Genomic DNA, 288358 nt, shown 5'->3' with positions numbered 1-288358 from the left:
ACTCGTGTGAAGTTGCTTCGTTATCTTTTTCAATCTATTTTATTCACTTCCCAGCTCAAATGAGCCATGAAATATTGTCTACTGAATACAGTAGACGCCGCTTAATGTGATTGCATTGGGACTCGGGGTTTTTTGGTAGCAATAACCGATTGATAACTATATCCGAAGGGAATCCCAGTTTGAAAAGTTTAATTGCCACTTGGTGATTGATTATAATCAACGAATAATTAACGAAATATTTAGCGTATCAAAAATTAATTAGCATTTTACGATTTGACATTTTGTTTTTATCATGTTAATTTGTCAACTTTTTTTCAACACTTTCTTAATAATAATAATAATAATAATAACGTGTGATCCTCACGTATTTCCAAGAGATGAGTAGAGCAGTGGTTCTCAACCTGGGGCCACGTGGCCCTCTTGCTGTCCTCAGATATTCTAAAAAGACCACGGGTGAAAATCAGATGAAAGCAGAGCTACGACGAGTGGTTAACGGAGGCCCACGGTGAGCTGTGAAGAAAAAAATCTTTCAAGTGAAATATAGTTAAGAAAAAATGTGACTAACACTTTCAGAATCCAGCAGAGCTGTCCATAAAAAACCACAGTATCTTAACCCATGGGCCAACGTAGGCATGGGAAGGGGTCTATATCCAAGGAGGCATAGACGATGAAGTCTGGTACCATGACTTCAAATACAAGTATCTAAAAATGTAAACTGTCACTTCCAGCTAAGCATGGGCCCCCCAGAATAAGACTTTGCCCGGGAACCCATAACGTTATGGCAACCATGCCCAACTCCTCCACAAGAAGAAAGCTCACTGAGAAAAAGAGAGAGGAAAAACTATAGCTTATACCATAATTTCCCAAACTGTGTATTCCATCGCCCCCTTCATAAGCAATTTTTTTCTCTCATCGCCCCCAACTCAAGTGAACCCATAGGATCCTACGCTATGTTCATAGCTTCTATCACCCACGGACATCCCATCGCCCACCAGGGGGCGATATTGACCACTTTGGGAAACACCGGGCTATAGGGTTACCGTCCAGCCCCTCTTCCGGGGCAATGGCTAACATTGAGATTGGTCGATAGAGTCTGAGCGGTGTACGGTATGGAATGAACCTATAGAGTGATGCGTCGGGAAGTTCGATTAATTGTATAGGTTCGTCGGATCGTCTCGTACACACACAGACCTATTTTTACCATACAATACGGCTACTGGAAGTGATGGCCTTTCTTCTCCCTCTTCTGGATCCGTGACTGGCCCAGGGTTACAGAGATCGGATTATAAAATTTATTATCCGATTTTTGTTATTATAAATTTAGTTTTGCTTAAATTTGATTCGATAAGTGAAAAATGTGTCACTCCTAGATGAGGTTTCGGGGCCCTGGATAAGACAGGAGAGAGTCACGAGATTAAAAATTTAATCGTAAGGGGAAAAAAGACCCCCTGGGCTGGAAAAAAAGACAAGAAAGACTATAGTAGGATTTCCCGAACCGGGAAACGATCCCAGACCTGCACAACCGAATGCTAGCACACAAACCAACCGACTGTCAGCCGGCTTTCTTTAGTACTTTGGATACTCACTGTACTGCCGCCCAATTTCACACTCAAAATGTGACACCCCATCGATTTCGATACTCTCCATCAGAATGTTGCGTTGTGGTTTGCTACCTTGAGTCGGGATTCTGAGATACTGTCTTAGGAGGACCTGGGTCGCAACCTCAACACCCCTGTCACAATTTAGCAGCGTTCAATTTTCACTGCAATACTGAAATGAATTACGCTTATTATTATTATTTCTACAAGTGGGACTTTTGATGTGCCGCTAGCTGCCGCAGCTTAGTTCCTACTGTGTGTGCGTGTGTTGTTGTTGTTTTTTCGCAATAGACTGCCCTCCGGGTTTCGTTCTTGGTGTGGTTAGCGTCGGCTGTGGTGTTCGCGTGGTCATAGTTAAATATGTGACGAGTTTAAAAATATATTGAAGGATATTTTGAGCGAAATATAAAAAAAATACCGTTGTAGTGTTGTTTGTGTGGTTTCGAAATACTATAAAAAAATATCGTTATTTAAGGGTTTATCGGAGTAAAGTATATCGTTGTTGAAGTTTAACATTAGACTATAGGCTATTTCAAGCAAGATTTGAAAAAAATATATATATATTATTTCAGAAGAATTTACCGTTATATTGAGTATCGTTGTAGCGAGGTTTCACTGTATTTCAGTTTCTTTTTTTTAGTAAAAGTCAGTTTTCACGAACTCTAATTTGATCAGCCGTAAATAAGAGTAAAAACAAACTTGACAACGCAATCACCAAAACCAACTAACTGAATATTCAATGGCATGCTCTCATTTCTTTCCAATCCAAAAAAGCATCGATGCATAAAACATAACGGGACAAAAAAGGAAAAACCGGGAATATCTATTCCCAACCACCATCATTCAGCCACAACCAATGAGAAACGGAAAAAAATATATATATATAAATAAATTTGCAAAACCAAACAACACATTCTAAATGAAAAGGAAAAAAAAAAACATATTTGCATTATTTGAGTGCGGCGGGAGAAGCCAATAACGCGTACATGCACCGAGCAGTATGTGATCAATGTCACAAATAGGAAAAGAAATTTTCCAGATTTAGTTTCGGAAGAAAAACGCCAAGTCGAAAAAGAACGTAAATGAATGTGCGGAAGAATGGCAAAGAGGAAAAGAAAGAGATAACATTCTATACATTCCACCTTCACTTATCAGGTAACTGATATGGTCGTTTTACGATAGTGTCGTGATAAGAAGTCTTCCTCTAGGGGGGAAACGTATAATACATACATTACGTAGATAGAAACAAACGATGTCCTAAAGAACAAGAACAAAGTCCTAAAATAAGACCAAAAGAATTCCAAAAGTAAAATATTTGAGAGCAGAATAACAAGGAGCAGGTATCAGAGAGAGGGCGAGTCAGTGAGTGCTGGTCTCTCTCTTCCTTTTTTTTTAAGAATTGGTTTCGGCCAAAAAGAGGAGGAAATTGATAGATCAGCGAAAAACATGGTTTCAAAGAACGAACCGTAAAATCTATGTGATCTTAAATTCACTCTCGAGGAGGAGATAAAACAACATTGATAAAGGTCCGATTCTTTTACGAAGTTGTTCGTCTCAATGTTTTTCAATGATTGACGTCGGCCTACCACTGGATAAAGGTGCTCCAACAATATGAGGTGGCCATTGATTTAAATCAAGGGGGGAAAAATAGCAAAAAAAAAAAGGGGGGGGGAATCAAAATTGAATAAAGCTACTCACAAGTGAAAATTAATTTTTGAAACATATCTTTTTTTTTCAATTTTAATTTTTGATACGCACCCTAAAAATTCTGAATCATTTCTTCTTCTCAATATTTTGTGAGATATTCATACATTTTTTGCATATTATATACAAAAATCTTCATTGAATTTACTGTTTTATTTCCTCCTTGTTTTTATCAATGTGAAAAATACGAAAGCAAATATATATATACAAGGTGTCTATAATAATTGAAGTTCTGGAAAAGAAGTATGTGTATATAGGTATGTAGAAAAATGTACATTATGTTGCAAAATTAATTATTGTTGTCGAATAATATATATATAAGGTTATACACACATCATTTATATAAATGTTTGCCATTTTTCAATATATATATATATTTATTTATTTATTTATTTATATATAAGGTACGCACAAAATTTCTACATGCGTACCTTTAGTAACGCGGGGATGTCAATCTTATATCATATTTCGTGACAGGTAGGCATAGACAGGTAGGTTATCTGTAACATGGGTATTACAAAGAAGTTGGAGTTAAATCGATATAAATAAAAAAAATAAATGCTTTGAAAGCTTCACTTTCAAATGTTTTAAGCCGTTTGCCGCAATTTTCAACAGCTTTTGTTTTATATACACACATGGGCAACCTACTACGTAGTGAGTTGTGCCGGAAGTGTAAGTATGTGTACCTAACAGTCTAAGTGCGTATTTAGTGTTGTGTATGATTTTTTAGTGCTGCCATCTATATCGCAGAAGTGAAGTGAGTGTAGTGTAATGACTGAATATTTGTACTGTTTGTGGGACTGTTGCTCTCTGTGGCGAGACTTTTTAACGGGGAGATCGGCTCGCATTTGCGCCTTGAAGTTGGGAACCACAGAAAACCAACTTCAGCCGACCACCACTGTGGCGACGGTGGGGCTCGAACCCGGGTCCCCGCGATGCGAGTCCGTCACTATGACCACTCGATCACCACAGCGGCATTATATGTACACTGAAGTGCCAGAAGTCCTTGGATACCTCTTAATATTGCTGCACTTCGCAGGTTCCAATGATATTAAGTGGTATCCCATGACCTTTGGCGCTTCAGCACTGAAATGATGGGAAACGGCCTGAAAAATGTCAAAGAGAAGAGTTAAAAAATTTTATTTTCATTTTTACTTACTACACCATTTCTACGTATGCAAAGCTTTAGAAACTGGAATTGATATCAAGCCTATATACATATCTTGCTTTGTTATTTATAACATGAATGTTACAAAAAACAAAATTAAATTGGATAGACTTCAAAAAACAACCTTCTTTAAATATAATTTATTGGTTTTATTTCTGTTGGGCTGTTGCCACTTAACTTTTTAACTGAATTTGTGGATATTTTATTTTGTTCATATCTCCACTAACATTACATTCTGGGTGGTCTAGAAATCCGGACGTATTTTGAAAATACACTGAAGTGCCAAAAGTCAAATTGTCTGTCTTTGACAGTTATTTTTAATATTTTTTTCTAAACAAATCCAGACTTCTGAGTCATCCCGTATAACCAGTGACTATTCTATAAAATGGTGAGAAGAAACTCCTAACAAATAAATTAATAGAATACTTATTTCTATACACAGCTCATGACTTCAATTAGAACTGATAAAATATTCTATTCTGATGTGAATAATCATTTGGTAATTTAGATGGCGAAGGTACCTATGTTTGGAGCCACTGTACAGAACAACAGTAGTTCTCAATAGCATCTCTTGAGTTTGTCATTCCTGAAACTCGTAAAATGTCTTCAAACAAAATGCTTATGGAGTTGTATTGTAATAAAAATGTAAATATTTTAACACTTAAGCCACAACAGCCACATTTCCAACGAAGGGGGCTACAAAAAAATATATTACTGAAAAAAAAAGAAGAAATATGGATAACCATTATACCTAAATATCCCAACCAAAAATTAATGAATAAATGAATACAAATAAACTAAGAATAGAGAAAGAAGAATGTACATCCTATAAAAGCATGATTGTCATCATTTCAGTATAGATGATCCTATCGAATGCAAAAATTTTTTATCATGGCACTTATATATAAAAAATCCGAACAGAAGTATGGAAAGAGAAATAAAAATCGAAGAGTAATTCATTCATACCACATATACTCTAATAATCTTCACTATATTTAGAGTTCCTGCACAAAATAAAATATATATATAAAATTAGTCCTTAAATACATACGGATATTTAAAACCCAACTGTAAGAGGAAACGGACTCTTATGAAACTGCTCATTGATTCATTCAAAGACTCTCTTTATTTTTGTAACATTCCAAGTTTCAAGTTGAAGAATAGGAAAAAGTAAAAAAAAAAAAGAAGCTTTTTCAAGTTCACACATTGTGAATGACAAGTGCATGACTTTGTGCAAGTTCCTCTCACAAGTGTTGAATCTTTTTTTTTTTCTTCGGTATGTATGTAATTTGAGTATTGACTTTTCCAAGCTGGAAAAAAAGGGGGAATTCTTCCTACAACAACGATTTTTCTTACAAGCAACACTTTTTCTTTTTACTTCTTTCTTAGCATTTAATCTTCTTTAAAGAAGAGCAGAGCCCGAAGCTCTTTTATCCACCGATCAATCCCTTCGAATCTTCACTTTTATGCATTTTTTTCTTTCCTTCTTTTATTCACTTTCATCTCACGTTTTGAAACTTGCCAGACTTTTTCTTTTTTTTCTGTACAATTATCGTCTCTCCTTCTCATTTTCTTTTTCTTCAATAAAAGTTTCCTCATGGAAAATAAGTATCTGATATCCTAACATTGCTAAATTAGGTATGGAGAACAGAAACTTCGTTATTTGCCTTTTTTTTTGCCTTGGGAATTTGTTAGTACAAAAAAAATTGATCGCTGTTAATTAGTTTGTTACACAGCCCATGCCTGGGATGATCAAGCTTTCTTTACAACCCTTGCTTCAACGCGTTTCAACCATTTGAACCCGTTTGTTAATGTGTGTATCTGTTTTTGTTGTTGTTGTTTTTTTCAAATCAAATACACTGATATTCGATGGTTAATCAGCTTGTGAAATGTCGTTCGTGTGAGATTTTCAGTCATTTAGTAATCAAATTTGACAAACGAGGGATTTCAATATACAGGGTGTCCACTCTTACCGTTGTCCAATGGTTATTTCCTGAAGCTTTGGTTTTAGAGACAACTTTCAATTAGAAAAAAATATATATATTTCAAACGATGTGTGTCACCTACCATCTTAAATGCCGTTGAAATGAAAAATATATATATATTAACAGAAAAGTTACGAAATTTGAATTTTTATACGGTGTCTGTCTTCCAACTTCCAGTTAAAAAGTTGTTAGTCAGTCTCTCCTGAGGCCAACAAAAATTTCGTTGGAAGATATTCGTTGGAATATCTGGGATATTTGAATTAACAAACGAATAAAAAAAGGGGGATGAACAGCGTAAATGAGGAAAAGGAGCGTTGTCCGTTGGTGTATGCTGTTCTTTGCCCCATTTTTTTCTCAGATTTTGATCTCTGAGAAAATACGTCTGTTCAAGTCATTTCTAACCGCGGTGTTTGACTTGGGCTGAGGTTTTAGTTATTTTCTCCGACTGAGCAAACAGGAGTTAGGATTCGGTTACTATCCATAGTAAAATCCCTGGGCAGCGTGATAATGATTAAATTTTTTTCTTTGACACCGCACCCGTAGTGTGTTGAAATGCATTCTGGTCTGGTGGTAGCGGTATGTTATAGTACATTCATTGCGGACATTCGATTTATTCGATACTCCTCTTTGATCAGTTATTGATTTCAGCACAGCTATAACTGTTAAATTATCTGTTCTAATTTGAGTTGCCCGTAAAAACTGTAAATTAAGAGACACAGATTCCAATTTAAACTTCAACATCCAATTAAGCCAAGATTTCACCTGAAATTTCAAGCGATAATAAAGCCCAGAATACTTCCAGACATCAAAGAGACAAGTGGTTAGTTTTTTCGCTAGATTATCTGTTGTGAGAAAACCGCAGCATAATGTGATAGAGGTAAACAAAAGATTTTCAGAATAAAATAAAATTCTGAAATACACTAGAACAGCGATTCCCGATTAGAGGTGCTTGGACCCCCCCCCCCCCCCAAAGGGGTCCATAGACCAATTGTAGAATTAAAAAAAAACAGTGGAAATAAGTTGGAAGAAAAAAATTATTTATAAAGTATATATATATATATATAAAGAAATTTTTAAATTGAATTGAATTAATGTGCATAAGCACCGCTGCAACTTTGATAGATTGCAGTAGTAATATTGTTATGAATTTCGACAAAAATTGTGCTTGTGGTGACATATCTCTCCATAGGAACATGAAACGTTGTTTTAGTTAACTGTTGTGTTTCGTACACCCTCCAGGAACGAAAGTAGTTTCGAATATTTAAAGTACTTTCGTATATTGTACTTTCTAACGTTTCCATCCTCTTTATAGCAATTTCTCGCTTACTTCAATTTATTTTTTCCAATCCTAATTTACAGGACGAACTCGATATTATTGCCTCATTTTATCGGATAATCGTTTTATACAGTAAGGCCTGCAGCCAACGTCAGCTGCATAGACAGATATTCTGATCCCGTAACCGGAATTAACCCGCGGGACTTTGAAATTTTCCCGATTTCTCAGAGTCAGACAAAACGTCTGAATCTTATCGGAAAAGAGTCTAAATTAAGTCTGGAAACTTAACGATCATACTAAAAGACCCATTCATTTCGATTTCATTCATAATTTTAAGAGTTCTTTGTTCTCGAATGTTAATTTGCAGTGAAATGACATTTTTAACGATGACGCTGAAGTAGATTTTTTTTGAATTTGGTACTAAATATTATATGACATGAATGTCGCTCTCCACTTGTTAATACAAGATATACGGAAGACTGGATGTTGTGAAGATATTTATTATTTGAGATGTTAATTTTTTAAGGAAGGAAAAAACTCATCTCCGCCTCTACCGGGAGTCGGACCCGGGTCCCTCGATTGCCGGACGAGTGCTCTGACCACTAAGCTACAGAGGAGATAGAGATTTTCCTTCGCTAAGAGCGTATATAAATAAGTATGATGTTGGAAAACATCGTTGCATATATCGTCTGCAACTTTTTCTTCACAACCAGTAGGAATAGAAATAAATAATTAAAAAAAAATTATTTGTAAAAATAATTTTTTTCTCTATTCGGTCTTTTTCAGTCACAAGCCATTGGCAAATGTGATCTGATGATATCAACGACAAAAATCATGCTACATAGTATTATATGTCACTTTGGAGTATAGCAGTGTTTCCCAAAGTGAACACTATCACCCCTGTGTACGACGGGATGGTATGGAAGGGTGATAGACACTATAGTTTTAATATAGGATCCTATGGGTTCGCTTGAGTTAACGGGGGCGATAGATAGGATGTAAATTAAAAAAAAACAAATAGTCAAAAGTTACAATTTCCCCAATTATCAAGAAATGTTATTTCCTATTCAAATGAATTCACGGTCTAAATATGTCATCAACCCTCTCGGGTGTCATGCATATTTCAAAATATACACGAAGGTCTTTTTTGTTTGGCCCATAATACCAATTTATTTTCTAAACTTTTGGTACTTTAGGAAGTACATTTTTTGGTGTCATTTCAGTACAAAATACGGCTATGTAAATATACAATACTCTCTATTGTATGCCTAGGTAGAATTAAATCAATATGAGTGTAATTTTTGAGAGCAGTTGAAATTTTACTTTTGTTCAGAGATTCATAAAATCACACAGAATTGAGAGAATTGGAAGTTTTAAGGTAACGACTATTCAACTTTGGTGAGCAAGGTTTTATCTGTTTTTAAATAACTGTAAAATAAACGCGAAACTACATGTTTTACAACTTGCTTTTGCAACTAATTAAAACACCAACTGTATTGTTTCGCTTAAAAATATGCTGACATCACCCATATGCATCCATATTTGCAAACAATTTTTTTCAATACGTTTTTATGGGGTGAACCTTAAAAACATATACGTACAGAGAGCGTGAAAATAGGTGAAAAAATGCTGCTGCTGCTGAAAATTACTGAACTTTTCTAGATGTTTCGCCTCGGCAGCGTTTGCTAATTTAAGAAAATGTGTGCTTAATGAAGAAATAGCAATCTTACGCAAAAATAAATCTATTACAGACAAATAAATCTTAATTTTTTTTTTCTTAATGAAATCATTTATCAAGCCTTAAATTACGTGTAACATCATTCACATCTTGGATTATTGTCTGTGTTTTTTGTAATGACATCATAACTTTTCTCAGTGCCAGGAAAGCGTTGAAATTGCCTTGTTTGTCAGTGACGTTTTCTATGGTGTTTGCTTTCAACAGCTGGAACTGACTTATCCTCAGCAAAGAGAACATTTCTTGCTCCTTAGTAACCTGCAGTCAACGCTAATACCCGTCCCGAGACCTATTTCCATAATCCTCGGAGGACACTGTGTTTCATCCTGATTAGACCGACTCTAAGATGAAGTTGGTCTTCGGACGCATATAATCCACGGAGAAAGACAGAAATGATAGTGTTTCCGAAGGGAAAATGACCACTACACATTAACCTGGTGATAACCACGACCACATTTAATGGGGGGGGGGGGGGGGGTTTCCGTAATACAACGTGTTGTCGAATTGGCGCTTTGGCGTTCGATTGGTCGTTTGTCTCTCTTTTATTCCGGTTTAGAAAGAATTATGTACATCGGGATTCACACATCTAAAAAACTCAATAAATAAATAAAATGAAATTGGCAACCACATGTTTGATGGAACATGAAGGAAAAAAAAACATGTGAGTATAAATATTTTTTGCTCGAATTTCAAAGTTTTATAATATGAAATAAAATACAGAGTGGACATAATCTGGATTTACTTTCAAAAATTAATAACATATCCATCAATTGACATGAAAGGTGCGGAATGGACTAAAATGTTTGTCATCGCCCTAGATTAGAGGGTGCACGCACAACCTTCGTCCCTCGAGTGTCCAAAGGTGACAATTCAGAGAACTGTATTTGAATGTGATCTACGGAAGCTATCAATCCAATGGCCACCAATACCATCGAAATTGGTGTACGCAAAAGAGACTCTGTGTGCCCTTGGAAGATTTGTACATAGCATTAAGAACTGAGGCTTCTGTTGTATTTTTATTATATTCTTAAGTATTTTCATGATTACGCCTTTATCTTTCTTCTACTTCTCTTACTTTTTTCATTTTCTCCTTTTATTACCTTCTTCCATTTATATATATATATATATATATATTTATACACATATTTTTTTCACATTTCTATTATTTTAAAGATTTCGATTTCGAGAAGCTATCCATACTTAGAATAAGACAACCATGAGTATTCTTTATGGGCATTGTATAATATTTTATCATGTGTATATATTGTTTATAATTTTTGTTAATTGCATTTTCAATTGGGTTGCTGTATTTTTGAAATATATGACATCCATATTTTTATGGGCAACTTTTTATCAGCCACCTCGCTGGGCATTTTGTCACTTGTGGTGTTGTATTTGTATTTATTTGTATTTTATTTCAGCTTTTTTTGTTTGTTTTTATTATTTTTTATATCATTATTATTTTTATATTATTTTTCTATTTTTTGTTATTATTATTTTTTTAATCTTTTCGTTTTCTGTTTACTTTTATTCTTTTTTTATTTATTTATTTTTTATTTATTTTTTTATTTATTTTTTTATTTATTTTTTATCATTATTTTTATTGTTTTATTTTCTTTGAAAACCCTTTTTCTCTTTCGTACAAAGTATTATAATTTTTTTTTTGTTTTCCACGGTAAATATGCTGATTGTACCATTATACACTGAAGAGCCAAAAAAACTGGTCCACCTGCCTAATATCGTGTAGGGCCCCCGCGAGCCCGCAGAAGTGCCGCAACACGACGTGGCATGGACTCGACTAATGTCTGAAGTAGTGCTGGAGGTAATCGACACCATGAAACCTGCAGGGCTGTCCATAAATTCCTAGGAGTAAGAGACGGTGGAGATCTTTTCTGAACAGCACGTTGCAAGGCATCCCAGATATGTTCAATAATGTTCATGTCTGGGGATTTTGGTGGCCAGCGGAAGTGTCTAAAGTCAGAAGAGTGTTCCTGGAGCCACTTTGTAGCAATTGTGGATGTGTGGGGTGTCGCATTGGCCTGCTGAAAAATGGACATGAATGGGTGCAGGTGATCAGACAGGATGCTTACGTACCTGTCACCTGTCAGAGTCGTATCTAGACGTATCAGGGGTCCCATATCACGCCAACTGCACACGCCCCATACCATCACAGAGCCTCCACCAGCTTGAACAGTCCCCTGTTGACATGTAGGTTCCATGGATTCATGAGGTTGTCTCCATACCCGTACACGTCCATCAGCTCGAAGCAATTGGAACTCAGACTCGCCAGACCAGGCAACGTGTTTCCATTCCTCAACAGTCCAATGTCGGTGTTGTCGGGCCCAGACGAGGCGTAAAGCTTTGTGTCGTGCAGTCATCAAGGGTACACGAGTGGGCCTTCGGCTCCGAAAGCCCATATCGATGATGTTTCGTTGAATGGTTCGCACGCTGACACTTGTTGATGGCCCAGCATTGAAATCTGCAGCAATTTGCGGAAGGGTTGCACGTCTGTCACGTTTAATGATTCTCGTCAGTCCCGTTCTTGCATGATCTTTTTCCGGCCGCAGCGATGTCGTAGATTTAATTTTTTACCGGATTCCCGATATTCACGGTGCACTCGGGAAATGGTCGTACGTGAAAATTCAAATTTCATCGCTACCTCGGAGATGCTATGTCCCATAACGGATCTAACAACTATGTCAGACACTTGTTGTGTTATATAGGCGTTGCCGACCGCAGCGCCGTACTCTGATTGGTTCCATATCTTTTTATTTGCATACGCATGCCTGTACTAGTTTTTTTTGGCTATTCAGTTTATATGGCCCTATGTTATACTTGTCTTTGTGACACAAAATTTAAAAAAAAGTGAGTACAGTATTTTTTTTCGCAAATTATAGACAAAAAACTGTCCAAGGCAAGTAAAGTAAACAAGTAAATTTTTTTGCCAATTATAGACGATAAATTGTCACAGGCAAGTGAAGTTTCCGAATGTAGCCAAAAATTGTCATAGGCAAGTAAAGTTATCAAATATAATCAAACTAATTATTAAAATTTGTAAAATTGCCAACATCGCTTACAAGGTCAGGGGTCATTTTTCCGTGGTCACACTAGAGTCACTGGATGCATTAAAGTTTCTGGCTCACAAGGGGCAGAAATGCTGAAAAAGTAATGTAGACCAGTAAGAATTGTTTTTTCATAAATTTAAATTTAAATTTCACTCGCAGGTGGCGCGTGAAACGAAAAACTCAACATATTACATAAAATGCGACACAATCAGCGCAAATCAATGTTTATGACCATTACAAAAAAACTAATACATTTTAATATGACCTTTTTTTAACTCGGGCTGAATCTAAATGGGTGAAAGGGTGCTCATGTTGAAATATGTCGTTTTACAGCGCCACATATGAGCGAAATTTCCACACTTAAGTGATCCGTGGCACATTAGAGAACCCAGTACAGAACCCAGAACAGAGACATGTGGCATAGTTTTAGAGCACTTAAGCGGCCCCGAGTGTAGTTCTACATCAACAGGTCTTTGAGGTCTCCTCACATTAGAAAATGCATTTTTTCCAAACAGTTTTTTTTTTACATTTCTCCTACAATCTATAATATTTTTCCTATTCAATTGCAAAGTGTAACAGCGTTTCCTGCTTTTAAACGACTTGAACAACACGTTGCTAATACATAATGTCCCACAATCGACTAACGGTTTTCAAAATGGGGATAAGCATGGAAACGGCGGCAGATATTAGTCATTCTTGCGGAATATAAATGTGCGAAGCCGGTAATTTCAGCTACGTCATTCGTATTGCAATGTGTTGTATGGTTATTAAAATAAAACAAAAATTATTTTTTGTGGACACCCTGTCCTCAAAAATCAAATTAGGAAGTCGTCCTGTCTCTCCTGAATCTGATATTTGCTAATAGACAACGCTTCTTTTCCAACTTTTTTCCGAAAAATAACTCAGTTAATATTGCACTTAGAAACGCGGAAATTGTTTTGTTGGCATCAGGGAAAACGGGCAACAACTTTCTAATTGGAAGTAATATAAGAAAAAAGAAAATACATCAATTAATTATGAGAATTGAAGTGGCAGACAGCTATTTATTTGTAATTAAACATAAGCTAATCGCTTTGATGAAATACAATACAATTCATATATATATGTCTTTTTTTCACGCATTTCAATGCAGTGATATCAATTGTACTAATGACTTTTCTAATTTTAGCTACATTATATGTTGTCAGTACGGGTATCCACGTTACCCGTTGTCAACTCATATTTAACTCACAGTTTAAACATATTTACGTCAGTTTATAATATGTTTTTGTTTATTGTTTTCTTTTGTACATTTTCTTGCGTAAGGGGTGATAAATCCATTCAAAAAATTGATTTTTTTTCTTAAATTAATCAGCAAAAAAAATAAACTTCAGGCCATTGTGAAGATTTTAATACAAACATCTCATTTTCAAGTCAATTGTTCAACTTATGTTTTTAATTTTTAAAACATATCCAGGTTTTCTCGTCCACCCTTTATATCTAGTAGAAAAGTTATCATTCGAATACCACTCGAGTAAGCGCTAATTCCGTCAGTCTCTGTATCTTCTTGTTCATTTGTCATATTTCTCTTGACGCCATTCATAAAGCGTTACGGAAACATCCAAATACCGAATGACGACCGCGATTACAATATCCAAATAACGATATCTCATGTTAATAAAACCCTGGGAAACAGCTGTTATCTAAGGAATGGCAGCATGACATGAATGAATACTCGTTCATTCATTATTCATACATATTCACATTCATTCATTCTGTAACATCATATATCAGAGCTCTGTCATTATTGTCTTTCGTTTCGTTGGTTTAGTTGCAGTTTTACCAGAATTTATGCTGTTATTTACATCCTCAGAATGTTCAGGACGGACTGGGTGTTTTAAAAAAGGGCTAAAGGCCGAAACATACTACACTGACGTGATTATCACGTCACGTCAGAAACGTTGTGAATTCTGATGTGGAAATTACGTGACGTGGAATTACCACGTCAGTATAGTGTGTTTCGGCCTTAAAGGTGGCTACATGCTACTCGGACATGAAGTAGACCCGTGAGTGCTTTGTGATTCACCACGACACTGATGGGGTCTACGTAAGAGTAGTGTGTAGCCACCTTTGCTTTTATGAACGACTTACTTCTAAGGAAAAGACTCTACTTCTCTGTTGTGTGAAGCATAGACTTGAAATTCTGGGGAAGGGTTATGATGATGGTGTCAGATATATGCATATACATTACATCAAGCGACTCCGCCTTTGACACTCCCCTGCCCCCCCCCCCCAATCTCCGCCAATGGTTAGAACTATCCTCTATTTCAGATCCACAATTTTTAGCTAAATTTTTGGGAAGATTGAAAATTCCATCTTTGTAAAGTTTAGCTGGTTTGTAGACAAAAGTTGAACTTACGATAATTTCCAGCGTATAATAATGTGCAGACACAAATTTCGCTACTTCGACAAAAAAAATTATAAAAATCCTACACGCAGTGATATAATCCCTAAGAATAATTCCGTAATAATGAAACGTTGAAAATGGAAACAATTATTTATCATATTTGAGTAAAACAGAATGTGTCAGTTTTTTCATTAAATGTATAAATAATTAAAGAAGAAAATTTCAACAAATTAGTTTACAGGATGGACGATTTACGTCCTGGACACATTTAAAAAAGTAAAAACATATCGAATAATTGACATAAAAAGGTATGGTTTGCACAATAATATTTATCACGGCTTAGAAAAAATTTAGTTATTTTTTTTATAAATTTGAAATAAAGAATTCAAATTTCACTCACAGGTGGCACTCACTCTAAAAAGAAAAACTTGACATAGCCAATAAAATCCAACACAAAAGTGCATAATTAATGTCTTTGACGATTTGAATTACATATAACTACCATACTTCAACACGAGCAACAGACAGACATGACCGCTGACCGCCCAGGTTTCACCCGTTTAGATGCAGCCCGAGTTGGAAAAGGTGCTCATATTGAAATGTGGTAGAATATTGAAAATTGCTATAAATATTAATTGAGGAGCTTATTTTCAAAAAAGGCAACGTTTTCAATTTTTGCTATAGTTATCGTAAAAGTAAAAAACGCATTTGTTTTCAGAAGGCGTTTGCTTTACAAAATTATTAACTAGCTCAACAGGTAACATCTAGGAATGGTAGAATAATATTTAAATAATATGTTTTTGATTAACATTCAAGAGAGTTATTTACATCTGAATTTTAGAAATGTTCCGTTTCTAACGAAAATTAGTGAAACATTAACTTTTGATCGAAATTGGAGCTGGTCAAGTTGGAATGATTGAAAATTTCTACGTCACCTGTTGATTGCAGAAGGTTTTCCTAGCATAGGAAGGTACCCTTACTTAGTTTTCGTAAATAACGTAAGAAGCGCCATCATTCTGTCCTGGAACGTTCCATAACGGACAATCCCGGTAGTGGGCACCTCCACCAACAGACACTTTTTTGAATTGCATCGACGGGACTCAATGTATTTTATTATCCATTAACGGACACTCCTCACTAGCGGACAAAATTTTAGGTGTCATTGGCGTCCGTGATCGAGAGGCTCTACCAAAAAATACAGAAGTGAATGAACGAGGTGGATATTTTCCCTTTTGGAACAAACGATCAACTTTACATTGTAACTCTTATCAAAAATATTTCTATTGCATCTGACAGAGCTCGTCCCAAAGATTCAAAAACCTCCAAAAATTTATTTCGAAAAAAATGGCAATGTTTCCTTTTGAAAATAAGATCCTCAGTTACACACTGTTTGCGGAATGCGAGAAATTTTGCCGAGCTCTGCCCTCCGGGCGATTTCAACGGCTTGCAGAAGGCCTGGCAGGATGAAGAACACAGAGAGAAAAAAAATCTGTTTTCTTATACACTGTTTTAGTTTGATTTTATGTGATATGTCGAATTTTTCATTTTGCAGCGCCACCAAATCTTCAATTATTACACTTAACACATAGTTAGAAAAATCGATGGCAGATGGCAGCGCTACACATAACAATCATTACACAGAAACAAAGTTTACGTTAAGTTCACATCACGGACGCGCACATTTGAACATGTACCAATTCGTTAGAAGTTTCGCAGAAGAAAGTGGACGAGGTGCATATGTGGTTTAGTAGCAGCGCCACCTGTGAGGAAAATTTTGAAACTTGTTTTTTAATTCACGCATAGCCTTTTTTAAAGCACTGAAGTATTTTAGTGTAATCTGCACATTTTTTTATGTATATTTGTTGATTTGTTATTCATTTCAAAATTTTACATCTTTTTACTAAATAGGCTATTTTCCCACTGTCATTGTTTCTAAGACAATGGCAATGTAAAACATTTTCTGTCTCTTTTTGAAAGTAGACGTTACATCTAAGACAAAGGCTTTAGACATCAGCTATCGGATATAAATAAAGTTTCACACCATATATATACAAATCTGTTCACGTCTGAATAAAATAATGGGTCAGATCCAATTATCGATAGATAGATAGAACCGCTCACAGCCCCGGACTGATTGATGCACAACACCTTACTTCCGTTCCCTCAAAAGAGGCAGAGTTGTGTCGGAAAAGTTAGCAAAGATTTGTAGTAGTGGTTCCCCTTGCCCCGTGCTCGCAAGTTTTGAATTACTCGCGTCGTTCTCCCCATGAAGACAGCCATCAACTCAATGCAACATATAAGCCATTTGACAAAAATGGGTGACTGAACCCAATGTCTAGGGAGAAAAATTGCACGTGCGCCCAGTGGCACATAAGGACCGGAGACCACAGCCTGGGATTCGAAAGAAGTGTGGAAAAGACTTGTGGGCAAGAAAGAAGGAAAAGAAGCTGCCATGTTGAAGTGGGAGAGATTTGAGAATGGTCTAAATACACAATGCATACAAATTACATATACACAGCGCCTCGACTGTGACGGGAAGCGAAGAAACAAAACCTCCGTCCACAGCGCTGAGCAGTTCTGCTGGCCCTTACCCTTACAGAACATGCAATATATAAACACACAGAATACACACAGAGCCCGCATTTCGACGGAAACAATCAAGCAGAGCCTCCGTTGACAGTGCTTGGCATTCACATTTGAATTACATGCATACATTATTTTCTTCACAAAAATTTCCCTTTTTTATACTATTGGGAATGCACAGCCGCTGTGGTGGTCGAGTGGTTATAGTGCCGGACTCGTGATGCGAGGATCCGGGTTCGAACCCCACAGTGGTGGTCGGCTGAAGTTGGTTTTCTGTGGTTCCCAACTTCAAGGCGCAAATGCGAGCCGATCTCCCCGTTAAAAAGTCTCGCCACAGAGAGCAACAGTCCTACAACGGTAAATCATTCAACCATAACACTTCACTCATAGTTAGTAAAACTGGGGGCAGATGACAGCACTACACATAACAAGCATTACACAATAACAAACTATACGTCAGGTTGCACTACACGTACACACACATTCCCGCATTTACCGATTCGTTGGGGGGTTCCGCGGGGGGGGGGGGTGCATGTGTGGTGTAGCAGTAGTAGGTAGGGGCTCGGGGATCCATAATGTTCTTAAGTCAGCCACCTCGTTGGGCAATTTGCCTGTTGTGGCGTTGTATTTGTATTTGTTGTATTTGTACATAAACATTACTATGGAGGTAGTATTGGTACAAATATCACCATGAGCTCATATCCAGTTATCGATAATTGAATGTTACTATATATTTTAATAAATTATGATTTTTTTTTTTAATTACTCTGCACAAGACTTAAGAGTATCGTACTACTCTTTATCTGTATATTTTTGCACGAATAAACAAAAACTATAAATCATTTTGTATTTGAATACAAATAAATCCCATGGCCCTTTAAAAGTCTCAAAATATCATAACAACCACGAAACTTATTAAAAAAGAACCACTATTAAAAAGTATTGGAAATGTGTTTCGCGGGGATTCTTATTTTTCTTCATACATAACAGCAAATTCCCAAGAAGACAATAACAATCGAGTCACATCGTTATCTTTGTCTTATCGGCATATTGCATCGTTACTTTTTTATCTGTGCCGAAGAGAATTTCTCGGGGCTATATATTACCAATATATTGCATATATTGTTATAAGGCGGAAATTGAAAATTCAAGTCTGGTTGTATCGTAGCTGATATAATGAGCATAATACCGTCACAAAAGAAAAGGCATTTCGTGTTTCAGGATTGGGCGAAACAGCGGCAACCTACTCGGTACGTGCATCGAAATCATAGGATCCGGGTTCTAAACATCCTGCCGAATATTTGCATCGGAGCGGAAATTGCCTTTTCTGAGAAAGACTTTTCAAGAAAACTGCAAAGAGAGAGAGACAGTACTTTCAGCCTCCGCTAAGGAACTGAGTGAGGTATTTTCCCCTATTCTTCACAAGACGTTATAATGAACCCGTTGAATTCATGAATATTGCCGAACATTTTAAGATTTTTAAGGAGTAAACAAAAATCATATTTCCCGTTTTTTAAGATATTTTTTGCTGTTTTCAACTTTTTTTTTGTTTGGACACTTTGAATGTAGTTTTTTCTTACGTTAAGTGTGGAAGTTTAATATTACATTTGACAAAAGTTTTGTGTTAAAGTCTGTGTTTTTTTAGGGGGGATTATTTAGACTGAAACTAAACACGAGATGAAAGTAAGGGCCAAAACTTTTCCCGTCTTCAGACCAGAAATCGTTATTAATACCTCTCTCGGAGTCAGAAACTCGCGTACATAAAGTGGCCATATGACCCGTATTTCACGGGGCATCCCCGTAATTTTGGCTATCCCGACTTCTTGATGAAAATGTCCAGTTTTTTCAACGAACTCTTTGAATTTTTTATTCTTACTGAAATCAAAGATGATTTACGTAAATTCAAATTATAACAAAATATAACTTAAAATCAAGGAAACAGGTATTTTCTGGATATTATGCTGAGGTGAACTCGGAAAGAAAAGTCATTTTGTCTCCACCGGGACTCGAACCCAGGCTCTTTTGCATATCGTGTAAGCATGCTGCCATCTACACCACTCTTTCGCCCCGAGTTCCCCTCAGCATAATACATTATCCAGAAAATAATATCTGTTCCCTTGCAGTACCGTCTTAACGCATGGGCCCACAGATAGAAGGCTTTTTCTCAACCCAAGATATCAAGGGAACAAGGCCGTCTTAAGAGCATCGTGGATCCCCGGGCCCAGTGGTTTCTCTGAGGCCCTACCTGGTAGATTCTGGACGGGGCTCGACAGAAGAGGGGAAGCCTCACACCAATGAGATCAGGTTGAAATCTTCCAGAATCTATCAGGTAGGGCCTCAGAGAAACCACTTGGCCCGGGGGCCCACGATGCTCTTAAGACAGCCTTGTTCCCTTGATATCTTGGGTTGAGAAAAAGCCGTTTATCTGTTTCTGAACCGTCCTATCTGGGACCCATGTCCTGAAGTTAAGATAGGCTACTGCTCAAGGGAGTAGCCAGAAATTTCGTTCGGGGGGACGTTTTCATTTCGTGGGGGACCGAAATGATAGAACATTAGATTTGGCCATCTTTTTCCCTTTTTTCGGTCATTCTCTCACCTTTCGATTCCCCCCCCCTCCCCTACCTACGCCCTTGCTACTATTGTTTTTACTTCAACGCCTCACACTACAGTGCGTGAAATAAGGAAAGTAGGGCCGTGTCTTTAGTGATGTAGATAGTAAGCATGCTTACTCGGTATGCAAGAGGGCCTGGGTTTTAGTCCCGGTGGAGACAAAATGACTTTTCTTTCCGAGTTAGCATTATATACAGATAATATTCGTTTTCTCTTGATAACTTGGGCTGAGATAAAGCCATCTATCTCTATAATTCATACATCAAATTTTATTTAATTAATTTATTAGATTTTATTTACAATATTTATCTCGTACATATATCAAACCACCCCTCCCCCTTAATTACAACTTAATCCTCCGTTTTTTGCAGTAGCACTTAATTTCCCGCTATTAGTGACTTTTCAGTGATAGTGGGGGAACGTTTTTAACCTTTGACCACACATTTTCAGCGATTACTGGCATTGTCTCGTATTTTGCGGCTCGGATCCCGGCTCAGCGTATTTTTTTTTGAATGAATGAATATGGCAAGAAAATATGGAGGTGGTCTTAACCCTCTACAATTTGACCAATTAAAATGAAGTTTTTTATTAGCTAAAATATTTGATTTTGAGTGGTAAATACATAGTCTGTCTTAATCTAAATGCTATCATCTTATTTTTAACAGAAGCAATCTTGCCTAGCAACTCTCAAAAAATGGCATTCACGAGGAATCCACTCTTTCTAGAAAAAAAAGCCTTGTTCTCTGTACTGAAATTCACACTGAAAGTTTTACTTACTGAACTACTAAAAAGATTGAGAAAAGAAATCGGGGTGTAATGTGTTCGTCAGTCATCCTTGTGATACCTATCTTCCACTAGTTTTACCATTGTGTCAGGAAAGAATACGATGAGTGGGCTGAGTCGGGAGTGTGTACGTATCGGTCTACGAAGAACCTATACTCACTTTTGTCAGTATAAAGTCATTTCAATTTTTCATGCTATGATTATATTTTAGTTCAATTATCGTGATAAAATTTGAATTTCAATGCCGTGACATATTAATAGATTCTTCGCTTTTTAATTCAATTCAAGGAAAATAACTTGTTTCTGTATTATATGACTTATATGAGGAATACACTTGATCACTTTGAAAATGGAACAAAAGGAAATTGATATTTTAATATAATTAATTCAATTTAATCAGTCATGTAATTGGATTTGACAAAAGGAATTTGTGTAGGACCGAGATAGAGAACTGATCACAGAATTGTAAGCTCCAAATCAGAAAAATAAGAATCATCATCAGAAGATAATTTTACAATGCTTCGTGAATGATATTATAATTCTTATTATTATGGATAACCACGCACATTTGTGTTTGCATACCAAGGGCTCAAACAACTCACAGAACTTCACCGCGAGCTTTGAATATGTATTAATGTATTTTCTCCACAGTAACAACAGAATTCATCTTTCTAATTAAATATATACAGAAATTATCAGTTCGTACGAGTATGTTCAATGTCACTCACTCACTCTCTCTCTCTCTTTCTTTCTTTCTCTCTCTATCTTATAATCTCTCTATTATTAATACAAAAGTCGAATTCATTTAAAGTCTGCAGTTAATGTTGTCATTCCGTAAGCGTAGTTGATTAAAATCACGGAAACAGTTGATAAGGAGATGTGTTGTGAAAAAAAATTAGCATATCGCTCTTATACAGGGTATTATGTAAGTCAGAAGCGAAACGCACTTCCTGGACGTATGGATATCAGATTTAATGCTCAATGTATTCGACAAACGCGATGAATTTTGATCCTGCCATTAGAATGAAATAAAAAAACAATAACAAAAACACGAAATACATGAAAGATATTAGAACATGCTCAAATATTGCTGCTTTCAACGATTTACATCACAACTCTAATATCAGACATGGTGTTCGCCAAAATTGTGGAAATACAGTAATACTGCTATCGTAGGAATGACCAAAAATCGTCATTAGCACATATTTTATGTAGCAAAATCTTGCTACCGAGTAAGTTTTATTGTTAAATACATTAATGGATATTTTAATTACACCGCATATGTCGTTCATTCGTACCGGTTTCTTAGACTAACCGAAATATTTAATTTTAATTTGAAACAATAGTCCCGCAAAAGCCTAGCCTCAAATGAAACTGGCTGTTAATTATTGAAATTGCTGAGAGGTATTTCATAGATGTAGGAATTAATAATTACAAGGAATTAATAATTTATTAACGTTTCGTTCTCAGAGACTTCAAAAGCATTCTGTTCAATTCCTATGCAAGAGTGATTGTAGCAGGTGCAATCTATACGTATGCTATAACAGTGATTATATATAACCTATGGTACACAAGAGATACGTGTGATACACTTCGCCTACTGAGGATACGTGACGGGTCTTTCAGGGGTATGCGAGAAATAATCATGTATGACCGAAAATTTGAGCAAGGTGATTAATAGTGGAAAAAACTGAAGATGAAATATACGAGACGTTTCTAATAATAGGCATGCTTCCGAATAATTTTAAAAAATACGCAAACATCATTCACATATATATCCAACGAGTTTTGTTAATGGACCGACAAACACAGAAGGTTGTTAGTAGACATCAAGAAGAACAAAAGTTGCAATGGAACATGGTGTCGCAAAACGCAAATCGCGAAAAACGCATGCAGGCTCTGAGTCGAGAAGAGACGAAAGGTGGATGTCAGTTTGAAGCTGAATGCGTTCGTGGGGTTCGCTTACCATATCTGACGCAAGCAGCGTCGCGAAACGCATGCGCTGGGGTAGTATCACGCACCGCGGACTACGTAAATTAGCGCTATTGCGGTAGTAAGCACGTGTAGCAGTCCGTTGTCTGTTCCAATGAGTATCATGATGGCTGACTATATGAACGAGTAATACGCTGATATGCATCTGATTTACGGTCGAGCAGTTGGTAATGGGACACACCGGAGGATCTCATAGCGCGGATTGTCGTCGCTGCGGCAGACATAAAAAGCATACCTGGTATCTCCGAGCGCTTCCGGGAATCGTTTTTACGTCGTTGTAGACTGTGCAATAACGTCAGCGGCCACCACTTCCAACAACCATTGTAATGATTATTCAAATCATTTTGTAGTTAGTATTGTACTTTTTGTCATTCCAGCGTGACGTCGAAACCTGAATGCGTTTTTCGCGATTTTTACCATGGTGGTTTCGCGACACCATGTTCCATTGCGAGTTTTGTTCCTCTTCATGTCTGAATCACAGATAAATGTCATAAATTTCGGGTATTTATAAAGTTTACCGACGACACTTGATTATTACATGCATAATAGCTGCTTAAAGTGATAATATTTTTTTAGAATTTATCTAAAAAATTCAAGTTATTATTATTATTTATTCTCTCTATTCCGTCCGTAAAATAGGGGTGACCGCTAGGCAGGGGTTTGAAATGCACACTTTTATCGCACAAAGAAAAAAAATAATATTTAGCTGTAAAAAAGGAGTGACCGCGTCTGAGGGGTGTTCGTTAAGAGGGGTTTCTCTGTATAATTTATAAGTAATGAAAACAACTTATAAATTATACAAAAAAGGTCTTGATTTCCAAAAATATAAGTAATTCTCTTTGAAAATAAGGGAAAAGAACGGAACATTAGATCAAAAATTTGGGACGATCAATCAATATTACGGGAATGTCTCTATAAATACAGGTCATATGATCAGCCATTTATATACAACGTTTTTGCTACGCGAGCTTCAGAAACAACGCATATCTTAACCGAGAACTGAGAAGGTTGACTGCTCTGTAAGAATAAGTGAGAACCACCAATTATTGACGTTATAACAGAGGTGTCGTTACAACCGAGGTCGCTATAGCCAAGTTCAACTGTACTTCAAAAAAAAAAATCTCAATTACATTGATAACGACTGAAATCTTTGATATCATGAAAAAAGAATCTAATGCAGTGGTGATTCCTACTGGAAATCGGAGTTGAGTTTCATCGCTTCTCCCCAGGTGCGAAGGATTTCAGAGAGAGAATCCGCAAATTATGGCACTCCTCAGAATTCATTCACCGATTTTGCCACCCTCGCAACAGCTAATGAATCCTGATGCATGCACACACCACACACATTCGTGCTTTTCGACCGACGACTGACGCCAATGGCAGCCATGCAAGTGAGTATTCCGTGTCATTACACACAACACAACCCTACTGGGAGAGAAAGACAGAGAGAGACGATGCTATATAATAGGATTACGCGATGTGAGAATACCTTCAAATTACAAGGTTTCGACGTCGGATTAACATCGCGTTAAACGTGATAATTCGTTGGCTTTCGAGTCATTTTCGTTGAAGCACTTCGCGGACGGCGCTCCGAATTTTCGCTGATTTTGACAGAAACTCTCGTATGTTTCGGAGGGGGAAATGGATGACAATATCGCAAACCTGGATGAGTCGATATATCGATTAATATCTAGTTTCTAATATATTATCGTACAAAAATACGATGGGGGGGGGGGAAATGTTCGATTTAGTTGGTGAGGAATTTTAAAATAACCTGGTGGTTATGATAATATTTTTCACATAATCTTATGTTGCCAGGGGTTGTGTAGTTATTAAAACTTTTTATACAGTTCCCCCATGTGCCCTCCATTGTTCTAAGTGCAATATTCGCTAAAATATTCGAATTCGAAAAAACGGAACGAAAAAAAGTTGGGAAAAACAGCGTTAAATGCGGATAAACAGTTTACACGTATCTAACGTTGTTTTCTCCCAACTTTTTCCTCCGTTTTTTGCATTCGAATTATTGCACTTAATATCGTGGAATTTTTATAGTTGGCATCAGGAGAGACAGGACAGTAACTTTGGAATTGGGTTCTTGAGGGTGTCCTTAGAAAAGTTTACATTTTTATATTAGAAACTATATAACCCCCTTGTAAGACGAATGGCATATCTGAATGCTACACGTTATTTGGATACTTTTCTTAATTGGAAGTACGCCTCTATGATCAACGGTTTGCCAGTAAAATGCTATACGCATGTACCTATACACCCTATATAATGATTATACAGGATACAGGGAAAGTGATTACGAAATTTCCCTTGGCTACATTTTACTGGCAAACCATTGATACTAGAGGCGTACTTCCAATTAGCAAAAAAGTATCAAAATAACGTGTAGTACTCAGATATGCGATTAATGTTGCAAGGGGTTTTGTTATTAAAGTAACAAAATTAACTTTCGTACCGTCCCCGTGTGTCCAAAATCTGAATTAGAAAGTTGTAGCACCGTATTTTTTCATGCAAACTAAAAACAATCCACATTTCAAACTGCAGTAAACACTGAGATATCAAATTTCGAAAAACGGAGGACAGTTGGGAAAAAACAGTTTAAAAATTAAAAAACCGTTTCACAGCATTTAATGCTGTTTCCCCCTTCCCCAAACATTCCTCCGTTTTTCGAATTCGAATATCTCAGCAATAACCAATTGTAAAAGAACAGTATAATGTGTTTGCTCATTACTTTATGATGTTCTCTCCTTCATTACCAGTAATTTTTGAATCCAAATATCTCAGAGAATGTTGCATTTAGGACAAAAACGTGAATTTTTTTTTTCCAGTAGAGGCATGGGAACAACTTTTTAATTGAAGTTTAGAGCACAGGGTGTCCGTATAAAAAGATTAAAAGGTAAAACACCTTGCAATGTGAAGTATCTCAGCTCTACACGATAATTTAGATATTTTTTTAACTGGAAGTATGGCGCAAAGATCAACGGTTCGCCAGTAAAATGCGTAAAATGGAATTATGGAATACCCCTGCATGGTAGCTGTCCGAAATTGTTTACGCAATGAATATCTTTGCAACTTTTGATTCAAAATATCTTACCTCTTAATATCGTGTGAGACCTCCTTTTACCCGGCTTGCAGCATTATTAATTAAGTGGTATCCCGTGACTTCTGGTACTTCATTGTATATATTGTACTTACACCCATAATAAGACAAGAGTGCAAAAATACGATGAACGGCATAATGTAATGAATCCAATGTAGATAACTCAGTGGAAAAAAAAATAACTGAGCAAAATTAACTAAAAATAAAAAATAAATAAATTATGAGGAGAACAAACAGTGAAATTTTCTAGTTTTTTCCCCATTGTTCTTATTTTTTAATTTAATACTTTTAATTTTTCCCAATTTCTCTGAGTTGAAAATTACGATTCCTCAATACATTTTTTTCTTTTCTTGATTTTTCTGATCAATAACGGCATCAGAAATACCACGAAAATAAATCAAAACCTTTTTTTATCCCTGAGAAAAATTCAAATGTAAAAGGATTTAATGGAAATTTAATTCGAATAGAATTTCAGTAAGTTTGAAACATATATAAATCAGTAAACTTAAATAAAATGGATTTGTTTCTTTTCCTTTGCCCTGTCGTCAGAAACATTACGAAGAATTGATAAAAGCTCTTTTAATTACAAAGGCTTTTATTTTAATTTTTTATTGTTCATAATTTATTTTTCAATGCCATGTAAACATAACACGATAAAAGTACAAAAATACAATGAACGACGTAATATTAAACAATACAATGTAGACAACACAATAAAGAAAAATAATATAACTCGTGTACACAAACATAAGATATATAAAACTAAAAAATATATTGAGAAAAAAAAACTAATATTGAAATTTTCTATTATTATTTATTAGCTCTTTGAATTTACGTTATTATATATTACAAGATTCATCGAAAGACTGGTTATTTGTGGAGATGAAGATTACAAGGAAGAAAATTCATCACTGCCCCCACGGGGACTCGAACCCCGGTCTCTCGCTTGCCGGACGAGTGCTCCACCATCTATGCTATGGAAGCAGATAGAATATTTCAACCTTGGAGCGTATATATATGTTGAAAGGCACCGTACATGGACGGATATTCTATCTGCTTCCATAGCTTCGATGGTAGAGCACTCGTCCGGCAAGCGAGAGACCGGGGTTCGAGTCCCCGTGGGGGCAGTGATGAAGTTCTTTCTTGTAATCTCCACAAATAACTATCATCTTTCGATGAATCTTGTATTGACAAGTGGAGAGGGCGTTTCTATATGTATATTAGTATTGCTCATTTTTATTTTACTTATTTATTGATATCTGTTAGTAAAGTGTCTGATGGTAAAATGATCACATTGGTAACAAGGCCAATTTTCTGTTTGTTTTTTTTAATTTGAAAAGGAATTTGAAATTGGATGTAATTGTTCTGTGTAGCTATTTGTTTGACACATGATATAATAATTTTTTTTGCTTTGCGTGATACATTGTTTCGCGCCAGTTCGAGCCGAAAGTTTCATTCGGAAAAACACGTTCATCTTTTCTTACGATATGTTAATATTTCTTCTCAGGTTGAATTATTCCACAATTTTAGTTCATTAACTCTGACATTTGTTGTTTTTAGTGTTTTTTTCGAACTGCTTTCATTTTAATTTCAATGAGTATGAAATTCTATCTGTCATGTAGGTTTCTTTAGAATATTTGACAGGTTGGTTTTGTGGCCAGATATGTTATATTCACTGCGCATACTCAAGTATCAAACTTTTTTTGTCAGAAATTTCATGTGAACAGCTCCTCTTCCCAAATTTCTATCCACTACGAAGAAAGAAAATGGTTTTATCTGTTCAAACTGTGTCTTTTAATTGACTTGAAACTTTTTCGATTTTTTCGTAATTTATTTTCTGGACGAATTGATTTCTTTTCTGTATCTAATTTTCAATTGAAACTTTGCTTAGTTGAATAACTTTCCTTAAATAAATCAGTTCTCGCGAAAATGCCTGTTTATTTATTGAGATATATTCATTGAGGACATCGTTGGACATATAACCTTCCCATATTGGTAATATGACCAACAAGTAGATTCTTTCAACAAAAACAAAAAAAAAAATCATATTTTTCATTGAAATATACGGTCGATCATTATTTTTTTCTTTTAATATCTATTAAAAGTATTTTTTTAACATAAGCTTTTTTTTTCAGAATTTATAATACAGGCCTCGGCAAAAATCACCGAAACTTAGATGACCATATTACACTCACTTACCTTATTACTCATTTATTTGATATATTGATTTTTTTATATACTAGATCAAGGTAGAATAGAATTCTCAAATTTCATCCTTTTATTCTACCTTTTCCTCATCATTAAGCTCCAGAAAAGAAAATTACTTCAAATCCTTAAAACAGAACCAGAATAAGTTTTATAACTTGATGCACATACACAGAATATTTCATTCGACGCATCATTTAATTTAGACAATTTTACAAGTCTATGAGTCTAAAAAACAAAATAATAAGTAATCTTAAAATTTATTATAATAGTAGGAAAAATAAATAAATGAGCGTGCACATAGAATTAAATTGTATTATGTGTATAGAAGACAAAAGAAAGAGATTCGCGAGTTTAGCAGCTTGAGATTTTAATAAAAGTTCCCCAAAAGAGAAAAAAAGTGAAATATTAGGATGAAAGAGGATATAAATCTTCCCTAAACAATAAGAAATTTAAGTAAGTTGATTTCTATGCTCTTGTACAGAAAAGAAAGAATAAAATACGAGGCTTATGGGAAGAAATGCTCTTAATCCTTTTAGTCGCTCGTTTTTGTGGTTTAATACAAAAAAAAATGTTTATATGCTTTTTTTTATCCTGAAAACACTGTTTATTACCGAGAAAAAATTAAAAATATTAGTTACTAGATGGATCATAACCGTGAAGCCTAAAGCTTAAGTGAATAGGATTATCATAATAATGATTATATACAATGTAGACAGTTTTTTTTTTGGAATTTGTTTACAAGGAATACAAGGCCCACAATAAAATTCTAGGTAGGCGTGTATATGATACGGTAAATGTGATAAATCCCGTTGTTATGCATAATCACAGAGCAGTTTGGCAAGTTTGATAAATTTCTCTCAATTTATCATTATCACCGACGATTATGCATAATACCCAAGCGTCGTTGGTAAAATTAAAAAATGCCCCTAAATTAATCTCACTTACCGGCGATTATGAATATTACACAGTCGTCGTTGGTAAATTTAATAAATTTCCTTCAATTAATCACTTTCACCGGTGATTAAGCATGATATCCAAGCGTCCCGTCGCTGGTAAACACGATAAATCGTACCACCGCTTATAACGTTTTTCAGAAAATCGTCACAAAAAACCTTGTAAGCGGTAAAACGCTTCAAACGGGAAATCTTAATGGGAATTACTTGAGACCACGAAAATAAGTCGCATAAAGTGGGGAAACGTTCTTAATGGGAACGTTATCAGCGAGATCGACTGTATATAATATGCAATACATGATAATCAATTTATGTATTGTATCCCTTCATCGCGGTCCGATTATATTAATCACACACACGACTCATTTTTCAAATGTTTTTCACATTCATCAAAAACAAATAATAATTACCAATTACACTAGGGTATTTTACTTCGAACACTGATCTCTTAGGCGCAACAAAAGTGGACCATGTATATTGTTCGTATATGTGTCGTGTTGTATTTAATTTGTGTTTTTACGTATTGCATATTTGTATGCATGTATGTTAATAAATTTCAGTATTTACGCATAATCACAGGTAGAGGCAATAAATTTCAGGTATTTATCAAATATACAAATGCGAGAGAGAGAGAGAGACGCTTGTGTGTGGGTGCTACGCAAATTCACTGGTAAAAGTGATAAATTTATCAAAATTACCAAGGTGATTGGTCAGTTTGCATAATAACCGGTTATTATGTATAGTAACCGATTTATCACATTTTCCGTACCACATATACAACATCTAATATTTTATTAATTTGTATTAATCAGATATATGATATTTACTAATGAATGAATAAACGCGTTGTTTCGAATAGGATTAGTCTTCTTCATCAAGTGGGGAAAAAATAAATAACTACAGTATATATTGGCATGGAAGGGATTTTTGGAAATCGGTATAGATTGGGGAAAGTACATATAATATATTTACAGCGGTTTAATGAAACTGTATAAGAATCCTGAATGTTGTTTATATATATTTTGTTCGTTCAAGATATGTTAAAATATCTTTATCGTTGATGTTTCAAATCAGTATTGTTACGAAAATTATGTTAATAGTCATAATTAATTATGTTTTATTATTTATGTCATTTTCCACCTGTAAATAATCAGTAACGCATTTTTTGTAAACATCCTAGAAATACCGGAGAGCTGGAACGTTTGGTGACAGCTCAGACTCGGCGACGTTATGGTGCCAAACTATGTAAAGATGTCACTTGAATCGTCAAGATCATACTAGAAGGTCTTTTTCGCCCATATAAATAGCACCGCTGAACCGGAACTAAGACTTCTAAAATTTTATCTCGAAGACAACACATTATTTGTCGAACGTATTCTATCTTTAGGTCACGTTCCGTCAAGATCTCTGCTTGTAAGTAGCAGTTCCATCAATAAATCTGTGACGTCGTGCATTTTGTTTCATCCTCTGCTCATTTCAAGGACTTGTGAGAGAAATTATCCGGAGCAGTATTATAGTTTCCGGTTATGTCATCTGGTGGATTATTGACGTAACCAGTATTGCATGCATGTCATACCACTAGAAAACCGGGCTATACGTCATACCTATAAAAGCCGCTGGCAGTTATTTTGACTGCTGCTTCTTTTGGGTGCAATATATTTACCCATACTAAATTTTTACATTAAAAATTAACAATCATTATCACACATTTTATTATAACAAAAATAATTAATTTTGTTGAAATTTATACTTTCTTATGCATACAGGGTGTTTATGAAATGCATTTTCAAATTTAAATATGAACATTTAGAGGGCAATTGTCGAAAGATTTGCCATGAAAAAAAGGAAGGATAAATATACTGGCACATACATTCTATTCTACATTGCTTCATTTTTATGATCCGAATTTTTTATACAGTGTTTATATCGCGGTTTTGTTATTTACGCTATTTGGTTGTTCACGCATGATGTGGATAATATGTATTATTATTATGCCACCGTAAATCTGCACTATCGTGAAAAACAATGGCGCTATTAAAATTTCATCAAATTAATATATAAGGAGTACACAATTTAAAATATATATATATCTTTGTCTGTTTTTTTTTTCCTTTTTTCATCACTTTTTTCATCTGATTCACTTACTGTATCATTACTCCCATTTTTCGGATAGATATAGCATAAAATCATGATCTTCATTGCCACAGTTTGCATCGTAAACAGCCTCAGATTTATTGCCTGAAATATAATTTAGTATTGATAAAGCATCATTATTGCTCTAATATAACCGTCATCTAAGAGCCATCTATACACTGTAAATAGACCTCCGTTTCCTAGAAAGCTGATGGTAAACTTTTTAGATTGCCCAGTAACATATGATACAACAAATAACATTATTTTATTCATTTTTTCTTATCGGTCTATTACTCCCAGAATATATGTTGTGTTAAGTGCGTCATCACAGCGAATGATACGGTATAAACCTAAAAGCAAAATTATACACCAATGGCCGCTCCAAGGAGAAAGCATATACAAATTACATATAGCAGTCAAAATGCCTGATCTTGTCCATTCTAGGTATACACGTCGAAATCTCCCGAACAAAATATTCAATGTCTTCAAATGTTTGTACACAAAGACAAGTACAAAAATAATGAAAGTCACTAAAAATTTGCGAATGTACGTTGAATAGTGTCGAGAGCATCGCGTGTTGAAAATCAAAAACAGTCAAAATGACTGCTACCGCCGTTTTAACGATAGAATTCTTAAACATATTATGAAAGGACATTAAGACGTAAAATACTAGTGACAATTATGGTATACCTAATAATAATAGGCATTTATAGACCAGATAATAACAAATCTTTTGAAAAAAACCCCTTTTATTGTAGCTTTTAAAAATTAAAATTACATAAATTTGAAAATTTTTCCTGTTATTTTTCTCTGTCATTCACAAGTTGAAATAATGTGAAGTTTATTGGAGACATGGTTCTTAATCCTTCTTGTACCTGTTCTTTTGTGGTTCAATACGAAAAATTGCTTCATTTTTACGAAAAAACACTGTTCATATAGCAAAACAAGAAACCATTAAAAGTATTATGTAGTAGATGGATTCAGGATGAAGGGTGGTTTAAGTGAACAAGATTAACATCATAATGATTATAGACATACACAAAATAAGGTTAGTTTTTTTGTTTTTGGAATTTGTTCACTAGAAAATAATGGTCATTCTGAGTTAGCGTGCGAATATACAATATCTATGAATTCATTCATTTGTATTAATCAGATAATCAGATATGATATTTACGAATGGATGAAAAATGCGATGTTTTGAACAGGATTATTCTATTAACTTCGTCAAATGGGAAGTAAATAATTACAGTATTTCTCGAATGGGTTGATTTGGGAAGTAGAATAAGTTTGAAAACATTTGCATATAATAATATATTTATGGCGATTGAATGAAACTGTATAAGAATCTTCAATTTTATTCATAGTTTTGTTTCGTGTGCTATACTACTACATTTAAAAAGGTCCGAGGTTAATTACGGAAGAATGAAATACAGATAGAACTTATTTATTTGGTGTTTCCTGTGATTTATAATTTGTAAGTATTGTGTGTTTTAGACCATTCTCGGCTCTCTTCCACTTCAAGATGCCAACTTATTTTTCTTACTTACTCCGAATGTCTTCACTACACTTATTTTGAAATCTCAGGCGGCGGTCTCTGGTCCTTGTGTGCCACTAGGCGCACGTGCAATTTTTCTCCCTGGTCATTAAGTTCAGCTATCCATTTTTAGTCAAATGGTTTGCACGTAAAATCAACTTGATGGCTATATTCATGTGGGGAACGACGCGAGTGATTTGACACTTGCGAGCACGGGGCAAGGGGGGGGGGGGCTACTGCTGTAAATATCTGCTAACTTTTACCGATACAACCCTGCCTCATTTGAGATAACACGGAAGTAAGTTGCTTTGCATAAGTCTGGGGTTGTGAGCGGTTCTATCTGTTTGTTTGTCTGAATGCATGGCTGTGTAATCTGACACCATGAGGAACCGGTGACTCCTTAGACGGCTGCATGATTTGAAGAAACCCAAATGACCAGATCTTTGGAAAGCCAAGTCGAGGGCGCTCCATCACGATAATGCGAGGCTCACCGGTCCTTTCTTGTGTCAGATTACCCATCACATTTCAATACTTCAACAACCTACTTATTCTGCTTTATAGACGGCTACTGCAAGTCACAGTGGGTGAAAATGTAATTCACCAAAAATATGAAAATACTGTATTTGGAAAATATGTGAGATGAATTTATATGAAAATAATTAATTACATTCTACTCATAATCATCATAATATATTTATTCCATGAAAATAATCTAAATCCTTGATATCAAAAACATAGGTAGCCTACGCTTCATTGAAAACAAGGGGAAAAAACGGGACATCTTTTTATAAAAAAATTGGAACGGCCAATATTGTGGGAATTGTCCCGTAAAATACAGTTCGCAAATTATTTCTCCCGTTTGTACTGGTCCGCGAAATTGTTCACCTACTCTCACAGGTCTAGAAAAAAAATGGTCGAGCAACACTGATCCAGCATGTATGCCATACGAGTTCTTGAATATATCATGAAATGATAATGCTGACGCAAAATACCAGTGAAAATTTTCAGGTAATAATGGATTTTTTAAAACATTTCTGTGTCATTGTTACTTTTCTAAACGATATTTAGGTCTAAATGCGCATTAAAAATGAATGTACTCTAGGTTGGTATTTTTGGTTTAAGAGATCCGTATTCTCGATGAAAACTACTTTAAAATTTACTACTATAAAAATTCTGTGGAAGTATGCAAATCAGAGTTCTCTAAAATGCAAGGTGCACGATTAACAGTTCTATTCTGTATTTCCCTGTTACTGACGCGTAATATTTTCATTGGGATGTTGGTGTTCGGGATGAAACACTATTGGTGTGAAGTCGTAATACCCCAACCATGAATCACCTTCTAAAGCTTTGCGGACACAGAAGAAAAGGGAAAAGTTTCAGTTCCAGAATTATGTGATTTGCTTTGGTGCAGCGCCCCCATCGACAAAAGTTTGAACTAAATTTTTTCTGCACTTAAAAAGAGAATCTCCCTTCCCTTTCACGACAATAACTTTTCACACACTGAACTCCAGTGTACCAATTCATCAATTTCCATGAATTTTTAAATTATTTACGAATTAATGGGACACCCTGTGATCCACGTGCATTTTGAATTTTCATCTCGTCTTTCACAAGACATACGGAAATTATACAAGGATGACGTCACTCTCCCCTACCATACGAAGGTTTTTTTAACACATGGCTGTTACGAAGATATATTTTGGAAAGAGAGAAAATTCAACTGTCCCTGCGGGGAATCGAACCCACGTCCTTTCACTTTCCGGGTGAACGGCCTAGACTACAGAGGCACCGAATCTCTCAATCTTTCCTTGGAGCTCGTGTACACTGAAAGGGACCGTACATGCAAAGTGAAAGGACATGGGTTCGATTTCCCGCAGGGGCAGTTGAATTTTTTCTCTCTTTCCAAAATATATCTTCGAAACAGCCAGTTGTGTGTTAAAAAACCTTCGTATGGTAGCGGAGAGTGACGTCATCCTTGTATAAGTCGCCATCTGGTGGCAGCGTCAGCAGTTGTGAGCTTGGCCTGAGTGTGGTCCGGTACGGTCCCTTTCAGGGTACACGAGCTCCAAGGAAAGATTGAGAGATTCGGTGCCTCTGTAGTCTAGTGGTCTAGGGCGTGGGTTCGATTCCCCGCAGGGGCCGTTGAATTTCCTCTCTTTCCAAAATATATCTTTGCAACAGCCAGTTGTTAAAAAACCTTCATACGGAAATTATGTAATGTGTTATGTTCTCAACCATGGGTGTAGTCGGCAATAAAGAGACACTCGTGTCCCTTCTTTCATATGTTATATATATATTTAAATAATAGTTTCCCAACCTTTTTTATCCCATCGTCCCCTTCTTCAGAAATCCCCCCCCCCCCAACGCGCAATCCAACCCATAGAATGCTATGCTATACCCGTAGCTTCTACCGCCCCCTGGAATATTATATCGTCCCCCAGGGGGCGTTAACGTCCACGTCGGGAATCAGTTTTAGATGTAAATGAAGATTCTATTTTTGGTGAACTTTCAGAGGAACTAAACTATACATTCCAATACTTTTCTGCTGAAAATTAATAGGAAAAAGTGTTTAAATATTCAATACCAAACCCAAGGAGTCTTCAGCAAATTCATCTCTTTATCTACAAAGTTTTCAAAAACTTTCTTTCACAGTTTTGGTACCGTCAAGGTAATGAACATTCTTCTCAAATAGCGATGTGCTTCAAACAACGCTTGGCTTCTCAATATATCTTTTCCATAGAGAACTTCTCACATTGACATCATGACAAATCTTTAAAGAGCAACACCCTTGGACGAAAACAAAATATTGTCCTTTATGACGGAGCAATAATTTTTGACATTCTGCAGATGAATATTTTATTCAGAAATTGCTGAGAATTATATTTTTCAATGGTATGATATAATATATTAATATAAAAAAGGTGGATTCATAGTGGATGGGGTTTGTCCGAATCACACACATATATAATTTATACGTACAGACAAACAACATTACGCTGTCTAGGCGAGCAGGAAATTGAGTATTTATTCAAAAGGTCACAGAGAAAGAGAGTAGAAGAAGAAAAATAGCATATATAAACCCTGAATGGTGATTTCTCATTTGTGCAACCAGTTCACGAAAAGATACACAGATCGAGATATCTCATGCAAACCTACACACATACACAGGAACGTGTAAGACGTGAACGGCAAAACCAACGAATCGCAACACATCATCATAGTCCCGTTTCCCCCCCCCCCCACTTCGTTTCGATCGCTTTTGCAAAGAAACGGGAATTCCAGGGTACGTTTCCGGGCCATTTTGTTTTCACACAACCGACCGTGAAATTTTGCATCGTCATGAACTAAAAGTGCAGACGGAATTTCAAAACGAGTGTCATGAAAGTTATTACACGAAAAATTCGCAAAATTCAAATAATTCAAAAAAAAAAAGTTGTATGAATCATTATTAAATTATTCAGTCATCACCATACAGGGTTGTTAAGAATGGTATTTTACTGTCGAAACGTTGATCATAGAGCCGTACATTTCAGTTGGAAAGATATCCAAATAACGTGTAGACTTCAGGTACATCATTCATATTGCAAGACAGGTTGTATAGTTATTAAAATACAAAACTAACTTTTTGTACAGACACCCCGTCCTCAAAAACCCGATTAAAAAGTTGTTGCTCTGTCTCTCCTGAGGGGAAAAAGAAAATTTCACGTTTCTAAGTGCAATATTCGCTACGATATTTGAATTCAGAAATTGGGAGGAAAACAGCATATATGGGGGGGGGGGGGGGAGCGTTGTCCATTACGTTGTTTTTTTATGGACATTTTTTTCTCAGCCACCCCGTTGGGCATTTTGCCTGTTGTGGTGTTGTATTTGTATTAGTTCTGCTGTTCTTTCCCCATTTTTCTCCGATTTTTAAATTCAAATTTCTAAGTGAATATTGCACGTGCAAATATGAATTTTTTTTTTTGGTCTCGGGAGAGACAGGGCAACAGCACTTGGATTCTTGACAACAGGGTGCTCATATGAAAAGTAATAATTTTTATTTTTTTGGCTATATAAAAAAACCCCTTGCAATATGAATGACGTGTCTGAGCTCTACACGTTATTTGAGTAATTTTTCTAATTGGATGTATGTCTCTAGGATCAACGGCTCACCAGTAAAATGTGGTCTAGGGAGCTTTTCTTTCATTGTCTAAGCAACTGCTGAATAATATTTGATTTCCAGTCGTGAGATGTTCATAAAGTTTCGATAATTACCAGAAGAATGGCTCTAATGCTCGCATGTCTCTGTAGGTGTCGCTGTGACACTTCTGTGTTGCTGTAATATAATAGCACTTTATATTATGTCGATGTGACGTCACCACAAGCGTTGTATAAAAATGCATTTGACGACTCCCCTCTTGGCATGAATTCAACTGTTTACTTTTAACCTTATCGATCTCGGTTATCCGTTTTCAATTATATAATTTTTTTAACATATTAACCTATTTGTTCTGAAGTTGTAAAGTTGGTTTTTTTAATAAGTTAATCAAGGAAACAGTTATTTTCCAGATATTATGCTGAGGTGAGCTCGGAAAGAAAAGTCATCACGTCTCCGCTGGGACTCGAACCCAGGCCCTCTTGCATGGGTTCGAGTCCCGGCGGAGACGTGATGACTTTTCTTTCCGAGCTCACCTCAGCATAATATCCGGAAAATAACTGTTTCCTTGATATCTCTGGCTGAGAAAAAAGCCATCTATATCTCTCTAATAAGTTAATCGTTCAATTTACAAAAGTCTTGTGTAGTAGCATGTCATGGAGTCAGACTAGTAAATTAATAATTGATATCACCATGCGGTTCTAAATAGCAATTAATTTCTTGAGGCTACATCCATGATGGTACATCTCCAATTTCTTGACAAGGCAAGCAAGGAATGATTGTGAGACGTTAGACGTTAGACGATTGTTAGACGTTCAATAAAGAACGATTGTTAAACTCGGAGAACGTTTTAGAAAAGATAGGTTGCAGCCTTAAGTCGAAGAAAGATACTTTGCATTTTCAAGAAAAATGTGTGTAGGAGACATTGCTCTGTGTATTTTTCAACAATGACAAAAAAGTAAGTTGACAAACAATAAATGACATTTTATACTGTTCAAATCTATGTAAATCATATAAACATAGCGTGTTCCCCTGAAACGCCGGAACATCCCTTTTTTTTTAATATTGACAAATTGACAATAGTTTTTTTTTTTGTTTTTGTCATGTAATATCATTCATGGTACCTCATTTGTGCTTAAAAGGGTGTCACGACTCCCACAGTCAATTTTTCAAAAATGGCTTCAAAAAATATTTCATTCAATTGCAAATCAAATGCAAACAATTTTGTGTCAATCGGTGAATTTGTTCTTTCAAAATAAAAAAAAAGAAGTAATGTATTATATTGTAAATACATATATATAGATATATACATATATATATATATACATATATATATAGTCCATCTCGACACATCCATATTTTCGGGAAAGGCTCCATCAAGAAATATCCACACCTATGTGGACCTATGGGACGGCACACCATCCCGTTGAAACAGAACATTTGTTTGCAGCTCTTCAGGTTGTGGCACCGCACGGTTGATTATTAGCATATCGAGGTAGGTGCCACCATCGATTATTTTTTTCACGCAAGATGAAAGCCGAATCATTCAGTTATATTTACAAGAGTCAACATCAAGCGTTTACCTTGGGCCTATCCCAACAATGGGCCACGTTCCAGCTGAAGGGTCACGTGAATATTCTGGCCCAATATCCTGATATAGTGGAGGTCACACAAAAGTATCTGACATTACTGAACCGGAAAGATGCATAATGAATTCTATCAGCAAGATTACTGTCGGCAAGTTACAACTGGGCAGGAAATTGAGTACCGACTGGATATCCTTTGCGCTACCAGCGGTACGCATGTTGAGTTATACTAGTGATACAGGAAAAAAAATTATGAGTTTATGCATCATACGCAACACAAACCGGGCGTAAATATCTTGTATACTTCATGAGTTGTTAAATTTCAAAGTTGTAAAGATAAATTTGGAACACCGTGTAAATTTATAGTCAAAGATTAAAAATAAATAACAAATCAAATAAATAAATTACATATAAAGTACTATAATATTTATCGATGTTTGCTTGAGTAATGATTCAATCTATCGATCGGCATAGTCTATTCTCCCATAAAATACAAGTAGATATTTCTCAAGCATTAATGTAATTTCACAAATACAGATATTTCATGATGAAAAGTGAAATTTTATCCAATTTTCAAAGAAAGATTTGAATGGAAAATAAATAAGCTTATAGAAGATATTTTCCATATTTTTTGCTTTTCCGGCTGATTATGTATTTTAGTTCTAGTCGATATTTTATTAGCATATGATAAAGTATTTATTTTACTGAAGTTACTTTACTAGTAAAGAGTCATGTGAAGAGAAATGCTAGATAAGTCATCTTGAAAAATATGCAATATTCAACACGTGCACGATAAGCATTTTTTTTTTCGTACCAAAAGAATAAATAAATATGTATAAGCTTATGAATGAACTTTGCATACGATTATAGATGTGATTCGAGGGTATTATCATGTGTATGTATTTTTCCAGATTTAAAATGGATCTTGTTCAATTATTGTAGTTATTATTCTCTGCACGTTTTCACCCGTATTTCAATTTTAAGTCCATTAAAGGTATTTTTCATATTGATTCGTTCGTTTTCATATTGACGTGACAATAAAAGGAAATTGGCAAGACTAATGTTGGGCGCTTTTTACATGTATGACGAGTACATGCAGTAAAACCCCGTTATAATGGACTAATAAGAGGGTGAGGGCTGACCGTTATAATGAAAGTCCGGTTTGTAACAAGTAATTCTGATAGGGATATAATGCTGCAGGATGTATATCAATGAATGTACAGTAGTTATAGCGGTAAAAAGTGTCCATCTTATATATAAATGTGAAAGTATGTATGTATGTCTGTTCTTTATACAAATCTACAGTTTTGGACCGATCGTCGCCAGATTTTGCATATATACCGAACAGGACCAGGATTGAACCGTAGGACACTTTAAAAGTTCGTCAGAGCTAGGCAAATGCCCGAAATGGGCGAAAAACTGTCGGGCAACAATGGTTTTGAGGCCTCAACAATCACTTTCGGAATGTTTAATTTGGTTATCGGGGTTCCCAACAATGCATTTCAGATGTGTATATGCCTTAATAATGGTTTGTCACATCTTTAATGCTGCCATTATAACAGTTTATTCCTTTATAATGGTTTTTTTTTCACTTTTCTAATCCTCCCAGTAATTAAAGAAAACCCCGGGAAGCGACAGATATTTTTGCTTGCCTATATACAGGATGTCCTATAACTGGTAATGCGGCTTTCATCTCATAAACCACCCATCGTAGAAGTATAGTTTCAATTTAAAAAATGCTTAAAAGGCGTTTGAATAATATTCGCTGCACAAGCTGACGTCACTAACAACAGAAAACAACAACTACGACGACAAAACTGAGAATAAAACTGTTCAACGCCAGCTGATGAACTCAATGCTTGCCTCAAGTCATCAAAACTGTGACACGAAGTTAAAAAAAATATTAATATCTACTAACATGCGAGTTTCAACTGCAAAATGACTCAGCACTGCTATCATTTTCACATCAGTTGATCAAACTTGGCAATGGAAGAATTCCCGTAGACCGAAGCACTGGACTGATTACGTTCCCAAATGGATTTTGCCAGTTGTTAAACTCAGTTCAAGTACTTGCAGACAAAGTCTTCCCAATTTCGTCAGAGCAGGGCAAATGCCCCAAATGGGCAAAAAAACTGTCGCGCAAAAATGGTTTCCTGGGCCTCAACAATCACTTTCGGAACGTTTACTTTGGTTACCGTGGTTCCCTAGCAATGCGTTTCAGACTTTCATATGCCTTTGCAATGGTTTGCCACTTCTTTAACGTTACCAGTATATGAATAATAATAATAATAATAATTCATTACATTCATTACAAACCATTATAAAGTTTATAATGTTTTGCCGCATTTTCAATACTCCCAGTAATGAGGCTTTTTTGAATAGACATCATAATCATCATCAGCAGCGGAAATTTGGTGGGGTTTTCTGTCATATCAATAATTTTAAAAATTGTATTCAACTCTCGATTTTTGAAATATTGAGATCACTTAGAGATATGGGAAGCCCAGAAAATTATATATGAAGTAATCAGCCGGACCTACTTTTGAGTTGGATATCCAGGCAATAACATTGGTTTCAACTTTCTATTTATATCTTCTCAAGCATGAAAATTGATGTCTACGTATTGTCTTTTGATATTCAACTGCATAAATTCATATAGTTTAGGATGTTCTAAAACTAATTATAGGCCCGTAAAAAGTACATCGAAAAAATTCCACAGCTTTAATTGAGCATTTCTGAAAGCTGAAATAGGCAGAGATGGATAACTTGAAGTTCAAGGGGGGAAGGGGGGATCGAAATACTTAGCTCCCGTTAAAAAAAGGGGAAAAATATATTCATTTATACGTTTTTTTAAATCTAGATTTGTTTCTTTCATGAGTAGCGCAGGAAGTCACCATATTGGTTAACTTGGACACGGTTTGTATGTCCCTCAAGAAAGAGAGGGAGATATCACGTGACCCAAAAAGCCTCATTGAAGGAAACCCGGGCAGCACCGGGTATTATAGCTAGTATAAAATAAAAACAGCATTCAACATGGATTGAACTGAAAAAGACGCGTGTGCGCGCACACTGCATTTATCTTAATTTTCCTGGATGGCGAATGGCATGAATCATGCAGCGCATCCATGTTTACGCGAAACGAAACACAATGACCGATGTTTGCTCGCTTGCTTGGAAATGCTTCTTAAACCAGTTAATACTTTTTAAATACTCTTTTAGATATTTAAAACGAGTTTTAAACATGAAAAATTAGAAAGTTTCAATCTGACAATTTTTTTTAGCTGTATGTTATAAGCTCGCAAAAGAAAATAGTGTTTTTCAAGCTGAAATGTATGCGATTCTGAATGCCGTTTCAAGGGCACACGCCTTATCGAAACCAGTGCTGATCCTCTCAGACAGCACTTCGGGCCTGTTATCAATCAAAAACCCACGTTCTGTGCATCATAATGTACGGGAGATTCGCCGAATTTTATGCGCCAACACGAGAATCCGATTGGCCTGGGTTAAAGCCCACGCAGGCATCTTTGGCAATGAAATAGTCGACAAACTTGCCAAGGAGGCCACAAAACTTCCGTCTCAAGACGACCAACTTTGGCCAAGGAGTTTGGTCCATCGGGTGCTTAAAGAGGACGTGTTGCAGGGGTGGCAGACCAATTGGAATGCATGTGCAGCAAAGGACGCATACAAGATACAACGACGACTTCAATGGCGTTTGAACGTATGGCCTAGAGAGAAAACAATCGCTATCACCGAGCATGGCCCTTTTCCGGTGTATCTTCTGCGTTTTAAACGTTCTAGTAACAGCGTATGCATCTGCGGTTCAAATGATTCCCTATGGCACTATATAACCACGTGTCCCCAGACGAGAGACTTCCACTTTGGCCAACTGCCAGAGTCCAGAATGCTTGCTTGGAAAATGAGAATTCTAGATAGCCCTCTGAACTTTCAACGTTTGCAGAGGTTGATTCGATTCCTGGACCGCAACCTACATCTACTCCACAATAAGACACGAGCTGCGGGATCAAGGGGACGCAATTCGCGCTCGGAGGACCCGTCTTACGAGCCAACAAGAGAGGTAACACGGTTACCTATTAAAAAGTATAATTTACGGCCAAGAAGACATGCCTCGGTTGTTTCACCGACATCTAATAATCGATACAATTTACGCCCAAGAAGACAAGTGTCAACTGTTTCATCCTTTTCCGGCGGGTGTGAATGAAATGGAGATGCCGGACATATAGACGTCAATTTATATCTTATTACAGCTTGATTGCCGAGATTGTTATATTCTAGATTGGATAAACTCACTTCCAGATTCCATCACATACAAGACAAAAATTATTTTTTGATTATTTATATAAGGACTATTACGATTACGGACTGATTATCTGTGAATGATGCTATATGATCACAATTTGTACGATTATTTATTCCAGATTATTTATTGTATATATGTCTATCATTGTTATTTTCACATAAATTAATAAAGTTCCGGATACACCCATCCCCCGGGAAAGCTTCGATATCTCTCTGAGATGGGAAGCGGGGTGTGTCCGGTCCTTCAATGTCCAATGTATGTTATAAGCAAAATCCGTTATAATGAGGTTCTACGGTATTTTAAATAATAAGCCGTGATCCTTTCAATCTTCGAATTTGCTACATAAACTCCGGTTGAATCTGCTCCATTCGAGGGAGATTTATGTTGGTTTTATCTCCGTGCTATCCATTTTAATTAGAAAATTTATTTAGCTTTTAGCAGCCAAGAAGTTATTTAGTCATTATTACGATCTTATAAAAAGTGATTCACCATTTACATCAATTTCATTGAAGTTATTCAGTTTTTATATGGTCATTGTGTGTGTGTGTGTGTGTGTGTGTGTGTGTGTGTGTGTGTGTGTGTGTGTGCGTGCGTGCGTGCGTGAGTGCGTGTGTGTGAAAGTTATTTAACTAAAAAAATATACGGTCTTTGAAACTTTGAAAAAGTTATTCAGTTTTCGTATACGATCCTAAAAAAGTTTATCCAGCTTTCATACGGTAGTGCATGAGATCGGAATCTCGAAGAAGTTATCCAGCTGTTTTACGGTCTTAGAGAAAATTATTCTAGCTTTAATACGTCCCAAGGAGAATGATTTTTCATGCTGTCTCACGAGAAATTATTCCCTATTTATATGAATCATGAAGAAGTTATTAAGCTTTTATAAGACCTTAGAAAGTGTTATCCACAGCTTTTACACGATCCAAGAAAACGTTACTCAAGCTTTTGCAAAATCAAAAAAAATGCCGTTATTCAGCTTTTGTAAGATCAAAGAAAAAAAAACACACACACGTTACTCAGCTTTTGTAAGGTCAAAAACCAACAATAAAAACGTTACTCAGCTTTTGTAAGGTCAAAAACCAACAATAAAAACGTTACTCAGCTTTTGTAATCTCAAAAACCAACAATGAAAACATTACTCAGCTTTTGTAAGGTCAAAAACCAACAATAAAAACGTTACCTCAGCTTTTGTAAGGTTAAAAACCAACAATAAAAACGTTACTCAGCTTTTATAAAAAAAGTATTGGTCATTTATATGAATTTCGAAGAACAGTCGTTCAGCTTTAATACGCTCTTAAAAAAAGATGTTATTTTGTTTTTATACGGCCCACAAGAAAAGTTCAGCTTGCAAGTTTTTATATGGTTATAGAGAAATTGTTTAGCATCGAGATGAATCTCGGAGAAGTTATTAGAAGTTATAGCAGAAATTGTTTACCATTTACACGAATTTTAGAGAAATTAATAACCATTTTTATATGGATTTTAGTGAAATTGTTTATCGTTTATATGAGTCTCAAGAGAAATTGTTCACCATTGAGATGAATCTCAGAGAACTTATTCAGTTTTTATACGGCCCTATAAAAAGGCTACCCATCTTTCACATAAACTTGGAAGAAATTAATTCGTTTTTTATGCCTTCAGAGAAAATTATTCAGTTCTTATATGACCATAGAAGAAGATTCTACATACCTCACGGAAGTTATTTATCAATCATGGACGTCGAAGAAGAAATTCAGCTTTTATTGAGCCATCGAATAAATTAGTTTATATACTGTGCCCTAGAAGAAGTAATTGAAGTTTTATATATGCCCATTTATATTCTTAAACAAAAAAAATTATTTATTTTAACACGGACTTCGAATAAGTTTAGATATACAGTTTTTACTTCCCTATCGGGGAAGTTATTAAACTTTAGAGAAAATTTACAGCTTTCAAAACCGGTTATCTTCTTGCTATTCTATAACACATCTATAGTGCACGAGGTTACCAGAAGTATGGTTGGACAACCTGAAAATCTCTTCAGCTTTTAATGGACCTAAGAGAAGTTCATTTCCCCGACAATTCTGGGGCTGACAGGGCTCCAGCCTTGGGGTCTGGAACGATTCTTATTTTTTGCGTCCATGCTATAGATTACTATAAAGTGGGACCGTGAAAAGTCTGATTGTATCCTGCCAAAGGTCCTGGCTTAAGGGCCCTGCTCCAGGATATGGAAGCCATGGAGAGGATATTCAGTTTTCATGTATCCAGCAAAAAGAAATCGCGTCCGAAATCTGGCCCTCGATCTGAAATATCCATGCATCCTTGTACTAAAAATAAGGGGTGCGCAACTTTTTCAATCTGCGGGACAGATATGTGGCAATTGTACAGCGCGCGGGCCAGAAACTTGTATGTTTTGCATGATCTCCCTCCGATATATATATATGTAATAATAAATGTAATAAGTCCAGTTATAAAGCAAAGCTACAGGTTTAAACCCAATTACAGCTTGCAGTAAAAATAAAAATTTGCACAGAATAGAAAAAACGACATGATAAAGTACACAAAAGACAAATAAAAGGCTATAAATATATAGGCTATATAACGTAAAATACACATATAACTAACAATATTTTTCGGTGACGTGAAAATAGCTGCACAGCACATAATACAGAAGAAGGAAAAATTGACACCGATGACATACAGTTGAAGAAAAATCAACCGAAAATGAGCGGAATATTACACTGTACGCATACTCGTATCTACAATATAATTCGGAAAATCTACATACAACGCACGAGTATATCTAATAATAACCGAGTGAATATATTCGTAACAATCCAGGCATTTATCGCGTTGCACCCCGTAACGCATACATCTCAATTACAATACAAATATATTTGGTAACGTGTAATGGGCGAAATTCGGACTTCATAGATACAAGACCGCTGTATGTAACCCTATCTATTCAGCAAAGAACGAATCAAAAGCATCTGATGATATGAAAGGGCGTGGGTCAATATAACGTCCCCGAGTCACGTAACACACGGGAATAATGTGGTTCACAATTAGCTATATGAATCGCACGGATAGTAACAAATACTTTACCTCGGCATGTCAACGTATAATTGTCCGAAATGAGACTACAAAAGGAAACAAAATTATCATAGAGATAGACATGAAAAACACGAGTTCCTGATGATTTACGTGTATCAGCATCATCTTTTTGCCTGTAGAGATTCATGGCCCTCATATTCCGGGATGGAGTCGGGTAAATATCCACAATGTCTGTGGAAATATGAATCAAAATAGTATATATTTTATGTACCACTATTCAGGGAAGCTATATCACTTATTATACACTGCTGGCCACCGTAAATGCAACACCCTGAAGGAAGCATGCAAATAATATGAAATTTACAACATGCATTAGCGGAGGTGAGATATGCAAATGATTAGAATTTCACCGCAGACGCACATCACGCGCGCCTGTGGCGCCACTTCAAAGCGTTATTTAAGGCTTGGAGATTTCGACGATTTGAAGTACGGCAATTGTGTTTTTCTTGTGGTTTTTTCAAAAAAACGATCAATTATGCCTCGTAGAAAACAGCGATTATCTTTTGATCAAGTATCCGAGTTCGACAGAGGAAGGATAGTGGCCTACCGAGATTGTGGATTATCTTTCAGGGAAATCGGTAGTCGTGTTGGACGAAACCAAACAACTGTAATGCGGATATGTGATCGTTGGATGCAGGAGGGTACGACGGACCGACGTGTTCGATCGCATCCACCTCAGTGCACCACTTCACGTGATGACAGGCGTATTGTGCGTATGGCAGTGACGGATCGCTCAGCCACATCACGAACCATAGCACAGCACATTCAGTCTGTACCGCATCATCCAGTGTCTGCGCGTACCATTCGACGCCGTTTACAGCAGAGTGGTCTGTCCGCAAGACGTCCATTGCTTCGTCTACCCTTGACGCAGAACCACAGACGTCTCTGCCGCCAATGGTGCGATGAAAGAAGGATGTGGACGGCACAATGGAATGAAATTGTCTTTACTGACGAGTCACGCTTCTGTCTGCAACACCACGATGGTCGGATTCGAGTCTGGAGACACCGTGGAGAGAGGATGCTGAACAGCTGCGTTATGCACCGCCACACTGGTCCTGCACCGGGTATTATGGTATGGGGCGGTATTGGATATCACTCTCGCACTCCTCTAGTACGCATTGCCGGTACTTTAAAAAGCCAGCGCTATATCTCCGAGGTGTTGGAGCCAGTTGTCCTTCCTTACCTTCAGGGCTTGCCCACAGCCATATTTCAACAGGATAATGCGCGACCACACGTGGCACGCATTGTCCAAAGGTTCTTCGTCAATTGCCAGATTGAATTGCTTCCCTGGCCAGCTCGCTCTCCGGATCTTTCGCCGATAGAAAACATGTGGTCCATGGTTGCTCAACGATTGACCCAGATTACATCCCCAGCTGCCACACCAGATCAACTTTGGCAAGCTGCTTGGAAGCTGCTTGGTCTGCTGTACCCCAAGAATACATCCAAAGTCTCTTTGAATCAATCCCGAGGCGTGTGGCAGCGGTGATCTCCAACAATGGCGGCTACTCTGGCTACTGATTTTGGCAGGAACCACACTTCACAGAAGTCTATAAATTTAATCATTTGATGCTTGGTCAACATGTTATCTACAAAATAAATATTGTTGCGATATCTCTTGTCTTTCTTGGTGTTGCAATTTCGGTGGCCAGCAGTGTATATTATTATTAAATTTTGTTATTATTATTATTGCTATATTAGAGGTTCAGTAGAGCCTGTCGATAACGGACACCAATGGGACCAAAAATTTTGTCCGCTAATGGGCAGGGCCGTCTTAAGAGCATCATGGGCCCCTGGGCCAAGTGGTATTTCTGAGGCCCTATCCGGTAAATTATAGAAAATTTCAACCGGATCTAATTTTTGTGAGCCCCCCTTCTCTTGAAGCCCCAGGGCCGTGTCCGGGTGGGGCCATGCGTTAAGACGGCACTGCTAATGGAGAGGTACGATATATAGCTAGTCGAACCCGTTTCTATGACTTTCACATTTATACGACACACAGTGGGATATTTGACCCGAAGTTATGTAATTTACGTCGAAATATATGTTTCCATATGTTCGTATTTTATATAATTTATCCCACAAAATTATTTTTTTTAGTGTTTGAACGATAAACTAGTCGGTATTTCAGCACGAAGTAGCGCATTTCGTGCTGAAAGACCGACTAGTTTATCGTTCAAACACTAAAAAAAATAGTTTTGCGGGATAAATTATATAAAATACGAACATATGGAAACATATTTTGACGTAAATTACATAACTTCCACAATGATGATGGAAATTCTACAATAAAGATGAAAAAATCCAGATGATGTAAGAGAAATTCGCGTTGGACTCTCGAACGTTGTGAAGATCAGTGATTTATGCTCATTGGCTTATTGATTTTAATTTGATATAATTCGTTGTGATTATTTATTTGTTAATATTAAAACGTCGATACAGTTTTCTTCGCTTACATTTTCCACCATTTATTTTGATCCTAGCGTTATTCTCGAAATAGTTAGTGTTTCTTTTATCTTTCAAGTTTACTTGCGCGAATACCATATTACTGAGGAGATGTAGTACACTGTTTGTAAAATTGTGTTAGAGGGACGAGTTGTAATTTTTTTATATGTAGCTCTCGGAGGATTTTCAGATAATGCATCTTCAAAAAACATAGAAAAGCTTCTAATGGACGTCAATTGATGTGGTTTTTTTTTTTTTATTTAAACTACTTTGTTGAGTATTGATATGTTCAGTTGCTTATCTCTATCTTATCCGTAACCAAATCTTTCAATGATTTTGAAGCTTTATTTTTGCAATCTGCTCACGACGTCATTTCCGTATACAGCAAAAGTTATTTTTATGCTTTTTGAATTTTCTGTACGGTTTCCGAGCTGTTCTGTTTTTCTTATTTTTTTTGGCACTTTCGCTTGAAATATTAAATGACTTTTTTGGAATCCTTATAGAGCTGTTAAGGATTCCTTGAAGTCACCAAATATTATAATTTTCTTGCGCATTTGAGCTTTTTTTTAAATTACAACATCGTTACTCTATGTCTACTTTTAATCGGCATTATTTTTATTCCGTTAAAATTTACTCAATGTTCTTTACTTGGTGTTTTCTAAACAATTAAGCGGAAATGTCCTTAATAATGCATTATTAACATATTTGTCTTTATGATATTTCACGGTGATATAAAGTCGATGTCCAATCGAAATTTTGATCTCCCTCCGATTAGGCTGGTGTATGATAATGCAGATAATGCGTCATAACCGGATTTATTGCATTTAAAGTAATATATATATTTCCAGTTTATATCTGAAGTGAAAATATTTATAAAATTCGAACAAAAAATTTTAAAAATTAGTCGCATCTAATTTATTTTTTATTTTAAAAGAGCACACAAATGAGCAGCAAGTTTTTGTGTTTAGGGAATTTCAAAGTTACCATCTTTCAGTTGACAAAAGATATTTTGCCGGAAACAGGTCAGAATCATAGCAAAATGTTTCGTGTTTCAAAAACAGTCATGCCAAAATTTCAGAAAATCCGTCACCATATTCAAAATTCAATGGATCAATTGAAAAAAATCTTAGATCAATGTAACCAACATTGACGCATTCGCGAATATCTGCTCATGGTTTCTCAATCACGACAAACTGGATGATTCATCTCGAAAATTCCGAAAAAAAGTTTTCTAAACAATGATTTCAGACCAACAGAAATAACCAAAACATGCTTCTGTGTGGCCAAACCCCCGACAGATGAGGGAAATCAAGATGGCCAAAAAAAAACAACATCTATTCAGCTATACAAAGAATATTTTTTCTCATGCTAGGGAAAATTTTGAAAAAATCGAGTTTTGGCCAAATTCTTAGTGCAAATACCCCACTGCGTGACGTTCGGCTTCTGTCGCAATTGGTTCAATACATTTCAACACAGCAACATATATATTTTAATATTAAAATGTATATGTTACTGTGTGTGTGTGTGTGCGTGTGAAAGTGACACACAGGTGATTATGCATATAATCACCAATCGTCTTGATAAAAAAGTTTGATTCAATTTAACTACATCTCTCACTTTTACAGGTGATTGTGCATAATTCCCAAATAAAGATGAGAAATCGGATAAATATGGACAAGTTCATAGCCCATTTTCTCTTCATTAAGCAAATTAATTATTTTTATTTGTAAATGATACTTGCTCTACACATATTTTGCTATAAAAATTAAATTAAATTAAGTGAGAGGAAGCTGGAAACATTTCTATATATAACAGCATTATCAGTCTTGTAACGTTGACTTTCTTCATCCGTATCAACAAACAAAACCAGCCTAGCCATTTGAATTCGTCTATCATTACATCTATTCGACATAATCTTAGTTGAATATGATCAATTCTCAATTTATGAACAAAAATTCATGAATTAGAGTTTAGGGAAAATTTTTTTACAGTTTTCCTGATTTTATAGTCCACTATTCAGTGTCCCCTAATGGGGAGTGAAATACATTATAGCTCTTTTCCATGGGACCGTGAATCAGGAATGTGTCCGTTATGGGAGGTTTCGCTGTATATCATTTCAAAGCCATGTGTAAGAGTAAAGAAAATAAGATATGCGTCTTGGTGTATCTTATATATACTCAAAGAACGTTATTCGAGTCCTTAATAGCCTTTCTGCCAGAAAGTATTGAAAGTGTGCTACGTCCTTGTGTTACGCCCTTGTGCCAACAAGTGGCGTGGTGGTACGGTTCTCGTCTACCACAGTGAAAGTTTCCGTCGCAGACCCAGGTTCAAACCCGAGGGAAGACACCGATAAGATATTTTCCATAACGAGCTTGAAAAGACCACTGATAGACAGCGCCTTCATTTCCAACCCATCTCATTAATGGCAGTAAATAGCAATATGGCCAGAGACGGTGTTAGGTGAAGAAGTAGTAGTACGGCCTTGTGTAACCAAATGTTTCATCCGCTTTTTTAGCTCAAAACTCGATTAGAAAATTATTGACCTGTCTCTCCTGAGGCCTAACAAAACGCAATATTCACTGAGACATTCAAAAATCGATAGTAATGAAGGAAAGAACGAATACATTATATTATTCTTCTCCAATTTTTCAATTCAAATATCTCAGCGAATATGGCAAGAAAACGTGGAACTTTTTTTCGGCCTCGGAAGAGACAGGGAAACAATTTTCTAATTGGGTTTTCGAGGACTATGTTTCCGTATGAGAAGGTATTTTTTGTTGTTTTATTAACTATACAACCCCTTGCAATATTAGTGACGTATTTGAAGTGTACACGTTATTTAGGTACTTTTTCAAATTGAATGTATGCTTCTTCTGAGATCAACGGTCCTTAAAAACTTTATGGCCAAGGGACTTAAGGCCCTGCATAATTGCTCTGTGGGACAGTGCTCTTAATACGTAAAAATAAGAACTATCAAATATCTACATATATATATTATGGTGAATGCGATTAATGCGGTTATTATACATAATAACCGATTATTGAGCATACTTATCAAGGATTTTGGTAAATTTGATAAATTTACCTAACTTTATCACTTTTACCGGCGGTTATGCAGAGTACGCAAGTGCCGTTGGTAAAGTTGATGTATTTCTCTAAATTAATCACTTTTAAAGGCGATTATGCGTAATACCCAAACGTCTAGTCGTTGGTAAAACATGATAAATCGTACTATATGGTATACTATACATTATAATTCATACACATATTGTTTCAGTATCAGAGAATGATCGTAAAATTTGTTATCGTTACATCGAGGTATGATAGTAAAATTTGTTATCGTTACATCGAGGTATGATAGTAAAATTTGTCATCGTTATATCGAGGTATGATAGTAAAATATGTTTCCATTATATCGGGGTAGTATCGAAAAACTTGTTATCATTATATCGGGGTATTATACATTCATCGGACATACTAGACTCATTTGCAAATTTTTTCATGTTTATCAAATTCACCAGTTACAATACGGCTGGAGTTCCCAAACTGTGCTCCTTCAATGATTTCTTGGTGCTCCGCGAAGGAATGGGAAATTAAATAACTTTTCTAAGAGTTATTAAATAATTATTAGTATTATAAAATTCACTAACGACTTTTAGGTATTATGCATAATCAAAGATAAACGTGATAATTCGTTTTCAGTATTTATCAAAATTTGGGTATTATTCATCGTCACCGGTAAAAAAATATAAATTTATAAAACTTATCAAGACGGTTAGTAAGCATGCATTTTATCACATTTACCGTACCATATACATAACCTTTTGGAAATCAATATTTTTGTTTTAAAAAATTTTTGAAGCCTTAAGATTTCAATTTCAAATCAAAGACTTATCTCTAGAAATTTAAAATTAACTGAAAATCATAATTAAAATTTGGGAGAACATATGAATTTCGGAACCGAACGGATCACCGTCGTCGTGCCATATAGAATGAGAATGAGCCCGACTCTGTTTTTTGACAGCGAGAGTTTTTAGGAGAGCGTTCGCGGGCGCGCGCTCTCACTTCCCACACGCGCACATGATGCCATATAGCGCCATCTCTCTCTCCATACAAAATCTCTCTTTTCTCCTCTCGCCTACCTCACTTTTTCTAGAGTGATGGTATGCTGCTGTTGGGCTCCTTTCTTGCTGGAGATTCCAGCACGGATGTTGTTGGACGAAGAAGCTCTACAGTAGTAGTTAGTGAAAGTTAGAGGGCGAAAAAAAAAATAGATAGTGTGGCCTGTGTCTTCTCTCTCCGGCAGCTGAATTATCATCATCAATCTGCCCGTGTTGCACGATCTGCAACATCCCATGTGTGTGTGGTTCTGTGTCAGTTTGTGGATGCCTATAACCAATTATTTCGATTCAGATTCTTTTTTATGTCTCTGAGAAATTGAAATAGAATATTCAAAGGAATATAAGGTTTAATAATTATAAAGAATCCGCTATAAGATGTGAAATGCCTCTTGCTGGAGGACACCGGTTGAATGCGGATGGAAATTTCCTTCGATGGATCTCGTGTCGGTGAAGAGTACTATGAATACTGCAAGTATATGGAGCAAAATTATGTGTATATGATGTCAGGGACACTGATTTTCGAAATGACAGAAAGACTGAATTCGATTTTTTTAAGAAGAGACTGAAGAAGTATGGATTATAAGGACTTAAAATCAGCTGGAAAGTTTGGAAATTTCTATTCTCGTTGACATTAGGCCGCGATTCAATCTCTCCTGACAAAAATGTTTGGTAAAATATAATTATTTATTCGTTTAGAGGGTGTCGTGTTTGTTATATTTCGGCCGAAAAAAAATGAATTTTATTGAATCGCGATCCTGAGGAGCAAAAAAAAGAGTGGGAACTGCTCGAAAGAATCGGTGTTTATTTCTGGGAGATTGTGCGAATGGATTTTTCTCTTTAAAATTGATCATAGAGAAATGTGCAGTGTCATGTTAGCGAAGTTCCAAAACCGTTCGGGATTCTCTCCAAACAGCTTGGATTTACGTGAACCTTATCGGCGTGTGCTCAGAAGATACTCAGTGATAAAGTGTTTACCGATTTGGACGCATTTATGGATTGCTTTTGGATTTTTATTCCAAAGATCACTCGCTGCGAGCAACTTGCGTGAGTATATAAACCCAAATTCGTACTTGATGTAGTACTCACATATAAAATGATGAATTTTAATTTATTTTTCATTAAAATCAATCAGTTTTACCCTCTATGGTTCCCTAGCATTACAAAGATATTGAAACAAAATGTTTGTTTCAGAAAAACGGGTAAAAATTGGTGCTATTATTATATTTTTCATTGAAACAGTTCATTAACACCGCAATTAAATTGATTAGAGTGGATTTTTTAATTAGCCAAATGATTAATGGGGGATAAAATATCCAGTTTGACTTGATTCTAATGTTATCTATAAACATATAAAATCTTTCCTACCAAAGACGAATACTTTTTGACTCGAATCAATTTCCAATATCTCGAATTTGATGCAATTTTATAAAAATTCTGACCACGTATCAATTTCAGCCAACTCTGAAAAAATGACACCAATAAGCCATGAACGCTTTCTAGACAAAAAGTATTATGTTTATTATTATATAGCCGTATTTTTTACTGAAAATGCTTCAAAAGATGTATTTTATAAAATACTAAAAACATTTAGCAAAGAAATTGGTATAATGTTGGGGGAGGGGTGGGGAGTTCAACATGCATTCGTCATGTATATTTGAACTACGGGACCAGAGGGTTGAAAACAAAAATTTTAAACTTCGGTTAAATTGCGTTTTAATTTACATAAGATCAGCCCATACGAGAATTTTCCGTTTCGCTTTTTACTGTAAACTCCCGTACATTTACAATGGTATTAATTCAGTTATGTATATGTCACGCTAAATGTGATAAATCTATTATTATACATAATAACCGGTTATTATGCATACTTCGCCTTGGAAAGTTTGATAAATTTAATTATCACTTTTACCGGTGAATACACATAATCCCAAGTGTTGTTGGTAAATATGATAATTACTAAAAATTATCACTTTTACCGGAGATTATGCATAATACCCAAGCGTCGTTGGTAAATTTTATTAATACTGAAAACCGTATCAGATTTAAGGGCGCTTATACAATAATCGATTACCAAGTACCGTTTGTAAATTTGATAAATACTTTAAATTTACAGTCTTTATCTGTGAATAGGCATAATACCCTAGTGCAATTGGTGAATTTCGTAGTGTGATGAATGCATAATATGTCCGATCCCGATATAATTACAACAAACTTTACTATCGTACCCCGATGTAATAATACAATATATGTGTGAATCATCATGTATAGACAACATCATATAGTACGATTTATCATACCAACGACGCTACGCTTGGGTACTATGCATAATCGCTGGTAAAAGTGATTAATATAGGAAAAAAATATCAAATTTTTTTTACTTACTGCATTTGGGTACTATGCATAATAGTCGGTAAGAGTGATAAATTTAGGGATGTTTATCAAACTTACCAAAATGCTCGGCGATTATGCATAATAGCCACTTTAATCACATTTATCGTAACCTACAGTACGGATTTCAAAAATGTTCAGGACTCTTATAGATTAACTAACATGAATTTTCCCGGAATCTGTTGCTCGTAGCGAACGCGATATCGCGTGATTTACGTCCATGCAAATTTTGTTGATTCATATTAGCTAAGTCGAACAAATTAGGTTCCATCGATGAAAGCCTGGATTTTCATAATAATTCATCTACGAATGGATCAGTTATCCCACCAGCCGACAAATCGTAAGAAGCTTGGGTAATTTGTTAACACAGTAGTTTCGAGCTGCTTTATGAAAACTGTAAGTTACTGCGAGAATTACGTTTTCTTGATTTAAAATTTGGTCTTTGATTAAGTTGCGCTAGAATTAGAAAAATAATTTCTGTGTAGTGTTGGAACTGAGAGTGTTCAGTTACGTGCTTTTAATGGCAAATAATCGGCAATTAAAATATTCGAATATTTTAATTGCCGATTATTTATATATATATATATATATATCGAATTCGAATTTGGATAGAAATTTTCATTTTAAAACCAAATATTTCATCACGATTGTTTTTTTTTTAATTGACTAAATAAAGTTACTCATATTTTCCGAACCTACATTCCATATACAGTGGAAACTCCCGTTAACGGACACTTTTCTGATCCGTAGTCCTGTGGAAAAGGGCTTTAATGTATGCTACTCCCCGTTAGCGGACAGTAAAATCTAAAACTAAAAGTAAGCTCTAATTTTTTTTTCTTATCTCTAATTTGCGAATTTTGTTCATAAATCAAGAATTTATCATATTCAACAGATATTATGCATAATCCCAAGCTCGTATTGGTGGATATGATAATCCGTCCATTAATTACTTGATACTGGACATAACTATGGTCCAGGATGCTGATTCCGAATGGTAATGTTGGTTTTGGTGGTTGATACGTGTGAAAAAAAAGCCAGCATAACTGATAATGTTGTTATAAACGTTTAGTTCTTCTTCAAACTTAATTTAATTTTAATTTAATTTGTATTGCAGAATTTGTGTAGTGCGCGTATCATGTACGGGTAAAAATAAATAATTGGTTTAACGAAGAGAAGAAAGGTTATACATTTTGTTGTATCTATCAGTATTTCCAACTTTAATTGAGTATTATGCATAATCGTTGGAAAAGTAATAAATGTAGTGATATTTAATCAAACCTTTTTTTTGATGATTATGCTTAACCACCGCTGAATCACTTTTACACACAGTAACATGTAAGAACCAACTGCGACCACAACAAAACTTCGCGTCGTATAAACCAGGTTCCACTGCGTATCATACCTCACCCATTGCGGAAGCTCCCCGTTAGTAGACAAAAGTTTTGGTCCTATTGATGTCCAATGGTTGGTCCCGTTATCAGAAGGCTCTACTGTAATAACTTTATATTTCAAACTGTCCAGAAACCCAGTCTATGGTAATATATCGGAGTTGTGGAAGGTGTCGAAAAAAAATTTAAAAAATTTAAAAATTTAAAAAAAATCTAAAATATATTTATAAAACAGTTAATAAATTCATTTATATATTTTAAAAAACAATATCTACTTACATAATATGGACGGTCATGAAAAACACAATCAAATTGTTTCATTTAAAGAAATATTTCATATTTACTTCCATTAATTAATTATTCTATTAATTAGTTATTCTATAATATTGTTCAGGTGTTTACTAGAGGAGTGAAATTATTTTACTTTTTTACATATTTTGAGCTGGAAAATTCATTTTCCCCTTATTTAGACAGTGGTTGAAGATAAACACGAATAAAGTTCAGTGCTGTTATTCACGTACACGACTATAAACTTTACCGATTTTTTCTTGGTATTCCGACAGGACACTAATAAATAATTCACTTAACCGGTGTCAATTTCGGGAGGTTTAAGACTTCATCTAGTGACGGAAGAAAATGAAGTACTAAGTTAGATAATTTATTATGTATCAACCAATTGTTTGAAAAACAGTATTCGCCTAATTTTTCTCTGGTGTTTAATAGTTGGAACTAAAATTATCTATACCTAATAATTTACATGATAATTACTTATTATTATCATTAAACTCATATTTTTATTATTATTTAACATCATTTTCTCCTTTTTCCACTTTTCATAATGTTTGGATTCATGTCAGAAGAATAAATAAACATTTTTTTTTTTTTTAAACGAAGTAAATATCACGTGAAGATGGATGCTTCATGAATACCACGCCCGCCATTAATTGAAACTGAAATATATTTTATAGCCGTATTTTTTACTGAAAATGCCCCAAAAAGATGTATTTTATGAAATACTAAAAACATTTAGAAAAGAAATTGGTTTAATGTTGGGGGAAGGGGGTTTAAACATGCATTCGTCATGTATATTTGAACTACGGGACCACAGGGTTGAAAACAAAAATTTTAAATTTCGGTTAAATTGTATTTTGATTTACATAAGATCAGGCAATGCGAACATATTCCGTTTCGCTATTAACTGTAAACTCCCGTACAATTACAATGGTATTAAGTCAGTTATGTATATGTCACGCTAAATGTGATATAAATCTATTATTATACATAATAACCGGTTATTATGCATACTTACCAATCGCCTTGGAAAGTTTGATAAATTGAATTATCATTTTTACCGGTGAATACACATAATCACAAGTGTTGTCGGTAAATATGATAAATACTAAACAATTATCAATTTTACCGGAGATTATGCATAATACCCAAGCGTCATTGGTAAATTTGATTAATACTGGAAACCGTATCAGATTTAAGGGTGCTATACAATAATCGATTACCAAGTACCGTTTGTAAATTTGATAAATACTTGAAATTCACAGTCTTTATCTGTGAATAGGCATAATACCCTAGTGTAATTGGTGAATTTGATGAATATGAAGAAAAATTCCAAATGATTCAGCACCCATGCTGAATCTTTCGTTTTTTTAAAAAATATTATTGCAGATCGCGGACCACTCCACTAATTTGAAAATGTGTTGAGGATTGCTTCGTTAACTGATTTGGAACAGCACCGCGGGTTACTCAAGTGATTTGTAAATGTGCACCCGCAGTACGCTCAAATGATCTCCAAATATGCCACCGATCACTCAAGTGATCTCGGAATGTGCCGTGGGTGACTTGAGTGATTTTTAAATGTTCCACGGGTCATTTAAAACATCTGAAAATGTGTCGCAAGCCACTTAACACATTTATGCCAACGAGCACGTTTTCCAAAAAAATTTGAAACATACGCTTCCTTGTGAAGCTGTACTCAAATGAGTATAGCCGGTACAAATGAGTTGAATGCTAAGAAACCACACCACATGGATCACTCAAGCGGTATCTTAATGTACCGCGCATCACTTAAGTGAGCTGGGAATGTACCGTGTGTCGCTGAAGTGATATGTACATGCATCACAGGTCACTGGAAATGAGTTGCGGACCGCTTAAATGCTCCGAAATCGTGCTTAAGCTGGGTTTTCCTAGGAGTAGAATTTCTGCGTAGTGTGTCAGCGTAAAAACGCTGATTGGTTAGAAACTGTAAATTTAGGTAATTTTGACCAATCAGAGTTTTCACGCTGCACGCGCGCTGTAGATACCTGCTTCTAGGAAAACCTGGCTTTAGGGGGCACTAACGTTATCGCTAGTGACTCAAGCGCTTTGGAACTGTGCCGCGTTTCCGTCAAGTGATCTGTAAATATGTCGCGGAGCTCTTGAGTGGCGTTGAAATGTGCAACGGGTCACTTAAAGTGCCTAGAAATGTGTCGCTTAATTAATTTTTTTAGAAAATTACGTTTAAGGTTGCGAATTAACACATTAAATAAATTTGTACGCCATATTTTTCCACGCCATGCCGTGGGTTGAGAATGTTTAGAAGATATGCATTTCGAGATTCTCTCTTCTTATATGCTTAAAGACTTATTTCTCTCAAATAATGAAATTCATTAAAGTGCTATACTCGGTTTTAATTTTCAAATTGGATTTCGGACCCAATAATGCCTTCGGATAAGAAAACGGAAGGAGTTTTGCCAAACCACGAGTTTGCACTCTCACCATGGAACTGATGATGCTTAATCATTTAAGCTAAGAACTGAATGAGTGAAGAGCCAACTTGCCAGGCACATACATGGAGAAACCTAATTAAAGCCCGAGAAATAGCCTCAGGCTAATATCATTTCTCTTATATTCGTAATTCGCAAGTATTTGCTCCATTTGTGTGTTCTGATTTTTTTTCCAATCCAAGATATTTTGAAGTGGGAAATGAAATTTCTTTTCCCAAAGTTTTCTTCAAAATTGAAATTTTGTTATATTCAATCGCCAAATATCATTTTCATCAACGTTGGACTATTGTTTAAAATATACAGGGTGTCCTGTAAGTCCGATTTCAGACATCAACCGTTTGTCGTAGAGAGGTATGGGTTCTTGCATATTTTTCCTTATCTGGTATTTATTTTCATCTCTCTGCTTTTAAATTAACTGCACGAAAATAAAAATTCATGTACATAAAATATGGACTAAGACCAAGATACAAAATTCATTGGCGAAGCGAAAATACTGAAGTGATTTCTATAAAACCTCATTTATTTTTATTGAAATCACGCACTCTCTCTCTTTGTCTGTATATACCGTACTATCATCTCTATCTTTATTTTACAATTGAATAAAATTTCATTTCTTTTTCTGAAATAATTATCAGAATAATAAATAATTATCAGTTCTTATTCGAAATTAATTTAAGCCATTTAAGCCACTTTTCGAGCGGGAATTACAAGAAAATTCGAATAGACCAATCGGATATCACTATTTCGCAATGTCCAATCAGGACGCTGCATTAGTATCTCACGCAGGCTCACAGCTCATTCTGACCACGACGTTTGAACTGAACAGACGTACTTCTTCCGCTGAGCAACCGAGCGTGAAGATTTGGTATTCAACCCAAGTGGGAAACTCGGTCAGCGTGTGACTAGTGGTTAAATTTTCCTCTGAAGATGGCACCCATTGGTGTTGAAATGCATTAGGACTTCTACTTTTATTTTTCGTGTATTTGCCTTATTCGTTGGTGTCTTCTCAATATCCTTGGGCAAAGTTGATCAACTCTTCTTTGAAAATATAGTGTTCCACAAAAAATCTAAATTATTATACTGTTGGAATACCAATTACAAAGTTGTTTTCCTGTTTTTCGTGAGGCCAACAAAAGAAATTTCGTGTTCTTGAGTGCAATATTCGCTGACATATTTTAATTTTAAAAACGGGAAATAACAGCATATGCAAGTAGACAATGTTTATTTTCCTCATTTATGCTGTTCTTCCCCAACTTTCCTCCTTTTTCTGAATTCAAATTTCTCGACGAATATCGCATGGAATTTTGTTTTTCGGTTTTCCCAAGGAGTCGCTGTGGTGGTCGATTGGTCATGGGGACAAACTGACATCTCGAAGATCCGGGTTCGAACCTCACCGTCGCCACAGTGGTGGTCGGCTGAAGTTGGTTTCCTGTGGTTCTCAACTTCGAGGTGCAAATGCGAGCCGATCTCCCCATTAAAAAGTCTCGCCACAAAGAGCAACAAGCCTACAACGATAAATTATTCAATCATTATACTTCACTCATAGTTAGAAAAGCTGGGGGCAGATGGCAGCACTACACATATAACAAGCATTACCTAGAAACAAACTTCACATCAGGTTTCACTACACGTACACGCACGTTCCAACATGTACCATTTCGTAGAGGTTCCGCAAAGGAATATGGACGAGGTGCATGTGTGGTTTAGTAGTAGTAGTTTTCCCGAGGATATACAGGGCAACAACTTTTCAATTGAAAGTTATAGGACAGGGAGACCGTATAAAAATTTGATTTTTTTTTTATTTTATAACACACTATATTTCCACTCTCGAAACTGGTGCAGAGTGATCTCTGAACACATTCTGAACATTTTTTTTAAATTAAAAACTATACCTCTAACAACGGTGAATGAGATAGAGACCGAATTAGGACTTACAGGACAACCTGCATATTAATATACAGGTCCAATATACTCGTTTAAATTAAGTGATGCTGAACCAAATGAACATGGAATATTTTCGATCGAAGGAGTTGCGTTTAAAAATTTATTTCTTTGCCTTTTAATATTTACAAAGGTAACCTGTAAGCTTTGAAATTGCATATTTGCAAACAACGGTGGGATTTTCTCGTTGGAAATAACTAGAAATAAGCATTTCCATTTTTTTTTTTTTTCGATTTCCCATGAGAAATCGACAGCTGACGTTTTCTCTAGGCTCAATTTTTCCTAAAAGTTGGGGAAAAATCACTTCTTTTCATCCTTTTTTATCCTCTTATTTTTCTCCAACAAATATCTCTGGGTAGAGTGGATTGATTTATGTTAGATTCTACCCGGTGTAAGTTTATGGCAAATGATAAATCATGTGACATAAATTTTTAGTGATCGCCGATATAGATCAAATGTACTCAATCTCAGTACATCAAAGAAAAATCCGAACAGTTCTATGTACTGTCTATCTCAATCCATCATGAAAATTTAGATATAAATCCTACAATCAAGTATTTAAAAAGTTATTCATGTATAAATTTAAAACCACGTTGCACATAAATATTACGAATATATAAATTTCATTCGCATGCAGAAATTATCACTTGATGAAATGATCATACATCAGAGCCTTCCAATACATGGTCACGCGTGGCCCTCAAAGCTTTTAACAGGAGCCGACCGATAAGAAGGATTTACAAGTTAACATAGAAATGCTGAATAAAGGAAAGTATTCTAGAATTGGTGAAAGAAGTAATTGCAAAATCAATTTTAGAGCGCATTTAAAAAACTACCTTTAAAGTTCAATTGAAAGTTGCTTTCAGGGAAAATGTCAGAACAGAGAAACAGTCTCAAAATTAACGAGAAATAATTTTAGAATTGACGAGAAATAAATTTGAAAAAGTTGCTGAAAGTTTATTACCTATATTTTCTATTCTTATTGAAGAATATTCCAGTTTTGGAATTAGTGAGAAGTGTGATTTCATAAGTAATGTCACGTATATACAATATTGAATGTCATGTATATATATTGTTTCTGGTTTTTGCAACTGCATTTTAATAAGGTTGCTGTATTATATATATATATATATGACATCCATATTTGTTATGGGAAACTTTTTCTCAGCCGCATCGTTGGGCATTTTGCCTGTTGTGGCTTTGTATTTGTATTGTGATTTGAAAGGTGTAATTCAGAATTAATGAGAGAATGTGTGACTAAAATTATTGAAAAAAATATTTTCACAGAAATTATGAAAATTGATATTTAATGGGAAAAAAACAATAATCTCAGAATAGACAATTTTTTTTAATATTATTTATCCTCCCTGTTTCTTTAAGAGTGCTGGGATCTGTTAAGCCCACCCAGTTAGAAACCACTGTGTTAACCTAGATATATGACTTCTTGGCCCCCCCGGGATCATGGGAACTTTTTTTTTGCCCTCAACGTTTAAGAAGTTGAAGACTCCGGACACACATAATAAAACAAATCCCTATAAATCAGTATTTTCCTTAAATTTTTAAATTTACATCAAAAATTTCATTATAAGGAATCAAGTATTCAATTACGATTATTATTTTAATTGAAGCAAATAAAAAATTATTCACATTTTTGTGAACTCATATTGCATGAAACAAAATAAATTCAGAAATATAAAAAAATCTAAATAAAATATTAATAAAATTAGTGAATTACATTTTCATGGTATAATTGAAACAACACAACCGCATTAACCAATAATTAGTTGCCGTTTAATAATTATTAGAAACAAAAGGGAAGTTTAACGATATCCAAATCGAAAATTCGAAAGAAAATTTCAATTTATGTATAAATAATGAAAGGATATTTCCATAATATAGTTGTTATCAATCACAATTTTTTTTTAAATTTTAATATTCATAAAATTAATTCAAACCGTAAATTTCATTCGTATCCACTATTTATTATGTGATGAAATGCATATTTAATAAAAAAAATCATCAAATTAGTACAGTTCATAAATTTTCAAATTTCCTGGCAATATTTCTATGTAATATTTAACAATAAAAATCCTACATAAGGAATAAAAGGAATTTTAACGATACGCAAATTGAAAAGTCAAAAGAAAGTTGTAATTATTGTATAAATAATGAGAGGATATCCATTTACATAATATTGATATCAATAACATAAATATTTTTGATTCTTTTTTTTTTCTAAATATTTAATGTGCATTAAGTAATTTAAATCTTAAATTTCATTGGTGTCCATGGAGGCAATATTTATTATTTGATGAAATACATAGGAAATAGAAGAATCACTAAATTAGTACTTCTCAGAAATGTTTAAGTATTCTGATAATATTTCGAAAAAACAACGAATATTCAACAACGATTATTATTCGCGAATATTTTTCTAAACCCGTATTCCATGATGGTTAAATTCTCAAGTAAACAAAAACTATCTAATAAGTACATAAATAAATAAATTATAAAACTTGTATGCATAATTGAAATAAAACAATTGCATTAATAAACGATTATCATCATTTTTAATAATCATTAGAAACAAAAGGGAATTTTAACTATAAGCTAATCGAAAAGTCAAAGGAAAAATTTCACATTATTGTATATATAATAAGAAGATACAAAATTTTTAAATAATATTTACATCAATAACAGAGACATTATTCATTTATTTTTTTAATATTTAATGTACATTAATTAATTAATTTAGCATTTATTATTTGATGGAATGCATACGTAATAAAAGAATTACTAAATCAGTACTGAGAAATTCTGTTACTTTCTGATAATATTTTTAAAAAGAAATCAAATATTTGATTACGATTATTATCGATGAATATTACTCATATTTTTCTGAACTAGCGTTTCATAATCATAAAATTCAAAAATAAATAAAAGAAATCTAAAAAATACATAAGTAAATGAATTAACACATCTCTAGGGCACAACTGAAATAAAACACTCGCAATAATAAACGATTATCAACCTGTTAACACTCATCAGAAACATAAGAAAATTTTAGCGACACTCTAATTGAAAAGTCAAAAGGAAATACAAATACAAATACAAATACAACGCCACGAAATCATAATTTATTGCATAAAAAATGAGAATGTATTAAATCCAACGCAAAAATTTTCGTTTATTCAAATAATATAAAAAAATTCGTGTTCAGTAGTTTTCAGAATAGTAGTATTTATATTATTGATGAAACGCATAAGAAATAAAAGATTCCCTAAATTAGAACTTTTCAGAAATTTTTGAAGATTCTGATAATATTTCTAAAAAAATCAAATATTACGATTATTATTCACGAATATTATTCAAATTTTTCTAAACTTGTATTCCCTTACCAGTTAAATTCCCAATGATGAACAAAACAAAAAAAAATACATAAATAAATTAACACATTTGTATGATAAAATTTAAATAAAACAATCGCATTAATAAACGATTATCATCATTTTAATTATCATCCGAAACAAAAGGGAATTTTAACGATACGCTAATCGAAAAGTCAAAAAGAAAATGTTAATTTATTGTATATATAATAAGACGATGTATATATATATATATATGCATTTAAATAGTATTAATAATTTTTTTAATAGCAGAGATATATATTATTCATTCCTTTTATTAATATTTTTAATTATTTTGTTTTGTTTCGGGATTATTTTGTTATTCTTAGGGGAAAAAGCAGAGAATTTGCACTTGGCGCACATTAAAAGAGCAGTTTCTTTGGCTAACATTCAAAAATTTATTTTTTTTCATCTTAAGAAAGTCTCAAGACGTACAAATACACACACATACATATACGAGTTTACGCACATCATCCGGGAGTTTATTTTTAAAAAACACTCTTGTGTTGTTTTTTTTTGTATATATGTAGGTGAGTGAGCTTAACTTGTCTTATTTCTTCGGGTTTTTCTTATTATTGTTACTATTATTATTATTATTATTATTTCGTATTCATGCGTCATGGCCCTCGGGTCATGTTCTTTTGTTTCACGTTTCTCCTTTCTTATAAGCAATGTTTCGGTGTCTTAGAACATTAAATTAAATATTGATTGCGCAAAAACTATTGAGAGAAAGTGTCTTAAGAAGGAAAAACATCGTATATGCATGGAAATTTATAACGAAGGGTTTTATATTTCCTCCGTCTCAATTTTCTACAGAACAAAAACTGTTTTTCTGTTTTCTTTTAAATAATTCGCCTTTGAGTTATTTTCTTGTTTAATACAAAAAAAAAAATGGCGGGGGAAAAAATATAATTCTGATAAAGTACTGAATTGTGACTAAATACATTGTCTTGCTTGTTGTTTTTTTTTCCTGTTATAAAAGAGAATTGATCTCTTTCAAAAAAAATTATTTTTCTTTTAACTTTTGTGTTTCTGTTTATGAGTTCTTTTTTGTCCATTAGCGAAATAGAAATATCTAAAATATATGTTTCACTTTTGTTTAAATTATTTTCGTAGGGATTGTGATGATCCCTCGCATTCGGCGTTCCAGATAAACTTTCTATTCGATGAAATTCTTCACTGTGGATAAATGTATATGTTCCATCGTGCGTTATTTAGCTTAATGTGCGGACTGTGCGGGCAGTGTTCTTCAATGCTGATTTGCGGACTATTTCTGGTCCGTTGATATTTCCAGCCACGTCCCATGAAACATTTTCACCAATTCATGTAGCTACTGCATAATTTTAGATTTAATTAAATATTATACGTCTCCATATTTGTTTTTAATTCTGACTTAGCCGTCAAAAAGTATGCGAATTTTTTTCCGGTCCTGAAATTATTTCTCCTATTTATCAGTTTTTTAGCTTTTCCTCAAATAATTTCTATTTATTTTTTGCAATTAAATTAGGAAAATGAATTTGCGGTTTTTTCACAAAATGTTTTTTCTTATTTTTTCTATTTCCTCGGTCCGCAAATTATTTCGTCCGTCGCATGACAGAACCACGAATGTGCATTTTTTTATCAGCTGGCTGGATACTTTATTTTGCTATCTATGTTGTGTCTGAAACCGAATGTTCATCCATATTGAAACACATGGTAAAAACATTTTAGGAAAATGACTTTAATAGATTAACATTTAAACGTTATTTCTCACGTTCTTTTTTATTCAAGGACATTGCCAATTCGTGCTACTGGCATGGAAAGGGGGGGGGGAAGAACCATTTCTTCCATTTAATTATTTTTTTAATCATTTAATTAATTTTTGCGGTCCGCATTTATTTCTCCTATTTCCGTCGGTGCTCAAAATTGTTCAACTACTGCTATACAGTGGTTGAAGTTTATATTTTTGAATCTTTCCGTCAATTGATTCGGAATTAATTTTGGGTTTTCTAGGACCGTGTGATATCCATATTTTTTTGTGGGCATCTTTCATATATCGTTTTATTTTCCATGTAATAAATGGAAAAGCTTACCTTTAAAAAATGTCGTGAATTATACCAAAAGTTACATTATGTAAAAATAAATATGATAATTATATTGAGATCAATCGAGTTATATGAACCTAACGAGTTATATGAAGACAACTATGATTTAGGCACTTTACATGTTGTGGCTTTAGAATTCGTAATTGTATTTTACCGAAATCCACATTCTCATACTTCAATTCGTTAGTTTAATATTAATTTTTTTTTATAGTGATCCAACCTACAGGGCCGCAAATTCCACCCTTTACTCCGTTTTTCAAAATTACAAGAGGGCGCCAAAATGTGTGCTTGCCATGGCGGATCAAGCAACTAGTTGCGGCCCTGCCAATCTGTATGTTAGAATGAAAGTCTATACATTAATAACTCATTCAATAACGAAAAACTGTTATTGAAGCTTCCTATTGTAATATCTCAACCAAGTTGTGAGAAATTACTACACAGCAGAAATGGTTTCAATTTTATTTTCACTTAATTATTTTTCTAATTCAATTGCGGAAATTTTTCACAAGCCTAACTTTCAGAAAAATTAATGATAGAAAGTTTACAAACCAACACCATTTCAATATTTGTTTTTCTCCAACCGATTTTCATTTATGAAAGGAAAATGTCTTTCTTCACATTTCCACACATGTATTGCTTCCGAGGCGGAGCGATATTTCATAATCCGAGTCCATTTTACGAGGCTCTGGTCCATAAATTGGCGAAAGAATTCATAACCTTTTAGTCCATCGATTCCACGAAATACATAAAAACGGGACCGGAAAAAGGTGAAAGGACATTCCGTTTGGACGAGACGACCAATGGAATGCCGTTACCAGTAATCAAAGACGCATGATGGGAGGCGGAATCATGGAACGAGTTGAGAAAACAAAAATGAAGAGCGAGATGGAGAGGGTGTGAATACTTTTACAAAGACCATAACGTAGCGGACAGAAGCTGTCGCAGTAGCAGTGTATAGCTGCGGCAGTTTAGGGCGATGGTTAAATGGATTCGCTCCGAGTGGAACTCCGAGTAACGTTCACAAGCGGATTTTAGTACCACCAGCCAACCATTAAAGATTCTTTGTGTTTCCATGTACAGTATGTATGTATGTGTGTGTCATTTTCTCTGTGGTTTCAACCCGACTTCTCCGCTTTCTTTTAAGCTCCTTGGGTGCGTGAGAGTCGACTTTTGCGTCATTTCGCGTGTGCTTTTTCGGTGTTCTGATAATGAAGGTATTAAGGAATTTCCGTATTTTGTCGAACAATGCCGTGCACTTTCCGGCGACGTGTACTGTTAATGATGGCGTGTGTGACCCTTCTCTCTTCTTTTCCTCCCCATGCCCTCCGCTCTTTTACATTGTATACATAACTACGGAATTTGTGATGAAAAAGGCGTCTAGAATAATTTTATTGATGGTATTGGTGTCGTTATAAATAACTTCCATGTTTCATACAGTCGATTTAAATGATTGAATATATGGAACACGCGGATACAGAATTCCATTGAAACACAAGTAGTATCATTGATCTATCACAGTCAAATCATATCATCAATTTTTCCGAAAAATCTGGAATAGTTACTATATAAGTTGTTTTAGTTGTTTTTTTTTTTTTTACTAAGCCAATCAATTCATCAGGGCTATTCGAAAAATGAAAGTTTTAATTTTTTTTACGTAGGCAGTCATTATTCGACTTCACTCTTCAAACCGTGATTCGTAGGAAGGACATCAATCACAAATAGCAGAACAATTTTCTCGGATCGCTTTGTAAGTCATGAAATGGCTGACGAACGGCACAAAAATTATTTACACACTATAATTCCCAAACGATTCACTTTATTTTTCAAGGATGGATGGAAGACAAACACATAACTCGCAACCTAATCATAAATGCGTTAGGGGACAGTTATATGCATACAGAATTTCTCATCGTACACCGAATTGTCAGTAATTTCTAAATGGAATGATTATGAGGTACTTGTGCGGTTCATTTATAATGTAATTAGTAGTTGCTAATTGGGTATATGAGCATAATGCCGTAAAATAAGTATGTTTTACGGGCATTCTGATACGAAATGAACTTTTTCAATGATCCCACCATGTCTTGCATGATTTTTTAATGTTTTTAATTGCATGTCCTTACAACATGTGTACTGCACTCTTCAATATCAAAAGGTCGAGGTCAAAAACAATTTGATTTTGATAATTTTCTTTGGGAAGAAGAGGCGTAGCGGAGCTGTTGGATTCTACGATTTTTTTATGTCGTTATACTGGATAAAAAATAACACGGAATAATTGAAAGAACATTAGGGACTTATCGGTCATAAAATGGGACAGTGTCAGTAATGCACGGTCGTTATAATAAGCGTCGGCCGTATAAACGTGTCTAACCAAGTACGAAATGAAATAAAATAACTTTTTTAATATATATATAAATTAATATTTTGTATGCAAATTAAAAGCAATGCCATATGGATAAGTATGCAGTAAAACTGACAATTTGCCTAATCAAATGCCTCTTGTGTGAGTTTTTGAAATCATAAGATTCGTGAAATTATGAAATCGCAATCGTATTAAAAACCTCAACTCTTAACTATCTGTTTATAAAGCCACAATGGTGCCGTGTATAGCTCCATCCACGCACCCTCGCACAAAACAAAGATTGATTAGCCGAGTCAAAATTATCAAATTCCACTGATTGCCCGGAGTATCGTCACGCGTCTGCACGGTGATGAATTCGCAAAAGACCTAATTAGCGAGCTTTTAAGAAGCAGATAATGAAGCGTCACATCGGCGATGCTAAAACGCGTAATGAAGTGGAATTTTCGATGTCTGAAACCATTTAATTCATGGCAGATTCTTCTCCCCTTTCTGCTTTATTCTCTATTCCTATCCTCCCCCATTACATTGGTTTGGAGTTACCACACGCTAAGTTAATTGATTGTCATAAAGGCCGATCGATCTTCGCGGAATGGCACAAACGAGGCATTGTGTGCGCGCGTGTATGTATGTGTGTCGAACATTGAGGATTTGCTAAATTTTGTCTTATATTAGCATAGAGTTTTCTCGATGGAGTGATTGCGTCGAAACGTCGATATCGTTTCGCATTTCTTCTTGGTTCTGTGAAAACTCAATCAGTGGCTCCAAAACAACTCCTGCAGTCAGTGACGTTCCAGATACGAATAATAAAAAAGATATGATGAATTACGGTTGTCGTTCGATTCGGAAACAAAATTACATTATACAGGGTGTCCTGTAAGTGCTCTAATGCGGACTTTATATCATGAACCGTCCATCGTAGAGATATATAGTTTTGATTTAAGAAAATAAGTGTTCAAAAATCATTCAAAAATTTCTCGGCGCTGAAAGTGAAAATACACTGTGTAACAAAATAGAAAATCCAAATTTATTTACGGATTCCCTGTTCTCTAACTTTCAATAAGAAAGTTATTGCCCTGTCTCTCCTCAGGCCCAAAGCAAAGATCCAAGTTTCTAAGAGCAATATTCGCTAAGATATTGAGATTCAAAAATCAGAAAAGTTGGGAAAGGAGTGTTGTCCAGCAAAGAGGAGTCTCTGCTGTTCTTTCATAACTTTTCTCCGATTTTGAATTAAAATATCTCATCGTATATTACACTAACATGCATGAACTTTTTTCTGTTGGCTGTCAGGGGATATAGGGCAAAAACTTTCTAAATGGAAATTAGAGGGGACCACATAGAAATCTAGATTTTTTAATTTTATCGCACACTGTATTTTCGCTCTCAAAACTGGTACAAAGTGATTTATGAACACATTTTGAGCATTTTTTTAAACTGTAATCATACCTCTATGACGGACAGTTGATGATATGAAGACCTCATTAGCACTTACAAGATACACTGTATTTTGACGTTAGCTTTTTCGAGTTCCTAGCCAACGAGCAACCATTGAAATCTCATTTTATTCACTTGTAATTGTGAGTGACATCATCCTCGAATACCCAAATGGTAACATCATCCGCGATTTTAATAAGCGGCGTCGTTTGTGTATATACATCCAATTTGTTCGTATCCAGGTAAAAGTATTTACACATAGAGATCAAATACCATCTTCATGTAATGAATAGTGCATGAAGTTTCTGTTACTTTTGGTATTTGCAAAGAGAGACGCTTATTACTTCCGATATCGCATAATAATTAATATTTGCTTGTTATGCTATATTTATACATTTAGTGACGGTATGGCTTGAGACACCGTAATTGATCTACGTTATTGAATCTGCGTTTCAAAGAAAAATAAATATTCGACCCTAATGGGGAATCCTACTCATGTTAAACGTGAATGGATTCTAAAATTCGTTCCTTAATGCTGTTTGTTGTATTTATAGTATTTGGTTCAACAGAAACAAGCTATTACGTGAACATTTTTACAAAGAAGGTGTCTATAACTAAGCTCATTATTTTGTGTGAGCCGTGACTATTCATTAAAGCTACGAAGCTTACGAAACGTAAAATGAATGGAGTCAATGAAAAGTTACAAAATCCACCACTAGACGATGCCTATTGATAAGGGGATGGGATTGCGTGCGTGATAGTTTTCGCAATTACATACACAGTCTGCTTATTCTTTATATCAATGCGATCAGTTAAGCATCTATCATTAATTAAATGTCTTCAGTTGAATAATATTTAATGATATTTCTTTAACATGGCTATGCATTAAATTTACAAGGAAGTTTTATTTTTTATATAAGGTTTGAAAGTGCTTGTTGAACAGCATTAATATTTGTCATGGATCGCATGCGTCCCGTCTCCGTGGACTGGACACTCCTGTTTTAACCCATTATCTACCACATTGTGAAATATGAAATGAGAGGGAAATTGTAATAAATAAGAATAAAATATATAAATATAATGATAACAGTAACACAAAAATTATCATTCTAATATTTGACCAGAGAAAAACAAAAGAAGAAAGTGTCTCACACAAATTATTTTCGGCACAAAAAATGATCAAACATGTCATTAGATAATGTATAAAAATTATAGCATTTTTTGAAGCAGGGAAATTAATTGCATACAGTATGTGATGATTGTAATCAGATGCTGACTCACACAGTCATATCGTCACACGCATGCCAAAACCACGAATCTAAAAATGTTCCTTCTTTTTTTCTATCAGCTGGTTGAATACCTCTCTTATTTTGCTAAATTTTGTCTGAGACGCAAATGTCTATCCCTATTCAAACACGTGTTACGGAACATTTTTGGAAATTGAATTCCATAGAGTAAACATTCAGATATCCTTTCCTACGTTATTTGTTCTTCAAAGGACATTGCGCATTCGTGCTTATGGCATGAGGAAGACGATATGCGATTCAACGTGCAATACTCCTGCGCCGCCCGGTAAGGGGCCATTCAAGTATTACGTAAGCAGATTTTTAGTCATTTTTGACCCCCCTCCCCCCGCTTGTCAGCAAAATTTCGTCAGCAGCTTAGAATATTTCATATCTTCAAAAAGGGTGGTTGATGACGCAATAAACCTTCAAACCCCCCTTTCCCCCTTGTCATCAAAAGTCAGCAAATCCGAAACCCCCCCCCCCCTCGATGCTGACGTAATACTTGAATGACCCCTAATGTCTTACCTAATCCATAAAAAAGATTGCGCCCATGTAATTTTTGACTCAGTGACATTATAAAAAACATTTTCTGTCAGCTTTGTCAGGTCTCAAATATAGGATAGCATATGGCATACCGGCCACCTAGAATCAGGTTCTATAGCTTTATATTATGAGAAGATATATCACTGTGAGAGCAATTTAATCAATTTGATAGTCCAAGGCGGAAAAAGAAGCTGCAAAATGACCATCAAGCTGATCTTCCACATTCTGCAATTTAATTAATTATTAATTATTTAATATTATTAATATTTAATATTATTTTTTTATTTTCAATAATTTTAATGTTAAAAATTTTCTAGTTCGTGAATGGATTAATATCTCAATGTTAATCTGCAGTCATTACAAAAGATAAGCATCAAACAAGCAAATGGATCTCGGAATCATGTCCGATCTAAACTGGATCTAATGCAGTTTAAATCCAGGCAATTCGTCTCCTACTCAGAGTTAATTTCGCACTTCAAACTCACTGAAAGATTAGATAACTTGAACAAATCTCCTTTCAAAAGCGTATTGATTAGACACAAGCCAAAGCCCACGAAAGATCTGCGCCACTGACACAGCATTTTGCAATAAACACTTCTGCTGACTGTTCAATACAATGTTTTGAGATTTGAGATGAAATCCAACAGCTGTGACCATAGCCTAGAGTAGTGATGGGCCAACTACGGCCCGCCAAACGTGTTCCGGTAGAAAATTATCAATACGCACAGGACAATACATATGGACCATATTTCCTTCATAAAAATACGGGAAACAGAAAATCGGGATCCATACGGGATATTACAAATTATCGCCAAAAAATTATCAAATGCTAGTTGAGTTTCTAATTATAACCAATTAAAAATTCTATGGTGTTTGGTCAGAACATGATATCTCCAAAAAAGGGCTTTTGATCTGAAAGTAAGTCTTGCTAATTATAACTGATTAGAAGTGGGATAAATGCGCAAATACGTGCATGCAGCTAAACAACATGCTGATGTATGATATTTTCATTTGTATTTTTGTGTATGCTTTATTTTTGACTTTTAAATGACAATTAAAATGATTATATCTCAAAAATGTGATTTTGGAGTAATCATGGTCTGACCAAACACTACAGAATTGTCAAAGGGAAGTAATGTTGTCAATTACAGTCATAAAAAATGTCAAATTCAAGTAAAGGGGCCAACTATCGCTAAAATTGTTGAAAAATCGCCAATGCCAGAAAGAAGGAAGCGTCCACAAGACGCATTGGGTGAAAATGTGTAATTCACCAAACAAAACGTATATGTTTGAGAAATATGTGAGACGAATATGTTCAGAGATGACAACTATGACCAAGTCCTGATACATTCTTTATTCTCGATCTCAAAAGTGAATACTCTAGGCTATCTTTATTTCAAGTGAGCCTCATTGAAAATCAGAGAGAAAACGGGACATATTATAAAAGAAAATGTTGGAACGTCCAAAATTATGGAAATGCCCCGTAAAATACAGGTTATACAGTCATACTAAACATAAAACTTTCTTTCTCGTGAGTGGCAGAAGTACCGCATATCTGGCCCACGTTCTGAAAAATTAGCGCGCCACCGACATACAGCATGTTTGGCAACTATAAGTGAACAACATTGCATTTCCGTGGCAAATTTCTGAATTCCACAGTAATAGTAGTCAATTTTCCAACCATTTTGTTCGCTTAATTTTGTTTTTCTTTCCCATATCTTCATTCAGACATTCCCAGAACTCCGTTGCTTTCTGATGGATAATCGAATCGCTGCTGTAGACACGTCAAAATAAGAAAAATATATATAGTTATATACCCTGTACACATCGATTTGTTTCACATCATAAAGCCGATGTCATTAGAACTCAACATCAGGCATTCATTCGGAGACGTAAAAGAAAATATTATTGCCATACTTCAGCAAACCTCCATCAAAAGTACATCGAAGAGTGTATTCGGTGATCAAATTGAAAAAAACCCACACAATCATCACCATTGAATATATTTATCAGTTTCTTTCGATTTTTCTCTCTAGAAACTCAAGACAATTTTGTTTTTTCTTCCGCATACTGTACATAATATTGAATAGTAGAGTCACCGGGTCGATTTTAATTTTACTTGATGATGGATTTCTTCTTAAAAAGAAAGAAAAACAGAAAGTAAAAGTCCTCTCGGTCCTCCCTTTTAAGCAAATAACGTTGTCTTTCTCTTATGCATTATCATTGTAGCTCTTCAACTCTCGGTGCTCAAAAACTCTCTTCCCCTCGTTGAAGAACAAACCAATATCTTTTGTTTGCTCTTCGATCACAAGTGACACGAGAATAAAAAGTATTCCTAGAATTTTTTTTTTTCCTCCTCATGGTCGCCATTTACACAAAATCCCCTCTCTCTTTACCTTACTCAGTATCCCATCCATGCCTTTAACTTACATTGATGTAACACACAGACTCACAAGTGCGTTATCATTTCCACTCCTAAATGACGGGAAATATCAGCAATAAAAGCAAAATAAAAATGCTGAAAATCCTTTTTTGTTTTTCGTTTCCCGTAAATCCTCTATTTCCATTTGTTTGAGCTACATCAACGAAATCGGTAACGTTAGTGCTCCCCGTTTGTATTTGTATTTCCTTCGATGGGGATAAACCTTTTTCCCTTTCGAAACAAAAAAAACAAAACAAAAACGGCCGAACTCCTTAAGTCTTCAATTTCCCTCCGAGGGAAATAAAAACAATCGTTCAGGGACCTCATTCTTGGACAATTCTGAACACAGTCTCGATATTGTGATAATACGTCAAGAAGGGTGGGGGGAAAAAAATAGTCTCACGGAATCTCCCACCAAAAGATTTTCCTCACGAGCGGACGGACGCGGACGATGTCCATCAATTTGCCGCGATTAAAATCACTGACAGCGAATATCGTGGCACATGCGAGACGTGGAAATCGTTTAGTTTGTGTTATTTATGCTCCAATGTGTCTCATTTCTCTCCGCCATTACATCCGACCAAAGATAATGGATCACGGGAACCGTGATTTCTTCTCCCGGCACTTTTTCTCCTTTTATTATTTGAATGAAACTTTTTCTTTTGTTTTAAGCTCTCAAATCCTACGTTGCGATTCATTTTGTCGAGGAGTTATTCCTCTTATACCAGCCGTGGCTTTTATCACTTGTTCTTGATCATTTTTTTTCGAGCAGAAATAAACGTTCAATTCATATAATAACTAAACTGCAAGCTGGTAAAGTTCCTATAGATTTTACCAAAAAATCCATGTCATCAAAATTTTAACTGGGAAAATACATATTTGGTCGACATTTACGCAATCCCCTCTCTCTGTGCCTTACCGTCTCGTCCGTGTCTTAAACTTGACATTGATGCAACACACAGACTCAATTACGTTATCATTTCCACTCCCAAATGACGGGGAAATATCAGCAATAAAAGCAAGATAAAAATACTGAAAATCTTTTTTGTTTCTCGCTCTTTTTCCGTAAATCCTCTATTTCCATTTGTTTGAGTTACATCAACGAAATCGGTAACGTTAGTGCTCCCCTCCACCCCGTCTATTTGTATTTCCGTCAATGGATAAATCTTTTTTTCCCGTCCATAAGAAACGACAAAACTCCTCTTAAGTCTTCCATTTCCCTCCGAGGGAAATAAAAACAATCGTTTAGGGGTGTCCCATTCTTGGATAATTCCGAACAATCTCGAGATTGTGATAATACGTCAAGAAGGGTGAAAAGGGAAAACAAAATGTGTCTCGCAAATCTCGTACCGAAAATTTCCCTCACAAGCGGATAGACGAACGGACGGACGATGTCCATCAATTGCCGCGATTAAAATCGCTGACAGCGACTATCGCGACACATGGAAATCGTTTAGTTTGTGTTATTTATGCTTCAATGTGTCTCATTTCTCCGGGCCATTACATCCGAGCAAAGATGATGAATCACGGAAACCGTGATCTCTTCTCCCGGCAATTTTTCTTCTTTTGTCATTTGAATGAAACTTGTTTTTGAGTTCTTAAATCCACGTTGCGATATACGCATTTATTTATTCATACAATATTGTTGGCCCTGTAGACCTATGCCAGAGAATGCGTCTGAATGTGCCATAGATATTATTTGATATTGCACAAAAAACTAGTGATAGTGAGGGAAGTCGACAATAGAGCGCTGGGAGTTTGTTGTATTCATTAATCGTATGAGTAAAGACGCTGTATTTAAAGCAGTCACAGTAGAAGCAAAAATAGGTTTTATTTTAAGGGAATGGTCTAGTCTTCTGGAGATGTGCGATTGTGGATGGACTCATTATTGAATACTTTCCTATGGCTAGAATACCAGAAGTACCAAAGTTGAGATGACCATAAAACCGATTCATTTTGTCAAAGAGTTATTTCTCCTATAACTGTCGTGACTGTGCTATCACATTTTGTTTTTTCTCCAGTTGAAAGCTACTTCATTTCATGTAATAATTTACTTGGAAGCTAATGAGTTTCACTGACATCAAAAATCTGAACCCGGAAACTATGCATTTGGAGACGCCATGTATTTGTGACAGGTGGGATCGCAACGGGTCCCGCGTTTTTTGTTTTGGGGGGCGCTCTGATGGTAATGATAATTTTTTCATAATTTTCATCAATTCTGGAATTCTGAGTTTTCATATAGAAATAAATAATTCTGGAATTTTGCATAAGAACTAAGGATTGCTGTTATTAATCCTTATAGTTCTAATCTACAACTAAGTAGATAAAAACTAATGTATTATTAAGAGAGAAGAGATAAGAACTAATCAGAATTAGGTAAGAAGTAAGATTTCAGGCAAATTATTTTGTTTTTATAAGCATTGCTATTTTTTCAAAAATCAGTGAATATTCTACAGAGCAATCATACCTTAAAAAAGACAAGACACTGACATTTCCTAATGCTCAGATGCTTCGCTTTCTTGCAACGAAAACATTGTTTGTAGTTTCTTCTTCACTTGAGCCGTCTTGAATCAGTATCAAAAGGCTTTCAAGTACGAATCCTTTGTTGTTGTTGTTTTTTCCTTAACAGTATCTAAATGTGCGTCTATAACGTCACACTCGCCAAATTCAAACACGTGTTTGGCGGCATAGTAGTTGAGCGCGTGTTATGTGCGTGTGAACATATATATATATATATTTGGAACGTCACACTATATATTTTTTTTCCGACGCGACTATAGTACGTTTCCAAAAAACAAACGACTTTATATAGATAAGTGAAAAGACCCCTTTTCTGTTTACAAGTGAGTGACAAGTACGTACCTTTGCTGGCGCCCGTAAGTCGTTATTAGAATGGATCTCGCTTGAGAGCAAATGGAAAAAAATAATAATAAGAAGGAAAGGAAAATTGAGAATTTGCCAAAATTTTTTAACACATTCCTATTGACACGATTTCTGGACGTTCACGCCAGACGTTTCTTGGCTCGAGTTTTTTTCGCTGACGAATGCGCCACGGGATAAAAAAACTCGAGCTGCCATTTGTTACCAGTTGCTATGGATTGAATATATTTGAAATCCATTCCGTGAATTTCGTACCGGAAATGCTAAAACATTTTATTTCATATTTTTCAGGGAAAATGAAATGTGCGTTACGAAAAAATACTCCTTTTGAACTCAATCTCTTAAGATGAGTTTCTATTTTTTCTCAACTGAGGAATAGATTTAACACGGGAAATAAGGGTGATATTTCTGAGGTGGGTCGAACAACGTATCGTATCATAATCATCTTAATGTATCTTGACGAAACTCAGGAGTAAATCAGTATCCGTGACGAACATGGTATTATATAGTATGTGCCGGGATACTTATGGTATAAACAAATTTCATGTTTTGAAAATACGTTGAGATTTGCAAGGATCAGAAACAGTATAGACATTTCGTTACTTATATTCAAAAGCAAAATACATAATAAGAATTCCAATGATACGGTAACATGAAGACTCGATAATCATTCAAAAGACCATAGACTAAAGATATATGTTATTTTACTTATTATATAATTAATATACAATACTTATTACTATCAATTATATATAATACTTATTACTATCAATTATATATAATACTTATTACTATCAATTATATATAATACTTATTACTATTAATTATATATAATACTTATTACTATTGATATATTCTTACTTATGTACTATTATTACTCTGTGTAAAATACATTCACGCCAGAATCACATAACTAGGCTTGATACCGAATTTCATTGACGAGAAACTAAAGCACTGGTGACATGTGCGGTACAGCGACCAGCTCTCAGCAGAAGAACGTCAATGCGAAGTAAGTCCGTTGTCCAGCATCGTGCTGGAGTCTCGTCCTGAGGATCCAGGTTCGAACCCCGTTGACGGTGCAGTGGTGGTAGGCATAAGTTGATTTTCTGCGGTGTTGTAGGCGCGAATGCGCGAGCCGGTCTTCATTTAAAAAAAGTTTCACATTTGAAAAGTCAGTTAGCTGACAGAAGACTTACAAACGATACTGACAAAACATAAAAAAAAAATTCAAGCATTTTCATCTTTACTTATGAATACAGAAGACAGATGGCAGCATGAACACGAAACAAACGCAACTCGACGACATGAATACGTTGGGACTACACATACACTCAGACCGCACATTCAGGCATGTACCGATTCGTTAGAAACTCCGTAGAGAATGTGTACGAGGTTCATGTACGGCTAAATAGTAGTAGTAGTGTGAAGTAATACCACCAACAAGAAAGACCTTCATGTAAGTTGCTTCCTTCCCTCCTGCCCCCACTCACTCGCCACCTTCAATTATTTTAAGTGAGGCACGACAAATGTAATAATTTATCTTGAGCGGATGCACCGTCATTAATTGAACATTATTTATTGAAGTTTGATGTGCCACGCCTAGTGTTGCAACACAACACTAAATGGCTCAGCAGCAGCGCCACGAGTGCACGCGTACACTCTCTACCATAGTTTACGGGACATTTCAGGAATTTATGAATTTTTGGGCCGTTCGAACGTTTTGATAAATCATCCCGTTTTTCCAACAGAGGTTACTGGAATGAGTAAATACTTAGAGACCATCATACTTCGCCCTTCCACCTATTCCAATTGCACAATTTTTTCATTAAAAAGGAGGGAGGTGATCGTGCTCTTCTCGTTATCCGCCTACGGATAAAGTTTTCGCGGCCGTTGTCGATTGTAAATGAGATTCTCGGGACAAATGACCGTCGCAGTACGGGTTCATTTTTTCCCAAGTTTTTAAATTAAATACATATCAAGCTACAGAAAACAAGCCAATCACATAGAAGGTAAGACATAGAAATTTAAATAAAATTAAAAAAACCGGATAAAATGCAATACACAGATATGAAGTACAAAAAACAAATAAAAACAAAAACAAGTCAATACAAACTAAGTAAAATGAAAATCTGTATCACCGAATCACCGGATCAATTGAAAATAAAAATGAATAAATAAAAACACACGACGATTTGAGAAGAAGGTCTTCGAATTCATGAGTAGGTGTTGCAAATATGTCGAATTCGCCTGGTAAACTATTATATAAAATACAAAATTTGTTTATAGCACAAGGAAGACCAATCGAGATCCTAAAGTAAGCTATATGAAATAGTTTATTCGACCTGGTGTTGTACCGTGTGACCAAGAATCCTATTTCAGATAACAGAAAAAAACAATCGATATTTCCATTAATTAGTCACCATAAAAATTTCAAAAGAATGAAATTTCTTCTCTTTGGGTAAAGAGGTAATTTAAAAAAGTTTGTCGGAGGATCATTGGATTTTGTACAATTTCATTATAGAGTTGCAAAAAACAATCACTATATACAAAGTGGCGAACTCTTTAGTTATTATCTTAAGCCAACTAAGTTTGCGACATGAATCGATAGTACAAATGTCGTTAGTATGATAACGAAGGGTAAATTCCTAGGTGAAAGTTAAGACGAGCCATAAGATACAGAAATCAATCTGTTTTCTTAGTAAGAAGCGAATAAATTACAAAGCACGTTAATGAATGGCATCATTAGATATGATCCGGAGAAGATTAACTGAAAACGAATCATTGACAAATAAACGAACGGATTTAAATGCTTTTCGCTAAAACAATCAATTGGACAGCTTTTATATAAAAGGAACCAAACAACATTTTTAACATGTTTGAGATATACCGACATCTGAACCATTGAAAGAGGTGGGATTTTTCATCTAAATACAGTAGAACCAAGAGACATATAGGCTGTGATGCCGTCTGTGTGCACTTGAACTAACTACCAAACTGAAGAGATAACTGAATCGAAGATAACTTTAAATAGCTTTTCTCAGCTTTGATTTAATGGCGCTTGGTTTCTTTTGTATAAAAGCCGTATAATTGCAATGTATATTGTTTAATTGAGTTTAAACATCTCTTGATAATGCACCCCCACTACAGAATACGCAGAGGAAAATAAACTTACCGACGACCACTCTTTTTCCCAAGAACCTCTCTGAAAATGTAGTGTTATAATATCAATATGCCCTGGACAGATTATACAATCTGTTACGTCAGCGGTTCTCAACCGGTGCTCCGCAGAGCCCTTGCGGCTCCTTCTGCACTCTCCAGGGGCTCCGCGGACGCTCGAGAAAAATAATAATAAAAACCGTAAAATTTCAAAAAAATAATTATAAATATTTTTAAATAGTAAAAATAAATCAGTAACTTGTATGAATAATTAAAAAAATTGGCCTACGGGGCTCCGGTATAGCCTTTTTTTTACTTAAAAGGGCTCCGCGAGTCAAAAAAAGGTTGAGAACCGTTGTGTTACGTGAATGACAATATGTACTTGTACTTCGTGTTTGCATTTTACGTGAATTTTGTTTTTGTGCTCATTGTTTATGTTATGTTGCATGTGAGTGTTTGAATAAATTTCGAATTTTAAATTATTTTCAAAATTTTTTCATTTTAACACGTTTTATACAATTTCTTTCGCTTTTGTTCCGTTCATTATTCCGCGATATATGGATTTTTCGCACGTTAACATATTTTGTATCATTGTGCATGGAACTAGAAATTAACGTACATCTTATATAATCTTATTTAATATTGTTTGACTTAATTTTTAAATGCATTGATGAACCATCATTGACTTTCAAAGGCAGCCAAAGGTACGGGGAAACGATGATCTTTGTAAGAAGAAAGCAATAAAAAAAAATGTCCTTTTCCATCTTTGGCAAAAGCAAACATCTTTCCATAATTGAAAAGTAAACCATTTTTAAGAATTCGGTATTTTTCTTAATTAAGTTAGGCCCTTTTTCACTAATTATTTCCTTCTACCGTAATTTCACAAGAAATATATTTATTTTTTTGCCTTCCATTTGTGTTCTTACTCGTGTGTGTGTGTATGCTCTGATGATGTCGGAGAAATTCTTCTCTTTTCCAAGGAATTTTCGCTGCCCGTGGAGAATTGCTAACTAATTTGATTCGAGCGAAACTTATTTCGCGAAATTCAAACATAGCTGTTGTATCTGATAGAATTCACCCGAGCAATCTGTTTACAAATTAATCAGACTAATTATCGGGGCACTGGATGCATGAGAAATCTCCGTAACTCGACCCCGGTCTAAAACTACAGCCCACAAAAAAGTAATGGGGTGATTAGATCAAACTATCACACGATCACATTTCAAAGAAGTTTCTAGTGCAACGAATTTATTCGTAATTTAAGTAATACTATTTGAAGTTTAAGTACTTTATAAATACAATAAAACCCCTATTAACGATCACGCCTCTCAGATGCGGTCACTCCTGTTTTACGGACAAATACAAATACATCGGCAAAAAAATTAACCCTTGTTTAACGGTCACCCTCAGGTACGTTCACGGACACCGTTCTCATCATTCATTTCATTGGATTTAAACCCCTGTATGGACACCAATAGTTGCCATTTTGGTTCGAATTATTCGGTAAAAGTTTAAGTATTTGAAAATCGCTAATTTTCAATGAAATTTTGGCTTAAAGTTTGTTAATGTTCAGCAACTCTGATGTCCGTTTAGAATCTGAAACCATGTGTTGCTGATTACGGTCCTATATTTTGAATTATTCCCCGCTGTTTAATACGGTCAGTTCTAGTACAGTAAAACTTCGTTAATGAGTCACTCTTGGGAGAGCAAAAATATGACTTAGTAAGCGGAGTGACTCGTTAAACGGAGTAAGCCCTAGCTGTGCCAATTCCTGCCTGAGAACAATTGGGACTTCCAAAAAGTGACTCGGTAAGCGGAGTGACGTGTTAACCGGGTGACGCGCTAACGAGATTTGACTGTATAATCGTCGGTCTGTATCACGGAGAGAAAAATTGGTTTCAAAAACAGTGAAAAACGTAAAATTGGAGTTCGTGCTCATCCAAATGAGTTCAATGCATTGATCGAACACATTTTCCTGTAAACGCAATGACGGAAAGTCATTAGGTTTAGTCTTTCAGATTAAAAGACATTTTGAAGGAGTTGAAATACTCAGCAAAACCCACCAAACTGCGATTGATCAGTTTCTCTAAAAACTGTTAATTCAATATGTAAAATTTGTATTACGTTTCTTTTGTAATTTTGATTTCATATCTATGCAGTGATTATGTATTTCATGACTTTAAACTCATTTCATATTGTCAGAATATCATTCATATCCAAATAAAGAATGCATTTCAGTTACTGTTAATACATTGCAATTGTTAATAATTGCATTACATAATGCAATTAATATAAAAATCCCCCTCTGATACGGTCACCCGTCCTTTACGGACATTTTTTTTCTGACTCCCCAGCGTCCACAAAAGAAGGGTTACACTTTAAATTTAAAAGATAGTAACAATATGACCCATATTTTACGGGATATTGCCGTGATTTCCGCGTTTACGGGTTGTTCAAAATTGGTGATATACATACAGTAGAAATCGTAGACTCTCGATACCTATTTGAATTCGTTATATTCATCTCAATCTTTGATGTAGCTGATTTACATAACTTTATAGATACAGATATATGTATTACACGTATAGTACACGGCCATGTGTAATAGGTACGCCTGATTTACACGCGACCGACGTCAAAACTTCTCCGTTTTCCTTCCTGTCCAATTTAACAATCGGAAAAAAAAATATTTAAATTAAATGTTTTCCGAAATTTTTCTCATTTGAAATCGATTGTGTAAATGTTACGTAAATGCGATAAATTCGGTTATTGTACGTAGTAACCGGTTATTATGCATGCCTACCAAACATTATGGTAAGTTTGATGAATTTCTCTAAATTTGTCACTTTTACCGGCGATTATGCATAATACCCAGGTGTCACGTCGTTGTTAAACGTGATAAATCGTACTACATGGCATACTACACGTGGTAAATCGTACTACATGGCATACTACACGTGATAAATCGTACTACATGGCATACTACACACGATAATTCATGCATTGCATCATTATATCAGAGGTACAATTACGAAATTTGTTATTATTATATCGGGGGAACGATTATAAAATTTTTTTATTATTATATCGGGGGAACGATTATAAAACTTGTTATCATTATATCAGGGTCCGACTATATTCATCACACATACGAGTCTCAAATTTTTTTTAAATACTTATTATAAATTTACCAATTACACTATGGTATTATGTATAATCACCGATAAAGGCCATGGACTTCAAGTATTTATTAAACTTGCCGACGACAATTGGTCATTATGCATAACCTCCGGTAAAAGTGATAACTTTTTCAGTATTCATGAAATTTACCAACGGAGCTTGGATATCATGCATATTCACCGGTAAAAAAGTAATAAATTTATCACACTTATCTAGACAATTAATAAGCATGCGTAATAACAGGTCAGTATGTATAATCAGCGATTTATCACATTTACCGTGACATACATAATGTTCGAAGGAATGAGCCATTTTAAAATAAGTCTATCTTGTAACCTTACTACTTTTTTTTTCCAACCGCGAAACTGCTTTTCAATATGTCTTGATTCAGCCATTAGAAACTTTTTCGGCTTAAAAAGACTGCTGACTACGTCCTCGACAACTAGGTGTCGCATAGGTTTGTTTGGTTGATCTTACTGAATTTCAACCCTGACTCTGTGCAAAGCTCCAAGTTCACAGATATGTCAGATAAAATTCCCATGAGGATGAGGAGAAGTCGTACTCTCCGGTATCTTCTGGAAAAACTGCAGTTAATTGCGAAAATCTCCCGCCCGAACTTTTCCCTCAAATATGTTGGCACGAAATCAAGCTGCGGATGAAGTAACTGCGAAAACTTTCCTTTTTTAACAACACTGGAGAGAAAGAAAAAATAAAGGTCTCTCTTCTCTCTATGCCAAAGTCTAGTTCGTTTGAGGTGACGATTGAGATTCTGCCAAGTGCAAAGCTGAAAGTGTGCTGAGACATTGTGATGTCTTCCCATTGTGTATGCGTGTGTTACAGTGAGGATTTCTAATGTACTCGTCGTCGTCTCGGGGTCGGTCATCGCCATTGTCTGAAACGCGAACGAGATTGAACAGGTGTGAATAAATTAAACCCGATCGGTTCATTCTGTGCTTGGTCACAACGCCATCAATAACTTAACTTAATTACTCCAGTCGAGTCGCGCACAGGATTGGATAGGGTTAGACAACATCGGAATAGAGGGGAGGGAGGGGATTAGAATTAAGACCATCAAGTTTTGAGTGTGTAGTAATTATCAATGACCAGACCGAAGCCATTAGCAAGTGTTTTGATATCGGATCAATTATTGCACTCATCCATTTGGTAAATCCCTTCGTAATTTACTGTCTAAAGCAGAGTTGTACAATTTCGGGCCCGCAGACCAAATGCGGCCCACCGCGCAGGGGTCGACGAAGACTATTTTCGAGTCATTTCGCATATGAACGAGATGCATGTACGGTTAAGTAGTTGAAATAGTGTGAACAGAATGGAATTTTCCACAATATCATATATAATACAGTGTAACCTCTGTTGCTGTCCTGTAACAATGTATCATGTCACATAATGTGTGTAGCAATATTCTCCTCATCTATGGACAATTTCTTCGTATTCTAGGCGGCATTATCATCACGTGCCATCAGATTTATGCTGTTGCTGGCATCTTTTATAAATCTGCGTTGTTAGTACCACCAGAAGTGTGTTTTCTTATATAATAAATATGTGTTATATTAATAAAAATGCCGTTAGATGCATTGTCCCTGTAAAGTTGTTTATCGCAGCGCAATTTTGTGTCTTGCACAGAAAGTATTGATAGCAATTGCTTCTTTAGGGCTTTCGGTGATTCTGTGGAGCGAATAACTTATGATATTAGACGCCTTCAGAAAAACGAAAAATAAATTACGAAGCTAAAATAAAATTAAAAAGGAATTTCAGCAAAATATGAAAATATTAACAATATTGTTGTGTATAGCTGTTGTTCAAAAATCTCCTAAAAATATCGTTATGGAGGGATTTATCGTATTAAAGGATATCGTTGTATCGAGAGGAGTTTAATATTGAACTATAGGCAATTCCACACAAGATTTGAAAAATATCTTTGTAGATGGATTTATCGTTATATCGAGTATCGTTGTTGCGAGGTTTCACTATATAACTACACATTCTAAGTTTCATGCACACGAATCAGTGTTGTGTCCACAGCGGGAAAAACAGCCTCTCACTCATTAATGAGATCCCCTGAATTTCATGGGTGTCCGGATTCTCGTGACAAGATAATGAGTGTACATCGTTTAAGAGAGAAAAAAAAAGCTTTTTAGAGAGAGAAAGCTAACACTCTTCAAAGTTTGAGTGGCGCCATGAGTTCGGAATCGCCATGAATAAAGTTTCAATGCAAAAAGGACTAAATGATGATAACGTATGTGACCGAATACGTCTGCGAGATATCACACACACATTCATGTATATTGCTCTCTCAACAATTTGTGACAACGACATTCCTTTTGCTAATGCTCCGTGAACATGCGCATCGATCTACAACGAATCTGTTTCTTATTCAGCGAGATAATGGAGATTTCCATCAGAATGAGATATCGGGTGAGGATTTTTTGTGGTATCAATAAATGTTTCATGAAGATGTCCATCGAGAGAGAGGAAACAACAAACAACTGAGCCATGAGTTGCTGTCCTGTAACAATGTATCATGTCGCATCCTGTGTGTAGTAATATTCTTCTCATATATGGGAAATTTTCTTGTATTTAATACTCCTCAGGAACATTTCGTGTATATTGCTATTAAAACGTTATTTCTTTGTTTGCGTATACAAAAAAATGTTCGAATTATTAAGAAAGTATGTTGTCGTCTTCTTTCTTATCGTGAAATTCCCAACGAACATTTTTTAGAGTTCCTTAAATGTTTCCATAAATTCTTGGGAATTCTTTTAAAACTTAACTCTATTTTTTCCCTCTTAATCTATTTAAAATTAGATTCTGACGTTTATTGATGAGGAAAATAATTTTTCTTTTTTCCAAAGTTAATTTCTGAAAAATTTAAATGCATTGTTAAGAAATCATTGTACAGTTTTTAACGTTCAAATCGTATCGTTGCTCAAGAAAATAGTTATTCGTTTACTTTGTTGCGGATAGAATTGTTTATTGACATGTAACTGCCTCATGATTTCGTCATTATATAATTTGTGCTCATACCTGAAAAGTTGCGCGTAATACATTATTTTTATAATCTGTTACGCCCAAATTTCGTGGCATGACACCAAGCATTGCAGTGAGATCAGCAAAGGGTGCCTACCACCAGATACGTTCCTTATAAGCATAGAACGTAGTGTAATAGGTCTGTAGTTTTGAACAAGTTTGTGACGCTTCAATTAAACAGTGACACCACAGTCATTTAACGTTGAGCATGCTTCCAGTTAAAAACCCTCTGTATTCAAAATTCTAATCTCACCAATGAAATTCTAATCATTCTAAGGGTGCCGAGAGTTGCATTAAAAAATTTAATTCCATTCCCAGAGAGGCTACGGAATATTCAAAATTCTGATCTGATTCCAAAGGTTGCGACGAGGTATTCGAAGTTGTTATCTTACTCTACGTGGGTGCCACGAAATTTCTAAAATTCCAATCTCATTCACAAGGGTGTCCCATGAGGTATTCTAAATTCCAATTTTTTTTTTTTCATTCGATAAGAGCAAAGCATGTTGCGATGCATTCAGAAATTCTAATCTCATTTAAAATAGTGCCCTGAGATATGTATATAAAATTCTAATCTTACTTCTCACGGCATAACGAGATATTAGAAACATAATCTCATTTCCAAAGGTTCCACGATGCATTTAAAATTTCAATCTTCTTCCCAAGTGCGATGCGAGATATTTAAAATTCTAATCTCGTACCCAATGCTGCCACGATACATTTCCAGTTCCAATCTCACTCTTAAGCTGTATAATTTAAAATATGTGGGAGTCACTACAGCACATGCTAATGTATCGAAAAATGCCTAGTTTGGGGAGAAAAACCAATATTTCCAACGATCAAGTCTTCAACTCAAGCTTCCCGTTGGGTTCTGGACGGTGGAAACACGGCAATTTTGGACAGCACCGGGTGAAAACCGATGGCTAGTATGATGACTAAACCGATGAAAACTAGATCGCCTTATCATTGCGTAACTTTTGCGAGAAATGACCTTGTAACAGAAATTTTCACCCAGAAATATTTACTCCTGTCTCGTTGTGGCATCTACAATGTATTCCTAAAATAGTGGCACCGCTTTTGGGAGGCGTCAACACTTCTTGTAGGAGGGGGAGAATGAAGGCCTGGTTGTATTTTAACGAAAATTCCTCGGCTTTCATACCATCTCTAGCACGAAAGCTTCGCCGGGTTATGGCTTAATGTAAGATCCTCTTTGTCGGTTGCGGGTCCGATGGAAGAGGATTTGTGACAGCAAACTCCCCGTTGTAACGTGACCTCTAACCTGAGAAGAGATTTAGTTGAAAAAATCACGGGTACGCACTCCTCTTTTTTCTTCAACCATTTCAACAACAAGACAGAAGATGTTTTTCTTGTGTACGAGCATGACACATAGACCATATGGACTTCGGGATAAATATTCTGGAAGATAATCTTCCCCTTGTTTAGCTCTTTAACCAATCAGCAACGGTTTACATTATTTTTGAAGCCGTAAATCTTCACGGGAAGATGCACCAGTACGCCAGGTCCATTTTAGCATTGGGATGCCGGATGTTATTGTTGCGTGATAAATATATCCATATTGTAATGCATCATATTATATTAGTGGCGCCTGGTATACTAATTCTACCACAGAATCGCTGAACAGAGTTTTGGAACAACCATTTATGTTACAGAATTGTTGCAGAAGTAAAAAATAGCTAAATTTAGCAAATAAGATCACAAAAATGGCAACGCAGAAAGGAAACGGCTAGAAAACTAGCCGAGCTTGTGATTTATACAGGCCATCCCCAATTGTTTGCATAACAGATATCTCTGCAATAGTTGACTTTAAAAACGAACTTCCAATTACAAAACGTTTTCAAAAGACTTAAAATCTCAAAATTTCTTAAAGGGTGATATACATAAAGCATATAGTAATTAACTTTTTATATAGTCCCCGTGTGCTAAAGTTTCAAGTATAAAGGTGCAGACCACGCTCTGAAATTTCATCTGCAAAAAATTCATATTTTAAAATGCTATATTTTCGGAAAAGTTAAATATATAAATCACCTTTCACGTACTGGTTTTTGACAACAAATTTGGACGATCTCTATTTTAAGTATAGGTGATATATCTCGAAGACTGGTTTCCATGTTAGCATGTCAGAGAAGGGGGGATTAGTGTAGAAGATTCCACTTTCACCCGATCCCGTCTTATTCCCGACCGAAATAAAAACCGTTGTATTCCTTTTCCGAAGCTACGGGGGGATTGCACTTATCCTCCATCAAAAGGGGGATAACTGCAATGAACAGTAGTAATGATTTACACCCCCCCCCCCTCCCAATGTCTCGAATGTACCCTAAAAGGAGGGAAGACCCTCGATTTGACCAGTCTAATGGGGGACGAAGATTTCCCGTGAAAGACGAATAATTTTGCCATACATTAAAAAAAAATATTTTAATTCGTAATACACACACATTAGACAGTGTTCCATTCTAAGGTCTGGAATACACGATACTTAGCAACATACTTCCGAGCGAATGTAACGAATAGGCTTATTGGTAGTATTTTTCACGTTTTATGAATGAACTTTTATAAAATTCCATTGTAAAAATCCATTTATAAAGCTGGAAAAATGCAACGGATAAGTTTATCGGTTACATTCGAAAAAATGCAACTGATCATGTTATTGGTTGCATTAGCAAAGTTTTATACAATACTTGTTATAAAACTTGAAAAGTATAACAAATAAGCACATCGGTTATTCCTGATGCGCTTATTGGTTATACTTTTCTTTTTTAATCTTATTTATTTAAATTTAAAAAAAATTGTTGCAAAGTATGTGTATTGCAGAATTGTAACCGATCAAAAAATCAATTTCGACAACGACATTAGTCAAAACTTGTTTTAACCACCCAAAAATGGTTCAAAGCACTGAAGTACATTGAGGGTCTTAAAACTGATATAGTAATTAACCGTTTTTATTTTTAACTGTTTGTGTTATTAAATTTTGAATTAAAATCAATTTTTTCTTTTAATAAACATCAGAATATATTTTTTAGAAAACAGGATTTCATTCATTTTGACCAGGAGTGGTTTTAACCAGCATAAAATCTGTATCCAACGACCTAGTTGATATCAGTTTTCACCATTTTGAATGGTTTACCATAGTCGTTCTCAGATGGTGGAAACAAACAGCAGCCAATTTTTATTATTAATTTTTAAACATTAATATCTTATAGGGCGGAAATATCAGTATCATGCCAACCTCCTTCTCACGGCGCTGGTTCTACAACTACTATTCTAATTATATTAATTCAATTAGGGCCGTATTCACCGACATGATTATAACTATAGTCACAATTTTTCGATAAGAAATCGACACGGATTGGTTAAATTCATGTTTTTAACCAATCTATGTTGATCTCTCATCCAAAAAATTTGACTACAGTTTAAACCGTGTCGGTGAATACGGCGCTTAGAAGTAGAAATGCTTGATATCACACATGTATTTATTAATTTCAATAAAACTCCAATTCATACTTAAATGATAAGATAACATGTTGGGAATCAACACTAATAGTAGTGAATATGTATGTTCAGCATGTTTTATTATGATTTGATTATCATAGCTTTTAAGCGTGCCTAAACTTTTGAAACAGACTGTATCACGAAGGAACGTGCTGCTGGCATGCACATACGTTCCAACAAATTCTATTTTTCTACGCATGGTTTAAGCTAGCGAGGAAACGCATTTCTCACATCACATTCACAGATTTGAATCATGCAGTGGGCCGGGATTACACTATAAAAGTTTTGTATAAAAGTGTTTTTTTTATAAAACTTGAAAATACAATCAAAATGCTGATCGTTTACATTCGAGCAAATGCAACCGATCAGTTTACTGGTTCTATTTTTCAAGTTTTTATAAAAGAATTTTTACAAAAATTTTATTGTGTAATCCCGGCCGCACAATTCCACAATGTACCCAGGTTTTACCATGGGATACGTTCATTGGCGAAGATCACAATTACGTCATTAAAGATCGAGGGAAATTGTAACTCCGAACATATTTTGTGACGTAGTAGCCGAAGAGCCGAACATTACCAATTTGTAGCTACGGCTGTTTCGTTTGGCAACTTATCGCCAAATACCAGGATTCACACATTAGCGATATATCGCTTTATTTTGTCATGACTGCTCTCGCGATAATATTACAAGGATATGAAATTTTATAGTAATATAATATAACATAATTATCATAATAATAATGATATATAATATAATACTACAACGCAAAAAAAACATGTTTCCGACTACCTCGGGGACATGGAAATGGGATGGATAGGATCGACCATGAACTTTTAGTACACCACCAATTGACTGCTTTTACAAGGGGACACCAGTATCGATTGGTGAGGGACAATGCAAGGTTATGGTGTCGCAGGGAATTTTTCTCCAATAGGGTTGTTAATAAATGGAATAGCTTACCCACGGAGGTAGTAAATTGCAACACAATTGACACGTTTAAAAAGAAATACGATAAACATGTTGGGGTAAATCGAGAACCTATCCATTCTTAAAATAAGACAACCATAAGTATACTTAAAGGCATTGTATAATATTTCATCATTTATATGTATTGTTTGTAATTGCATTTTTAATTGGGTTGCTGTATTTTTGAAATATATGACATCCATATTTTTATGGGCATCTTTTTCTCAGCCACCTCGTTGGGCATTTTGCCTGTTGTGGTGTTGTATTTGTGTATTTGTATACTTTATTAGCAAATACCCCTGTTGGCCGAACATCGTTCTACGCGGGTCCGTGGCCCACAAACGGCTTCGCTCCTCCTCCACGGTTTAAAACCATTGTGACGGCACATTGAGAACGTCAAATTTTATTTGCTATATACGTTTTAGAAACACCAGCGATATGTAATCTAAATTTCACGAATTTCACTGTCTCACAGCTCTGTACCACGTAGCATTTTTCTACTGATGAGGTAGTTGTAAAGAAGGTACATTTTTATTGGCTTATATAGTGACGCGAAGAGGTGACGTGAAAAAAGCATTTCCATAAAGTCATGCAGGGTCATCATTATAAAATATTGGAAATGAAAATTTCTTGCAGGAATTCACGAAATATAAAAACTATTTCTTGGACGTCCTTGTAATTTCTTTATTATGAACAACGTGACTGATACATGTATTTAAGTTTCATTATTGTGGAAATATTTTTCCTTTTTTTTTGGTGGATATTCGTGGTGTCTTATAATTATGTCTCACACTGTACTTAAATTATAAGGCATCAACAAGCTAAATCTCCTTTAAATTTAAATGCATCAATGGCATATATAAGTATATTGCCATCTGAAAGGCATCGCATGAGTACTGTTGGATTAGGAAGTTCAAAATGTGCGGTTCAACAACGTTTAGTAAGTATGTACGAAAGACAATTGCAAATGAAAAAAGAAATATCTAAGACACAATTCATTCACGAGAATAAATTGTGTGGACTTACGTGGGATGATCATGGATTAATCAATTACGTGGGGTGTAAAATTGATTTTTCTGTTGTGTGAAATTTAATTTTCAAAAATTCTACGTGGATACTGAAAAATAATACCAAAAAAGAAATTGAAAGGAAAGAGTAAAATAATTTCTAAATACGTCTGCTAATTCGATAGAATTATTTTTTTGTTTTTGGTTAAGTGAATAAAGAAATATAAGTTTTAGGGGGTTTTAAAAAAGAAATAGACTTTTTTCTTACGAAAAAAAAAAAACCCGTGCGGTAATTCCATGCGTTCTCACAGTACTAAAATTCACATCTGTGAATTTTAGTACTGTGAGAAAACTTTCATAACCACAAATACAAAGTTTTATTCACTACTACTGCTAAACCAGACATACGCCTCGTCCATATTCCTCAGCGGAACTTCTAACGAATCGGTACATGTTGGAATGTGTGTGTACGTATAGTGAACCTTCCGTGAAGTTTGTTTCTGTGTAATGCTTGTTATGTGTAGTGCTGCCATCTGCAATCAGTTTTCTTAAACTATGAGTTTTTTCTCAACTCATAGTGAGTGAAGTGTGATGAATGAATAATTATACCGTTGTAGACCTGTTGTTCTCTGCGGCGAGACTTTTAAACTGGGCTATCGGCTCGCATTCGCGCCTCGAAGATGAGAACCAAATATTAATTGCTCCCAACGTGGGGCACGAACCCACAACCCTGAGATTAAGAGTCTCATGCTCTACCGTCTCAGCAATAATAAACAGCAACAAGACATGGGTAACAACGAAAAGTTTAATTATAATCAAACTGCCAGTAGCAAACAGTAAGACTTAACAATTCTCATACTTATGAGTATTTGAATACAATAATTCATATTGGTTCTAACTATTAAACTCTGTATAGGCAATATGGCTATGCTCTTCATAAGAAAAATCGTAATGCCTATCTTTTTTGTTTTTCCTCTCTCCATCTTTCTTGCTGAAAATACTTTACACTTTTTAATGAGTTTTTAAACTTATTTCAAATATAAAATTTTTAACTTGGGTGTATGAACTGTGATTCTCGCCCTATCTTCATTTTCTCTTTTTGCTCGCGAGGAACATGTAGCTGGCCATCGGTCAAAGGTCAACGGGGAAATGCCTGAGAACGGATATAGAAGAGGGTCCATAATGCCCATCATCGTCCCTTAGCTGACCCCTGCGGTTTCGGTCGGAAATACTAAGTTTATCCTTTCGGTCGCGAATGTTCAGGTCGTTAATAAGACGACAAGCTTTCACTCACCTTTAACTTTCTCACGTCCCCCTATTTTTTCTCTTTCTCTCTTTCCTATATGTATATAGTAGAATGATACATTATATGTGGGGAGGAGTGTGGGAAGCAGGGATATAGAAAGAACGAGGAGGAGAAAAACAACTTCCGTTATAGAAGTAATAATAAATCTTCGCGATGAGAAGAGAAGTGGTTAAAAAAAGGAATATCTGGAATGTCTTCCATTTGCGTTTGAACGAGATATCTCGTCCTTGATCGTTAAGGGGGTTGAAATTGAAAAAATATATATATACATACACACAGGGTAAACGTCAAGATCCAAGAACATGGTCCTTCTTGTCTAATCCTAATGGAGAAAAAAACTAGTTAGCAGCAGAAAAGAGTGCTCGTAGCTTGGGTGACTATAAAGGTGATCTGGCTCATTCTTCTCCATTTTTGAGCAAACAGGTTTTTTCACTTCAAATGATGTCTCGGAAATCGTTGAAAAAATAATCAGGATAGAGAACACCGATTGACTATGGCAATAATACTGACGTCACACTTTCGCTCAAATATATCTAGTTAGTCAGACTAGTATTTCAAAGAGCTCTACGCAAATTCTAGAATCAGTTAGTTCTGGAGTCACGCATCAAGTTGACTGTAGTTGGTTTTCTGCGGTTTTTCAACTTCGGGGAGTGAATGCGAGCCAGTCTCCCATTTAAAAAAAAAAAAGAAAGTCTGTATGTAGAGAGCAGTCAGACCTACAACACGATACTGACAAAACATGAATGTTCAAGCATTTGTCATGCTTACTTCAAAATATGGAAGGCAGATTGCGGCACCTGAAAGAACACGAAACAAGAACAATTGTTACAACATAAGTACGTTATGGCCTCACATACACTCAGAACACACAATCGGCGTGCACCATTTCGTAAAAGAATTGAATACAAGATGCATGTAGGGTTAAGTAATAGTAGTCACTCATCAAATTTTTCTGGTTTGGCTTTTCGGGGCTATAATGGTATCGTTCGGAATCTGTAGTACTGAAGCCGGAAAATATTGAGGAAAGAATAAAAGAAACTACGGAAAAATAATTTGGCGACAAATAAGAAGGCTTACGCCAATACAGGGCACTAACAGTGTCGGTGAGAATTCCCCTTAGTTTTCAATGACCCTCTTTCTAAGGAATATGCCAAAATGTAAGCTTTGAGGACTTGACACATGTTTGGTTGGATTTCTATTCCAAAGAATTCGAAGAGGTTTATAAGATAGTCCCAACATCCAACACTGACAGGGAACAGACATTTCCCACTCGGAAAATGAGAATGAAAATAATAATAAAAATAAATAAACCCCATATAATCCTTTATACTTTCAATACCAACACGTGCAGATAACAAGGATTACTGTGTAACTTCTAGAGTTAACATGCTGAGAGAATTCTCCTCCTTGCTACCCGAGAACTTCCGTCTTCGATGGGATCCACGTCCGGTCCTGTCAGTAAGAAAATCCTTGAAAAGTCATCGTCCATAGGAAAATAACATGGAGAAAAGTTCAAACCAGCTAGAAAAGGCATAACAAAAAAAAAAGAAGCAAAGAAAGCGATATCGCGGAGGAACATGACTGTTCCAGATATTTGTACAGTTATTCCCTCATGTTCCAAAATATCACCCTCTCTCGTCTTGAAGAAACTTTCTTTTGAGATCCCAAATTCTCGGTACACTATTTCTAGCCCCTTGTGAAGCGAAAAACAAAAATAATAATAATAATAAGATATAGGACTTTACAGGAAAAGATAGAGAGAAAGAATAAGGTCTTAACCCAAAACTATGTTCAGTTCTCTATCTTCCTTTTTCTTTTATTTTGTTCCAGAAGCTTCCCCATTTTTAAAATCTCTGGTTGTTTCCTCTGCTCTGTAACTAGAATTGTGTTCTTTTAAGTGTTCTTTTAGTCCCCGGTACTTAAGCGGAGGACAAAAAAAAAGATGGCGGCTGATAAATATGTTTGGTGGACCTCTGGGTTGTGAGCGTTGACACGAAGGGTCTTCCCTCGTGTGAGTTATACGTAGAAGGAAGACATGAGACATCCAAAAAAAGGGACTAGTTATGTCTCTGTGAGTTAATGTGACTCGTACAACACAGCTTAATTGTGAGAGCGTTTAAATGGTAAGGGACGATTTTTTTTTCTGTCCTGTCACACAGGATGTATATTGGTGGGTAAGGCACAATGCATTCTATTTTCTCACGTTATCCACATCTGCGATGTGAGAGGATGCCGTCACTTCAACGTTGCTAGATCACAGGTTTCTAACTGGAGTTCCGCGTTAGCTTTTGTTGCGGTTCCGTGGGATGAAACGTTTCGGGAACCCCCTTCAAGAATGTTTTTTTTAAATGCATCCAAAATTTTAAATTTGTTGAGCAAATTTAAGATATAGCAAGAAAGCATGGCATTTATGCAGCAATATGCAGCATTAAAGAGTGACATTTATTATTATGGCATTTATGCAAAATATTTTGTGAAATTTTTACTTTTATTGAAACTTGTTAGCCTCCTCTGTGTTGGCTTAGAAAGGAACAAAAATGAAGGAAAATAATGAAATGCACTGAAAACTTTGAGCCCGCAAATCCAAATTTTTTATAAGTCTTAACTGGCAATATCTTTGCTATAATTTCCAGATGTTTTATAAAATAAAAATATAATATACGTAATGGTAAAAATTAATTTACCATTGTATGTTTCGAAGAAGTTTAACATTGTCCTTATAAGAGAAATTTTGGTTCCAAAACCGACTGTGTGCGGGGTTTACGAGGTTTGCTCAAAAAGTATCCGACCATAATTTCCTGTGCGTGAACCATTGAAGCTAGGGAGCTGTGGTTTTGCACATATGTAGGCAATCTTTATGTGAGCAGGCTTTAATTTTTGTTTCTACCTACCAAAGATGCCAGTTCCCAGCAGACCCCGAAATGAGTGAGAAAAAGTAAGTGAGCGTCGTTGTATTTTCGTTTTTTACAAAATTACAGGGAAAACTTTAACAACTCTAATGTATTAATCATGAAAGAGCTGTCAATCGCGACGCAGGGAGCTTCTTGGTAGTACTCCTTGGTGATGATCGTGCCGTGTGGTGCGTACTCGTGATGAACCACGTCGCTGGAGCCAAAGAACACGGTTAGGTCAGAATGACTTTGCCATTGCATATCCTGAAGACCAAATCGTCAGTCAAAATAAAATGAACTGATCCATTGCCAATGCTCATCTCATCTGCAAGTTCTCTGATCATGATTCGCTGATCCTTCATCACCAGAGTACTCATATAATAATCAATAACAATCCCATTTCTGGGTGTTGAGAGCACCAGGACAGCTTCACTTCCTATAGATGAGCAGCCATCTTCGGTTGTACCACTCCTTTATAGAAGCGGTGCCCATTTCTCCATTCTCCGAAGGTGTCTTGAATCTTGCGGATTGTTTCAGCTCTGGAATCATCAAACTCCACATAAACATTAATGCAGTAATGTTCAAGTTTTTTCTGCCGTTTCATCAAAAACGAAAATGTGACACGGCGCTTACTTACACTTCCTCACTCATGGACGGTCTGCCGGTGACTGGAAGCTTCTGCAGGCAGGAAGAAATTCAAGCATGAGCACTAGGATTGCCTACATGCGTGCATTAAACCGTGTCTTCCTGGGATTATTGGTTTAAGCACGAAAAATCATCGTCTTATACATTTTGAGCAAACCTCGAAGCCATCTTACTTGTAGCTATCTGGGGGTTCCGTGAAACAGCTTCAGAATCTGCGAGATTTTTTTTTTTTACATTGCAAACCTCTGTTCTAGATGAACAAGTGCTGACAAACGCGAGTTTATTTCATCATGAGCTCATGCTTTCGGAAAATTTTAATCGATGTCTGGAGTTTCGTCCAAAGACAAATAATTCTGTAGAGTACAGCGCGAAAGTAACTTCCAGACAGTGTCCCGATAGCTTCTTTTCCCAGACAACGAGACGATATGCTTCTGCTTTTTCCCCCCTGTTTGTTTTAGTGACTTAACGATTATTAATTTATGCTCAGACGGAGAAAACGAGGCACTAAAAGCCACTCAATGGGGGAAAAGTGGTGTTGTCTTCATTTTGAGAAACAAAGGGCAGGCGGCTGCTCAATAAATTTCTAACGAAAACCTTCTTCACAGCCGCCTCCTCCTCGTTTGTAGCAATTAGCGTTATAACGCATTCAATATGCGCGGGACTCGTCGTAAATAGTTGGGATATTCGAAGATTTATACCCTTAAATAGTTTCCCAACAGTCTCGAGACCATAAAAAAGAAAAGTGCCTATTGTTTAACCATGGATTAAAAATTTTGGCTCGTTGCCTGCAAGAGTGGATTCGTTAGTTTTGAAGGTCGATGCATAAAATGGAAATATGGATGGATGCTTATCTTCGTGAGACTTGCCGTTTATGAAAAGCTTCTGATACTTCCGTAAAAAAAATACATTATTTGCATCATAGTGTGAAAATATACGGTTTGAGTGGAGAATGTTGTCCCCACACACACACAGCGTTTCACAACCAATTTTTCACCCCTGACATTCCGCCACCAATTTTCGCCTCCGACATTTCGTCATCGATGTTGCACGCCCTACTCGACGTTTAAACCCATTTAGATGGGCCTCATGAATAAGTTACGGATACGTAAATACCAGCTATTCCTATTTTCACGATTTTGTATAGCAATTTTTCAGTCCAAATGTCGGCCGCTGTGGTGGTCGAGTGGTTATAGTGACGGACTCGCAATGTGAGCATCCGGGTTCGAACCCCACCGTCGCTACAGTGGTGGTCGGCTGAAGTTGGTTTCCTGTGGTTCCCAACTTCGAGGCGCAAATGCAAGCCGATCTCCCCATTAAAAAGTCCCGCCACAGAGAGCAACAGGCCTGCAACGATACAATTATTCAATCACTACACTTCACTCATAGTTAGAAAAACCGGTGGCAGCTGGCAGCACTACACTACTGTCAGTTTCCACTACACGTACACTCTGATATGTACCAATTCGTTAGAGGTTCCGCAGAGGAATATGGACGAGGTGCATGTCTGGTTTAGTAGTAGTAGTACTCGAAACGTCGGGGGCAAAACGTTCGGGAGTGAAAAGTACAGGAATGTGGCGAAATGTCAGAAAATTTTCCGGTTCCAAAAAATATGCAACTCCTGGATACAATACGAAATGTAATGCATAAAGCGAAATCAAGTTTGACGGTCGGAGAGGACCATGCACCAAACCAGATATAATATTATCATAAGTAATGCAAAATAAGAAGCGTGAGGATATTATATGATGATCGAGGTGCATAATATATTGAAAATATTGGGAAGATGAGGTAACGATTAGAAATAAATATAGAGTATATAAATATATACAACACACACATACTAAAATATTATCACGATGAATATTTACATGTGAAACACTGGTGCTATGCTATTATTGTGAAACGTGAAGAATACGAAATTAATATACACTGCTGGCCACCGTAAATGCAACACCCTGAAGGAAGCATGCAAATAATATGAAATTTACAACATGCATTAGCGGAGGTGAGACATGCAAATGATTAGAATTTCAGCGCAGACGCACATCACGCGCGCCTGTGGCGCCACTTCAAAGCGCTATTTAAGGCTTGGAGATTTCGACGATTTGAAGTACGGCAATTGTGTTTTTCTTGTGGTTTTTTCAAAAAAACGATCAATTATGCCTCGTAGAAAACAGCGATCATCTTTTGATCAAGTATCCGAGTTCGACAGAGGAAGGATAGTGGCCTACCGAGATTGTGGATTATCTTTCAGGGAAATCGGCAGTCGTGTTGGACGAAACCAAACAACTGTAATGCGGATATGTGATCGTTGGATGCATGAGGGTACGACGGACCAACGTGTTCGATCGCATTCACCTCAGTGCACCACTTCACGTGATGACAGGCGTATTGTGCGTATGGCAGTGACGGATCGCTCAGCCACATCACGAACCATAGCACAGCACATTCAGCCTGTACCGCATCATCCAGTGTCTGCGCGTACCATTCGACGCCGTTTACAGCAGAGTGGTCTGTCCGCAAGACGTCCATTGCTTCGTCTACCCTTGACGCAGAACCACAGACGTCTCCGCCGCCAATGGTGCGATGAAAGAAGGATGTGGACGGCACAATGGAATGAAATTGTCTTTACTGACGAGTCACGCTTCTGTCTGCAACACCACGATGGTCGGATTCGAGTCTGGAGATACCGTGGAGAGAGGATGCTGAACAGCTGCGTTATGCACCGCCACACTGGTCCTGCACCGGGTATTATGGTATGGGGCGGTATTGGATATCACTCTCGCACTCCTCTAGTACGCATTGCCGGTACTTTAAAAAGCCAGCGCTACATCTCCGAGGTGTTGGAGCCAGTTGTCCTTCCTTACCTTCAGGGCTTGCCCACAGCCATATTTCAACAGGATAATGCGCGACCACACGTGGCACGCATTGTCCAAAGGTTCTTCGTCAATCGCCAGATTGAATTGCTTCCCTGGCCAGCTCACTCTCCGGATCTTTCGCCGATAGAAAACATGTGGTCCATGGTTGCTCAACGATTGACCCAGATTACATCCCCAGCTGCCACACCAGATCAACTTTGGCAACGCGTGGAAGCTGCTTGGTCTGCTGTACCCCAAGAACACATCCAAAGTCTCTTTGAATCAATGCCGAGGCGTGTGGCAGCGGTGATCTCCAACAATGGCGGCTACTCTGGCTACTGATTTTGGCAGGAACCACACTTCACAGAAGTCTATAAATTTAATCATTTGATGCTTGGTCAACATGTTATCTACAAAATAAATATTGTTGCGATATCTCTTGTCTTTCTTGGTGTTGCAATTTGGGTGGCCAGCAGTGTATATATATGAATTATTTACATCATATAGTTTTGTCCTTTTATGTCAGGTCTAATGGCGATCAGAAAATTTTTAAGTCTAGCAAATCTGAGTCTAAGTGTATAGCGATATGAAGCAATTTCCCCCAAATGTTGAAACTGTGATTCATCCAATGATTGTGTGGTAGAAATTTAGCAAGTTTTCGAGCATAATATATGATACACATCAACCACTGTAACATATATCTAATATTTTTATTTTATAAAACATTTAGAAATAATGAAAAATATGTTCCGAAGTTAAAACCTGAACAAAATAAACCTAAACTGTATTGACTTTGAGAACGGGGACTGGCTTCGAAGTGTGTAAGTTGGCTTCAGTACAAACATTTAATCATTTTATTCTTGCTCTCCGTCGAGCACATAGAAAGCTCCACCTTCCGCTAATGCAAAGTAAAAACTTTTAGGTATTGCGATCATTTTAATTCAATACAATTTTCATTTCATTTTGATGTCTGGTATAGTCCGAAAGCTTTATCAACATTGATCCTTCATCATTTGTCAATATGCAAACTACACAGAAGTCCCGTTTACATGTACTAATATTGTGTTGTCACTGGGAGTTCAAACACTCTCTTGACCACTTTTTTTCTTGGTAAGGAAAGAAATGAGGAGCAGTCATTAGTGAAAATTCTTGAAGCGGGTTTTAAACCCACTTTTTCTATATCCCATGTGAACGGGGCTTAAAGGTGTTAAGCAGATATTCAGTTGTCCCCCCCCCCCCCCATAGCCCAATATCCCTCTCATTCGGATATTGTGTGCTGGAACCGTAGATATCCGTTTTAAGCGGAGTCAACTGTAATTTAATTGGCCCACTTTCTCCACTCCTATCGCCCATTTTAGGGAACATTATCAGTTACGCAGCATTGAAAATAAAGCAATGTTTGAACCCTATTGAATCCTTTCGGAATTAAATTTGAGGTTGTGCAAGTTTACATGCAAGATTCATTATTCTTCGTAAGGTGTCTCTGAAATCTAAAGTACATCGTCGCAGCGCTTTCGAAATATCCTAATAAATATGTTTATAACGGATTTATCGTAATAAACATACCGTCTTTCAAAAAGAGTTTAACATTAGACTATACTAAAAATATTTGAAAAAATATCGTTGTAGATGGATTCATCGTTATATCGGGTATTGTTATATCGAGGTCCCACTGTAAGTTTTTAGTCCTGTAAAATACAGTGCATGTAGTATTTGTCCTTCCCTCACACATTGTCCTGAAGCCAAGCTTGTTTTTAGTCTTAGTTCCGCTCTAAACTCTTTCATCCTTTAAAGCAGTTTCCTCAATATCCATACTGATACCCCATATCATAAAAATGTCCGTCTATGACTGGTACTATCGCAAGCCCTTGAAAAGGGAATGGCTCCTCGGACTCGACATATCAAATATCTCTTTGATTCCTTCTTCTCTTTTTTCTATCCGCAACGTCTCGGTCGCTTTTCTCATTTATCTCCAGGGATGTTCCATCGACCAGACATCCATACACACTTCAGAGATAAGCAGGTATCTTGCGCACGTGGCTATCCACAATGTCGAATGCTGTTAGTTCCTTAAGGAAATCCTATACCGTACACTTATCCGATAGCTACTATCTCGACACTTCGTCTTCTAAATGTATCGCACTTCTTCCACAGAAAGAAAAAAAAATGTTTCATGTTGCATTTATTACGGTTAATGTGATAAATGCTGTTATATTATGCATAATCGCCGACCATTTTGGTAAAGTTTGATAAATTTCTCTAAATTTATCACTTTTACCGGTGATTATGCGTAATACCAATGCGTCGTTGATGAATTTAATAAATGCAAATGAAATTATCAGTTCTACCAACGATTATGCATAGTGTCCAAGCGTCGTTGCTGAACATGGTTAATCGTACTAAATTCATCACTTTGCCGGTTCCCTTTGCCGTGATAAAATTTATTTTAAGTACTTAAGAATCGAAGTCTGAACCGAATATTATGAACTCTGATTTACCGAATTTTTTTCTGAAAATCCCCCGTAATAACACCTCTTTGGAGAATTCTAAAGTTCTATTTAGGAATTCTTATGATCGCTCGCCTACATAATGGTATCTCATTATGTAGAAGAGCGATCATACATAATGGTATCTTATTTAATACAAATTTTGCGATCGCACCCCGATATAATCAGCTCTCATTTCACAAATTCTTTGTTTTAACAAATTTTTACAAGTAGCTCTGTGTATACAATCAGACTCTAAAATAACAAACTCCTATTTAACGAATTCCAGAATCTGACCCCGGTATAATCAACTTCTGTTTGACCGTTTTACGATTGGACCTCCATATCACAAACTCCTAGTTAACAAATTTCATAACTATACCCCGGTATAATAAACTCTGTTTTAACAAAGTAACGACCTTACCTGATATAACGTATCCTTTTTTTCAGTATTTATCAAATTTACCAACGACGCTTGCATATTATGCATAATTACCTTGAAAAGTTACACATTATTTTAGTATTTTCCAGATTCACGAATGACGCTTGAGTGTTATGCATAATCGCCGGTAAAAATGATAATTTTGTTAGTATTTATAAAATTTACCAACGAAGCTTGTGTGGATATTATGCCTTCAAAATTTATTAAATTTTTTTTAGTATATGTCAAATTTAATAATCACGCTTGGGCATTATTCTACTAACTAACTACTTACTAAACTTATTCTACTTTTCAATTAGCGAACGATGCCTGGATGTTATGCATAATCACCGGTAAAGTGATAATTTTTTCATCTTGTTCATCAAATTTACCGACGACGCTTGTGTAGTCTTCTTAATCACCAGTAATAGTGACAAATTTATCTAACTTAGGGAGACGATTGTCTTTTATGCGTAATAACCGATTTATCACATTTACCGTAATACAGGAGCTCACAACCTCCGACCCGCGAAAGGTGTTTCGATAGAAAAGTATCAATAAACACAACAGGATAAATGCCTGGGCTGACCATATTTCTTTCATAAAAGAAATTCGGGATATCGCCAAGAAAAACAGTTCTCAAGTCAAGTAAAAATGCCGGTTACAGTAGTAAAAATTGCCAAAGGCAAGTAAAGTAGCAATTTGCAGCCAAAAGCAAGTAAAGTTGCCAACTAAAACTGTTGAAAAATCAGTCGTGGAAAAATTATGGTTACTGACAGCGACAAAATGTAATTCACCGATAAAACGTATATGAGATGAGTTTGTTTATTTGACTATAATTAATCATGACAGAGTCATAATTACCAAGATATGATTCATAAGGCATGAAAATAATTTTAATTCTTGATTTCCGAGCTTCATCCAAGTCTTGTTAAAAATATAAAAAAAAGGAGAAATGTCATAAAAATGTTGGACGACCGAAATGACAGGAATGTCTCGTAAAATACGGGTCATATGGTCAGCGTATATATATATATATATATATATATGCGATGTTTTTGACCCGCAGGCGGAAGAAATACCGCATATCTGGCTCACGGGCCCGAAAGGTTGTGCATCCCTGCCGTAATACATGCATACTCTGAAACAATGTCAATAATACCGGATTAGTTTAGTACCGTATATAATAGGCATATATCCTAAATCTTTTCTCCTAGAAATTAAATAGACAAAATGATTTGAACATTCATGCCGAAAATCAATAATAATAAATAACAATGGAATTCATTCCGTTTCAATTACTCTTCGAAGCTGTCACTTCCACTAAGAAAGAAAGAAAAAAATTCAAGAAATTGGTTTTTCGTCTCGAATCAATAATATGCAATTCGACTCCATTATTAATGGATTCGTCATTGTCACATTGCTTCCAGAAAATTTAAGAATCATTTTTTTTCCCAATTGATTTCACACGCTTTTCTCATTTCCATAAAGAATGATTTCCCCATTAGAGAAAAATAAAATGAAATGATAAGGGGAGAAAAAGCGTTGGGAAGCAAGATGGCGCCGTCACTACATTAACGGGATTAATAATTCCACTAACGTAATTGAACAACGATTATGAGTGATGTCAAAATATTCATTTACGTATTTAAAAATCGTTCATTAAAATTCTTCCTCATTTGAATAATCATCTTTTTTTTTTCCTTTAACCTTAAAAATGACAGATATTTTAATTTCGTAATTTTATCGAAAATAATTTATTTTACCATAAGTTTTTACGTTATTATTTTTTTTATTCTGTGGAATGTTGTTCGCATAAATATTCATTTGGATCAGTGATTCTCACCCTTCGGCCATATGCCCCTCCCCCTTATGATCCTCGGATATTTTAGGAGGGAGGATGGAAATCATATGAAAGAGGAGCCACTAAAAGTGGTGAAGAAATAAAGCTTTCAATTGAAATATGTTAAGAAAAATAGCACTACTTACACAATTCAGCAGAGCTGTCCATAGAACCAGGGACATCTTAACCCATGAACAAATGTAGGCATGATCCGGGGCCTCATAATGGGGCCTGCGCGATGAGAGATCTGGCACTATGAGTTTATTAATGTAAATATGTAAGTTGTATGAGTTATTATGTAAGTCAAGTTTGGGGCCCCAGAACATCAGTTTGCATGTATACCAATGATGTTGAAACAGCAATACGTAAAATCCCCCACAAGGAATGAGCTCACTGAATTCTAGCCCAGTGTGGGTGCGAGCCCATAGTAATGTGTCGGGGAGTGAGATTCATTGTTACGTTTATTGGATTGGCCCGTATGTTACAAAAGCTATTTTTTTGGAGAAATGGTTACCCCCCTCTGGGCCCATGCTTGTCCCAGGTTTTCCAGAGATCGATCAAATTTATAAAGTCTTTGTTCATTGAAAATTTAGTTTTGGATAAATTCAATTCAGTAAGTAGAAAGTGTCTTGCTCTGACATAAGGGTGGGTACCTAGGTAAGGCTGAAGGATCCACGAGATGATGATACGGTCCAAAGAGCGTCATGGGTTAAAATAGTTTGAGAACCACTGATTTAGATAACAATTCATGAGGTGTTTGCTCTTCGGATTTTCTTAGGGCTAGGGGAGGATGAATATATTGAAATAGCTTCGAGGTTTTCGAAAAATTGTGAATGATTTTTTATCAAACAAATAGCATTTGTAACTATTACGAAATTATCCAGATATCAGGGTTTCCGCCTTCGAATACAGAACATTGATCACCATATGTAACTTCCCAAACGCTCTAGTAAAAAATGGTTGGTACTAATAATTACATGGAGAAAATGTGTGTAATTATTCAAAAATAGAACAATTTTTAGTTTAGGAAAAAAAATAAGTTATAAACATTAAAAAAATTATATACTTTATTTATTTTTAATTGAAATACAAAAAAATTATATATAAAAAAAATGAATATTTACAAATAAATGAATATTTACAAAAAAAATTTAACATAGAATATAAATTTTGAAAAAAAAATAATTTTAAAAAAGAAAATTTTTCTGAAAAAAACATTTTAAATATAAAAAATAAAGTAAACTAAATTTTAATTAATTAATTTTCATTAAATTCAAATTAAATATTGCAAAATATTAATTTAAACATTGAAAAAAAATACTCATTAGAAATAATTTGATCGAAATATAGAAAGAAAACATTTTATTTATTAAAAATATTTTGATTTAAATTAAACAAATGAAAAAATGTGATTATTAACTGAGTATATTTTATGTTTTTAGAAAATTTAATTTAAGTATGGAAAAATATTGGAACTTGAATCATTGAAAAAATATTGTGTATAATTAATTTATTAAGATACTACGAATAAGATTACTTTTGTTACAATAAAACAATGGGAAAATAAAATTATTATCATTTTTAGATTTTTATTTTACATATTCCCACAAGGGATGCATGATCCCAACCAGCATGACCCATTCCGAGAATTTGTCAGATGTTAGAAGATATCCACGGATTCGAACCCAGACCTGTATAGTCAGAGGCTGTCGGACCAGACAAGGCCCGGGATCTGTCCCTTCCGAGACATTGGCCCTTTACCAGTGTGGGTTGGGCCATGCTGGGGAGAAAAATATCCAGAGGCTAGCTCCCTAACCACTCGACAGCCAGGTGGCTTAAAAAAATTATTAAGAACATTTTGATTTGAATAAAAAAGTAGAAAAATAAAATTAATGAAAACAATTAAATTCATTTTTCTACAAATATACATACAAATACAACGTCACGACAGGCAAAATGTCCAATGAGGTGGATGAGAAAAAAGTGTCCATAATAAATATGGATATCATATACAGGGTGGTGAAAAAATCCTCGACTTCGGTGGAAATATGCAAATTAGACGGTTATAAGAACTTGCGCACCTAATCCACAATCACAATTCACCGTTGTAAAACAGTGTAAGTTTCTAAGGACATTTTGCCACCATGTATTTCAAAAATACAGCAACCCAATTAAAAATTCAAGTACATGGATAATTAACGATATTTCAATTTAAATACGGAAGAAATAAAAACTTAATAATTGAGAAATTAACTTCAATTTTATTTCCGTTATTAGAGAATTATGAAACTGATATAATTCTTAATACAAATAACAGCATTAAGAATCTAATATAAATTGTTCATGTACAGTCGAACTTATTAAGTTAAATTAGAAATTGAAATACTGAATAACTGAAGTACTGACAAAATCAAAAATAAATAAATATTGAAAAATTAAATAAGAATAAATATTGAAAAATCTAAAAGTGTGTGGATTTTTTTTCCCATACTTGATGGAAGTTACCGTATATCAATGAATATAATCATTTAAATAAAATAATTGAAAAATACGACTGCAATACGTGTAAAAAAATTTGTAATAAATCATTTTGAGGCATATATTCATGGATTTTTGGTTATTATTAATAATTTTCTACCAAAAAAGTATATTGTCTAGTGATTACAGGGCGTTAAAATGGCTACGAAATGACGAAATTTCTACGAAAATGACGTTTTTTTTCTTCTCTTGAGGCCTAGAAAAAATCACCAAATATAAATTCCAAACTCACTTATAATAATCTATATCACAAAATGATTACGCCATCATCTTATAGCTATAATTAATTATCTTTTCCAATTTCAATAACGATGAGTTTTTAAATGGCAGTCACCAATTTCACTAATAAAATATTGTAAATTAACTTATTTTACAAAGAGTTTAATAATTAATGATTTTTTCGACATTTTATGAAAATCATTTGCATGCATGTTCATTCAAATAATAAAAATGTCTGTATTTTGTGGAAAAAAGTCATTTATCCAAGGATGTGTGATGACACTCTGCTCTGTCCATTCGGATGTTTTCAACAGCTAGCTGATGCAAGGATGAATTTGGGAAACAGAAAATATAAACTGTCCTAGCGTGGAATCGAACCCACGTCCCCCAATTGCCTTAGACCACTAGACTACAAACGCAACGAGCATCAATCTTTCCTTAGGGCTCGTGTGCCCTAAGCGGGACCGTACATGGACGGTCGGACCTAACTCAAGCCAAAGCTCATAACTGCTGTCACTGCCACCAGATGGCGATTTAGCTAAGGAAAGAGAGAAAATTCAAAATCCCTTCCGGGGAAGTTAGCAATTATGAGCGCTTTGGCTAGAGTTAGGTCTCTCTGGGCCGTCATTTCAACTTTTTCCGGGGGTGGGGGGCGAAGCACATGTACTCAATGTATGTATTTTCAAAAACCGGGGGTTGCCCCCCCCCCCCTCCAAATGACGGGCCTGAGTCAAGTCCGACTGTCCATGTACGGTCCTGTTCAGCGCGCACAAGCTCTAAGGAAAGATTCAGGCTCGTTGCGTTTGTAGTCTAGTGGTCTAAGACAATCACCCGGCAGTTGAGATGAGAAGACAGTTGTATTCCCTTTCTTTCCTGAATTTGTCCTCGCATCTGGCAGCTGTTGAAAAACTGCCTTAAAAGTCATTTAAAGTCTTTTTTTATTGGATGAATATTCTTGAGGTTTCCTAGTTATGCTATCAATTATTTTGAATCAAAAAATAGCTTCTATGGTATTTTCGTACCTTAATGATAACATTTTTCGAAATTACGTCTTATCTCCCTTGATTATCTATGAGAAGAACGAAACACCATATGTAACTTTCCTAATGCACTGGTAATAATGTGTTCTCGAAGCGGAAACGACGTTGGAAATTATCCGTTTTGTGTTACGTGTGTGGCATATTCCATTTCCGATATTTCCTTTCTCACCACATTAATCCACGCGATTTTCCACCGAAAGCTACTGTGTTAAAAGAATAGTAATAATAATAATAAAAAAAAAAAAATTGAGCGAAACGTTAAAGTCTTAACTCTGTTCAATGTAAGAGATAGATGTACATCGTGCTTAACTTGTTCCCAACCCTGATACCGATATGACCTTCTAGCCCTCCGAGGCCCTGAAAGACACTTGGTTTTAAGTGTCCCTCGACTTTTTACTCGGTATCCAGTTACTTGGGCCACGTATCAGCCTATACACGTTTTCCCAACGGGGTCATTACTCGTCACTTGTAAAAAACGAACAAAACAACGGGGGAAAAAAAAAAGAAGAGAACTTTTCTTTGAGCAGTTACAAGTCGTTTTCTTAAGGGACCCTGAAATATCCTACAATTTGTTCAGTCTATAAAAGAAAACTCCGAAAAGAATTCTTTCCTAGAAGTTTTCTCGTTCGTTTTAGTCCAACCTTTTTATTTCCCAAAGAAAATAATTTGACTTTTTCTTCTGTCCGTTTCGTCCAAATACACGGGGGTTTTTTTTTTTCCAAGAAATTTCTATTGAAAATTTAGGAAAAGACATCGCATCGAATATTTTCTCATCACAGATATAATGAGATATTTTGTCGCAAGAGATGAAATAAAATGGATTGAAATTCTTGAAAACCATTAGAAATGAATTTTTCCCTCAATTTTTTCAGTTCTACAAACTCGCGTGATATTAATTTGAACGTTATGTAAGTGCTTTTAAATAACTACAGTAGAACCTCCCATAATGAGTACTTTCCAGGCTCCCATCGAATAAGATTTAAATGTAATTCACTTCCCCATTTTTTGACCACTTTTCCCAATTCTTGGCCTCAGTACATAATTTCGTTAATAAACCCTGATTATTTAAATCACATGTCTGAGAAGTTCAAAAGAATGTACACTAAAATTGTCTTTATTTTTGATTAATATAACTTTTCAATAAAATTAATTTTATTAAAATTAAAATAATTAGTAATCATGATTGCGGGAAACCTCTTGCGTCATGTTGCAGAACAAATTTGTTGAAAAAAATGTACAGTAGACTCTCAGTAACTTGACACCCCAAAAGTATCGACAAACATGTCGACTTAAACGGATGTCGAGTTAACAGGGTTTCACTCTAAATTTTTGTCCGATCGTTTTTGGGTACGTAATTATGTACATTCTAACAATTGTATTGAATAAAATGCTAATTGTCATTAATTTTATTTCGGGGTTGTTTCAAAATAGAATCAAAACGTATACAAAAATTTACCTCCTGAAAAATAATCAAGTACATTTGCTTGTTTTTCTTTCCGAAGAGAAAACAAAAAATTTTCTATATACACTATTCAGTTTATACCGCGATTGTTCGGCTTTTTCCTGACTATGTAGGAAGTGACGCATCACATCTAGAGTTTTTAGTGCATCATGGAAAGATGGTTGCAGATAATTTTTCATCGGAACTTTCTGTGTGTGATTCTATTTCTTCGAAACACGAAGCACTTGCTTTGGGTGATTGATTCTAGAATGTCGTCGTTTGCTAAAAGTCCTGAAGTTACAAGATCAGAGTCAATACTCACAAATTAATCGTCGATACAATCACCCATAGTGCTATTTATGCTTTCTTGACACTTAATCTGGGAGGAATCTTCAGAAGAAATAATCTTTTTATTTTAATTAATTAATTTTCTTTGGAGAAATAATCGTTCTCCACACTCAGAACAAAAACCAACATGACGGAAGCAGTTCCGAATCGTGGCACTCGTGCCTGAGTTCCATGCGCAATCAATCATTTCAATTGCATCTAAAACAGAAATTTTTGCGTCCATTCTATAACATCCACAAATTCACAAATTTTTATCTGTAATTTTCTGTAAAAAGTTCGCGTTCAGCCATTGCATTCACGCCGTCGACACTCACAACGATAACTAAATGACATATTCAGCGTCTAACCAGGCTTTAGCTCTTTTTCTGTTACTCCTTTTCCAAGAAATTGTAAAACCGACTTCGCCAAAAGCATTCTCCGCAACAGACAAAATATCAAAACCAGGACCAGGGCCATAATTGGTAGGTTGGGGTCCCAATCGCCGCTGTATTAGCGGCCCATACCCCCTTCATCTATTCTCGCCATTTCCTTAGCGAATTCACATGAAGCCATAGCTTTTTTGCAGATTGTTTAAATATATCAAAACTTGCAATAGATAAGATTTTTATCTCCATTGGATGTTGAAATTGTCAACATCCAATAGGGATCACACCACACTGGATCATCCACACTTCTTTTGACCATGAAAAAAATGAAAGACCTGTCCTGGAAACACCACTAAAATGATAAGCCGACCAAGAGGCTTCAAACATTCATTCTTCACATGCACGACACCCCAACCATAGTGCAAAAAAGGGACCAATCATATCGAACAAAGAAACAAAGGATTATCGAAGTACCCACGGACAACGTCAAAAAAATTCTTAGAATGGTAAAACACGGGCAATTATAAAAACCAGTCGTAGTAAAGGGACAAAAGTCGTAGTCGACTTAAGCGGAGTTGAGCTAAACATGTGTCGAGTTTAGTTGCGACCCTTGATGTGGGACTCCCTGCGGTAGTAATCTTTTTCTGTGGTCATGTCACCATTTCTGTTTTGTACCCCTGCGACAGGAGAGTTTCTGACAAGGGCGAACCGGGTATCGAACTCGCGACACCTATAAGCATCCTTTGGTACTTTAAGGTACCTTATCGACCTGTGGGCAACCGCGCCTTATTTTCTCAAGTGTTGGATACTAGACAGTGTATATGAAGTTGCTATTGGGAGGGGTAGGTTCCCCTCACTTCTCAGGCAGATTTCACGACGGTTTCAACAACTTTATTGTTAACCTACAAAATTGGATTTTAACTTGGTATTGCAAGTAAATGGATGTTGGTGAAGTTGATCAATGAAAAAAAAGGAAGTTACTGATTTATTTAATCGGCGTATCTGGTTACTGCATTTAAATTTCATAATTGTAAGATATTGTTATTAATTAAAGAGGTATTTCGTACACAATTATTTTCTAACACCTATCCAAAATGTTAATACTTGAAAGTATAGTTACTTTTGAGTTATATTCCAATAGTTAAAGGCTTTTAATGATACCGTAAAATGTTTCTTTGTACCTCTTTGTCTTAGACATCTCTGTAACTCGGACAGATTTAAATGGAACAGTAAGTGTCCAACAGAGACAGGCTCTACTGTATATCAAACCTGAGCTGATCCAATGCTCTTGCTGGGCAAGTATAATTTTCAACATGCCCGACGCGGGCAAAAAAATAAATATGTGATATGAGCAAGTATTTCTCCTGAGCATCCCTTCGTTGTGACATTTGAAATAAGAGGCCTTAAAAGATAAATATGCTAATGAAGTTGCCAGAAGGCTAGGATACGTCATTTTACGACTCATCAAAATAACTTTAATGGGTGCGTACTAAAACAAATATGGATATGGGATTTTAATTATATAAATACAGAATGTCCAAAAAAGTTTACCAGGAGGCTCGAAATCATTTATCTCTTGAACATTCGAAAAACTCGAGATTAAACTTAATATTCCTCACATTTGCGCCTTTCACATGAGAATAGAGTCCTAATTTGGTGTAGGAAAGCAAAGCATGTCTTCTATAAGTACTTTTAAAACCCTTAATATTTCACGCTATTATCGTTCCAGTAAGTAAATCATCATCACGGATTAACTCATAAGATTCTGATTTACTCTTATCTCCATCTTGAAATGCTGAATAGCACTTCAATTTTCTAATCACATGCGAACGATACGTAATTTTTAACACCATCCCAATACGAGACGTTATCGATTTTCTCCACTTGAAATTCAAAGCTACTTTCGGCCGAAAGTAGCAAATCTTCATCCGTGAAAGATAATTAAGAACATGACCGGAATTTATCTCGCATAAATTAAAACCGACGGTATTCTCTAAAATATATTAACACACAAGAAACGAAAAAACTTCCATTTCTTTTACCCTCCGGACTTTTATAATCCTCTTAAAATACATGGGGTTTTTTTTTTTCCTAAAAAAGGAGGAGGAACCCAACTCAATTTATTTTATCGGGGATTTGTTCGAACATGGAATTTTCTTTTACCTCAACACGCAACATTAAAGGAGAAGGGGAGAAAAAACCCCCATTAATTGAGAATTTTGAAATTTATCTTTAAAAAAAAGAAATATTTCTACCCCTCTGGAATATAAAGTCAATATCTTTTTAATCTAAATGTGAAAATATTTATTCATTATTTACCCAATTTTTTTTTCCAAGGAGCTGTATGTACAGACTTACGAGATTAATGCTTTCCTAAAAGTTAGACGGATCTTAAAAAATTCCTGTCTCGAAGTGAATTTTCTCGTATAAAATCATGGATATCACATTAACTAACTCCACTCCTGGAATATTAATGAATTTACATTGTATGATATACAGGGTGATTCAAATTGTTTGTCCATGGGACCATCTCTGCATCTGTTGACTTTAGCAATACTTTTAATAACAAAAAGTTTACAGATGTCTTGTGGCTGCTTAAAATGGTGTAATTTTTTCCAGGGTCCTATACATATATATATACACATAGTATTTTTTTTTTTAAATTTCAACTATTTATACTGTCCCCCTTGTTGAAAAATCTCCTAATTAGTGTAATGTAGAACCTACGTCTCGAAAAGTTACTTACGAAAAAAAATCATATTTTCAAAATAGGACGCCACCTGGCAGTCCAGTGGTTAGGGAGCTAGTTTCTGACTTTGCAGGTCTGGGTTCCAATCCCAGTTCGGCCATAGATGTCTATAACGCACTAACAAATTCCCTGGAAAGATCATAAAGATTTCTTAGGAATACGTGGTGATCACGGTATTATTAAAAAAAATACAATATTCATCAAGGTATTAAATATGAAAAATGGCAATGTTTTGGTAGCTTATCGCTGTGTTGGCATGTTCGCATTGGCTAGAGAATCTCGACTTTTTTGGGACAGTACACAAATGAAATGACCTTAATTATATTGGTTATTTTATTTAGATTATTTTGATATGTATTTGAAAGATATGTTTTGATCACTTACTGTGTCAGATACTTTTAATCCCTTTCGGTGAAACTTATAAATAAATTAAAAAAATAATGGTTCAAACGTTTGAGGACCAAGACACGAAATGAAATGTGAAACATAACGTATTGTGTGTTAATGTCTCTTCGGTAGATAGAATGCTGGTTCCAGTTTCAAATCATCAGTCACATGTGAAACACAGTGATTGTGACATATGGGATGGGGATTTCGTAGTGAGACAACTCAACTGGAAAAACTTTATTATTAAAGCTATTAAAATACAAAACTATATTTTGTTTACAGTGACAATTAAATTTTTGAGAATTTTTTTCACTTTTAATTTAATTTACGTTTTCGAAATTTATAAACCACACCCTCAATCATTACTGAAAAATTCAGAAAAGGCATATCTCTATTAATATTTCATTTAAAAACGGAATTTTTTTGCAAATGACTTTTCAAAACCCCGGTTCTACATTTTACTCATTGGAAGTTTTGGCTCACAGGGACTGTAGAGAACGCGTTTTTCGTTTTATTTTTTTTAATGTATATATGACACCTCGGTAATTATAATTATGACAATTATATTAGAAGCCGTATATCATTTGAAACTTTCTGTTACGGGAAGTCTACATGTAGTTTATATTTTATATATATTCATTTTTTTAAAAATATAAATATAACCAGCCAGATCGAGTCAACCAAAACACCACGACCGAAGCTGATCCTTAGCTAAGGCTCTCTCGCGACAATCCCCCATTTAAACCAAGCCCATATTGCTCACCAAAATAGGTTTAGGGCGAGACGACTCGACCTGGCAGTTATATATATGTATATAAATGTGTGTAGTTCTCTTTCCTCTATTCTAGTTCTTCATGCATTTCATGTCCACAATACACGTACGTACTCATATTGTCGTATTCGTGTTGCTCACTGAATAAGATGCTAAGCGAGATGCCACGGTGATCCCCCTAATTGTATATATTCCCTCACACAATACTTCTATTTTGTATGTTTTCATTAAATCCGCCGGAGCGAGTGAACTCAACCCAGTAATACTGATGCTGGCTTCTAGTCGCAAGTTATCAAACCCATTTGCTCACCAATAAGGTGTTAAGCGAGATGACTCGCTCCGATGGATATATATTTTTTTCCTTATTTCACAATAAGATTCTCATTTCTTTTTTTTTTTTGCATCCTGTATATATAATATGACAAGTGTGAGATAACAGATGAGATGGCATGGTGGGGGGGGGGGGGCTCAATTGCTTTTAAAACATACCTCCATCCTAATATGTGTACATTCATCTTAACTAAACCCCGAAACTTCTCCAACTCCTAATCCCATCTCGTCTGTAATCACCGCAAAATTTGTTAATCGCGACAGTACCAATTGTCCGGGGAAAATATGTTGTAAAAGTTTGTATGTTTTTTTTTATCTTTTTTTTGACACAAAATAAAGTGTTCCAGACTCTGCCACGAAGCTGGGCTGGAAGAGATCTCGGCAACGGGATAAGTCCAGTGGCAAAGTTCTGGCGTTCATTCATTCATGTTACGGGAAGTCTACTTATAAAGCCAACGGTTGCAGATATAGCCCTATGGACAAACAATTACCATTATTCTATGCAGCACATAGTGAAAAAACAATTACCTGTATTCTGACCACCCTGTATTCTACGCAGAATAAATATGATTAGAGTGCGCAGTGTGTAGCCGGAATCGATGTCGAATTCGATTTGTCTTGAGCCTTCGTATATTTCATGGTGACGTTTTTTTAGTGTTTTATCCCCTCGAAGTCGAATATTCATATACCGGAGTCGGAGCATTTTTATTCAACGTTTTTTGCTCTTGATTGACTCGAACGTCGACACACTCGTAATTCAAGGTAATATCAATGAAAACGAACGAACTCAGATATAACGACGCATTTTTTCATCGCGTTTGCTACTTTTGGCATTTTTCTCAAGAAATCTCTAGAATTATAGCTCAACATATTGATGAAATGTTTGCCTGTTTTTGCATTGATACCTAAACATAAAAAAAGAGACTGTATTTATTATATGTTTCACGCTCAGACCCGCTGATTGCATGACATATTTTAGAAATATTCCCGTATTCTCTCGTAGTTCTGCTTTTCTGGACTTGGATAAAAATGTCTTGTTTTGTCATCGAAACATACTTTAATTTGCTCCTTTCTTTGATAAAAATGGTTTTCAATGAAACCAGTTTTATTTAACAATCTCACTTTATTTCACTTCCAGTTTTGATTCACTGCAGACTTGCTTCACCACTTTATTTCCCGCCAAAGGATATTTATAAGCCATAATTGACAGTAGTTTCGACAACTGGCAACATTTTCTTGGCGAAAATTAAAATTTTTCAGGTAAAATATGGCCACTTTTAAAAAAAAAGTGATTTAACAACGTGTGTGCAGTATATAATTGCATCTGATAATTTCTTTTCAACTCAAAAGGTCTTGATGACGTCAACTCCGCATGTAATGACACAGCGTTTATAACGACAAAATTTCACGGAATGTTTAATATCGGTCAGTTCAGTTACAGTCTAATGAAACGAAATTCAAATTTTATACCATAATTACTCGGATATAACTTCTTGTCCGAATCGTGTGAGAGCGACAAACGTCAGAAATTACATCTAACAAAAAAAAACTAACCTGTGCTACAAATAGATCAAGAAATACGGTACATAATCGTAACGTAATCAGTAGTGGTGTTTTGGGTCGTTCTGGCTGCACCGCACCAAAAATTGTCCCGTTCTGGCTGCACCCTCACAAAAATTGTCCCGTTCTGGCTTCAAATAAAACACGAAAACCACAACTAAACACAACTTTACAAGTTTTAAAGATAGAAAACATTGAATTTTTTATATATGTAAACGAGTAGGCTTGCCTTTTTATAAATTATTAGATAATGAAATTTGTTAGATAATAATATTTTAATATTTCTAAAGACTAAAAATTGTATAAAGACAAAAAAAAAAAAAAAAAAAACTTACTGTTCATTGTTTCTGTTATCCATTGTTTTCTTTTTTCAGGTGATTTTATTTTTATCACTATGTATGCTAGTACGAGCATAAAAATATTCAATGTCTTTTTTATGTGCGCACTAACATGAAAAGTGATAATTTTATCTTCCTTATTTATTCTTTAGCTTTTCTAATAAAAATACCAGGTTCTGAAAAAGTTGCTATAAAACACAAACTGTTGATTACATAAAAATTATTTTTATTTAACCTAATTGCTCAATCTAAAATGTCCGAAAAATTAAATGCTTTGTTAGATTTAAAAACGCCGATTAATTCATTTTAACAAATTTTTGTCATGTTTTTAGATCTTACGTTTTTAAATCTGGTTTTTTTTTGGTTTTTTTTTGCGGCCTCCAACCTCCCCGAATAGCCGCACCCTAACCAACCAGGTTTTTGAAAACAAGGTAAAATATACCTAAAATTTTAAGTTTTTTTTTAAATTTTGTTGTCATTAATTTAAGATTTAGGAGGGGTTCACTTGATAACACTCTACGGAGCTAGAAAAACCCTCCTCTAAAAACTAGCTTGAAGTGTTATTAGCACGCTAAACAGAATAAAATTCATTTTTTTTATTTTTTATGTGTCCAAATGCAAAATTTTCTAAGATATTAAAAAAAAGTAAGATTTATCAGTGAACGGGTATAATGTTATCTTATTTTCTTTCAGTGTGTATAAAATATGCTTCTTGGTTTTAATAAAGTGCTGTGTACGTTTAAATAATTATTCATTGTATAAAACTTTTTTATATGTGTTTAAATCATAAGTTTTGAGAATACTTTTTTTAAATTCCTTTCCTAACTGGTTTAAAGGACCGCCTAAATGTTTAAGCATCTTTTTTCCAAGTTATCAAGTATGTTTATAATATGTAGCTGAGCAATCCAGTGAAAATCACATTGAATTGATTTTCGTTAGGTTTTCGTGTTTTGTCTATTTATATATATATATATTTTTTTTTTTTTTGCGGCCTCCAACCTCCCCGAATAGCCGCACCCTAACCAACCAGGTTATTGAAAACAAGGTAAAATATACCTAAAATTTTAAGTTTTTTTTTAAATTTTGTTGTCATTAATTTAAGATTTAGGAGGGGTTCACTTGATAACACTCTACGGAGCTAGAAAAACCCTCCTCTAAAAACTAGCTTGAAGTGTTATCAGCACGCTAAACAGAATAAAATTCATTTTTTTATTTTTATGTGTCCAAATGCAAAATTTTCTAAGTTATTAAAAAAGTAAGATTTATCAGTAAACGGGTTTAATGTTATCTTATTTTCTTTCAGTGTGTATAAAATATGTTTCTTGGATTTAATAAAGTGTTGTGTATGTTTTAATAGTTTTTCATCGTATAAAACTTCTTTATACGTAGTTAAATCATAAGTGTTGAGAACACTTTTTTTAATTCCTTTCCCGGCTAGTTTAGAAGACATCCCAAATGTGTAAGCATAAAGTTTTGGCTTCAATGAGCAAAATTCTTTAATAGGCTCCCCACATGTTTCATCTTTTAGATACCCTAATCTGTTTTTATTATCGATATTGTAGAAACGGCTATCAGAAGAATAATTACTGAAATCGAGAACATGACTGAAATCTTTTTTTAATTTTTCATAAACATTCGACGCTTGGATATTTAAGACTAGGTTATCAGTGTCTGTGTAAATAAGCGTGCATTTGTTCTCCCCGAAATATGATTGAAAATTATAATAAAGATCAAACATTTTTTCTTTAGCTAATTCTAGTATAGTGAAACCTATGAAAATTGGTTTATTTAAAACAACTTTTTTTTTTCTATTTTTAAATAAAACTAAGTTTTCGTTGAGAATTTCAAAATATTCCATAGTTGGGTTCGCTAAATGTTTTTGGGTTTGACTTTTAGTTAGAGCACATTTAATGTCCGTTTTATTTCGTACGTTTTGGCAAGTTTTGCCAAAGAATGCATTATTCATTAGTTTATAGAATAATCGATCAAAATCATTTGTTGCTGATTTTCTTTGTGAATTATTAAAAAGCACATAGGGTTCTAAAAAAGGTTCCTGACGAAAACTCAGTATTTTATGTATTTTTATCAGTTGAAGCCCCATTTTGAGATAAAATTTTAGTAGTCTATAATGACAGGTATATAGATGCTTATCATATAAAGTGTTTATTAATTTTTTTACGTTGGAATTGTATTTTATATTTAGATTAGCCAGTAAGTCTTTTTGGTAAGGTGATAACATTTCCTCGTTAATAACTAGATGTTCAGGAGCTAGGGGGAACGAATTGTGTTTATCATGTAATTTTCTACTATATTTCAAATCTACTTGTAAAATATATCCAGTTTCACTATTATCAGGTACATTTAAAATATTGAATTTGTTAATTTCTTCATCACTCAACCAACGGAAATTACCTATTGGTAAACATTGAGTTTGACAGTAACCATAGAGATTATTTACGTCTAGAGAAAGTATGTATCTCTGTTTCTTACTCGGGTCAAAACCATATATTTCTGGGTTATTAGCTTTTACATGGCGATGGTTATTAAAACACATCCCACCTCTCATGGCATCTTCTATGAAAGTGTACATCTGTATTTCTGGTAAAAGTTCAATACGAGCCATCGTGTATTTCAGTCCAGCTACCCATGTGAGGTGAGGTGTTGATAAGAACTTCGTTACTTCTAGACCGTAAAATCGATATATAATCGTTCTAAAATGCTCAAATACATCACTCAAAAGTAGCACATCCGTGATTTGATAGAGCTTAAGGTAATCACTGAATGTCGAACATTTAAAATTATTCCAAATTAATTTAGCATGACTATATTCATCGTCACTTATTTCAGAGTTTGTTAGTAAATTGAAAAAAAATTTTTTATCGGGTAAACGCGAGTATTTTAATTTTTTTTCATCATCGAAGAAAGAATAGGGAAAAACTCCTTTTTTTCTTAGTAAAAATTTATTTTTGGATGTGAAAATTGAATTGAAGAGAGGAAATTCAGTATTGATATCAGCTAGTTGTTCTAATGAGCTCTGAAGAAATTTATACGAATCCAGTATCAGAATCTCATCTAACTGAATGGACGTGAATCGCTCCGAACTACTGGGTATAATTCTTATATTTTTAAAAAACTCCTTGGTTAGAGCATTGATTATTAAATTAGAATCATATCCTGTGAAATTGTGGATAAATAAAGGTAAAAAGAATTTTTTTTTTCTGTTTAAATTGCAGGAGTTGTGGGCAAAACCCATGAACTCACCTGTTGCATGACAATGATCCTTGACGACTGTATCATTATCACCGAAACACTGTCTGCAAATGTGGCAGAACTCTTTGTTAATATTATTTATACTATGTTTATCAAGTGGTTCTATTTCATGAAGCTCGTTAATGAGCTGTTTTTTTAATGTTTTAATTGTTTTTAAAAAAACCTCAACAGCATCTAACCCGCAATAATAATTTAAAAATATTATTTGTTTCTTTTTAACAACAGCGATAGCATAACTAATCGGTACATGTTTTTCTATAACAACAGAATTGTCACTTATAATTATAGTTTTTTTTCTTGTTATAGCTTCAAAATCCGCATACATACAGATAGGGTGTTTGACTGTTTTTATATAATCTTCGAAACTTGTCATTAAATTTTTAGGCAAACTCACGGGGACAATGTCATAGCAAAGTTGTTCGTGTCTTATGAGAGATTCTCTTCTTTTGAAGCCAAGTAGGCATGAACTGCAATAGTGATGTTTACCGTTACTGTTTATGAGTCTGTTGATATTTGTGATTAAAAAATAATGACCCTTAAATAAAAGTAAATTTATTTTTTTTTGTTCCCTTGTTGTTTTTCCTATGTAAAGAGGTGTTACAGATTTTTTTTTATATTTAAAAACATTAATTATTAGATTGTTTGATTTTTCGAAAATGTGTATATTATTAATATCCATAGGGAAATCTTGTTCATTAAATTTCAAGTATTTGAAAAATTTAAAATAAGAAGTTTTTTTACTTCTTACATTTTTTTTTAGGGGGAAGAGAGCTGCTAATACAGCAAACAGAAAACATTTCTGGTCATTAATATTTTTAATTTCAAGTAAACATTTTTTATTTTTTAAATATTTTGGTAACGATACAAATTCACATCCACCCGTCAGAGGTTTATATCGACCTAAACTCAGATCTATAAAATTAATGTTTTCTATAACCCACCCACTACCATTTCTAACAAAATTATCTATTCTATCGAGAATATTAACTAAGGCATCATTCAAAATATCATCTAAATTATTTGAACATATTATTTTAAGAACTTTTGATGCGAAGTAAAATTTGGTTCTTGATATATTACGATATTCATCGTATTTAAAAAAGGATATTTCCAAGCAAATTATGATCTTAAGATATGTTTTATGAAATTTTAAAATCAAATTTTTAATCTGGCCCTTTGTTTTTGATAATAATTTATAAGGATCACGTATGGTTGTTACCGCTCGATATGTTTTGATAAAGTTATTGAAAGCTGTTTGTTTTAATGCAAACATTTTGACCACATAATTTTTTTTTTAAATATTAGTATTATATTATACGCAAAATATTATTTAATAATATAAAAATTTAGTATTCTTTTATTTTTTTTTATAATGAGTTTGGACACATAAAAGCTAAAGAAAATGATATAATTTCTGATACCAAAATACTATTTAGAAGTATAAAAATCTAATCTCTTGGCAACGGGGGTAAAATCTGCTAATCAATCATTCAATATAAAATTTTAATTCTTTCTTTTTTAAAAAACCACCACCACCACGATAAAACCTATTTCATACATACTTATATATACATTTAATACACCCTTTTTTTATATTTATACGATAAAATACTTTTTTTTTCCTTTTTTTCACATTTTTTTGTATATATTTTATAATTTTTTAACATTTTTTTTGTATATATTTTATAATTTTTTAACATTTTTATATAGATAGTTTATATTTTTTTTAACATTTCATATATATATTTCATAGTTTTTTTATATATTTTTATTGTCTTTTTATTCTAGAAGCTAAAAAACGCTTCATTTAAAAAATATGAATCTTGGCTAACAACACAGGAAGATTATTTTTACTTTAAATGCTCAGCCATGCAATCAAGAGCCTTTCGCAAAGAGTCTAATTGCGTTACAGGAACATTAAATCTATTTTTTATCTCGCCATCTATTGATCTCGATATGTTTATGTAAGTGTTGTTCCTATATATTTTGTTTTCAATAACTATGCCATTACCTACATAAATAGAATAAGTCCTGTTTTTGCTCTTCTTTATCTGATCATCCTCCAATACGAGATCATATTTTTTTTTGGTTTTGCTAATCCGACGTTCAGTTTCTGATTGGCTATTATTGTCCTCGTCGTCGTCAGATGAAATGTTTGCACTTTTACGTTTTTTTGTTTTTAATGAGTCTTCATTTCTAAATTTTTTATCTACAAAACAAAAAAAAGAAATCGCCCCCTGTGAATATATAAAAAAACGCGATATAAAAATCTTATTAAGAAATCAATGTTCTTGAATTTTATTATTTAAAATCATAGCGCGAATAAAATAAGAGCTAAGTTGTTCTTTACACGAGAGTAAAAAAAATTTCTTTGTAAAAACTTACCAGGAGTAGCCATCTCGTCTTCCGAGCTTTTCGTTTGTGTAATGTGAAATGGTAAGCGATGCACTGGTTTTTATTTTAGATTCAAGGTCAACTCACGCGATTAATCATTCCTGTTAAAACACGATATAGCATACCACAAAAATAAACATGGTTTATATGACATTGTGATGCGTGAAAGACTTGAAGAGAGGGGGTGGTGGAATGTTATGGTTTTCCCCATAATTTAACTTCGGTTTTAAGATAAGGGAGTAGAGGAAGCAATTATTCATAGCTAAGCCAAGAATTATAATTTGATCGTAACCTTCAAGAAAAAAGGAAGATGATTACCGAATATGTGTTACGGAAACAATCATATTGTTTCTGATTTTCATTCACGATTTGACCTTCAAGAAATGAAAAGTGACCATTATAATGTATTAACATTTGTAAAACTTTTTTTATTTCCGGGATGGTTTTTACGTTTCTAATTTATTATTTAGCGTTTCGCGAGGTTAAGGTAATTACAGTGTAATTTGTTTAACAGCCTTGAATTTTTTATATCCATGAATAAAAAAAACCAACAAACAAAAAACTCGAGATATTTATTCTTAAATTAAAATATTTTTTTTATTATTCTTACAAGTTAGATACAATATCATTGTAACATATACACACTGCATACACAATCAATATAATCTTACATATCAATGTTATAATGACAATATGTAATTTTTTTTTAACAAAGATAAACTCGAGAGTAGTAAAACACGAATACTAGCAGATTGTTTAATTAATGAAAAGATTTTGTTTTTTCACAAAAACACTGTGAATTTCTGTCACCACGGAATCCACCGATAACAGTTTAAAGTATGCTATTTTAACAGAATTAGTTATCAACGGTAGATCAAAGTCAGTTTCTAAAACACAGTTAACGCATTCCGAAATGCTGTTGTAGAAATTATCGCAAAATATATGTGGAACCCATAGTCCAGCTTCTAGTTTTAAAATGCAAAAACCATATAGTTCATCATCCATCAACGATGTTGGAATGCACTCATCGTGAAGTTTGGCCAGAATTTTCTTGTTATTCATTACTTTGAAATATTTTAGTTCCAATGGACAGCTATCGGGGTAATCAAGGGATACACTCATCGCACTTTTTATGGCTTGAATCATATCCGAGAATAATAAAGGTGTAGGGTGAGATGGTTTTTCGTTCGAGCGAACATAAACGTAACCATATTTCTGGTCCATCTTCAGAGCGTAGAATGATGAAAATTGAGATGTTCTAGCGTTTATATAATCACATTTACAAAATTTTAATTGGTGTATTAAAGCAAGCTCACGCAGTACTGTATGACATCATTTTGGGGGATACGGGAAAACTGTAGCATTTGTTTAGCAGCAAAAGAACACATTAACTTCTCGTTCTTTTCTTTATTGTTCGTCAATTCATTCAGTCTCTTGCCTCGCACGATATGTGTAAGGAAATACAAACAGAAAATGCCACATGATTTTGAGAACGGTGATTGGTACACAGTTTCATTATATTCAGTAACTTTTGAATTTCTACGAATAAATCGTAAGATATACACGTTTCTGCATTTCATTCCGTAACTATCAAAGTAATAACATTTTTCTTTATCAAAAAAAATAGCGATCCAATGAGAACCGGGCTTATTTTTGGGGTCTATATTTACAATATACGCTTTATGCTTCCTTTTCCTTTTTAGCGGAAGTTGATCGCAAGCAAAAACCCCTGCAAACACTGGTGATAGTAAACTATCACCGTGAGCGATTTGAAATAGATCGTTAGAATTCATATTTAGAAATCGGTGTAAATGCTTCTAGATTTATCGATTTGTATCGTTTTTGGGACTTGAGAATAAACAATCAATGTCATCGTCTCTGTTAAAGCTTCTGAAAATTTAATTTCGATAGATAGATTGGAGGTTTCAGGAGTGGAAATCCAATCACCTTCGCTTGAAAAGTCTGGAGTTAAATCCCATGCTATCAAGTAAAAACCGTTAGGATAATCTTCGTAGCTTATTGGGATATCAGTAGAACTGGAAAATTTGTTCAGGTCTGTGAATAATGACATATAATTTCTAACGTAGGATGTTGCAGAAGGAGTGTATGGGTTTGATGGATACGTCATGCCATCTTTTCTTAGACATATATAATTTATGTTCGAATGCCTGAAATTGAATGGATTTTTTCTTTCATCACCACTGAAATTTTTGTTTGGTACTAGACCGAGAATCAGTCTACTGGGAATTTCACTCAAGAAAGCATTTGATATAACATGGCTTTGCAAACCTGCAGAAAGGGTAAAGCTTCGAATCTCACTGTGTTTAATCTGAAGCTGTATATTCCCTAATTCCAATGCTTTAGCATGTCCTAGAAGAACAGATGGAGCTATTTGTACTTTTCGAACGTACAAACTAGCCTCTGTGATTAGCAGCTGTGTGTCTGTTACATCACTCATTAGAACAAACGAATTTTTAGCGCGTTCTAGCTTTATGGTAAGGTCAACTCCATTCAATAAAAGTTTTGATTGGTTGGCTAAATCAAAATGTAATGGACCTATTAAATCCATCTCTCGTGAGGCTTTGCAACGTTCATGACGTTGTTTTAGACCGGAGTTTAAAGAGTTCAGAGGGGCATGGTCATCCATTTTGCCAGCAGTGTCAATGTAAAACAGCGAACTAGTCAAATGAGTTTTTTGTGCTGCACTCGAGGTGAACAAAAGTGATTCAATATATGCCTTGTATGCATAATTAGCGTAGTTGCTTATTGGTTTATCATTCAAAAATACTTGCAACGAAGAAAAACACGTATTCAAAATATAATTTATTGGTGTAGATTTAGAAGTTTCGGGTAAATCTGTCCCATCTTGTTTCACGATTTTAGCTTTCAAATGCAAATAAATATTCGAAGGGTCTATGTATTTCTCAGTGTTACTCCCACTAACTAAAAACTCGATTGGACCTTTTTGTGAGATACTTGCGATTGGTTTTACTTCTACAAAAGTAGAATCATCCACAGCCACTTGAATGAAGGGTTTTTCAAAAATATCTAATTCTGATTTCAAACACGGACAACCTTTTTGTTCCATATTGGAAATAAATGTGATGATATTTTGTTTTAATCATCTATTTTTATAACTTAAGAAAATAAATCTTTTCGCTTTTTCTTGGTTAATTTTTTTTTTGTGATTCTGCGTCGTTTTCGACCTGAACCTTTTTGGATCTTATCAATAACATCACTGGTTATTGAATCACGCATTTGCGTCAATCTGGATTTAGCAGCTGTTTTAAAATCCTGACCACTTATTACATCATTTGCAACGTTAGCAGATGTTTTCAAAATCTGTCGACCCAAATATCGACCACCTTTGGCTAGAAATGGAGTAACATATCTAAATATATTAGAAAAAAAACCATTTCCTCGTTGAATTAACCTGCCTTGAAAATATGGTAAGCCTCCTCCTGTTTGCTGATTGATATAGTAATTGCAACACGCTCGCGCGCACAACATAGTGACAATACTAGATGCTTGTCACTATAATAAGAATCTGAAGAAAAAGGTAGTCTCTTTTATATCTCCATGAAAGATAAGACTAAAAAAACTTTTCCTGAGTGGAAATGAATTTTCGAACCAGATGAATCACGCAAAACAACCTCAATCGATTCGATAAAATTCCTCGATACGGAGCAATATAATGGACTTGGAAAGCTTAGTATAACCTGTTCATTATCTTTTTCTTTTAAGACAGGTATAATTTTAAGTAGTGGGGCCATGGTATTACCAATTAACTGACTGGAAATGATGTCTGTATAGATAAATATTTCTGAAACCCCAGCAAACAACTCAATTTCATGTTTTGAATGATATATACCATGTGGATAGTTTAGTTTTTCATACCCCAGAATATCTGCTAGTTCCTTAGAAAGATTTAACTCATGGTTCTGTGGTACAATTATTCTCGACATACCTTTTTTTAGCATTTGAAAATTAATTTTTTCAAAATGAGGTGTTAGTTGTTCACCTTTCGCATACAAACCAGGAGGCAGAGAAAAATTTTCGGTTTTTTGAACATCTATTTTACGTTTGAATGCCACTTCAGCTATTTCAAAAAAATCTGAATCATTGACATTTACAGAGTTTTTATCATAAACACTTGCTGTGACACCGTGAGAAAATTTTGTAACTTCTCTTTTCAGATTCATCATAGCTGAAAAAGATGCAGCATCCTTTTTATTGATAATCAATTCAAAACCTTCAGAGACTCTAATTTGAACGTATTTCTCAGTTTTATCGAGTGAAAATTCAACTGCATTTGTACCTGTAATCAACTTGATATTCTCATTTAAACCCGAAAAAAATGATAAATGAGAAAACTCATCTTTGACTGGTTTAACTGGAATCATATAGTTCGGGATATCAAAACTTCGTTTATCTACTAGTGTAAAGTATTGTTTACTTAAGTCCCTTTTACTAGGTGACCATGAAAACGTATTGTGTGTTGTCGAAGTTAGAACTTTATCCTCCTGAGGTAAACCCAAAATAGCCATCAACTCAGATGCGTTTCTATCAAATTTAATTTCGTATTCAGTAGGAATAGTAATTGTTACTTCTTTTTTTTTCTTTTTCACATTAAATGATATCATATTAGTATTAGCGGTGTGTAATATATTTTTATTAATATTCTCACTAAGTGTAGCAGTGTCATCTCCGGATAAAAATATTTTATATTCTCTAATGCCTGTATCATCAATCTGTTCAAAAAATGTTACTTGATATTTGGAGTTATCATCAGTAATGTTATACCATGTTTTAGGAATTATAATGTCTGTTAATGCGCATTTCCAATTTCCCTCAAGAAGCAACGGATTGAATAATTTTGTGATGAAATGACTCTGCGTATTTTCTGGAAACAAATCATTATTAGCGTTACTCGCGAGCGTTACGAAAAACTGATTCTTCATGTTTTTAAATCCGGTTCCCGTATCCATTCATTAAATTTCGAGCTGTACCCTAAAAATTTCACGTAGAATTCTTTGTTTTTACCAACTTTACGGGTTTTCAATATCTTTTCAATCTTCCAATATGCACTATCAAGCGGTTTTATAACCTTTTGTAATTCGAATTCGTTAAAGCGTCCAATAAGCGGTTCTTTTTTCAAATCAATCAAATCATAAGTTGGTGGTTGAGTTTTATACCGTGCTTTGATGAGAAAAATTTCTTGTGTCCAATTAGGTAGATAAGATTTATGGAAGACTTTCCTGGTTTTTGAAATTCTTACTTGGTCGTTTATTTTGAACTTGAATCTAACATTGTGGCTAGAGCCGTATAGTCTTTCAAAAATTTCTGAATGGTGAATTTTCTTAATTTTTGATGGGGCAAAACCAGTACTACGGTTAACCGAATCGTTGATTGATCTAACTAGCGCAGGTAAAAAGTGAATGTATTTATATTTCGAGGTGTGAGTGAATAGCCTATATATCTTGTCTTTAATTTGACGGATTTTTCGTTCAGCTAGCGCAGCTTTAAAAACTGATTGTGTTGAGTAATGTTCGATATTATTATCCCGAAAGAAAGTCTGTAGTTTTCTGTTGAAAAACTCGGAACCGCGATCGGTATGGAGTTTTTTACACTTTTCTTGTTTGAAAAGCGCTTTGAAAGCATGCAAAACTTGGTCCTGTGATTTGTTTTTGAGGGGGTGAACGAAAAGTTTCCTTCGAAACACATCAACAACAACTAACAAATATTTTACCCCTTTATTGTATCGTGAATATTTCTTCATGTCCATCAAATCGGCTTGCCACAACTCATTAGGCCCTAAAGCTATTGTGGGTCGAGTTGGAAATTTGTATCTGACAGGTTTATGAAGCGTATAAGTGTCCTGACGCATTAGCCAATCTTTCGCTAACCGCTCAGAAATATTCGCTTTTTTTGCTAACTTCTTCACACCACCAAAAGAAGCAGGATTTTCCAAATCGTAGTAAATATCCCCTAATAATTCAGCCATTGAGCACCAGGTTCGTGCGTTCTACTTCGTTTACGTGCACTTCTCTTAGGTTCTTTTTTTTTAAATGGTACTCGCACTGGAGTGAAGTAGCCTTCAGGTAAATTCACCGAACTTATATTGCGTTCATCCGGAGAACTTTTCTTCTTTGGTGTTAGCAGACTTTCCTGGGCCAGTGAAGGAGAGTCTTGTGCAAAAGTTCTTTTAACCATATCATTTTGTATCCATTCGAATGGTATTCCAGTTTTAATCAATTTCATAAAAAACAATGGAAAAGCACTGGGGATTTCAGCTGATCTTCTATTTCTGAGTATAAAACTGAATATATCGATGATATGCGTACCTGGCAAAGATTTCCCGTCTATTAATAATTGTCCTTGTTCATTCCAGGATAGGTTAGCTTGCATCATTTTATCTATAAGTGGAAGAACATACTTCCTTGTTGTTTGTGGAATTGAAAGATATATCTGCTTAATTATCGGATCTTCGTCCACTTTTTTAGGTGATTCGATAACTGTTTCAGTTACATCAATCGATTCCTCAGGTTTTTGGATTGAAACTCTGACAGGGTCGTACGGAGTATGAACCAGTTTTTTGTATTTAGAAACGAGATTATTAAGTATTTTCACTTTGACGTCATCAGACATGTTGTTGGTATTCAAAAGATTTCCGATCTCATTTTCGGTTTGTGACTCCTCAGATATTCTCATTCGCCGAGGTAACAAATATTCTTCTGGAACTAAGGCCATTTTTTTAGCCATTTTTAACGCTGGAAAAGACTGCCTATTGCGCTGATCACAGAAGGAATAAGATATGGTAGAAACGCTCCACCTGTTTGATTAGATAATATCCGTTTCTTGACGTGGTTTGAGACCTTCTTGTCAGCAAGCTTTCTAATCACTGTCTTATATTTCTTAAGTTTAGAAACATTACAGTTCAGGTCCTTGTTATGTAGGGCATTATAGCATACTTCACATATAGAATGCAATTGGGATGGACTAACATTTTTCAGAACAGCACGACGTTGAAGTGGGGTTGCTTTTTGTAAGAAAGCAAGCATATGGTAATTTTTACGTATTGACTTCATTTTGTTGGAACAAAAACACAGTAGACACCTTCTGCGTCCGAGAAACACGAATCTCTCAAACGAAGCGCTTTGTTGCTTAACGGATGACAATCAACCAGCAAATAAGCATACGGTTTCTCAGTGCTTTTTTTATAAGCATCGATGAAGTATTTCGACTGACCCGGGAACATCTGACGAGCCAAACACTGAATTTGACTGCAATCCCTGTTGTTCCCAAATAAAATAAGATAATGAGTATTAAGGGAAATATTTCGAAAAATTTTATTTTTAGGAAACAGATTTTGAGTTAAAAGTATAACACTTTTATTGCCGTGATGAGATGTTACTGTAAATAAACGTGATACTTCATCATTTAAAGATTCTAATAAATCATCAAGAACCACGACATCATAAAAATCATCAAATGCTTCAGGTATGCCTTGGTAAAAATCTATTTTTGATTCTTCTATAAACCATGGCTGGAACATTGAATAACACCATAAGATATTGTTAATATCTCTCCCATAAAGATTACACTTTAATAACTTTCTGACTAAAGTTGTTTTGCCACTTAATGTGGGTCCAACAACTAGTGTAGTGGATGGGAAACGAAAATGATAAAGATCATTCATCACTACATCTTGACTGGCAAAGTTTTGAGAATTCATCTCTATTCAACTGCACACCGACAAAATATGGAGCTAGCTTCCCTTGATTGTTTTTAAAGAAATGTCTGATATCAAAAACACTTTTATTATCCTTTAAGCAAACATGAAAAAAGTAACTTCTTCCAAGATAAACCGATTCAAAACAAGATGAATTAGTGAGATTGGGCGTTAAAGCTTCTTTATCATGATTAGTGGTAAACAATATCAAGAGGAAAAAAAATAGCAGGCAAATAATGCTTATTACATAAAAAGAAATAAATCTTGTATGCCGGTTTTGAAAAGAGAGCATCGTTTTAAATAGCAACCTTGAATGCCGCGTGACAAGCTTACAATTGCGTTATCTTAAAGAAAAGTTTTCTTTTTATTCAGGTTAACAACAAAAGCAGGTATATTATAATGAGATACGGAAAAACAACCTTGAGAGGGAGAGATTTTAAGTAATCGGACTTGCGATTTTTGGGTGTGGGGGTTTTCGTGTTTTATTTGAAGCCAGAACGGGACAATTTTTGTGAGGGTGCAGCCAGAACGGGACAATTTTTGGTGCGGTGCAGCCAGAACGACCCAAAACACCACTACTGTAATCAAATTCACATAAAAAAAATCAATTCCACCATCTTAAAATCCTTTGAGATAACTTTCCACCCCGACGTTGATACCAGATGACCTTTCTACGACAAAAAACTACCGAAATGGCATTATCAATAGTGAAATAAAATAAAATAAAATACAATAATTTTTTCGGATGCTTCTTTTCGAAACTTATTAATCCCTATTTATTAATTCGCGATAGTTAATAAATTTAATGTATAACTTTTTTTTTTTTCATTTCGGAACTAGTTGAAGATTAGATAAGGAACCAATCTTGATTTCTCTCCTCTAAATGAAAATGACTCGCTCATTTCCCCAATGCCATCGAACTCTGGCAGTAAAACTTGATCTTCTCTCTTATCTGATACTAAAAAAAGAACCTACGAAAAGTTAGAGAAGAGAGATAGAGAGAGAGAGAGTACTCTCTCTGTTTCTTTCGTAAAAATATCTCCTCCGAAAACTGTAATAGGATTTGTTCTTCTTGAGAAGATTAAAACTAAACAAGATTAAACGAGCGTTTCACGCAGTTTGCCATAAAACTCACAAGTTTTTAAGGTTTGCAAACACTTCAACAAACAACATGCTCAATGTGTTTATTGGAATTAGCTATGAAACCGATACCTAAAGAAACATACTTTACAGCGGGGGGGGGGGGGGGACAACCCTTTTCCAAGCAGTGTCACAATCGATGTTGTCGATGCTTGCGCCAATCTACAAATTCAAGCACGCAGACCATACGTCCAGTCTTTTATGGAACACAAGCATTTTCTACGTTGTTACAAGTTATTGTTTGGCGGTCTTATTTTCGTAAAAAATTTGCAGTTAGTTAAACTTTCGGGACACAATTTTTTTTCCCTTTTGAGTCATAAATTCGATTATCAAAATGTAGATTGTGCGTAATCGGTGGTAGATTATCTTACCTACACCATGTTGGGCATAGACACCAGAACCTGAGGACTCGGGATACTTGGCCCCCCCTCCCCAGTAAACTTTGTAAAAAGCCTTCCCTCTCCTAGGAGAATTCGTGTTATACAATGCATGCGTACGATCCTGAATCTCGTACAGATGAGACGTTCAGCAAGTATGCCCAAAGATGAAAAACCCATCAGAAACGCATTGAATAGAAAGTCATCACATAGTCATTATTTTTAGAGGGCTTGCCATACTAAATATGGGTTTGGCAGCTTACAAGACCATCATTCATGAGAAAAGGATCGTTTAAAAGTTCAAAAAGAATTTCTCTCTTTCTTGAGATTCTTTCATAGAACTTCTTTAACTTTTGAAAAGCTATCGCGTGCCACGGTTTGGCCACCCCTGCTTTAGGCTAGGATTACACTATAAAAGTTTCATAAAAGTTCACTTATAAAACTCAAAAAATACATTCAATAAGATGATCGATTGCTATAATGTTACCAATGTGTTTATTGGTTGCATTTTTCAACATCCATAAAAGTACTTTTATAAAACTTTTATAGTATAATCCCGGTCTAACAGTCTCCCATTATTTTGTAAATAGTTTAAAAATTCAAAAAAATTATAATTATATAATTTGAATGAAGTTCGCGAAAAAACGTTACTCTCCCGAAGGGTTTATTTACGTATTTAGTATTTGGAACAAGAACAAAATTTCTTTTACCGTTTATACTCGTGTATAAGCCGACCCCCTTACTTTAGGACCACCAAAACCATAGTGAAGTGAAAACCAGTGTATATATACCGATCAAAAAAAATCAGTGCATTTCAGAAGGGAAAAAAATTCGTATATTTTCATGGAATAAAATTTACAATAAAAAAAATGATTCTAACTTTCTAAGGCCGGGATTACACTATAAAATTTTGATAAAAGATCTTTTATAAAACTGGAAAAATTCAACCAATAAGCGCATTGTCTACATTCGAGCAAATGCAACAGGGGATCTTATTAGTTGGATTTTTCGAGTTTTATCAAAGAGCTTTTACACAACTTTTGTAGTGTAATCCCGGCCTAATCCATTTTTTCTTCGGGTTTTCCGAGCTCTACAACGAAAGCCAATACAGTGTGCTACCAGTATTCGTTTTCAACTTCAACTTTTCTGTCACAGTCGTCGTCACTTTCAAAGAGGATGTCGTCTTCAGTCCCGTGCATCGCGTTATTGATACAATACTGTTTTAAGGATTTGATGATATTTCGGCAAACAGAATCCACGCCTCGTGAGCTTACTAGGGCAATGACGGGTTTCTTCAAGACGTGTGGAGCAGGGAAGGCCATGTAGCATGATTTGGTGAAGTTGGGGGTCGATATTTTCTCCTCAAAAACTGACCCGTGTATAAGCTGACCCAACTAAATTAAGGAACAAAATTTTCACCAAGAAAACTCGGCTCATACATAACACGAGTATATACAGTTTCAAACTTTTATTGAGAGAGGGTGATGCAAGGAAACAAATCACATAATCCCAGATCTGGGCCTTTCCTCAATCTCTTCTGTCTCCGATATGTTCGTAAAGCTTGAGCCTGTGATTATGGCTGAAGCTTTACGAACATTTGCAACATTACAAGCTTTACAACTTCGCCAATACAATTTTTCTCCACACAATGAGAAACTTTGTTTTCAGTAGGATAAAGCGCTAAAAACGGGAAAATTCAGAAGCGAGTTTTATAGGGCACTTATCATATTTCTAGGGATTTTCTCTCGTGCAGCGTCATCAATGGACGAAAATTTGAACTATTTTTTTTTTTTATGTTCCACGAAAACACCCCCTTACGCGAGAATAGTTTTTCGCCCACCGCATTCATATATATATATATATATATATATACCAATATTCCCTCAATTTTTTAAACTATCTACAAATTTATGGGGCACCCTGTATACAGTGAATGGAATAAGATTTGAAATAAACAGTTTACTCTCTAGCGTAAATGTTTTGAGAAATTTTTTATTTAATTTTTCAATGTCATAAGCTTGATAAAAGAAGCATCCAAATAATGAAAATTTTAATTTCGCTTATTTGTATTTTAAAGTTCAACGAAGAATGGATTTTAGTGTCTTTCGAAATTGTTTTTTTGTCCCCATTTTATTTACCTAATGAACCAATTTCAATATTTTTTTCATGCGTGTCTGCGTATGTGAATACAATTATTTTTGAACGGAGCGCAATTGCTTTTATTTTTAAATTAAGTCACGTTTTGAATAAGATTTTAATTTTAATGTTGATTTCCCAGTGGTAAAAAAAAAACATTTTGAATTAATTTTTAATATTTACATTTTTTTTTGCTTTGTTTTCTTGCATGTAAAAACGTTATTGTGTTTATTTAACGAACTGATTTTGAAATTTCTTCATTTCAGTCGTTATATGTTCGATACTGATTTTGTTTTGAAAGATATTTCAGTTATTTTAGGGTACATTGGAGCTTCTGATTGCGGCTGTGTCATTGGTTTTGTCAGATTGGATCGAGTTTTCGCGATAAAGTAAAGTAATTTAATAGTAATACCATAAGCAGCGTACAAATATCATTCAAACTGTACGTTATAAACGCAAATAACTAACTATTGCCAAATATATTTCTGTGATTTTAGGATCATTTTGGGGCACTGATTCCAAATCTAGCATTGGTTTTGCTGAATTGACTCTAGTTTTCGGGATAGTGCATGTTCTCAACAATGTCATTTGTATGCTGCTTATGTATTGCCATTGAGAAATTTAATTTCCATTTTATCTCAAAAAATAAAACCAATTAAAGATTCGGAATCAGCGCCCTAAATGACTCCAAAATCACTGAAATATCTTTGTTTATGATTTACAGTACTTATTTATAATGCACAGTTTCCTTGTGATTTGTAAGCTACTTATGTATTGCCATTGAAATTTGATTTTCACTTTATCTCAAAAGCAAATCTGACGAAACCAGTGTCAGATTTGAGAAATCAGCAGCTCTAATAACCATTAAATTTTCTTCAAGAACACGACTTTTGAGCAGTGTAATTTATTTTCTGAATATTATAACGTCAACAAAAGTTTAAAAATTATTTCTGCAAACTCAAGCGTTTTACAGAAATTTAATTCAAATGTACAGGGTGTCCCATAAATTTGTGTATAGTTGAATAATTCATAAACATTTAAGGGGAATTTTTATATTTGAATGAGGTTTGCAAAAAAAGTTATTCTCGCAAAAGAGGATTTTTTTTTTTGGCACAGAAAAAAAATTTAAATTTTGTCAATAGAAAGTGCTAAACGATGGCAAATGTCTAGAAATATGCAAATCAGCCATATGAGATGCAGGAAATGCGATTAACAGTTAGCTCATTGCTGATACTTCTTGTTGCTGGCTCTTACATAGGCTTTCATTACGATGTTGAAATTGCTGCATAAAGCACTATTGGCGAAGTTGCTTTACCTCATCTACGAATCACCGACATAAGATTTACAAAGCTGTCGGGCGCGGAACTGATTGGAGAAAGATTCAGATACAATCACTCCTTACAAGGGTTTTTAACAGCTGGCTAATGCGAAGACATATTTTGGACAGAAGGAAAAAATTCAACTCCCTCTCCAGGGAATCGAACCTACGTCCTTTCACTTTCCGGGTGAACGCCCTAGACCACTACACTTTGATCTTATACAAAAGACTTTTCAGTCTAGACCACTAGACTACAGAGGCAACGAATATCTCAATCTTTCCTTGGAGCTCCTGAACGGTACCGTACATGGACGGTCAGATCTAATTAAGGCCAAAGTTCACAATTGCTGACGATGCCAACAGATGGCGAGTTATCCGAAGATTATGTCACTCTCCGTTATCCATACAAAGGTTTTTAACAGCTGGCTGATGTGAAGATATATTTTGGAAAAAGAAAAAATTCAACTGTCCCTCTCTTTCCAAAATATATCTTCACATCAGCCAGCTGTTAAAAACCTTTGTATGGATAGCGGAGAGTGACATCATCTCCGGATAATCACTCCTGCCGCACATTCTTGCAGCGTCTTCTATCAGTAATAGTTCGAAATAATTTTCCCGAGAATAACTTTTTCGCAAAGCACAATCAAATATATCAATTCCTTAAGTTTTTATGGAATATTAATGCATTCCCAAATTTATGGGACACCCTGAAGAAAAGAAGTGTAAGAAATCACCATGAAAGTTATACGTAAATTATCGAAAGTTTGCCAGTAAACTAAAAAAACTCATCTTAATAATATCTCTATCAAAACAAATGAAACTTATCTAATAATTATCCATCCTAATAAACAAATGCAAAGTATTTCTCTTACGTAAAAATCAGAACGATTCAAATATTGTTATGCAGTAATATAATTTCATCATATATATAGGGAGATAAAAGGAATATTCTACGTGTTTATTTCCGCACTCTATTGATAGAATAAGAATTTTTATCCATGGTAATGAACTTCCCTTGAGAAACTTTTATGTAAGGATTCTTTAATCTTGAGTAATTTTCTTCGGAAGGTTTTTCACTATTACAAAAATTCCGGAAAATTTCGCACAACTCCGCTAATTAATTTCTCTCCAGAAAACATATAAAAAGTTGTTTCTTCGAGGAAAACTTCTCATTTTGAAAAATTCGTTCTCAGAAAATCATCGCAGGTCTAAATCTCTCATTGTGATGGAAATAATATCGTGTTGCAACGTTACGTTACGATAAAAAAAAATTACATTTTTCAATCTAATAAACACAACTTAATGATCAAAAACGATTATTGTTTTAGTGGTTACATCTGACGAGAGTATTATATAATTAATCGTTATCGCATATTCAGTTAATAGTGATGGGCCGCTGTGAGGTCGTGTGGGCATCGTGCTCGACTCTCACCGCGAAGATCTAAGTTCGGACCCGTTCGTGGCATAGTGGTGGTCAGTTGAAGTTGGTTTTCTGCGAGTTTCCAAGTAATAAGCGCGAATGCGAGCCGGCCTCCCACCGGGGCTGGAAAAATCTCAAAAAATTTACATGCGAAGTCGGGCATATGACTCAAAATAATAGATGCCGAAAAATACAATCACTGGATTTACTTACTTTACCTAAAGGGAAATTTTACGCTGGGAAAATTCGTCGCCACGAAATTCACCGAAAGGCTGTCCATCGACAAATTGACAAAGGGAGTAAGTGGATGAGCAGGTGAGCAAATGAGTGAGTGAATGCACGAGTGATTATAGGCCATATTCACCAACACAGTTTAAACTGCAATCGCAAGTGAAAGGGTTGAAGATCGGAACGGATTGGTTAAATTGAGGATTTTAGCCAATCCGTGTCGATCGCTAATCGTTTAACCTGCGACTGTAGTTTAAACTGTGATGCTGAATATGGCCGTAAGTGAGTGATTGAGGGAGTTAGTGACCTAGCTGATTCATCATCGACTCATTCGATCACTTACTCTCTCGCAGAATCACACTTGCTCAATCACTCGGTCACACACTCACTGGTGGCAAACTGTTTTCGTGAATTTTCTCAGCAGTGATTTTACCGTCGGTGAATTGCGTGGCTGTAAATTGTTGGCGGTGAATTTACCGTAAATCTTTCATTTGAGTAATTAATTTTAACGTAACACCCACCGAATCTCTCCTTCGGTGCTGTGCAAATCAAGACACATGTTATGATGGCTAATACTCCGTTGGGGATCCCTTTGTTCAGCTCCATAACGGTTATTTCGGTCGATTCCGTTCTCTCTTCTCCCCCACTTAATAATTTTCTGATAGTTGGATTCGGTCCAAGTAGCTCAGTCGAACATCTCTTAATTATGTCCAAGAATCCGATAATGTAACCTGTTTTGTGAAGGCGATTCGATTTGCGCTAAGTCAATTTTGATTGCTGCAGAATCATCAAATACACGGAGCTTTAAGGAATTATTTATGTCAAAGAAAAAATATTAGTTGTGCTTATCTCTATTACTTTTATTACATCAACTGGGGGAATTGTTTTTAAGCTGTAATGTAAAGCGATTGATGCTGTAACACTTTTCGTGAATTATTTTATTAGGGAGAACGTTTATTTCTATATATCTTTATATTTATAAGTGATTTTTTTTTCGAATTTGAAAACCTTGATTGTATTTTATATTTCTTATAGAAGTATGATTTTTATGCCGTCGGTTTTCAAACTTTTTGGGTCACGAGCCCATTTTAGTATGTAATTTCTATTGCGGAGTCCCCCGTAGGCCTCTCTTTCACAGTTGAACTCGATTCTAACGACAACTCGGTGGTAACGTCATTAATGGCGTTCTAATTTACATGGATAATGGATGGCGCTTTTTGTCGTTATTCCGTATTGGAGCCGATTTCCGTTTTAACGAATACCGTTATAGCGAAAATCTTGTCCTATAACGAAAAAAACTTCTCTGATCCCCCTCCCACAGATAAGATAACATAGGATCAATGTTAAAAACCTGAAATTCCTTTATAATGAAATTTCGTTATAACGAATCGATTTCTCTGGTTTCTTGGAGTTCGTTATAACGGGATTGGACTGTAGTTATCATAATTAGAGTGATCATATGACACATTCTGTCACTTTCAATCTCTCGATCGCGAAGTAGGGAGTCCCAGAAAAATCTTTCTGATGCCGTTAAGAAGGCCCTGGGCTGTGTCAAGTAGATTATCAGATCAAGTAGGTAAGTAGGTATTATATAAAGTAAGTAGTATTAGGTGTATACCTAACAGTGTGTTAGGTATACGCACACTTACACTTCCGGCACAACTCACAAGGTAGTAAATTGCTTATGGCGATAGACCTGAGTTGTGCTCGGTTTGAAAAAAAAGAAAGGTCTTTCAGAAACTTTACAAATTCTGGTTTTTTTTTCAGACTTGACGCATTCTTTTTCCATAATCGATTACCCACGATAACTCGAAAACTGTTTGAGATAGGGCAGGGTTGTTGGAGTGTTTCATGATCTACTTGGGCTCCTCTATCACCCCTTTTCGTTTGGCAGAATAGGTCGGATTCACTCTGTGTAATGATAAATGTTTTCGGCAGTGCAATTTATTACTATGATTTTGTGAGATTCTCGTGTAAAAAAGTTCTAATATGATTTGAGAGTTCTCTCTATGGGCGTGTTCTTCCGTTATAGCGCAAGTACAATAGTCACGAGGGGGAGAAATCCCTCCCCTTCTCGTACTCGATCGAGCTCTCGTAACCTCGAACATTGCCACTACGGAGAGGTTTGACATGTATGGGTTCCCAAGGTTGATATGGCATATATGGTTTCCCAAAGTTGGCATGTATGGATTTGTGATTTCTTAGTTGAAAATTTTCACGAAATGAAACGTTTTTACAATCAATATGAATTCCAGTTCACGATCAAAAGTATTGTAAGGCTGGTCAAATGGACAAGTTTTTGACAAATTTGGCCGATTTTAGGTAGAAAGGGGTGTTTGCAGAATTGACGATTAGAAATTTTGGCGACAATTCGATTTTAGACTTTGCCATTAAAACCAGATATTTCAATGAAATTGGTGTCACCTTATAATATCTTTCCCGCTCTTTCCAAATGTTTGCTTAGTTTGCGTATAGGTCTTTCAGAAGCTTGAAAAATTCATAACAATTATACGTCACCTCAAGGTTCTCTTAAAAAATTGTCTTAGCATTAAAAAATGCGTATTCTGTAAAAGTATTGAACAAATAATAATTTTTATTGTTCTGAAGACAAAATTTGAAAAGTTTTTGTGTATGTAATTAGCGAAATAGTATCTAAAATAGACTACTAAAATAGAAGTTGTGACGGTCAAGACCAGCCGTATTCGTGAATATATGTAGGTGGCGCGCCCGAGATTCACTCTCGTGGCAGTCGTGTGCGAAAGTAGTTCGAACGAGGATGTTGTTGTGATGTCGCCCATGCAGTGTATGTGTTCGGTTGAAGACAGGATTTTTCCCCCCAGATGTAAAATTTCTAGTCCCTTCTTGAAAATAAATATAGTAGTTTCAACCCTATGAGGCTACAAAGTTCTAGAAACACCAAATTATTCATCATAAGAGGGATTCGTTACATAAAATCGGTTTCAATAACGCATTGCAGATTCGAGTAATCTTAAGCATTGTCTAGATCATGCAATATCCACTGAGAGTAGCTTCATAATGGAAATTCATTAATTTAACAACGGCGTAGACATCCTCATTTGAATAACTCTTAGTATCAGTGAACACGGCTACCAATAAAGGCATGAGCCTAAATGAGATCTCGATAATCCCTCAAACCTCTCTTTATCGTTAATTAAAACGCAATACCCGCGAAATAACTCGAGCAGAATCACAAAAGAACTATAAATTGACATCAAGTCACAGAGATTACGTATTCTTGCCTACTTTCAAAGAAAAAAATAGAAAAAGCACATTTTTTGTGTCGAGTACAATCTAAGAAAATTCCCGAAAACTTGCGTGCCTCTGAGATATATTTGCTACTACCAAAGACCGAAATTGGCCAGATCGTGGACTGGCCAGCCAGTTGAACCGGCCAATGTCCGAAAATAGACCTATAGCCGGGTTTTAGCCGGGCTTTCGCCAGCCAAGTCGTGAGATGGCTGAAGATTCCCGACTAAAGAAAAGGCCCGAATCGGGGTCATCGTCAATTTGGCGTATTTTGTTAGCGGTGATTGTGGCCGTTTATGACTATGGTTAGCTATGGGAACACTAATGATCAAAGATATTGGAATATTGGTATCTCATGTATCCATATTATAGGGAACTCCAAGGATATCGTTCTTATAATGGCCGAAATTACGTAGAATTCCGGGCATTGGAAAGTTCAACAGATCAACTTCAGGCTCGGGCAGTAACATATCTATGCTTAAATTTCAATGGATGTGTTCCGATTCAAGACCGTTTCGTTCATCAAAAAAAATATATATATATTCTTCCCCCCCCCCCCACTCCAAATGAAGTAGTCATTAAAATGCGTATTGTGTCATGACAAAATACAAAAAGTTTTTGTATTTGATTAATTAGCAAACCAGTACAGAGAATTTTGTAAATTATATCTAGAAACACCGAATTATTCACCGAAAGAGAGATTCATTGTATCAAATTAGTTCCAATAGCATTGTGAAATCATTGTCTAATACACAAGATTCAGGTGATTTTAAACATTATCTATATCACTGGAATCCAACTGGTGTTCCGCAGAATCCTGCGGTACAATGACAGCTTTAATTTGTGGAGGAGTTCCGTATTATCATACCCCACGGATACCTTGAAAATCCCAGGACCCGGAGAACTTTCAAAGGAAAAACTGTCTTGTTACTGATAATTCGCACAGCTGTTTTTGTTGTGAATTTTAGCGAGATAGTGTCGTTTAAAAATATTTGGAGGACAAGAGAGTAAGCATGTAAAAACTTGCACGCATGTAAGTAACCAAAGCAGTGTGCAAGTATGTGAGTCAGGCCCGTCATTTGGGGGCAGGGGGGCCGTTGCCCCCCTGGCTTTTAAAAATACACTAAAAATGGGATATGAGTATATACACACACATATATATATGCATGCATTGAGTACATGTTGTTTGCCCCCTTTCCCCTAGAAAAAGTTTTCCCTCCTGGAGTGAAATTGAAATGACTGCCCTGATGTGAATTTCCAAACCTGGTGAGCGTGGGACGGAAACAACTACCTTGGGGGGGGGGGGGGCAGGGGGGGTATCAAAACAAGTGAACCTCCGAAAGAGTTACTTAAACTCAGAGTCATATTTACTGTGCGAGAGGGGGATTTAAACAGACTAATTTAGTCCAGGGTAGTCAAGGAAACTAGACTGGAATTGGAGATGGACGGTAGGATTTGTGCAGCCTACAGGAGGAAAGACCCATAAGTCCACATCAGGAGGGAGCCCCGGAAATTAAGAGGCTCTTGCCAATTTATGGAATTTCTCTGTGGAAAACGAGACATTAGCCCAAGCGGCACCTGCTGCTTTATCATAGTACCTGATCCCATTATCGTGGAGTACTTCTATGCACCTGAGAATGCCATCCGTGCCGTACTTGGCGGGCCCATGCGTTAAGGCGTTCCTTAGGTAATTTACCAAAGCATCAGGCAATCTTTTCCTTCTTCAATTGAGAAACGCACAAAATGGAGGAACAACACTCAATGCTTGATTGCGTTAATGATTAATCAATAAGTATCCCTTTAGAAAAAGCATCGTTATAGTTATTAATATCATACTACATTGTTTTTTTTTTCGTGTGGCACATTAATTAAAAACTAGTCACCAGTTTCGATCGTAGAAGTATTAACAGTTGTGTTTTTTACTTCAATGATATATTTCCTACATGTAATATAATACTGTACTGTATAGATACTAATACATAGTTTTGCTAACAAAATTTTATTTCCACCTCTTTATTGGTTATGGACAAACGTAGCTAAGAAAAGCATATTTTTTTTATGAGAATGTCTGAGAATGAGAATGCTTCCATGTAGAGTTTTTCTGCTGCGCAGAAAAAAAATTCCCCCCATATTGTATAAGGTAGCATGTTATTTTGTCATTCGACAGAGATATCGAAATTTTGTCCGTAGAGAAACAGGTCTGTGCAGATGAAATGAAAGACATTCTTCCTCTATCTGGAAAAAAAAGAACTTAGAGAGTATATTTTATGTGTGAATAATTTTTTTTCTTTTTTCCTTGAACACCTCGTCATCTCATCATGCTTCCTTCCCATCCTGATGGTAGCCCCTCCCCCAGATTAACAAATTGTATGATGGATCGGCCCATATCTTATACTGAGATATTTAGATGTAGATTGAAAATTTTTTTGAATAGTGTGAAATATTGAATTTATAGTGTAAAAAAAATCATTTTGAGTTTTCGTCCAGGCCCCGTGCTAGAGCTATGCCAGTCTCACCATTGTAAGGGTCATGGTGCTCACTTAGGAAAACCACTGAGTTATCTCACTTAGGAAAACCACTGAGTTATCTCACTTAGGAAAACCACTGAGTTATCTCACTTAGGAAAACCACTGAGTTATCTCACTTAGGAAAACCACTGAGTTATCTCACTTAGGAGAACCACTGAGTTATCTCACTTAGGAAAACCACTGAGTTATCTCACTTAGGAAAACCACTGAGTTATCTCACTTAGGAAAACCACTGAGTTATCTCACTTAGGAAAACCACTGAGTTATCTCACTTAGGAAAACCACTGAGTTATCTCACTTAGGAAAACCACTGAGTTATCTCACTTAGGAAAACCACTGAGTTATCTCACTTAGGAAAACCACTGAGTTATCTCACTTAGGAAAACCACTGAGTTATCTCACTTAGGAAAACCACTGAGTTATCTCACTTAGGAAAACCACTGAGTTATCTCACTTAGGAAAACCACTGAGTTATCTCACTTAGGAAAACCACTGAGTTATCTCACTTAAGATAACCTGAGTTAGGATTAACCACTGAGGATAGATTATTGATGTCGAACCGATAACTCAGATGAATAGCTGATTATTTAATGATTAGCGTCATAATTATTTCAGTTAAAGCATATTACAATGTTCTTTTACGGGAGCTTTTTTTCTGGTGGTGGTGGTGGTTATAATCAAATCATTTGATTCGTGAATACGTACGCGCTCGAAGATACCAGGTATGCTTTTGATGTCGCTTGCAGCGCATGATCCTACCCCAGCGCATGCGTTTCACGACGCTGCTTGCGTCAGATATGGTAAGCGAACACATTCAGCGATCAACTGACATTCACCTTTCGTCTCCTCTGGATTCAGAGCCTGCGTGCGTTTTTCGCGATTTCGCCCCTCTGAACGTGGTTTGCGGCACCATGTTCTATTGCAATTTTTGTTCCTCTTGATGTCTTCTAACAACCCTCTGTGTTTGTCGGTCCAATTTTAGAACACCCTGTATATAGATTTGTATGTTTTTGTTCCAAAAAATTCTTTAATCTTTTTTAAAATATTTGGGTTCAAGTATATATATTTGAGCACGATATTTGAAAATCGAAGCACCAGATCTATGGATACGGGACTCTCTGGTAGTGCCCATATAGGCCCATGGGTTAAGATGGTTAAACTCTGCTGGATACTGCAAGTAGTCACATTTTTTTCAATCATATTTCAATTAGAAGTTTCATTTATTCACAGCTCTCTGTGGTCTCCTTCATTAATTACTTGTGGTGTGCCCCCCCCCCTTTTATCTGTTTTGCTCTCTTGGAATATCCCAGGATCGCAAAGGAACCATATGGCTCCTGGTTGAGAACCACTGGTCTAGATAATTCCGTAACCACCGAGCGTAGCTTCATAATAGGAACTCATTAATTTAACAGAGACGTAGACATCCTCATTTCAATAAGTCTTATCAATGTACAACAATAGAGCATGACCCTAAATAAGAGAGATCTCTATAATCCTTTAAACCTCTCTCTATCATTAATTGAAAATCAATACAGTGAATTCGTGATACCTCAAACTCCGATAACTCGAATGTCTGTTTTCTTTAATCCTCAGAACTTTTTCCGTATTTTAATTTTAAAATTTTCCCTCAACGCAAAGTGTTTTTCGTGTGTGTCGAAGTTTTTGGAAATCAGAGAAATTTAAAAATAGCATTTTTAATAATATTATTCAGCAGTAAAATTGAGCATTTAGCAACACAATTTAGCGTTTAGCAATGAAATTTAGCATTCAGCAATGAAATTTAGCATTCAGCAATAGAATTCATCATTTAGCAATAGAATTCAGCAATAGAATCCAGTATTTAGTAATAGAACTTAGCAATAGAATTTAGCAACAAGATTTAGCGGTAGAATTCATTATTTAGCAATATCGATGATTTCATAGACCACGGCATTGCGTTTATTAATATAATTTGGTAGATTCATTTGTCGGCTTGCAAAAAGTGAACGACTTTCTCAGGAAAGAAGAACAATGCACTTTTTTGACAGAAAATAATCTTTTTAACACTTTATTTATAACTCATTTCATTTATACGGGTATCATGTATATGAGCCCGTTTCCATAATATGATAACTACATCTAGTTTATTTTTGAATGTTCTCATTCGAAAATTAAATATAATTAAAGAGTAGAACAACTCTTGTTTTTTCGAATTTCTTTATCTCCACTAGCTTAACATGTTTAACTAATAAGGCATTCGTAAATGGCGAATTTATTTTAATAAAACTTTCTTCCCCACTCTGAAATCTGAATTTCCTATAAGTCAAACTAACGATAAGTTTTTGCCTGTGCGGCGCATTCGACTTATCGAGATTTGACTGTATCAGCCAAATAACTCGAGCGATGTCAAAAAAGAACTATTAATTAACATATTAAGGGACAGAGAATACTTATTCTTGCCTATTTCCAAAGAAAGAAAAGAAAACGTGCATTTCGCAGACAACAACCCAAGAAAATTCTAGAAAACTTGCGTGCCTCTGGGATATACTTTAATACTCTTGAATTTCAATACATGTATTCAGAATATGAGAGGATGATATCCTCGGTATATCCTTCCTTTCTGGAGGTCTCTGGAGGCTCGGAAACACGGAAACGAAATCAACATTTCGCTCTTCTCCCAAGAAACTCGATGAAGATGCATTCGAAGTACAGTCAGCGATTTTGGCTCAGTCTTTGACAAAAGGGAAAAGGAAAAGAAATACTTTGCTTCAATTTAGATGAAGAGAAAAGAAAAATAATAATAATAATAAATAAGAAGAGAACAGGATCAAATTCCGTTCTTAGTAGCACTTTCTTTTCTTGTTCCATCTCTGTTTCCACTTTGGAACTGAAATAAAGTTTAGTTACATTCTGTCGCGCGTGAGTGTGTGTGAGTGTGTGCATATACGCGAGTGCATGTCTAGTTCAGACCAAAAATTTCGTCATTTTCTTTTTTTGCTCTCAAGTATTCTTGTTCTTGTGGAGATGTTCTTCGTCAGCGTTTGTTGCATCATGGTATCACGTTTACTCTGGTACGGTGCATACGTAAGCTACATGACTTTTTTATTAGTCTCCTGTTACGTATTTCGTAGAAGTCTCATACACATAATATGAATATGAGACTTCTATGTTCCATAAAAAATTCCATAGAATGAAGGCACCAAATTATGGCGTTAAGTATTCTATGGAGCTTTTTAACAAACATAAGATGTCTTTTCATTAGCAAATATAGAATTTTTTAAGCTAATATAGAATTTTTTAAGCTAATATAGAATTTTTTAAGCTAATATAGAATTTTTTAAGCTAATATAGAATTTTTTAAGCTAATATAGAATCTTTCTTTAGCAGAATTTATAATGTAGAGTTATTTTTTAATTTTTTTCTTTAGCTAATATAGAATTCTCAATTTTTTTTTCTTTAGCTTATATCAGGGGTTCTCAAAACTTTTCCACCTGCGGTGCCCCTTACCATACTAAATACTTATCCGCGGCTCCTCCTGAGCAGTTTAACAAACAATCTCTTCGAAAAACCTTCGTCGCGTCGCCACGGAGCACAGTTTGAGAAGTCTTTGCTTTATATAATAGAATTTATCGGAACGGGAAAAAATTAGGAAAATTAGAAATTCGAATTCTTGCAAATAAAGAGAGCTGCGCGAAAGAAAATTCTGGAGCCAAATCGGAGCCTTATAAAATGCAGAGTGTACGATTAACACCTCATTTCTGCATTTTCCTGTCACTGGCGCTTTCATAAAGATTCTATTGTGATGTTGACATCGGTGGATGAAACACTATTGGTGAAGTTTTTTGCTTCAGCCACAAATTGCCGGCTGAAGCTTTACGAACGCAGAAGAGATTGAAGAAATGTTTACGTTCAATCGCTCCTGCCTTACCTCTGTGCAGTTCCCTCTATAAACATCAATTTGCATAACGAAATTTTTTCAGCACCAAGACAAGAGAAAAAAAAATCGCCCTTTCAAGACAATAATTTCTGTGCAAACACCGCTCTAAAATATACCAATTCCTTCAGTTTTTATTAATTTTGAGACTATTTACGAATTTGTAGGGCACCCTTTAGGAGCGTGAGTAGAAACATTGACATTTCCAAATAAGAGCATGATCAATTACCCCTTTCATTCCTTCAAGATTTCGTTATTTTAGATAAAAGTTCTGGTAGAAATTTGTATATGCTGATAATGGATTGTGGACTTTTTTGATTGTAGAACAACATGTTTTCTTTAAGTCAGTGATCTCCAAAGTGTGAGTCGTGGAAGATTCTGAAAAATAAAAGCGTCCAAATGAGAAATTAATTTTTGTCTTGAAAATATGACAAAACTAAAAAAATGCTTTTGATACTTTTACACGGTGACTCGGAGAAAGAATCACCCGATTTCAAAATCGTATATTTCTTAAAAATTACGAACACAGAATTTGATAAATAGAACTCGGGAATTTTTTTTCAGACAAAATGCCATAAATGCCTATTTTTTTGCCAATTTTAAAACTGTTTCTGGAAAAATTACAGTTTTGAATTTTTCCTGCCGTAAATTCCTATTTCGATATTGTTATATGTTCATTCGTGAATTTTAGAGGTCATATTTTGTGAAGTTAAATATTTTTAGCATTAAGAGATTCAAAATAATTTTTTTTTTCTTAATTTTCAATACCATGTTTTAAGGAGCTCGGTCGATTGCCCTCCAGGTGGAAGGATTTGAATTTTTAACATGTTCCCGCAACAAGTCAATTGCCCCCAGTCTGATTTTCTTCATTGTAGGTGTGATGGAATGCGGAAGTGGGGAGTGAATTTCGAAACTTTCCAAACATGTTATTTAAGTAACAAATAGTCGCATGTAAAAATTTTGTGAAATTTATTTAAGAAATTGGAAAGAGCTATCAGAACAATGTGTCGATTCCTGAAAAAAAATGGTTGTCAATAGCGTCCTCTGCCATCGACTTAAAATACTAATTTTTTAAATAATGAATATTACAGGAACATGTTTATCACTTCTTTTAGAAAATTAATGTTTTCTAAGTTATTTTAAGGTAAAAATTTTTTATAGATGAATCTAATTATAAGGAATTTTTTTTTGATCCAGTAAAATATCGGTTGAAATAATTTTTACTTTGATTACTGGACAAATTTTGTTTCATTTCGAGTTTCAATTTCGCGGACTCCCTAATAAATTAGTTTTCTTCGCGCCATCTATATTTGACATTGAATATTACTTTCTAGTTTTACACGCTTTTGTCCTATTCGGAACATATTTCCACAAAAAAAAAAAAATAAATAAATAAATGTTACATAAAGTCATTACCACGCCATTAGTGGTCACAATGATGAAGGAGATGTAGACCATTAGTAAAAATGGGTCTGGCGCTCTGTTTAACTGTTTCACGGTCACATTCATCGCTTTTTTTTATCCGAGAAATAAATTTCAATAATTTCCAAAATAATTAGACATTTGGAAAAGTTGTGCTCATTTTTAAAATAATCGGATACAGTAATATATCGGTTGATACGATGTTTCTTCGGCTTCCCTGAGCCCGAACTATTAAAATAACGTTAAAAACTCAATGCCCATTGCAATGTATTTCTATAGTTTACGTTTTGATATAGGAAACAGGGCTGAACGAATTTCCCGACATGGCCAGGGCACGTAAAAATTTCCGACCGGGCATACATTCATACATTTTTTTAATATGGTCAAAAGGGGGGCGCGCTTCAAAACGTTTGGGAACCACTGCTTTGAGTATAGTGAACTTCACATTTGCTGGTTATGAACCATGGCGGACTATACGTAAAATAATATGTGGTACATATTATGTCATGTGATGTCATGCGTTTTTTTCTGGTTTTTTTTATTCTTAAAGGATTTGATGTCACTAAACAAAACATGAAAACTTTCATTCAGAAAACTTAGAATATTATTTAATAATTAAAATATTGAATTAAAATTGTTTGGAATCGGCAATAAATTGTAGATCCCGGTCTAATTAGCCCTTGTGAACTGAAAATGATGGTGGTGCGGCAAAAATGGTCAAATGATTAAAATATTACTATTTGGTTTCTGCAATTCTTCAAAAGTGTTCGATAAATAGGTTCGCTACTATTCAACTCACTTACTTCCTGTATTTGATCACTTCTTCGTCGGCAAATGAGGAAAATATGTTATTCCCCCCTCCCCATTGTGGGAGAGAATCGTAAGTACCTATATACATCATATCCACGATGTTTCAAATGAAATATCTCGATTATCATCATTATTATTGGAACACGCAGAATGTTATTGAAATACTTCTTTTGTTTCTGAATGTTTAATATACATCAGATTCGTTTTAATTAAAACTTAAAGGGAGCATTTTCATTAAAAACCTTTCAAGTTTATCGAATCGTGAAATGATTGTATACTCTTTTCTAAAACATGTCCTTTTAAAACGAAGAGAAGAATCTTATTAATGAATCGTCAAATACACGTGGACTGCAATCCGTCCGACGCAGGAAGCCGCTCTCCTTGTCTTGACGACAAATCCGGTGAAATACGAACTTTTCTCAAGATTCCACGAGAATTAATTAATATATACAACTGTGTGCTTACGAAGGCAAAAGGATGAAGTGAGATGATTAATTTTCTTTTTTCTTTTTGTGCTGCTAAAGACAATAGCATCGTATTCACGATGTCATCGTGTTGTCGGATAGTGATTAACCTGGAAATATATTAAATGATTCGAAGATTTCCAAATAAAATCTAATGTTGAAATAAATTCCTGGAATGATTTCAATATTTTTTCGAACCTTAACAAAACTTGATCTCGTGATATGATTTCTCTGCTTTTATTTCAAAGTACGTTTTAAAACCGAATGTAATTGCGATATTTGAGTTGTTATTTTGAAACGTCGTTAAAACAGCAATTTGAATATTGTATATCTTTATCTTGATTTTCAAGGATTCGAATAGGCTTTTCTATTTATTAAGTGAGAAGCTCAGTGTCAGAGAAGGGAACATTTCCACAATTACTAAATTTACGGTATAAATGAAAAAAAAAAAACATTTTTCCCCGGAATGGGGAATATGTGGAGTAAACAGGTAGCATACGGATTGGTATAAAACCATTGAAATATTATGTGTCTTGTTCAACATTCAACAGAGTTATCTACATTTATGTTCTAGAATTGTTTCTTTTTGAACGAAAATTAGTGGAAATGTTACCTTTTGATCAAAACTGGAGCCGTTGGGGTCTGAAAAATTAAAAATTTTTAAGCCACCATTTGATTCCAGAAGGTTTCAATAAAGGACACTCCCGATAGCGAACACCTCCACTAACGAACACTTTCTTGAATTATATCGACGAGAGTCAATGTATTTTACTATCTATTGACGGACACTTGTTCAAATTTTCGATCCCATAGACGTCCGTTATCGAGAGGTTCTACTGTAGAATGCGACTTTGAAAGCCCTTTTGAAAAACGTGCAGTTTTGAAAGAAAAAAATCCCTTATCGCCAATAAAACAACCGCTTCGTTTTGCGTTTTCAATGAAAAATACCGAAGTCAGTGAACAAGGTGGATATGTTGTTCCCTTCTGGTAGAAACGACCTACTTCGCATTGTGGTTTCTATCGAAAATATTCCCGTTTGAATAAACCCTGTTGCAAAATAAGCTCATCATCATTCAATGATTCAAAAACCGTTAAAAAGTGTTTTTTCAAAAAATTGGAAATGTTTCCTTTTGAAAATATTCTCTTTAAGTGAACTTCCGGCACTAATTTATGTCATATTGCATTCAAGTTTAATCCATCAGTAGTTCTGAAACAGTTCGTTTTAAACGCGGTATAACAGAATGATGGGCTTAGAATTGAGAGGTGGTATAACACATTAACAAAAATGATTTTTTAAACAATCATTTGAAAAAAAATATCCTTCTGTGCACGTTTTTAAGGGGTGAGGAGTGCCACTGCCCCTTCAGTTGCTTTTTCAGAAACAACTTTGATAAATACTTGATTTTAACACATATAGAACTCAAAACATTTGTATCGATCCATCAATTTTTTCCTACAGAATCTGGATTGTAGCGTAAATGTATACCAAAATCTGATTTTCTCAGATCGCAGTTATCGAGCTTGCCCCATAAGATTTTTTTTAAAACCTAATAAACAGTTTATTGACTAAGAATATACGTTTGTGGGAATTTTATGAACTTTAAAAGAAAATATAAATTTTCCACAAATCAGTGTGAACTCAACATTTAAAAGAAAAACACTTCTCATTGGTCAAATGCCAAATTGCGATTTCATTTTACTGACACGTGTCGTATAAACATCTCTACAAAATTTTTGAATTTTCTTGCAATTTTTTTTTTTTCTTACGGATATGTTGCTAAAACATTTTCTTCTGGAGCTGTAAAAACAAAAATTCGCACAACATAACAAGTAAGTAGGGGTTTTTTTTAAGCCATTCAACGTCATGTATGTCTCAACTCAGTTCGACGCACATTAAAATTTATCAACGCAAAAGACACAAAAAAAAAACCATTATAACATCCAGTGAAAAAGTTAAATTGAAAGACGCATAAAATTGTTTTTGAATAAGCTAGATGTATCAACAGATGTGCTGCGTCAGTTTACAATACAATTAGTTTATTTGTATCCCTTCTGATGACGAGAAATAATACTAAAGTTGCCTACACATTACTCGGAAGTGACGTGGGACCACTTGGTGGGATGTGAAATTCTGTAGGAATGCCATCCCCGCGACACAGAATTTCCACGAATCTGTATTAACTACATGTCTGACGCGACATGGGATTGCTTCAGGTCAGAGTATTGCATGGAGGCACATTAAGTGTTACAATGACTTTATGATTTCCACGATTAAATGTAGGCACATTGAGAGAACTTGGCAATACATTCTTTACAAGGTAATCAGACTTCTTCTTTTACCAGAACTATATTAACTCGAGAACGTCATAACTCCCAAAACTTGAATGCTCATTTGTTTTTTGAGGTGATAATTTTTTTCATAGTTAATAACGCGTGTTAAAAGCCGGAAAAATCATTTAAAAATGTATTTCTAATTGTACTGCTCATGTAGGGCCTTTAAGAGGACGTACAGAGCCTCAAAAAAGTCGCATTTCAAATAAACGTATTGAAGCAAAGGGGAATCTAATTTTTTATCTTCAAACTGATTGCAGGGGATGAAGTTTAAAGAACCCTTTGTGCAAGCTAAGCATTTAATAGTTGAGTCATGTAACTCTGTTACTGCCAGTTCTAATGATGAAATATTTTGCTGAATCGATGCGAATATTAGCAATACACTTATAAATCATGATAGAGTTCAGAAGAAAATATTTATATGGACATAAATAAATAAAAACATCATTTCTGCAGTTTGCGATATACAGAGTGAGAATTCGTAGGACAAACTTAAAGAGGTGATAGATAGAACACACTGAAACAGGCATTTTTCGTTCATGGAATGTGTGGTCGAATATATGGAAGGTTGAAATGCAAACTGTGTAACAAAACACTTTGATAACACATAAGTTGCGAACATTATGCCCAGGTGGTGCACCCACAAAAAGAAATCAAAAGAGAAAAAAAAAAGAATCCGAAGAGAGATGGATGTAAAGATGATAAAGAAGATGATAATAGGTGTGCCATATACAATTCTTTCGAGTAGAAATGTAGTGTTTGAGTAATTTCGAGTTTCTCTGCAGAAACGGGCAAACTACGTTATGCTGCTGTATCACATGCACCCTCGGATGATTGATAACACATATCACAGTAAATATATGGGGGAAATGTAATATTTGTCATTGGTGAACTGCTATTGTGGCCTCCTTAAAAGCACCTGTGCGCCTTTGTTATTGCGATTAGATCACATCTTCTATGACCAAAAATTGTTTAGGTGTCTTGTATCACCTCCATAAGTCTGTCTCATGAATTTAGAATCACCCTGTATAGCACTTTTTCCCATTACTAGATGATTTTTCATCATTATGTTTTATGCTGAATTTCTGAATTTCGTGATGGTTCTCATTACTCCAGTTTTTTTTTTTCTTTTTTTTTAACTTTTTCTTTCGCGGATTTCACGAGTATGTAATAATCAATACGGCGAATACTAGATTTCTTTCACTTCTCATATGAGAAAGGTTCCACCGAACTTCAAAGTTTGGTTCTTATTCCACGATCGTTTCTTCTGAATCCTTAGAAATTCGTGAACTTGCAACATCAGAGAAAAATAGGGAAAGAGAAAGTTAAATTAGGTGCCCTCATGGTTAGTTGTTACTATAACACACATACACACGTACACGGTCGAGTACCTATCGTATCTCATTCACGTATTCTCATTATATTCACCCTGGACACCAATTATTATTTTTATCGGAATTCTCATATAATAAGCAAGAGGCATAACTTTGAATTCTTTGAGGGTAAACCAATATTTTTTTTCTTTTTTTGTAATAATGTGGGAATGAACATGAGAAGCTCGAAAAACTTTGAGCGTTTTTTTTTATACTCAATATCAATACCATTCTTTCATATTCTCTTTCACGTTTCATCCTTCCAAAGAAACTATCTCTGTATTCTCACAGAAAAACTCGGAGTATCCTATTAAACGATATTTCTTCGAAATGTATTTCTACATATCATATTCCTCCATATACATTCTATTACATAATAAATATTATTACTTACGTGGGCGGGAAGCTATTTCAATAAGCCCGTTAGTCAATATTTTCAAGTATATGTGGGTGTTTTTGAGTGTAACTCTAGAGATAAACAAAAACGGTAAATGTTTTTTCTTTAGAAATTTGAGATTTCGGTTGTTCTTTTTTTCCTCTGGAATGTCTATATCTAGTAGGTTCTTATAGTGAAGATATACATTCTCAAATTCAATGACAGTATTGACTGAAAAATGTGTATTTTTCAGACAATACCGTCGTTGTATACCCTTACAATACAGAGAAATGAGTATTGTACAAAAAATTATCAGAAATAAATGTCAACTATAAAATCCAAAAGAAAAAGTCGTGCGGACACTTCTTTACCTGCTGAGAAATGAAATATAGTCCGCAGTGAAGTTTGTTCGAAATTAATAGTGAAAAAAAATTAATTTTTTTATAAGGCATAGGCCCCATGTGATATTTTCCCTGTTTCAACACTTGATATTTATGCTTACCACTCGCAACATTTTTCCATGTATTTAGATAATTTATTGAAGTGCAAGTTCTTTAGAGACGGTGTGAATTTTTAAATCCAAGGCAGCAAAAGTGAACGGAAATGACGTAACCTTTCCTTTCCCTCGATGACAAAAAGTGAAACGGAAATAACGTAAGCTTTCGTTTCTCTCAAAAACCGGTTCCGTAGACGGAATTTCGTTGAGTTGGTGATTGTGAGGAAGGCGATGTCTATTGAACTGTGGTCATGTACGGTTTGAAGAAAGACAAAGTTCGGTTGATGTGAAAATTCCATCGATCGTCGCGAGCACGATCGGTAAAACACTATGTCCACACAAATTATGAACAAACGAAACAAAAATTGAGGAAAATTGGAAATTGATTTAAGAAATAAATTTAAAATTAGATTATAAGAATTAATGTGTGAAAAGTTTGATTGGTTGAACGTAATAAATGTGAATTTTTTTGGTCTTTCATGAGTTTTGAATTTTAGTATATTCTCCAAAATCAATGTATAACTTAATTTAATATAATCCATAAACGAAAAACAAATTATTATTATTATTATCATACATACACACACATATATATATATATAAGATATATATATATAAGATATATATATATAAGATATATATATATAAGATATATATATATAAGATATATATATATAAGATATTATTAAAAGGCGAAAAAATGAGAAGTAATTGAAAAATTGGAAAAAAATAGGAAAAATATGGATCAATGAGGAGGTCGTTCGTTCTCAAGAGGGAACCCCCACATTGCTCCAAACTTAATTTTTCAATTACTTCTCATTTTTTCGCCTTTTCATAATATCTTATTAATAATTTCGAGTTATGTGTATAAAGCAGCCTTTTTTGGCGCTATACTCTAACTTTTGAAGGTCTTCATTGAAATCTGGTTTTCGTCAATTACTCTTTTGATAAATACTATATATTTGGAACACCCGTCCCAAACGTTTGCAAACGTGTTTGCATCCACTGCTCCCACGGCTGCTGTTATGCGTATCTTCAGTTCAGCTAATGAAGTTGGAAGGGGAAGCACATATAAACGTGATCTTTTATAAACCCCTACTAGAAGAAATCGCACACTGTGAGGTCCGGCGATCTTGGAGGCCAGTGATATTTAACTGAATCGTCAGGTCCCGTACGGACAAACCATCGTTTAGGAATGCGATTGTTCAAAAGTTCTCGAACGTCCAAGGTCCAGTGTGGTGGTGCCCTGTCCTGCTGGTGAATTAAGTCGTCACTATCGGTTTCAACCTGTGGGAAACCCAATCTTGTCAAACACTGGAGTAGCGACCGAAGGAACAGCGTTAGTGCTATCTGTCGGCATCTGCTGGAAACTCGAGATTTCCCTCTTTCTATGTATACATTATTCGATTAAAAGCTGAATAGTTATGATTGTTTTAAATCGGATGATTCTTTTCGAAACACCCTGCATGTTTATATATTTATAATTCATAAAATAATGAAAAATCAACGAGAGCTTCATTTCAAATGAATCAGTTTTAAAAATTGATGAAAATGTGTGAATTTTTGTGCAAGCGTTATAAGGAAATCCTTCGTTATCGCATTCGCTATATGAGTTGCAAATTTTATATGCAAGTTTCCCTTCTGTCACGCAAGATTCTTACGCAAATTTTTTTTCAACTTGAACAAGCACTCATACCCTAAACAATTTTTTTTTTGTCAATTGCATTTTTATTTCTTTTTTTTTTATTTGTGTTTCTCGCTCCTTTTTCGTCATTGTTATGGGAACAACAGATTTCTAATTTGTTTCTGTTTGCTAGAACCCGAGTTGCATTCTCATAGCTATGTCTTCAGATGAAGCATCGCTTCAGCTTGATATTGCAATGAAGAAATCTCTTTTTTTTAATTAGGTCCCCCCCCCCCCCCAACTTACGATCTAACCGTACTTCTGGTTACCTAATGAAAAGAAGGCATTTTTATGCATTTCGCAACACTGACCAAAACCGAAGCATGTTAAAAACACGACTTATTAAAATATTAGAGTTCTCTAAAAACCTCCAATATTGTAGAAAAGCACATGTGTTAAAATAATGTGTTTAAACTAAAAAAAAAACAATTTTCGCCAGGAGAAGGACATTTGATAAAAACACTTGCTTTTTTTTACAGAATAAATCTAATTTGTAAACTAATTTCTATAATTCTGATTTATTTGAAAGATAGTTCAAGTGATGGCTACATTCTTATCTACATTTATAACACAAAATGTGATTGGTTCAAGTCCTACTGTATCATTTCCTACAAATGTGTCGCAAACGAGAAAAAAAAAGCTGGAGAAAATTTTCATTTGGCTATGAAGAATTAATGCAAAATTTTCAAATTCTAAAAACGATGAAATATGATCGTATACTGGACGTATATATACATATTATATTTTTAAGAAAAGAGTATGTTGTTTTTTTGATAGAAAGTTATAATCGTCGAATTTGACAAATGGGCCAAAGACAGCCAGGAGAAGGACATTTTCTTGAGAAATTATAATTTCGTCAAGCGAATTATAAAAATATGTTCATGGAAAAACCATAGAGTTTTGGGACACGAAAACAGGAATATAAATAGAAATCAGAAGAAAGTTCTAGTTCTATGCAAAATATGTTTAATGTGAATGCTGAGAACACAATTTTGGTAAATTTCGTGGGGAATGACCGGTAATCATTTTAAGTTAGGGACTAAGTACAGTCGGATGTCGGTATACCAGTAGGATCAATCAAATTAAGAAAAGATATATGGGTGTTCTATAAATGCTCTGCATGTTCTAAATACCCCAATAAACTTTCGAAATTCTTCAGGAGATATCAACCAAAAATCACATTCATTTTTTTAAATTTAATTACACACTGCATAAGCTATTTTTGTCCGAGAAAATCTCAATAATGAAACTTTATGCATAAATACATCCAAAAAGACGATTAAAAATCACAAATATTTTTAAAAAATTTTGTGAAATAATCAAAATATCGAAAGAAAATGCTACCTTCGTGAGCTATATTAAACAATTTATGTTGATTTAAAAGGGTTTTCGAAAGTTTGAAACTGAAAATTCTGTAGAAGAAATTCGTGTAGCCGTCCCCCCGAAAGTAAATCCTGCGTAAGCCCCACCAGACTATTAATATATAAATTAATTCCAAGACCTCACTCTTATAACATACGTTTCTCGAATCATTAAGAGGGTATTTTATAAGGACTCTGTATCTCTTTAATTTTGTTTTTTTTTAATTATTTTGAAAAATCTTTAAAAGCCCTCAAAATGTCATATTCTCTTTCCCCACGTTGAAAAGCGGCTGTTTGTAAATTACGTCCACTAGATATACTTACGGGAAAAAGGCAGTCCATGCTTGCTTCTTTTCTCCCTTGAATGTAAGTTGACGTTGGGATGTCTTTTTTATCGCTTCTTCTCCCCTTTACGGAAAACTTACAGAATTTATATACAAGAGAAGTGAGAAAATATTATCTTTTTTTTTTTCTTTCCTTCCTTATGTAACAGAAAAGAACTCACACGTGTGGTCTGTCCACGTATTTTCTTGCAGTTGAGCAATCGAAAAACGTTTCCACTCGGCAGTTTCACGCCCACTGAACGTGACCATTCTTAAGAAATGTGTTGAAAATTCAATTTTCTTTACTTTCCTACTTTTTTCTCTTCTTTTTCTTCTACAGCAATTGCTTAAGGTTTATTTAGATCCAAAAAAAGATGAGATATGTATATTTTTTTTCCAAAAAAAACGAGCTAAACCGAAGCAATGGTCTGTACCCTCAAGAAAACACTTTCTTCAAGTTTCTTCAAGTTATTTTTACAACGCGGAAATATTTTCTTGAATGGTGATTTTCTATGTTAGAGCTAGCCATTGTATAGTTTCGCTCTACATTTTTGCTTTACATTCGGTGCTTTTATAACACTTTTTTTTTTCGCTTAATGTCTGGTGATAGATGTTATAAGTATCGGTGATTTGTATTAAAAATGTACGAGTAAGATATTTTTATATATTATTTTTTTATGGATACAATTCCATAACAAGTATTCAAGTATCTGAAAAATGTGGTGGCGTATATTTGGATATTTCCCCCGTTATTTACAGAAGATATAATTCAACGATACTTCTTGGATCTACTGTTACAAAAAAGGGGTTTCGAACTGTTCTGGATCTCACTTCGAAATGCAGTGAGCTCATAAGATCGTTTTGAAGAAAAATTTACCATTCCATGTGAAAAAAGAAAATAGCAGCTCTATTTTTTTTTTGCGGCAATTTATGCTAATATGTATATAGTACCACCTAACCATACATGCACTTAGTACAAATTCTTTTATGGGGTTCAATGTTCCCAAAATCTACCCGAAACACTATAAATACTATAAGGGAAATATTTTTTTATACAAGGTTTGAAAAAGTGCTTGTTGAAGGGCATTAATATTTGTCATGGATCGCATGCGTTCCATCTCCGCGGGCTGGACACTCGTGTTTTAACCCATTACCTACCACATTGAGAAATATAAAATGAGAGGGAAATTGTAATAAATAAGAATAAAATGTATAAATATAATGATAACAGTAACACAAAAATTACCATTCTAATACATTTGACCAGAAAAAAACAAAATAAGAAAGTGTCTCACACAATTTATTTTCGGCACAAAAAATTATCTAACATGTCATTAGATAATGTATAAAAATTATAGCATTTTTTGAAGCAGGGAAATTAATTGCGCACAGTATGTGATGATTGTAATCAGATACTGACACACAGTCATATCGTCACACGCATGCCGAAAGCACGAATCTAAAAATGTTCCTTCTTTTTTTCTATCAGCTGGTTGAATACCTCTCTTATTTTGCTAAATTTTGTCTGAGACGCAAATGTCTATCCCTATTCCAACACGTGTTACGGAACATTTTTTGAAAATGAATTCCATAGAGTAACATGGGTAGAGTATACATTCAGATATCCTTTCCTACGTTATTTGTTCTTCCAAGGACATTGCACATTCGTGCTTCTGGCATGAGGAAGACGATATGCGATTCAACGTGCAATTCTCCTGCGCCACCCGGTAACCTCAACGAAATTGAAATATTCTATTGAATGGTATAATTTTATCTGGTGTATTGAAAAAAAGCCTATACATTCTCCTGCATCATATAAACGTTGCTCTTAATTAAATTCATATAAAATTATTAGTTTAAAAATTTAAAAGTTGGGAAAGAACAGCATAAACGAGAGAAAGAAGCGCCGATGTCATGTTTACGAACTTTTCTCCAATTTTTGAAATCAAATATCTCGGCGAAGACATGGCAACAACTTTCTACGAAGGTTTTTTTTTTAACAACTGGCTGCTGCAAAGATGGATTTTTTGAAAAGAGAGAAAGTTCAACTGCCTTTGCGGGGAATCGAACCCACATCCTTTCACTATCCGAGTGAACGCACTAGACTACAAAGGCAACGCATCTCTCAATCTTTCGTTGGAGCTCGTGTACACTGAACGGGACCGTACATGGACGGCCGGCCGGACCTGACTCAGGCTAAGATCACGACTTATGCAAGGATGACGTCACCCTCCACTACCATGGAAAAATTGAGAGATTCGTTGCCTTTGTAGTCTAGAGGTTTAGGACGTAAAGTGAAAGGACGTGGGTTCGATTCCCCGCAAAGGCAGTTGAATTTTCTCTCTTTCCAAAAATTCACGCTTGTTAAAAAGAAAAAAATCTTCGTATGGTAGCGGAGAGTGACGTAACCCTTGAAACAGCTTTCTAATCGGGTTTTTGAGGAAAAGGTGCCTGTATAAAAAGCTTATTTTACATTTTAATGATTATAGATTCCATTGAAACATGAATGACGTATCTGAGTTGTACACGATATTTAGAAACTTTTTAAATCGGAAATATGTTTCTAGGATCAACTGTTCGTCAGTTGAACGTGGCACACACACAAGGGGTATCACCCCGTATATATCCGAGTACGGTATTCGGAGAGAAAGAATAGAGAGAAGAATAAAGAGTAAAACAGTTGCTACCTGAGATTTTGATGTAAAAGCAAATAATTGTAATTATTTGAAACATTGTTATATGTCAGTATCTATGCATAGTTTGGCCTAAAAGTTTCAAAATTGTTGCATCAGAAATTTTCTGTTCTTCAAAATTGTATAATTGCAATGATGAGAGATGGAGAAATGTATTTAAATTGGTCACAAAATTAGGCGTAGGAATAAATACATTATATCGTTAATTATTTTGGAACTACCATTTCAATTTAATTCAATTTAAAGTTTTTTTTTCACGTATTTCTTTTCCTACTTCGAAGCAACAAGGCTCTCACATTACTCGAAATCCAACAGAAGCCGACAAAGTATTCGACAGAACTATAAAATAATTGATTAAACTCCCAACTTCATATATTTCAATCAATTAGAAGAACATAAAATCCCGTCGACTATTTTTAAATTCCGATCTTCCAAAGTAACGAAATAAATTCACAAACTGCCATTTCAATGCCTTGATCAAATTAACAAATCGAATCACTTTAATGAAAGCAATTTAGCTATTCCTTGTGCTTCGTGCAGTTTCTTCAAAAATACGGCGTTAAAATCAGGATAAAAAATTATTTTAATCTATATTTGAGAACTATACTTGTGTAAATAAAAAAAAAGAGAAATTGAATATATTCAGTTACCAGCAATATCTTTAGCTGGAATGAAATACGTACACCAATGGAGAAAATAATTTTCTTCAAATATATCAATAGCAATTAAGTCAATATAAATATATATTTAATTTAATAAATTTTCCATCGTGAATATTCAAAGACTATTCTCGGTTCGGCCGAAAGCAATTTTTCCAGACTAATTTGCAATTATTTCTCGGTTAAAATGACGATTGCAGCGATGCCGAATAATTTTCTGCAGATGTTCATTCTCCGGACTGGCTTTAATTAACAGAAACGGATCGAATAACTAACTAAAAATCGGTGAAAAATTTTTTTTTTTGTCTTTCTGGTTGAAAATAATTTATTTTTTTTTTACAACTTTCAGCATGAAAATTTTAATGCATTTACGTGGTGTAACGTTTTTTTTTTCTCGATATATATATATACATATAAAAAGTAACGTTATTGCTGTTGAAGCTTGATTACGCCACTGTCTAGAAAAAATATATTTTCCTCTCTTTAAATCTCTCTTCCCTTACTTTTAATAGCTTTAACATTTTAATAGCTTCTTTTCCACAGGAGGAAAAATAATTTATTTCCGATTAGTTATATAGCTTAACGACGAATGTTATAAACTGGGGTTTTCCCACTGATTTCTCGAATAAGTCATAAAAATTTTTTTTGCGGTTATTGGGGAAAAAGATTCATATCCGACTTGTAAATTAAAAGTCGTTCATTCTGTGTATAATGATCGAACTGAGAATTCCAGTGAAAAAGAAATTTTTTTGACGAGACAATTTTCTGAAATTCCTTCGTATGGAACGATTAACCCAAAAGATATTACTATATCTGTCTGGTTTATCTTATTCTTATTACCCCAGATATAAAAAGAAGAAGCTAATTAGACTCTTTCGTGTCTGATATAAAGAACATTAATTCGATACCAAGAAAAAATGTCTATGTTTTAGTACAACGTTGCAGTTTTTATATGGGACTTATCTGGGGGTATGTACGCTTACTTAGCGAATAAATTTGCTTGCTGTGCAAAAATTCGTCTGTGGATTATGCTTTTTTTGGGAATTGCGATGTTCGTGATAAAACCCATTTTCTGAGGGTTACAGTGGGGAAGGGAGGTGCGAAACTTTTTAATACCCTATGTATGAATTTTTGTGTATTTTAGCGCTTTGGTGTGAAGCTATGGTCTTTACATCTATTTATCGAAACCACCGTATAACAATACTATAACCTTAGTCTGAGGTTTCCGATCGTGTTTCACGATTCTCCTGTGTGCCCTAATGATATCGTTCATAGTAATAAATAGCGATATCATGAGTTCTAGTGATGATGCAAGATAGCAGGAGTTTCATGTAGACGATTTACTTATCTAGGAAAGAACCAAAGGAAAAAGGCAAACAAAAGAGGGTTAACCATGAAATTCTTAACGCGTTGCGAGACAGAATGAATGACGTTCTCAGGGGAGACATGGGTTCATTTTATTATAATAGTGGCAACAATTTGGTAACGACGCCGTGAAACGCAGCCAGACCATGACTTAACAAAAGTGAGTTAAACGCCTTCCCTCCTTCAGAGCAAATGAACTCGCTGCGATCCCTCCATGCGAGAGTGCAGTGATTATAGAGACACATCAGTTGTAAACGAGCCAGTCGTGGATGGAGTCGCAATGTTTTCTCTGACGTTCAATATTTGGATTTTTAAATTGAATGTGCTAGAGGTCGCAATGTACAACAGTGTCATCGTCAGTGTACCGGGCACATCTCCGGTCCATCGCCATGGGCAATTTAATACCGAGTGAAATGTGCCGGAAGGTGTGAGTGTGTGTACCTAACTGTCTGGATGCGTCTGCGTATATAGTGCTGTGTCTGATTTTTCAGTGCTGCCATCTATATTTCAGAAGTGAAGTGAGTGATGATTGAATAATTGTACCGTTGTTACTCTCTGTGGCGAAACTTTTAACCGGGAGATCAGCTCTCATTCTCGCCTTGAAGTTGGGAACCATAGAAAACCAATTTCAGCCAAGCACCATCCAGTGTGGTGAGGGTGGGATTTGAACCCGTGTCCTCGCGATCGTCACCAAGGACCGTAAGAGGCTTGCGATGCATCTGCATTACCTCACCGAACAGTAGCAAGATGGGAAAGAGAATCATAGCTTAAACGCCATTCGACCGAGTGGTGTCATTACGGGTCATCACGAAGATCAGCTGTTAGGCCGACCCCCACCAATGTGAAATGTCTTGCACGTTACATCGACTTGATAGCTGTCTTCATAGGGAGAACGACGCGAGTGATTTGATGCTTGCGAACACGGGGCAAGAGGGCCACTACTATTAATCTTTGCTAATTTTTCCGACACAAGCCTGCCTCTTTTGAGGTAACGGAAGTAAGTTGCTTCGCATCAGTCCGGTGTTGTGATCGGTTCTATCTATCTAACCAATGTGAAAGCTATGGGGACTCTTGCCCGCGAATGGGATGGTTTTTTTTATCGTGAAGCATGTCATTACCCAAAGGCATTGTGCTAATGCGGAGTACTACTGTACGACGACTGAAAACGACAACACATCACTTTATGCATAACCCATCCATCATCCTATACGACAACGCAAAGGCACATGCAGCAGGTGCTGAAACTTGGAACCCTTTGTGAATATTATGTACCTAGAAAATATAAATAGCTGTCGCTACTAAAATGTCAACCTATATATTATCACTATCACGCTTACTAGGAATCGCACTTAGTTTGGTTACCAAATCTTAACTCCCTCTTGCGATGAGGAAAAAATAATACTTCCGTTCAAGTCAAACACCGCCCGTGTCAATCCTATTCATCCTCTGTAAATATATATGTTACTGCCAGAGCCGTAAGTGCGGCCCATTCGCGACGGGCCCACCCACTTTCCCAAGTGGCCGGAGATCCCTGGCAAAGCTAGATGTACTGATGTAAGACGGCTCGGTAGGAACCATTTCTTCTTTTTTTTACCACCAACGTGTGATACATGTCTCTATATATAGCAGCTGTATTGGATTAGTTGCATGTGACGAGAGAGAAAAAAGTGAAATTTGAGAGGAAAAACTATAAAAATAATTATTAAAAACATAGTATTTTTTCTGCCAAATTGTGGAGTAAAATGTTTACCGCATAGTGACTGCAGTATGATGGGTTGCCATATGTAACGTGGATATTATATAATTATCACGAAAAAATACTCCAACTTGACAATAATCCGGAATCATGCCCTTTGTTTGGGACGAGTTTAGGCCATGTCGACGTCGCGGATACAATCTTCCTTCTCTGCACCATAATAGTCAAAGTGGACCCAAAAAAAAGAGGAAATTCACATTATTTTGCCACATTTCTCCTCTTCTGTCTCTTCCGAAAACTTTCCATCTTTATAAAATATTCTGCATCGTTTTATGTGGTACAGAAGATGGTATAAAGCCCGACTCAGATTATACTTGCAATATTCCATATAACTTGACACATCATGTTTAGAAAATAACATTGCATGTAACCGGAGAGAATCGTTAGTTAAAAAATTATCACAGCGTAGTAAAACGCAACTCTTTGATTTACAATCTGCGCTTAATTTCACATTATTAGGCACTCGGCTAATAATAAAGACTTTTGAGAACTTGTCTGAATAAATTTCTGGAAATGGAAACAAACAATCTTCCTCTATAAAGAACGTAACTATCAAGCGATGCCGACATTAGAGCGTCAGGGAAATAAACTTGGTTATCGATACTATCCTATAATCTCATCACTATCACAGACTATTCTATAATCCCCGCACTTCCTACACTTTGTATAGGAAAATGGTTAGCAACAGGAAGGAATGTAAAAATTTACCTGGATATATTATCATAATAAATAAAGTAAACCATAATACCATATGCACAATAAGACCAAGAAAAGACCCTTCTTTCTCTCAGATTTTTTGAAACAGTTGAAGTTATTTTACCAAACCTGTCAGTTTACCCATAGTATTCTGAAAATACACTTCACAGATTTGATGATTATTATCTACTGAAATCACATTTCTCGCAGTGGATAAAAGACCTTAATCCGCATGCGGTGGACCGAAAATGCTTTGAGATCATGTAACATTATCATGTCCGGTTATTAAACATTATCATAGTCAAGTAGAGGCTATTATTTTTGTCGATCTAGAATGAAATATACGAACTTAATGTAGTATCAAAGAGAGTCCAACGTAGAATCATTTGGAAACCTATTCGTCAACAAATCATTCAGTCATCCCTCAATTCATCCGACTTTGGTCTGGGATCACGGGCCATTTCGCGAACTGGCGCGGTCAATATTGAACAAAATCGACCAATTCACGAACTGACCGGCCCCGTCGGGAATTAGCTAATTTCTGTGTTTGGCAGTAACACACACTCAGATATATATATATATATATATACAGGGTGGGCAAAAAGTCCCTGAATCTTTAAAAACGAATTAAAACGGGAAAAAAATAACAGAACTAAAAAAATAAAAAACGGTTTTCAGGGTTAGCATCGCTAGGTCACGGGAATTTTTTTGACGGGAAAAAATAACTAAAAAAAAAGCCGATAGGTGGCGACGGTACGAGTGACTTCGGTGGAAATATGCAATTGTTATAACAACTTGCGCTCCTAATCCACGATCAGTTCACCGTTGAAAACCGTGTATGTGACACTCTGCACTCGTGTATGTGGTACCTGCTGCACTCTGACCGATGCTGGATTTGTGACTTTTATTTTAAATTTAAATTAAATTTAATTTTATTTGTAAATTGAAAATACCTGCAAGTACATACATTTGAATTTTTGTGTCGCGTACTTTTATCAGCATTTAGCCATATTTAACCGCATATACTGTTGTTCTTAACCACATATAATTACATGTTGATGGAACTTTTGAGAAAATAAGAAGGGAAAAAAATGACTGATGAGAGTTTAATTTGTGCAAACCGGATTGGCAGAATTTTTGAATTGTTTAAAAATACATATATATGTATTCTGGAGGCACAGCACTGAATACCTGAGCAGAACTTTCATACTTGCTATTTTGAACATTAATTTTTGATGATAAAAATTGACGGGTTTTTTGCGTCGCGCCACCCATGTGAGGTTCCCCCCCCCCTTTCCACCCGAATTGAGTGTTGCGAGCGAATGGACTTTCTGCCTTGGTGATGTGTGTGATGATATTGTGTGTCATGTGGTGGTGTTGAGTATATTGTGACAGCATTGAATGTGTTAAGGGAGACAAACAGACCATGACCGATTGGACTTCTTTCTATCAAACTCATGCACATACATGCACAGCGCAATTCTATACGCACACACAATATATACTTTCGTTTCTTCATAGGCCTTCTTGGCCAGTTTGTATGCTGACAGGCGGCACATAGGGCTGGGAATCAGCTAAAATTCAAGTCCGGTCTGGATTTGTGACTCGCCCGCAATGTGTGGTGGTCAGGTGGAACACATACTGCTGTAATAAACGATTTGGAGGCATTCTGTTCGTTATTTGTGTATCTTTACTTTGACTTGAGTACGCTAACGCCACCTATCGGCTCTTTTTGTGGGTTTTTTTTTCCTGTCAAATAAGTTTCCGTGACCTAGCAATGTTAACCCTGCAAACAGTTTTTTTATTTCGGTTACTTTTTCCGGTTTTTATGAATTTTTAAAGATTTACGCTCAAAGGAACAGATGCAACGTTTGCAGACTGCAACAGTAATATTGTTATAATTCGTAAAAGATTGTTCTCTTGTGGCGACAACTCTCGACGGAGGGGTTATGAAACGTTGTTTTAGTTATTTTGCAGTCCATTTTGCGATAGCAGATGGCACTGCTATCGCATTACAATTCATAATATTACAGAGGATAACATGTCCATTGTTTGAGAACATTCTGGATGAAAGATGGCTGCAGTTTCCGCAACTATAAATTATGATCCATGACAGATACCAATATTTCCTGCAGGTTCGCGACTAAAAGTATTTAAGAACCGCAGTTTTAGAGGGTATATATCCGATACGGATGTGCTTAGAAGTTCTGTCATTTATTTTTTTGAATTGGCAATGAGCTGCTGTAATAGCTCTATGAATATACATTAAGGATTGATATTGGACTGTGTTACAATTGTTTCGTATACTTTAGATTTACCATTTATTTCAGAGAGAGTTTTCAAAGATTCAGTTTGGAGCTGAATCCCGAATGCGGATAAAAAAAAATTATCCCCTCCGCATACGTCAAATATTTCAACAAACACTGATTTTTTTCTATGAGGAAACACGTATCATATGGTGATAAAATGACACTTGCAAAAAAAATTACACACATAATCTTGAGATATAGCTTCAACTTATACATGCGTAATTCTGTTCATGTCATTCAAAGTATTTGTATTCAGCAGAAATTCCTATCAGAGGTGAAAGTCCGATTCTGATTGGGTAACCCTTATTTATTCCGGCAGAAGATTAATTAGGACGTTTCAAAGAATTCATCATTCTCATGAATCCTCGTATGCACTTGAGGGAAATTCTCCGATACAAACTTCCTAATGGTGAAACGACTCTTTGGAGAAATCTATAGTTTCAATCTGGAAAATTCTTCTCCCATTGTTTGAAAGATTAAGGGTCTTATTTATAGGAGAAGGACTTTACTTCCAATCATTGGCTCATCTGTTTGAAAGATGGCCGTTACGTTTATAACCATTACGGCACTAGTCGCTGCATCCAGCAATAGTTAAGAGGGGGAAATTTATAGTTACTATGTGTACTATGTGTACAGGGTGTTCTGTAAGTCCTGATTCGGTCTTCATCTCATTATTCGTTCGTCGTAGTGGTACGGTTCCAATTTGAAAAAAACAATGCTCAAAACGTCTTCAGAAATCACTTCGTATCAGTTTCGTATACACAGTGTGTTCTCCTGAGGCCAACAAAAGTTACCCCATGTTTCTGAGTGCAATATCGGCTGAGATATTTGAATTTCAAAATTGGAGGAAATTTCGGAAAGAGCAGCATAAATGAGGGAGAGAAGTGCTGTCCGTTAATTTATGCTGATTGTCAGTTAGTATATCCTTTTCTTTCCAAAATTTGAATTAAAATATCTCAGCGAATATTGCACTCATAAACATGGAAAACGTTTTATTGACATCAGGAGAGACAGAGCAACAACTTTCTAATTGAAAGTTAGAGGATAGAGTAACGTATAAAAATTCAGATTTTTGGCGTTGATGGCACACCGTATTTTCACTCTCGAAACAGATACAGAGTGATTCCTGAACATTTTGAGAATTTTTTTTTAATTATAACTGTACCTCTGCGACGAACGGTTAATGAGGTACAGCCCGAATCAGTACTCACGGGGCATCCTGTATAATCCTTAAAACAGCCAAGAATATCAAAAAAAAATTCGTCGAAAAATATATCTAGTAATGTGCTTGCCCGAACCACGTCTACAAAAGAATTCGGAGTCATTAATTTTATTAAGTGAAATTTTGTTCCAGAAATGCTAATATCAAGTGCTTATTCGTGATACTTCTGCACTTTATACGAGAGAGAAGTAAGTCTTCGTAACAAAATCGGCATTTTTAGCTTTCGTAACCGAAATTAAACTTCCAAGAGAACCCAAATTGCCCTCGAGACATAAGCCGTGAAAATGTAATCACCCACAACGATGTAACGATTTAACGAACCGTCATTTACGTTTTCTTTTTACAACTTCTCTTTTTTCTTCTGAAGTACTTGAAATTTCCTGCTGAAGGAGGGAAAAATCCTATTTCTCCTGAGAGGAAATGCTCCTGACTTCTTTCGGGCTCTTGTACAAAACTTCCTCTCCCTCTCGGTAGAACGGTGATCTGCGGATAAAGTTTTGTTCCAATGTCTCGTAAAAAGCCTTTGGCTATTACCTAAACTTCCTCTGAGAGAGAGAGAGAGAGAGAGAACAACATTCTTCAACTCTCTCTCTCTCTCTCTCTCTCACACATATATCCTCAAGTTTTGCTCTCCCTATATGGATAGAGGAAGGATGGAAAAATATATGTCCCATTCATTCTCTTCATTTCTTACTACATCTTATAAGCCCGGCAAGAAATTCACTACCATTACCATCAACATTTCCTTGTGCGTCCTCCTTTCAATGGACAATCATCGCAGGGCTTCTATTGTACGCGGGGAATCATTAATCCTAGCCACGGAGGAAGAGTAGAAAGCCATTAGAATTTCCAAAAGGACGAGGAATGTGAAATCGCTTTGATCGCGATGAATTGACGAATGACTGAACGATTCGTTGACGAATGGGTTTCCAAATGATTCTACGTTGAAAGTCCCTCTTTTACACTACATTAAGTTCGTATATTTCATTCCGGATACACGTGAATAATAGTCTCTTTACTCAATATTGCAGACATGATAATATTACATGATCTTGAAGCATTTTCGGTCCACCGCATGCGGATTAAGGTCTTTTATCCCCTGCGAGAAATGTGGTTTCAGTAGGTAATCATCATCAGATCTGCGATGTGTATTTTCAGGATTGATAAAATATAACTTTACATCATGCTTTGCATCAGTCCGGGGCTGTGAGCGGTTCTATCTATAACTTTAACTGTTTCAAAAAAGTTGAGAGGAAGAAGTGTCTTGTCTTTTCTTGGTCTTATTGTGCATATGGTATTATGTTTTACTTTATTTATGATGATGATTCAGTGGAACTTCAGTTAACGAGCTTAATTCGTGCCATCATCGTGCTCGTTATGCGAATCAAACTACCTCATAGGAAATAATGTAAACTTCGATAATTCGTTCCACAACTATTCGTTCACATGAAAATGACTAATGAAAACTTCACTAATTTAATTATGCAACATAATAATATAATAAATAATACTATAAAATATTTAAAAAGTAATACCATAAATAAATATACAATACGATAATGAGTGTTTACAAATTAAATTATTCTAAATGACCAGACAGAGGAGGAGGACTACCATTTAGGACGACTTACGCACTGCACTCTCATGCATCTTAATATGCTCTACGTGCATAAGCTCTTGCTGTTGCGCGCAATAGAGATCCATCAGTTCAGTAGATATGATCATGTTCCTCCAATTGTTTTTGAATGTCGGGCGCATGTACCTCCAGTCTCATGGTCTTCCCCGAGGACACAATCTCCTAAGAAATGGTGGCCCTTGTTCATGAGCTAGCTCACGCTCAATAAAGCAATCAGGTCAAAGGTTTCCTCCAAGCGGAATTTAAAAAAAACTTCAAGATACGCGTGGTTGCAATGTTACAAATAGTTTCCTATCGTACAGTCATGTTCGTAGGGGTATTAATTTTTCCAGTTAGGCAGACCGAAGACTTGTAGGTAAGTACATTACCTACAATTTCACAGCACTTGTGTGGACGAAAGCGAAAAACCATCAGCTCAGTTATGATAACGTGAAAATAAATAAACAAAGCCCAATCACTCGTTAATCGAATCAAAATTTGTACGATATTTTTGCTCGTTATGCGGATTGCTCGTTAACCGAACCCTCTCGTTAATTGAAGTTCCACTGTATATCCAGGTAAATTTTTACATTCCTTCCGGTAGCTACCCATTCAATTTCCTATACAAAGTATTGGAAGTGCGGGGATTATAGGATAGTCGGTGAGAGTGCTCGAATTATAGGATAGTATCGAATACCAAGTTTATTCCTCCTTTAGGTATGGCTGCCGAGTGGGGACTATGATAAACTATTTCAAAATATAATTTCCCTCACGCTCTAATGTCGGCGTCGCTCGATCGTTAAGTTCTTTATGGAGGAAGATTGTTATCATTTCCAGAAATTTACTCAGACAAGTTCTCAAAAGTCTTTATTATTAACCCAGTGCCTAATAATGTGAAATTAAGCGCAGAGTGTAAATCAAATAGTTGCATTTTACTACGCTGTGATCATTTTTTGATTAACGATTCTCTCCGGTTACATGAAATGTTATTTTCCAAAGATGGTGTGTCGAGTTATATGAAATATTGTAAGTATCATCTGAGTTGGGCTTCGTACCATCTGCTGTACCACATAAAACGATGCAGAATATCTTACAAAGATGGAAAGTTTTCGGAACAATAGAAGAGGGTAAATCTGGGGAAGTAATGTAATGTAAATTTCCTTTTCTCTTTGGGTCCACCTTGGCAGTTCTGGGGCAAAGAAAGAAGATTGCATCTGTGACTCTCTTCTAAATGGACTATGAAACCCCGTCAGGAACCACTAAAACTATACAAATTATGACATTATCATAGACTCGTTAAATCGTTCTTATCCATTTATTTATCTCTTTCGTTAGTTTTATTTATTTTAAACTTCCCTATATTCCATATTATCCGTTTGGTTCGTATCGGACTTCTAAGAACATATATATTTTTTAAATTCAATACATACATATATGTGCGAATGAAACAACAAAAATTTAACTTTCATAAACATACCACGTTTAGGTTTCTATCATCTTTTAAACTGAAATAATAGAAAAATAAAAATTGTATTATATAATTCCCACACTTTCAATAAATCTTAAGAACTCGATCTATCCAGTTACAAAAAGAAATTAATGACACAAACGCGAAAAATCAAGTTTCTTACATCATACAAAACTAAAACAGCAATGAGGTTTCATTATGAGGTAAATTTTTTTCCGTATAGAATCTTATCTATCAAGTCTGTGATCGAAGTATCCAATTTCAAATTACGAAATGCATTGGTTTATTACTGCAGAAATACAACTTATAAACTTGGTTCAAAACCTAATCATAAGCTATCGACGACAAAAAGGGTAAAATAAATAGGCTAATCAAATTACATCAATACGGTTTTCAGAGAAGTGATAAAATTCCTAACTCGACAAAGTTTGTTTCTATTAGGAAAAGAAAAGAATATCCTGGAAGGAAAAAAAAGAAAGCATAAAATGGTTTTATATTTAGAGCTACATTCACTTACAACAGCATTTTATCTCAAGTTATGTAACTCGTAGTAATTGTTGCAGCATTTTGATGAGATAGTGTTATTTTCTGATTATTCATCGACTATGTCTGGATTTTGCATGTGAAGTAAATAACATTTTATATATATATATATAACCAACATTTATTTTTGCACATGTTCACACACGGTCGACATGATTTAAAATTGCTTCGGTTTATCCACAAATATGACTAAAATTCATTTTACAAGTGCCCTAGCTTACAACTTTATTTCAGAATATAATGGAATCAAAAAATTTTCTAAAGCAAACGTGAACAAAGTTAATACTTTATTCACGTACTTTATCGGATAGAATTTAATACCAAATAAAACTGGTCCAAAAATATGTTTTCATCTGAAAAAAATAATAGTTCTTTGCATAACAGTAATATAAGAAATCTTCTGTTCAAGTATACAGATTTGAATTGGCAGTTCAATTTTCACTATAAAAATGAAACAAACTGAGTTCAAAACCTAATCACAAACTATCAACGGAAGAAAAAATAAACAAATCGAAATGTATCATTCGATTTTTTGAAGAATAATTCTGGTTTCTGCAAAAGTTTTTTTTCTTTCTCATAGAAACAAGTAACAAATAACAAAATATAAATGAATGAATAAAATAGTTACACCAGATTAACATATAACATTCAATCTAAGGTCAGTACGTGACGAAGGAATAACAAATGTTACATTATTTCCATTAGATACATGTTGAATCATCAGAAAGTAACATTTAATCTAGACATTGATATCCTCAGAAAAACATTTTTTGCGGTCTGGAAATGGATATTGTGTCTGTATGACGGAGGTGAAAAGCACTATGTCCACTTTAGTGAATATTGGGATAACGCAATTAATTTGCGGTACTTTCGTAACACGACACAGAGGTATAGGATGCTAAATCATATTTCAATAAATAACACATATGTGTAATTTATAAAACAAGCGAGCTTCATATGACGACGTAAAAAAAACTTTATATGGCTCAGTTGAAAAATTTATATTTCCCTTTTGTTACATCGTTCCCATCACCTCCAGCATACATTAACCCTTTAAGCGGCATTGACGAGATATCTCGTCTCATAAAACTTCTTATTTTACCGTTGACAAGCATAGATATTTTACAAAGTTGATTTCTTGGAATCAACTGGGAAACTTTTCCCTACACCCCTCAATTTAGACCTGCTGAAAATCGGGTGAAAGCCTACTACATTAAAAACGATATGGCATTTCAAGGAGAGTTTAGTGATTTCTAATTGCTGATTAATGGGCACACGTTTTTTTTTTTTTTATGTATTTCCCACATATTGCCATTGTGTTCCCGAAATCACGTCTGTTTGTATGCAAGGGATGATCGATCCCTTGATACATCTAATAGTTTTTCCAATTCTCCATGATTCTTAGTAGATTTTCCCAACCTAAATATATATCCGAAGTCTCATCCATCTATATCTAAGGGTATAATAAAAACAAAAACAACAAAATTCAAAAAGAAAAAAAAATTGGGAAAAAACGCTATAGGATATTTAATACTTAAACAAGACGGATTCGAAAATATTTTTTTTTCATATGAAACTAGTAATAGTTCTCTATATAACGGTATTATACAATTTATTTTTTCTGTTGAAGTATAGAATTTTCAATTATCTGTTGAACTTCAGTTTATTATTGTGAAAATATGAGTTATAAGCTCAGATCAAAACCTAATCGCAAACTATGAACGAAAAAATAAAATAAATAAACCAATCGGCTCGTATCATTCGATTTTTTAGAAGAATAATGAAATTTCGATTTCGATAAAAGTTTGTTTCCTTCGTGTGTAGAAAAAAAAATAATAATCATATACCGTGGGACCAAAACAAAAAATAACTACACTGGACTCCAGGACATTCACTTACAACAACATTTAATCTGAGGTTTCGTAACGAAAGGATAACAACTGTTACAACATTTTGATGAGATACTCGTTGAATCATCAGAAAGTAACATTAAATCTGGATTTCTACGTCCTTAGAAAGAAGGAAAAGTAGGATAAAAAGAAAAAAAGATGCGAGAGAGCTTGTTTCTGTGTTGTTGTTTTTTTTTTCTGCAGAGCTTGTTTCTGTGTTTTGTCTGTGGAGAAAGCTTCGACGCTCTTCTCCATCTCGAAAACTAAGGTAACCAACCATCCCTCTCTACAGAGTTATCCGAAACAGCAATAAAAAAACTTTATATTTTTATTTTTTTTCCGGTTGCTGGCTCCAAGCCAGGACAAGGACAATACTATCTCCTGGGTTGACTGCGATTCCTAATGTGTGTAAGGATACCCCAAGTTATATCACACAGCCCTCGAGGCAGCCGAAGCTGATTCTGTACGCGTGTATTTTGTATGTGTGTGTCTGTCTCTCTCTACTTCCTATCTTTAAAAGCAGTTGTTGAATGTACCAGAAACAGAAAAATAGAAAATAAAAAAGGTACTATACATGTAACTTTTTTCTATATATTTTATTTTCAACTTCAGGTTTGACTCTCATTTTTATGGCCCTTCGTGGAGATGTAAACTTTACCTTCACCCACATACCGCTGAGTGCATTTCACCTTTTGTTCCGTGTACATACCTTCTTAGCTGTTTTTAGTATTTCTTATACATGGGCATGCGATTTTTTGGCATGAATTCACCGCAGCAGAACTCCAAACCTATTTTCCCCCCCGTATGTGTTTCCTGACTTTTTGTTTTTTATGATTCCAGCAATAAAAATTTTCGAGTTCACGTCGGAGAGAATGTAAAGTAAAAAAAAATAAATACCACGTGTGTGCGGATCGTTTTACTGGAGATTCTCTGGATTCCGACGAATAAAGATTTATTGATGTCCTGGCAATGTTGAAGGCTGAGAAAGGCTCGGGAATTTGTGTGGTGTGTGTGTATATATACAGTTATTATTTGATAAAATTACTATATTTTTCTGCATATAATTCTTGGATATTATACGTTAAAACACATTTGAATTTTTTATGAGGATTAAATACTGCTGAGTATAATCTGAAGATTTTTTCTAGGACAGGTTGTGAGATAGTTTTTAGGAATTAATTTGAAAAAAATAATTACAGAGATTAGTATGAATACGGGTAGGTAGATGTAATTTTTTTTTCCCTACAAAAACTTGAAAAACAACCCTTCCCATTTCTTGAGATTTCATAATTGATGACTGATATTTTTTCCTCAATTTGGCGAAATTCGCAGAAAAGTTCGGCATCTGAATTTCGTAATATTGATTATTTTTCCTGTATTTAATAAAAGAATATACAGGGTGTCGTGTAAATTCGTAAATAGTTTAGAAATTCATAAAAAATTGCAGGAATTGGTGTACTTGAATGTCGTCGAGGAAAATGTTATTCTCATGAATGTGAGGATTTTTCTGGTTCAGAAAACTGAAAAAAATTTTGTCGCATAATTTTTTTAGATTGAATTTTTCTGCTGATAATTAAGGCAATATTCTTAAACAGATGCGAAATTTGTGATTTAAGTTTTTACTTTTACAAAATTCGGATTTCTTATTTGCGAAATTTACGTATCACTATTCATAATAGAGTGGAACCTAGATAACTCGACACACAAAGGGGATTGAAAAACGTCAACTCAAGCGGATATCAAGTTCGCGTGGCTTAGTTTGATTCCCCCCTACAAAATTCGTTCATGTGTGCATACCATGCCTGTATATTGTCCATCACCTACAAATTCATGAAATGTTTTTATCCGCAATTATCGATGAAAAGTTTAAGTATTGATAATACTTCCGAATTGAGTGGAAAAAGACATAATTTTATTGCCGGAAAATCTTTTATTTGTGAATGTGAGCTGTGTGCAGTCTTTTTCATCCTAAAAATACTCCTATCACTCAGAACATTTCGATCAAGCCGTGTCGCTTAAAAATTTCAGACAACATTCACATCTATCCATCGATTTCATAGTCAATGGATTCAGTTTCCAGGTTCCAAACAGGAAAATAACGAGGTGTAACCCTATCCGAAAGTCTGGAGGGAGAATCTTCGTCATACATCAATCAACAATTAAACGGTAGAAGCAATGGGCAAGAATTTTTGAAACACTCGAGAGTGTTGTCGTAGAATTCTTCGGAACTGATCACCGCATGAACGATTTCTGAAAAGGAGTTGTGATAGCGAAATATAAATCGTAGTATTCGACTTAAGCACGATTTGGTTTGCATCATGTGTCGAGTTTTAGAGAGGTTTTTACCTCCCATTGAAATTGGTATTGTGTCAACAAATGGAATAATAGGTGTCGAGTTACCTCCTCCCCTCCTAACCAAATCATGCTCCGCCGCTCTGTCTCAATGAAGAGCTTTTAGTAGCTGGTCAAAGACATGGGCAATGCTGGAAGCTAGACATGTATGTGTTGTGAACCTCACGTGAAGTCCGTTCCTGTGTAATGCTTGCTATGTGCAGTGTGTTGCTATCTGCAGCTGAAGTGTAGTGATTAAGTCTGTGTAATGATTGAATAATTGTATCGTTGTAGACCTGTTGCTCCCGGTGGCGAGACTTTCAATGGGGAGATCGGATCGCAATGGGCAGGCACCTCGAAGTTGGGAACCACAGAAAACCAATTTCAGCCGACCGACACTGTGGCAACGGTGGGGTTAAAACCCGGGTGCTCACAATGCGAGTCCGTGTGATCAGTTATCGAGGTTGCACTGTACATTTTATGAAAGAATTGATAACAACTATTGCTAAATAAATAAATATATATATATATAAGGATTATAAATTGCACTGATCATAAATCGAATCTTTTCATTATTATTTCCGAAGTTTATATTTATAAGAACTTCATCGCCAAGAAATAGAAATTGGCTCGCGAGCATGCGCGCTACAGGGAAGGAAAGGGGAGCGCGCAAAAAAGGATGCTTTACACCGTACTGCTTAATTTTTTCTGAAACGCGTTTTCTATTTAACTTTCAGTAAATAAACATCTTGAAAACAACATTCCAAGAAAATGGAAGAAATTGTTAGTGAATGCCTGAGTTTATTTGATATGAAAACTTGTATTATTCCACACACTCCGCACAAAGACTGGCAGTATGTTCATGGCAAGAATTCTTGCTGTACTTGAAGCAGCTCGTTTTTTGCTTTTTTTCTGTCTTTTTCTCCCGCAAACAAATTACAACGTTTGTATGATGTCTTTAGCTTTTCTTGCAAATGGTTCGGAAGCTGGAAAACAAAATTGTTTCGAATCTCCCTTTGTGCTGGAGTGCAGACCCCTTTACTGTTTGGGATCTGATTAGTTGAAGGACTAGAGCCTTTATGATAGCCGCTGTGGTGGTCGAGTGGTCATAGTGGCGGACTCGAGTCGCGAGGTTCCAGGTTCGAACCCCAACGTCACCACAGTGGTGGTCGGCTGAAGTTGCTTTTCTGTGGTTCCCAACTTCAAGGCGCGAATGCGAGCCGATCTCCCCTTTAAAAAGTCTCGCCACAGAGAACAACAGACCTACAAACAGCACAAATTCATTCATACACATCACTCACTTCATTTCTGAAATGTAGATGGCGGCACTGAAAAATCAAACACAACACTACATACGCATTCACACTGTTAGGTACACACACAGTTACACTTCTGGCACAATTCATCAGGTAGTAAATCGCCCATAGATGCTGATAGACCTGAGTTATGCTCGGTTTGAAAGAAAGAAAGCCTTCTATTCTTGAATTCATTTGGGATTTCTATCGTTGATAACAACATCGCCGTTTTACTGATTCCAACAATGGTGAGTTATGCAAAATATATTATCATAGACAATCTATTCGAAAATTTGTCAGTAGAATATGAAACACCCATTTTATACGAAATATACCCGCCACGTGCCGGTTTTTGACAAGATCTTGCGAAGGTGCTGGTTTTTCAGAAGAACTCTTGCGGAAGCTCGTAGAACTTATACCAATATGACCCATTTATGGCTTTTTCATCCATAGAAACATCTTCAAACATTTTTGTAAGCGTTTGATTTTTTTTTTTATTCGTAACTGGAATCAAGAGAGGTTTTTATCAATTAAAGTTACACCAGGACACGCAAAGGGGTGTAAAACACCCCAGTAGCTACATTCAAGTGAAAAACACAGTGGATTTTGTGTCTGACGCGTTTCCCTAATTTAAGATGACCTTAGAAGCAGTTACACTGAGTTATACATTACCCATTTAACCCCCTCTCCCCGTTTACCCATTTTAGAAACCGGAAATTTAGAAAATCCGTGATATATATCCGAGTGGGGCGCGAAACAACCCCTTGCGCGTGCTCGCGGGTAAATAAAATCAACACTTGTAAACCGTTTTAGCCAACACGAATCTCTTCAGACTTTTATCCCGATAGTAAAGAAGTTGCTGCTGGAGAAGTAATCTATATTCCTCGTTTGAAAAGAAGAGATCAACATTAACCCTGAACGCGTAGACGATCTTCTCTTCTAGACTCCAATCATCGTTTTTGTGAATCAAGACTTTTAGAGATCCTTGAACTAACTACTGGAGCTGTTATTGAGTAACCAAACCTGATAAGGATCGTTGGGATGCCCGCCATTTTCAGTTAAGCAGTGAAGAGCGGGGGAATACGTAGTATAGTTGGAGACACAGAGGTCCTTAAACCACGTCGCACTCGAGCGCGTACGTGCCGGCAAAAATCGTGTCTTGGAATAGTTCCCAAGCAAACAAAAAAAGAAAGGCAACGAAAAAAGAAAACAACACACCGAGGCATTTTCTTATTTTGCTGCTCTCCTCCTCTAACGTACCATGGCCTTTACCATCCTTCATTTGTTTACTTCTTCCCCTTATTCTTTGGGCCTGGTCGATTACGAAGTCTCGAGAACAGCAAACAAGACCAAACTCAAAATAAAAGAACAGCCATTGCTGTTTTTCCTTTTTTCTATTGATGTACTTTCTCAGAATTCTTCTGCTTTCGGGATCTTTCATCCTTACAGTAAGCGGGAAATAGAAAGAAAAGAAACATCACACACATATGATTTTTTCCTTTACCTCGGAAAAATTCTTACGTCATTAAAAAGGCGGCACGCTGGTTGTATGTACAGTTCTATATGGACAATAAGAAAATCCAACTGATGAATAGCGACAACAATAACATACAGAGGATTTCATACATCATTTTAACACAGTCACGATCGCGAACGAAATATTTCGTCCAAACACCAGTGCAATAAATGCAACCAAGTTCTCTGTACTGCCATTACTTCATCATGCACCAACTCCAGTGATCTAGTTCTACTGCAATTTATTCTCGTTAACAAATTGGGTTGGAAATGAAGGTGTCGTCCATCGGTGGTGTCCTCAAGCTCGTTTGGAAAAATATCAGGTTATTTTACCCACGGTTCGAGCCTGGGATCTGGCGGCAGCCTTCACGGTGGTGATGGGAGGGAATTGTTTTTTGTGTGTTGTTTTTACACTCTCCTCACCATCGCGAAGCTTTATTATAACCCTGTGAACCAAACTCGTCATATAACAAAAAAAATCCAATTTGTTATACCGGCCCCTTGTCCTCTAACTTCTAATTGGAAAGTTGTTGCCTGAGGCCAATAACTTTGAGTTTTATGAATTTAATCCCCCGAGGCCGACAGGAAAAAAAAATTCCACGTTTCCAAGTGCAATATTCGCTAAGATATTTGAATTCAAACATCCGAGAAAAATTACGGAAGAACATCGAAAGCTTACGGACAACGCCTGTTTTCCTCATTTATGCTGTCCTCTCCCAACTTTTCTCCGATTTTTGAATTCGAATATTTCTGCGAATATTACACTTGGATACATGTAAATTTTGTTTTGTGGGCTCAGGAGAGACAGGGCAACAACTTCATAATTGGAAGTTAGAGGACAAAAGGACTGTACACAAATTTATATATTTTTTACTCTGTTATACACTGTCTTTTCACTCTCAAATCTGGTACAGGGTAGTTTTTTGAACACCTTTTGAGCATTTTTTAAATTGAAACTATACCTCTACGACGGACGGTTGATGAGATAAAGGTCGCATTAGCACTTACAGGACACCCTGTATATATTATCTACCCATTATCAAGATAAATTTCCTCGATTTTTCCTATATATCTGGATGGCCTTGTTTTACTAAAGCCGATATCGGAAGCCGTCTAATGCAGATATGACGATAATCAATGTTATTATATTTTTTGTCACCTATCCGACAATAATTTCACTCTCATCATGTGAAGTCTGTAGTAATTTACGTCGTATAAATGTAAGAAACATCTGTTTGCAATTAACCTACAAAAAAAAACCACTTTCACAGCTTTTATGAATTGCAATGGATACCGATATCGATATTCAAGCTATTGTTAAAGACATGAATAGCGAGTGATACAATATCTATTCTGGGAAAGAAATTTATATACAGGGTGTCGCACAGACTCGTAAATTGTTTAAAAATTCATTAAAAAATTAAGGAATTGAGGAAATTTGCATGTGGTATGCGATAAACGTATTCTCACGTAAAAGGGATTTTCTTTTTTTTGGTGCAGAAAAAAAATTATTTCAAATTTTTCTCGATAGAGGCACTGCGTGAAATTGAATCACTCGCAAATCATTCGCAAATCAGAATCCAAGAAAATGCATGGTCTACGATTACAGCTTATTTCCAAATTTTCCTGTTAATGGCACTTTACAAAGTTTTCATTGTGGTATTTACATTAGTGGATGAAGCATTATTGTTGAAATTGTTTTATCTCAGTCACCAATCACTGCGTGAGGTATAATGAACGTTTTAGACACAAAAGAGATTGAAGAGAGACTCAACTCCAATCAATTTGTGTCCTATATCTACAGAAAATTGAACTATTTTTTTCTGTACCGAAAAATCCCCTGTTATGATAGAAACTTCTTCACAAACCGCATTCAAATGTACCAATACCTTCAATGTTTATGAATATTTAAACTAGTCTATCTGCAAGTTTATGGGGGCACCCAGTAGATGCGAGTACAAAAAAACGTGGTGTACTAAAAGCCCTTTCAGGGGATTTTTCCCGACTCCCATTTTTAGAGCGAACGCCTTCGATCCAAATTCCACATCATGAGGTTCATTTTCTACTTCCATTGACAGAGGAACGGGGAGTAAGAGCGCTAAAGAAGGCACTAAGAAGGGTCATAGAGACGTTCGAATCGAAGTGTTCTCTAGAGTTTCGAGAGCCGCTGCTGCTGCTGCTACTGCTAACTAGATTAACGCTTCCCTCTTCTCTTTTACGTCTGAGGAATAGATGGAAGTGTTACTTGACATTCACTGAAGTCGTGTAACGACTAGTCTTTCCTAACGTAAGTACAGACTGAACTTCCTCTTTCATCCCATATCCTTAGTTTGAAGGAAAAAAAGGATGTGTTGTCGTTGATTCTCTTCTTCTTCTTCGCCTCAAATTTGTATTTCACTACTTTATGTTGATCAGATACTTTTTAATGGAATCAGAAGCATGTTCCGAAGCGTTTATTTTTATTGGGTGCTTATCCGTAGGTCGAGTTCTTTTACTTTTGACATCAGTCTAACTTTTTGGTCTGATACTCAATCTATTTTCGTTACGGCGTCGATTAGATGCGACGTAGTGTATGATTGAGTTTATTCTGTGCTCTGACGGATTTGGTGCTTTAGTTTTAGTGCACAGGGTGTACGCAACATAATTAATTTGCATGTTCGGTGCTGTATAAAGCCGTAACTGTTCGCTGTTGTGGTGGTCAACGTGACGGATTCGCACAGCCGTAACTGTTCAACGTCGTGGTGGTCAATGCGACGGATTCGCACAGCCGTAACTGTTCAACGTCGTGGTGGTCAATGCGACGGATTCGCATCGCGATGACCCGGGTTCGAACCCCACCTTCAAAACAGGGGTGGTTGACTTAAGTTTGCTTTCTGTGGTGCCCAACTTCGAGGCGCGAATATCAGTCTTCCCGTTAAAAAGTCTCACTACACAGAAAAACAGGCCCACAACCGTACAAATATTCAATCATTACCTACAATTTCAAATATAAATGGCAATACTGAATATTCGATCCAGGTTCGAACCCCGATGACGTACAGTGATGGTTGGCTGAAGTCGGTTTTCCAACTTGAAGGCGTGAATGCGAGCCTGTCTCCCATTTTAAGAAGTCTCTCCGGAGAGAGCAGACGGATCTTCAACATCAAAGTTCAAGCATTTACCATGTTTACTTCAAAACATGGAACACAGATGGCACCACTAGCAAGAACACGAAACAAACACAACTCAAACAATATAAATACGTTAGGGCCATGCATATTTCTACACTTACACAACACGTTCCGACATGTACTGGTTCTTTAGAAATTCCGTAGATGTATGTTACACACTCAGACTGTTAGGTGCATACACTTTGTTCCAGACTCTGCCATTAAGATGGGCTTCAAGAAATCACGGCAACGGTATAGTCCAGTGGCAGATTCATTTATGCCGCCGTAAGTAATTACAAGTAAATCATATAACTCAAGATAATGGAAGCTCACATACTCAGAGTCTACAGCCGTAAATATTCAGAAGGAAATTATGAAAATTTGGACGCCCACGTGAAGGGATGGGAAAGAAATAAAATGACAGAGGACAAAATCAGAGAGTCCTGACATTCATTACTAGGGCACATTCTATGTAAATTATGGTACACGTGTTGACTTTTTTCCCCTTTTTTTCGCAAACATTTGAGCGAACCACTCAAGCTTCCCGTCAGGGCATCCTAAAATCCAAAGTAGAATCATTTATAAATTCATTTATTATCTATACGGCCGGTATTACACTATAAAGTTTGGTAAAAGTCCTTTTATAAAACTTGAAAAATGCAGCCAATAAGGTCACCGGTTGCATTTTCTAGAATGTAACCAATAACCTTATTGGTTATATTTTTCAAGTTTCATAAGAGGAATTTTATCAACCTTTTATAGTGTAATACCGGCCTAACTGTACAAAAATTTGTACATTCTTATTCCATCACTGAAGAGTTCGACGTAGCGTTCAACAGAACGTGCATTGCTGGTGGTAGAAGTCTTCTACGAAAATGGTGATTGCACTCCAGAGAAACTATGCGAAGGTTTTAGGGCTTTTAAAAAAAAAAGGCTTCAAAAACTTTCCTTATTAAGACATTTTTAAAGTTTAATATCTTTCTGGTGCATAGTAAAGGCTGTAAACAACTCAGAACAAAGGAGCATTATTAAGGAAATGGATATTTTCTGGATTATATGACGAGGTGGGCTTGAAAAGAAAAATTATCTGGTCTCCACCGGGAATCGAACCAGGCCCTCTTGCATTCCGGGTAAGCATGCTTCCATTCCCACCACTGGAGACACGATCCTGACATGAGAGAAGGAGCATCATCCTGTTGAAAGACGAAATCATTCGAGTCTTCTAATTGCGGAAACAGCCAGAACTCTAGCATATCAAGATATGTGTTGCCATTCACTGTTTCTTCCACGAAAAAGAAATGCCTATACAATGTCGTCTCCGAAATTACACAAACACATTCACCTGAGCAGAATCTAGTTCGGCAGAGTGCGGGTTTTCAGTCCCCCCCAGATACGGGTTCCCAACTTCGAGGTGCAAATTCGAGCCGATCTCCGGGTTAAAAAGTCTCACCACACAGAGAGAGACAGGTCTGCAACGGTACAATTAATTATTCAATCATTACACTTCACTCTTATTAGAAAAATTTATGGCAGATGGCAGCACTACACATAACAAGCATTACATAGGAACAAACTTCAGGTTAGGTTCATAACACGTACACGTACATTCCGGCATGTACCAATTCGTTAGCGATTCCGTTAACGGTTAAGTAGTTGTTGTAGTTGCCGAGATACGTACATTGTGACGGTTTACTTTCCCGCTGATACGGAAAGTTGCCCCGTCACTAAATATGAGGCGGGCAAAAAAAATCATTGTCATTTTCATGTTTTTTCCTGTATGTTTCAGAAAAAATAGAATCGATTTTGCTTGTCCGTGGGAAACAAAAGCTTGAATCATCTGCAATTTATACGATTTCATTTGCAAACGGTTTCTCAATACTCACCACAAACGTGTTTGCAGTTCATGACTCCTTTTGTTCGTTGATTTCTTTAGGGTCCGTATAAACGTCACTCATTTTTTCAACAATCTCTTTACTAACACGTGGCCTTCCTGTGGTTTTGTCTTTACAAAGGCAGTCTGTTTCTTCAAATTGATCATACTTACGAATGCTTTTCTCAATAGGACTACCTTTTTCGAAACGTCTACGAGACGCACGTTGGACTGAAATTTCACATACTGTTTTCGCACACTGAAGGACGCTAAACGCTTTTTCTTATTGAGGGACCGTATAAAAATTTAGATTTTTTTTTATTTTGTGACACACTGCATTTTACTCTCAATAAATAACGTGATCTTCACGTATTCCCAAGGGATCAGCATGATCCGTCCAGGGAATTGGTTAGTGTTAGTAGACATCCTTGCCCAAACCGGGATTCGGTCCCAGACCTGCACAGTGAGAAGCTAGTTCCCTAACCACTCGACTGCCAGGCGGCATTAATGCTGGTACAAGATCATTTTTGAATGCTTTTTGAGCATTTTTTAAACAAAAACCATACCTCTACGACGGCCGGTTGATGAGATAAAAGCTGCAATCGCACTTATAGTAGAAACTTCGTTTAACCGTACATATGAGGAGTGGAGATGCGGCTCAGATACTGTTGTGAGATAGTAAATTTTAGTCTTGTCTTCAAAATCTCCCATCACACGCACAATTTGAAAATAAAAACATAAGTTTCCGTTGGATCGAATTGTCGAAAAGATTGATCAAAATATATCGATTCAAATATTTTATTGTTATTTATCTCAAATATTCTGTATAGAAATATAACTTCTGTATATAATACATGTATAATCAATTTTTCTCCCGTCAAATCAAGTTAATTTCCAAACTTTTGATAAAAATTCTCATTGAATTTCAATCGGATCGATCTAGTGCATTAACTCAACTAAACATGTTTAGTACGATTAACAACTGATCGGCTATCCGATCTGATTATTCGATTAATCGGACCAGTCTTAGTTATAACACGTGCTTTTTAATCAAAATATATTTTAGAACTTCACCATGACTATCTATCCATCATAGACAAAAATACATTTTTCAAAAATTATTATGACAGATGGGCGAGGAGGGTGGGGAGCAGCGTTTATTACACCATCCGAGTGGAATACGTCACGTGACACTTCAATGTATTTTGACAAACGTGAGACTGCTTTCAAAGGCAATATTATTCTAAAAGTGATTTTGTTTTCAAGTTATTCGATTTTTTTTTTTTTTGTCAACTTTGCAGAACAGACTTGTTTAATGTATAATTTTGTGAGTTGTTTTTTTTTCCATCAAAAGAAAGTTATGTTTGATGGATGGCTTAATCAGAAACTTTTGGGTGAATTCTTGCAAGGAGATTGATCACATGCTCTACACAACATGTATTTTATGGAAAAAAGTACAAATATTCCTGTGTGGAATTGAAATTATTCGTCCCGTAGGTCTTTGTCCGAGAGGTTCAGTATACTGAAATTCCTATACAGCGTAGTTCAGAACTGGTAGAAAAAACTCGGGAAAAAATGTTTCACAACTTTTCTCTGAATTTTGAATTGCATTTACAAGGAAAGTATCCGAAAGTGCCATCGTCAAAAAAAATATGAAAAAATTAAAGTACATATTCATCTCGCCCAGAAACACATAAAGGCAAAAAAATTATCGGTTCAATGCAATTATTAAAGCTATGAAAAATTTATTAAAAATGACAACAGTTGGTTACTCATCATCTCTCGCGCGGCTTGGCGATATCAATATATATATATATGTATATAACTTTCCACTTTCCTCTTTTCTTCAGCTTTTTCCCCCCAGAAACTAGTTGTTTCTCTTTTTTTTGTCTCTTTCACTGTCTGTGCCTTAGAGGAGGTACAGGAGCGTACAATGTGCCTTCTATATCACCTCTAAGATACGTGCTGTGTTTAATCTTGTGTTGTTTGAATTAGTCACTCCCAGACGTTAGGGTTGCGGGATTTTTAACTTCATTCTTGGCCTCGATTGGCGTTCAAAATATTAATATTTGCAATTATTTTTAGTGACTCAATAATTCTACCACATATTTTTACACTTTTGCGCATATTTAAATGATTAAAATCAGTTGTAATTTTTTTCGAAACTTTTTCAATATGACACCTTTCCTTGTTAGAGGAAAGGGTCCAATAGAAACGTGGATATTTTTTTTTTTTTTTGGGCCTCAGGAGAGACAGGGCAACAAATTTCTAATTGGATTTTTGAGCACAGGATGTTCGTATAGAAAGTGAATTTTTTTTATTTTATCAACTATACAACCCCTTGGAACAAGAATGACATGAGTTCTCTGGATAATTTCCCTAATGGGAGTTAAGCTTCTCAGATCAACGGTTCCCCAGTAACGTGCGGTAAAGGAAATTATGGAATTACCCTGTATGCAACGTAACCAAATATTTCGTAAAAACATAAAATTCCCAAAACTTCCTCGAACCAAACGTCTCTCACGGATTAACAGCGCATGTGTTTAATCAAACATGGAGTGTAAGTAACAAGTGAACACTTTAAAACTCAATCACTACAAGCGACTAAAACCAAAACAGCATCGAGGGCCCCCGACATTTTCACAAGCAACGAACACTCGAAACCGATGTACATGAACTCCAGCAGCATACGTGCTCCGAATGGCACCAGAGGGGAAAATGTGCTTCGAGAAGCTGAAGCAAATTTATTTTCTCGCGAGGAGGTGTATAATTAAAACTACAAAATGCTAATTAACTAAGTTTTCGAACGCATGAAACGGAGGGAGGCGATATCATTAATTCAACCGTTAATGTTTCGTGAAATGACGTCGAAAACTCAAAAGCAATGTTTACTCCTTATGCTATGCACGACTTGCCATGTTTAAATATATATGCTTATAGGGTCCTTACACATATATGAACCATATATGAACTCTTGTACGCTTCATAAAAATTCATGAAGTTTAACTCATCCTTGCACTCGAACCAGCAATTCCATCATCTCAGACTAATTTAACATTACGGGTCCCAATAATTCACGACAAGTCCCGCGTAGGTCTATATGAAAATTCGAATATCATGCGAATATACTTGAATTGCAATCCCCATGGGTTTTTTCATACACTAGGCCAGTGGTCTTCAACGCATGGCTCGTGAGCCACGTTTTGCCCTTGGAGCTTTTTTGTCGCGGTCCCGCTGATCATTTTCAGAAAATGGTTGAGAAAATTGAAAAAGATTAATTAGAATATAACGAAATTAATTAGAATAAGAAATAATTTCAGAATTGATGAAATAAATAATTTCAGAATTGATGAAATAAATAATTTCAGAATTGATGAAATAAATAATTTCAGAATTGATGAAATAAATAATTTCAGAATTGATGAAATAAATAATTTCAGAATTGATGAAATAAATAATTTCAGAATTGATGAAATAAATAATTTCAGAATTGATGAAATAAATAATTTTAAAATAAATGGAAGAAATAATTCTACAAGAAATAAAAGAAACAATTTTAGATAATCCTAGAACAAATGAAAGAAATATTTCCAGGTAATTCTAGAATGAGTGAAAAAATAACTCTACATAATTCTAGAAATAAAAAATTATAGGATAAATGACTGAAGTAACTCTAGAATAAATGAAAAGATAATTCTAGAATAATTGGAAGAAATAATTTTTAGAATAATTGGAAGAAATAATTTTTAGAATAATTGGAAGAAATAATTTTTAGAATAAGTGAAAAAAAATTGCGGAACAAATTGATGAAAACTCAGAATTAATGAGAAAAATAATTCCAGAATTATAACGAAAATTACTAATTTGTTAGTTCTTCCGAATTTTAATTATTAATAGTTTTTGAATTTTTGAAAGAAATAATTTCAGAATTAGTGAAAATATAACTAAAACAATAAATCAATGCGAAAAAAATAATTTCATGATTTCCGCTAGATATTATTTCGACAATCAATAAAATAATAGTTGCATAATTAAAGAAATAATTTAAAGATACATTGAGAAGGAAATAATCTCAGAAATACAAAAAATAAGTAATTAAAGAATTATTCTCTCAAATTCATTTCAGATTAAAATGAATGTCAGAATTGATTAATTTGATCAGTAATTAATGAAAAATTTCGTTTTCAGAATTAGTGAGAGAAAAAAATTATTTCAAACTAATCAAAATTGGTAATTCATAAAAAGAAATAATTTCAGAATCAATGTCTTCAATTATTTTTGTCTCTATTTAACTCTATTAAGATGGCATTATATCACATGAGTTGCTGACCACAGCGGGAAGTTTCAATTTGTACGAAAGGTTGAAGACCCTGTCAGACCAGACAAGGTCCGGGATATAAGCGCTTTACGGGTTGGGTCATGCAAGGTTGAAGACCCTTGCACCAGGTGATCTGTGCAACTCATGATCAGGGTAAAAATATTCGTATTAATATTGTAGCAACTAGAGCCCGGGGATTATATTCAAACTCATAAGTGAATATGCAGTTGCATATTTTGACACTTTTTACAGTTAGTGCGTACATAAATGCATAAAATCACCGAAATTTTTGAGTAAGCGCAAATTTTTAGTGTTTTTTTTTTTCTATTGATCGTATTGTACTAATACTTGCAAGATTAATTTTATCTTTCCATTCTTCAAATTTAATCAAATTCCTTTGATTTTTTTCAAGAAAATATTTTGCCATTGAGTATTGTTTACTTTAGGGCACATTTTTAAGCATTTTCAAATGCATATTTTTGACATTTTTAGATGCATATTTTTGACATTTTTAGATGCATATTTTTGACATTTTTAGATGCATATTTTTGATACTTTTAGATGCATATTTTTGATACTTTTAGATGCATATTTTTGATACTTTTAGATGCATATTTTTGATACTTTTAGATGCATATTTTTGATACTTTTAGATGCATATTTTTGATACTTTTAGATGCATATTTTTGATACTTTTAGATGCATATTTTTGATACTTTTAGATGCATATTTTTGATACTTTTAGATGCAAATTTAGACACTTTTAGATGCAAATTTAGACACTTTTAGATGCAAATTTAGACACTTTTAGATGCAAATGTAGACACTTTTAGATGCAAATGTAGACACTTTTAGATGCAAATTTAGACACTTTTAGATGCAAATTTAGACACTTTTAGATGCATATTTTTGCACTTTTAAATGCATATTTTGCACTTTTAAATGCATATTTTTGCACTTTTAAATGCATATTTTTGCACTTTTAAATGCATATTTTGCGCTTTTAAAATGCATATTTTCGCACTTTTAAATACATGTGTTCATTTTCTGCGCATTTTCTCTTCATTGTTCTCTAGTTGTTTTTGGTTTAACTGCATATTTTTCTTTTCTCTTAGGTTAGGCTATGATTCAGTGCTTTAAATATTCTCATTCTTTTCTTAGTTTTTTTTTTCGCATATTTCATTTTACTTGCGCTTTTTTTGTGCATATTCACCATTTTAGGGGAATTTCAGCATTTTTAAATGCATATTTGTTTCGTTTTTTTTCATTTCACGTAGAAATATCATTGAAAAATATACGGTTGAATAATTTTAAACGAATATTTCTTATTTCAAGCATATTTCGGTATTTTAAATGCATATTGTGACTTTTTTTCCCGCAATTTTCAAATGTATATATTTTTTATAATTTTTGCGTGTATTTTTCATTTTTTCGTGCTATACTAAAGCATTATAACATGGATCTGTTTAATTTTTTGCACATATTTTTTTTACTTCATGGCATATCTTGGCGTATTTAAGTAATATTTCTCTTATTTTCTTATTTTTAGTGCATGTATCAGCGATTTTTAGTGCATATTTTGTCTCAAATCACTTGCTCTGATTTAAATGAGCTTGAAGGAGAGGGTTGGGACTTTTTGATAATAATCAATATTGAGTTGGAAAATTTTAAAAACAACAATTTTTTTTGTTTTCAATGCTCGAAATATCAAGTTATGCAAATTATGGCCTCTGAAATTCACTAATAAACTCTTTTAAAACTATGTTTAGATAGGCATTTATAGCAGAATAAGTTCGAAAAAGGCATTTTTACGGGGGGCAATTTGAAACTGGCAGCAAAAGGGCGGTTTTTTTTAACGTTTTAATCAGAATCGAATTTATAGCGTTTTGCCTCAACTTCCGGTTTCTAATAATCACCAAAAAATATATAAGTTTGCCTGATTTTACTGTCCATTATCGAGAGTGTTCACTAACGGGGAGTGAAATACATCAAAGCCCTATTCCACGGCACCGGCGATTAGAAAAGCGCCCGGTTAACGGGAACTATCCATTAGGGGAGTTCCCACTGTATTTAATTTCTGTATTGTGCATACGTTATTCTCCGTCTAATTGGACAATGTTGCTGTTTGTCTCGTTGCAGCTCTTCTGTCGGGAACATTGCGCACATTTCAAGTCCACGCATGCGATGGCGACGAGCTTCTAATCGAGTGTTGGCCAAACACCGTTATCAACATATACTTGGCTCAATACGGTAGGCAGGTGCCCTCACACGAACTCTGTCCTCCAGATGACAAAAACCGGCAACAGTCTGCAGTTTATAATGAGTCCATGAACTGTATGACGACCGAAGCCTTAAGGGTAAGTATAAATATAGATCTCTTCCTCTCTCTCTCTTCTTGTGAACATGTTAATGAATGCGAATATCCATCTGATCCAGACCGTAAACAAATCGCGTCACAAAATGTTGACTATTGTAATATAACTTGTAATTTAGTTGTATGGTCTACAGCAGGGTTGTCCAGATGTCTCAGTCCTCGGGCCAGACGATAGCGGACAGGAAACTTTCATATAATGGATGGTCACATATGACCTGTATTTTGTGGCATATTCTCGTAATTTTTAAAATTCAACTTTTTGATAAAATGTCCCTTTTTTGCCCTATTTTCAACAAGGGTTAATTGAATTTTTTTAAATCAATAACAAAGATTATTTTCATGATTTATAAATTATATTATAATTATGACTCTGATTGTCGTAATTAATTATAGTCATACAAATATATTCACCTCACATATGTGTCAAATATATGAGTGTTTGTTTTTGGCGAATTACATTTTATCTTGCAGACAAAACCCCCCTGCAACAAACCCATTGTTTTCTGCGAATGCCAATTTTTCAAAATTTTGGCGATAATTGGCAACTTCGCATCCCTTTGACAATTTCATTTTCGCTCTAATTGACAACTGTACTTACTAAATTTATGTTGTTGTTGGCATCTCTTCTGAATTACCGTTGTTGGTACCACCGTAAAATGCATTTATGAGAATTTATTCACAACAAAAAGTTATATAATTTTGTTCCCCAATATAAAATGTTTTACCACAGATACTCTGATTACTAGACAGAAATTAGCTTCACGACACCTTCATTTACACTTTCGGACGGTAGATAGTACAAAATACCAATGTCAATAAGTGTTCCTCTGGAGCACCTTCCTATCACTTTGATTCCCTACACACAAGTGAACATTAGACTATAAGAAATTCTAAACAAGATTTGAGAGAATATCGTTGTATAAGGTTTATAGTTACATCGAATATCGTTGTAGCGAGGTTTCACTGTAGTATCAGTACCGGAAGGTACTACTTAGTTAATAATAATCCTAAGGCAAACACATTTCTACGCATGTGTTCATGTTTTGAGGCCATGACAATGCTGGATCTCATTCATATCTTTTTAAATATTTCTTCGAAGCTTTGAATAATAAAAGTCACGTCATGACAGATCAGAGCTAGAGCCCTCTGCAAATAGTGCCGAAAATATGACAATGAGCATTGTTGTGCGAGAAGGATTATAAACTGGATCCTTCGTTAAGCATGATGATTCGCTTAGTCAACATTATGCAACTTGGCGTCTTTGTAACAAACCGACAAAAAATCTTCGACGGACAGTATCTCCTTACACGGCATGAAGTCACATACATTTCTGGATGCCTATGGTGACTTTTTTCAAACGAATGCAAATGCATTCGGGCCTCCTTCAAAAATTGTTAATTTAAATTTTGGCACACCGAAATTTTTAAATAAATCGACTCGAACGGATTTTATTTGATATACCCCCCCCCCCCATGTAACACAACCTGAGCATTTCATGCGTTTTCACTAGACTAAATTCCACTGAGAGATGCGCAGTTATTCCCGTACTCTCTCTCAATAGTTTTTCTCAAAAATATGCTCATCCGAACACAGCTGAATTTTGAGAATATCTGTATGAGATCGTGGGAGAGAGATTTACGCAATAGAAAATAGTTTGATTTTCAGCCACCAGGTAGAAAAGTGATGCTTTTTAATTAAATTTTCCTTTTTCCCATGGTCTATAAAGTATATATATATGTATATATATCAAGTTTCAATGGAATGCATCCAGTAGAAGGGATACAACAAAGGTCTGAATAATTTCACTGTACTGGCACTGCTGTAATTCAAACGTGAATTCCCAGCACTGTGAACGGAGGGGCTCTGTTTGATTATTCCCGTCGCAGTGGAGGCTTTGTGTGTTTTCATCAGTGTGTGTGTATATATTGCATATTCTGTAAAAAGAAAGGGAAACAAAACTGCTCAGCACCGTGGACGGAGGATTTGGTTCCTCGTTTCCTGTCACAGTGGAGGCGTTGTATATATTTTGTATGTATTGTGTATTTAGATCATTAGAATCTTCCGACACAACCCTGCTTCTTTTGAGGTAACGGAAGTAAGTTGCTTTGCATCAGTCCGGGGTTGCGAGCGGTTCTATCTATCTATCTATCTACTTGCACTGCTCAGACCAATGTAGCGCCCGTTCTGATGGGAATATTCCATTGAAACTTTGTATGTACACTATATGAACTATTGAAAGAAGGAAAATGCAATAAAAAGCGCCACTTTTGCACTTGGTGAGCAACAATTGAACAATTTTTAATTACATAAACCTCTCTCCTATGATCTCATTTAGATATCCTGAAAATTTGGCTGTGTTCGGATGAGTAGTTTTTGAGGAAAAACTATTTACACAGGGTACGGGAATTTTAATTATAATCACCCTGTGCATGCAATGTTAGGCATTCATACCGTTGGATGTACTGGTTTTAACGATGGATAAAATACAGTTTTCTTCTGAAAATTCATAAAATATCCTGTCTCCCCGAGAGAAGAAACTTTAACAGGTTCAACCATTAACTCCGAAAATTTTTCCGAAGTTAAAAGTCTTTTGTATTCGAACCCATCGGATAAAATTCAAAGTTGGAGCAAACGAATATTAAGAACGACGTTCATCTTCGGTGGAAGATTTATGCGAGTTTCGACCTGAAATGATTAATAAGCTCATTAGATTTTCAGATACAAACTCTCAGCGATATTTATGATGACAAATAAATCCTCAAAAGTTGCCGTTTAGCTAAATTTACCGAATACGTCGTTAATTAAGGAGCGAAACAAGAGTGAAATGATCACACGATGCTTCGCGTCCAGGGTTAGCCTAGACGCTATGGGAATGAATATATTCGTAGGAATAATTATCATCGATGATGATGTATATAAGCGTAATTTTTTGGCATTATTCATAATGTAAGTGTCCGTGTATGTATATTGAGCGATTCTGATGTATACGGATGGATTGATGAGTCGTGTAGCACGCTTTATTGCAGACGGTGGAGAAAACCTGCAGGGAACAGCAAATCTGTAAAGTGAAGACTTCGCCCGCGACGTTCTCGGGAGCTGATCCTTGCCCTGGGGTGCGCAAATACGCTGAAGTTGCCTTCAAGTGCAGACCAAGTAAGTATCCACTACGGGTCAATTCTCATACATATCAATGAATTATTCAATCTATTCACCACTAAGTTACTACTTCACTGTTTTGACTTCAATGCGCACCATATAGATGATAAATGCTCGAATTTTAATGTCACATAAGTACAGAGAAACCCCGTTGCATCGCCCCTCGTTGTATCGCCCCCCGTTATAGCGCCAACTCCGCTTAGTGCCACAAATTTTCAGTCAACAAATATTTTATATAGGGATTGTGATGCAAAAAAAGAACGTTTTAGTGCCAACTCGTTATAACGCCAACTATTGTTTGGATATGTGCCATTTTCCGAAAATTGCCATAACATTTCTTCCATCAATTTGCTTTTTTTTTCCGAAAGGAGTTGAGGGGATTTATCGCTTTCATCCCACTTAAGAGAATTAACTCATTATGTCAAATTTCTGAAAAACTAATATGCAGATTTTAATGAAATTTTGTACTAATACACAGTTATAACAAAGAAAGAGATATACCGTACAAAAGTGATAGTACGATCGCATATGTCAGTAAAGCTCATCATTGCAGGAGTATCCAAAATGCAAAAGCCGTGTTGCAAGATAGAAAAGAAAATGAGTCTAATATGGGGATATAGGTCACCTTTCACAGTGAGACAGGTCGCACAACGCTACGATACACTGGACACGAGGCAGTTGAGGAGTAGCTGAGACAATTAGTCTCCTTCCTGTAGCAACAGCTCCGGGATGGTTCTCGGAGAGCGATGGCGAGAAGCAATTGTCCTCCCAAGAGAATCCCAAACATGCTCTGTAGGATTTAAGTCTGGAGATCTGTCTAGCCAATCCATACTCCAAACGGTCTTACTTTCCAGATAATCGTTGACCAGGGAAGCCCGATGTGGATGAGCGTTGTCGTCTATGAACAAGAGCAGAGGGCCAACTGCGCTCCTGAAAAGTCGAACATAGGGCTCGAAGTTTTACAAATGCAAATACAAATAAATACAACGCCACAACAGGCAAAATGCCCAACGAGAGGGCTGAGAAACGGAGATATTACATTTCCCTCAGATATAACCGATGTTTTTCCTTTTTTATAAATTTTGTTTGATGTTTTATAAAAGATCTTTCATCAAACTTTATAGTGTAATTCTGGCTTTATGAGACACTGAGATACAGTTATTTGTAATAAACGTGTGAATTTATCTAATGATGCTTTTCTGAAACATTATTCCGACCATGATCCGTCATAAAGACATACTCGTTATAGCGCCAAATTTCTTTAGGACGGATGGTGGCGTTAAATCGGGGTTCGACTATATCATGTTGTATGTCTGCGGGGAGACTTTTACAAACGGGAGGTCGACTCGCGCATTAGCATCTCGAAGTTGGGAAAACGTATAAAACCAATTTGAGCCGACCACTACTGTGCCGCCAACAGGGTTCAAATCTAACACGATGTCCACACGACTACAGATCGGATAGGCCATAGTATCTGCAGGAACTAACCGAATTTATGAACTCATAAAACTCATCTTGCTATATAATCAATGGACATTTTCTTCTAGGATGACGATGGCATGTGATGCTTCAGAATGACGATGGCATGTGATGCTTCAAAATGACGATGGCATGTGAAGTTCCAGACTGGGCCATTATTCGAACACTCGTATTGTATTCACCAAGTGTTGTTATAAATCCAAACAGAAACTTATGAAGTAACGCGACAACAAATGTGTTTGAATTTTGTTAAATGCGATCTCAAAATGTGAAGTGTTCGAGTTTCTTTTCTTTTGGCCAGGCAGTGTACAGTATAGTCCAAATTTTCCAATGATGATCAATGACCTTTCAACTACTTGCGTAAATTTGGACAGGAGCACATCATGCCATCATCATTTTGCAACATATATTTGTCATTTGGCAACATATATTTGTCATTTTGCAACATATATTTGTCATTTTGCAACATATATTTGTCATTTGGCAACATATATTTGTCATTTTGCAACATATATTTGTCATTTGGCAACATATATTTGTCAATTGGCAACATATATTTGTCATTTTCCAACATATATTTGTAATTTTCCAACATATATTTGTCATTTTCCAACATATATTTGTCATTTTGTAACATACCGTCGTCATTTTGCGACACGTCATCATCATTTTGCCATATCTCATCGTCATTTTGCAACACGCCATCATCATTTTGCCACATCTCATCGTCATTTTTCAGCATGCATCAATTTACGGCATTTTTCAACACGACGTCGTCATTTCGCAACATGTCATCGCCATTTTTCGTCATGCCGTTATTTTCACAGAAGAAAATATCCGCTGCAAAGAAAATTTAGAACGAAATATGCCATGTCATCCCGTCATTCTATAACATCATAGTCATTTGGAATACGTCACACTCATTTTGGAACATACCATCATCATTTTGCAACATTCCTTTGTAATTTTGGAATATTCCCTGATTAGTTTGCAACATTCTATTTTTATTTTGGATTACTCGTTACATCGTCATTTTGAAACACACTGTCGTCTTTAGGGAAGAAACTATCTATTGGTGAGTAAAGATGATCATTAAGCATGTTAAATTACAGCAGACTTCGTTTTATTGCTGCCTCTAGCCCAGAATGACAGGAAAAACCTCGGACCCCAATGTTTTATATCACTCCTATTCAGGTTCCGACTGCGACTGCAACAACACAATAGGTTTATTATTATTATTATCGCCCAGGTAGTGCATATTCCAAATACAGTAACAGCTATATGCCAGTAGAGATACCATCTGATATCATGAACCCCCTGGTACATTGCCAGAAGGATTACACGTATAATGTAGTTCATTGTAGTATAGCTATACGTTATATAATATAGTTGTACTACGCATTTATACAGGGTGCTTAACAAACCGGGGGAAATGGCATGTTATTGGCGAACTGGGATCCTAGAAGTATACTTTCAATCAGGTCTTTCAAATGGTTTCAGCAAATAACGTGTAATACACAGATATGTCATTCATGTGGCAAGGGGGGGGGGGGGTGTCGTTAAATGCGGGATAACAGTTTTACCCGCATTTAACGGGGGGTTTATTTTCCCAATTTTCTTCCTTTTTTTCGAACTCGAATATCTCAGTGAATATTGCAATTAGAAACATAGCTTTTTTATTGTTGGCATCAAGAGTAACAGGACAAAACGTTTTAGTCACACAAGGAATGCATAGAAAGTTATTTTTTTCATGTCAATGATCACACAGCCCTTGAAAAAGGAATGCCATTTCTGAGTACTACACGTTATTTGGAAACTTTTTCTAATTCGAAGTATACCCCTAGGATCAACGGTTCATCAGTGAAACGCCCCATACACCCTGTATAATATTTAATAAACATGTATTGTATGTGTACAGTGTAGTGTGTACACCCCTGTATAGTATAGTATTTTTCAACTACGTATAAATATATAGTTCAATAATATAGTCATCAACATGTGCAAGTTTTTTATACTTTACAAAAAAGAAATTAACAGACGTGTGGTTTTGATGCGTTTTGTAGGAAAACATTTCTCAATAATTATAATTTTTTAAATGCATCAATCTGGCAATTTCTATATTGGCAATCATCCAAAAATAACCAGAATATTTTATAAGATAATGTTGAAAACACATAAAGACTTAAAAAAAAAGAGATTAATTGCATATTGCTCTCCCTTTGGTATAAAATGTCCATTATTTCCCATCGATTTTGCAATGCATTATAAAAATATTTAATCTTTTTTACCATCGTTGCGAAAGCGTGTCATTAGTTAACACCAGTGTGAACATATTTCATGTCAAACATGCAATCTAAACGTTTTTTTTTTAAATACAAGGATAATGATATTTAGAGATACACCTACATGCTATCATTAACCAAAGGATATTTATTTATTTTGTATTTTTTCATTTTTATTTCAATTTTAACTTTTTAAATTTGAATTTATTATTTCATTTTATAACTAATTTCTTTCATTTTTATTTTTATTTATTTTATTTTTTGATTCTCTTTCATTTTTATTTTAATTAATTTTTAATTTATTAATTTTTACATTTTTATTTTAATTAATTTCATTTTCATCTAATTTTTATTTTCATTTTCATTTTCATTTCAATATATTGATCGATTTTTAATTTATAAATTATTTTATCTAGATTTATTAGTAATGTAATAAATTATTTGTTTTAGTTAATTAATTTATTGTAGTTAATTAATTGATTTTTTTTTATTTCAGCGGTTGCATTCTGTACGGAATCACAATCAATTAGAAATTAGAATAATTACAATTAGTGCTTCTCAACCTGGGGCCATATGACCCCACTTGTAGTTCCGGGATATTTTAAGAATACTACGGTACTACGGCTAAAATATAGTTGAATGGGGAACCATGACAGATTTTTAGGTTTGGGAGGGGTGGGTGGTACCACAAAAAGCTGGGCAGATGTGAAGAAATGAAGCTTCTAATAAACATGTGGTGGGAGAAAAGCGTGACTACTTCCAAAATCCAGCAGAACTGTCCACTGACCAGGACCATCTTAATGCACGAGGTCGCCATCGCAAAGCGATGAGGGACCTCATGTCCACATGGTGCCAAAAAGATTAAATCTGGCAATTTGATTTTCGATAGTAAGTGTGTAATATGTAGGCTGTTGCTTTCAGCTAAGCACTGTGCTCAAGAAAATCACTTGGCCCTAGGAATGAGAGGGCCCTCGACTACTGAGAAGGCCCTGCATAGAAAGAAACAGCACAATGCTTCTCTCTTCATACATATATATATATATATAGGGCCAGCGGAGCCCGAGTCAAACAGGACCGAAAATTATTGACACTCGTTAATTCTGAATTCCAGATAATTCTTCATTGAATTAATATAACAAAGAATTAATTAATTTACGTGATTTTTAAACTGTTGATTGAATAAGTTGGGGATCCTCATTTATTCTAAAATTAGAACTCAATTGATTTTGGAAATACAGTAAAACCTCGATAAGTCGTCACCTCACGTTATCAAAAAATTATGATGGCTTAAGCGGAGTGACGACTTAACCGAAGTGACGTCAGTTTCAATGTGCAATACTGTGAAAATAGTATAAGTTTAAAGTAATGTGTAACATTTATTAAAATATGAATTAAAATTACAATATATTAGTAAAGTTTATGGATTTCTAAAGAAAAAATAGAAATGTTTACCTTTTTTGATCTTTTATTACTTAACTTATTATAGTAAAATAAACTGGTACACTTAGATTTATACTAGTAATTTTTAATTTAGACTAATCCCACTTTTCGCTTGTAGGGGCCTTGGAAAAGCACACGTTAGAAGACCTCAACTTTTGGAAAAAATGTCTGGGTTTCCAACAAAGATATTTTGTTTAAATTAGTGAGGCCCATGCACAAGTCAGGTCTAGCTTGAACAGTCCCCTAACGTATGAAAAATTTGTCAGCAAACGGGCTTCCCCAACTAGCTTTCGTTATTTGAACTGTTTCCTTTTGGTACATAAGGTTTTTATGGTGACTTTTAAGCATATGACAATGCTGTTGCCCCCCCCCCCTCCCACACATTTTTACATGCTTAGACGCTTTGACCAATCGCCGTCGAAATCTCCAGAATACAAGAACCCAATTTCCATTCATGCAGGATAAATGCTGTTCTAACCATGGGCGCGGTAGCCCCAGGTCGATAAAGTACAAATAAGTAAAGTACCGCGATAAAGTATACTCGCCTAAAGTACCAAAGGATGTCTAGAACTGTCGCGAGTTCGATACCCGATTCGTCCTTGTCTCAAAACTTTCCTGACATAGGGGTTCCCAATGTCAGGGAATTTGTCAGTCACCAAATTTGCATTCAGGCAGGATAAATGCTGTTCTAACCATGGGCGTGGTAGCCTGGGTCGATAAGATACTCGCCTAAAGTACCAAAGCATGTCTAGAACTGTCGCGAGCTCGATACCCGGTTCGTCCTTGTCACAAAACTTTCCTGACATAGCCCTACAACAGATACGGCGACATGACTGCAGAAAAAATTGCTACCGCAGGGAGTCCCCCACCAAGGGGTTAGCGCACCAACCTCTCGATGAGTAGAGTACAATACTGCCGTTCGGATTTGGCAATAAATTGTAGGTCCCGGTCTAATTAGCCCTCGTGTGCAGCAAATGACCGTGGCGCGGCAAAAATGATCAAATGATCTATTCTAACCATTGTCAGCTTGCTCCAGGATGATATGAAAAAGGCAGCCCGAAAAAAACAGCTCTGAAAGAACAAACCCACAATATCCATTTTAATAATACATTTTGGTACATTGTTTGCTCACCAACAGCTAATGCCGTACCCGTACATTGAAGTGGGGACGGACGGGTGTGTTACCTCTCTTCTGTTCGAAAAGAAAAAATATATTATCCGAAAACAACACTCAATGCTGATTCCTATGGTAAAATCACCTCTGACAAAAAATCAATGCTTGCGAAAAAAAAAACCCTGCTGAGGAGTAGAGAAAGAAAATCTCTCGCCTTGTTCCAGTAAGCTCCATAAAACTGACCAAAATGTGTGAACAATTCATTAAAAGCGAGTGTATCGATATTTGTTCCTTTTTTTGTTTTTATAGGTTCTGGTTTATTTGGAAAAAATTATGGGTGGGGGGGGGCGGAATGTTTTTGTTAGTATAAGTGGCGTCATCTGTTGTAGAAATCAAGAAACGTGAAAGTTACCAAAGAGGCACGCCCAAGCGTTCCCCCTTTCTCGGTTTTCAAATATGGTGAACAATACCTACTCAGAACAATCATCCCGGCATATGCCAATTCGTTAAAAATTCCGTCGTGGAATGCGTAAGAGGTACATGTATGGTTAAATAACATTAGTTTTAGTAGCACTCTCCCAGATTACTGTGGTTGATTTGAATATTCCCTTATAAGAAGAGCCTATGTCTACAGAGATAGTCCACCAAGTTTATTGCTGCCCCCGTAATCCCACCCGAAGAAACAACCCAAATCACCTCCCGTAGTCTGTATATATCTGGTAAAATAAATGTGTCCCACATAAATTCCAATTTCACGTACGCAAATAATAACACAAATTATCAGACGTTAGTTAACAATTATAAGGAAAGCGTCTGATCAGATTTCATTATCACGTATTGCACATTAATTATACACTACATTAATTACGTATTACATTAATTATGTATTAATTAATGCGTTATTAATTAATGCGTTATGGTTATTATTACATTAATTAATACATAATTAATGTAATAGAAATGGCTCCCCCCCCCCATTTCATACGATAAATAATTTTAAGGATCAATGTCATGTGTTTTGAACGTGTAAAATTCGACTTGAATCTATACTGGTATCTATATTATAGTGAAGATATATATCTTATCTATCTTATCTCATGAATCTTGTTTTGATTGTGTAAGATTCAACATGAAACTAGACTGGTATTTTTCAGTGAAGACGTCTCCAGACAGATCAGCTACCATTTGGTACTTGGACGATAGCCAAAGTTCAATTCAATGGAATAAAAATACAAAATCCTCCAATATATTTTATTATATTCAGATATAAGACATTTTTATTTCTTACGATAATACATATCACAGTTTACGATCGGATAAGCAATTTTTTTTTTGTATTTTAATCTGTTTTTAGATGAAATGATTTGTGACTAAAATGAATTTCCTTTTTTTTTTAATATGCAAAATAAATCTGCTTGTTATTGTGCATATTTTGTATGTATGAATGTATCGCGCATTATCTTGCAGATACATTTTCCAATACAGTCGTTTGTGAAGGGGACCGTCTAAGGCTCCGCTGTCACAAGACGTTAAGGATCGTTATATATTCAGCGGCGTTCGGAGCGACGCACTATGGCGTCCCGGAATGCCCTCAGCCCAAAGGCGAAGGCGAGATTGAAGGTATGAAAGGAAAAATAAAAACTATTTTCTGACATGTTTTCGGTATTTTTTTATCCATTCGATTTTACATGAGGTTTTGTCTTGGATCTAATATAAATTCAAATCCATCTCTACGCTTTTATTATATGCAGATATGGTCACTGTGTTCCGCACTGAGGAATAGTGAAATGCGGATATAAGAATGAGACTTGCATACACACTAGCTAGATTTATGATTTTCAGTCAGGGTTGATCTGATTTTGCCCAACCAGGGAAAAAATACCTGGCCGAGTTTGTTTTTTTTCGAAAAGAAAAACCCAGGCCAAAAGACTCTTGAAAAAAACTCGCCAAAAATTATACCAATTAAAACTACACTTTCTCGTAAACGATTTACGAAAATTTCCCCCGGCACGTTTCATCGTCGGTACATTTCACCTACCCTGACCATGTGAATGTTAAAATGAGTTTATAAGTGACCGTAAAACTGACCAAGTGAGTGGTAGAGTGACCGTATGAGTGATTGATTGGCTGGGTAAATAGCCAATTGAAAGAGTGAGTGAACAATTGAACGGGTACACTACCGTTTGAGTCGCCAAATGAGTGACTATACAAGTGACCGCGTGACCGTGTTAGTGACTATACAAGCGAACACTTGAATAACCTTATGAGTGATCGAGTGAGTGGGATATTTCACACCGTACATTTCACATTCGACATTTCGCCCCTTGTATAACATAAAATGAGTAGACTGCAAAAAATGTGAATAATATATATGCTCATATGGTCATTCACTCGGTCATCCATACGATCAATTATCCACTCGCATGACCAGTCATACGGTCACTCACTTGGTTACTCATACGTCATACGGCCCTTCAATCAACTAGTCTTTTGTTCACTTATATGGTCATCCATGCGATCACTCATTCACTTATATGGTCAATCCTACGGTCACTCATCCACTTATACGATCAATACTACGGTCACTCACGAACCACTTGGTCACTCAGTCGACCACTTATATGGTCAGGGAAGCTGACACGTAAGAGGAGAAATTTGCTGATGTGCCCACAAACAGCTGGGGTGACCACTGTACCTACGGGAAAAAAAATTACAATTTAATTTTTCTCAGCCGCTGGGAAACACGTTTCCACCTAGTACAACGCTCAGGCTATGCTCTAAACCTTTGTGAGTAAAATAATATTTTTCGTATAGAAAAATAAAATTTTAAATATTTAATTTTTAAAAATTCAGTGATGAAATTTTTGTCCCTAGATACAAACAACCTGATGTAATTGCGGACATAATGTAAAAAGCGCAGTTTTCATTTAAAAAAAATTTTAATAAACATTTTATTGATACATAAAATTTCCGTCTATAAGTATATACTATGTAATGTTCAGGAGAAAAGAGGTTGGAAAAAGGCCGAGGAGGAAACAGGAGTCGCGAGAGAGAGAAACGAGAACGATTCGAGACATTCGAAAAAAGGGGATAATGTGAAAGTTTGTACCGAAGAGACAGGACGGTTTCGTTGGAGGTGTTGGATAATAAATAAAGTGTTGTGTGTTGTTTTCTTCTTTTGGGAGTCTGGAATCCAGTTATTTCATCCTGGAATCGTAGTGGAGGTACAGCCGAGGACCTACGACCGATAAGAAGTCGGGGAAAGTTTATTTAGTATATTCAATGATGCCATGGCATTAAATGTGTGGGGTGACTTTGCCCAGCTCCAAAATCGAAATCAAAAGTTTTCATTCAATCCGTTTGTTAAAAGTCGGAAACAAAATTTTTATGTTCGGTTCATGGTTCGTAGATATGATTTATGTAGTTTTTATTTCGATGAGTCACCCGTCCTCTTTATGAAAAAATAAAAACAGTGTGGGCAAAATCACCCGGCAATAATGGCGAAACTTTTCACAAAATAATAAAAAATATCGATCGAACCAATCACTTCACTGCACGATAAGTTAATAATCACAGAAAACAACTTAACGTAGTTCAAGTCTCCAATCACGTGTTATTTTTTAGAAAATACGTTAAATTTAGTATTGAGAGTTGAAATACAAATAAATCAGAAGCGAAAGAAAATCATATGAGACAATACATTAAAAATTACAGGTTGAATAGTTCCAAAATAGATTTCATGAGTCCGCTCTGGAAGAAATCATGAATACAGTCGATGTATTTTCCATGTACATTGGTTCTTTTTATACGAGTGAATCTTGTGTTTAAAATTAATTTATGGGTTTTTTTTCATTCAAGCTGTTGAATATTTTGTAGAGAAATTTAAAGAAAAACCAAAAATAATGACTTATTAATTAAAAAAATAAATTCAAAAATTGTACCTGCGCACACAAACGATTGTTTCCGAAGGTACATCACCTTAAGGTATCCTAAGCTATTTTGTTCTTTAAAGGAAGAGAGCAACAGGGGTGATAAGATTTTTCGATGATTGCAAAATGAAAAATAAACTAAAATAAAACCTTGATAATAACCTATGACTATGAGGAATAATCATAAAAAGAACAGGAACCGAAAAAAAAATTAAAGATGAGATTTTTTTTACTTTGACCTTCAAAAAAAGAGTGAAATATCATATTTACGTATCTCGAGTCTTCCACGAACTAGTTTTCCGTGAGCAACTACCTATCACTAGTTTACATCCGATAGGAGCCACCACTCTACATTCTGTCCCCTCTCCCGTTTCCGAATTGAAATGTCCGTAGGTGCAGCGGTCTCCCCTATGCCTTCTAATGATATTATTGTATTTCCATACTCTTAAGAGAAATATATAAATCAATTTATGGAATGCTATTTAGATTATTAGTTTTCAAATACTTTTCATTGAATTCATTCAAATTTTTGTATGAAATGAACATTTCTGGGAACTAAACGATCCCATGAGTGTCGTAGTATTTTTTTTCAAATGTGTTTACAATGAAATTAGATTTGTTATGGTATTTTTAAAAATCTAAATTTTCAGAAATTTTTTGCCCCTCATGATGAATAGAATTTTTTTTTTTCAAAACAAAAAAATAATTTTTCCCTAATTTTTTTTTGTCACATGGTACATGAGGTTTCCCACAACTATAATTATCAATTATTTTGATTAAACTAAGATATGTAATTTACATTAATCAGAAAAATAATTCATTGGAATTTTACATTAATTACGAAAAGTAAAACATGCTAAATCGATGTTCAATTTTTCGAAACTTCAAAAATATGTTACTTAAGTAGCCATTCACCATATATAAAAAATTGTGTGATTTGGTCACGAATTGTGAGAGCCGTCAGAAATGAGTAAAAGAAAACCCTGTAAAAAACCCACAAAAAAAATTACATCTGGAAGCTGTACTTACTCACAAGCAGCACATGATTTCTAATGATATTATTGCATCGTCCAAAATAAACGTTGCCCTAAAATCATGAGACCTTAGGCAAATGCCGTATTTGACTTTGAGTATATTGGCTTCTGCCCTTACCATAACCGAACGCGGTACAATTTTGACGCACCCCCTCCAGAAATTTCTGTATGAGTCGCTAGTGATATAATAATTACACATGTAATCATTGTCATAAATTACTCAATCTATTATATTTACGTAGGCTCCGGCATATATAACTTCTTTTCTTCGTACTTCAACAGCAAAAACCCTGAAAAACTCGAATAACCCTACAGAAACTCACTGATACCCTCAAAAAAAACACTGGAATTCTTCTTTCGAACCGGGTATTTGCCAACCCTGATTTCTCTGGACCGCGGAAGATATTTAACAGAAATCTGTGTGTTTTCAAAATTAATTTGAAATTATTACTAGTGATATATTGAAGAATCGAAATGTTCTTGTTTTTTTCCCCCTTTAGACTGCCAAGTGAGTTACGCGACTGAGACCGTCATGAGCAGTTGCCACGGCCGTAGGAAATGTTCCATAGGTGCCGATGTTGGAACCTTCGGTAGTCCAGGATGTCCTGCAGGAACTAAACTATTCCTCAAGGTGGTTCATACGTGTGGTAAGTCAATTTTATTCATGACTAACAGTGCAAATGTTTCTATTGAGAGTCTTCCTTTAAATTTGAGCATTCTAACCTACAAATCTAACCTGCATCTTGACTTATATACGTATGGCACAATTTACGTAAGACTTTTATTGTTAAACACATTACAAAGACTGAAAAATTCGCTCCATGAATGCAAACATGCGTGTCAATAATATTGATGATGCATCAATATTATTTTACCTATATCAATACATTTGACCTATACTGTCTATTACTGATGTCTTTACTGTTCTGTTTGACAAGAATCGAACCGCTTTATGAGGATTATTAAAATTATATAGGGCTTAATTGGCAGATTATGTGCAAATGTTAAAAAAAAAGCTTAATTAAAGTAAGCACTGCATTTTAAGAGTGAGGATAATTAGTGTAAGCTCCGCGACAGAAAAGCTTACCTAAATGTTTTGTTCTACAAACAAATATTTCTTAGCAAACTCTCAGAATCAATTTTGAATAGTTGAAATACAAAATGCATTTCAATTACATGAATTTCATTTAAATTACCTGATATTCAAATTTTATTCGATAATTTTTGAAGTCTCTGAGTGACTCGATAAGTCTCTGAGTGGAAAAATAACCGAGATATATAATATCAAAATCATTTAAAATAAGGGAAAGAACCGCATATATCAAGGAATAAACTCTTGAAAAAAAACTCGAAACATTTTGCAATTTATAAGAGCCTTTCTAAATAATGGGATGCTCCCTTAACTTTCCATCAACAATATGTCAGCGGTTATTGCACCTAAAGACATAATGTTTTTTTGTTCGGCTCGGTAAAGACAAGGCAACAACTTTCTGATTAGAAGTACGCAAACAGAGGGACCGTATAGGAAATCCAATTTCATACCACAGTACTTATGTGGCCCCTAGTAGAAGAAATGCAATATCTAAAATGAGCACTTTAATTGGACAGGTTTCTAATCCTCCGTGTACGGGAGCGAAAATTTTCTGTGAGTGCACGGGTTGGGTCTCAGAGACCCACACTGAGAATTACAGGTGTACTGTACGTAATAGATATATTTACTTACAAACATTGCGTAAAATATTTATACGCTTTCTTTTTTTTCAGTAGTTTGATACATTTATTATTACATCATTTCAGCTACATAGGGTTGTTAATAAATTGAACAGCTTACCAACGGAGGTAGTAAACTCTAACACAATTGACACGTTTAAAAAGGAATAAGCTAAACATGTTGGGGTAAATCGAGAAGCTATCCATACTTTGGATAAGACAACCATAAGTATGTGTTGCAAATGTTTTAGGTAAAAAAATTTCGGGAAACAAATGGATAAAAGCGACTCTTTTGTTCTACGTTGCAGTTATGCTTTTTGTATGTTATGCCAGGAATTTGGATGCTCATGCATTTTTCCTTTGAATATTATACGACTCTCTTTCGCATGCACTATAAATAAATCAAATATAATTTTTGCATCTATTGTAGTTCCACGAGAGGTGCTCAAAGAACTAGATCTCGGTGGAAGCGAAGAAGACAAGGATCAGGACGACAGCGATTACACCGGTTTCATTGAAGAACCGAGATATGTTCCTCCTGTCACCGATAATCCGAACGTTCGAGTCGATTCAAGCCTGCCCGTTGGAATATTGGCACCAACTTTGAAAACTCAACCTGGTAAGAGAACCCGTTTAATCCAGGGTGCACAACCTCCGTCCCACGGGCCAGATGCGACCCGCCGAAGGTTTCCATCCCGCTCGAGAAAGTCGTTCCGGTAGAAAAGCACCGATGCACTAAACACGATAAATACCTTGGTTGATTATATTTCTTTATTAAAACACAGTTTTTCCACAAAAAAAAAGTTGTCGAGGCAAGTGAAGTTGCCAACTATCGCTGAAATTTCTAAAAAATTCCAATCGTGGAGAATGATATGTAATGCTAGCCCCAAAATGTGTGATTCGCCCCAAAACAGATATTTTTGACCAATACGTCAGATGAAAGTCATGAAAAAAAAAATCTTAATTCTTCATTTTAAAAAATCAAGGGGTAACCAAGAGCTTTTTTGGAAATAGGGGAAAAAACGGGACATTTAATTTTAAAAAAGTAGTTGCGGAAATGACCCGCAAAATACAGGTGATATGATCACCCTTTAGGCACTCGTTTTAGGCCCGCGAGCTGCAGAATTGCCGCATATCTGACCCGCGGAATGAGAAAAATGTGCACCTCCTGCTATAAATTATTTAACCTCTTTACGATCACGGACATTATATTGCGTCCAAACGTTAGTGGAGTAAATTCAAATAAGTTATCTCTGTTTTCCTCTCTCTCTCTCTCTCTCTTCACCAGCACGAAGCTTTATAGTAACCTTATTATCAACGAAAGTTGTACTTTTTCTTTCCACACTTTCTTTCTATAATCCTGTTTTTGATTTTTTTCCTGCATATATAATGTATGCATATATATATGCATGCTCTAATATATGCATATAAAACGAAAGAAAATACGTAGGGTGAGGGTGAGAAGAGAATCTAAAATATTCTCTTATCTACCTTATGTCTTTTATATAGATACTTTTTCTTTTTATGTATAATTTTCCTTTAAGTTTTTCTAACGTTTTATTAGGTCAGGTCGAGGTTACGAGATTTGTCACCGATGCATGAAATAAAGATTATTAAGAGAGATAGGGCCACCATTCCTTACTCTGAACACTGCGTTGGTTGTGTTAATGGTGTCTTTTATCTCGTCAACCGTCTGTCATATAGAGGTATGATTCTAATTTTAAAAAATACTCAAAAGGCGTTTAAAATTCTTCCTGTTGACAGTGAAAATAATGTTTGTAACAAAAAGAAATCTAAATTTGTATACGGTTCCCCAGTGCTTTAACTTCCAGTTAGAAAGTCGTTGCCCTGTCTCTCTCGATGCTAATAAAAAAATCCATGTTCCAAGTTCAATATTCCCCTAAGATATTTGAATTCAAAAATCTGAGAAAACTTAAGAAAGGACAGCAAAAAGTATCGGACAACGCGCCCTTTTCTTATTTATGCTGTTCTTTCACCGATTTTTGAATTTGCATAATATCTGCGATTATCGCACTTAGAAACTTGGATTTTTTTTTAGCCTGAGGAGATACAAGAGCAACAGCTTTATAATTGGAAACAAGAGGACAGGGGAACCATGTACAAATTTCGATTGCTTTCATTTTGTTATACACTGTATTTTCACTCTCATAACTGGTACAGGGCGATTTCTGAAAGCCTTTTGAGTATTTTTTAAATTATAATCATACCTCCACAGCGGACGGTTGATGAGATAAATCCCTCATTAGAACTTAGAGGGCAACTTGTATATAAAAATACCTCTTCCTCGATAATATTTTTTCAATAAAAAATAGTTCACAAACCATCGATTTTCGCGGAACGGAATTTATTTAATCATGATCTGAATATTCATTAGGGGCTAATATCTATCTCATATAATGAAAGAAGCAGACTTATTTTATAATTTAAATATATCTATACCAACAATGCATGCGTTTATTAAAACCAAAACTGACATGAAAACTTTGTATAATTGATAGTTTGAGAAATTTATCGGCGATAATAATCTAATGAAGATAAATGGTCGTTAATTGATGGCTTCTTGAGATGATGTGATATGATTGAGTGATACTCGGATAAAGAGATCTCACCGATAAAGAAAGTCACCGATCCTAGAAAGTGACTTTTTCAGGTTTTTGACGAGATTATTCTTGAACTTGATATTTAAAAAAAATTGATGTTTTCTTACCAACGCCCTGCTCGCGCCAGTATCATCCTTGTGAGGAAAAGAAATGATCGGTTTCAGATTTGGTGATTTCTATGCCCTACGTCCAATCACTATGCGGTATTTGCGAGCCAATCAGGAAGATTCTACGCTAAATAAGAAGAAACGAAATAGGATGTTGTGTTCCAAAAAGTGGCAAACTTGCTAGGTAGTCTGAATGACGTTTATGGCAAACAGTGCAGAATCCTTCTATCTCTAGGAGGTGCTGATTGAAGACGTCGTAAACTAATTGATATATGGCAGGATAACCAATAGCTTGGACAAAAAAAAACACTCTTCCGTTCTTTCTTTCTTCTTCTGATATAACCCCCTATATAATTTCTTATTTATATTACACATAAATATTTTTTTCTTAACCAGTAACTAGATTTGCGTATTTACAAAAGAATGTTACCTGCTCTAAACTTAGCCGCACTCTGGGCAGCATGGTATCCTTTGATTTCACAGATAGGTTCACCGATCTCATGTGACCATCCAGCTATAGTACTGATTACATTTTTAGTGAAAAATACATAGAATAAGAATACGAATAAAAATCACACAAGAGGCCTTTCAAAGAAGATAACTGAATTTTACAAATCCTATGGAGTTCCACTTACCCTGAATTTCTAGTTTAGTGTAATTTAAATAAAGAGTAAATGTCTTATATAGCCAAAAGCCAATAAACAAATCGATTTTTTTCACACTTCACGGCTAATCTTTACCATTCACTATCGAGACGGTATTGATACTTCAATCAACTTTCATTTCGGTTTTTTCTTTCTCCTTTCGAATAGAATAAAATAAGAGACAAAATTAATTTATGATATTATATGATATTTTGTAAATATACTCACTTTTATTTACCCTTTGAAGAAAAAGCGCAACGTATTAACTCTTATATGTATTCGGGTTTTATATATTTTCTACTGAAGAAAAAGAGACAGAAAAGTAAACAGAAACTCTGGGGAGAAAAAAAACGTGGAGGAAAGAAAGAAGGAAAAAAAAAGGAATGAAAACAGGAGACGTCAGGAGAAAAAAAAAATAGGAAAAGACATAGATGAGAGGAAAGTAAAAGGAAGCGTGAAAAGCGGAACGAAAATATTTTATATCTTATGAGCGTAAAACTTTCTCCCAAGTTGTGTCTCTTTTTCTTCCTTTGGATATTTCTTGTTTTTGATTCTCTGTCGGAATATCCTCGTCCCAATGAGAGAAGAGCAAAAGGAAATGATTCTGACAAATGACTTTCTCGCTTCAGATACCTGGAATAAAATATAAGAGGTGATGATTTCTTGCCTAAAGTCAAAAGAGAAGCATGTAAGAATGAAAAAATAAAATAAAATAAAAATAGAGTGATGGCCGCTAACGCCAAATACTACAAATTTCGAAGCTTTAAAGGAGACGCTCGTATGTCAAGCACCGAGGAGAGCACACAAACGAGATAGCGATGCCACATATACGTATATATAAAGCAGCAAAATGGAATAAAAATTTGGAAGTGAAAGGGATGGTTTTGGTAAGATTAAACGTCTGAACATATATTCCGATAGAAATGATCCGGGAACATGGCTTTCGTACATTGAGCGGACAATGATGACGAATCCATAGGGAATGTTATATGAGATGAATGCAAAGACTGTAGAATGGATTTCTCAAGTTCTGAAAGAGCAAAATATGAACCTCATAGGAAACTGAAATAGCCCGTCAGTCATGACAAGAGTTTTGGCCACGGGTTTTTAAAACATAGAAATAAAACTAAAGGTTTATCACTTTTTTATAAGGCCGGAATTACATTATAAAAGTTTGAAAAAAGTTATTTTTCTAGAAAAAGAACAAAACTTGAAAAAAAACCAACCAATAAACCTATTGCACACATTCGCTCGAATGTATCCGACACGCTCATTGGTTGCGTCTTCCAAGTTTTATAAAAGCTCTATTATAAAAATTGTTTAGTTTAATCCTGGATGTAAGCAGGTGAAAGGCTTATTGGTTGTTTTATTTAAGTTTCATAAAACCTTTTATAAAACTTGATAAATTTAACCGATAAGCTTATCACTTGCATTTGTTGGAATGTGACCGATAACCATATTGGTTGTATTTTTCAAGTTTTATAAAAGACTTTTTTTTTCAAATTTTATAGTGTAATCCCGGCCTATAACGGATGAAAAAGCATTTATACAAGTTTGAGAATAGTTCGGTTGGACTACTGCTAAGTGGCTTCATCCATTCAAATTCACGTAATTCTAGGTTGCATCTAAAGATGAATATGGTGGAATTTTTTTCACTGAAACCATTGGCTGAGATTTACGGTCTCACTGCCCCCGTTGAATATGAGGCATACTATATCTGAAATCCACCTGTTATTTGAATAATGACTTAGGCCTTCATGACTGCCATTCTGTTACATTAATGCTATTTCTGGACTGTTAGGCCATATTCTCCAAAAAATCTACTTCACGTTTTGTCCACATCTATGGCAGGGTTCTTCGGAGGTAATAACGTGTTCGTCTCGGCAACACGAAAGAAAGGTGTCGTACCAAGGAGTTATTGTTTGTCGATAGACCTACTACTCATTGTTGGACCTTCGAAAATGCCATCCAAAAAGGTGAACGAAACATCAGGAAGTGAATTTCAACAGCTAACAACGCAAAAACTGCATTTATGTTACTTGTATTATTGATGTGAGGACATTCAGAAGCGACAAATGCACACAAGATTCGCGAAGATGCAATACTGAATCTGTGTGTGTGTGTGTGTGTGTGTGTGCGTGCGTGCGCGCGCCCCCGTAACTCTGGTCATCCAGACATATTTTTATTTTTTATGTATAAGTGTTCTAATGGACCGTCCATTCCGACAGATCAAACACTTTTTAGAAATTTTATAAGCAACTAGCTATAATACCCGGCGCTGCCCGGGTTTTCTTCAATGAGGCTTTTTTTGGATCACGTGATATCTCCCTCTCTTTTGCTTGAGGGACATACAAACCGTGTCCAAGTTAACCAATATGGCGACCTGCGCGATTCATGAAATAAACAAATCTAGATTTACACAGAAACGTAGAAATGAATGTATATTTTTCTTTTTTTAAGGGGCGCTAGGTATTTCGATCCCCCCCCCTCCCCGAACTTCAAGTTATCCATCTGTCTGTTCCAGCTTCCAAAAATCCTTCATTAAAGCTGTGGAATTTTTTCGATGCACTTTTCACGGGCTCATAACTAATTTTAAAATATCCTAACCCACATGAATTTATGCGAATAAATATCAAAAGAGACAATATGGAGACATGAGAAGATATAAATGAAATCAATGATATTGCTCGAATATCCAACTCAAAAGTATAGGTTTGGCTAATTACTTCATATTTAATCTCCTGGGCTTCGTATATCTCTAAGCGAACTGAATATTTCAAAAATCGAGAATTCAATACAATTTTTAAAATTATTGATGGGGCGGAAAATCCCACTAATTTCCGCATTTCTACAGTAAAATCGACAATTTTAGCACTGATTTCTATGGAGGGATCACCCTTTTCCTGACTCTCAAAGCGATGCTGATGATGATTATGACGTCTATTCAAAAAGCCTCATTACTGAGAGTATATTGAAAATGTGGCAAACCATTATAAAGGCATAAACTATTATACATATACTAACAGGATTAAAGAAGTGACAAACCGTTGTAAAGGCATATACAGGTCTGAAACGCATTGCTAGGGAACCACGGTAACCAAAGTAAACGTTCGGAAAGTGATTGTTGAGGCCCAAAAACCATTGTTGCCGGACAGTTTTTTGCCCATTTGGGGCATTTGCCCTGGGCTGACGAAATTTTAAAGTAGCCTATCGTTCAAGTCGGGTCCCATTTGGTATATATGCAAAATTTGGCGGCGATCGATCTAAAATTGTAGATTTGTATAGAGAACATACACACACACACAGAAAATCAATTTTATATATATAGATTGGCTACTTTTTTTCATTTTTCGGTGGAACTTAATACTGTCCCGCATTTTGTCGTACCCAGGGTCTCTATATATCCCTTATTTTCTCGATAAAGCATGATCAGTTTGACCCTTATTCAAAATAAAGTATTCAATACGCTGAAAATTTTTCTATCACAGTGATTTCTCGTTTAAGCGTTGGAAGTTGATCACTGAAAAAAAAAAGGAATAGGTGAGAGAGACGTATAAGATCAACATTTTGCTATATCTTTGACTGGGTCCGTAGAAAATATTCTTATTACTGAAAGAAACTGAGAGAGGGTGCATAAGAGAGACATCACTGTAGTGGTTATCAACTTGAGTATAAATTTTGGAATATAAATAGCATTGAGATCGGATCTGATTAATTTTGATACAAATCTTATTTGTGTGTTTGCTTGCAGACAGTGAATTGAAGGACCCGGTGGTCGAAGGCGGACAAACGACCGTCAAGACGGACATGCAGAGCGACGAGAACAACTCGGTGGAAGACGGCGATTCCGGATCGACCAAAGAAAAAGGTCAAAAAGAAGTTGTTGGATTCTTGTCAGAATGGGTATCCGCTCTGAACTTCATCAAGGGTGAGGCTTACGTGCCTGGGAAGACCAGCAGCACATTGTAAACAGCAGTAAAATAACAACCAACCATCGACTAACAAATAGCATGAGCACGAGTTCATGGGAGTTTCGACATCTCGAACAATGTTTATATGCTGAGTATTTACTGGTAGAGGGAAAATGTAGTCGAACTCGGTTATAAAGATATCGAATATTCCTCTAAATGTTGTCGTTACAACTGAGGTATCGTTACAACCGAGGTTGACGTTTTTGAGACCTTTTCGGCGGGAAATGTAATCAGAGGCAATGGTGTGAATGTAATTTTTGTTCCTTTGTGTTGATTGTGACCGTATTTGACCAAGAAAGATACGGGTCATTGTGATATTTCTGTGCTCAGATAGCAAAATGTTGTAAGAGTCACTTTTCAAAAAAAATTAAGTTGGTTGCATTCCGGAACCTCGTTCGTTAAAATAATGGCAAGTGGCAAATTTCACCTTTCTCTTTCAGGTTATGAAGAAACAACGGAAGATATAATATAGCAAGTATTACGCTAAAATGCCGCAGTATCACATGTTGGCAAAATATTATTTACAAATTTGCCACCGTGAAATGAAAAAAAACAAAAAGCATAGTATTTTGCCATCTGAGCACAGAATTAATAAGAGGCATCGCTGATTCTCGCCAAAGCTATTGCAAGACGTCGACAAAATGGCCAAATATTGCTTATAAATAACACTTGGTTAAAAATACAGTGCTACAGCAAGTCTGCTAAAATATTTTTTCGGGAGAAAAAGGAATTCGGCAAATATGGGAGATGAATATTTAGTCACATTCATATAATAGGCCTTGTTCAGGTATAAATCTAACAGCATCCCACAAACATTCCCTGGATGTAACCAGGTCTAATCTTAACAATTTCTTCGAAAAGCGTCATTGAAGGGAAACAAAAGTGATGAAAAATTTGTCGTTATATCCGAGAAGGTGGTTTCTCTTCATTGACGTTATAAGCAAGGTTCATCAACATTGTTCTCTATGAAAATCTTTCCGGACCACCATAGTTATAGATGAGGTGTTGTTATAACCGAGTTTTACTATAGCCGTAATTTTCAAAACATCCATAATCAAAATCTATAGTGTAATACTGAATTCATTTGAATCGGTCGTGTACCAAAAGATTTAATATACCAATATAGTATAATATATTAGAAACTAATGAAACTGTATTTCTGCGATGGTGGGTAGTGGGAGTATAGGGAGGATTCTGCTCTCATTTACAAAGATTTCGTCAATGGCTATAAATAATGTCATTTCTTACATTACAGTCAGACATTTTATCATGTGATTTTATCATGAAACTTTGGTCATGAGTTTTGCAAGAGAGAGAATTTGCGGAGATGGTCTCAGCACCTGGACCTTTCGGCTCTAAAAAAACAAGGATCAAACATTTCTGTGTCCTTGGGCTGCAACAACTATTACTGAACCTTATCTTATAGCCGACAACAACCCAGGCAATATTTCTTTGGGGCAACTATACTACTTATCCACACATGAAACTCGTAAACATTCCTCTGGAAAATTTCTATCGAATTCGTCACTTATAAGAACGTGGTGCGCGTATGTATAAGCGTGGCCTTAAAGTATTTGGATCGTCAGAGTTATTCTTGATTTGTGCTACTACTACTTTACCGCACACCAACTCCGGTCCTATCACCACGTGTCAATTTCTTTCCGATGGAGACGGGTGGGAAATAATGGCGACATCTATCGGCAGTCACCCCAGGCTCGGAAAGTAAAGAACTCGTTTTATATCCCCCCCCCCCCAATTGAAACTATGGACCCTGACGGTAACCTTCATTATAGAAGACGAGCATTTTCTCAATGGAGCACTCTGGCATGTTATACTGATGCTGTCATCTATTTATATTTTGAAGTGACAAAGGACATACGCTTGAATTTTTCATTTTGGGTAGATGTTGTGTTGAAGGTGTGTCTGCTCTCTGCTGGAAAACTTTAATTGTTAAAAATCGATTGTTGGTAGTGTGGCATCGAAAAGCGGGTGTTCCGTGGGCTTCCCTGGATGCGTAGTTACATATTCTGGTGGTGACCTGTCAGAAATTCCTCAGTGTATCATCTGGTCACCGTATCGGTTAGTAAGTTCTTGAGCCTCTTAGAGAGCAAGCACACTTTCAACACGATACTTACATAATATGAAAATTCAAGCATTTGTTCTCTTTACCCCCAAATGCAGAAGGAAAAGGACAGCACCAGTATAACACGAAACAAGTATAACTCTAGCTACATAAATGCGTTAAGGCTACACATACACTCTAGATAGACATTCCTTATACCGATTCTTTAGGAGTCCCGCAGGGGGGGGGGGATGTGTACGACGTGCATAAACGGCTAAGTAGTCGTAGTTATTAAGCCTGCTTCTGGTCTTTGGAAGGAATTTTTAATTACCTTACACACCATAACTAACTTTTGGATCTTTAATGAGGAGGTGGTACATCCCTTTAAATTTGGCTCCCATGTTCAGGAATTTAGAATTTGATATATGCAAATTGCAATTATTTCCATGAATTATGTATCAACACATTTATCTTTTGCGTTAACGTTTTCTTGCAGATAACAAAGAAAAGTTCATCTTATATCTCTCCCTGGGCATAAGCGTCGCAGTGGTAGCTTTCCTAGCAGTCTTGACCACGAGGATGTACATGAGGAGATCGCGCCAGCGCCAAGAACGCGCCAAGCCGCCGATACCGCCGTCATCGTCGCCCATAGCCGGAGGCGGGATTAGTCCGTTCGGCGACGACTGTACAGACTTGGACCATTTCGATAATCCTGCCAGGCTCCACGATTCCGATAGTCTGGAGGTCGTCCGGTTCGCGAGCTCGAGATCATCACTGAAGAGAGCCATACCTATAGACGAGGAAGAAACTAGCCTGCCCAGGGCACCCGTCAGGGCACTCAACAACTACTACTACAGTTAATCTGCTTGAAAGAGAGGAGGAAAAGATCTATTTAACAGAAAAAGAAATCGCATTACACCACGTATAATAACTCGGAAGCCTTGATCCGAAGAAGTTCGATTAGGTTTTTCTATCGGTGTTGGAAGACCAATTTAGATCGAAGTCTCGTCGGAATTCGTCCGGTGGTCACTTTTGTTGGATGCCGGGTGCTGAGGGCCCGAGAACCTTTGAAAATTGCACTTTTCGGGGGGGAATGAAGGACAAAGTACACGCGTACATATAAAGAGATATATTGTATAATCTTAATCATGTTCTGTGTCTGCAATGGGTTATATCGTTGCCAGAAGCTCTCAGAAAGTTACAAACGGGTATCGAACTAACATAGTTTTTCTTCATCATTTTTTTCTGTTTTTTGAATAGCTTCGGGCAAAGATTATTACACCATGTTAAATGTAATTTCAATACAATGATCTCAGAGAGAGAACAATTCTCACGGGATTCGAAAGGTTTTCATTTTCGTAAGAATAAGTACAAATGAATTATGTTATAATACTTGTGCGTGTGTGTGTGAAATCGTCTCGACGGGAGAGTAGGAACCACGAATCAGTGCCTTATAATAATATTAATAATTAAAAATGTAAACGCTGTTTTTTTTTTCTGTCCTCGTGCTGGATTCTGTTCCTATTATTTTTGTATTAATTTATTTCGTCTTTTTTTTCCTTTCATAATGAATTGTAATATTTAAGTGCGTTGAGTTCCCGGTAATATCTCATGGTTACGATGGTAATATGCGCATCGGTTTTGAGTTGGCTGTTATCATACCAGCGTAATATGGAAACGTCGCAACGCCACATAATGTTTTTTTTTTTTTTTTTCAGGTAAAATTTGTAAAATAAGAAGTAAATTTTGAATTTAATACATGTAACTTCTTAGTCACCCGACAGATAATAATCGAAAAATCAGTTGATGAGAAAACAGCAGTTAAATTTACATTGGGATTTTGGATTTCCTTGACTTGGCCAGACATTACAAACGGAAGGCTGAGAGATTGATTTTTTAAAATCTCTTTACGATTACGGGCGTAATATTACGTCCAAACTCCAGTGGAATGATTTAAAACAAGTTCTCCCTCTTTGTGGTTTTTTTCTCTCTCTTCACCATCGCGAACGTTTATACATACATATATATATATGGTAACCCTATTATCTATATTTTTTTTCCACACACGTGGTGTATCTTTCTACTATATACATGTATTTGTAAGAGCGAAATCGAACAAGGTAAGGATGAAAAGGACTGCCTTATCTAATTATACTTTTTCCTTCATTTTTTTTCCTTCCCCTCCCCACGTTTTTCTAACGTGTGGTTAGGTTAGGTCAAGGTTACCATATTTATCACCTATTCGTTAAATAGCGATAATCCAAATTTCTTGCCGCTTGAACGTGATGTGGTTAAAGAACTAACCGAAAGCCTATTTCTAAATCAGGGGTTTCCAACCCATGGCCCGCTGACAAAAAAAAAAAAAACGTCAAAGAGTGCTGGTGACTACTACTACTACTTAACCCTGCATACACCTCGTACACATTCTTCTACGGAATTTCCAACAACCCGGCAGATGCCAGAATATCTGTTCTGAGTGTATGTCTGAACGTGACGTATTTATGTTGTCAAGTTGCGCTTGTTTCGTGTTCGTGGTGCCATATTGCTTCCATTTTCTGAAGTAAACATGGAAATGCTTAAATTTTCATGATATGTCAGTATCGTGGTGTGTAATTCTGCTCGCTCTCTGCAGAGGAATTTTCTCAAAAGGAAGACCGGCTTTAATTCACTTCTCGAAACTGGAAAACCTCAGAAAACCACCTTTAGCTGACCACCAGTCTGCAGTCAATGGGGTTCGAACGTGGATCCTCAGGACGAGAATCCAGCACGATGCCAAGAGAGTCCTACATGACCGCACAGTGACAGCACTGGTGACTGAATATCTGTGCCGATACATTTAGAACTATGAGAGTCTTTACCAGATTAAATAGTAATGATTTGCATTTGGTACATTAAAAGGGCAACCGTATCAAATTCGGGAGACCCTGAGCCAAAACAGACTTTGACACCTATTATTTCATATAAAGTATTTGCAGGGGCAGAATTCGGCATCCGAAAGGTATAAATAATTACAGAATTTGCAAACAATTGCTGAAAAAAAAATCTTAATGAAAGAAATAATTTTATAATTATTCAAGAAAATTATAATTGATGAAAATTCAAAATTTGATGGAAATTTAGCTACAGAATTACCAAAAGAAATAATTGCAGAATTATTGAGAAGAATTTCGGAATATTTAAAAGTAATAGCAAAAGAAATAATTTCCCAGTTTATGAAAATTTCTAATATTAAAAAGAAAAAACATTTTCAGAAAATTAATTAAAAAAATTGGAAAATCTGGGTGAAAATTTTTTTTCAAAATAAATATTAAAACTTAATAAAAGAAATGGTTTTACATTAAATGTGTGTGTGTGAGAGAGAGAGAGAGAGAGAGTTCAATGATTTGGGAAGCCTGTTCAACACGGTATGACTTGTTGGCCCGCGGGCTTCCTGGGAAATTTTAATCTGGCCCGCAATGCCTGAAAGGTTGAAGACCCCGTGCTTCGAACCAACAACTGTGAATTTCCAAATTGGCACAAAAGAAATATTTCCTTCTCGAACCTGGGGTGACCGCCGATAGATGGGTGTCTACCCAAGTCCTCTCAGTTCACAGACAAAAGAATAGACATTAGGATAGAAGGAAGAAGTGTGTGTGAAGAGAAGAAATTCAAACGCCTAAAAACAATCTACTGTAATAAAAAGTGATACCTCTGCTGAAGAATTTTTTTGGCTAACGAGAATTTCTTCTGAACGTTTATCTGCCTTGGGAAAGGAATGGGGATTCGGCTATCCAATATTTTGGCTGACGTGGATGCATGAGCTTAAATAAAACATCCGCATCGTGAGCCACAATCCATCGGCGGTCACCCCAGGCTCGGTGGATAAAGAACTTGCTGCGTACGTTCTATGGCCGGATTCGAACCCATGGATCTTCGTAGTGGAAGACGAACATCTTACCACTGCACCACTCGGGCACTACCAATCCAGCACTAGTCGTAAACCCCCCCCCCCCTAAATAGCATGTTCATCACAACTCATCCTACGTCTAAAGTCAATCAAACCTAGAGAAAATGGAGGAACAAAATTTATATCCTTGATAAAGAAAAAAAGGCAAAGGGTGAAAATTCAGATTTCTTGCAAGTCAACATGTCAGTGTTACATTCATGTCAGTAAAAGGTCTTATCCAACCGCAATGCAGAATCTCATGCAGATATTGGTGAACTTCCGTATGACAGTGGCACGGACACTAAATTTGACGTCAATGAAGTGTTTTATAAAATGAATATTTTTATTGTTTTCCCAGGTTGTAAAGATGTCCATTTATTTTTTGAAAGCATTGAAGCGTGGGTTGAAATGTAAGAATATTCTCCCATAATATCCGTCGTGTGACTAAGAGTTCGAACGTATGATAATCATTAAAAAAAAACTCAGAGACAAACTTACAATTACATACCAACGTACGTAATTAACATATGCAGGGTGTTCCAGAACTTTACTACCGAAAAGCAATTGGTATACGTCAAAGAAAACAGCTTTTCAACGGAGTCCAGGGTCGTAATCCTCTTATTCGAGAGATACACTCATTACCAAATTTCAGAAGCCACCAACTTATGGCAACCTTGCTCACTTCCGAAACACGACAGAGAAATTTCTCTTTTGCCGTTACGGAGAGGGATAAAATTTATCCTTTTCTTTGTCTCTCTCTAATAACAATGTGTGGTGTGTATATGAGAAGAAAACTATTTCTCTCTCTCTCACTACCCCATATCACTTTAGAGATATTTTTTTTTCCTATTTGAACGCAAGTTGCTTGAAATACTTGTTCCCAAGCGCTGATCAAAAAAAGTATTTGCAACCCCACGTTCCACTACAAAAAACATTTTTTTTAACGAGTACTGTTAAACTAGTGATTCCCAACGTGGGCGTTAACGCCCCCTGGAGGGCGATAGAATGTTCCAGGAGGGAGGTTGAAGCTACGGGTTTAGCATATGATTCTATGGTTTCGATTGCGTTGGGGGCGCTGGGAGAAAAAATACTGAATAATGGGGTGATGAAACAAAAATGGTTGGGAAAAGCTATGTGTTACATACTCTCTCATATTTCTCCTCTTGTAGATAAGCACCGCCCAAATACTCCAATATACTTATTGTTATATAAAAATCCTGAAAGCGTCTATTTCTTTGTTTGCCAACCCTGCATAGTTACAACATTTCTCTGAATGCAGCATCAACCACAGAATATAGCACTCTCTCTCCTAACCATAAAACATGCATTCCTCCATACGGAGAAAATAAACCGAGCTATGTCTTTCAGTAATGCATAGGACATACTCCGGGGAAAAAGAATGATCCATATATTAAGTAGACATACATCATGTACACGCATGTCAGCGATGCCTTCCTTGAATCACGTATGCAAAGATCAGAGCTGCATATCCCTTTTATCTCGTCGAAGTATATTTACGATGCCTTTCATACAGCTTCAACGTGTCAATTTAAAGTGTCAAAGAGAATTTCTTTGATGAAGAAAACGTTAGTTTTAACATGATTAATTACCTAATTGATATCCCCTACGTGTCATTCAATCCTGAAAGAAAGCTCTCGATAACCAATTATGTTGTTATAATTTCAAGGGGGGATATGTTATAATATATACATTCTGATAGGAGCGCTATCTATCGAGAGTAAAAGCTTGCAAAACATTGCAAAAAAAAAGTGTTGTTTTAATTGAAGAAATTCATGGGATATCTGATACGATCCAATTAAGAAAATCGTTCTAAGGTATAATTTAAAACAAAATATTTTTTGTTTCAATATTACGTTGGGGTAAAAGGAAACTGTTTATATCTCTTATATAAGTCACACAGTACATGTGATAAATCGGTTATACGCATAATAACCGGTTATTATGCTCATTAACCGATCATTATAAATAATTTTCCGGTAATGTTTCTAATTTTTTTAATTTTTCGTGAATTTATCGTTTACAAGAGATTATGCATAACGCTCAAAACGTCACTGGTAAACATGATAAATAGTTCAAAATTCATCACATTTGTCGGTTATTATGCATAATCACCATTTAGTTTTGATAATTATAAATCGGTCCCATTGCCGTGATGAGATTTAGCGTTTAGATGACCATATTTGTTGTGAGCCAGGGTCTGAACAGGATATAATGAACTCTGATTTAACCAATTTTTCCGAACATCTCTGAAAAATAACTCCTATTTGACGAATTCTGAAATTGGACCGTGGTATAACGGACTTCTATTTAGGAATTATTATACAAATACAAATACAACGCCACAACAGACAAAATGCCCAACGAGGTGGCTGATAAAAAGATGCCCATAAAAAAACGCACTCCTATGATCGCACTCCTATATAACGCTATCTCCTTTAAGAAATTTTACGATCGTACCGCGAAATAGGGAACTCTCATTTAACGAATTTTCCAAGTTTTTGTGCATATACAACCATACCCCAATATGACGAACTCCTATTTAACGAATTCTACAATCGAGCCCCTATACAATTTACCCTTATTTCACGAATTCTACAATCGGACCTCGGTACAACGAACTTTGATTTTTAACGAATTCTGAAATCGAACTCGATTTAACGAGCTCTTATCTAACAAGTTCTACAATCGTACGTCGATATAACAAACTCTCATTTAACAAATTTTACAATTGCATCCCGGTATAATTTGTTATTTATCAAATTTATCATCAGCCCGTTCATAAAATTTATCAACGGCACTTGGGTATTATGCATAATCAAAAGTAAAAGTAGTAATTAACCAACATTACCAAGTTTTTTTAGAAATTTATAAACGATATATGACTTTCTTTTTTTATTAATTTACCAACGACATATAACATCATTTTTAATTTACCTACGATGTGCTTGGTTCTTATGCTTAACTTGGTAACTGCCGGTAAAAGGGGTAACTGTACCAAATTTCCGAGATGATCGGCAATTATGATTGACCGATTTATCATACATTTACCGTAACATTCATTTTAGTTGGAGCTATTTATCTATTGAGAATAACTAAAATATTGCGCAAAAAAAAGCGCTAAATTAATGGAAGAAATTCATGTAAAACCTGATACGATTCAATAATCATTGAGACTATTATGCATAATAACCGATTACATGACCATTTATCACATTTACTGTAACACATACATTTCAGTAGGAGCGCCATCTACCGAGAAATACTGAAACATTGCAGAGAAAAAAAATTACACTTAATTAATTGACGAAATTCATGTAATATCTGATACGATTCAATTAAAATAAACATTTAAACTATTACGTATAATAACCTATTTATCACATTTACCGTAACGCATATATTTCGGTAGGAACGCTATCTATCGAGAAATACTGAAACACTTAAAAAAAAAAAAAAAAGCTTAATTAATGGAAGAAATACCCCGCGCGATATCTGATACGATCCAATCAGAATATATAATCATTAGGTCTATTATGCATAACAACCGATTCATCACATTTACCGTAAACATTTCGATAGGAGCGCTATCTATCGGGAGTTACTGAAACATTGCGGAAAAAGGGAAATTATGCTGGATTTTTTGAAAAAATTCCATACGTCACCTGATACGATACAATTAAGATCATTATTACGACTAATATGCATTATTTGGACTAATATGCATTATTTAAAATGAAATATATATTTTTTTTCCGTACGATGTTTCAATATTACGCTGGGCAAAAAAAAACTATTTATGTATCAATTTTTTATATAGTACGTAACGTGAATGTATTCTTCCTTAATTACGTTTTTTGATTAGATCTCAGAGATGTAAATAATTAATGAGTTTATTAATGTAACCGTTCATTTTAGAACACCACCTCCCCGTTAACATTTATTTTATTCACTTATTTGTCTTTTTGACATTCACTGAGGAATAAAAAGTGTAATGTTATAGATTTTTATTGAAAAATATATATATATAAATATATTTCTCACACAGCAAAGTTTTTTTTTTTAATTAATTTTTTTTTAAATGTAGATAATGTATTTTACGTTTTATTTTTTCATGTAGAGAGTTTTATAGGCAAATTCATCGTTCGTATTCATGAGCCATCATTGAAGAATATAATATGTGTATACCTCGTGTGTGATCCGTTGATTATTAATTATCAGTAAAGTACCAAAAAAAAGAAGAAGTATGTAACTGTCGATTCATTTCATTAGAGACGATCGATGAGTTTATTTATTTAATTTTTTTTTCATTTTCCCGGAGAAGAAAATTTTGTAATCGAACAATCATTATATATGGGGAATCGATTGATTATTGAATGTGTTGGTTACTGCATTGATTGCTCAGCTGATGATTTTTAACCGTGACGAGAAGCGAGTACGTCGGATTACTACAAATAAAAACCATATTTGTTCAGTAATTTTGTATTTTTTTTTTTTTTTTGTTTGATTGCATTTTTTGAGTAATTGTCTCGATCATTTGTTGCGTGTCCGGAAAATTCACCAACCAGCAATTCATTGACGGAAAATTCACCGCTAGGAAAATTCTCACTCAGTAGCTTGCTCGTCTACCCACTTGCCCACCCACTAACTCACGGACTTAGTAGCTCGCTCTCCCACTCATTCACCCAGAAACTCGCCCGTTCACTCACTCGGCCAACCACTCGCGCATTCACTCGCTCAATTACCCACTCGCTCATTTACCCGCTCACGGACTGAGTATCTCGCTCGTCCACTCATTCGCACAACCACCCGTCATTCATTCGCCCACTCACTTACTATTTCACTAGCTCGTCCACTCATTCGCACAACCACCCGTCATTCATTCGCCCACTCACTTACTATTTCACTAGCTCGCCCACTCTCACGGACTCAGTAGCTCGTTCGTTCACTAACTCACTCGCCCCCCTCACTCACCCGCTCACGGAATCAATAGCTCGATCTCCCACTCATTCATCCACAAACTCGCCCGTTCACTCGCTCACTCACTACGTCACTCATTCGCCCACTCGCTTAAGGACTCGGTTATGACGGCCAATTGTCGGTGAATTTACCTAGCGGGGGATTGCATGGTGGTGAATTTTCCATTGTGAATTGTTGGCGGTGAATTTTCCGTAAGCCCATTCGTTGCGGATCACATGATTGTGTTCGTAAAGAGACATATAAGGAAAACGCCAAGTATACAAAATAGTATTTATGGGAACAAATGGTTAACAGGGACCGGCCACACGAAATTTATTTAGCAGGATACCTTATTGTCAGTAAAAAATCTTTCCGACTGATGGTGCTGTAAACAGTTTACACTGTTGCTTTTTTTTGGGTTTTTTTTAAATTTGAATTTGAAGCTATCTATGCCTTGGTAATCACCCGAGATATTTCACCTAACCGTGATCGATGCAAAGCGTCCTGAGCATTCGAAATACTCCCTTGTCAAAGTTCTAGCGAAGTATAATGTCCACATACCTAACCGCCACTGAACCGCTCATGCGCCTCGTAGATATTCCATGGAAGTATTGGGAATGTTTAATTAAGCCATGTATGTGTTGTTTAAATAACGTGAAGGCTTCTCTTTTTTTCTCAGGAATGCTTGTTATGTGTTTAAGAAGTGCTACCATCTTGTCTTCCGAGTTCGGAAGCAAACATTTCAGTAGGTTATTTTGCCTGTTGTACTACACGTGAATCTTAAATGTTGTAGCCTGATTGTGTGTGCTCTCTGTTGAGGGACTTTTTTAAATGGGAAATTGGTTAGCATTCGTGTGCCTTAAAATTGGAAACATACAGAATAACTTCATTTTTTTCTTCATTGTGCTTCTGTAATGAAATTGCTTTAGGGAATTCTAAGCACACATATGGTCTCTTATGCCGGGATTACACTATAGAAGTTTGATCAAAGATATTTCACAAAACTTGAAAAAAAAAACTAACTAGCCTATTGGATACTTTCACTCGAATGTAACCGATACGCTCATTGGTTGCATTTTCCAAGTATATTAAAATAAATTTTATTAAACTTTTGTAAAAGTATAATCTTGGCCTTACTTATATTAAATTGTATATAATGTATGCAAAAATCTAGAACCTCTGCACCAGACTGACTATATATCCTCAGGAAAAATTCGGGGAATTATCAGTTATCGCCAAAAATGATAAGAAAGATAACCAAAGGTGCCAATCAAAGCTAAAATCACCATGTAACTTCCGCTTATTACTCACATTACATTGTGTATAATAATATGTGATACGCGGAAGTTACATTCGAAAAGATCGAGCTATCATTTTCATTCCAGGCTCAGCGTCAAGGTAAGGGTAGCCCTACAAGGAGGAAGGCAAGAACCAAAAATACTATTATTGATTTGTTCCATACAAAAATATGGATCTGTTTAAATTCAAGATATTTTCTGAAATGGAGTGCATTTTACATGCTACTGACTCTAATTGCTGTTTGTGCATAGAGTGCTCAGTTTTTTCTACAAAATTCTACCTTCACTCCAGCATTGAATGATTACAATAAAGAAATTTTCGGAAAGGACGCATCAGTAATAAAAGAAGGGCGAAAATTGCTGATTGATCGCATCGGTAGATTGATCGATATCGACTGAACGTTGCGTCTCGTACTAAGGAGCATCTGATTACCCCGAGACGAAAAACGGGAATCGTTGCTAAACCTACCTCAAGCACAAAACAAAACTTTGGCTTCTGGAAGGCTTTTCTTAAAGCGGCGCACGTGGATGAAGGCGTTTGCATTAAGACAGATGGCCGTGGGAATTTCACTAGACACGGTAGAGTAAAGCTTTTCCTTGTACTGTAATTGCTGGGTGGAGTGTGAGAAAACGCCATTTTCCATCCAACGAAGCGTTTTCCCACCCTTTGCTCTCGTACGAATCGCGAGATCAAGTTTCGACTTAATGGTTTTATCACGGGAAAAGAGAGAGCTTCTCTCTCTCTCTCCTTCCATCAAGCAAAGCCTTGCATTGCCTGTTACATATTATTTCTTGTGTCATGTGTCTTCGGTAACGATATCCAGCAAACAGCTTATCCGGAATTGTTAGAATATTCTCGTTGCAATTCGTTTTGCTTACTCATAATAAGATGGATCATAAAGAATCCGGGCGCGTGCCGTTGCTATGAACCGTCCTTGTTTATAACCAGAAGTAAAATTCATATTACCTCAGAAAATGAAAACGTAAGCAAACACAAATACAAAAGCCACAACAGACAAAATGTCCAACAAGGTGGCTGAACAAAAGATACCTATAAAGTATGAAAACAATGTTTAAACAATATTTAAAATCAGTCGATATGCCTATTATTTTTTAAGAACCAACAGAACAGTTATCATCTACTTCTTCAGCACTAAATATATTATCCGCGTTAAATAAGCCAATCAAACTTCAAATTGGTATCAAATTATATCAAATTGATAAGAAACATTCGTTTATAAATAAGTTGTCCGATAAGTAAGTTGCACTATATTGACAATACTCTGTATTTTTTCGAGTTTAGACATTTTTTCGAATTTTTAGAAAAATACTGAGCATATCGTTCTGAAATGTCGGTCATGCGCATGCACCCTATGCTTGTACTCACAAAACTTAGCCACGAGTACATTTAGGTATCCGACAAAAAAATTAAATAAGAAAACAACATTTTTGATGTCGAGAGATATCAAGAGATATCAACTCTTGTATGATAAAAAAAAACTCCAAATGATTTTGTAACTTTCACAAAATATTGTGTGTGTGTGCGTGCGTGCGTGCGTGATAACGTTTTTCAATACTTATGTGCATTTTCGTGAGTAAAACACGTATATTCACGACGAAGATAGAAACGTTTTCTGTAAACATTCCAAGTTTTATCGCATGAGTTTTCGATTGATTTTTATGAAATTTATAGAAATCCGGTGGTATAAAATTACAGCTCAAGATATCGCGTATACCTTTCTGAATTCTCATGATATCCAACTGAAATTTTCATGTTTGCATAATTTTCATATATATATATATATATATATATATATATATATATTATATATATATCTGGCAACCAAAGTATGATAAAATAAAATAAATATTTTTTTTTACTGCTCATTCGCATTTAAAAATCGTTTACTAAAAAATATTCATATCTCATTAAATAATTAATTGTAACATTTGAAATGCGTGTACGTAGTATCTCATGTGTAGTGCAAGATATTTTGTAAAACTCATAAAAATTGGTTGAAAACTCGGTATGTAATAGGCTAAAAATGCGATGAAAATTTGAATTTTTATTGTACATCTTCGTAAATATACTTGCCGTTCTCACGAAAATGCATACAAGCATTTCACTAAGTTAGTACAAGATGTGTTGTAAAATTTACAGATCATTTGCCGTTTTCTATCATACAGGATCTGATTTAAAAAATAAAAAAAAACTTTTTTTTCATTATTTAATTTTTTGTCGGTCCCCTAAACGCCCTCGTAAATTTTCACTGGAAATTGTGTGTACAAGCATAGGTCGCACATGACTAAAATTTCAGAGCGATTTGCCTACTATTTTACTATTTTTCGAGAGAGTGTTGAAACTCCAAAAAAAGACACGACTTCTTGGAAAAATATAGTGTAATGTAATACTCTATGAGATAGCAACACAATCACCAAAAATTATTACCATTGCATCATTCTACAAAACTTGCCGCAACAAAACAAAACATAAAGAGCTTTGTGTTTTATTTTTGGCAACGTTCCAAGTTGGCACTATTGCAGTTATCCTGGAATTGTATATATAATAAAGGTCGTGGAGTGAAAAAAATATAGTTGAAAATAGTTACAAAAACCAAAAATTTGAATAAGTTGATGGAGACTCTGTACCATCATTAGAGACCATTTATTATTGTAAAACCATTTATTTTTGAATCAATGAAATATGAACGGGCCACCGTCCACGGAATAAGAACAACACCCTGGGCGTCCGGTTTAGGACACTACCTTGGAAACTATTGAAAACGTTCACGGTATCGTCACGGAAGATCGTACATATTAAAATTGCTTGCGATAGCTGATGTTGTGGGCATATCAATGAAACCGATTCACATTATTCTCCACTAGACATGAAAAAGAACGGACAAAGAGCATTGTTCAAAATGTGTACCGGGAATGGTCACGGCTGATCAAAAGCGAATGCAAAAGGCACTTCAAAAGGAAAATGCTTTTAACTGGAGGAGCGGTGATGGAGGGAGGTAGGAGCTGTTATAGTCTAATCTACGGCATCTCGATATACAAATGAAGGTTCAAGGTATATATCGAAAATTCCATTTACTAGAAAATAAATATTTGTACCTGCATATTGATAAGCACTATTGTGCAAATCATTAAAGTTTCATTTCCTTCCAATTTGAAATCAATAAATGCACGTGATGTCTTAAATACTGGCATTACTCTCATATATTTAGTAACAAAAAAAACCCCTCTACGCATATTCAACGAACAAGATCTTCACAATATGGACTGTTCTGTACAAAACATGGAACGTCTGGAAATCTGAATGTAAACAACTATGAAATCCTATTCGAACGACACCCATTATTTACTACGAATTCAAATTCACATTTTTCTGTCGCAACGAAGACGGAATATTTTCCAAAAGGGATTCATAAAGATAAATGAAAACACTTTTAGGTAAGATTATGCGTCAGAAACGTCTCCGGAAGTTATATTTTCATTACTCAAGTCTAGTCTGGAACTTCTAAAATATATAAGAGAAACAGCATATAATTATTTCAATACTCTAAGACCATGAACTTTTCATTGCTTTTCATTCCCAGGTGTGTTGAAAATTTCTTTACTAAAGAAAATACGTGATGAAAGATGAAAAAATATATATATTTGAGAAGAACCGAAACGCATATTCACCTCACTGTTTCACTCTGAAGATATTTATACTCACATGCGTACATACATGCATAAATGCAGTACGTAGTTTTCTAATATAGCGTTTCTTTTTTTAAAATAACATTTTCCCTCAGCTAGAACTTACTTTCGCTGTTTTCCCTTTAGTTCGTGACTTCCTTAAGGAATTTCAAGAATAAGCGCCACATGAGTAAATGATTTTTTTTTTCAGAATCTACCTGAAGAATTCACATCTGGTACGAAGAGTAAATTTTCTCTTTCTTCGTTTTCTTCTAAAAAATGTACAAAAAGAAGATATTTCTAAGAGAAGAAGAAAGAAAGAAAGAACGGAAGGTGCCTCGATACGTGCTCTTCTAGAATTCCAAATAAAATGTCGACCTATTCAAATTCAACTCATGCTACATATGGAGGAACAAAACGACTCTTCCCTGGGAGAACAGACTGCGTGACGAATCGAAGACAACGCAAACCTGGGGAGAAAAAAAAATCGATATAATGTAAGATTGGGAGGAAAACGAATTATACATGTATATGTGTAAAATACTATATATATATATAGATGAGAGAGCGTAAGTGTATACCATCGCTTCTTCGAAATATTTCGTGAGAAAGTCACGAAATTGGGTAATGTCAGTTCAGAGAGAGAGAGACACACACACGTGCAGTGACGATTCATGGAAATGATGGATGCGAATACGACTATTAGGACATTCCGATAGGAATTCCATCACCAACCATTCAGATTCTAGACACTCGATTCATCATCCGGATCCGTCGTGGAGGACATCTTCGATTCCGTCTTCCCCGATAGGTATCCATAATTCCATGAATATAACTGAGAAATAAATGTGCGTGATAAATGACACAAGATACTGCAAGTACTTATAGAGCAACTAAACTACCATCTAGTAAAACAAATCGGATAATTCGTTCCGGAATCACATTCGTTAGCCGAAACACTATTCCCCGCAGGTTCCTATGCCAAATCGTTTGATTCGTTCCAGAAACAGCTTAAAAAATTAGAGATACGTTCTTTAACACAACTAATGAAGTGGAGTTCCTCAGGGAAGTGTCCTTGGCCCCATACTTTTTTCACTTTTTATCGATAAACTCGATCAGGGTATCGATGGAATTACTAGCAAATTCGCAGATGATGTGAAGCTAATGGGGGTAATCGGGAATGAAAGCGATAGGGAGTTGCTCCAGACCAACTTAAACAAGATTGCAGCATGGGCAAATGAATGGAGCATGACGTTTAGCGTAGATAAGTGCATGGTCGCTCATTTTGGTTCGAACAACCCACGGTTCTCTTACGAGTTGAATGGTGTCACTATCCTGGATGCAACTAGAGTCACCGATTTGGGAATTCTCATTGACGAGCGACTTAAGTTTTCTGATCATTGTTCAGCGGTTGTCAAAAAAGCGAATAGAATGCTTGGTCTCATTTTCAAAAAGGTCTCTTCGCGTTCTCCTAAAGTCATTCTTCCGCTTTTTCGAGGCTTAGTTCGTCCTGGACTGGAGTATGCTGTAAGGTTTTGGAGACCATACCTACAGAGGGACATAGACTTGGTTGAAGGGGTGCAGAGAAGAGCTACGCGTGTCCTTATTGGCACACGGGGCTTGAGTTATGAAGAAAGACTTCATTTTTTGAATATGTTTACATTGGATGAACGCAGGTGTCGAGGAGATATGATCGAAGTGTTCAAAATTTTCAATGGGATGGATAGGATGGACCATGAACTTTTAGTACACCGCCAATCGACTGCTTTTACAAGGGGACACCAGTATCGATTGGTGAGGGACAATGCAAGGTTATGGTGTCGCAGGGAATTTTTCTCCAATAGGGTTGTTAATAAATGGAATAGCTTACCCCCGGAGGTAGTAAATTGTAACACAATTGACACGTTTAAAAAGAAATACGATAAACATGTTGGGGTAAATCGAGAAGCTATCCATTCTTAGAATAAGACAACCATAAGTATTCTTTATGGGCATTGTATAATATTTTATCATGTGTATATATTGTTTGTAATTTGTGTTAATTGCATTTTTAATTGGGTTGCTGTATTTTTGAAACATATGACAACCATATTTTTATGGGCATCTTTTTATCAGCCACCTCGTTGGGCATTTTGCCTGTTGTGGCGTTGTATTTGTATTTGTATTTGTATAATGCGTGCTATAAAAGGGACAAAAAATGAGCGAAGGCTAAAATGAACGGCTTCAAAATTGAATAGATTATTATGCAATGAAGATGAGATATTGAAGATATCTTTATTTTATACCAACACCAGCGTTTTGTTGTGTTGAAATAACTCATTCAAATAGGTTTCCCTATCCATTTGTGATTAAGTAAGTTCATTTCTTTGTCTGATACATGAAAATGGAAAATATATGCTGCTATATTGTCTAGACTTCAGTTTCATGTTAAGAGTCTTGCTTGCACAAAAAGAACAAGCACTCTGAAAACATGTCTTTTTGTTTTTTCAATGCATTTTCTGTAAGCTGAATCTTTTATTTTACAAGAAATTATTCAAAAACTTTCTTAAAAAAGACGTGGGGGTACATATCTGCAAAGTCTGATCATGATTGGTGCGAAATTCAGTTCTCGATGCGGCTGTTTTATGTTGGCATGTGTGCCCATTATCAACGAAAATGTTCATTAGCCGAGAAAGAAAAAACACGAAAATAAATCTTCGCTACCGAGGCATTACCATACATTACTATGTCTATTATATTTATGTAAGCTTTAGCATATATAACTTGCTTTCCTCATTCTCTAGTATCATATACCCGAAAAACCCAGGAATACCCCGAAAAAAAACCCCAAAAACCCTATGATTTTGCCATCTCTGCTACAATTGATGCGTATGTCTCACAGATAAACGTGCTCAGATGGCAAAATGTTATAAGTCACTTTTTTAAAATTTCTCGATGGCCGATTTGTAAATAATATTTTGCCAAAATGGGATACTGTGGCGTTTTGACTTATTACAATTCGCCTCCGTTATTTCCTCATAAACCGAAAGAGAAAAATGAAATTTTGCAACCTCCTAAAGTTTTAACAAACGAGACTCCGGAACGCGACCCAGTGCCATAACTAGGCAAGTGCAACAAGTGCACCCGTACACTTGGAGGGGTTCATAATGGCCGATTTAGTCCCATTCTGGGCCCAAGAAATGGACAGAAGAGGCCTAAATGCAAATTCTTGCACAGGGCACAGGAATGGCTGGTTATGGCACTGATGGGACCAACTCATTTTTTTTGGGATAAGGAACTTATAATATTTTGCCATCTGAAAAATTCAAGTGGATATACAGCTTATGGGAGCTTTTACTATACTACTATAATTTAACCGTACATGCACGACGTACACATTCCTCCTTGGAATTTCTAACAAATTGGTACATGCCGAAATGTGTGTAATGAATGCATATGTAGTTCTACTTATTTATGTTGTCGGAATAAGTTTGTTTCGTGTTCGACTGGTGTTACCGTTGAGAAATAAAGATCAATGCTTAAAATTCTGTATTGTGCAAGTATCGTGTTGAAAGTCCACCTGCTCTCTGCTGAGGACCGACTGCTGTTATCATAAAAAATGACCTTCAAATGGTACCACAGATAGAAGTCATGAGATACACAACAACCGTGGTGTCATCTATAAAATCAAACTGCAATTAATTTCTCAAACCGGTGAATTTTAAATTCCTGCCCATCGAACGCGTACCACTCGTTCAATCTTCCAATCGATTACTTTTTCCAAGTTGTGTTCTTTCAAAATTAGAGAGTCCTATCTGAACCACCCCCCGTGATTGCATGGGATGAGTTGGTATTGAAGACATGCTTGATTTCAATGATCTGATCATATTTTAAAGAGCTTGATCAATTTATTTGAATATTGCGGCCATTAGCACATTATCTTAATGTCAAGCGGAGGATGATTATACGAGTTGAATAAAACTTTCCCTTGAAATAGGTAGTTAATGGATAAAATTTACATCCAAATTACGATACTGGATTAACTTTAAAATTACTTGGGGAAAAATTTCCTAAAATAGTCTAATAACGATAATCCGTTGTCTTCGTTGCTATGAAGCATAAATTGAAATGGCGTGCATCATTAAAGGTTAGAAACTCCGTTATTAATATTATTGTTGTTCGTAATATTATAACCGGAAAAAAATACCGGTTGCCCTATGAAATTGTTGGGGGGGGGGGAGATTTTGTGTTTTTTTAATGGCAGGAAGAAATTAGCTCATATTTTTGTCAATAGATGATGCTGCGCAAAAGAAAATCACTGGAAATATTCAGTTAATAGCGGGTCCTATAAAATGTAGTGTGCACGATCAACCGCTTATTTCTAAATTAATTTTCCTGCTACTAGTGCTAAGGTGGTCATTGTAATTTTGACTATTGCACAATAAAGCACTGCCGCCGAAGCTTTACGAATGTTTTGGACACAGAAGAGATAAAAGAAAGGTTTAGATCTAATAGCTTCATCTGGACGTGCATGCAACGCACGTCCAATGTCAAATATACCAATTCTTTTAATTTTTATAAACTTTTAAACTACTTACGGATTTATGGGACACCGTGCATAAGAATATTCAAGCTTCAACAATTTATTTAAATTGTTTTACATTCATAATACAATACCTCACATCAAAATCCTCACCAACATTTCAGAGAGACAAAAAACCAATACAAAACCACAAATTAAATTTATCTGCTTTTGGATTTTACCATTCATTGTAATTTCTTTTATTTCCATTGACACATTAATTTTATATTATTTTAAAAACTACGAATTTTCGATCGTATAAAATTAATCAAGTTCAAAATAATTCACATCAAATATTGTATTCCACGAGCACGATATTTATTGGACATAATAATACTTCCGAAGTATATCTATTCATTAATATCTTTTCCAGTCATTTCTACAGTAACTATTCCGACAAACTATAAAAATATATAGTATTTATAAAAAAGAACACGTTATTGATGAACACAAAAACAAAACTTATACCATCTCATAAGAAATTCCAGAGTGAGTTGTTTTTGTTTATTTTTCGTTATTTTTTTCGATGAAGAGAAAAGAAAAATACTACAAGAGAACATCGCAAAAGGCTTCAATAATTCAATGTGTACAAAAATCAAGTCATCCTTCACAATTGTCAATAGATCGATCGTTTCTATGGATCATCTTCCGATTCCATGTTCTTCTCTACCAGATACAGACAAAAAAACTCTTATGGGTTATAGAAGGATATCAGAAATGTACAAAAAAATTTAAAAACAAATAAATAAAAACTCATTTTTTCCTCCCTGTAACGTTTTTCCTGATGGAAATCATGGACATTTGACAAATGGTTGAACATTTTTCATTTATTTCTCTTTTTTTCCGTAGGCATTTACTTCTTCCAGTGTGACCTATGTGCTTTTATTTTCTTTAGTTCTTTATGTCTTTTGGGTGGAATACTGTACATAACTCGTTTTCTTTTTTATCCCTTAAAGTTCTGTCTGAGAATATTGAGGAGATTCGAAGCGTAATAAATCATGATTAGATGACTCCTACCATTATATTTTCCTTCCGTACTTTCCCATTTTTGTGTTTTTACATTTTTGAGCTGATACCATTCATCTCTAAGAGAAGCCTTTCGACTTCTAATAATAATTTATAAGTGAAATATAATGGCTTAGAGGAGGTTTTCAAAAACTATTTCCATTTACGTAATCATTTTTCATGCAATTTTCCGAGGGAAAACTAATTGTTCGTACGTGTATGCATGAGTTTTTTTCGGAAGTCAAAAATCATTACTATTACTGTTGTTTCTAACTGCTTGGACGTTTTATGTGCCATTCTTTTTCACATTAGTGGGGTAACTTTTTCATGGTTTCAATGTGATAAATATTTGAATACTCCGTTATTAATGAATTCCAAACATGAACTTTTTCGGGAGTTGGGAAGTTTTCTCACAAGTTATTTGTAACTCGATATGTTAAACAGGGAAAACTTTAATCTGCATCGTTATTCAAGGGTTTATATTTCATAATTTTGTATGATAGAGAAATTTGTATTCCTATTCGCAATATTATCATTCACATCTAATCAATTATGGATATGATAGAGGTATAAAAATAATGTGACATCAGAGTTGTCAATACGCTATATTATATTAATATAAATTTCAAAATTTCGTGTTAAAAGTTTGATGCCAAACGAGTTGATCATGAAATCAATGTCAACAGACAATACCTATGAAAAATTTTCTGTGATAATAACAATAGTTTTCAAACAACGATCCTCCATCTGAAATATACAGGGAGGAAAACTTTTAGCAACGGGTGTCTGTTTTAGCTCAAGTAAGTCGTGATTTTAAGTAAGTCGTTGTGGTCATGGAAAAATTTGTTTTCGTAAATGTATTTAAATACCCTGTGCGTACTTTATATCTATCATTTATTGCACTGCAGACAGTATATGTACCGAGGTACAATATACAAATTTTTTTATACGCTCCCCCTTCCCTCTTTCAACTTCCAATTAAAAAAAGTCTTGCCCTGTCTTCTGAGCCGAACAAAAGAAATTCCGTTTCTAATATTATCCGAGATATTTTTTAATTCGAAATTGTTGAAAATTAGGCAAAGAACAGAATATATGTATCATGTATTCAAAAAATATGTATGTTGAAAATATTATAGACATTGTTTCGCTTGTATTTGATCCCGTTTGTATTCATGCGAAATTCGACGAAGATTCTCCCGAAAAGCATTGTGATCATAGCCCTAGGAATTTTATTTCACATAATTGTGTTTATCTTGATAATTATGCTATCGCAGTGTTTATACTGTATATGGATTATTAATCACAGTAAAAATCAAACTTTGCTGAAGTCAACGGAGAAACGTATCTTTGTAAAAGGTATATAGTTATAGAAGGAACATACTACGAAAATTAGGACCAGAAAAGAATATCGTTGTAAGACGATTATTGGTTAGGAGGCATGGCCTACAACGGTATAGTTATTCAATCATTACACTTCACTCATAGTTTGAGAAATCCATGACAGATAGCAGCACTACACATAACAAGCATTATACAAGAACAAACTCCACGTTAGTTCTCCACAACACGTATACGCAAATTTTCTCGAATGGCCCAGGTCTTCTTCCACCACCTGCTAAAATTCCTTCATTGAGACAGAGCGGTGGGCAATGATCATAGAGGGCATGATTATATGGGATTTTCACTGTATATATCCGTTGAAATACAATTCGTTGTACGTGATATAAACATGCCTGCATGTTTTCTTTTTTTGAAAAAATCTTCATCGAATTTCGTATCAATACCACATGATCAAACGCGAATATTGACCATTGGTGAAACTGAAATATATCCGAAAAAAAAATCATTTAAGAAAGCCTGGTAATAATGGGCTTTTCCCGATTTCAACAATATTTTTAGAATAATAGTTTCAATCCCCACGTTCCTAAACAGTGTATTTTTTAAACATTGTATATATGTTCCGGATAACTATTATTAAATAGTGTAGATAACGGTTAACCAAATCGATCGCTATCACGTCAGTGACATACCGTTGAGTTCCAACCTCTTGTTTACTAAAATGATTAATTATGTGCACTAATTTTCGTTAGCCAGTAGCCATGTGCGCATCTTCACACGCGTGTAACAATTAATAACTTTTGTATCGTATCCAGATTTTTCCCTCTACGGTACAATATATAAATTTCAAGAATGTTTAGGTGGGAAGTACATCCGAGAGAGAACTTTCGTTGGAGGCATTAATCTTAGGTGACACTTCGGCTTGGAGGGAAGCGAAACGATTTCCAATGACACAATTAGTTTCAATCTCACCCACCGCTTCTTCCTTTGAAGTGAATTCTTTTCTTCGGTGAGAGGGAAAAAAATGGAATAAAATAAAATTTTTCAAAGTTCTCTCTTTTGAGAAGATTTCACGGGTGACGAAAATTCCCGAGATTTTTGATTGCTACTTTCAACTTAGTGATTGATTGGTACTAGAAGTTTTATAGTTCTTGGACCGGCCCGAAGTAGGTCACGATTCATCATAAAAGTATTTCACGAGTATGTTTTATTCATTGAGCTGAAAAGAAAGTTGAAATATTACTATTTTTTTACTATTTTATATTATCATTTCTTTCTTTTCTATAATCTTCTTTAAAACGAGTTGCACTTGGGCAAAATCTCAAGATAGAAAAAGACATATTTTGAAACACGTTCAAGAACTAAACGATTAACATTTGGAGAACTGAATTCTATACACGAACAAATCCCGTAGAGATATTTTTCTTAAAAGCGGAGGCGGTTCCTCACGAGGTTTAAAAAAGGCGACACTACAGTAGAACCTCCCCCTAACGGACACTCCCCGTTAACGGACACTTTTCCAATTCCCGGTCCCGTGGAATAGGGCCTTAATGTACCTCACTCCCTGTTAGAGGACACTCTCGAAAAAACGAACAGTAAAATCAGGAATTTTTTTTACTAATCTCTAATTCATTAATAACTATGATTGTGTTTAACCGCAAGCTCGTGTTACATGATGAATCGTCAATTAATTACTTAATTAACTGAACATAACTATGGTCCAGGGTGGTGAATTCGTATGGAGATGTTAGTTTTGTTTGTTGAAACGTATGAAGAAAGCTACGCCATTACAAAGCTGATAATGTCGTTATCAATGTTTTTATCCTATTCAAACTTATTTTAATTTAGTTTTTATTGCAGAAAAAGTAGTGCACGTATCATGTACGGGTAAAAACCACTAATTAGTTTAACTGATAGAATAAAGGCTGTAAGTTTTTCCATATTTATCAGACCTTATTCGCGAATTATACATTGTCACCGGTAAAAGTGATGGTGACACGATTGGTGATTATGTATAACCAACGTGTATTACTTTCAGAAAAAGTACCACATGCATTTCAGCATTTAAATGTATAGGAACTAATTACGACCGAAGCCAAATGTCCTATAAATGCAAAAGTCGTATAAAAGAGGTTCTGTTGTATATCATACCTCCCCATTAGCGGACACTCCCCGTTAGAGCACAAACTTTTTGGTCCCATGGATGTCCATTATCGAGCGATTGTACTGTATAGAACATTTTAGTCACATTAATGCCCTGAAGGGGATAAATATTCAACTCTCTGCATTAAACTAACTTATATATACTCTTTCATCAACCCTTTAATTGAGATATCCTGCAAGCATGCAAGCATTGAGATATCCTGGGGAGAAAATTTTCCAAGGATTATGCACAGTTCACGCCGCTTAATGTGATCGTATTGGAACTCGAGATGTCTGATAATAATAACCAAATGATAATTACATCCGGAAAGTCCCGTTTGCAAGTATGGTGACCATACATCCCGTTTGGTCGAACTGCACGCGTGATAAACGGCTGTTGGTAAAACAGGACAATTCTGTTTTTCTTTAACCACATAATTGGTTACAAAATGTTCAAAACATTTTTAAAATTTCCTATTCTAAAACAGGACTTTTATTTTTCCTTCGAGCTAAAATCCGGCATTTTTCTATCAGCCATTATGTGGCGTTGGAATGCCACTTTCTGAAGTATATATCATGAATTACAATATTTTCTAAAATATACAATACGTTTCATAGATCCCTTGAGAAAGTCTCTAGGGACGAGAGAGTATATATCTATAGCAGAGTTTCGCAAGATGTTTGTCTCACACATCACCCCCTTCAGGAATTTCTTTTACTCAATCACCCTCCGCTTCCAAACTCAATTAAGAAAACCTATATGATCCCATGTTACACCCGTGATTCATACCGCCACCCTCAACCATTATTGTCCAGTTTGGGAAACGTTCATATAAAATTATGCATTGGGAAAAAATAGCACAGTCATAATACCGTTACTGTGTAACATTATTAGCCAGTCTACATTGACAACGAACAATGTCTAAGAGATTTGCTGTGGATATTTAAATTAATTTAAAATGTAAAAGAAATAAAATTTGATGACAAATTACGAAAGTTTTTTTTCTTTCGGTTCTCATTTCAAAACCATCATAATCTTGGCTTAAGCATTACCCCCTTGCGTACTCCAATGGTAACTATATTCGAGCAACCGAAGAGAATCTCCGGACGTAAGCATCAACCGCTTATAAGAATCAAAACGGCTGCTCCAAACATGATTCTTATAATAGTTTAGACATCCCTCCCGTCAATAAAAAGTTTTGGATTTTCCTTGAAGCATTCGTAAAAGATATGAGATTTTTAATCCTTCTTGAAAACACCAACAAAGGAAGACTATAATAAACCATGTCGTAAAATTCACTGCCAACAATTCACCGAATGGAAAATTCATCGCTCTCTCACTCGTCGTGACACTCGTTCAGTAGGGTGCCTACTCACTCACTATTTCACTTATTCTATCTCTAGGTCGCTCACTCACCAACACCAACCCCTCTGTCACTCACCCACCACCTACTGTATCATTTACTGATTCCCTCAGTCGGTCATTCCTCACTCATTTACTGTCTCACTGACTCGTGTCGAACTGTTGTTGGAGAATTGTTATTCGGTGAATTTTCCGCCGATGAATTGTTGTCGGTGAATTTCCTCGTAAACCATAGTAAACAAAGACAAAAAAGCTTATTAGGTTCTCCTTGGGAAATAATTCCGACTGTAGATACAATTCAAACATTCCACCTGTCCATTTGATGGATGGAAAATTAATGTGGATAAAGTAGAGAGAACAAAAGAATTTTTTTTACTTCTTAGTTGGAACGCGGGGAATGGTTGAGAAACTTCAGGGATGAACTTGCATCTGTAGTTGTTTTGGAAGGTTTTTTTTTAGATGTCAGAGAATATAAAAAATAGCCTAGAAAAGAAGGAAAGACAGTTTAAAAAAAAATACAGTAGATTCTGTTTGAAATAAAGTTAAAAAAAAAATTGAAACAAAATGCAGTTATAGTGTTTGTTGTGAAGAGGAAATTGCTGAAGAATCATGGTATTCTCTAAAAGAAGTGAGGGATAATCCATCACTCCCTGCACCTTCCCTAACGATACTATCTCTTTTGTGTTGTGCAATGAATTCTTTTTTGAAGCTGTTTGTTGTTGTTTTTTTTTAAGTATGTTATCAGCGATGTTATTTCCCAGAATTCATAAGATGCGGTTTTTGCCTTTGCTTATCAAGCGAAAAAACACTAAATATATATATCTTTTTTTAATAATGACAAAGCACAGTAAAACATTCGCCAAGTAGACAATAAAGCCTCTATGTTTTTTGTTGGTATTTTCTAATTATACCTGGAAATATAACTCCTTAGTTCAAGTCAGGATTTACAAGAAATATTAAACCTAACCAAGAAATATGTGTGTGTAGGGATTTATCCGTCATAATTAATGCTGCTGTGTTTTATGCCTTAAACGAAACAGATTATTTTACGTCTAAGATCGGGAAAACCATATGATTTTTGCCATCATAAAGTTAGTCCGAAATATAAATAAATGAAAATCCGTTTTGTTTTATGAAGTTTTACAGTATATTAAACTCTGTCATTCACAAAAAAATATTTTACGACAATTATTTTCTTTTTAATTCTCTCTCTCCTTTTTATATTAATCATGAGTTGAGTAATGTTTGTCTAGGATAATCTATTATCAATGCGTAGGAAGTATCCGGGAATGAATATTTGCCATATTTCTTAAATTCCACTTTTAGCTTCACCCTCTAGGATTTCCACTAAAAAACTCACGCTAATGATTAACGACAATTACTCAAACATGATTCACTAGGTGCGTTTCTTAAAAATTTTGAGTAAAATAATGAAAAAGCATTGTGTTACATATGATATATATTCTAGGATGTGTGTGTGTGTGTGATGTCACTCACCTTCATATGAATATGAAGGTTTTTAACTGACTGAAGCGAAGATGAAGTTAGGAAAGAGAGAAAATTCAACTGCCCTTGCAAGGAATAGAACCCACATGCTCTCACTTCAAAGGTGGGCACCAATAGACTAACAATAACAATGAAAATCTCAATTTTTCCTCAGAGCTTGTGTGTACTGAACAGGACCGTACATGGACAGTCAGACCTAATTCAGGCCAAAGCTCACAATTGTTCACACTGCCACCACATAGATGGCGATTCATCTGAGGATGATACTCTCTGCAATCCATACAAAGGTTTTAACAGCTGGCTGATGCAAAGATATATTTAGGACAGGAAATTCAACTGCCCTTGTGGAGAATCGAACCCACATCCTCTCACTTTCCGGGTGAAAAGACCAGGGTTCGATTTTTCCCGCAAGGGCAGCTGAATTTTCTCCCTTTCCTAAATTCATCTTCGCTTCAGCTTCAGCCGGTTGTAACAAATCTCCATATGATATATAACTAACTTTGGATTGTAGCCTACGTTCTAGTGCCGATCATTGTGATTAGAGCACGTGTTACAAGTGGGTGCGTGAAGGGACGTTCAATGGGTTCTCGAAGGCACGGGGCAACTCGATATTTCATATTCTCAGTGATGTGGTTCAGTGTCTCCATTGGTGATTATCCTGATCGCAACAGAAATGTTGTTCTTCAAATTTTGCAATGCTTTGCTTGTGCACACTCTGCAATATACCCATGCTTCGGAAACGCTTCGACAAACGCTTCTGAGATATAAAGCAGGGTGTCTGCGGTTCTTCAATATTCAATGTGCACACTCTGTTTTTCAGAAAACTTCCCATAAAAATAAATCAAGGCTTATGAGCTCTAGGAACCTCGGGCATTTATATATCCTTGCACTTAGCACCGTATGTGCTGCCAAATGTTTGTGCCATTCGCAAAATATTATTCGACTTTTTCACTCTACAAGGCCGAGAGATTAATGTGTCGTCCTAACGCTTAGTGGTTACATGTATAAACTTCGGAATTGTTAGCGAATTCTTTGGGCCGGTTCTATAATCACCCTGTACAATCAATAGTGAGAACACATACATTTCTCTACTTTCCTCCATCTTTTATACAGGTCTATATCGCAGTACATTTTCACAGCTCAATTTCACATTCCCTCAAGATTGTCATCATCCTAAGAATCTTTAAAGGACCTCTCTCATTTTCTTTCATAGTATATATAGAGATAGAGGAGGAAGGGGGGAGAGGGAAAGAGCCGTTTCCATTAAGAAATGCATCTTAGCCTGTCTCATATTCATATAAAATTTCGCTCGAGATCTTCAATTTGTCCTCTCACGCTGATTAACCTCACTGTTAAATTATGAGCTTTCAGAGAGAGAGAGAGATTCAGGTGAACACAGATGTTTCCTCTCTTGGAAAAAGGACAACGGAATATGTAAATATAGATACTGGAGTAAAAGGAGGGAGAAAAATTCAAATTTGAACCTCTGAAATGAATCAGTTATGCAGAAACGTAATAGGGGAGAAAAAATATACAAATATTTAGAGTTGAGATATTTTTATATGTTTTAATTTTATATGTTTTTTTTAAATCGAATTTTTGATGGAATATAGAAGAATAATTTTCACTAGAATTTTTTTTTTCAAACTTAATCGAGTTAAAAATCTGGAAATTTCTGAATTTTTGTTTGATTTGTATTCAAAGAAATTAAGGAAATCAGATTCTTGTTTATGTGCCTATCAACGACTAAAAATTAACAAACATGAATGCAATCAGTGAATTATAATAATTTTTCAGCTCTCCTGGAGAGCGTTTTCTAGGTTTTCAAACGCGATGCCTGAAAAATATGCTTTTTTACGTAGAAATTTGGTTGTTTTCGGATAACCAGTTTTTTGCGAAAAAAATACTCATCCGAATACAGACAAATTTTTAGGGTGTCTTAATGAGACCATGGGGGAGAGAGATTTGTGCAATAAAAAATAATTTAATTTTCGACCACCAGGTGGAAAAGTGGCGATTTTTCTATTGAATTTTCTTTATTTCCTCATGGTTCATATAGCGCTTAGTTTCCCAACCTTTTTTGTTCCATCGCCCCTTCTTCAGAATTTTTTTTCCTCCCATCGTAATCTAGCCCATAGGATCCTATGTTATACCCGTAGCTTCTACCGACCCCTGGAACTTTTCATCGTCCCCAAGGCGACGTTAACGACCACGTTGGGAGTTACTGATATTGCGTATAGATATAGGGACACGTAAATTTCGTATTTACGAAATAATCGCGATAAATGCGAAATTCAAGAAATAAATGCGATAAATGCGAAATTCAAGAAATAAATGCGATAAATGCGAAATTTGCCAATTTTGACGAATAAATGCAAAACTTTGAATTTTTACTACTTTTCTGCGAAATCTCGAAAATTAAAATTTTATCGTTAATTCATCCGTGTTTCGAAGCTATAACTGACATCTTAAAACAATACAAAACTAAATACGAAAATAAAGGATCCAGTATCAGACTAAGAATTACAGAATATTTTCAAGTTAAATACACAGTACTTAAAAAAGTTCAGTCCTGTGATGATTTAAAAAAAATTTTTTGATCGTAGTCTGCTTTCTCCTGACGAGTGCCGTTTCTTCGCTGCCAAATCTCGCCATCTTTGCAGCGTCATTACGTCGATTCCTGTAGCTTCTTCTTGTTGCTCAATGTATTTAATTGCAGTTTCTAGAACTTAACTCCGTCGTTATGTGAAATTCTGAAAGCTCAACAGTTGGTGTTTGATCTCTTTTTTTTGCGGTGGGACGTCGGATAAAACAGAAGGTCGGATAAACGGGACTCTATTGTATGTTGGAATTGATGAACGGCATAGTATTCTGCTGGAGAGACAGTAGCAGAAAAGAGTTAAAATAAATTGACTTTACACATGACATACGAGTGTCGTGTTAATGCATGGGTCCGACCGAGCACGGCTCAGAAACCTCAAGTACAGAGGTGCCTAATGAAAATTAGATCTGGTTCACACAAATTATCGAGAGTAAGCATTTCTAGCAAGGTGGGCGGAGGGACGTCAAAAAAAATCATTTTAGCCGAGGGCCTATGATATGATATTTTTTTAATATATTTCATTTTTTTAATTTTTATTTTTGTGAACAAATACGGAATTTCTGACCTGAATTTTTTTGCGAATAAATGCGAAATTTATGATTTTTAAATGTTTTTTTGCGAAATTTACGTATCCCTACGTATACACCAAGTTCCAAAGAAATACGTCCACTGGAACGGTTGCTACATAGTACTGACACTGCTCAGACCAATGTAGCGTCCGTCAGTATACCGAAATTATTCAGATCTATGCAGTTTCCGTTCTGGAGAATGTAGTTCATTGAAACTTGGTATATACGCTATATAGACCATAGGGGGAAAAGGGAAATTCAATATAAATACGTTTCCATCTGATGGTCAAAAATTGAACTATTTTTATTGCACGAATCTCTCCCCCACGGTCTTATTACGATATCTTTGAAATTTGGTTTTGTATTCGGAAAAGTAGTTTTTGTGAGAAAAACTACTCACAGAGTACACGAGAACTTTAATTATAATTACCATGTATATATGCACAGTTTTCATTTTGAGCACTCTGGTCTCTCCTCTGATTTTTTTTCTTTCATTTTCCTGTTTTCATGGTGGAGAAAAAATAGCTTTTTCATCTCTTTTCTAAATATTTGTTTCGTAAGAAAGAAAATATGTGTTTGTCAAGTGAACAAAATGGCGAACACAAAATGCATTTTTTTTGTCACTCCCATGGAGATAACATGAAAAAAAAAACATGGATCTTACATGTTTCCAGCAGCAAACGTGGAAAAAAGGAAATGTCAAATGGATCCAAATGCTGAATTTTTTCTTTTTTGTACATTTTTTTTAGAGAAGTATTCTTTAGTGATTTTTCGTGCAAAGAAAATTGTTGCAAAAAAAAGTCTTTGAACATGTCGATTTTCATTTTTTTTAGGAGAAATTAGGCATTAGTCATTTTCCGTCATGTTCTTTAGGATTTAGACACTCTTTTAGAATAAAACTATTTGGAAAAAATAATGGATTTCTTTTTTTTTCTGATTTTTCATTAGATATGTATGTTACGGTAAATGTGAAAAATCAGTTGCTAATTATGCATGTTTTGATAAATCGGGTATTGTGCATAATGTGATAAATCGGGTATTGTGCATAATGTGATAAGTCAGACATTATCATTGTGAGGTAAATCGAGTAATGTGATGAATCGGACGTTATGCATGATATGATAAATCGGGTATTATGCATGATGTGATAAATTGATATTATTCATAATGTGCGAAATCGGTTATTATGCATAATATCAAAGCGTCGTTCGTAAATTTTATTAAATACTAGAAAAATTATTATCATTTTCACCAGTGATTGTGCACAATACCCGTAGTTGGTAAATTTATACTAAAAATTGCTACTTTTTTATCGGTGATTATGCACAGCGTTGTAGGCATATGAAGTAAGAAGTAGGTTATATAAGAGGGGTTCGTGAGCAACGTGCATGCGATATTTCATGGATCTAGGGCATGTGCATTCGGATACATATTACAAGAATCAATGTGCAATGGTAATGTAATAGAAAATAGACTGCATTATATATATATAAATTATTTGGAGCCCTTGGCATGAGGACCCTGGGCATATGTAATCATGTCATTGTATCACGTCGTTGGCAGATATATTCAATATTGAAATATGCCAATTGTTCGGGGACTCTATTATAGTATTACTTGGATGTATGGTTTTAGATGCCTGTTACAGCACCTGTTACAAGCAATGTTAGAAAAAACGGGAAATAACTAGTACCAATACTATTCAGGCTGTTATTCCGGGTTCGAGACGTTTTATGAGCAGAAGTTTCATCCACTACTGCGGTGGACATCATCAGCACAGGTGAATGCAAGTACGAAGACGAAACTATTTTCTTGGAAGAATGCGATCTACCGACACTTCGGTTGGAGACGCCACGTCATTGTGACGTGGAACAAGTAATGTGTCGATGTCGGTATGTCGTGGCGGCTTCTGATTGTTTCAGTAGGGGATCGGAGTCTTCAAATTTGAATAAGAGATCAGAATTTGAATTTCATTAGTTTCTCAACCGTCTGGTAAAGACGACAAGGTTGATACTTCCTCGTCTTCAGTCGAAGCGTCAGCAGATGATCACCGAATAGACCTTCCAAGGAAGTCGTTTCCTTGCCACCTTGCTTGTCACCACCACTGTACCGATGATGCCCACTTGTAGTAGTGGGCGAAAAGTCTGCTTATAGAAAACCTCGATAACAGCATACCAGCCCGAAAAGTATGGGTACTATAATAAACTCCGATTATGAAAACCTGCCTTCTCTTTCCAAGAAAAAGACTGCGCAAACGATTCTGGGTCTCTGGCATGGGGGCAGCAATGGAACCCTGGAACCCTGAGGCATATGCAATCAGATACAAGTTACAGGCCATGTCAAGCACATTTTTCCGAGGATGATGTCACTATCCGCTATCCACACGAAGGTTTTTAACAGCTGGCTGATGCGAAGATATATGTTTAGGAAAGAGAGAAAATTCAACTGCCCTTGCGGGGACTTGAACCCTCTTCCTTTCGCTTTCCGGGTGAACACTCGCTCTAGAGCTAGACCATAGTTTCCCAACATTTTTTGTCCCACATCGCCCCCTTCTTCAGAAATTTTTTTCTCCCATCGCCCCCACCGCAATCTAACCAATAGGATCCTATGTTATACTCGGAGCTTCCACCGCCCCCTTGGAGTTAGAAGCTCCGAAGCCCACGTTGTATGTTAATGGTATGTTAATGCCCACGTTGAGAATCACCGCGATTCCCATAGACTACAGAGAGAGGCAACGAATATCTTGATCTTTCCTTGGAGCTCGTGTGTTGAATGTTTTAGAAACCTTCGTATGGATATAACGAAGAGTTAAGTCACCCTCGGATAAGTCGCCATCTGATGCCATTGTCAGCAATCCGACCGTCGATGTTTGGTCCCGTTAAGTGCACATGAGCTCCAAGGAAAGATCGAGATATTCGTTGCCTTTGTAGTCTAGGGCGTTCACCCTTAAACAGAAAGGGCGTGTTGGATTCACCGCAGGGGTATAGTTGAACTTTTTCTCTCTTTCTTAAACATATCTCTTTGCATCAGCCAGCTGTTAGAAACCTTCGTAAGCAAACTTTGTTTTATAAAGAGATCTTGGTAATAGATTCAACGATATTAGAATAGAAAAACTTCATATAATGTACCGTACGCACGTGCTCGCACAAAGTTTTCCTTTTCCGAATAGACTCAACGGATAAATCACAAGATAAAATGCATCATTCGTAAAATAAGGAGTCATTTTTTATTCCGGATCCCTGATTGCCGTGTTATTGCTGCTGATGTTGTTTCTTCTAATGGTTAAAGCTGGAAAGAGAAATGGTCATGAGAAAAGTAGCGCTCAGACAAATCGGAAGCTTCGAGGTATCATTAAGATAAAGACCATTTTCTTCATATCTTTTTATCCTATTCACTAGAATTTACCAAACAAGGTCAACAGCAGCAGCAACTCTTCATTAATGGAACCACTACCGAAACAAAATAGAAAAAAATTCACTGCTGTCGGCACGTGTGTTTGTCAGCTATTCAGATTTTCTCTCAAATCCGTGTTGTTTCGTGGATTTTTCTCAAAGATGGATCTCAGTCGTCGTTACTCCGAAATGTTATTTTCCCAGTATTTTTTTAACGCTCCAAGTAAATAGCATTCGCGTGTTTGTTTATGCTCCTTGAAGCAGATCAAGTTGTTTCCAATCATTCTTCTCCATTACGACCATTAATTAAAATAATAACGAAGCTTTATTTTTTTCCCCCTTCACGCTCGTTACTTCTTACAAGTTATTCTTAAATCAAGACAAAAATGGCGGAGACAGAAAAAAAAAACTTAAAACGAGACTCGGATACAATTAGCTCCCAAAAACAATTGTTTAAGCTCTATTTTTCCATTTAACTGGTGCAGAAACTCGCTAAGTAAACGGTGGAAAAAATTTCGACAGGGGATTTCGAAGCTGAATATCTTCAACGGGATCATCGTGGTCAGTTTTCTTAAGTTAAACAATGTTTAAATGCTTAAAACATTTCAACGTAATTTTCCAGCCATGAATCCAATTAATTAAAATCATTAGCTCCAAACTTTTTTCGCTATTTTTTACCGAGTATACATGCCGTTCATATTTATTCAAAGCAACTGATTACGTTCAGATGACGATTTTTTTTCGAAAATTATCGATCATGGGTTTTGTAAATTAATTTGGAAGAATGTTTTACACAGATCGAAAAATATTTTATTCTTGTACATGCAATAAGTAACAAAAGAGTTATGGCTAATTTAAATCATTGGGAATAATGGTTTCGATGGCAACAAACAATTTTCAAAAGCATTTTTTTAAGGTTCGTTTTTTTCGTTACTTTATTTATTCCACGCTAAGCCAAATTTTTCAAAATATGCGCAAGATATTCTCATGAAATTATTCAGCAGTGTTTCAGATAACGTTAGCTGTGGAATGAACTAGGATCTTGGTCATATGTTGAGAATTTAGTATTTTACAGCTGTTTGAATGAATTCAGAAATAAGCAATGACTTTTATTTAACTCTTCAAGTTTTTTTTCTTCCTTACATTCACAAATTATGTGCATGTGCGTGAACCATGACATGCTAGGGTGCAACGGACGCGCCTTAAAGCTAAAATAATCACCGTCTCTTTCATGGAACAAATTGATTTTATGTATCATTTTCATGTAAGTATTTCTTTTTTTTTTAATTTTGGGCACGGGTCTTCAACACATGGCCCCACAAATCAGTCGGAGCTCCTTGTCGTGAGCCTCCGACCATATTTTATATACAGGGTGCCCTGTAAGTGCTAATGCGGCCTTTAATATCATCAACCGTTTGTCGTAGAGGTACGGTTTCGATTTAAAAGTGCTCAAAATGCCACCAGAATTATCCCGTTGGAGAGAGATCTCTTCCAGTCCTGCATGGTGGTAGAGCTGGAACAAAATGTGTGTGTATATACATAATAGTCTGAGTGCGTATATAGTGTTGTGCCTGATTTTTCAGTGCTGCCATCAAAGATCAAATTGTGAGTGAATTGTTGAAACGTTATTATCGAATATACGTACCCATTGTGGGCCTGCTGCTTTGTGTGGAGAGACTTTTCAACGGGGAGATCGACTCTGGGAAACTGCTAGTTTAATATATTTCCGGAGGAATATGGCAGAATCCAGAAAGGATTTCATAGATCATTGTAGAAATACTTATAATGAAAGAAATGAAAGATTTTAGAACTAGTCACAAAAAAATTAAAAATTGATGAGAATTCATAATTGGTGAAAATATATTTTTTTTCTAATAAAATATATTCCCCGAATCTTCGAAAATCAATATTTGACGAAAGAAATATTTGCGGAGTATATGAAAATTCATATTTAATTAAATAAATAATTTCAGAATTAATGAAAATTCATATTTTAATGAGAGAGAAAATTTCAGAATATACATATATAGAAGTCTTCAAAGATTGGGACCCCTGTTTAACTCGAGGCGGATTGATTTACAATTACCTGTTAAGCCTGAAGAAGTACTGCAGTGTGTGAATTGATGGTCCGAGGGCTTCATTGAAAGTTTTAGTTTTGCCTGCAATGTCTGAAAGTTTGAAGTTACTGGTGTAGAGTGTTGCTTTTCGCTCTCTTAATTCTTTCTTTATTTATTTATTTCCCAACAATACGTGGTGGGAAAAAACCATTCTAGCTTTTTTTCATGTGAAAAAAGGTTCTTTAGCAGTTTCAGGAACGAGCAATCTTCTTTTTTTGGAATTTTAAAAACTTTATGTCAGTAATTTTTGCGAAGAAATAATTCACTTCGTTCAAAGTTTGTAAGCCCCGATTATGCAGGAAATATTGATCTTCACATGCAATTTGTTCTAGAATTTTATCGCTAAATTTTACGTAGCAAATCAAACTTTTCCCGGAAGCACTTTCTCCAAAAAGTCGTCTTAAAAACCGCTGAAAGTTCAACTTTAAGTTATTCCCTCTGATGAAAGTCCCTGAAGATCATATTGACCATGTTTCTAACTCGAAACTTACACAATTCTTTAAGCTAGAACTTGACTCTTTGAGATCGAAATAAAAATTTTCTACAGTGAGAAAAAGCAACCCACATGTTAGTTGCACTCGGGTCTGAAAGGATTAAACGTTCACTACACGCGGCAGCCAGTTTGAAGATAAAATTCAGAATTGCTCTTGCACATAAAGTAAGGTCATATTCTTTCCATTCTACATTTTGAATTTGCTGGTAGATGTCCGAATTAACGCTAACAGCTCTCTGTTGCAGAGCATGTGTGTGGCTGCGATTTAGCTAATTTGTTAAAAAAATCTTTAGTTTGCATTTCTTTCCTCTCTTTTTTTTTAAGTTTGCAATCCGATTTTTTTACAAAAGTTTGAATTACAAAGAAGGTAGTTTATATTTGGGAATTAATACGGTTTCAATGCATTTATTTTATGTGCGATCAGCTATAATACACGGCGCTTCCTTGTCTTTCCCCATGTACTGGGAGCATTGAAGAAGTGACAGACCATTTTAAAGGAATAAATGTCTCATACTTTTTTTTTTTTTGCCTATTTCGAGCATTTTCCCTGCTCAGAAGATGTTTTTAAAGTATCCTACCGTTCAAGTTGGGTCCAGTTTTATACATACGCAAAATATGCAAAATTTGGCGACGATCGATCCAAAATTGTAGATTTAGAGAGAACACACGCGCACACACACATAGAGATAGAGAGAGAGAATCAATTTTATATATACGTAGATTTTTTTTAGGCTTTGCACGACTTCAATAACCCTTAAAAGAAAACAGTACAACTCTAAATAGATTTTTTTTTATCATTTTTGCGACTTCCACACAATGCGTGTCTAAAACTGTGAAATAATTATCATCTCGGAAAAGAAAATTGAGAAAATTTAAGGTTTAATTACTCTAGTAAGAGTTGGTAACTACACGCGCGCGCGTGTGTGTGTGCACGTGCGTGCGTGCGTGTGTGAGTAATTCGAATAAAAGTACATTACACGAATTCAAATTATGAACTTTAATAGCCCAAACACAATTGGCAAGAAATAAACAGAAATTAGCAACATTGTTATTAGGCTGCATAGTCTGTATAATTAAATTTGTGCTGATAATCCATCATACATTCATTCCAGAATCAAAATTAATGTGATCGTAGTCTGCTTTCATTTGTGACAAAAGCATACATTTTTATACGCTGAACCGCAAAAACCCCCAGTTTGACGAATATTGCGACAATGACGATTGCATTCTTTTTCATTACCAGGGCAACCGTGAAAAAGCACCGAGTACTTGGAAGTAGCTGGAAGAGAAATGAAATTCGAAATGTATGACCGCTCGCATTCAGCACGTTCAATAATTTTGGCCATACACAGTTATATAATGTATACCTATATGAAATTTGGCTTCGGCACAATATTTAATATTGTATTTAATTTTAATATTGCTTTTGAATAATATCTCTAGACAGGGTGTCTCATAAATTCGTTAATAGTTTAAAAAAATTGTAAAAACTGAAGAAATTGGTAAACTCTTGAATGCGGTTTGCAAAATGTTAATCTTGCGAACAGGTTTTTTTTTTTTTCAGATGAAAAATTTAGTTCAAATATTTGTTGATAGAATGAATAGCTGCACGAAACTTCGACAGGTGTGATTGGACCTGAAGCTTTCTTCAATATCATCGCGTTCGAACTGTTCGTGACGCTTCAGCGCGGGCATTTGTTGCTGGGGTAAAGCATATTCCACCAAAAGTGTTGAATCTACCAATGCCAATACCACAATTGAAACTTTATGTAAGTGCCGGTAACAGAAAAATTCAGAAATGAGCTGTTGGTCGTACATACTGCATTTTATAGGGCTCTCATTTGCATATTTCCAGTGAACTGCTGTCGTGTGGCTTCCCCTATCGACAATTTTAACTAAATTTTCTTTCTGCACCACAAAATATCCCCTTTCGTGAGAATAACTTTTTCGCTAACCGCATTCAAACATACAAATTCTTTAAATTTTTATGAATTGAATTATAAAAACTGCAAACACTGTAAGTGCCGAGAAAATCAAACACTGTTTTTTCACGTCAACGTGTCGAATGAGCAATGCTATAATATTTGGATAATAATTTATAATATTAGGAACGTGAAAATAATTTCATAGTTTTCTAATTCGTTCGAAAGAGCGTAAGGAATGTAAAAAAACAATAATTTTTTGTGATTTTTCAACATTTTCCCACTTTGGTACTTGAGCGTAATTACCACTTTCACCTTTTAATATCTTAACTGTTTAACAATTAATGGAGTTACTCTTGAATTTTATAGTCGTGTGGGTGATTGAGCCTGATGTGAGCGATCATTCTGAAAGATAATTTTTTCTACATAAACTTTGTTTTATCATTTGTGACATGAAAAGTTTCAGTCCGTTTTATATATATTGAAAATTTTGTCAGAAATACTGCATTTACGAATTAACGTTTGAAATTACTCTTGTGGAAAGTACTGAGAAAAACTTATAAAGGAAGATAATTTTTCTTTTTAGTCCTTTCTAAAGGATTAAATGCATGGAATATGCTCCTATATCTAACTAGCAGTTGTAGCGTTCAGTTCGGCATGGTTTTATTGAATTTCATGATACTGAAAATACTGGGTCTTAATTGGAACTTACCAAGTTTAGTGTTGATCAAATCTTGACTATATCCTGAGCATAGGAAAATAAAACAATTGATATTAAAGAAAAGAAAAAATTCTTACCGTATGTACAAAACTACTGCTACTACTACTTAACTGTACATGAACCTCGTACACATTCATCTGCAGAATTTCTAACGAATCGGCACATGCCAGTGTATGTGTGGCCCCTAAGGTATTTATGTTGTTGAGTTGCGATTGCTTTTGTGTTCATTCTGCCGTCTGTCTTCCATTTTATTAAGTAAAGATGTAAATGCTTCACGTCAGTATCGTGTTGTTGTAATGCATGCTCTCTGCGGAGAGACTTTTCCAAATGGGAGACCGGCTTGCTTTCGCACCTCGAATCTGGAAAACCACAGAAAAGCAATGACGACTTCAGACGATCACCACTGTACCGTCAATGGGGTACGAACCTGGATCCTCAGGACGGGAGACCAGCACGTTGCCCGCACAGCGGCTTGTACAAAACTACTTATACTCAACCGTATATGCGCCTCAAAAAAACATTCCTCTGGAAATTTATAACCAACTAGGTACAAGTCGGAATGTATGACCACAGTGTATGTGTGGCCCTAATGTATCTATGTTGCCAGAGTTATGCTTGCGTCATCTTATACTGGTGCTGCCGCCTGTCATCCATATACTCTGAAGATAGAGATTTTCAAAACAATGATTCATGTTCGCGAATGTGTGTGAATGCAATTTTATGAGTAGTTTTTCTCATAAAATTGCTTTCTTTGGACTTACAAATTATGTGTGTGTATATGAACCATGATGTGCTACGCCTGCAACGGCCTCGGCCTGAGGTTGAAATAATTGATCACCGTCTTTTTCTTGGGACATTGATTTTATTTATCTTTTTCATTTATGTATGTTTTTCCTTCTTTTAAGGAGCATTTTTTTCTCTTTACTGGTAGGCCATTTAGAAAGACTGGTGGACCAAAGACCCCCCCCCCCCACCAGTTAACGTGTTAAAAAACAATTGGTAGACAAAGTATTGATAAGTGAGATGATGAAAAATGATTTCTAACTTACCGGAGTGGAAACCCGTTAATATAAAAGCGTGTGATTGATTAATGTGGTTGAATGGAAATGATGTTGGCTAAAGATTCCCGAATGCACATGTACACGTGTTCGAAAACAATTCATTTTGAAATGCGCTGCTCAACTGATAAGTAAACGCAAAATTGCATTTTATTCAGGGAAACAAACAATCGTTTTATTTTCACACAATTGTTCGTTCCGTTTGTTTTGTGCTTATACCTAGCAGATATTATGACGTTTGTGTGTGTGTGTGTAAAGTCTGATCGCCGTATTGTAAGATTTAATCCTACGTAGAAGACTTCAACGCATGGCCAACGGGCTAAAATTGGCCCTCGAACTTTTCTCGTAGACGCCGATCATTTTAAGAAAACGGTTGATAACGATCAATTCTGGAATAAATGAAAGAAATAATTTCGGAACAAATTACTAAAAATTCAGAATTAATGAAAGACATCGTTTTAAAAATGTTGAAACAAATAGTTTTTTTTTTACAAAAAAAATTAATCTTAGAATTTTTAAAACAAATAGAGAGTTTCGGAATTAATAAAAAAAAAAGCTTTTAAATCATTGTGAGAAATCATTTGCTAATTTCTGAGAGGAAATATTTCACAATCAATTAAAGAATAATAGCATAATTATTAAATAGGAATGATTTCAAGATAATTGGGAAAGTAAAAAATTTCAGAATGATACCGAAATAAATAATTACGCAATCATTCGAAGTGATTTGAGATAATAAATAAATAATCTGAGAATTAATAAATTTAATCCTTAATTGATAAGAAACAGAATTCGTGAAAAAAAATTCTTTCAGAACTAACAACGACTGAATTTAAAATAAAATTAAGTCAATGACATTTCATTCGTTGCTTCATTTAAGAGGTCTCATGTCTTTTAACATGGTGAAAACTATACTCTACTAAAAATATCATCAAGAATAATATTTAACCATTGGTTTTACTTTAAATATTTTCCACACAATTTTTTTCATTCTATATGCTTATGCAGTATGAAGCTTAAGCTTTACGTATCTCTCATACTTAATTTTTTTGTAAATTTTCAAGTAAACGTCAAAAAAGAGCTTGCGCGCATGACATGAATGTAATTGAATAAAAATTGATTAGAAATAAAGGAAAGTTGTTGAGTTCGTGAAATGACGCAAAAGTTTGAGATTCCATTGAATCAACGTCATTTTAATTTTAAAAATTAAAATTTGAATTTTTTTGAAATTTAATCTGTTATTTCAAATAAAATTAAATCAGTCAAATCTCAATCTTTCGCTGCATTTCATCGGACTGAACAGTTTACTTTATATTTTTAATCAGTTTTTATTACTTAATATTATTTTCCTCATCATACAATTTAAATCAATAATATGAATTCAACATTAGATACAGCCCACGCGACTTAATATGGTAACATCGGATATTGGGCATTTAATATGGAACTCGGATTCTTAATAGCAATAACTGAATGATAACTATATCCAAAAAATGCCGTTTGCAAGTACGGTGGCCATATATCCCGTTTGGTCGAATTGGACGTTTGGTAAACGGATATTGCTTGATAGTTCCTACATACTTGGTTGCAAAATGTTTAATCGTTGTTTGTTTTTTGCTATTTCTTTGATTTCAAAACGGATCTTCTTTCTTTTTTCTTTTTTATCCAAAATTCTGCATTTTTTTTCTTTATTCGGCCATGGTGACCCATTTCAATGAAAATAATGCATATTATTTTATATTTTTATTTTTTAATGTGTACAATACGTTTCATAGGTTCCTGGAGAAAGTTTCTCGGGAAAAGAGAATTTGAATCTGGTTAACTCAAAGAAACTGACAAGAACTGGAAGAAAAGGATTTCCGTCATACATTTGAATTCATTATAGAAAGGAAAACGCAAAAGCAGCTTCACTCTTATATGGATCACAGCAAATACCATGGGATGATTACGACATCAAGTACGCAAACGTTTATCGACAAATAAAGAAGAAGAGAACACTTTCAGCCATCCACACAGTTTGCAACCTGATAACGATAATTTACAGGAAAAAACATAAGTTTGGATATAAACTGTAGCTTCAGAATGCGCAAAAAACAAAAAAAATTTCGAAGGTGAAAAAAAATGATAACATTATGCGAAGTTCCGATAACAATAAAGTGGTTTTCCGATGTTGTTACATCGTTTCGTTCCGTTCTTAGAAAACGTAATAACAATACCAGAATAACAACATCATCCGTGATTTTAATAAGCGGAATCGTCTTTGTGTATTTTATTTTCATTTAACCTCTTTTCCTTTTCAACGAAATCTCTTCGAAAGAATGAGCTTATTTCACTGCTTTGTGCTTTCGGCCATGACATCAAAGTCTCGTAATTCCCATCACCTTCATATACCCGACGCTCCAAATGAAGAGAACTTCCATTCCGGAATACATACGGGAAATGGATCATGCCATACAAAATCTGACTAGAAATTTTCAGTTTGCATTGTTATGCTTATTAACCTTACTATTCAATTGAGAATATATTCGAACTAGATCTCATGTGAACGAAAATGCTCATTTCTAGCGTGATTTTTTGAAAATAAATTAACCACCGGAAAGATATGTACATACTACTCTAGACAGGAAGAAAATTTCATTTCATCTTTCATAATATTCATTATCATAACAGAGAAATTCCTTCTTCGAAATGTCAACTCCATCTACTTATGTATGCTAGTGCATAATTTAATTTTCGATGGAATAATACAGGGTGTCCTGTAAGTGATAGCACGTCTTTTATCTCATCAACCGTCCGTCGTAGAGGTATGATTTCAATTAAGGGCTGAAAATAAGTACAAAAATTACACTGTACTAGTTTTCAGAGTGAAAATACAATGTAAAAAAATCCAAATTTTTATTCGGTCCTCTTCTGCTCTAACTTCTAGATAGAAAGTTGTTGCCCTGTCTCTCCCGATGCTGACAATGAAAATTCCACGTTTTCAAGTGGAATATTCAGTGAGATATTCGAATTCGAAAAACGGGAAAAATTTGGGAGAACAACGGCGTGTTAAAGGCGGAAAAATTGTTTTACCCGCATTCAATGGTGTTTCCGCCCGCCCCCCCCCACTCTCCTTTCCTTCGTTTTTCGAATTCGAAAATGTCAGTGAATATCGCACTCACAAACATGAATTTTTTTTTGTTCCCATCAGGAGATACAGGGCAACAACTTTCGAACTTCACACGGGGACTGAATAAAAAATTAATTTTTATTTTGATAACTAAACAATCCCTTGCAACATGAATGGCACATCTGCGTGACACGGGTTATTTAGATCCTTTTTCTAACTGAAAGTATGCCTCTAGGATCGATGATTCTCCAGTTAAATGTCATACGGCCTGTTACTTACGGACCCTGTATATACCTTTTACTTTTCTCAGCCCAACTCCGTAAAACGGGTATTCAGTCTGAAGTACAGGGTGGGCAAAAAGTCTGTAGAAGTTTTAAAAATGAATAAAAACCGGAAAAACAACCGAAATTTAAAAAAAAAAAAACCGGTTTGCAGGGTTAGCACATCGCTAGGTTACGGGAATTTTTTTCGACAGCGGGTAAATAACTCATGAAACAGCCGATGGATGGCTCTAGTACGAGTGACTTCTGTGGCAATATGCAAACGAGACTGTTATAAGAACTTGCGGCGAATAACCAGTTCACCGTTGTTAACCGTGTATGTGGACCAGCTACACTCTGCCGTTGCTGGATTTGTGACTCGCCTGCAATGTGTTATTCCTTGCGATGGTGGTCATGTGGAACACATACTGCTGTAATAAACGATTTTGAAGCATTCTGTTCGTTATTTGCGTATCTTTTCTTTAATTTGTGTACGTCAGTGCCACCTATTGGCTGCTTCCAGTTATTATTATTTTTTTTTTTTGGTCTTAAAAAAAATTCCCACACGTGTATGCGCGTAAAATTTGTTCTATAATACGTCACACAAAAAATTAGAAATTAATACAATTATGTACTGTTCATAGTATGATTTCTTCAAGCTTGTATAATTGATAAATGCATATACGTTAGAAAAGTATATGCATTGTTAAACGAAAAAATCCTTTTTATTATAAATATTTTTATTATATTATTCTTTCGAAAACGATGCTCTTCGCAAAACTAAAAATATTAAAATTTTATCTCAGAATATTACTATCAAATTACTCTGGGATAAACGCTCAGTGAATTTATAACTAAAACTCTTTGTGGGTATGATTTAAAATACAGTAAATTTCTACATTCAAATGAACAACATATATTTTCTAATTGAGTTTTTGACAGCAAAATGTTCCTTTTGCCTCGAAAAAATTCCAGGTGAAATGTACCAGCGCATATATGTTTACCAAACGATGTCCACACAAAATAACGGATGCATCATTAAGGACGGTATTCACCGACATGGTTTAAACTATAGTCACAATTTTTTGATAAGAGATCGACTCGGATTGGTTAAATTCTGGTTTTTAAGCAATCTATGTTGATGTTTTGTCCAAAAATTGTGACTACAGTTTAAACCAGTGATTCTAACGTGGGCGTTAACGCCCCCTGGAGGGCGATGGAACTTTCCAGGTGGGCGGTAGAAGCTACAGGTTTAACATAGGATCCTATGGGTTAAATTGCGTTCGGGGGCGATGGGAGAAAAACATTTCTGAAGAAGGGGGCATGGGACAAAAAAGGTTGAGAAACTATGGTTTAAACGATGTCGGTGAATACGGCTCTAACTCAAATACATGAGTTGTCTGTTAATGTCTCCTGTCGGACAAAATAAAAGTCATTCGGAAATTTAGATTAGAATTGCAACTTGGCAACGTTGAATCTTTTTTTTTTTTCAGGATTTAGGAAATTTACCCTCCCCCCCCCCCTCCTAGATACAAAGTATATAGCCCCGGATCACTATTTAAAATTTCATTAGTCTGTTGTAATATGACTAAAGCATACCTTTCAGATTCTGCATGCACAAATGTCGTGGTTCCTTTTACACACTGTAGAGATTATTATTATTTTTAATTTCAGAGATGTGAGCCCTGACCTGGATTGTGTAAGTTTTGAGTTAGAAATATGGTGAATATTAACTTTTTTCAAGATGGCTTCATGGTGTTTAAGATGGCTTCCAGGAGAAAGAGCTTCCGGGAAAAGTAGGATTTATTGCATAAAATTTAGCAATAAAATTCCGGAAATAACTGTATTTGAATATGAATATACCCGCATCATCTTGGCTGAAAAAATTTTTTAACAATGATAATTATTTCTACATTAGAAAAAAATAAATATTTGCTGGCAATTATGTTTTTAATGTATTTTTTTAAGTATCAAAAATCCAAAACAAAATCTCGAAAATTCAAAGAAAAGGAATTCTCGAGTGTCATAGGGCTATAGCTGAAACGAATAAACCGCAAAATATAAGGTTATTTCTGTTTCTCGATATGAAAAATAAATAAAAATTCTTAACCTTATAAAACCATAATACACCTCTCGGAAAACGCATGAATTACTCATGAAAGCGGGAGAAATGGAAAATCATATTTTATTAAAATTTTCTTTCATTTGTTTCACATGAATACATAATTTTGAGGAGTTACATGAAACGGTGCGTCTTCACCCTCGAGCTACGATGGGTTGCGGGACTGGGTAATGCCGTTCCGGGTAATAAAACATGTTCTACAATGTACCCGCGACGCCGTTTTGTTTTGTTTTTTTTTTCCTAAATGTCATTTTTTTATACCGACTTTCAACTTCACAGCGTGTGAAAATAGATGTAATTCTATCCTCATAAAAAAAAGACTGTACTTATTACACTTACAACAGGAAAAATTATCGCGCATTTCGTTCTAGATAAAGATGGCACACACATTTAAAGCGATTTTCTCTCTCTCTCTCTCTCTCTCTCTTCCCAAGGCACAGACAAGTGATATACTCAAGTTAAAGTTATTTCCCTTCAAAGTTATAGGAACGATGATCATTTTTCGTAAATTTAATGGTTTTTGTAGGCTGTAATTTATTTGTTTACGGGTACGGATCACTTTTATTTTTTCTCCCAAATATGAACAGCGTGTATACTTCAAGGTATAAATAATACATCTCGTGAAAGTGAATTGGGTGCTCTGCGTTTTTATGGTCGTATTAAATTTTTTATGACGACTTTTATTTTGGTTTATCCGGCGGGTGCTCGTAAAAAATTAATAGACGCGTGTAAGTATATGAACTAAAGTACGAGTAGGGGGGGTTCACCACCCAGTGCTGTCTGTGTACCCCTGCCTCGTATTCAAAATGAAAATGACACCCTTTTATATTGGTGGAAGAGTTATTCAAAAAAATAACTATTTTGCAGTCATTCCTGTGCGAAAAAATTAATTTTTAATGCACTGCCCTCTATAAGCAATGAATAGATGAGATGAATTTCACTCATGAAAAGGAAGAATTGTTTGATTCTTTTTAAACATTTTTTCGTAGGACATCGATGGCAGATTATTTGTATAGTAGTTTCCACCTCATTTTATTATTTTCTTCTATAATTATCTCTTGGGAAGAACCTTTCAAGTGAGAATACAAGACAAATTGTCTGCTGTCAAACCCATACAAGCCTCTGTCCCACAGGGCAGTGTATTGGGGGCCACAGCTATTTTTACTTTACATAAACGATATTCCTGGTCCACAAAATAGAACCATTGCATTGTTTGCAGATGATTGCGCAATACTGTGTAGCAGCAGGGATGCCACACAGGCTTTAAATAATTTACAGGAAACCATTGACCATGTTGAGACATGGTGTGACAAGGCAGCCATTAAACTGAATTATGACAAATGTAAATTTGTTTGGTTTACGAGACGACGAATACTTCCAAGACAGCCACTCTTAATTGGAGACAGTGTTTTGAGACCTGTTGCACAGGTAAAATACTTGGGGTGCTTATTAAATAAAAACCTTTCCTTTACACCTCACATAGAATATGTCAAAAACAAAACCAATAGAGTTTCGGAGATGCTAAACAAGATCACATTCCCATAAGCGAAACTTACACTCAAAAACAAGATAATTCTTTTCAAAACTATTATTAGACCAACAATGCTTTATGCGTCACCTGCATGGTCACATTCATGCCAGATGAATATAAGGAATATACAGACGGTGCAGAACAAATTCCTTAGAAGATATATCAGAGCACCGTGGTATATTAGAGGAATTAACATCAGGAATGATTTAAAAATTCCCCACATTTTTGATTATATTAAAAAAATAAATGGAGAACAGTTTGATAGGATGAGAGAGTCAGAGCATCAGCACTTGAGAGATGTTGTCGAATATGATGTTCATGTGTTGGGGAAATATAGAAGACCTCAACAAATTTTACACTTGGACTGGAATCGTTTGTAGAACCCACTCCTGGAGTATCTGTGACAAATTGTAAAATCCTTGATTGTACAGATGGTTCAATTCCCCCAATTGTTTTTATTGTCTTCAAATTCATATCTTTATTTTCGATGAGCACTTACTGAACAGAACTGTGCATAGTGTCTTGTATTTTCATTTTCTTGTATATTGTGATGCCACACTTTTGTGTTATTTGATCTTTAAAAATGAATGGGATTTTTGCGCTGCAACACCCATGCAGTGTTTTTTGTCCTCTTTTTTCCACCTTTGAACCTGTATAAGTAATAGACTGATGATGTAAAAACGTGCACTTGCTTTTTGATTTCAAGATTCTGGTTGTGGTGGCGATTTATCCTGACTCAATTTTGTATTAATCTGACGACAAAATCCCATTTCTTTCTTCTTTTTCTTCTAATTCCTTTTCCTTTTTCTCTCTTCATAGGCCTTCTTGGCCAGTCCGTATGCCGACAGTCGTCCCCAAAACGGATGGGAATCGGCTCCAAGTTCTATTCTGGTCTGGTCTGGCTGTATAGTAGTTTCGGCTCAGAGCTGTGAACGCCCGAGTCAAAAAGCGTTATTTTTGGAAATACAGGGTGGGCAAAAATTCCGTGTAAAAACTTTAAAAATTTATAAAAACCGGAAAAATAACCGAAATAAAAAACGGTTTGCAGGGTTAGTATTGCTAGGTCACGGGAATTTTTTTAAGACAAAAAAAATAATAACTGGAAAAACAGCCAATAGGTGGCACTGACGGATACAAATCAAAGAAAAGATACGCAAATAACGAACAGAATGCTTCAAAATCGTTTATTACAGCAGTATGTGTTCCACATGACCACCATCGCAAGGAATAACACATTGCAGGCGAGTCACAAATCCAGCAACAACAGAGTGTAGCTGGTCCACATACACGGTTAACAACGGTGAACTGGTTATTCGCCGCAAGTTCTTATAACCGTCTCATTTGCATATTGCCACAGAAGTCACTCGTACTAGCGCCATCTATCGGCTGTTTCATGAGTTATTTACCCGCTGTCAAAAAAAATTCCCGTAACCTAGCGATGTGCTAACCCTGCAAACTGTTTTTTTTTTTTTTAATTTCGGTTGTTTTTCGGGTTTTTATTCATTTTTAAAACTTCTACGGGCTTTTTGCCCACCCTGTACTTCAGACTGAATACCCGTTTTACTGAGTTGGGCTGAGAAAAGTAAAGGGTAAATAATTTACCGATTTCTCACGTGTTATCAACTCCTTGTGAACCCCGTGAGAAATCGGTTGCAAGTATACATGTCACATCTATACTTGCAACCAATGTAAACAATAAAATGTAAACAATAAAATGTAAACAATAAAATGTAAACAATAAAATGTAAACAATAAAATGTAAACAATAAAATGTAAACAATAAAATGTAAACAAATTACAGTAATAGCTAATTCTTGCTTAATGTTAGAAAATTCGGGATTTTTAATTAGAATATGCATATGATTGTTAATTAGAAAACTCGTATGATGTTTCATCAGGAAATTCATGTTAAACCACATGAATTTTCTGATGAAAGTTTCGGTTTATAAGTTGAAATTTATATTATTTAGAATTAGAAAATTCAGCGATTGTCAATTGCAAATTCAAAGAGTTTTAAATGATTGCTAAATTCTGACAATAGAAAAGTCATGATTTTTAACTATAAAATTAATTAGAATATTCATGATTGCTAATTATAAAATCTCACACTTTAATTTTTCTACCTGTACAATAAATATTTAAAAGTCACAAGAAAAAAAATCGATATCGGTGAAAAAAAAAATTATTTAATGATACCAATTACATATAAATAGCTTTTTTATCGATTATTTTATGCTTTCGAATTTTCTCAGAATAGATAGCTTTAGCTTTTTAGTTTTCATGCATTGAATGTGTGCCGTATTCCATAACATTCAACCGCACTCGCAAACTAGGTTTAGGTAGCCTGTACATTCACCTCCAGGGAGCTTAATAATACTACAATGACGCTTACATTGCATTTCATCGAGAGGACAACCGTAAGCAGCTTCCGCAAACTCAGCAGCTGGGAAGATAATAAATTACACTTGTATATGTTACGGTAAATGTGATAAATCGGTTATTATGCATACTTACCAATCGTCATGGTAAGTTTGATAAATTTATCACTTTTATTGGCAATTATGCATAACAGCCAGCGTCGTTGATAAGTTTCATAAATACTTGAAATGTATCGACTTTATGTGTGGTTATGCACAGGCTAATACTATAGTGTAATTGGTGAAATGTTTATCTGTGATTATGCGTAATATCTTAGTGTAATTGGCGAATTTGATAAATACAAAATATTACCACTTTTACCGGTGATTTAAGAAAGGGTTGTTCGTAAATTTGATAAATAATTAAAATTTGTCTTTTACCTGTGATTATGCATAATATCTAAGTGTAATTAGTGAATTTGATAATAGTGAAAAATAATTCCAAATGATTCTGGTATGTACTTTTATGAAAGAAATGGGGTCAGCCTAGTTATTTATCGTATTGCATATGTTATGGTGAATGTGATATAACTCGTTTAATACATAGTAGCCGGTTATCATCCGTACTTACCACACACACACACACAATTGTCTTGGTAAGTTTGATAAGTTTATCACCTTTAAGGGGGATTATGCATAACAGCCAGCGTCGTTAGTATATTTGATAGATACTTGAAATGTATCGCCTTTATGCACGTTACCATAGGGTAATTAGTAAATTTGATAATGATGGAAAAAATTACAGATTTTAGGTATGTGCCGATTTCCCGATTCCGAAGGCTTCACAATGTCGGGAATTTGGAATACCGACTGCCACCGATGTCTTTCATAAAACTAGTCGATACGAAAAAATAATTTTAAAAAAATCAAGCAGTTCTTCCTTTTCATGAATGAAATTCAAATAAAAAGGTTTTAGGTATGTGCAATGGATATCGTCGGACCCCGATGTTATGATAACAAATATTATGATCGTACCCCGATATACCAATAAAATACATGTATGAACTAATCATACAATACATGCATGTATAAATATATCGTATAATATGGTTTATCATGTTTAACAACGACGCGACGCTTGGGTATTATGCATAATCATAACTCTAAATGATAATGTTCTTGGTCTTTTTCAAATTCACCAATTACGCTGGGCATTATGAATAATTAGAGATAAAGGTGATAAATGTGAAGTATTTATCAAATTTACCAACGGCGTAAAAAATACATTCTGAAGGATGTCTAGGATTATTGTGGAATTAAATGTATTGGATGCGCTAGATAATCCATGGGCCGCGGGCCAAATGTGGGCCCTCGGAATCATCTGATGTGGTGACCTAAAACATAATTTTGTAAAAATGACCTCTAAGTAGCTTATTTACAGATCATTTGAGTGGCCAACGACACAGTCCCATATCATTTAAGCAGCCTGCGGCACATTTACAGGTACAGGCGTCGAAAGTGTTTCGAGGAGGTACTCGGGGCCCGTGCTACAAATTACCATGGGTGCTCGAACACCCACAGCACCCCCGGCTCCGACGGCATTGTTTATAGATCATTTAAGTGCCCTGTGGCACAGTTCCACATCACTCAAGTGGCCTGCAAAACATTTGCAGATCACATAATGATATGCAGCACATTTAGCGATCCCTTGAGTCGCCCGCGACACGTTTAAAAACAATGAAGTGGCCTGCACTCTCCTAAAGGCTGAGTGCCCTTGCCCTAGGTAGTACCAGCCAGGAGTTACAGCGCTCAGTTCGGGATGGCTTTATTGAATTCCATGGTATTGAAAATACTGGGTCCTGATTGGAACTTACCAAGTGTGCATAACATCAGACAGACGAGAAAAAGTGCATATATAGTCTTCATAGTGAGAATGTTGATCATATCTTGACTTTATCCTAATTGCAGTAAAATAAAATAATTGATATGAAAAAATGGAAAAAAAAACTTACAGGATGCACAAAACTACCAATACTCAACCGTACATGCACCACTTTGAAAACATTCATCTGGCAATTTCCAACTCCAGAAACGCACCAAACACTACTACTGAGCACATAAGGAGCTTATAAGTGAGCATTTCCACTTTTGCTAAATTTACAGTAGAAGTAAAAAACATATTCCGGAATAATCCTGTTTTTTTTTTAATTTCCTGGGAATGCATGAGTGATTTACCCTTTAAATACAACTTCAGCTAGTCAAGTCTAAAATATTGGGAAATTTCTATGTCGTCTCCTGATTCCAGTTTTTAACTGGACCGAGAAGGTACCCTTACTGCCCTCCAGCCATTATCATAACAAACACGTACATTCTTCAATAAAATCCCTCATAATGGACACTCTCATTAGCAGACACCTCCACCGACAGACACATTTTTGAATTATATCGACGGCACTTGATGTATCTTACTACCCATTAACGGACACCCCTGGTTAACAGACAAAAATGTCGGTCCCATGGGTGTCCGTTATCAGGAGATGAAAAATACCGAAGTGTGTTTTTCGGGAAAAAAAGTGGGAATGTTCCCTTTTGTGTGAAAGTAAGCTCCTCGTATGCAACTTTCATAGTGACGTCATATCACAACCGCATTGAAGGAGAACATGCCTATATAAGCATGCCATCAAACAGTGAAGTTACACAGGGTATATTGATCAAATGACTCATAGCAAGTGACGATAAATATTTTAATTAAAACTCAATATTATAGACATTAGAGTATTTTATAGTAAATTCACACGGGTGGGCCACTTTGAGGAAAGATTCAATAGTGAGGTGGAAGTCATAAGGATTGACAGGAAAACAATAGGCCGTTGCCTACGAGTGAACATTTTTTTCTTTTTACTGGTAGGCCAAATAGAAAGTGGCCAAACCCACTGCCTCCCCATTTAGTTGTTAAAAAATGCTTCGTAGACACAATATTGATAAGTGAAATGATGAAAAATGATTTCTAACTTACCGGAGGTGAAACCAGTTAATATTAAAACGTTGAATGAAAATGATGTTGGCAAAATATTGCCGAATGTATATGTACACGTAATTGAACACAATTTGTTTTTGAAATGCGTTGATAAACAGGTAAACGCAGAGAATTGCGTTTTACTCATACAGACAAACGATCGTTTTATTTTCACAGAATTGTTCGTTCCCTTTGTTTTGCTCTAATACAAAGCAGATGTTATGAATCATAAAGACATTGTGTAAAGTCAGATCGTCGTACTGTAGGATTTAATCTTACAATAGGAGCCTTAAATGCACCGAAATCATCTGTCTCTCTCACGCCACCGTGAATGATTTTCTCGTGACGCGTCGATCATTTTAACAAAATGATTGTGAAAACATTGAAAAAATATTAATTCTAGAATAAATGAAAAAAAAAATTCAGAAAATAAATGAAGAAATAATGTTGGAATTTTAATGAAAGTAATAATTCTAGAGTTAATGGAAGACATAAGTTCGGAATTGATAACAAAAATCATTTCAGGATGAATGAGAGAAATAATTTCGGAACAAATTGACAAAAATTCAGAATTAATGAAAAAAATAATTTTACAATTTTTGAGACAAATATCTTTAGAATTAGCGGAATATTAATTTATAAATCAATAACAGAAATCATTTCGTAGTTTCTGATAGGAAATATTTCGAAATCAATTAAAGAATAATCGCATAATCATTAATAGGACTGATTTCAAGAAAATTGAGAAAGGGAAAAAATTTCAGAATAAATGAATAATTATAAAATTATTCAAAAGAATTTGAGATTAAAATTAATCTCAGAATTAATTAATTAAATCAGTAATTAATGAAAAACACTCAGATTTTGTGAAAAAAATTCAATGACTTGAAAACTTTTAAAAACTTAATTTTATTTAATTAAGTCCATGAAATTTCAATCCTTTGCTTCATTCAAGGGGGTCTCATGCCTTTTAATATATGATGGAAAAATTCTATACTAGAAATATCAAGAATAATATTTAACCATCGGTTTTATTTCAAATTTTTTCACACACATTTTTTTATTGTACTTACTATCATATGTGCCGGTATTAGGTTTCACATACCTCTGATACTTAATTTTTTGCAAATTTTTAAAATTAAGACATGAAAAAGAGCCCGCACGCATCATGAAATAGCATGGCTTATATGTAATTGAATAAAAATTGATTCAAAATAGAGAAAACTGTTCAGTTCACATGAAATGAAGTGATTGAGATGTCATTGATTCTATTTTTTTTCTTCATTTCATTCGACTGATCAGTTTCCTTCATATTTGAAATCAGTTTTTATTGCTTAATATTTTTTTCATCATCGAGTAACTGAAATCATCTATGTGATTTCGATATTAGATGCAGTCAACGCCGCTTAATATGATGGCATCGAAACTCGAGCACAGGGCCCACTTGGAAGGGGGGGCCAGAATGGGGCCTAAATTCAAATTCTTGCCCAGGGCACGGGAATGGCTAGCTACGGCTTTTGACAATGACCATATATCCTGTTTGGTCAAATGGGACGTATGGTAAACGGATATTTCTAAACGGTGACACAACTCTGTTTTTCTTTCCTAGATACTTGGTGAAAAAGTGATAACAATACCAGAATGATAACATCATCCGTGATTTTAATAAGCGGCATCGACTGTGTATTTTATTTTCCTTAACTTGTTTTCCTTCTCAACAAAATCTTTTCGAAAGAATGAGCTTATTTCACTCCTTTTTTTGGCTCTGACAATAAAATCTCATAATTCCCATCATCTTCATCTACTCGACGCTCCCAAAAGAGTTCCCATCGCGAAATTCATACGCGAACGTGTCTCGCGTCATGCGAAATTCCACCAGAGATTTCCGATTTGCCTTATTATGCTTATTAACCTTACTATTCAATTACGGAAATGTTTGAGCGAGAACTCATGTGCACGGAGATTCTCATTTCAAGAGCGATTTTTGAAAATGAATATCCACCGGAATAGATACGTACACGCTATTCTAGTGAAAAAGAAAAACCCATTTCAACTTCTATAATATTCATTGTCATAACACGGGCGTTCCTTTTCTCGAAAAGCGTCAACTCCAATTACTTACGTATGCTTGTAATTGAATTTTGCGATTGAATGTATAGTCTATGGAAATGACATTCAGACGAGAAAAAACGACAACGTTATATTGAATATTTTCTCCAGAGTGAATTGTTGAAATTATCTCAAGCACACATTGGCAGTATTTGAACATTTGAACACGGACCAATAAAATTGAAGATAACCGCTCCAATCATGCGACTGTCAAGCGCGCTTATTAGTAATTTCAATAAATATTTAATACTAGTTTTCTTTTCCATGTGAGAAGAGCATTGGTTGGTTGTTTGTTTGTTTTTCGTACGCAATTCTAACAGCCTCTATAAATTGAAATAACAAGAACACAAAACACAACTTCTTTGAGCGATTTTTCAGGAAACGAAAGAAAACATAACAAAAGCAAGAAAAATACCAGTGATACAAACCGGCATAAAAAACAAATAAGAAAAACTTGAAAACTTCTAGTTTTTAAAGGAAAAAATATATAGATTTTGTGTGTTGAAGTACATGGGGAAAATTCAAAACTGATGCAATATTCATTTACGTACTTCTATTCGTTATTCTAAATAGATACAAGAAAGAAAAAAAAACCAACATTTATTCTCATTTCTCGGAATAATATAATTACGGTACTAAATTGTTTTATAATGTATTGTATCACATGCACCATCATTAAAATGAATGCATTTGATAACAAAGTGAACGCGATATAGCACCACGCGATATCGAACACGCACCTTGCAAATCGGGCAAGAATAATACCATCTACTCCACTGGAGACACGACACTGCCTTCCTTATTACACACATTGTGGCGTGAGGCACCGAAATAGAGTCATGAGTTATTAGTAGGCTTCACTAAACTTCAGCAAATTTCCCCCAGGCGGGACGGTGATGCATCTACACACCCCTGTCCCACTCCTAAAGCCGGGATTTCCTAGGAGCAGGCTATTTGCTGCGCGTCCAGCGTCAAAACTGTGATTGGTCAAAAAACCTGAATTTCAGGTTTTTAACCAATCAGCATTTTCACGCTGCACACGACGCAAAAATTCTACTCCTAGGAAAACCCGGCTTAAGAGTATTCATGTAAACATCGTGAACCGGACGTCGCCAACCCACTCAGTACAGATCTGACAGGGCGAGACGGAAATAAATCCCGAATCGAGAGCCAGCGGAACCATGTTCGAGGGGGTGGTGCCTACCATCTTAATGTCCGTCGTGAATTTTTGCTAAAGCTACAGAGCTATGGCCTTCGACCGCAGGGCTTTAGTACTGAATAACGTCAGCACCAAGCTGAAGCGCTTCCCTACACGCAAGGGCAAATTTCTCAACAGTAGAGTAAAACTAACCTTCTCAAGACGGTGAAGTGGGATAATAAAGAGAGATATACGGCTTTTTTCCCAACCGTATCAAGGAAACATATATTTTCTAGATATTTCAGCGCCTTTGAGGAGTTGCTTTATCCCTTTCAGAACGGGAAATTTTTGAAAACAAGAATGTTAAGTATTTAACCCGTACGATCGATCGAACTCGGTCATAAAGGGTTGTACGACTTTTTTGCGTGGTGCAAAGTGGCCAGTTTCTAAGAAAATTACCATTAAACTACTATGATAATCAGTGAATTAAAACTTTATCGGTATGATTTAAAAGATACAAGTTATTTTCTACATATAAAATGAACAGCATTTATTTTCCAATTAAGTCATTTTTTTGACAGCAAAATGCAGTTTTTTCTTGGCGAAAACACCAGCTGAAATCTACCAGCACAGAGAGATATACAGTCAAACCTTGTTAGTGCGTCACCCGGTTAACACGTCACTCCGCTTACCGGGTCACTTTTTGGAAGTTCCAATTGTCCTCTGGTAGGAATTGGCAGAGCTATGGCTTGCTCCTTTTAACGAGTCACCGCGCTTACTAAGTCATATTTTTGCTCTCCCAAGAGTGACTCATTAACGAGGCTTGACTGTATATGTTTAGCAATCGATGACCAAAATACCGGATGCATCATTTACTCAAAAACATGAGTTGACCGATAATGTCTCCTGCCGAAAGAAATCGGAAATTTTCATTAGAATAGCCGCTCGACAGCGGTGAACCTTTTTTTTTTTAAGGATTGGTGCAAAGTTACCAGTCTAGGTACAAAGTAGCCACAGATAACAGTATTTAAAATCGTGATTGAGATTTATTAAAAACAATTTATATATGAATGAATTGAAACATGCATTAAGTATCCTTTTAGGCCCTCCATGAATACAAATATGATGGTTGCTTTTCCGGACTGTGTAGGATTTTTTTTTTTTTGAACCTCTGAATGCTGATCCTTAAACAAAGGGATGTGTAAGTTTTGAGTTGGTGAATATGAACTTTATAAAGGTTTCATCAGAGGGCAGCATTCAAAGTTGAACATTCAGAACGTTTTTTAAGATGGTTCAAGGAGAAAGTGCCTCCAGGTAAAGTGTGATTTATTAAATGAAGTTTAGCAATAAACTTCTGGAAAATATTGTATGTGAAGATGTATATACCGTGCATCATCTTGGCTGAAAAAAATTTGAACATAGTGAAATTTCGAAAAAAAAATATTTGTTGGCATTTATGTTTTGAACTACTTTTTTGGGTATCGAAAATGCAAAAAACATATCTTCGAAATTCCAAAAAAAAAGAATTCGTGATATGATAGGGGTATAGCTGAAACGAATGAACTTAGACGCAAAATATAAGGTTTAGCTTTCTTTCTCGACATGAAAAAATAATACTAATATGATATGATGATAAATAATTACCAATCATCTCTCGATAAGTTTGATAAATTTTCATTACTAATCACTAGGGCTGGTCAGATTAATCGATTAATTTTTAATCGAAGTTTAAAATTTTAGTGGAGTTAATCAGTTTGATCAATTCGATTAAAGTTTGCTGGAAAAATTTATTATTTTGCTTGATTTATTTTACAAAACCAGTTTTTGATGTCTTAAATTCTCTATACAATAGCACTTTTCCCACACACGATACTTACACTTATACACTTTTCACCTCACATCAACCTCAGATTTCCTTCATTAAAAATTCCAAACTTCCAGTTGGAGATCCCAGCTCGTTCAAAGCCGTATCCTTTACGGAGCGAACAAGGGCACATTCATATACCACCCGTTATCTTCTATAAATACCTCTTTCAGTCAGTCAGACATAACATTTTAGATGAGTGACCATATTGAAAAATATTCGGATCAATGTATAAATCAAATTTTTTTGGCATTGCAAGAATATTAGAAGTATTGGCCTGTGATGATTTGGCAGGTAATATGACACCAGGAAAGGCCTGTGAGCCGGCGCATTGTCATGATGGAGCACTCGCGACTTGGCCTTGCAAAAATCTGGTAGCTTACGTCTCACCGAATCTTGCAGACGATTGAGGACTCACAGCCTCCTGGTCCCAGTTTATTAGTGTCAAAACTGGATGCGGAACACCCAGCTTATATAACCCTGATTTTACCCCCCTCCCTCTTTGTATCCTTTTTTTCTCGGATAGATTTTGCTTAAGGGGTAACGATTCCTAGGTTCCAAAGAAGTGCAGCGACGAAGGGACTGGAAGATGTGAGGAAAAACAGGCTTAATTCGCATTTACATCTCTGTATGAATAGTGATAAAAACGCGTTATTGCGCAGCGTAGTTACTGGGAAGTTTTTTTTTTTCGCCAAATAAACACGTTGTCTCTGTAGTCATTCCACTGTGATAAAACAAGTAACATCTAGTGTAATTTTGCACGACACGAGGCACGTTTGTGCGCATATTTTGGAATATATAGATACTCTTTTTATTTGAGCGTCGAGCATATAGATGATGATAATTTTGATTTGGTGTAGCCTTTGGGTCGCGGTCAAAGTAACAAATGAATATAAGCACATTCTTCAGAAAAGAAGTGTAAAAATGATAAAACAAGTTTATAGGAAGGTTTTCAACGTAGTAGTAATTTGTGTCAATTGTCACTTATTCTCAATACACTCACGCTGAACAATCTTAAAATGGGCATTATACCCATGTGTTATGAAAAGAAAAAAAACCGCTATAATTTTTTAAACTTTAATTGTGTCTGTAAAGATTAATTGTTTAATAATTTGGACGGAGCAAAGCATAGTTGATTGTAGAATTTTTTCGTCTGTTTTCTCACACTAAAAATCGTGATTTCCCTCCCCCTCTTCTTTAACTTGGAATTATCCCAAAAACTCGAAAAAGCTCAAATTAGACAATAAATTTTAACATTAGATTAGATAAAAAGCTGAAGGGGAGTTCATTAAAAGGTCGAATTATCCACCATTCGAATTCAGCAAGTTCCCCCGTAATTCTCTATTCCTATAGCTCTTTGGAGGAAATATTCAATACGATGTTGTTGTTTTTCAGCCTAAAAGTCATTCTTTTCAATCGGAAATTCAATCAGAAATATGCATAAGTAATTTAAGTTGACACGTTTTGAAATAGGAATTTCTGTGTTATGATGTCTCTGAAAGGCAATGAATATTATGAAGGAAGAAATTGTAATTTTCTTTTGCAATTTAAGCGTAGTATATGCTTTCGATGGTTATTTCTTTTCTAAAATCACGCTTGAAATGAGCATCTTTGTTCACATAAGATCTACCTCCAACATACGCATAATTGAACAGTAAGGTTAATAAGGCAAACTCGAAATCTCTAGTGTAATTTTGCACCACACGTGGCACGTTTGCGTGTATACTTCGAAACATATACTCTATTTAGTTGAGCGTCGAGCATGTAGATGATGATAATTATAAGAATTTGTTGGCATAACCTTCGAGTTGAGGTCACGGAAACAAAGGAATATAGGCTTATTCTTCAGAAAAGAGGTCGGGGAAAAACGATGAACATCTAATATTATATTCACATTGACGGATTTCTGTTATTCTGTTATTTTATGATGAAAACAATATTATAAGCAATAATTAATGTAACCTAGACGTAACATCACACCAATTGCTCTACATCACAAGCACTGAAAATGAATTCGTACGGGAGATACACAATTTTTGCTGTTTATCTCTGAACACGAGTTTGCACTGTTCGATGTCATGGAAAGTAATTCACAGTTCCAAATACAGCAGCTCAGATTTTGTGGCTCAGAGCTCCTTAATGAGGTTTGTTTTTTTTTTGGAATTTAATCTTTTTTATATGTAAAGTAGCTATTTTTAAAAATGTCCGGCAGGCCACAGCAAAAAAAAACTCGGAGGACCACATTTGGTCCGCGGGTCACAGGTTGAAGATCCCTGCTCTAACTGAAAAAAAAAAAACACAGAGCTTAACGAATACAGAATTGCTGCCAAATGTCAAGTTTTTCTATAGCAAGAAAATACTAAGAAAGCGCAAAATGTTTTTCCCAATGTGAATCACTCCCATCAAAACCAAAAATATTTTTAAGGTTTCCTCTATAATGCCGTTAAAAAAAAAATCCGGTAACGATAATTATCAGACGTGGAATTTCTTGGAGGACCGAGGGAACTGAAACTGACAAGAAAGAACGAAAAAAAAAAAAACAATTCGGATACTCTTCTGAAGTTATTTGATTTGTATTGCCAGAAAAATGTGCATTTTACAAAAAGCAATACGAAAAATCATTGAGACAACAAAGACTTTCCATTTGCTTAGCTCGTGATGGTTTTTGTGAGTCGTAATCTTATTTTCTTTGGGAAGAAATCGGAGGGAAAAAATTCGGCTCAACAATGTATGTAGATTTTTTTTTTGTTTTTGACTGAATTTTATTTGTATTTTTTTTGGCATTTTTTTGCTTTTTTTCGTCCGTTCTGTGATTTTTTTCATTTCTACATTTTTTGATTGAAAAGAAATAGTTGGAGCTGAATTGAATTTTAGCATGAATGGATATCCAATGGAGCTGACTTTAAATTGCGTATTTTATTTTACAAAAAATGGAATTAGTTAATGTTTGTCAGCTTATTTCCTATTTATCTCTAAAAAAGCGTTATTTCGGTTTCGAATGTTCAAATCATCAATTTAGTGCAATTTTATAGTTTTGTAATTAGTAAATGTTTCAATTATGTTAATTTTATTTTTTTTTGCAGTAGAACTTTGTCCGTTTCTCTCAGCATTTCTTTTCTTGACTGAATGGTTTTTAAGTGTTTCTTTTACGTTATTATTTATTTATTTATTTTTTCTCATTCTTTTTTCTTTCCATTTTTCTAATCTTTTCTTCTAGTTCTCTCTCTTGTCTGTTATTTTATTTTGCCGCATCTCCATTACATTTTCTTATTTTTTATCTTTCACTAATTTCTTTTTTCTTCTTTTTCCCGTCATCCTTTTCTTGACAATTCCCCCTGTTCCTTCTCTTTTTCCCTTTCCATTTTTCCTGTCTCCCCGCTTCTTTGCAGGTTTTCCCCCTATTTCTTTTAATCTCTTTTTCCTCCTCTTTCAATACTTTTTCCTTCTCTTTTCTTTTAATATATCGCTTTTTTTCTTCCTCTTTCTTTTCATCTCTATTTCCCTCCACTATATCTTTCTTTAATATTTTTCCCTATTCTTTCTTCACATCTCCTTTAGTTTTCCTTTTTTCCCTTTAGTTTAATATATTTTTCTTCTTGTATTTCTTCTTCAACTCATCTGTTTCCTTTTTTCCCCCTTTATTTCTTCTTTTTCGTCCTGTGCCTCTTTCTTAATTTCTTCTCTAACTTTGAAGATACGAGAAATATACTCCCGAAAATTTCAGAGTTCAAAAAATTGAATCAAGAGCAAAAATCATGATAACACAAATAATGCATTCAATAAAAAGAGCACCAAAGATTTTCACTAATATCTTGATTATTAACAATTCTTTTTTCTTTTTGTTTTGTTTGGTAATGTCTTTTTTTTTACTTTATTATGATAGAATTTTTTTGTTTTTGAAATTCAATAACGCTACTTTATACATACATGTGGAATTTCGACATTGTTTATGCTTATTTTATCATACAATTCACCACAATAGTATTTCTGCAATTTTCAAAAACTTCTACGCATGTAAAAATCAGACCATAATTCTGTTTCAACGATCGCGAATTATTCTTAATATATAGTTGCCGGTACGAATATAAAACGGGTTTGATTTGCACTGAATGGATGTTTGACTTTTTTTTCTTGTAGATTCTTGTTGTGAAAGTATTTTTCAGTATCAAACATGATCACTAGAATAAATCCAGATATAAATCACATTATCTGCACGTATGTCTACAATAAAAGGTTTTACTTTGACGCAGCATTTCTTAAAAATGTATATGAGAATTGGAAATGTTCTTCCTTTTTTTTTCCGAAAAAATACATTTGTATTGGAAAGTCAAACATATCTCTTCTACAGTATATTTTTGATGGAGCAGAGCACCTCCAGTGATATTTTATAATAAAAATGGAAACTGAATAAAGTAATGAAAACAGGAAATGATGGATGGATAGCGAATAACAATAGGTATGAAAATATTTGCATTTCGGAACTCATGATTTTATTATTTATTTGAATACTTTATTTCTATTTGTCATTAAATTCACTTGAATGTAAACCAAGGAATCAATAAAGGATATCGTCTCAACTGGTTTCCTACTGACCAACTCATCACAAAAAAAAGTTGCTCATCTGGTACTAATTTTACACTGGATTGCGATCCGTTCTGTCATTGGAGAAAGTTCGCTCCTCAAAGATCAGGTAGACCTTCAACACGATAGCTACATCACATGGAGAATCAGGCATTCATCATTTTCAATTAAAGGTGTGAAAGACAGATGTCAGCACCTGTACACCATGAACAAACATAATTCTGACAACGTAATTACGATAGGGACACTCAGAACACACTTTCTGGATGCACCAGTTCGTTAGAAATTCCCTAGAGGCATGTTGACGAGGTGCATGTACTGTTTAGCAGTAGTAGACACATATATCGTATGATTCGTAATGGATAACGTGATTCCGTGGACGTTTTGTCCGTATTTAAATACGAAGTCTAAACTTTGTGTGAGTGATGCTCATTTGGAAACTGCTCTTGACCGATCGCAGTATACACAATTTTGTTTCCATTCAAGCATCTGGTAGTAAACGTCTCCGGAATACACAGGGTGAATATAAAATTCCCCTTCGCTGTATTTTGCTGGCGAACCATTGAACCTAGAGGGATACATCCAGTAAGAAATAGTTTACGAATAACGTGCAGAACACAGATGCGTCCTTCATATTGCAGAGGGGATGTACACCCTAATGTAAAATTGCGAATTGGAATTTTTTTTTAAAAAATGGAACAGCATAAACGAAGGAAAACGAACAGCAAAACGATTATCTGTTAGTTTATGCCGTTCATCCCTAAACAATTTTTGGGGAACTTTTTCTACAATTTTTGAATCCAAATATCTCAGTGAATATTGCACTTCGTGAAAGGGACTTTTCCCCCTTTTTTTTCCACAGGAGAGATAAGACAATAACTTTGTAATTGAGTTTTAAAGACAGGTTATCCGTAATAGAAAGTTAGCTTTTGTACTTTTATAACTACACAACCCTCCCCCCCCCCGCAATACGAATGACGTAACTGAATAGTACAAGTTATTTAAATACTTTTACTAATTGTAAGCAAACCTTGTAGGAAAAGTAGTTTGTCTGTAAAATCCGGCAAGGGAAATTCTATAATCATCTAGTTTAATTCAACGTATGGCGCAACCATCGAACAAAAGAAACGGGCAAAGCGGTATAACTCGATGAATAATGAAGATACATCTCGGCACGACGAACCATAATGGCAAGAGTAAAATCACCAATCACGACACATTGACCTCAAACGAAGCAACCAGCTGATGAAGCTAATTATTCAAAACAACCAATTATTCATAAGCAAAATGTGCAATAATTTTCGTTTTATTCTATTAACATTAATTCCTCGTCCGGGAAAAACACCTTACAAACACGTTGTCTTGTTAATCGGTTTTTGATCGATCCATCGATCAACACGAAGTTTTCTCCGGAGATTCTTGCCTCACGGAAGAGAAGATCGAAAAAAAGGAGAAAGGATGAGAAGCATCCAGAGAGAGAGAGCGTGTGTAAGAGTAGAGAAGAAATTATCAAAGTTTGGTTAAAATCAAATTAGTTACGGACTTTGGATTCTTGTACAAAGATTTTTGCTGTTCTATCTTTTGCGAGAATAAAAAGCAAAGCAACGCTTTTCCATTAATGTCTAGACTTGAGTACTTCTAGAGTCTCTTCTTCGCGATTATTTTTCTTCTTAATCTCTGTCTAAGACCACTCTTTCCTCATTCCGAATCCTTTATTTTCACTTTCTTCCTTTGATGTTTTTACTACGAATCGACGCAATGAGTGAGAAGACGCTCTCTCTACTCTTGTCCATGTACAGATATTTTTAAATTATAAATTAGTACAGTAAAACTCTTAAGAGTCACCCCTCTTTTAAGGTCAAATAATAATTTTCGCTTGTATAATAAAAATATGCGTTTCACACTCCTGATTAACGGTCGCCCTTCTTTTACGGACGAATATTTTTGTCCCGCCGGTGACCGAAATAGAGAGCTTTTACTTTAATTTATTGTAAATCGTCTAAAACTGTTTAATAATTTTTTGTTTGATATCATAATGTTTAATTTCATAACTTTTCATAATCTCTTTCTAGGACCTATTAGATTACATAATTTTCTGTTTAATATATTCATAATATTTTTAATATATTCATAATATTTTTAATATATTCATAATATTTTTAATATATTCATAATATTTTAATATATTCATAATATTTTTAATATATTCATAATATTTTTAATATATTCATAATATTTATATCGTAATGTTTGATAATCTCTGTCCAAGAACTAGTGTTTCATAATCTCTCTCTGGGACCTATAATGTTTCATGATTTTCTGTTTAATATCCATAAAGTTTCATATTATTCATTAAAATATTGTTCCATAATGTTAAATATCATAATGTTTCATAACGTTAAATATCATAATGTTTCATAATGTTAAATATTATAATGTTTCATTAATGTGTTTAATATTATATTGTTCCATTAATGTGTTTAATCTTGTATTGTTCCATAATCTTTAATATGATATTGTTCCATAATCTTTAATATGATATTGTTCCATAATCTTTAATATGATATTGTTCCATAATCTTTAATATGATATTGTTCCATAATCTTTAATATGATATTGTTCCATAATCTTTAATATGATATTGTTCCATAATCTTTAATATGATATTGTTCCATAATCTTTAATATGATATTGTTCCATAATCTTTAATATGATATTGTTCCATAATCTTTAATATGATATTGTTCCATAATCTTTAATATGATATTGTTCCATAATCTTTAATATGATATTGTTCCATAATCTTTAATATGATATTGTTCCATAATCTTTAATATTATAGTGCTTTATAATCTTTGTGAAAAACCTATGCTAAATAAATTGTTCCGGACTCTGCCATGAAGCTGGGCTGGAAGAAGTCCGGTGGCAAAGTTCTGGCGTTCATTCATTCAAGTGTAAGACCTATACTGTTACACAATTTTAAGTTTAATATCCATAATGTGTTTCACAACGTTTAATATAATATAATGTGTTTCACAACGTTTAATATAATATAATGTGTTTCACAACGTTTAATATAATATAATGTGTTTCACAACGTTTAATATAATATAATGTGTTTCACAACGTTTAATATAATATAATGTGTTTCACAACGTTTAATATAATATAATGTGTTTCACAACGTTTAATATAATATAATGTGTTTCACAACGTTTAATATAATATAATGTGTTTCACAACGTTTAATATAATATAATGTGTTTCACAACGTTTAATATAATATAATGTGTTTCACAACGTTTAATATAATATAATGTGTTTCACAACGTTTAATATAATATAATGTGTTTCACAACGTTTAATATAATATAATGTGTTTCACAACGTTTAATATAATATAATGTGTTTCACAACGTTTAATATAATATAATGTGTTTCACAACGTTTAATATAATATAATGTGTTTCACAACGTTTAATATCATATAATGTGTTTCACAACGTTTAATATCATATAATGTGTTTCACAACGTTTAATATAATATAATGTGTTTCACAACGTTTAATATCATATAATGTTTCATTTTTCCATCATAATGTTTCATTTTTCCATCATAATGTTTCATTTTTCCACCATAATGTTTCATTTTTCCATCATAATGTTTCATTTTTCCATCATAATGTTTCATTTTTCCATCATAATGTTTCATTTTTCCATCATAATGTTTCATCATCTTTAAGACCCCTTTTCTCATTCGAAATACTTTGTTTCCATTCCCTTTTTAATGTTTGTTACTGCGAATCGATGAAAAATTCGACGAGAAAATTTCCATGTTACTCGCCACATGATTTTAAATTATAAATTAATAATTTTAAACATTTTAAAAAATTTACAAGAATATTCATTAGCATCACCTTCATTAAGTATGTTCGAGTGGAATCCGTTTATTAGGCATAAAACGAAAAACGAATAAAAGGCGAAAGTGGAGCAAATTCAAAAAAAGAGTTGACATTATACTTGATATTTTTCGTATTTATTCAAGTTTTCAAAATAGATTGTAAATAATCGATGGCGTTGAGGCAAGATTCGGCATTGTTCGTCAAGTTTCGTCGGTTGAGGCATTATTTGGGTACAGCCGTGGTTTGTGCTGTATCAGTGAATTGTGAGTCCATACCGCTGCTGGACTCACCATGAACCCGAATATTTTTGTTTTCTTATTTAATGTGCCTTTTGGGGACACAATCAACAAATCAGTGTTTCTCAACCCTGGGGTAATATAGCCCCTCCCCCAACCCGTGATACTGGGATAATAGCGTTGAAAATCAAATGAAAGGCGATCCATGACAGATGACTAGGGGTTGGGCACATATAACTGTGGAACAATTGCAGATGCGATGGAATGGAGCCTTTAATTGAAATGTGATAGTAAAATGTGAGTACATTTCAAAGACTGTTCATAGAACCTAGCTTCTTTTAACGTATGGACCTTACCGGCCATGTCCAGCGAGGGTCTCTTGTTCATAGGAGAGATACATAATGGGATTTGGTGCCATGGTCTCTCTCTTTGAGTTTAAGATATCCGACTACGTTAGAGAGCACTTTTCTATAAAATGATACTGGGTTGAACTTTAATAACATTTTTTGATAGAACATGCCCCAGAATAGTGGAAACAATAATAAATTTTGGACCACCTGTGTCATTTTCTATGAAAAAGTCATTTTATGTCAAATTTTAAGCAAAATTCATGTTGTATTCCAAACACAGTTGCCAGATAATTCTATGAATGGAATGATTGTTATTTTCACAGACATTGAACCAGTAATAGTGCAGGTTACAAACAAAAATTTAAAGGCATGTATGATATGCTCCTAAGTTACATTCAAATCTGTTGATGTACGTGGGGGTGTTTTCGAAATTTCATTCTACACATCATCACTGTAATTAGACAAATGTATATGATAGGCCTTATATTTCAGTTCGCAACCGGAACCTCAACAATACATAGCAAAATATCATATTAAAATTTCATAATGACACAATGAATCGATTTTTAGAAATCATGTCAAAATTAGCATTTTTCGTAAAACACGTTTAGAGTTTTTAATCACGAATTAATTGCATGTGTAAAAACGCGACACTAAATGAACGTAACTTCGGTTCTAAAGCCAGGTTTTCCTAGGAGCAGGTTTCTACAGCGCGCGCAGTGTGAAAACACTGATTGGTCAAAAAACCTGAATTTCTGGTTTTTAACCAATCGGCGTTCTCACACGGCGGAAAAGTTCTGCTCCTAGGAAAACCCGGCTTAAGCGTCATATAAACAAAACAAGGCTTGTTTTGGAAACACAACAAACAGTGCTTCCACACAAAATAAAAACATAAAAATCGATATTTGCTTCCAAAATGACGTAGATGCATGCCTTAAGAATGTAAATATGTAATCCAGCTAGAAGAAGTAACAGCTTCTCTTTTTTTCACTACCTAGCTGTTAGTTCCAGCTAATGGACCTCTAGAACAACACTTTGTCAGAGGACGATATTGACACCATCCCATAATAAAACAGCAACACGAGAACCCTCACTGAACTCTAGCAGGAGATTCACTTACCTTGTCTATAAAATTTTCATTCACTATCACTTTCCTCAAAAAAAAACAAACTGAAGTCGTCAAGTTCCAGAGTAGCAATAGTCTCGTTCCTAAATGAAGGGATTGGAAGGGTCGGGGGAATGCACAAAAAAGAAAAGGTGTCCACGGACGGAAAAAAAGTCTAGAAACAGTGCCTTAAAAAAAATCTCGTTTTGTTATCTCTTAATGATTCGATGAAGCAAGTATAGAAAAATAGTTTAAAAACTTTATATATTGACGGTACTTTACAGTACCAGCAGGTTAGATAATTTGTTGTGCACCAAACTAATTGCATGGAAAACAGTATTTGTTTCATTTTTTTATGTTCAATTAGAACCAAAATGACCCGGGCGCGGTAGCCCAGGTCAATGAGATGCTCTCCTAAATTGCCAATGTTGTTTAGAAGTGTAGGGAGTTCGATATCCGGTTCGTCCTTGTCAGTAACTTTCCGCGATATGGAGGTAAAACTGGACGAGACAAAATGAATACAGAAAACATTGCTACCGCAGAGAAGTCCCACACCGAAGGGTTAGTGCACCAACCTCTCGGTGAACATTAAAAAAAAAAAGACTGCCCTTTGGAATCTTCATTAAACTATAGGTTCCGGTCTAAATAGCCCTCGCATGCAGAAAATGACCGTATTGCGACCATAAAATGACCAAAATGACCTACTTGATAATTTACAGGATAATCATTAATTATTTTCTTATTATTATATTTTTATTAATATTTGTTACGTATTCCTTCTCACTCTACTTTCCATAATCTGGTAGATAAATTGCACTAAATATTTTATAGTTCTGTTAATAAAATGTCGAAACATTGTATGAAATATTTGATAAGATTTTTTCAGCTTCATATATTTCGATATTTTTTTCTACGCATTAAAAAAAACGAAATTCCAGAAATTTATTATTAAAAAAGAGAAATTATTTCACATAAAAATTCTTTCAAGTATTGTAATTAAAAACGTATCAGAACTATTGTTCTTGATATTTTCCCAATGGAGACAAAATTTTAATATTTCGCAAAATGTTCTTTCCCTCTTGTCATTTATTCAAATTCAGAATTACCCCATTCCGAAGAAAAAAAAAACTAATATATATATATATATATATATATATATATTTTATCTAAAGACATTTTATTTAAAATTACCGAGTATGAAAGACATGCCATAATTTGAAATAAAAATGAAAGAGGCTGATGGTCCCTAAAGATGTTCCTATTAGTTCGCATAACTATGCCCTAATTACAGCTTTAATGACTGTTTTATAAAATTTTTCTAATGATTAATTAGCTGTCTCCATAAAATAAGGAGAAAAAAAATCGTTTTTTTTTACTCCAATCTTTTTCGGTTAGAAAAATTCAGTCATTTCGCATGAATTAATGTATTCAACCCCCGAATATATATTAAGGACATATTAATTTGAGTCACACGATGATGTAACCATATGCGTTGATAAGTATCTAAAGCCGGGTTTTCCTAGGAGCAGGTTTCTACAGCGCGTGCAGCGTGAAAACACTGATTGGTCAAAATACCTGAAAAAAAACCTGAATTTCAGGTTTTTAACCAATCAGCTTTTTCGCGCTGCACACGACGCAGAAATTCTACTCCTAGGAAAACCCGGCTTAAAGGCCGGAAAAAAATACACTATACTGACGTATCGTGATGAATTCTGATTCGTGGAAATTCTGCTACGTAGAAATTATGCAACAAAATATATTTGCCAAGTCACAGTATTTCCACGAATCAGAATTCATATCGTCTCCGACATGACGGAAAATCGCGTCACGTCAGTGTTAGTATGTTTCGGGTTTTATACCTTTAAGTGTGAATTGCGGTACAATAAGTTTCTTAAAAAATTGGTAACCCTGAATTTTACGGTCGATATTTCTAACTGATATTGTCGTGGTAAATTTGAAATACTGTATTTACCAAATATAAAACGCGCTTTTCTAACTTGCTGCCGTCAAGAAGCGAGAAGGTGATGATGGTGAATGTTTGATTTTAGTAAAAACTGAGGGGAAAACGCTTTCCACCCTCACTCATGCTGTTTTTCCTCGATTTTCCTCGTCTTTTGAATTCAAATATACAAATACAACGCCACAACAGGCAAATCGCCCAACGAGGTGGCTGACTTAAGAACATCATGGATCCCCGAGCCCCTACCTACTACTGTTACACCACACATGCCCCCCCCCCGCGGAACCCCCCAACGAATCGGTACATGCGGGGATGTGCGTGTACGTGTAGTGCAACCTGACGTAAAGTTTGTTTCTGTGTAATGCTTGTTATGTGTAGTGCTGTCATCTGCCCCCAGTTTTACTAACTATGAGTGAAGTGTTATGGTTGAATGATTTACCGTTGTAGGACTGTTGCTCTCTGTGGCGAGACTTTTTAACGGGGAGATCGGCTCGCATTTGCGCCTTGAAGTTGGGAACCACAGAAAACCAACTTCAGCCGGCCACCACTGTGGGGTTCGAACCCGGATCCTCGCATCACGAGTCCGGCACTATAACCACTCGACCACCACAGCGGCTAATGCATGTTGCAGCTAGAAACGTGGGACTATTTTTTTTGTTGTTGGCTTTAGGGAAGACAATGCAACAACTTTATTATTTCGTTTTTGAGTAGAGGGTGTCCGTATGAAAATTTTTTTTTTTCATTTCAATAACTGTACAGTATCGGAGGTCCATATGTTATTTGTATACTTTTTTCTAATTGGATGAGTGCCTCTAGTACCAACGGATATATTTGTTTGAATGCTGTTATGTTTTACATACAGTACTATTTATTTTGCTGACTGCACTCGCGTTGTGTTGAAGAGCATGTGATTTGTAAACTATGACTACTACTACTACTACTACTTAACCATTGATTCACCTCGTGCACATTCCTCCACGGAATTTCTAACGATTCGATACATGGCGGAATGTGCGTTATGAGTGTATGTTTGTCCCCTAAAGTATTTATTTATCTTGTCTGTCGAGTTTCGCGTGCATGTTGCCTTCTCGTCTTCCATTTTCTGAAGTAAAGATAGAAATGCTTGAATTTTCATGCTATGTCAGTATCGTGTTGTAGTTCCGCCTGCTCTCTGCGGAGAGATTTTTTCAAATGGGGGACCGGCGGCTCGCATTCACGCCTCGAAGCTGGAAAACCGAAAGGTAAACTATGGCTGACGGTATGTTATGTTCTTCTGTGTCTATGTAGGGATCGGTCTGTATGAAGATATTTGTTATTAATGGATGACTGTATCCAGGTCATCGCCAGCCCGTACTTTTGGTAAAAGTGAGTCTACCCGCTAATGTACTTTGCTTTGTGGAATAAAATATTTTCATAGCAACAGTACAAACGACGGTGATAATAATTTTGACAGGGTCGCAACGACGCCTCCACAGCAAGACTCAACCCAGACGGGTAAAGGGCTTATATCCCTCAAGGGACAGACAAGTCCGGGTCTTGTCTGGCACTTCAGAGGGTCGCAACGAATACAAAATTTTATTTTGTCATCCGGGGAATGCTTGCATTTCATGTCCCATCTCATAATGTTTAATGAGCATTTAGAGAAAGAGAAAATGATGATTGGTATGTTACTGGAATGCGTCCTTAGATGCTAGGCTCGTCTTTTCCTTACCACCGTGTCTCAGTTTTTTTATGTGATAGTTAAGGTGCGACAAAATTGACTAGTTCTTTTGAGAAACAAGTGAGATGCGCCTTTAGCTGCATCAGTGCTTGGGAAAATAGTGAATTTCCAGTCTTTCATTGCGAATTTCAATTTTTTTTACAAATTTTTTGAAGACATAGCACTGCAGTCTGAAAAAACTAGAACGCGTATTTCGAAAATATCTACTATTTGTAGCAAGAACGTTTGATAGTCTCAGAACCAAATTCACACGAACCCATGCAAAAGTCTCAGCCAGAATTTTGACAATCCTGTACTTGGGAATATTTTAGTTTATAGGTTACATCGCCATCTGTTAATGATCATTGTAAATAATTTCAAAAATTCTGCCTAAATTCAATTGAGTTGTTGCTGATAATGATACATAAAGTATTTTTAAAACACCGGGGATTTTTCTCTTAGACAGTGCAGTGCCGTCTATTGAAGAAAACTGTAACTAATTTTCAGATCGTGTCTAAAAAAATGTATTATTTCTCAAACGCATTGCTGCAAACGGCATATTCTTATCGCGTCTCCGTTATTTTTATACTCATTTTTCAAATAGGCCCTTCAATTTTCAGACACCCCGTATCATCAATAATTGCAGAATAATATATTTACATAGAAAGAACAATTAAAAATGTATTTTCTTATTACTCGTGCAAAATGCGAAATCTCCCATGAATTCGTATGCAGTTTAAAAATTCATAAAAAATTGAAAAGAGTTGGTAAATTCGAATGCGGAATTTGATGATCCATGAAAGCAAATTCTTGTAAATATACAAATTGTAGTTGTATAAAATGCTGGCTGCGCGATTAACAGTTAATCGGCCATTAACGTTTTTGGATAAAGCAGTGTTGGTGAAGTTGTTATAACCCTTTCACAAACCGCGCATTCGTTTGTTTTTCAATTTCTCCAAATGTTTTTGCATTTTTGATATTCAAAAAAATGTGTTAAAAACAACGAATACAATTTTTTTTCTTCTTTTTATTGGAATTTTCAATTTGTTTAATTCTTTTTTTTGTGTGTGTGAATAAATAATTTACTACGTTCAATTTTTCATCCAGAAAGATGCAGGGTGCATTCATCTTCACATACTATTTTTTCAGAATTTTGTTGTTAAATTTTATGTAATAAATCCCACTTTTCGTGGAGGCCATTTCTCCAGGAAGCTTTCTAACACCCTTTCCTGAAAGTTAAATCAGAACTTGAAAATACTTTCCTGAGGTCAAAAGAAACAGTTCTTCAGTGAGAAAAAATAACCCACGCATTTCTGGCACCAGAGTCTAAAAAGGTCACCTCTCAGCCACGAATCGCCGGGTGACGCTCTATGAACGTTTCGGGCACAGAGGAGATTCAAAAAAGGGCAATCTCTTGACGGACTTTTGTGTGGTACCCTCTATGGACAAAAATTTGAACTATTTTTTTCTGTTCCGAAAAACAAAATTCCTCTTCCTGAGAGTAACTTTTTCGAAAACACCGCATTCGAATTTTCCAATTCCCCTTCAATATTTATTAAATTTTAAAACTTTTTATGAATTTATCACACACCCTATATATAACATAGCCTACATATACAGTAAAATGATGTTGGATGCGAAAAAAAAAATTACTGAATCATAGACCAGGTAAAATTTCCTTTCATCCTCGTTTTTACAATCGGTGACGTTTCCAAAACTCGTATTTATCACGCTATCCATTCTTTTTTTGAAAACCTGCGGACGGATTTGGGCGTACAGAGGTGTATATTCGTATATAAGTATGTATCGAGTAAGGTACTGACCGAAATCAAAGCCTAAAGTTTCCGACTGTGCCGAGAGAAGAATCCTTTCCTAGAAGCTTTTTCTTCGAAGCAATGGTTTCACGCAGTGAGTCCGCACCGAAATCATCTGTCTCTCTCACGCCACCGTGAAATTGGATGATTCGGACTGCGATCCGGTCTTTTGTCCAGTACTTGCTTCTCTCTTTGAGAACGTCTCAGAAATTCTCAAGAGGGACACACCAACGGAAAACACTTTTTCCACCATTTCTCTCTCCCCCCCCCCCCCACCTCAAACTCTCTTTCACGAGGCTCTTAGAGTTTCGCTATTAATGCTACAAGTAAGTTGTGGAAAAATCTGTAACTTTTACAACTGGATAGAAACTTTATGCTAAACAATAAAAAGAAAAATATTTTGCAAAAGAATTTTCAGAACCTACGAGAATTCTATCTAAAAACAAAGAACCTTCATTGATGAAGTAGGAGCATTTGTCGTCAATATAATATACAACGCGAAGTATCTGGCGAATCTCATCGAATCATCACTATAAGACAATTCAATATTTTTTTTTTCGTTCTCAAATTTGCTATCGGTGATGGTAGTTGCTGCCATTTTGAACACATACTAAATGCAACGTTGTAATGTTTGTGTGGACCATTTTGTGTTAAGCAATGTTGCCAGACTTTGTCGAACAGGGTAAGCAGTCTGAAGTCGGAAAACTAAGGAAAATTATGTATAAAAAGGTCCTC

The 288358-nt window shown here is 35.2% G+C and overlaps 1 protein-coding gene across 3 annotated transcripts; it reads left to right on the top strand.

Moving 5' to 3' along the window:
- The first annotated feature begins 52535 nt into the window (after window positions 1-52535).
- LOC149077040 (protein eva-1-like) lies at window positions 52536-218146 on the top strand. 3 transcript variants are annotated; one of them, XM_089244778.1, is made up of 8 exons: window positions 52536-53555; window positions 190011-190228; window positions 193272-193398; window positions 201184-201336; window positions 205180-205326; window positions 206820-207008; window positions 213513-213689; window positions 216291-218146. In XM_089244778.1, exons 1-8 carry the CDS (start codon window positions 53369-53371, stop codon window positions 216653-216655), a joined length of 1563 nt encoding a protein of 520 aa, XP_089100904.1. In that variant the 5' UTR covers window positions 52536-53368; the 3' UTR covers window positions 216656-218146. The 3 variants fall into 3 exon arrangements, with proteins under 3 accessions (XP_089100904.1, XP_089100906.1, XP_089100905.1); XM_089244780.1 differs by having other exon boundaries at window positions 53264-53555; window positions 193257-193398; window positions 216291-216771; XM_089244779.1 differs by having other exon boundaries at window positions 53284-53555; window positions 193257-193398; window positions 213513-213629; window positions 216291-216771.
- Window positions 218147-288358: the final 70212 nt, after the last annotated feature.

The sequence above is a fragment of the Pholcus phalangioides genome, unplaced genomic scaffold (assembly GCF_987345545.1).
Source record: "Pholcus phalangioides strain wild (caught in Gottingen) unplaced genomic scaffold, Ppha-v1.0 ptg000015l_1, whole genome shotgun sequence".
Classification (NCBI taxonomy): domain Eukaryota; kingdom Metazoa; phylum Arthropoda; class Arachnida; order Araneae; family Pholcidae; genus Pholcus; species Pholcus phalangioides.
The sequence above is the reverse complement of the archived record's forward strand: the minus strand, read 5'-3'. Positions and strand labels throughout refer to the sequence as shown.

Bases quoted from the DNA above. Each gene is read 5' to 3' on its own strand.
- LOC149077040 (XM_089244780.1), top strand. From the start codon at position 53,369: ATGTGCAGTGTCATGTTAGCGAAGTTCCAAAACCGTTCGGGATTCTCT. The intron at 53,556-190,010 runs GTGAGTATATAA...GTCTCGTTGCAG, and splicing joins ACTCGCTGCGAGCAACTTGC to CTCTTCTGTCGGGAACATTG. The intron at 205,327-206,819 runs GTAAGTCAATTT...CATCTATTGTAG, and splicing joins CAAGGTGGTTCATACGTGTG to TTCCACGAGAGGTGCTCAAA.